This window comes from Strix aluco, chromosome 8 (genome assembly GCF_031877795.1).
Source record: "Strix aluco isolate bStrAlu1 chromosome 8, bStrAlu1.hap1, whole genome shotgun sequence".
NCBI classification, from domain to species: domain Eukaryota; kingdom Metazoa; phylum Chordata; class Aves; order Strigiformes; family Strigidae; genus Strix; species Strix aluco.
In genome coordinates, this window is record NC_133938.1 from 32,583,717 (window position 1) to 32,827,509 (window position 243,793).

The 243,793-nt window shown below is 47.1% G+C and overlaps 7 protein-coding genes across 18 annotated transcripts; 3 read left to right on the forward strand and 4 right to left on the reverse strand.

Moving 5' to 3' along the window:
- Positions 1-24,170: 24,170 nt before the first annotated feature.
- On the forward strand, positions 24,171-93,665 carry LAMC1 (laminin subunit gamma 1). Its single transcript, XM_074833093.1, has 28 exons — positions 24,171-24,683; positions 67,946-68,250; positions 70,200-70,330; positions 71,749-71,915; positions 73,018-73,206; positions 75,254-75,371; positions 75,472-75,570; positions 75,675-75,811; positions 76,679-76,801; positions 76,889-77,078; positions 77,350-77,462; positions 78,795-79,016; positions 79,112-79,300; positions 80,634-80,879; positions 81,193-81,346; positions 81,771-81,913; positions 82,635-82,813; positions 82,967-83,123; positions 85,425-85,630; positions 86,071-86,150; positions 86,564-86,701; positions 86,889-87,033; positions 87,592-87,741; positions 88,146-88,260; positions 88,627-88,826; positions 89,472-89,630; positions 90,169-90,268; positions 90,636-93,665. Exons 1-28 carry the CDS (start codon positions 24,290-24,292, stop codon positions 90,890-90,892), a joined length of 4,806 nt encoding a protein of 1,601 aa, XP_074689194.1. The 5' UTR covers positions 24,171-24,289; the 3' UTR covers positions 90,893-93,665.
- A 5,591-nt stretch (positions 93,666-99,256) lies between these two features.
- LAMC2 (laminin subunit gamma 2) lies at positions 99,257-117,435 on the forward strand. The gene is made up of 23 exons (XM_074833094.1): positions 99,257-99,338; positions 103,680-103,868; positions 106,275-106,404; positions 107,335-107,433; positions 107,636-107,772; positions 108,148-108,270; positions 108,403-108,592; positions 108,937-109,049; positions 109,340-109,558; positions 110,523-110,702; positions 111,212-111,445; positions 111,686-111,822; positions 112,130-112,283; positions 112,407-112,612; positions 112,897-112,976; positions 113,455-113,592; positions 114,359-114,503; positions 114,771-114,920; positions 115,448-115,562; positions 115,650-115,849; positions 116,411-116,569; positions 116,658-116,757; positions 116,953-117,435. Exons 1-23 carry the CDS (start codon positions 99,257-99,259, stop codon positions 117,201-117,203), a joined length of 3,531 nt encoding a protein of 1,176 aa, XP_074689195.1. The 3' UTR covers positions 117,204-117,435.
- A 1,738-nt stretch (positions 117,436-119,173) lies between these two features.
- NMNAT2 (nicotinamide nucleotide adenylyltransferase 2) lies at positions 119,174-148,600 on the reverse strand. The gene is made up of 11 exons (XM_074833095.1): positions 148,425-148,600; positions 129,664-129,752; positions 128,875-128,942; positions 128,069-128,147; positions 126,764-126,893; positions 126,056-126,136; positions 125,896-125,940; positions 124,555-124,631; positions 122,860-122,961; positions 122,547-122,614; positions 119,174-122,417 (listed from the first exon to the last, which is right to left on the reverse strand). The coding sequence occupies exons 1-11, from the start codon at positions 148,507-148,509 to the stop codon at positions 122,315-122,317; spliced, it is 927 nt and encodes a 308-aa protein (XP_074689196.1). The 5' UTR covers positions 148,510-148,600; the 3' UTR covers positions 119,174-122,314.
- An 11,628-nt stretch (positions 148,601-160,228) lies between these two features.
- Positions 160,229-215,888, forward strand: SMG7 (SMG7 nonsense mediated mRNA decay factor). Of its 10 annotated transcripts, none has more exons than XM_074833098.1 (25): positions 160,229-160,597; positions 166,599-166,692; positions 168,444-168,595; positions 182,665-182,696; positions 183,965-184,082; positions 185,072-185,204; positions 188,489-188,660; positions 189,514-189,585; positions 190,576-190,726; positions 191,076-191,211; positions 193,313-193,475; positions 194,548-194,704; positions 197,610-197,680; positions 198,015-198,075; positions 198,731-198,850; positions 199,880-200,312; positions 204,009-204,153; positions 205,384-205,772; positions 206,509-206,874; positions 208,427-208,576; positions 210,701-210,781; positions 211,386-211,545; positions 212,809-212,979; positions 213,080-213,231; positions 213,743-215,888. In XM_074833098.1, the coding sequence occupies exons 3-25, from the start codon at positions 168,567-168,569 to the stop codon at positions 213,854-213,856; spliced, it is 3,576 nt and encodes a 1,191-aa protein (XP_074689199.1). In that variant the 5' UTR covers positions 160,229-160,597; positions 166,599-166,692; positions 168,444-168,566; the 3' UTR covers positions 213,857-215,888. The 10 variants fall into 10 exon arrangements, with proteins under 10 accessions (XP_074689199.1, XP_074689200.1, XP_074689206.1 ...); XM_074833099.1 differs by having other exon boundaries at positions 168,447-168,595; XM_074833105.1 differs by lacking the exon at positions 166,599-166,692 and having other exon boundaries at positions 205,384-205,524; positions 205,642-205,772.
- Positions 215,889-217,135: 1,247 nt separating this feature from the next.
- Positions 217,136-228,124, reverse strand: NCF2 (neutrophil cytosolic factor 2). 3 transcript variants are annotated; one of them, XM_074831694.1, is made up of 15 exons: positions 227,833-228,124; positions 227,255-227,337; positions 226,832-226,940; positions 226,484-226,618; positions 226,027-226,134; positions 224,997-225,056; positions 223,821-223,864; positions 223,477-223,618; positions 223,101-223,163; positions 222,645-222,723; positions 220,956-220,999; positions 220,066-220,217; positions 219,873-219,984; positions 219,490-219,655; positions 217,136-217,431 (listed from the first exon to the last, which is right to left on the reverse strand). In XM_074831694.1, exons 1-15 carry the CDS (start codon positions 228,004-228,006, stop codon positions 217,334-217,336), a joined length of 1,569 nt encoding a protein of 522 aa, XP_074687795.1. In that variant the 5' UTR covers positions 228,007-228,124; the 3' UTR covers positions 217,136-217,333. The 3 variants fall into 3 exon arrangements, with proteins under 3 accessions (XP_074687795.1, XP_074687794.1, XP_074687796.1); XM_074831693.1 differs by having other exon boundaries at positions 226,484-226,621; XM_074831695.1 differs by lacking the exon at positions 227,255-227,337 and having other exon boundaries at positions 226,484-226,621; positions 227,833-227,964.
- Positions 228,125-232,029: 3,905 nt separating this feature from the next.
- ARPC5 (actin related protein 2/3 complex subunit 5) lies at positions 232,030-236,698 on the reverse strand. The gene is made up of 4 exons (XM_074833107.1): positions 236,521-236,698; positions 235,722-235,793; positions 233,796-233,972; positions 232,030-233,276 (listed from the first exon to the last, which is right to left on the reverse strand). Exons 1-4 carry the CDS (start codon positions 236,662-236,664, stop codon positions 233,214-233,216), a joined length of 456 nt encoding a protein of 151 aa, XP_074689208.1. The 5' UTR covers positions 236,665-236,698; the 3' UTR covers positions 232,030-233,213.
- A 1,556-nt stretch (positions 236,699-238,254) lies between these two features.
- Positions 238,255-239,439, reverse strand: APOBEC4 (apolipoprotein B mRNA editing enzyme catalytic polypeptide like 4). The gene has a single exon (XM_074831696.1). It carries the CDS (start codon positions 239,437-239,439, stop codon positions 238,468-238,470), a length of 972 nt encoding a protein of 323 aa, XP_074687797.1. The 3' UTR covers positions 238,255-238,467.
- Positions 239,440-243,793: the final 4,354 nt, after the last annotated feature.

A 243,793-nucleotide genomic window follows, 5' to 3' on the forward strand; every position in this document is an offset into this window, starting at 1 on the left:
CTTGGTTCAGGAGACTCATCCCCAGCTCTGTGCACCCTCCTCTCAGGTAGTCGTGCCGCCTCCTTCCTCACAGATGTGAAAGCGATCCTCTCATGAGAATTCATGGGGATTGCTGCAGCCTGTGGAGTGCAGCCAGTCAGAGCTCCGCTGGCTGCCTGCTGCTCGCAGAGCTGTGTCGACACAGCGGGGACAAAAGTGTCTCCAGGCAGGGGTGGTTCCTCCACAGCACCCGGGCCGTGGCGGGTGACACGGGTACGGTACCCGCAGACACGGGTCGCTCAGGGTTTCTGCAGTCGGGCTCTGCCGTGCAGGAACACGCGTGAGAACGAGCTGGGAGAAGCGCCGCAGCTTACAATACCTGCGTGTGTATGAAGGGGGGTTTTGGCCCAAAGCGGTTGGGCTCCCTCCTCTCTTCCAGCGCGTGGGCTGGGACCCGGCTGTGCCGGCCTGGGGCAGCGGCAGCAGGTGCTGCCTCTCGCACACGCAGTGAGGAAGGTGTCTGCAGGCACAGCTCGGGACAAACCCTGTTACACGGCCGGGTCGGAGGGGATTAACCTTCCCCCCTCCCCACTGATCCACCTGGAACGCTTAGTCAGAACCAATAATTAGCTGTGCTTACGGCAGGGTGGGAGATGGTGGTGTTTGAAGTTTAAAGCAAGTCCAGTGTTTTTGTATTTCTAATGAAGAGAACTAGGTAAGGGTGAAGCACTGTTTCTTTAATCAAAACTGCTAACAGCCAAATGCCACATGAAGCTTAGATATCCACCTCTGAATTACAGAGTATCTTTGATATTATCAAGTGTATCTATTCATTTCCAGGCTTAAATCCAGGATTAATCTGAAATGTGTAACATCTGCATGGTCTGATGCAGTAAACTCCACAGTCCTTCCTGCTGATGGAGACTTTTGTCTAGATTGAAGAATGGTCACTCTGTGCCACCAGTACTGAAAATGGGATTATTTTTCTTTTCCAGTTTGGGTTCAGGAACAGCCTGTTAGGGAATCAAAAGGGGTGGCCATTGAAAGATGTGCTGTAGTGTTAGCCACCTTCCCTGCACACTGCAGTTATTGCATCCAGACAAAACTTGCTTTCCCTGGCTTTCCCCTCAAACATTGTGTTATCTCAGGTGTGTTACTAACACAAAACTGGAAAGGTGAAGCAGATATCCAGTGGTTTTAAAGAGAACTGTACTTATAATTTCAGTATCAAGACTACAAGTCTTAAGCATGATCTAGTATCTATTAAAGCTTTCTAATTTCCTCTAGCTGTTACTGGTCTTCAAAAGAAGTCAGCGTTTAAACAGGAGGCAGGAAGGATGGATGCAAGGTGAGCACACAGACCAGAATTTAAGAGAGGACCCTACAGCAATGGGCTGCCCAGCACTGCCACAGTCTGTACGTGTGCACAAACAGAACTGAGGATCCTGTGAAAAATTCCGATGAACTCCGGTGAGCTGGCCTCCCTTTGGAGAGCAGCTTCACTGGCATTTCCATGACTGGGTCCTGCTATTTCTGTTAAGGTTCTGTTCTGATCAGGTCTAGTGGGGCCCTTTGCCGCAGTCTGCTTTCAACTACAGAGTTACCATCAGCTTCTCCCTGCTTCTACTGTGGTAATTGTTAGAAGGTGGAACCAGGGGGTATCAAGTGTGTGTACAAAATTCTATGATACTGGCTAAAAATGGTTTTACTGGGGGTACTCCGATGTTAAGTGCTAGCTAAAGAAATTCCCTTTTTAGAGTAAAGTTGATATTTATCAGGTCTATTTACAAAAATTATTCTGATTTATACCTGTAAAACTATTATTCACTATTACTGGAAAAAGACCATCAAATGTTACCTTAACATTAATGGCTGTGACATGAGGTCTCGCTGGTTCTGCTACTATTGCAGGGATGGATTTTGTAGCTCTCCGAGATGGCTGCGCTCCTTGTGGGCAGCTGAACACCAGTACCCTGTCCGTTAACAAAAAGGTTATAGCTAATTTCATGGTGCTTATAAGAATTGTTAAAAAAGTTAATGGCCACTGAAGGGTACAGCTGGGTGTAATAAGGTATGAAATTGTGTAGGTCACACACCTGCGTCGGGAGCTGCTGCCAGGATGGAGTCACAAGGATACCCGGTGCTGAGGACTGCTCAGATCACAGGCTGTGGAGGGGAAGGTGCCGTGGACTATTTACCATCTACAAATTACAGCTTAGTTGGTGAGTGTTTTCCATATTAAAGATTGTCAAACATGAAAATGCTACTTAACAATATTGTCTGGTTTTTAATATCTAATCCATCAGGACCAGTTAGGTGGGAAAGCAATAATCCTTGCCTCCACTTCCCATGCCAAAAATGATTAGCGCAGTCTAAACAAGGACTGACGTGAAAATGAAGAGCTTAAACAGCCTGGGTACAGAAAACTGAAAATTAACCTGAAACGACATGTACATTTTCACAGTAAAAACAGAGCTTGCGCTGAGTTTACTGTGTCAGTAAATTGATCTGTGCTTTGTTTCAAACAGCCAGCTTGTCAGAGCGCTCCCGTCTCTTGTACAACAAGTTTAATTATCTGAAATTCTAGAAGGACAAACTACCTGAGCTCCAGTAATCTCGCTCTCTGTGATGGTCAGAGAAGCCCCAGTGAGCGTAGACGCCAGATTCAGCGGCCGTGACACCACTGACTGTTCTCTGCTGTACCCACCTAAGGTATGTTGGGGCTGTCCCTTGGGTTTTTGATAGCAAAAAGCTCTCGTGAGGTGGTTCAGAAACAATCACAGGTTCTGTTTTTCTGGTTGCAAGTGGAAAAGCAGAAAAGTAATATTGACAGTAGTGTCAAAACCCTAATATGAAGTGTAACACTTGTCAGCTGGTTACTTGAATTTTTATCTTGCTTGTTTTAAAACCTCTCACATAAATATCAACAATGCTACCAACAACTTATGAAGTAGCCATTAAACATACTTTTTAGCTTTCATTTCAGGTCCCCATGCTTGTCTGCCTGGTTGCATGCACCATGCTGCATTAAACAAAGCACAAATGCCATTCATGCCCACTGACGGTCTGGTTTCGGAAGCCTGGTGAGCAGAACATAAACCACAAAGGCACAGACTGTGTATCTCTGCATAACAGAGATGGGAAACACAACATGTCCCCTTTTGTCTTTGAGGTGATATTTAGTCACAGAGGACGGCTGAGAGGCTGCCTTTTACTGCTCTGTTAGAGTAAAGATGCAGAAGATTCATGTCCTCTACACAGTGATATTTGGGCAGCCCGACATGTAAGAACTGAAAAACATCTCTAGCTGTAGGAGATTTCCACCAATGGAGAGAAATTCAACAGAACTACGCTATGATCTTCACCTGGAGAAAGTTTAAAAAAGAACTAAGCGGTCAGTTGTGGAGTCAGCATTAATGTATCCCGCTGATCTCAAGACCACCATCTCCAAGGAGGATGAGTCCTTCTCTTGAAAGGAAATCTTTGCTCTTAAGCAGTTTCTTTATAGGAAGATTCTTTCTATGGAGTTACTTAGAAACATTTGTGCTTGTTCTGTAGAGCATGTGTTAAAAGTGTGCCCGTACTGAGAACTGACCAAATAACATTGCAGTTACCTCATCGATCTCTTTTCCTGCCTCCAAATCAAAAATAGGGTGAGGAATGCCAGCCGGAGGAAAGCTGATGTCACAGATACAACTCTATCAAGGTGAGTGGCTTACCATGCAAGATAGTGATGTCTCTGAAAAAGAGACACAGTAAGAGTTTAAAAACGGCAAAAAAAGATGAAGAGATGAAGGCTTCTAATCAGAAGCTCACCCGGAGCTTTGACGGGAGAAAGACCTGAAGATGGCTGCCTAACAGCCCTTTCTGGGCTCACACATTGTCTGTCGGGAGCGCGTGGCCGTGCTGTGTGCAGCAGAAGGGCACGCTTCACTGGCACACACGAGCTCTCAGCCTCACCGACATTTTCTGTCGCCTCGTTCCACATCTCCCTCGTTGCCTGCTCCCTTGCCTCCTGGTGTTTTTCTCCCAACACTGGCAAGAGCTCTGAAACCTGTTTGGTATTTCCTTGTTCTCAGCGGTAACAGAAAGCTGCATTAAAGCATCCTTAAAATAACCAGCCACTGAATGAAAAATCCTCACCAGTAGCTTTGCACGAGGCACTGGTTTTTCAAAGCCAGCCCTGTGCAGGCTGGGTCTAGGAGGAGGAGGAGGAGGTCATTTAAAGAGGCAAGAGATGCTGCCTTAGTGTTGGTGAAGCACACGTGTTTTCAGCGTGCCCGCATCTGGGCAGAAAAAGGGGTGCTAAAAGGCTGAGGTGCAAGAAATAGCTTTGGTTTATCTGTATTTGTGCTGGGAGCTTTGCTTTACCAGTTAGCACGAGGTGCCATGTGGCAGAAGGGCTTTCGTGGGGTGTATTTCGGGGGCCGTTCTCCCCCGGGGGTAACTCGCACTGTAACAGCACAACCGGAGCTGACGGGCAGCTGAAGGAGCATTTCTGCGTTGTTTTCAGGATACTAAAAAGCATTAAAAAATTGGAGATGTAAAAGATAATCTCGGGACCTGATGCCAAATTTTGCTAGATGTGAGGCTGTTTGACAGTGCAGGCATCAACCTGAACACAGAAACGCACACAAGTGAGTGCAGGCGTTTAGCTAACCAGCGCTTGCAGGTTTAAATCTGCAGGGTGTGATTTGCCGAAGCACGGCCAGAACGTTTGGTGGGGCTAATTTCTTCTTAAACCTGTCACCTTATAGGAGTGTTAAATACAGGGTTGATGCTGATGTTCTTATAAAAAAACCCAAACAAACCGAATCACACCTTTCAAGAGCCATCAGGGAAGAGAACCTGCCTACTTTAGAGGTGTTATTACTGCTTAACTTTATGCTTTAAAAGACATATGTTTTTTGTATATATATATATGTTTTATGAAACTGATTTTTCACTGTATTCCTGCTATACAGTATGCCAGTTGCACAGTATTTTTTTCCCTACATAGTAGCTAACAAATTATACCCTGCTGTTTATTTTCACACTGGAAGTTTTTAATCCTGTTGAAAGCTCTGGTAAACATATTTTTCCCTACCATTAGTCAGGACTGCTTTTGAGCTATGGTTCGTGAAGACAGAGGTGAATTATAAGAGAACACAACACTAAGATCCAATAACAATCTTTAGTTAACAGGGGTAAGTTTACAGCCTCATATTCTCCCGAGAAAAAGACCACGTGGTCGTCACTGTAACAACTTTCTAAAGCCACGTTCAAATTACCATGTTGCTGAAATGGAGTGTCCATAGAAAAATCTTTCATCCGTACAGGAAAAAGTGAGCACTGCTTCCTACATTTGAGCAAACTGAAAATAAAGCAAAAGTTTCAAATGTAAGCGCAATTTAACAGTCTTCTGCCCTGTTCTCCTTCCTGCAGTCAGTTCCTTTTGCAAAGGGCTTTATAGATACCAGGGCTGTGGTTTGGAATTCCAAGTTTTCCTCCCACGCTGCCATCTGCAAAGAGACATTCAGAAAGACTGTACTGGAAAATACATGAAGAACTGTTTTTTTTTTTTTTTTTTTACTAGCTACTGTTTTTGTGCTCATCTAAGCTCCTGACCTACAGTCGGTGTCTGGTGTGTAAATCCCCACTTACCTTCCACTAAAGGAATTAGTCACTCGTGTAGCCAACTGGGTTTTTTTCAGGGGGGAAAGGGGTGTAAGAGTTGTCTCAACTACCTCAGTTTCTCAATGATTTTAAAACCTGAACCTCATTTAAGGTAGCCTATTTAGGGTGCGAATCTACACACACGCCCTCTTGAGATGCAGTATAGTCCTGCAGCTGCTAATTCATTAGCACAGACCAGTTCTTCACCAAACCTTGACCGAGACAGGACTGCTAGACATTTAAATTTTACCTATTTAGTAGCCCTATAGGAAAAGGGCAACATCAAGTGTTTTACTTCTTTGTAATAATGCAAATGTTATAAACATCAGGCACAAAATTTACAATTTTTAAAAAAATTTACAACCATGGCACTTGTTAACAAAAGTAATTTTTAAAAGATAACAAGCAACAAACGTACCTTGGAGTAGTTATTTTTTTTTTTCTTTTTTTTTCCCCTAAATTTTCACGTAGCTAATGACCCAGAAGTGTTACTGGAGATGTAAATTCTCCCTATTTTCAGCAGTTCAGGTAGCCTTACTAGTTCACTTTTCTCAGTATTCATCAGCTTCTCCAGCTGCCAGTTCTTCTTTAACACTGTTTTGATAATGAATCAATGCCATACACAAGATTTTATACGTTTCCAGATGTTTTTCTAAAATGGTGACCTGCTGTAGCACGAACAGTTCCTCAACCAGAGCTGACTATTTGTCACAACTTTCATCACCATCCCAGCCCCTCCAAATGAAGTTACTGAAGAAGGAACGGATATCTTCACATTACGGTATGTAAGTGGATACAGCAGCAATGGAGAGCAGGAAAAAGTTGTCTTTTTTTGTTTGTTTGTTTTAAACTGACACGTAAAAGCTTGCAAATAATTTTCCTAATATGGAAAGATCGCAGAAAATATAATTAGATGAGACAAAATTCTGGCATAACTGTCATTTATGGAGGGGAAGAAGAAGAGTAGGAAGCATTCCAGGACAATAAAACTTATCTGGTCTTCTGCAGAATATGATTGGTAGCATACAAAATAAGGAAAACTTTCTCGAAGAGAGGAATTTGAGATCAGTTGCATTATTGGATGTTTCAAGGCATCTCCTGAATACATCCCTGCAGAGAGATAAGGCTGAAGGAAATGAGAACATGTAAACACATTGCAGAAACAACTGTGGAAGCAGAAGGAAAGGGCTACTAAACTCATAATATAGGAACTAATCACAAGAATGGAAACAGCTTGGTTCTGTTCTTAGGAGAAGCCAACTTAGAAGATTTCTAGTACCTCCCTGACTGTGAAACAACGTTAGACTTTTAGATATTTATAACCTCTTGGAATGCCCCATGCTTATAAACAAACAAACAAAGCCAAAAAGCCCTGGACCTTGCACAGATCTGTGAAGGAAAGCAGAATCTGTATTTTAAGACAGAAGTTTTCAACTGTTATAGGTCTTGAGACCCATCTCATTTGAACGACCAGTCTCAAACTAGCTAGAACAAACTCAAATTAATCAACTAAGTTTTTCTAATTCTCTAGTTTGTAACCTGAATCTTGAAGAGCCAGGAGAGAGCTTTGAACCGTTTGCTCACGTGCACACCAAACTCCTTGGATCGGTTGGGACAACAGACGAGCAGTAGCACTGGTGTTTACTGTGTGACCTTTTACAGCTGCCATAAAATGGTTCCTCCTCCTCCCTTAGGGCTAATGCGGACATTTGGTTTGGCTAGCGGAGCTGGCAGGCTGCTTGCAGGACTGGCCAGAGACTCAGCAACACTCCTGGAATGGAGTTTGGCTTTGCTCATCGTTTGGGCAAGGCAGCAGTCTGCCACAAAAGGAGAAAAGAGAAGAGCGGTTAAAAAAATATCACAGCTTTGGCTGTAGAGGCCAGTTGTCCTGGTGCACTCCGGTAGGAGAGATGCACTCGTATTAGCCCATCAGAAGCCAGGCAGCTCTGCTACACTGGTAAAGAAGAAGACGAGCAAGGGTAATGAAATAACAGATGGGTTAAGGCATGCTGACCAAAAAACCAGACCCAAAATAGTCACCGGTGGCTCAGCATCTTCATTCTGCACCAATTCTTCCCACAGTGGAGTGAAAAAGTGTCTGGCAAAGAGCTCGCTAAGGAACTTCCAACTTTTCCAGCCCAGGAGACACCGTCAGCCTTGGGAGCATCTCTGACGCAGCAGTTATCACAGAAGTCGGCTTCCAAAGAGCTCTTCTGGTGTTTTATAGCAGCACTTGTGGTTACAGTGGTAAGGGTTCACAAACCATCTCTAGGAGGACATGGATATTAATTAGAAGCTGAAGATGCAACACACATTGATCTTGGTTTTGTGTAAATTAAGATAAACCATGCAGAAATATGCTCCTCTGCATATGCTAATGGCTGCTAAAAGAAGGATCACCACCATCATCAGACAGTGGGAGAACAGAGCTAGACTCTAGCTTCAATGTCAGTTTGTTCCCAAAACTCATAGTAAATAGCCCCCGAAACAGCAGCAACTGTCTCACATATTAATAAAACCGAAGGCGGCAATCTTGTGCTGGCTGAAAAACAAGCAGTTATTGCACGTGTTTGGAAGCAATCCTGCGTGCTCACTCTTGGCAATAACACGATAATCTTCTAACATCCAGACGACAATTTATGTATTGGATACTTTTAATACTATTAACAAGAAAAACTTCACAGATACGAAACCCACTGTGCAAACGAATGTCACGGTCACTAGGTTCCTCTAATTGCACGCTCGTATGGCCCTCGCCTGCTCTGCTGTTCAGGGTCTGCAGTTTTTGAAGCAGGCTATAATATATAAAGTGAGAAAAAACCAAAGTCAAACCATTAGGAGAAAAGTCTGCTTACAAATTGCAGACTGCCATTCGATAATCTTTATTCTAAGGGTGAGGCACCAAAACCGAAGCAAAACAAATCAACAGGTAATTGTGAAAGCATTTTCATGTTTGCAGACTCTCGGGAGCTTCAGTATAAGATTTCTTTTTCTTCCCTCACTCAGGACAAAGTCCAAGACTAAATTTTTCAAAACTCAGAAGGAGTTTTGTCTATTAGTGTTCCAAATTGCATTTACTTGACAAAGTTTCAAACAATTTAGTCTTAAATTTTTTTCCAGAGAAAAATCTCTGGGATTCAAACATTGTTTTAGAAGCTTCACTTTAAATTTATCACTGGGAACAAAGACAATATTGCAACATCCTTATCTCCCCAAGTGGTTCTCAATCACATGAGTCATCAGGATCCATACCAATGTTGCCTACTTGACATTTTTGACCAGAAAGATGTTTTAAAATGTCCTGTCAGCTTTCGAGATGAATTGCTATAGTCTTAAAAATGCCATGCACTGAGAACAGTAAAGCAGCAAGGAACAACGCCTCGGGAAGCCATGGGAATAAGGAGGGAGAAGGACACACAGCTTGGGTGAGGAGACCAAGTACCAGGGATTTCTGTAGAGACAAGGATGGGGCGACTAGAAGCTGATAAACGTTTCTACACAAGGTCAACTCAGCCAGACAAGCTTCCTAGCAATGTGATGTGGATTTACTCAAAACACACGTTCAGTCTTACTGCATTTTAGATTCAAGTTTTCTACGTGATTCCTCTTATACCATTATCAAAACAAGGTGCGCTTTAAAATAGGGATACAGCTCCTCAGTTAATGTTGTATCATCTGTGAATGGCAAAATAGTGCAAAAAGCTAAATGCCTCACAACTTCCAACACATGGGCAATTCAAATCCAGCATCACCCCGACCCTCTCCAGGCCAGGCTTCCAGCAACGCTGCACAAAGCTCCACTTCCTCCAGAACATGATCAATCAGTTCTCTTGGTATGTTTTCCGAATGAGAGGAAAATGGTTCAGCAAAAGATAGGGAGGTTTTGAGCTGACACAATGAACTCTGAGGTGGTTTGCAAGCCACCTAATTTAGACAAAAGGCTACATATGTCAGTACCTCTTGACAGTAGCATCACACACACAAAGAACTGGAGAGATAGATGTAGCTGTGTGATTCAACTCACAAAGCTGCTTAAATAAATGGTCTGTAATATTAAACCAAAAATCAGTGCTTGTGAGAACAGCATCTTACCTTCCTACAATTCTTTCCAGGCAGAATATTTCTGAGTCTATGTGCCATACCTGTTAAAAATAATGGCTACATCAGGTAGTTATAGTAACCAACATCTACAAGCGAGCAACAAAAGCGTATTTAAGCTGTCCCGAATGCTGGTTTCTGAATTTACATTCTAAAGGATGGTTCCTTTCCTCATCGCCTGTGACTCATATATTCAAAGTTGTCTAAACAATGCAAGTAGTTTACTTAGCTTTCCCACACTATATAACTTATTTTGAGTTGCTTCCAGCTTTGACAGAGCCTTTGTTTTGAGACTGAAGTTTTCCAGGTTCAGCCTCGGTAAAGGTGACCTTCAAACTCTGAGTGGAGACGCACCAAAAGAGACCAATGGAGGAGGAGTTCCTGTAAACTTAAATATGGACTCAGGTCTGGTTTCTTTTGTTCCAAGTAAATGATCTTCGTCAGGAAAGCAAGTTTAGTAAAACCAGATCTGCACAGCTGACTATGTAGAAAGCTATCTCTGAGGAGGACTTAAAAATCACTGTAAATAAATAAGCGAACAAAAAGATGTGAACACATGGTGGCTGCAAAGGCATGTGTGTATAAAAACTTTTATATTATTTCTGCATGTGCTAATGGAAAGATTACTTCTCAAATGTACCCAGTTCTCACATCTAGCATTTTTACAGTGTTAAAAATTTGGAGAGAGTTCAAAGTGATCGCAAAGTATCCAAGGCCAAAAATAGGTCTAACAAAAAGACTTCAGCCTTGTTAGCTTGTCCAAGAGAAGGCTGGGAACTTAATCCTGAGCTGAAAGTGTTTACATAACAGAAGTCTTAAAAGAGAACATTAGTTGTCTTTCTAAGAAAAAAAAAATCTCTAATCACAACACGCTGTGCTTAGTAATGCTCATGTTATCCCACGGAAAGATAACTAACTTTGCTGAGAGAGACCCTTGCTGAAATTCTGTTATATTAACTACACTATATAGGTCATTAGCCTACTGATTTTAACGTGAGTTTTCATGGATCATCAGGATACATATCATCACGGATAGCATCAAGGGTACATGAGGTAGAGAGACAGAGAAGTTACCTCAACAAGTGTTCCCACAGAAGGTGTATTTAAATCTGAACTAGTGATGAAATGCTCTGGTTTAGTCTCACAAATCCCAAGCCAGTTGTCTTCTTTCATCTTCGTTTTTTCCAAAAGGTATTTGTGCATTGCATCGCTGGCACCCTCTGCCTACAGACACTACCTGTCTTTTGTTGCTCCGCTGTTGTATTAACCAGGTGGTATCTCACTATTTTCAGGCTGGTACAAAGATGGGTTCTGCCTCTTGATGGATCCAGGACTGCACATACCCAACAAGGGTGCTTGTTCTGTGCCATCCCTGGTAACCTATCTTCAAAGTAGTCATTTGCTGGGGAATTCCAACTCCACAAGCTCCAGGAAATGTGAAAAATGCAGGAGGTTATGGTGTACAGCTACGGAAACCACAGCATGCTTGGAAAAGACTTGATGGCACTACATAGCACCATGGTTTGAGAGAGGATTATGGTTCCGGCTGGGACAACAACAAAACAGACAACCGTCTATCTGTCCTTGTTGTGAAGACTGGAAATCCTCCTGTCCAGTTCCAGACAGCACAAGGGTGGTAAGCACGGCACTGTCTTCAGCACAGCCCATCTGTCAGCTCATCTCTTTTTCCCTTTTCTAAGTTGCCATATTCTCCAACACATACCGTGTTTTCATTACTCAAGATATTCAGCTAGACAATATCAGCTGTTATCAACACTTTTCATCAAATTTTTTCTTTCTATTACAACCCTACTACAATTGTTTTGTAATGTCTCAGGATAAACCTGTATGTATCTTATCTACCAAAGAACATTGATCTTGCCTGTTGTTGATCACACAAATCAGTTTATAGAGAACTAGGATTGTCAAGTCCCTAAATGGCCCAAACATATAGCAAAAAAAATTAATGGCATGTTAATGACCTAACAGTGAGCATGAAATCTTTTTTCCAGTGCCCTTCCAGCCATGCAGGACAGCAGGAGGCATCCTTACCAAGAGCACCTGCAAGCACCTCTTGCTTTGTGCCACCAGGTCTGCTCCTCACCCCTTCACATTTTAGCTCCCCCGAAGCAGGAATCCAAGAGAAGCCTGCAAAATTATCTCATGTAACTTGTAGTGGGGTGAACAATTGCTTCATTGAGCTAACTCCTGTTTATACTCTGGAACCTGAATAAATTGGCAATCCTGACCACAGGATGCGAGGAGAGTAACACACTGGGAGAACATCTGCTGTCGCAACTGCGACCTGGAAGGGAACGTGACCATGAGTACTTGCGTTCAGTATGAGAAAAATGCTAACTGTCTGTTGGACACTTCAGGGGACTAATGAAGTTATGTGCCATCTGTTTCGGCAGCATTATGCATTCTTTTTTCTCTGTTTGGAAAGCCAGATGTTGCTAAACAGGGACCTGGCCATGTGGCTTCCAGTGAGTGAATAGTTGTTACTGCCTCTTGTCCTGAGAGATGGAATTTGGTAAAACTGTGGGCATCTGTACTTGTCCACAGCTGAGCTGGAGATGAGGTGAATACTAGTAAAAGCTTTCAAGCCTGGCTTCTTCTATAGGTTAACCAACCAGGAGAGTCTCCTGAAGCTTGGCTCCTTTGGGACTTACAGCCTCACATCCAGGGAGGGCAAGGAATGGCTGGAAGACATAAACACAAGGTGGGCCAAAAAACCAAAGAAAACAACTTGAAATATTTTCCCAAATGAAGGTGAGCTGAAAAGAACTCTGATTATCTGGAAGTTTACCTCGCTTTCAGGTATAGTGTGAGAAATTACATTTATATTTGAATAAATGAATTGGAGGGGAGTACCCCTGAGGGATACCCATCTGGCAAAACTCATTAAATCCAATTCGCCCATTATGCAACCAACTTTATGTAAGAAGAAACATGGGTGGTTCCACAAAATGAAAGAGGCTGAATTTGTCTGTGGGTTTGTAAAACCCTCAAACAAGGGTATAAAATTCATTAAAATGGTATCTGGTGGTGTCTGATAAATCAATAACATTCAGTAAGGCAGCCTTCCCTACTCATGTACAGATCTAGGGACATGTCTTCGTTTTAAGTACAGGAGAATGTGGGAGTGAACAAACATGTATAAAATTCCAGATAAAATTTAGAGCTTTGGGAGCTGCACTGAAGAATTGACGAAAATGGTGTGCTAGGAATGCATTACTATATAAAAATATTTATGCTCTGGACCCATTTTATTTTTTTAACCTTTGAAGATAAACAGTTCGGGTGGCAAAAACTTGGTTGCCACAAGCCAGTGGCTGATGGGGAGGTGTGAAATGTGTTTTGAGAATGACTCAAGCCAAGGAGCAAACCAACAAAAACTACGTTCTAGGTTAAAAAAACACCAGACAGTCACAATGAGGTGCTATTTTCAAGAGCATTCTGTGATTTAAAATCATATAAGAAATAACTTTTGAGAAGCATGCTCTGGTATCTAAATCTCTAATGTCATTTCAGCGTTAATTAAAATACAACAGCCTTTCACCGACAGGCATCTGAGTCTTTGCAAGAAAACAGAAGCAGGAGGGATTGACATTACCATCACATAAAGATGTAGCCTGTGCCCTGTGCCCTCTCCTGGTGCTTACTGTAAGTTTGCCCCATCGCAAGCAATTCCAATTCACTGTTTAATAAATCAGCATGCTAAATCTTGATTTTAACTTCTTCATATGATTTTAAAATAACATGCTTATAGCTGGAGGTAATGTATCAAAAATGAACTGTCAGATAAATGTTGCAGTTGATCTACTCAGATAAATGCTTTTAATGTAATTAAATTCCTGATGTAATAGTTTTCCTGAGCTCCAAAATGGCAGAAATTAATAACAGTCGATGAGACTACAGATGTCCTATTCTTTAAAGATCTGACAAATACAAGAACAGGATACAGGTCTTAGAATTTCCCCTCCCTCCACAATCACTGCATTTTTCTGAACACTTGACTTTGTCTTTCTGATATTTCCATGAACTGGGTGTCAGGGATGAAAGTGTGGGTAGTATGATGAGGTTCCCAGCAAGCAAAATGCATCTTGCAGCTATGAAAACTATGGGTTTTCCTGCCTAATGAGTTCATATTTTAATGCATTTTCAAATCTCCTCCTTAGGAAGCTTGTTACTGGTCCTTCAAACAGCAAAAAAAAGGAGGCATTTAGCAGGAAACAGTCTATTTATAAGGCGTTTTAGACATTTTTCCATTGTTTATGGTATCCACAGATGAGTTTTAAAATGTCATTTTCTTCCCTAACAATCTTAATTTTTCCTTTGCTTTGATAATCCGTAAGTAACAGTGTGTTTACACAGCATTTTGCACGCCTCAAACTAGGAGGATAAATTCTCTTATTCAAAAAATGATGGACACAGAAGGAAATGGGAATTCAGTTGCTCCCAATGAATGAGGTTCCAACACTCTGACTTATGGCTCAGGATTAATTTTACAGTCCCTGCAAAATTAAGGTATCTTCCAGTCCAGTGATACCTATGGATGACAGAACAACCAGGGAACGGTCTTGCACATTTATATTCTTCCCAGTCCCTCTTATGACTGCAAGATCATAAGACTTAACGCTCCCAAGAAACTGTGACTTTCCCTCTTCTTTAGCTGAGGACTTGGTAGGGTAGACACTGCACTGGCCACAACCTCTAGCCTTCGCAGACTGTATCCTCTTTCCCACAAGTCCCAGCCTTCTGCGTCTTTGGAGAATCTTTTGTTGACTCAAGGGAAAGGGAAGGAAGGATAGGATATCAGAGCGCTGGCATTTCTCCCAGCTCTTTGCAGCAGGAGTTGCAGGTGCTCTTCAGAAGCTGACTAGACATTTACCTACCCACTATTTATTTATTTCCACCAACAGAAGGTTTAGCAATTGTGCTAAGAGAGAAGTCATAAATCCTGACAGTCCAGAGTCAGCGAAAGAAAAAGATGAAACTTAAAGTAGTATTAAGTCAGTAATGGTACTGTGTTATCCCACTGAGATGGTCCATTTTCTGGCTACTACTACTCAAATGGAGGTAGAGCCATCCTGGAAAAGTTTGGTCTCAATAGATGTGACAGACCATGGAGGATGACAAGTTTGATTTGATTTGCCCAAGAGCACTTAGCGGGCAGAGCAATGTGTTAATGGATGGGTATTAGATGTTTTTACAGTCAGGAAGGAATGAGGATACGGTGTTTCAGTGTTCTGGTAGGGGACATGAAAAAAGTCAGCTAGAGCATGCCCTTGTCACGGTCCACTCGGTGGACTCGTGATGATTCGTTTGCTACGATCTCGAAAGTGCAAAATTAAGGTGACCAACACCAAAGGGGATAACAGTAATCAAACATTGAAACTTTATTGGGTTGCCTGTGAAGAGGCACGCGATAGTTAGAGATGGGTGAAAGAAAGGAGAAAAGTAAAGTTAAGTTTTAGAGAGAAGAGGGAGAGAGGTTATAGCTACCACCGCTGATCTCACGACGTCCTAACGGTCCCGGGTCCAGCTGATGCTGCGTCGTCGATCGTCGTGGTCCTTGGTGGGGAAGCTTCCAATTTTCGTTGTCCAGAAGTAATCTTTTATGCTTAGTAACACACCTTGCTCCACCTCTGCCTCAGGGGTCTCCGCCCTTCTCAGAATTAAATTATCATATCTCCACCCCTCTCGAGCAAGGCCATCGCGCGTGCGCGGGGGGGAGTGTCCGAGGTGTGGTCAGTCTCAGAGGCGGGTAACCTTCAACCAGGAGGTGTGTTTTGGTATTATAATGAAGCAAAGTTCATCTGAGGTTCATGATTTCTTCATCGGTGTTATGGCAACAGTCACGATCCATCTTTTTGACAATGGCTATGCAATTACCACTAACTGCTCTGGCTAGGCCCAGGTACCGAACAATAGCACAACACTCTTTGTACTGCACGGCTCAGGCACCAAAGAACAGCACTGCACTGCCTGCACCACACGGTTCAGTACTCAGGAGAACAGCACAGCACTGGCTGTGCCACACAGTTCTGCATTCAGGAGCCTTTGCACCACATTCCATTCCAGGGGTCGGCAGCTGCGCTCCAAACAGGCCGTTGTCGGGTACCTCACTGTCCATGTCCCTGATGACAATGTTGAGACAATGCTGATCTTCTGACCGACTCTTACAGCCCTCTTTTCTGCTAAAACAAAATTAGCATTCTTTATTTTACTGTAAAGAAAGTTGGTAGCATTGTCAAACATGCAGTGTTTTCAACCTTGACTTTCCTGCTGTTTGAAATTTTGCAAAACTGACCTTTTTTTTTTTCCCCCACTGAAATTGCATGTGGTTCATGTCTCATCATCCTTATGGTTGTTGAGTTTTTATGTTCATTTGCAGCTAAGAGTGATTTGGATCAAACAAAAACGTTAGGGAATACTACAGTGTGCAATTTATATCAAAGCCACAGTATGTATTTCATGGTGGCACTCTCTTCTTTCTGAATGGTAGATCAAGGGATTGATGTTTGATAGGGGAATGGTCTTGATGTCAAAAATAAGCTTTTAGTGTTCTTGCAAACATCTACCTGAAGATGGCTGAGTTACAAACCTATGAAAACTGTAGTTCATGTATGTTTTGTAGCTTTGCAGAGACTTTGTAGAGTTTAATAGCTATATTTTCAGAAGATTCTGTTCATTCCAAGGACTTTTCTTTTTTTTTCTTCTTGGCTACAGGGGCTGAACAGATTTTCCCTGAATTGCTTCTTTTGTCTATTTAGTCTTTGGTGGCAGGGGGGCTTTGAGTACAGAGAATGTCTCTTCTGTCCTCTCAACTGGTCATCGCCTGACCATCAACAGAGAGACAGGCAATGCAGGGGAAAACGTAGTGGCTGGGGCGTGCCACGGCTAGAGATGGGGCACGCTGACAGATGCCAGGAACAGGCGTGGGTATGTATCCCAAAGGCAGCTCTGTAGGTCAGACCCCTCGTGGCTCCTCATTACTCACTGTATGCTCCAAGTCATGCGATGGGGAAGCAGCTCCACCTCAACTCAGTTCCATGAGGGAGCAGAGACAAGTTGGTGAGGAGCTTTAGGGGGAGGAGCAAGCAGCTGGGGGAGATGAGTGAATCTCCAGATCCCAAAATTACATGGTAGTGTTGCCATCCTCCCACTGGGCATCCAGGTTTAACTCTTCCAGCATAACAGCAAATCAAACTGCAGCTTGCCTGTCAGGATGAACTATTTGTTTAGCAGGAGAAACATGAGCTCTGCTCATCAAAAATCTGTCATCCGAAAGACTTCTCAATCAACTGTCACAGAATCATAGAATGGTTTGGGTTGGAAGGGACCTTTAAAGGCCACCTAGTCCAATACCCCTGCAATAAACAGGGACATCTTCAACTAGATCGGGTTGCTCAGAGCCCCGTCCAACCTGACGAATGTTTTCTTGAATGTCCCCTCCATTAGATGTTTGATCTGACCTTGGATGATTGGGAATTATGTATTTCCTGTGATGAGGTTTCCTTCTTGAAGCGGTCCAAGCGGATTCAAGTCTGCTAGGACTTTTTTCCACAGTTATTTAAACAACCCTCCCCACTGCTTGGTGAGGCAAGCCAGTATCCCTTTTGATTTCTTTCCAGTTATTTTCTGCATCTAACCTGTCTAGTTTGGGTTGTTATGGCTAGAAATGGCTAAAACAGGGCTAGCAATCTACAGCAATCAAACCGTAGAGCAGAAGGAAATCATTAGTTCCCTCTTTTATGTATGACCATACGAAAATGCCACCTGCACTACATCTCCCCAGTTACACATCAATTTTTCTGCAAGTCTTAAAGCATGAGTCCAATGGCTGAGAAAGGCCTTAGGTTAAAAGCATACAGCAAACAAAGCATTACAGGTTTTTACAGGAAAAAAGAAAGATCTAAAAGAAGATGGAGATTCTTAGAGACTGTGCTTTTTTGTTTTTGAAAAGAAAAGGAAAGTTCATGAAAATTATGCTTAAAGAACATCAATCTTACAAAGGTGAGCTCTTATAATGAGGGATACACTTGAATTAAGGTTGCTCTCGATGATAGACATCTTGTATGAAGAAAAGAAGGGTTTTACAAATGATAAAACAGCAACACAATTTATTAATAAAACAATAAAATAATGATCATGGCAAGACTGATTGGCAGACTGTGCTATGAAAAAGAGACGTTGTGACCATAAACAATAGTTAAGGACTAACTGGGAAGAAAATTTCAGCCCTGTTGGCACTGGACAAAAGAAGTTATCCAAATTTCTGTTGAAAACAATCCTGGGAATTCTGCTGGAAGGTCAGGAAGAATATTTGTTAAACAACCTCACTGTGGTCACAACACCCTTCATGATGAGATACCCGTGACCACCCCAACACACGCAGTACTTTCCTGGATGGCATTTTATCAGGCTTGGAAGATAGTTCTACTGGGAATGTTTTACAGTTAGTGTAAACAGCCCCAGCTCATGCATGGGAAGGATTTGCATAGCTATGCAAGTCGGTGAAGAACAGGACTCAGACATTATCCAAATGGATCTGGGTAAACAAGTCCTGCTCTTTACAGAGAGAACTTCATCAGCACGTTGGAAACCTAAATATTGCTGGAATTTTTTGGTGGCAGAGCATCCATTGGTGGACCCTGTAGTGCAAGGATGAAGGTGGCACTGAGCCTGCGACTATTCTTGGTGAATTTAGTGTCTCTATGCTATAGATGTAATACCATGCAGAAATAAATTTAATGAATTCTTCTGGCACACTTACATCTGCGCAGTGCACTGCTGGTGTACTGATTGAGGATGGGAGTGCTAGAAGGGAAGAGGAGAAGTGCTGAGGAACGTCTCATCTCCAAAAAGCCCACTGGATGTTTCAAGGCTGAATGCACCCACCCATGCATGTCCCTTTCCCAGTGCCCTCATCGGTGGGCTCTGCGGAGGCAGCTGTTTGTGGTGGCATTGGGCAGGCGAGTGGAGCTCTTGGAGAGGGGAAGGAAGTATGGTTAGGGCTGGCTCAAGGCCTTCTGATGTTAGACCACACTTTGTAATTGAAAACCAAACTTTATCCAAAGATATGTGGTGCTCTGTGCACTCAGTCAGATGGATTCAAGTGCAGAATCAAACATACAATTCTGCCATTACAGTAATTGAAAATAACACACAGGCTTCATGCTGGTTTAAAACTACTCCAACAGGGCCAATGGATGGAAGAAATTATGGAAAAAATCTCACACCTACATCTACAGTGAATTGTTCAATAACAGAATTCCAGCAAAATTAAAAGAAGATTGAACAAATCCAGCAAAATGTCACAACATGGGCATCAGAATTTGAAACAATACATGGTGATTTTTTTATGGGATTATATATTTTACAGTCCCACAGCATGGTCTAACGTAGGCTGCAAGATCTGGTTGCTGAAATTCAGCACAGGACTACACCGCAGAACAAAAAGAGGGAGTAAAGATAAAAGATAAAAATCTTATCTGCTAGGAATCAGAGATTCCGAATTCATTTCATACACATCACCAGATGTCCATTAACCAAGATGGGTTTTGGTTACAAGGATGGGCTGTGTTTGAATCCACAAGGAAGATGAAAAGCTGCACAGTCCTTTTATATCTTGTTTTTGGTTTATCACATTTCTTCCCAACATTACAGTACTAAGGAGAGAAAATGAGCATACATCCCAGACCCACTTCAGAAAAGAGATAAAATAATCATCTTAGGTCTTTCATTTCTGCTGGGTTTGCAGAAACTCGTAAGAAGCAGACTACCTCTCATGAACAGTTTAGAGATACTTTTTTAGTCACTTACCCATAGTTGCTGTACAGGATTATTTAGGATAATCCGCAAAAGAGCAACTAAGGAAGTCAAACTTAAATAAACTTTTTTAAGAAACACCTTCTGCTCTCATGGCTAGCAGCTGTCTTTTTCAGTTCTGTTTCTAAGACCTCAATAACTCTCTGCTTCCATAAAATCATGATAGGTATGAATATTTAGTAACGAGTACGGTTCTCTGATTTATTCTGTACTTTTACTGATGGTGGGTAGCCCAGACATTTACCAAACTAATTCACATTCTCTGCACACCTATCCTTGATTGCGGAAGAACTTCTCTAAACAGGATGGCTTTAAACCATATTTTAATACAGAAGTGCATTCCTCATGCATTTGTAGCATTAGTCCTAAAGTGCATTTGTTGCACTGCATGTGGAAAGGGATCATTCGTTCCTTAACCTTGTTCCCCCATCTGCAGTTTCTGCCATCCCTGTTGAAATAAAATGTGAGACGATTTAACTGCACAGCTTTTCTCTCCGATTTTAGACATGCCTGTAGGCCATTGCCTAGAGGAATCAAGCTTTGTCATCATTGTTGTAGATGCTGAGACTGCAGCAGTGCCCAGCTGGTAAGAAGGGAATTGAAACCCCACCTTGCATTTCACTTTGAGCACTAGAAAGATGTGATGGAGCAGTCCGTTAAATTAGCAGGAGTTTATATGCTTCAGTGCAATCACAGAGATTATCCCAGCCGAGATTAAGTCAAAATATTTAATCCATCTTGGTAAAACAAAGTTTTCAACCAAGATAGAAAAACAAGTAAGCCTAAAGCTTGGCTTTTATCTTCATAAAAAGAAACGGTTTAGAGCAGGTTTTTTTTCCTGTGTTCCCCAACGCACTCCTGGAGACTGCAGTGGGCTTTCTTTTCGCATTCACCTGCAAAAGCATCTGAATTTTGTCACTCAGCCTTTCTGAATTTTGACTCTTTTGCACCGGCTCTTTGGCGAATCTGCTGACTCGCTTGCTTTCTTTTAAGAGTTTTTTGTTATTTGGTGGCTGGGGACTGGATGTCTGCTGAGATGACCGTTGTTTTGATTGCGGCCACTGAGAAAAGCGGTGGGGCCCACGGGAAGCCCCTGAGTGAACAAGGGCAAGGCAGAAAACTGCTGGAAACTTCTTCTTAGGTTGCCCAAACCAGCCAGACTGTGACAAGTGACATTTCATAAGGTTGCTCCTCCGGTGGCTGATAACTCTGCAAGGCTGATGGCAAGCACGGGGCTTTTCTGTCCTTCATTTTTTAGCGTAAACTGACATATGTGTACTGGTAATGAAAAGTTTGGTTGTACAGCAGTTTTCATTTGGGGACCCTCAAGCTATCTATTTACTTTTATTAGCAAATGCGGTTGTTTTTCCCTGTGGGGGTTACTTTTACCAACCTGTTTTAATAATTGACACCCACGGAGCGACCAAGCTCCGCTATCACAGTCTGAAACTTCTGAGCGGTTTTCCTTAGCACACGCACTCAAATTTTGTCCATGAACAAATGCTGATGCTAAATCAGTAAGGAAAGACTGAAAATTAAAGTGTTCGCTGTCCCGTGACGCTTACTAAAAACATTCTCGACCTCGTAAACCCCAGATGTGTCAAACAGTGCATAGGTGTGTTAGCGTTTGATTGGAGCTGCTGTAGAAAGTCAGAGGCTGACTGTGCTCTTAATTTGTTATTTCAAATTGCTTGTGGGCACGCACCACGTAGTTGCAAGTTGTTTTTTGATCAAAAGGAAAGAAAATACTGCTTTTCTTTTTCTATTTTTTTCTAAAAGAGGTCTATCTGAAGAGCAAGACTGCCAGCCTCGGGAGTTCTGGCCTTCTGAAAGCTGACAGAATTTCCTGTAAGAGTTGCTTTTATAAAGGCTGTTTCCTCTCAGGTTTTAATGTTGCTTTTCCTTTTCTGCATTTCTTCTCTTTGTTCTTACTCTCTCCCCACTTGTTCTCATTCATTTTACCTGATTGGCACACTTCAAAAAAGAAGTGAAGTAATAACGTGTCGATTTTTACAGCTAACTTTATAAATTTAAGTTCTTCCCTGACCACCTCTTTATTAAATAGCAAGCAAATTTTCTTGAGACTTGGTATTATCGTGATTAGCGCAATTTGGGGCAGGGAGTGCTTGAAGACTTGCACCTGCTTTTGAAATGGCATTTTTTCACCATTGTTTCATTATGCCCACGCTTTCTAAGCCTAGCAGTCACAAACCTTATCCACAAATATTATTCTTATTTTACAGATGGTTAACTGAAAGTTTCGTTGTTGTGCCCGTCCTGTCTATCAAACAGTCCTTCCTTCCTTTCAGGCCACTCCTGCCGCACAGGATGACTCACTCTGCTTTGTGGGAGTTTCCAGTCGTAAGAATTTATGGACCAACGTATTTCTACTATTATTCACCCCTATAAGCATTGCAAAGTTAGAGAAGTTATCCGGGTTCTGTGCTTTTAAGATGCAGTTGTTTTACATGAGGATGTGTTTTTCTGTGTCGGAAAGGAAATGGGTTTATGGGGAATATGCTGCAGTGCTTTGATGGGAGTATTTCAGCAGAAAAGAGATTAAAAGGAAAGCACAGGTCATGTATTTATAGGGATAGGAGATTTAATTCTTTTAGTTAGATGAGTGCAGTTTACTGAATGAAATGCGACGGCATCACTCGATCTGTCCTAGCACTTTAAATATGTATGTCAAAGATGAAATTGCAGTTAGGAGTCTGGAGTGGATTTTGATGGCAAATATCAGCAGATAACTCCTTCTCAGGATTTATTAGAATCAGTAACCTGGAAATGACAGAAGGGCTTCACATAAACTGTTGAAGATGGTCCTATATATGTACTTGAAAATGTTGGGAAATTATTAAAAAACACAGACAAATTACTGTTTTTCGGTACTAAAACTGAGTATCTTTAAACACAAGAATTTTGCATTAAGCTGAATTTTTTCCATTACCCATGGGAACCGCCCACACATGGACAGACGACCCCGTTGCTCCACTGAGTGGGATTTGTGGCACTACTCTCTGATCCTGCTCAGAGTCCTTGCCCCCTCACCTCTCTCCTAATCCTTCCCTCCCTCCCGACGATCTGCTCCATGTGGCTCCCTGCTCCCTTGTTCCTTGTTGCCTGCCCTGCCGTGTCCACTCCCAAGGGCCGGCATCAGCCAGGCTGCTACCGAACCCGAGCGGCTCCACCACTGCGCCATTTCCAGAGCTTCTGCCTTGACAGCACCGGCTCAGGATCACTTTCACAGCAGCCAGCTTGTTTTCAGAAACTGAGGAAAAGGGGGGGGAAGCGGCGGAAATCCAACTTTCCACTGGAGATGTGTGAACAATAGCGATGCAGCTGTGACTCTGTAACGCACCCGCGTCCCTTCTGCTGGTGCTAGGGCTGTCCGGGGGACTCTCGGCACAGAGCCCACCTCATCATGGCGAGGTTAATACTCTGTTGGGGAGGCAAAAGGAGGAATCACTGCGCCAAATGTAATAATAAAATCTACCAGCCGCAGGAAAATTTGCTTATGAGTATGTGCTGTGCAGACCTTGTGAATAGTCTGACGCAGGCTCTTAATGCACGAAGCGAAGGGTTGGCTTCTATGGGGTAGGTGTGTTTACCTTCAAACAAGAAAGTGCATCTTTTTCCCAGAACATACTGCATTTTTTCTGCTTTTTCAGCCGTAGGCTGCATTCAGGCTTTCTCAAGAGTATAACCAGCACCAAGTTTACAAAGCCTTTCCTTGACTCTCTTATCAATTTCTATCTCGATGAGTAGCTTCCCGTTTCCTGCGCAGGCTTCTGGAGGCACTTTCTCCTATAAAAGCTGTTTGGGCTTTACATGAATCCTGGATTTTACACAACTAATCTTTATGCAGTTCCGCAACATGAAAAGTCAGAGAGAGATCTTATGGCGATAGCTAAAAAATCATAACCCAGCCTTGGGCCGTGTCTGACAGAGTCTACGCCTCTAAGCAGCGCAGAGATCTGGATTTAGATATGAAAATAGCTAGAAGTTCATTAAAATTAAAGCTGAGGTGGGACACGGGTCCCCCTCAGAGCCGCTTTCAGGCCTGCGCCTTCAAGCAGCGCAAGGCTGATAGGGTTCAGAAGGGTCCAGCTGGCAAAGCACAATCCGTTTTCCCGCATTTCTCGAGAAATTTTTTTTTTTTTTTTTTCCCCCCTATGAAAAGCCTTTAAAAGAAAGAAACGTGTGGCTTCTGCTGGGTTCTGACGGGGCAGAGGCGGTGCCCGGGCCCAGCGCCATGGGGGAGGGGGGGTGAGGGGGCATTCCCGCCTGCGTCAGACAACGCCACGGCTGCCGTGAGGGAGCCCCGCCGGCCCCGCTCGCCCCGGCAGCCCTGCCGCAGCCCGTCGCCCCCGCCGTGGGGCTACCGGCAGCCGAGCCGCCCGCGGCGGGGAGGGAGGCGGGAAACGGGCGTTGCTGGTGAGGCGGGCCCCACCGCCGCCATCGCCCCTTTAAGCCGGCGCATTCCGGGGGGAGGGGGAGGCTCCCGCGCCCGCTCTCCCGGCGGGACTCCGCTCCCGGCCTGCCCCGCGCCCGCAGCCCCGCCCGGGCCGGGCCCGTCCCAGCCCAGCCCAGCCCGCGGCCAGGCGCGGAGCGGCGGCGGCAGGAGCAGGCAGGCAGCGAGCGAGCCCCCCCCCCCTTCCCCTCCCCTCCGCCGGCCCGCGCCGCTCGGCCAGCCCCTCCGCCGCACGGCCCGAGCGCCATGGCGGGCGGCGGCGGGCAGCGCCGGGCGCTGTGTCTGGCGGTGCTGTGGCTGTGGCTGCCGGCGCGGTGCGGCGGCGCCATGGACGAATGCCGGGAGGAGCGGAGCGGCCGGCCGCAGCGCTGCATGCCCGAGTTCGTCAACGCCGCCTTCAACGCCACGGTGCTGGCCACCCACACGTGCGGGGCGCCGGCCGAGGAGTACTGCGTGCAGACCGGCGTCACCGGCGTCACCCAGTCCTGCCACCTCTGCGACGCCGCCCAGCCCCACCTGCGCCACGGCGCCGCCTTCCTCACCGACTACAACAGCCCGGCCGATGCCACCTGGTGGCAGAGCCGCACCATGCTGGCCGGCGTGCAGCACCCCACCGCCGTCAACCTCACCCTGCACCTGGGTAAGGGCCGCCCCCCGCCTCCCCTCCCCTCCCCTCGGCCGTGCGAACCCGCGCTCGCTGCGCCCCGGGCACACAGGGTGTGAGCGCTGAGGGGGGGGCGGCTCCCCCCCCCGGGGGTCGGTCCTGAGCGGCAGGGCGGGAGCTCCTCGCCCCTGGGCTGCCGGTGCGGTCTCCGAAGGATCCTCGCGGTGCTTTAGAAAGTTGATTTTTTTTTTTTTTGGCCCTCTGCGCGGGGGGCAATGCAAAAATCTTGTGAGGGCTTTGCGCCGCCGATTCGTGAGGCGAGGAAGAGTTGGCGGGGGCGTGGGGCACGGCGGGATCGGGCCCCGGAGTCTTCCAGGCGATGGGTTCGGGTGGGAGAGGTGGGTTTGAAAAGGGTGAAGCTCCGCAGGAACACAGGCGTGTGTGTCTGTGCGTGTGCGAGGGCACAGGGGCTCTGCGTCCTCCTCGGCTGGGACCCCTTCGATACGGGGTTTGTCCGAGAGCAGTCAGCCTTGCTGCAGAACCTGTGACATCGAGTTGAAGAAAGGAGAGGGCGAAGTTTCTGATTAATTCTGGTGTTCCCAGAGATTCCTTTGGGATCCAGTATTTCAGCCCTCGCTTTGGTTTGTGGACAAGCTTTTCTTGTCCTCAGTTCATTCTGTTATTGAAGCTGTTGTGACATGGAGGAGGGGTGATTGTTTAGAAGGGGAAGACAGGCCAGCCGACAGAACGTTAAAACCACAGCTTATATCCTCATGGCATTAAATAAAGTACAAATTAAAAAAAGCCTCAGTGTAGCCACTTGCGGTTTCTATTCAACAGCATAACCATTCATGGTTTCCATTCAAGACCTGCTGTTGAACCTTAAGCTTTAGCATCAGTAATGCGTCTCGTTTTTTGGTGTAATTCAGGGGAAAAGTTACGTTGGGTGGCGGAGCTGGATCTTGGGTTTCATGACCTGAGAGCAGGTTGTGTGAAAGCTCCCACCCGCGTTGGTGAGATGGAGAGGATGATGCCGAGTCCTGTCCCAGTGCTCACCTCCTGACCGTGTCCGTCTGCCCCAGCAGCCGGGAGCGTCTCACTGCCCTAAAGTGTTTCTTTGTGTTAGGCATTTCAAAATAAATATACCGTGTAAGTGTATGTAATTGTTTGGATAAGGGGAGATGGTTACTAAGGCCTCTTTATCTTATTTTTTATGTTTTTAATACATTGGGAATTTTTTTATTCGGGACCCACGGAACAAACGGCAAGCTAAGATTTGATCTCTACTTTTTAAATAGAAACCATCATCACTCTTCATTATCAAGGTAAAACTTAGTTTATAGGCACGTCTGTATTGCTGCTGTCCTTGACTCTGTGCACTTGTATGTACACGGGTGTTCTTTGAAAACTGATGTTTTACCAACGTGCAGGAGCAAACAGCGTGCTTTGTCCTGGGCTTTGAAGAAATGTGCATGTTTCTTTGAAAACAACTGCATCTTTAAAATACTGTAGCATTGCAGTGTGATCGTTGTCAATCACTTGGGTTTCAGGTTTGTTCACAGGCTCTTGCAGCTTTGTGAATTTGCTCTGGCATATTTTTAGGCTAGAGTACAACTTTTAAGCAGAAGCTGCCTGGCTGACTTTCAGATATTGGAGTTTTTTTTGTTTGTTTGTTTGTTCGTTTTTTTTCCAGTTAGGTTTTTGGGTAGGGTATTTGTAGCGTAAAGCCTTTTAAGAATCGGAAGCTTGTTACAGGCACGGTGGTGGGGATTCATTTTAAGAAGACTAATAGCAAAGCATTAAGCTATCCGTGCACGTGCTGTGCCAGCAGCATATGCTCCTGTACGGCTTTGTATGCGTCGCCGAGTTCACTGCAGGTTGAAGAACCGTCGAGTACCGCAGAGTGCCATTTTAGTCTCAGATGCCCCAAACTCCTCGGCAGCATTGCTCTGCTCTACTTTTGTGAAGTCTTCAAACCGTCTTTGTTTGCGTGAGCTGTTGGGTGCCGCGTTTGGATTGTGTGTGCCCGCAGGCCGTTCCCCATGGCACACCATGGTCTGCGGGTCACTTAATTCTTGACATCAGTAAGAGAAGAGGCAAAGAGCTTGACAAGTGTTTGCGTACTCAGTAGGACGTCAACGCATTCTGGGACACAAAGGCCTTTTATGCGGTTAGTTCTGCATGATCTTCGAGGATTAGGCTGTGTGCTCAAACCCACGTCCTTGTTTGATGCTGCGGTCGCCTTTATTTTTAAAAGCACTGGTATCCTGAATGGGTGGTGCTGCTTCGCACCTGTTCAGGATCGGCAGCATCAGCTCTGGGCTTTCAGCATGCAAATGCCACCCTGCGCTGAGTTCTTGGCAGTTTGGGATGTCTTGATTACCATCCAGCGATGTTTGGTCCATGTAGATTCGTGTAACGTTTCAGAGGAGCCCGCAAGAGGTCAATAAGAACTGCAGGTCTGTTGCCAACGCATGGATGTGGGTTTCTCTGAATCTTTTTGCAATTTGCAGTTCTAAACAAGTGTAAAAACCTTTAGTTTTGGGACTAGATGCTAGCAAAGAGCCTGATACGCTAAAACACAGCACAGATCACTATTACTGAATTAAAGGCTTGGATCCCGGGAATGTTGGGAAAGGAGATCTGTGCCCAGAAGTTAGGGTGCTCCCTGGGGAGAGGGGAATTGGGGTAATTACCAGTCCCCGCACAAGGAGCATCTGGAGTTATAAAAGCTCTTTTGCTTTGTATTAGAGGGTCTTAAGACCCCCCAGGTAAGAGTCCTCACCCCCGAGAGACTTGGAGGCATGAGTTTGCAGCTGTAAACCAGGAGAAGGGGGGAAGTTGAACCTGTTCGCAGGGTGGTGTCTGGATAATTAGGTTAGTGGGTGAGAGGAGGGGGGAGCACCGCTGGGTCCCTTCTTCCCCTTTTCTCAAAAGCATCCCTTTTCTTCCCCCATTTTCCAGTTCCTCGCATTGAATTATTTAGATTTGACCCATCCGGTCTTTTTTTTCCCCCAACACTGCCCTCCCCCCACGTTCCCATATATTCCAGGAATAAGGGACTCCGGAGCAGCAGTGCCAGCTTTTAAATGAAAGATGGAAGCCGAGGCATTACGGTATGTGGTTAGTTGTCTGCTTTTTTTGAAGCCAGAGCGTGACGTTATTTTTACAGTCTGTGCCGTTCGCTTCTGCTGGGAGCATTGGGACAGTTCTGGCACCTCCCCAGTGCTTTGTGTGCGTACGTTTTAGCACAACTTTGCTATTTAGACCCCTAACGCACCAAAACAAAGCCGCGTGTTAAAGATGCTCCTTTGAACACTGGAAGAATGGGAAAAGAAATAGCATAGAGGTGCATGGAGTATTTTCGGTGCTGGGTGGTGTTGCTGGGCAAAGACTTGTGTTTTTGCAGATGTTGTGTCTTTTTCAGAGCAGATTCTCACTTCTTCTGCAGTTCTTTCTGTGTGCTTTCTGTTGTTTCTACGCTTTTTAAAATCCACTTTTACATGTACCTCCTCATTCCCTTCCCAACTGGTCTTGCTAGAGCCACCTCTCATTTTTCCCCACTGCTTTTACTCTCTGCCCAGATTTGCTCGATTTCAGCTATCGTGATCCCGGTGTTTTGTTCCTCGGACAAAGAGGCAGCGTCCTCAGCATGCTGGTGGCTGTTTCATGGCGGTGGGGCAGCACTGACTCCGCTGAGGGCAGCCGTGCTTTTATCAACAGCCTGCAAGCTAGGAGCAGCCCAGTCTGGCTTTCCCAGTGCGGGTGACTGCCCGCTGCATCTCGGCAGGAACCGTGCCCAGGAGATGTGCTTGACCGATGACGCTGGTGGCCTCAGCTGTGAGTTCAGGACTATCTGGTAGGCAGGAAAGACCAATTCCCACCCATTTCTCTCATTGCCTGGGAAGAGGAGCCGGAGTTTGGTGCCGGAAGGCAGCCCTCTGCTAGCCTGCCTTTCAAGAAGAAAAAGGAAATTGCTGGTTGCCTTTGTTAAAAACATGTTGGCTGTGTTTGTGGGCATGGACTGTGGTTAGAGCTGAGTGTTCCTGCTCTTGAATTCTTCTGAAATCCCTATTGCAGACCAGCCTAGAAACCTGTGTCACCAAGCCGGATGGTATCTTGTGTGTATAAAATAAAGAAAAACTTGTAGAAGCTGTCAGTTGTTAGGAGAAATGGATTGCCCGTCTCCTTCACCTCCCCCTTTTGTAACTGCTCAGTCCTTTATTTGGCTTTGAGGAGAGCGATGATGCTTGGTTATGTATACTTTGTCTGCGAAGTGTAGTTTGGGGTATGACTGCCATTTGAAGGCATTTACAAGGAAACCTAGGCAAGATGCCAGTTCTTAGGTTCAGCCTCAGCTTGATTTGCCAGTTGTTTGTAGCAGATGAGATTATGTGTTTTTTTTAGTGCAGAAGAGCGACTTTTTTTTTTTTTTTTTTGTAGGGAGGGCTGTAAAATGTGCCTTAATTTAAGTAAGTACTTTACACCACTGGGACGCAATCAGTTGCTTTGTTTTATTTAGCGCGGCAGAGTGATGCCCTCGGTTTGCCGGTTATCCTATTAAAACTTTACGAGGCTGTGGTTCGTTGCCTTCCTAGGGAACCACCGCGAAACCAACTGCGAGCAAGCAGGACGTGCGCACGTGAAGTTTTGCATAGCGTAGCTGCAATTTAAAAACTCTGAATAATGGTAATTAATGCGTCGGGAGAGCGTTTCCGGCACTTAGGCTGGTGTTACGGGCTGTGTCGGGAAGCCCTCGCAGACGTGTTGAGCCCGGGCTGGGAAGGGCCAGCCCCACGCCGCAGTGGCTTCACCGTGGTATTTGCGGAGCCCTGGGGGGACTCTATTTTAGTTGGTCTCGCAAAGGCTTGGTTTACATTTTACAGGTTTCAACATGAGTAGTTAAGAGATCAGGGCTTTTAATGGCCAGCAGTTGTTCAGTGCAGTTATATAAAGTCACTTTAAAGCTCTTTATCGCTTCCTGCATACCCTTTAAATTCCCAGGTTTTCTCCAACTCGTCTGTCTTGGGATGCTGATCCCACTGTGTGACGCCTTTGGGAATACTATACGTGGCAGAGCACTTATTTTGGGGGATGGAGAGAGCTGGGATTGTGTGGTATTTTGCTGCAAAAACAGCTGCTATTTGTGGTGCTTGCCCTGAGTTGCTAGAAGGATTAATCGCCAGTTTTGACACAGTCAGATAGTTGCTTTTGTAGGTTTAAACCTTGGAAACTGTTGTTTGCTGCTCAGAATTGTTAGCTTGCTGAAAAATTTCTGGCTTATTCAGTAGTATTAGGTAGCATTTCTTTTATAGCCTGAGGCTTCGGGAGGCTTTCCCAGCCTCTCCGAGTCTGCAACTGAAAATCCCAAGCTGCCACTTCCCAGGGAAATGAAAAAAGGGATTACTCTGCAAACAACATGTAGAGAACATACTTTGCAGTGTAGATGGATGGGATGGGAAACCCAGATCTCTAGTTCACTGTAATTCTTAAAAACAGGACTGTGAGCGTTGTCCTTAATCATACAGCCTTTGTCAGACTGAGACCTCCTGCTTGTGTCCTCAGGGCCCTAATTCATCATTTACCGCCTCCGGTGACGCCGTGCTGAGTGATTTCGTGCAGGCTCGTTGTCTGGCTCTGTTTTCTACCTGTGGGTTAGCTGGGATACGAGGTCTGGCGTGTTAAACTGAACTAGTCGCATCTAACGTCACCGCCTCTGGTTCGTAATAACCTTCGGAAGCTCAGCCTGGGGCTGTGGCCCCTCTTGTAAGCTCTTGCCCAAGAAGAACAGTTTCAGCCTGCTTTTATGCATCTCTTAACCGCAAAATCTTGCTTATTGGTGACTACCACAGTGTATTTTGATCAGAAAATGAGTTTCATAGTTTCCTGATAAATTGCAGAAATCTTGCAGGGTCTGTTGTCCTGCCACACAAACAGGAGTATATTGGGTTTTCCCGCCCCCAGGACAGAGTAGCCCTGTGTGTGTCAAAGCAAGCTTTACAGGCTTTAAGTGAGGGATGGATGCAGATGCTTGTGTTGAGGACCCGTGGCATCACTTAGCTGTGTTTAAAACCCTTTGCAATATTAGGACAACCTCTTAGCACCGAGCTGTTTGCAAAGGATGTACTTGGGACTGCTCTTGCTGTCTGTAGCATCCCTTGAGCGTGCTGGTAGGATGGTGATGTTGGCTGTCACATCAGCATTGACGAGAGGCTCAGGACAGCTGCTAACGAAGCAACTGTGCCGTGAGATTACAGAGCTGCTACTGGTAGACATGTGCAGTTGTCAAACAGGACCGGGAATACTGAGCTGAGAGGCTGCCTTTCATAGCCTGCCAGACTGCAGGTGCAAGCTGCTGTTAGCCTTTGTGGGGTGTGTTAGGTACTTTTGAGGTAAAACATAATGATTTCTCAGAATTTTTCTGATGTAGAAGCTTGGAAAATGGTGAAAACTCAACTGTAAAAAGGATCTGAAATGGCAAGGTAATATTATTTAAATATAAAAAAAAAAAAGACTCTCTGTCTTTAATCTTTTTCCTACCAGTCTAACCCTACTTGAGAGATCTTTTACCAAAAAAAACCCCAAACCCCAACCAACCCCCTCATATATTATTCAGTGATACTTCAGCATTTTGTTTTGAAACTGGGTGGCAAAGCACTTCTTGTTTCCATGCTTCTACTTGTTTTAGATATTCCAGTGTGATAGTCATCAAAGAGCTGTTTCCAGTGGTAATCATGCCTGCAGTTCTGACACAACACAGCTGTGTTCAGTAATGGAGAATTTCAAAATTTCCTCTTTTAGAAATAGTATCCAAAAACTATTATTGGATTTTTTTTTTTCCTTTGGTAGGTAAGCTAGTACCATCTTGTACATGGGAGGTAGACTTCCAGATAGCTTGAGGGCTTATTTGTACGGTTGGTTTGGGGGTTTGTTGTTTTTTGTGGGGGAAGGGGAAGATTTTTAAGGCGTTGTAGAGATGATGCAAAGACCCAGGGTTTGTGGGTTTTCGGGTCAGCTTTCTGTGATTTTTTTTTTTTTTTTTTTTTTTTTTTTTTTTTCTCATCTCTGTTGCAGACTTTGGTGTGCTCGGGGAACTGCTTATCTGACTTGGCTTTGTAGTAGGTCCTGTGTTTTGCAGGAGGACAAGGTAATTCTCTAATTTATCGTCAGGGGCTTGAGGTGCTCCTGTGGAAGATCAGGGTGCAGAATTGTTAAATGGCTTCAGGAGTGGCAGCTGGCCCCTACCAATGGCCTGAAGTGGAAAGGAGGAAGACTTGGCCCTTGCATTGCTCTTAACCCTTTGTAATGGAAAGATCAGCTATGTCAGAGCAGTATCTTAAAAAGAAAATCCCCAAACCTACCAAACATCAAAACCTGCTTGATAACAGGGGTTGTTCTTCCCCAGCATGTGTGTTCAAATGGGCAGTGGCTGACTGCACGTGGTAGCCCTTGGCTTGCCAGTGGGTTGCCCGAAACACTCATTCCCTTGGGTGCTTCAGGGCCTAGGGAGCACTGCGGAGTTTGGGGTTGGCACCAGCTCAGTTCTAAGCACACTGCTTTCATCTTGCGAGTTATTTTTCAAGGCCTGTTTTATAGCTCAACCTACTCGGCATCAGAAAAGACCTTGTTCCCACCTCGGTGAGCTGCTGCTAGTGTAGCATGTTGCACTTGGGGTGGTTTTTTTGTTTTGTTTTTTTGTGGGGTAAAAATATCAAGGCTCCTGAACAGATTTTATTTTTTGGGGGAATTTTTTTCTTTGCCTTCCCTGTATATTTTATTTCAGGAAAGAGAATCTTTCTAATGTTCTTTGAATTAAAAGATAACGTTTCTCAGAGTCTTTAAGCAAATTGAACCTCTTCAAGAGGGATAAATGGGCTGCTTGATACTTTCTTATGCTGTACTTACAAGGTTGTGGAGTATAGCCTACATGTTCTGAAAGGCACAGTTTGTGTTGGGGGTATCTCTTACTGAGATTAGTGGAATGAAAAATCAGTCCTGTCTGGAAAAACTACCATCAGATGCTTCTTGGTATCACAGTGTTAAATGGGACCGCTTGACTGAGTAAAAAGAAAATGTTCCTGTCCTAGGACTTCTGTGGTCCGCTTCTGATTATGATGATTATTTATAGTCCTTTCATCTGCAGTCCTTTACATGCTCCCATCCGGTGGGATTTTGCAGTGGGATTTTCTTCCCGGCAGCTTGTGAGGCTGGTCCCTGGGGAGCAGCCGTGGAGAGGCCGCCCTGCCTGCTGCCCTTGCCTCCCAGCTTCTGAAGAAACGTGGCTTATTTGTGGGGATCCAGTGTGTCTCCCTCTGCCCTGCCTCCTGGCTGTGGTGGTCAGGGTTCAGGGCTTGGCCCAGCAACCTGCTTTTCTTTTGTTACAGGGGCTGATGCTTTCCTTCCAGCTACTGTTTTCTGCGCTTTTGCTAGCTGCCCTCACAAGTCTCGTGGGTTCCGCCAGCCCGGCTGGAGTAACATAGGACAAGCGGTTTCTCAACACTGAATCATCTGCTTGATGAACAAGTTAAGAAACTGATGTTTAAGGCCGTGGTTGCTCTAAGCTTGCAGACCTCCTGTTTGCTTTATGTGTGTTTCTGGCCCCTCTCCCTTTCTTCTCCTTTCTGAAACTCCTTGCAGCCTGCCTGGCTTCACCTCCCTCCTGTTCCCATTTCCCCGGTACTGAGATGTTCCTGGGCTGTGCAGTTTGGGGGTGTTCCCCCCTCCCCAGGATGGGGGTGTTCAGTTGAGATCTCTCTGCACTTCTGGTCCCAGCAGTAGCCTCTCAGCCTGCCCTCCTGTGCTGGCTGCTTTATACATGTCTTCAGATTAAGAGGCTGGTGGTTTTCATTTTCGTCGGACTCCGGTGATGCTCAGGTGAGATGGACAATGCAAATTCAAAATTGTTAAATGCTTAGTATTATTCTGTAGTTTCCCCTCTTGCACATGTTAGGATTTGGGGTGGGAGGAGGCCCCTCATCGAAGGACAGTTACAAGTTTACCTGGGTTGAAGCCATTTTGTCTTTAAAAACTGACGTTTTTTGCTGCTGATTCCCAGCAGGGTTACGAAGAAAATATACAAAGCACAGAGTAAAGAGGGATGGGGCTGCGGGGATGTGACGGCTGCTGCAAGAGCTGGTGCTGCTGACAGGATGAAACGTGAACTCTGAAGTGACATCCCGCCATCATTGTGTGGTGTCTGTTTAATGAAATCTAGTTTTCTCCCTACTTTGCCTCCCTGCCTGCTCTGTCCACTGTCCCCCTTCTGCTGGGATTGCTGGTGGAGCTGGGAGGGGTGCTCAGGACTGGGATTGCTTTTTGGTCCCCTCCATCTGTGCTGTGCAGGCATGAGTTAGCTGATTGAATTACCGGCATTACACGAGTCACCGCTCTTCTGCTTTCTAAGCAGAGCGACTCTGCACACATCTGTACGTATGTGCTGCCCCTTTCTCACACCCTTCTTCCCGCCGGCGGTCCCCGGTTGCAGGGGTGTGAGCAGGGGGTGCCTCCACGGTTGGGACTGCTAAACCCAAGTTCCTTATGGAACAAAGTACTGATTATTTTCAAAGTAATGATACAGAGATGAGCTTTTCCAAGAGCTTCATAACACTTTTAGGAAACAAAGGCCTTTTTTTACTTTTATCGTAACTATGACAAGAGAGTGTATTTAAAGCTGCCGGTTTCTTTTTGGCAATTTTGCCTGAAAACATTGCAAGTAGGTTGTTGCTGTGCCAGAGTCCCTGACTTCTGGTTAGGAAGAGAAGCTTGTGGTTTTCATAAGGACTGATAATTCAAATCGTGATAGATACCTCTAGAAACAATTATGACAGAACTACAGCTCTGAAACCACGGTTCTCTTACAAGTTACCTTAGCTATTCTTGTCTGTTAGTATTCCAAAAAGGCAGGAATAAACAACACCTTTTTCCTTTTCCAGAATTAAATTTCTTTAAATTGGAGAGTCAAGTCTATTGTGTGAAGAAAAGGTTGCTAGAAGTCACCGGTGTAGGTGATGAACGAGCATCTGGCTGAAAGTCTGCAGGGTGAGATTGTATTGCTCATCTCTCCCTGGAAAGCGGGCAGGGATAGCAGTTACGGGGTTTGGTCAACGTCACGTGTATTTTCTCTGCCACAGATTTCCTTGTAGCCTAATTTTTCTGTACTTCCATTTCTTGTGAGATGCAGGAGCTGAGTCAGGAGAAGCCTGTAACTGCTTGGAAGATCCTGAGCTTGGGGTACCCCTTGCACTGCAGGCTGGCACTCTCCATTCCCTGGCAGACTGCTACCAGTCTTTATGTGGGTGTGGAGCGCACAATTTCATGAAAATTATCCAGGAGGCACTCTTGAAAGACTTTGAATTCGTTATCCGCTGATTTTAGGAATGTTTAGGAAAATGTGTTTGTCTGTGGCTCTGAAGGTATATGGGTAGCACTGCGGAAGGACATCAGAAGATTCTCAGTCAGGTTTGTTGCCTTTCTGTGCTTTGATTCTCTGCAAGTTCAAGCAAAAACATGGCAGTAGCAGCAGTCCTGGGGGTTTTTGATGCCAAATCGTGTTTTACTCCTAATTCATAGCACCTATCCGTGGTGTCTGAAAATCGCCCAGAGGAGCTGTGATGCAGCTGCGGCACGGGTCGCTCATGAGTACTGCAGTCATCAGCAGAGGTTGAGAGCTTTGGTTACAGCCCTTCTAAAGCTCTTATTTGTGTCAGGGAAGGAACTGGACTGATTTTCTGGTGCACTTGAAGTAGTCAGCTCTCATCTCTTTGTACTTTCTTATTCACCAAATTAATGATTAATTAACCAAGGATCTGGATGCGCGGTTACAATTGCGTTATGGTCTGGGCTGCTGACACTGATCTTTGCCTGGGTGGTGTCACTAGCTATTACATGGAAGAAGCTAAAAATGTTTGTAGGAAGCTCAATGCTTCCTCTTGCTAAACCTCCTACAAGATATGTCTCCTCATTAATTTGTCTGCGAATTAATCGACTTTTTCGTGTCATCCATACAGTCTGTTTTGCAACTCTGGGGCTGTGGCATGTTCTTTTGTGAAATGTGTGGTAGAAAATTAACATGCTGCTCTGGCAGATGGGAGGGACCCTGTCTCCCAGCCTTTCTGTCCCCCAAATCCTGCTTTTTTTTTTTTTTTTTTTATTGCTCCCACCCTTGAAAAGTCGACGTTAACTTGAAAACAGTGGGAGGGAATGAAATGTGTTTTGAAAGGGTGATCCCATCGGTGGGAGTGGTATTGAGTGCTTATACAGGGTATAGAGAGGGGTTGTGGGAGAGAGGTGGTTCAGCAAAAGGAATAGAGTTTGGAGTCGTTAATCTGCGTCATTAGCACTGTGTACCAGAAAGTTTAAACTGTGCCTGTCTAAATTGCATGAGTCTTTGAAATTCACAGCAGTGCTGGCAGCCCCACTGGCTTTTGTCCTTCCTGCAAACACACAGCTGCTTGGTCTGGGCATCCCTGCGTGCTCAGCATCCCCGCTGCCTCCTCTGCTCCTGCCTCGGCTTTGGGGGAACCACAAGAGACCGGCTGGAAGAAACCTCAAGAAAATGAGTTGGTGTTGCCATTGGACCCGTGGAGGATGTGAAAGTGCGGTGTGTTCGGTTCACGTCTCCTCTCTCTGTGCGTAATTAGCGTAACAGGGGAAAACTTTCTTTATCACCCCCCTCTGAGGAGTGACGCGTGTCCAAACTTGCTTAAGAAATTTGCTGGTAATAGTCCAAAACGCAAACGGAGCGTGTGCTCCTGTAGCTGTATGTGGTCTGCAGGAGCATTTGCTTTGTTCAGGTAGCTGTGCTGGTCGCTTGAGGGAAGCTTATGTTAAAACATAAGTTGAAATCTCTCAGCTTTTGCTTTTCTCCTGCTGAGTTTTAAAGCCAGCTTTCAGCACAGGTAACTCAGCAGAAAAGGTAGTGGATTACAGAAGGTTTTGACTGGAAAGTAGGCATGGAGGAAAGGTGGTTTATATGTAGCAGTTACTCATTGAGTTACATGATGCTTGGCTACCCTGGGAAAACAAATGGCAGTTGCTTTGGGTGGTACTACAAGGTGTCTTGCCAGGTCTAAAATAAGGACAGCTTCATTGTGGTTTTAAAAAAAGAAATAAAAAAAAAAATCCGTGGTGGCCTTCTGACTGTCCTGCTTCTTGAGGTAGATGCTAAGACTAGGACCACTTCTTTATTCTTGCATCTGCCTGCTGAGATGTGAGATGAGATGGGGAAGACAAGAGCCTCTGAGACAAGTGATGATGGTTTTGCGTATTGTGGAGTGGAACATCATACTCTTTCTATCACAGTTAATGATTAATTAATTAACTTCTAGTAGAAGAGACTTGCTTTGATGCGTAAACAAGCATTTGTAGTTAAAAGAGCGTGTAACTCCTAGCTCTGTGTGTTTTTGTTTTTGTTTTTTTTTTTCATCTTTGAGAAAGGCATGTTTAAAGATTTTTGAAGGGGAGGATTCTTACCCTGTTCGAAAAGATTACTGGTTGTTCTGAATCAGCAATTAAAAAGGGATTAATAAATAATTGGTAAGGTATACCTAGAGCATCTTCCATCTACTGTGCCAAAAGGACACATGCCACTTTGTTTCTCTGAAGAATGTTACCAAGGTAAAACAACCCAATTATCATTAAACTTCCTTTCAATACTTAAAAGGGGCCTTATAAGGAAGATGGGGACAGACTTTTTAGTAGGGTCTGTTGCAATAGGACAAGGGGTAATGGTTTTAAACTAAATGAGGGTAGATCCAGATTAGATATAAGAAAAAACTTTTTATGACGAGGGTGGTGAAGCACTGGCACAGGTTGCCCAGAGAGGTGGTAGTTGCCTCACCCTGGAAACATTCAGGGTCAGGCAGCCTGATCTAGGTGAAGATGTCCCTGCTTATTGCAGGGGGGTTGGACTAGATGACATTTAAAGATCCCTTCCAACCCAAACCGTTCTATGATTCTCCAAAATGAAGTATAAACCGTAAGGATGAGCTGTAGGAAGCTCGGGCTTTCTGTTGTGGGCTTGATGAAGGGGCATTAGTCAGGAGGTGCTCACATACTCAAATACCGTGTATCTGTATGTGAATTTTATCTCGCCCATCTGCTGCTTCCCCTTTCCTCTCCCACCAGCCCCAAGACTTTCATGCTGACAGTGGTGTTTTGTGTTCAGTTGCTGTGACAACAGATTACAAGGCAGAAGCGTTTTGTGTGCGAATTGCACGGTGTCCCTGTGGAATAGCTGTCCCGCTGCTCAGTGGGGTGCTTAAAATTTGGGAGGCAAGGAATGAAGGTATGGCTTTGTGGTCTCTAAAGGTACATTGGCTTCTCTCGGCCTTGCCCACTTGCCTGCAGCTGGGGGCAAGGAATCATGCAGCCCTTATCTGGTTGTATCAGCTTGCATGCTTAAATCCCAGGGGCTCATTTGATGGAAAGATAACCTTTTGGTGGTCGTGGAGATACTGGGGTGTGCCTGGGACCACGTAAGTGCTGGCTGGGGGAAAGGAGGCAACAGGGATGCACAGCCCGGGGATGGGGGAGACTTAGACCCATTGCAGCCAATTTTGAAAACAGCCTAAAACTTTATTTTTTTTTTTTTTTTTAGAGGGACCTTTGTGAAAAGATGACCTCAGAGTGAGGGCTTTGGGTTATGGGAAGCTGCGGTGAGCTTTGAAAGCTCAGACTTTTACAAAAGGAAGAAAATGTGCAATCTGAAATTTCCACTTTTGTGCCTTGCACACAGATGCAGCTCATTAGTTGAAGTAAGAAACATGAGAAAAAGATTGAGAGAGAGATTAGAGAGCATTTCTGGGGGAGGGTTTTCATAGAGAAGAAAGTTTAACTTAAATTTGAATTTTTGTAGTTTTACTTTATGCAAAATGTCTTTATTTGGAGAGTCAGCTGTCCTGGCTTGTTTTAGCTGACTTTGCATAAGCAGCAATAATGAAAATTGTTTTTTAAAATTAATAACCTGTTAAAATAAGTGGGCAAGCTTATATTCATGCAGCTGCTTGACTATCCTGGAAGCAGATTTGAGGGCAGCAGATTGACCTATAGTGGAAAAATCACTTGATAAACAGTCCACTTGTTTGCCTTTCTTAAAGGTTTTAATCACAAAGAATTATTAAAATCAATGTGAAACTAAATCTGATTTTCATAAATGATGCTGAAGATTGAGATGGTGCATCCCAATGCAATTAAATTTATAGGCTTACTCATTTTAGAACTAATAACACCATGACTTGCTTTTTTCTTTATAGGCTTGGAGTTCCTGTAGTGATGGAGGAGATAGAGCCCCTAAAGGACTCTTGTGCCGCTGATATTCATTGCATATCTAAGAGTTAAACATTCTCCAAAGGAGGGAAGGAGGCTGAAGTGTCTCAGGGATTTGGGTTAATTACTAGAAACAGTTCCTGCAGAATTATTGGCCTGGTTGATGTTGCGTCAGCATTTCTTTTGTTAAAAAGCTTCCTAAGAGATGAAAAGTTGGCATATGTGTCTTCTAGGAGGAGGTTTTCCTGCAGGTCATCTGCCACCTGTACAGAGCTGTAGAGCTGCTCTGCCAGCAGTCAACCAGTGAATGGTCATAAATCTTTGTAGAATATAGATATAAAAATGCTTATGCCTTCTGTTTGTGGGAACAAAAAAACCCTTCTCTTTGGTTCTGCGAATGAACTGTATTCATTAGTCCTAAGGAGAGGTGGGTTTTTTTATGCAACTTTCACCTACTTGCTTAATCTGCGGGTGCCTGGAGGAATGGAAAACGAGTTTAGCATACCTGAGGGCTTTTCTTACAGAGGTTTCCCTTTAGTATGTGTCCTGCCCACACAGAGATAAAGACAAGCAAGAAAACCCCTGGAGCGATATATTTTTGCATGGGTATGCAGCAGTTCCTGCCCAGGCGACTCTTGCTGGAAGGATCCAGCCCATCTGCCGGCCTGGAGCTGCCTCTGATGTGCTGGGAAGAGGTACGGTGATCACTGGTGGGGTGTTCAGGTTGTGGGGGTGCTTGGGCAGAGCATGCACCGAGGTCTTTATCCCTGCAAGGCATGTAGGTGTAGTGATGCCTGAAAGCAGAGCATGGGGACAGATGCTCTTCCATCATCCCACAAAGCTCCTTTGCGAGTGTAGGCATGGTTTTGTAGTGCAGCTTCATCCTTCCCCCTCCCTCCACTCCCATTTGAGGGAAAGGTGATGAATAGTCAACTCCCTCCTCCCCAGATAATGCTTGAAAGCTGGCCAAAATGGGCTTGGTTTCAAAAGTAGCGTGAAATCACTGGGGTACCTTAAGCCCCAGAGTCCTGCTGGGGGTTTTGGAGTGCTCAGCCCTTCTTTCCTTCCTGCTGGGAGAGAGACTGAAAAACCTCCGGGTCATTTTATTTTTGATGCTAAATGCATAGTTTCCTTCCAGTGCAGCAAGTCTGTGACTGTTTTGGAGCAGGGTGACTTCAGCCCGAGCACAAGCCAAATCCTGCCAGCAAGGCAGGCAAAGGCTTGTTGGCTAAAGATAGCGTGCTCACGTGTACACAGTCGGGGGTTTTTAAGGCACTCGCTGAGCGCTCAGATTTACAGTGCGGTCCTAGGCATCCTGAAGAAAATCAGAGGGATCAGATACATCTAATAATGAGCTGTTTAATGTCAACTTTATCCTTTATAGCACCTATTCTCCACAGCAGTCATAGCAGGTGACACTCACTCCATCACACAAGCGTATTGTGCGTCAACCTTTACATCAGATTCAACTCCGTCATGTGTTGTCGTGCTCCCAGGTGATCAGACATCAGTTTTTGGCATCTCTCCTGTCTCTGAGGCTGGTATATGTTGCTAATTCAGTAATCCCTGCAATGCATTTAAGGAGTAATCCCTGCAATGCAGCCGCCTAAGGTTACAGCTCGTGCTTGTGTTAATCGGGCTGGCCCTGAAAAAAGTGTTGTTCAACTACCTATTTTAGTTATGCTTTCTTTAAGTTTATTAAATAGTCGTCCTTTGCATGGATGGAAAATGTTAAAAATAGAAGTGCTCGAGGCAGGGCTATTGTGTTGGTGTTGACAGGTTCGCTGGAAGCTGAAGCATGCCTTGTATTTTAAGAAGCACCAGGTTTTGGAAGAGGTTACTCTGATGTCCTCTTGACCCCACACTGAGGAGCTGATTTTCTGAGCTAAGAAGAGACTGTCTTTTGGATAAATTAGTTTTTTAGTGTGCTACCATTCACTAAATAGTGTGATTATTGCAAATAATAGACTGAGCTTGGGATTTCTGAAGAATTTGTAATTAAGAGGCACCAACTGCAAAGCTAGTTGGTGAAAGAACCTGAAAAAATATCTGTTTGCTTTTGGTACAACTCTGTCCTCTATTAAAAAAATATTTTTTTTTTCCTTGTCTCATCGCTGTGTAGGCAAGCCTGTGTATAGAAGGGAATAAAATACAAGTGATGATACAGAGGAAATAATGACACTGTACTGATATGTACCATGCAGCAAATAAGTAAGTTTCTGCAATTTCTCTCTCCCAAGTAGCACTAACCACTGTAAAAAAACAAGATTTTTTTTTTTTTTTTTTTTTTCAGGACCCCTAACTTTGTCAAGCTTGCCCCAAACCAGAGATAGGCTTTCAGAAGAGAAGGCAGAGGCACGCAGGACCTTTATTTGGTGGGATTCTGTAACTATGGAGCTGTGTCCCCAAATATAAACCTAAACCGCGAGCATCTCTGGCCATCATGGTTGCAGAGATGAGCTTCCAAATGTAAATAGTGCATGAAAAGATGGAGAGCAATTTCCTGAGTCTCCTGTCTCAAGTTGGCTTCTTTATAGCAGCGGTCAGCTGTTGGTATCTGTGTTTTGTCATCGTGGAAATCTAACGGTGACCACACAGGTTTTATTGCGCCGTTGCCCGTTGTGTTAGCTGATACACAGGCTTATCTCAAGCCTGCGCAACGCTTGCCAGGTATTATTCTGTATGCAACTGTCTCTTGTGCAGCTGTGGAAGGCATCTCTAACTTGTGTGGAACTGCACTTCTGTGGGAAACAGGGACGTAGGACAAATGTAAGGGAAAGATAAAAAGCTCTGGGGTTTTTTGGGCAGTGTGGGGTTTTGATTTTTTTTTTTAGTTTTCCTAAAATGGTAGGAATAGGGGAGGGTTTTGCCAAAGTTCAGGTGATTAGTCCCTTCCTTCTTCCTATGCATTGCACAGATTTCTCCCTCCCCTTGCGTGGTTAGAATTCTCTCAGATTTAGTAGGATCATCTAATTTTCAAGACCCAGCTCAGCAGGGGAATGTGCATTTTGATAAGGAGCAATTAATGGTGCTTCCTCACCCAGACTTGGAACAATCCCAAAATCAGATCATACATCATCAGGAGGATGCTCGTCTCCATGCAGCTTGTGCAACTGACTGTTGTAGTAATATAAAGAGATCCTAAAAAGTGTGTATAAAAAAAACCCTAATAAAACCAGCTAGGTTACTTCACGTCACTTATTGGTGGTGCCTTTATTCCAAATGTGCAGAAGTTTATTGTTTCCTTAAACATGGTAGTATGTGGCAGTGCTGGGGCTGAAGCATGGTGGGGAAGCCCCTCCCTGACTTCACATGGTGCACAGCTAAAATGTGTTCAGAGCGAGTACATACATTTACTTTCCATCCTCAGAAATTAATTTTAAATATTGGCAAATGATTTTAATATTTCTGGAGGATTTTACTGGAAGAAGAGTAGTAGTTTTCAAATTACTTTGAAAAATAACAGAGACTATAGATATTTTTTTTTTTTTTTGTGAGAAAATGCTGTTATGCTCCGAGGCTTTTTTGGAGTTCAAATGAGTAGTGTGCTTCTGTAAGCCTTTTTTTTAAAAAAAGTTTCTATTTATCCTTGTGGTTGTAACTTATGAAATATTCACTGTCATAGGTCACAATATTTCTGTGCTAAATTTGGGAATATAGCTGGCAGCTTGCTTTTTCCCTGGGAACTTTCTTGCAGGTTGGTACAGAAAGCTTTAGCTACTTAGCTGTTGGGGGAAAGAGGTTCTTAGTTTCATTCTTTTTTCTTTTTTTTTTCTTCTTTTTTGCTTTCACTGCTCTTGTATTCTTCACTGCCTCTTCCACTGTCATGGAAGAAATCAAGACTCACAGTGGCTGAGCTGTTGCAGCTACTTGGTTTTCAGTGTCATGTTGGTCTTGCCTCTCGTGTGTGAGGCTTCCTTTCCTTTTTGTGGTTTCTCATTGTTTTCTGCCAAACCCCTGTATTTCAGAGCTGCTTCCTGCTTGTGGCTTTGTACCAGCTTGGGAATCTCCACACAGTTGTTCTTTGCTTTTGGTGTGCAGTAGAGGCACAACCGTGCAGGATATGAAATAGTAGAAAGTGGTGAAAATGTATGAAAGAAATCCAGGATTTTTCTGAGTTTCTTTCCAGCATTTTGCATGTAATTATTTTGCGGTTAAAGAAATCGCACCTTTTAAAAAAAAAAAATTTCCCTCTGGTATTATACCTAGTCAAACTTTTTATTTAAGAAAAAAAAAAAAAAACGCAGACCCAGAGATTAGTGGTCTTTACCTGGCTGCTAGTGCCTGGACCTTAACAACTGTGTCGAATGATGTGGCCTCTCATGCAAAAGCAGTAGGAAGAGCCAAGCTGTTCTTCATGCCTTCCTCTTTTGTTTACTGGTGTTTCTCCCAAAATCAAATGCTGCTGACTAGAGGGAATGCTCAGCACAGCGAAGTGTGTGACCCCCCCCAGGTCTGTAGGTTACCTGCCCTTCAGGCAGGGGCTGTGCAGCACAGCCAGCGGCTGGTGGTCAGCCAGGTTAGTGCTTCCAGTGGATGCGTGTCAGAGGCAGCACGTGGTGCAGACACGAGTGACCTGGGATGCTCCAGCACAAGATTTCTACAAGGGTACTTATGTGAATTTTTCATGTACATGAGAAGGGTTGAAATGGTACTGGACTAGCCTGAAACCTCAAGGCAGGTCCACGCTACAGAATCACAGAATCATCTAGGTTGGAAAAGACCTTGAAGATCATCTAGTCCAACCATTAACCTAACACTGCCAGTTCCCATCTACACCATATCTCTCAGCGCTATGTCGACCCTACTCTTAAACACCTCCAGGGATGGGGACTCCACCACCTCCCTGGGCAATCCATTCCACTGCCTAATAACGCGTTCTGTAAAGAAATACTTCCTGACATCTAGCCTAAACCTTCCCTGGCGCAACTTGAGGCCCTTCCCTCTTGTCCTATCGCTTATTACTTGGTTAAAGAGGCTCATCCCCAGCTCTCTGCAACCTCCTTTCAGACAGCTGTAGAGGGCGATGAGGTCTCCCCTCAGCCTCATCCTCTCCAGACTAAACAACCCCAGTTCCCTCAGCCGCTCCTCCTATGACATGTGCTCCAGACCCTTCACCAGCTTCGTTGCCCTTTTCTGGACATGCTCAAGTAAGTGGATGGTGAGTGGAAAACCCGCTGTCTCTGGCTTGGCGCCCCAGTGGTACAGTGTTGGAAGTTCAAGCGCACTGCAAGAGGTCTCTCACACACTTTGCTTGTTCCTGGGCTTTCCCAAGGTGTCATCTTTTGGCTGCTGCCAGCACCGTGATGCACACCTGAACAAAAAGCATCCAAACCCCCAAACTAGGTTCACTTTAGTCATAATGATATAAGAAGTGCTGGCTCGTGTTAGCAGGAATAAAATTCCCGAATTCATCTCTGGGATGGCCCTGTTTGTCTTTCTGGTGTCTGTCTATCTTACGTTGGCTGGTGGGTTATGGCACTCAGAGGTTTGCAGGGTAAGTGCTCCAAGGGTCTGCTCTCCAGCCCAGCTGCTCTGTGATACTCCATTGCACTGTTGGATGCTAATATACTTTTCAGGAGGATTTCTTAAGCACATAAACATTAAACTTCTCTCCAAAAGCACAGGGAAACAATTCATGGTAGAACCCAGAAAAGGAACCTGTCTAATTCTGTTGTTTCTGGGGTCTACAGCTTTCCTGTTAATCATCCTGACTTTCAAATATTTGTCCTGCTCCTTACAAGTAAAGTGCTCTTGCACTGATCTACAGGGGTCTTGCCTGTTCCTCTCCATGCAATTTTTGATTTGTCTCCTGGTTTTGAACATATTCACATCAATTGGGAAGTGTCAGAGGGAAACCTCTCCTCCCCTGCCTGTGAGCATGCAACAATAAAGCACTGGAAATTTTTTTCCCCCTCTTCTTGCTGGACCAACAGCCCATTAAAACCAAAACCAGGATTTAGTTCCTTCTGTTTTTTTTTTTTTTTTTTCCCTAACTGTTTATATCCTAAGTGCAGCACAGCCCCTTGAAATGAGGGTCTGCAGAGGTAGAAATTGCCAGGCGCTGATTGTTGGTGTGCCTTTCTGATTGAGGCCTGCTGCCTTTGAGGTGAATGAAAAAAGTTTCAAAATGCTGCGCTGGATTATAAAACTGTGATATTAATAAGTAGTAAGTGATAATTCGAATGATCCCACCTGCAGTTCTGATGTGATGCAACCAAAGGTTGCATGAGAGGGAACAGAATATAAACAATAATTTATGAACCCGTCTTTGAAGGTAATTATAAAAATAAATCTTCTATATTAGGAATTGATCTACAGATTCATTGCCTGTCCCTCCTCTAAAGAAGTTCAATGGGCAGATGGAGAAGTAGGAGATGTGTTGGTTGTGGTGTGGAGACATGAATCCAACTCATGGCTGTTGCCTGGATTTATCTGCCTTGCAAAGAAACGGGGCTGGTGTGTTTGGTGCCAGAAGCACAGGCAGGGCACGCTGTGCCCGACAGGTACCGCTGGGCCGGGCTCTTTGTGAATGCTGGGATTTTTCTTGTGGCCTGAGGAACCAGGAATCCCCTTGAGATTGGGGGGAAGCTGAGGTGGTAGCGATTCCTGGCTGGTCCTTTCACACAGCATCGCAGCTCTGTAGCCCTCTTCTCCTTTTTGCCCTCCCTGGGTCTGCCTGAAACCTGAAGTCATTCTTGTCCATGTGTGAACCTTTAGGGGGGAAAAAAAATTTAAAATCTACAGGTTAGTTTGGGTTTTAGCTCCTAGCAGGAGCTGGGACAAGGGGATACCTTTAGGACTGTCTCGTAACTCGACATCAGAATGGCCTTTGACCCTCAGATACGCTCGGTCTGTGTGGGCAAGAAGTTTGAGATACCTTGGTGGAGCTGGGAGTGGCAGGCAGCTCTGTCTTGGGAAAGAAAAGCCCAAATCCTTCTGTTGGGGGGCTCCGCTGTGAAGCTGCTGCAGAACGATGCGCTTGTGCCGCTCCACATGGGCTTGTGCCAGGAGGAGCTGCCTCAGAGGGCTTTCGGCGTTCAGGCCTGCTGTGGCGGCATTGGCTTTGAGTGTAGAATTCTTTATTCCTCTGAAGGTGGTGTGTGTAGCTTCATTTGCAGTACTGTTTGCTCCGAAACTGATTATTTTATTTTTTTTTTTCAGAGAGCAGAGATAGCTGGGGGCTCTCAGCTAGATGCTTCCTTCCTAACTTCGGAGGAGAGCCGAGTACTCTCAGCTAAATGAAGCTTTGCCAAAATAAGCATTCTTACTTAAAGCAGTATGTCACCAGGAACGCTTCTGGCTTTAAAGCTTTAGGAAGAGAAGTTGGTCTGGACACTGTAGCCTGATAACGTTTTTATGTATTTATTTTTTTAAAGCGCAGGCCTGGATTGCAGAGGCAGGGTTTCAAGTTCTTCATCCAAAGTGAACTGTTAGGGAAGATGACAAATTATTTTTCCTGAGTGTGAATGGTTTTGTACCTCTACCCAGCCTACTCATGCAGTGATGCCCCTGAAAGGGGCAAGGTGGTGATCTCAAACTCTGTTTTGTTCCTGAAAAATGTCAGGGACATTTTGTTTCTGTCCCAAAAAAAGAACAGAAACAAACTTCAAAACCTTGGAGGTTGCTATGAAACAGAACTGTCTTCCCTTTGGCTCTATTAATAACGCCTTTAAATAAGCTCATGCTGAGTTCCCTTGCCACTGCTGGTGGGGTATGGTGTTGTGTATGTCTGGTAGGTATGTCTCTTGTCTTGTAACCAAACATTTCCTTGGCTGTGGATTCATTGAACTGTTTCAGGCAGGATTAGGGTGCTGTGTGCTGCCTGTGCTTGGTATTGGTACAGAGCAGGGTGTCTTTCTGCTCCTGTCTCGTGCAGGTGGTGGAAAATAATTTCAATTTATTTAGTCCTTCAAATTTTTTAAAATATATACTTATTTTAGAAAATAAAACTCTTGCACGTGACACACACCACCCCCAGTTTTCAGTTTCCTTAAAAGGGTTTCTGATTTCTTAGTAATTTCCCTACAGAAAGCTTGATGCTGTTTGCAGAGAGGACCAGTGACATTGCCGGGCACATTCCCTGCGAGGCCTGGGGTTAGCTGAGACTGCCTTTGCCTCTGCCATGTCTGCTACGCGCAGACTTGCTGCGGGTGTGGGTTTGGCTTTGTACAGCAGAGATTAGCCGAGGGGCGTGGAGCCAGTGCAGTGGACTGCAGCATCTGTTTCCATCTGCGGTGCTCAGCAGCAGTCCTGTTCGTTTCAGATAATTTGTGTAAAAATCAGACTTGAACGAATCTATGCTAGGAAGGAAAACAGCCCAAATGAGGAAACCTCTCTGTGTGCTTCTAAGCCCTTTTGGACTCCTGTGTGTATCGAGAAGTCAGTCTTCTGTATCGAAGGCTGCAGCAGCAAAGCACGTGGGTCTGCAGCTGTAACATGCTCTGGCTATTTTACTTGGGCTGGGTCCCCTCCCAGTGGTGGGTGCCCGTGTGGAGCTTAGGTGTAGCTTTTGGTCAGTGAATCTTGAGAGCTCTTCACCAGACTGTCTTGGCGTCTGCTAACGTTAGTGTGATTGCTCTCCAGTCTCCTGACTGCTTTGACTCGGGTGCCATTGACTATTGTGGGAGGTTGGTCATGGATATTTAGGTGTCTGAGTTTATTTGTCTATAGCCTAGGCTTTAATCCCATTCTGCTTCTGTTCATAGAAGAAGCGAGGTTGGAAGGCACCTCATGTTATCTTCTAGTCCAGACTCCTGTTTGGAGCAGGATCGATGTTGAATTCAGACCAGGTTACTCGGGGCTTTGCCCAGTCTGGCTTTGAAAATTTTCAAGTCCTCTTGGTGATGTTTCTTCATGCAGTGGTACAGTAACTCCCTGCATTGGTGTTTATGGTGAGGACTTCTCCTTGTGCAGTTGTGCCTCTTGGGATTTGTATGGTTTCTTGCTCACGACAATCCTGATTTTCCAGGTAGCGATCACAAATCAGACTGGTGAACCCCTGGTTGATAAGCATCAATTACAAGGTAACTTCTCAGAGTATGCTATTTCGGGTGCTTACAATCATTTAACATGGAGATATTGCCTTAAGAAAAAGCACTAAGTGACCAGAAAGAAGAAAAAGGAGAAACTGAATTGGTGAGCTCTCTGTCTGGCTCATTCATTTTCTGTAGCTGGCAACTTGGGAACATCTTGCTCAGCGGTTGTGTGAAGAGGGTGCTGGTAGGATCAAGGGATGTCTTGTTGCCCCTGCTGTTCCTTTTGGTTGGACGTGCTTGCGTTGAAGGTCTGTGGACTTGGTGCTTCTCTACCTGTAGACTTCCTTGTTAATTTATATTTTCTGCAGAACTTCATACTTTCTTTCAAGAAGCAAACACCTAATTGATGAGATTACAAAGTCACCTTAAGAAAGGACAAGTGTCCCTCTCTTTGGGTGCTCTGCAAACCTCAGTTGCAGTAACTGCAACAATAAGTGAAAGGTGTGAATTGTTCTGTTCTCCCCAATGGGTTATTAAACCAAAATGCGAAAGACTCGAGTGATGTTTGGGCCCTAGAGCAAGGCACTGCTGCTGACATGTGGTAGAGACTAAAGTGCAAGATGAGTTTCGCACAACTGAGTGTTAAGAATATATGATGTTGGCCTCTCGTGGGTTGGTGTAATGGAAGAGCTATTGTATCCTGCTACAGGAACTTGGGAGAGGCCCTGAGCTGTCCTGTGGTGCCTAAAAAGCCTTACTTTTGAGTCTTTCTTTAGAGCTTTGAAGTTTTTAAATGGTTGAAAGTAAAGAGTGGGTAGGAAAAAATCCTCAAATGAAATTTCCCCTTCAGACAATTGTGAGCCCTCTCCCCACCACATCTTCCTTGGGCTGGTTTTTACTAACTGATCACTGAATTTGGGTTTTTCTACTGTTTTGTAAAGCAGAAATTATGGTAGAAATAAATCTCAAGAAAAGTAGGCTGCAGGGGTTACATGAGTGCACCAGGTGCCTGTGGATTTTCATATAAATTGGCATATCCTTTCTTTTTGTCTTGTTCCCTCCTGACCTAATAGCTATAGTTTCTGGTTATATTCAAGATCTGAAGACTGCTAGATTTATTTGTTTCATTCTTTCACAGTTCAGGATGTCAACATATTGAAAACCAAGAACAGGTCTAATGTACAGCTGAGGTTTCTGTGGCTGATTTTTTTTTTTTTTTTTTTTAAACTATAGCAGTAAGAGTTTCCCCACGCAGTTCTGCATCAGTTCAGGCATCACAGAAAGCTGCAATCCCACCATCTGTGTCACAAGGGACGGTCATCGGCACGTGCAGAGATTGCACAGATTGTGATGTCTCAAGCTCACAAATGAGGAAACTGGACAGCTGCACGTGTGTGCCCGTTTTGTCCACTGACCTCTGCAGACGGGATGTGTGTGGTGCTTTCATTCCCAGTGCTTTGTGCCAGGATTGTTGGCCAAACAAGCTGTTACTTTCTGTGTGTGTGTGAAGGTGAGGGTGACGCAGAAGGCAGCTCTCCACTCCGCATTGCTGAAGCCTGGTTCAGAAACCTCATCTGAGCTGGAAGGGTGGGCAGGGACAGTCAGGAGGAACAGATGGTGTTTATTTCTGAATTTAGTGTTTTCTCCCCTGCCTCCACCCCCTGTGGACAGATGAAATGATTTCTTATTAATTCCAGAGACTTCTGTAAACAAAATGTGTAAATATATATAAACATATGTCTGATCTGCTCTGGTTTGAACATCTGGGACCAATGGTTTAGAAAACTTGCTCCCAGCCTCTGGGTAGAGGAGGAGGAGTAGGACGAGGGGTGGAAAAGGAGCTCAGTCAGGCATGGGTCGCTGCTTATCTTTGCTTGAGTTGACCTCTTCTGGGGCAGCACCCTGAGCTGGTACTGCAGCCCTCCCTACCCAGGGCAGGGTCACCCCAGCTGTTTCTGCTTAAAGCCCATCTGCCTTTTTGGAGCTTGCAACAACACGAGCTGTTGGAGTGGGAATGAACTCTGGATGTGGTTTCATCTGCCTCCTTATATCCCTGGGAGGAGCTCACCGTGTGCTAGTCTCCCTTTCCAGGGCAGCATCCTTGTTTATAGCTGGTGATGTTGAACTCATGAAGGGTTGATGGTATCAGTTAAGTGGGTTTCTGCCACTCTCCACTGGAAGTGTTGGGAGGAGCCCAACCAGGCATGACGTTGGGCCACTTTGATGGCTGCCTGGTTGGAGGTTTGACCTTGGTAGGGCAAGTGACACAAAAGCAATTTTCTGGTCTTGGTTGCTGAGTTTTAGGTGGTATATTCTGCCAGATGTCAGTGTTACCAAGGGAGGGTGCTCACTGTTTCTCCTAATGAGTTTAACAGGGTTTGGATGGAGTCGCCCATCCCAGGACAGCTGTGGTCTGGAGAAAACAGCATTGCTGCCTCAAAGTTGGGGGAAGGTGTTAGCACAAGAGCTTAGCTGTCAGGTGCTTGAGCTACTGATAAATGCTTCAAGCTCTGCAGTTGTTGTTTCAATGGTCTTAAGGTCTTTTAAAATGAAAGAAAAAAACTCCCTGTTCCTATTCCTCATCTGCAGCCAAGAGGGTATTTTGGTGATTGGCAGGTTTTCTGGGAGAGAGGGAGGGAAGATGCTCATGGCCATGTTGGATTGGGAGCAGGGTATAGGGCAGATCAGTGTAGTAATGCTCCTACACTCAACTCGTCCCTTTTCAGTGAAAGAAATAAAATGTCTAAGGTGCATTCCTGGGATTAAACAAAAATTATGAGAGCACTTGCTAGAGTATGGGGTAGGCTTGGAAAGCTCCAGGATTTGCGTGTGGTAAGGAGGGAAAAACAAGTGCAGTCACTTTTCATCAGAGGTTAGAAATGGGATTTCTCAAGAACTTTTGTTGGCATCTGTGGTTTTTAATCTCTTTAAAAAGTGAAGAGGTAGTATTTTCAGATGATACAGCTACTGAAGTTAGTGCTAATGAAGTTGGTTACGTGGTTTCTGAGGAATTTCAAAAGGCTGCAGTAAGATCAGGTTATTCAGTAGCACCTCAGCAGATAAAATACCCCATGGATGTGTTTAGTATTGCACACTGGAAGGGAAATGTTTGAGCTCTTCACTTACGTTGATGAGATCTGAATTAAATCTGGGAAAAACAGATGTGTTATTGGGTGTGTCTCCACTGGCAGGTGGGATTAATTACATATCTGTTTTCCTTTTAGTAATGGAAGATATAACCAAATGAGAACAGGCATATCCAATATGTACTAAGTTGTTATCACTGTGACTCCTCCGCAAACCTTGTATGAACTCAGTGACTCTCAAGACCTCTCCGGTTGGAATTAGCAATTGAATTTAAGAAGCTATTGGAGAAAAGAGGAGGGGCTGACAGCATGATTTAAACTTCAAGAACTTGAAGGAAGAGAGGAAAAAATTTTAGAGGTGGAAAAGTTGGTGTAGGAAACGGCATCCTTTGCTGTAGTGTAGACGGTGCTGCTGCAGGATGGTGTTGGCAATATTGTAGTGAATGAAGTGGGGTATCACTGCTGCCCCACTGCTGAGGTTGCTGGGGTTTAGCTGCATTTAGCAGGAGCACCTGGTGCAAAATAATCTCATTCAGCATGAACCGCTGCTGTAGATTATTTAAACTTTGACTTTATGCTGAATATCAATTAAAGCTCTTTTGATTTTTTTTTTTTTTTGAGAGAATGTGTGTCTATAGAGAGTCTTTAAACCCCTCCCTACCCTTTTCTGAATTTGGGATGGGGTGAGTGGTAACCTCAATACTTACTAAAAGGAGCAAATTTTTATTACACTGAAGAATTTGAAGTATTAAGCCAGCAACACAATGCTTTAATTTACTGTTGGATAATGCTGTAATAAATTTTAAATACTAAGTTCTCAAATGAATACAAAAGTCTTCCATTTATGTGTGTTTTTGAAATGGCTGCAGCTCCCTGCATGCTTGGCAAGGGGACCTGCAAGCCGGAGCAAGAGGAAGAGAGAAGCAGCAGGTGCTTCTTGTGGGCAGGAGAGGGATGGGGCATGTCCTTGGTGCTGACATCTGTTTCATTTAATCCCCAGATAGGCTCTTTTGAAGCACTGGTGTGCTTATCTGTCACTGATTGCACTTGGCAGTTGGTCCCCTGCTGCCAGGATGGGCCCTTGCGTGGGCAGCCTTGGACCTGGCAGCTCAGTGGGGTGGGATCAGCCGTCGATGCAGAACGCAGACGCGTGGGCATCCAGCGCGTGGGGGTGGAGGAGCTGGACTTGCTCTACGTGCTGTTCCACAACTCGTGGTCCAGTGGGGCTTCTATGACGAGGAGGAGGAGAGCTTCCTGCTGCAGCTGCAAGTTTTAAGGGGTAAACAGGAGGAAAAACAAAAATGCTAGTACAGTTTGTGCTGGATTGGGCTGTCCAGACTCTGAGTGATCAAAAAGGAGCAGATGTGGTGTATCTGGTTTGTGTGGATCTGGCAGTCCTCGTTGTGGAGCACACAGCCCTTCCTCAGGCTTGGCTGCTCAGCTGGATACAGGACACCATGTGCTTCCCCTCTGCGGCTTCACCATAGACCTGAGCTTTCTTAATTTGCTCTTCCTTTCCTAATGCTTGCCCTTTGGGAGAGGGGGAATGGTGACTGTCTTGAGCAACAGTGGTGGTTTATCTGAGCAGTTTTCATAAGGATAAACACTTACATGAAACAAAAACCCTATCCAGCATCCCCAAAGCTGTGCAGGTCCCATTGTGAGGTGATCACCACTCCTCCAGTCTATGGTTAAGTGCCGAGGGATTCAGTTGTAGTGCAAGTATTAATGCTTTTCTGTCTTTTTTGAGTATTTGGTCAGTTATTGGGAATAATGCTCATGCTGGAGATGTGCCTAGTTACACAGCTTGGGGGAGGAAAGAAGTCTTAAAAACGCCTTGTAAAGGGTGTGCTGATACCTTGTTTTGGAAAACAAACTTGGAATTTTAATTTTGAGTTGAAATTGAAGCATGAAGTAGTATCCATGCTGTTGAAGATAACATACATACAGAATCACTAAAGAAAGAGGGATTCCTTGAAAAATCTTTTAATACCTTGACTTTAGTTGGGAGATGTTTAATTCCCCCTCCCCCCCATTTAGACCAAGATTTGCAGTTAATGGTGGGTATTAGGATTGAGAGATTATCTGGGGAGCTGTTGTAGCACTTCATTGTTAAACTCGGAAGTGGGAACTGGGTGAATTAGCTGCTTTTAAAGGGGTTTAAAGCAGTGTGGGAAAAGTTTTATGTGTGCTGGTGCTGAGCATCCATCCAGGCCTGGAGTATAAGCTCAAAGATCTCATAACCAGGACTTTTAGTTTTGTGCTCATTTAAACCCTGTGTAGAGACTATCCTATGCAAATAGACTTGGTGCAGCTTTATGCTTGTTTGTTATAGAGATACAAATATTTAGGGAAACTTTGCTTAGCAAATACGTGAGTAACCACCTTTTTCAGCTGTAAAAATGTTTGTGTCAGAGGGACCTTGAAATGTGAGAGCTCTGTATTTGGAGGGAAGCAGTTGAATCTTGAGAAGAATTGATTAAAAAAAAAAAAAAAGATATTTTTTGAATTGCAATGTAATACATGACTGCAACTAGACAGCACAACGATTTTCTTCTGCATTTTTGTGCTCACAGCTTTACTCGCTGAAGTTCATCTTATTTCCAGAGCTTATTGGTATGTCCATGAAAAGGCTGGGAACAGCCTGGCTTTGTTTTCCCATGAGCTGGTGGGAGAATGAGCTAGGGGAAAATAGATTACTCTTCAACCAGGGAGTCTGCGGGAGGATATGCTCATGTTAGGCAATGTGGTTTAGATTTGAAGGCCATTACTATCTGGTCACTTGGTTAATGAAGCGGTGAATAATTTCTGTACTTAATGTTACTGGGAGATTGAAATGCCCTTAAAAAGCCAATGTGTCCAACTGCCCTGTCTTTCTACAACATAAAGAAAAATAAATAGTAACCAGATCTGGTTAGGTGATGGACTCATTACTACTTGAGGAAAATGAGGCAGTATCTGATTAGTGTAGTGACTACTTCTGTAGCAGTAACCTTTGCCTTGGTAAAAACTACTTTGGCATGTACACAACTTTTAGCTGCACGCTGTCAAAGTTTGAGCGTGTTTTTCTGCTCACATTTACCTACCTTCACTACTTAGCGGGTCTAGATAAAGAAAGACTGGAAGGATGAAGGAAACTGTGCTCTGGAAGCTGAAGCAAGAGGTAGGACGTTAAGCATGAGTGCAGCCTAAAACCACTTGAGGGTCTTTTCCCAGATCTCATCCAAAGTAAGCTCTGCTTACTCTAGCAGTATTTTACCAGTGGAGTAGTACTGCACTTCGAAGTGTAAGGAAAGCTGCTCCCTTATCCTCAGCAAAATCAGCTATTCCAGGACCCCCCATCACCACCCCTCCCAAGTTGTCAGCACTATCATGTTTTGGTGTCTTTACCACCATCATCACTGTGTTTCAGAAATCAGCAGCACAGATCTGGATTTCTTCATATGCCTGTTAAGAGATGTACATTGCTGGCTTTTAATCAACTGAAAAGTAACTTTTTACTGCTATCCTTAGCTTTGCAAAGAGTAATCCAGATAAAAAGCTCAAGTACTTGCAGAAGTAGTCCAGCGTGATCTGGAAGTGATTACAGTATTGTTGATATTGATTTAAGGCTCTCTTCTTGTCATCTCTGTAAAATCTGGTGTGTCTAATCATGGGCTGATAGATTTTTCTTTTTGTAGCAGCACTTTTCATCAGCTTGTATAAGGAGACCTGAAATTAAACTATAATGTGTGTATTTGAGTGGTTTTTATTAAGTTGAGAAAATTCAGCAAGTATCTGAGTTAACATGCTGGTAGTAGAAATGTTGAATGAGTTTAAAACTTACTTTTTCTGACTGTAGAGGGAATAGAATATATATTTCATAAAAGGGCTTTTTCAGATAAAATAAGATTTTTATAGTGACGTAAATAATCTACAGCAAAATACAGGGTCATCAGACCTTGGCGAAAGGAAATCTGAGTGTGTGTGCAAATTGTCCGTGCGTTTGAAGTACTTCAGGTATTCTTTTTTGATCTGGTAATGCAACTGTTCACTAAAAATGCTCTTCAAGTCTTAGGAGGAGTGAGACATCCAAGAAGGTTGTCACTGTCCATTTGCTCATCCAGAGGGAGGCTGTTATATCTGATGCTGCTCCATTAACTTTGTATGCTAAAGCTTTTTTCTGACAGTGTCATGAGAGGCTCATGGAATTTTTTGCAGTGACTCAGGAAGGCATGGCTATTCATTTCCTCTTTGCAAGGAAGAGGCCGTTGTGTTTCTCTTGCTGGAATGCATCATCCTATGGAAGTAAAACTCGCCTAAGAATTTGGTCTGTGCCCTGTCATGTCCCACATAGTTTCTGAACCCTTTGCTCTTTTTCTGCTTGGGTGGGTAGAAGGAGGAAGCTCTCCACAATAATGACAGTTCTTGTTAATGTCATGAAAAAGGTCGACCAAAGAGGGAACCAGGTTTTAAGCGTACATCTTCACCTGTTGTAGTTTTTTGGCTTCTGCAATCAGATGCATCTCTGAAGATATCCATGTCAAGGAGTTCAGAAGATGCAAGACTTCCCTTCCAAAACTCAACCAAGAGACTTGCATTAAAGGAAGACGTGTGTTCTTAATTCCTCTGCTCACAGGGCTCCTTCTGTCCCACCCTTTTTGGTTTAGCAACATCAGGAATTGTACAGGACTCTGGGTGAAGTGGCTTTAAATATCCTGCTTCACCTAGGCAGATCTCAACAGACTTGTCTTTCTGCCTGTCTTGTGTTCATCTGCTGCTCTATGCTAACAAAACACCTTGAGTTTAAGGCCACTGTTGAAGTCCTTGGTAAGCTTTTATTCTCTAGCAACTCTTACTTTCAAACTTAAAACCACTATAGAGCAAGGTTTTTCACTTTGATTTAAGTGTGAAGTTCTATAGGGAAAAGTTTGAGTGGGTTTGAAGGTAGAAGGCAGTGTGGGTTTTCATGTGTTTTTGATGAAGATCCTTCCCCAGTGCTCCAACGCATTTGCAGCGTTTCCTTAATGTGGACAGATCCTGGACTTGACTTATTTTCTCCTTTCAGAGTCTCATGCAACAGCTGAACCTCCTTTGGTAAAATGTTTTTGTCTCTAAATTCTATGTTTTTAAAGCTGAGACCCAGGATGCTATGGGTTGTGCCAGAAGACAACTGCTGTCTCTGTGGCTGATGTGTGCTGCTGTTGAGGGTTTAAGATCAGGTGGGGTTTTTTTGCCTATGACTGGCCCTGTTAATTGCTTTAAAGATAAGGACTAATGTCTCCATTTGATATCAGAAGTTTGCTAGGACTTTTAAAAATAATTATCAGGCCATCAAGGAAGCAAGCCTCCAGAAGCTGTATCATTTGGTACTTTGGGATTTTTCTCCATTCTGTTGCAGTGAGACATACAAATCTTTCTTGGAGTGATAAATGTATTGATTGCTTTAGCTGGATCCTTGTTCAGGAAGGAGTCATGACAGGTTTTAAGAAGGCAGAGGTAAGAAGCGTGTCCTCCTGAATGAGGTGCAGCAGAGTTCAAGGTCTTTTAATGTTTTGATGAAGGTAGGTTGCATACATCCTGCAGAAAATGTAATCATAGCTAGCCTTTGTGGGTTTCTCAAATGACTGTATTTTCCAACCAAAGTAGGTTTGTTTTTTTCCTTGAGCTGTACATACTTTGCCCAAACTTTGATCTTTTACAGGCACCTTGATGTTTTAGTAATGCTCATATCTGCAAAGATTAACATTTGGGATTGTGTGGTGGTGGCTTCCCTTGACCTATGAACAAGTTACCTATCTAGCCAACAGAGAGAGATACGGGAATGCTATGGGGTCTTGAAAGTCTGAGCTTTTGGAGAAGTCAAGCCCTTGTTGCTGTAACTCAGTGGTAGATTGGAAAGTGTGATGCTCATCAGCTCTCTTGGGATGTCTGTAAGGAGTAGGATGGTTGGGGTTTGACCTATCCCTAAACGTAAAACAAAGGCTTGAGAGTGCTGTATTATTTCAGGCTTCACAAAGGCAGCAGCTCTGCAGATGGCTTTAAGTGGTTGTTTCTTCTCCCCCCTCCCAGCCCAATACTGTCAGAAGGGTCGGCATACATACTGAAGACCCTGAAAGCAGAGGGATGAAGAAATAGCTTGACTCCTACTTCATGGGCTGCCATTGATGGTCAATAAATTACTTGAAGTTTTAATGTGTGGTAGTTTATGTTACTAATTGAGTTATGAGAGTTATCTTTTAACTTCAAAAAAGGCTTCTTTTGTCAACTAGGTATTTAACATTTTTAAAGGAGTGTCACTGCCTTAGCAGTGCTACCTAAAAAATTAATTTTTAATACTCTCTCTCCCCTGAGAAAAATGTTTTCTGGTAGAGTTTATTTAGGCTTCACAGCGGTGTAGCATGCCTGAAGAAAATCTCATTGGCATTCATTGCAAATGATTAATTTTCTGTGCAGTCACCCTCTCTTAGGCAGTGCTGTTACCTAAGGAAATATTGAGCTGCTATTCTGCTGCCGAAGAACCTGTGTGTGACTGGGGAGGATGTGGTGTGATCTAACAAGTCGTAGCATGTGCCTTGCAACGTGGAGCTTGGGGACGGGAGGTTTGTCTTCTGATGTGCAAGATGTTTCTTAGACGCTTGCTAGAAGGCTGCTCGTGGGGGTCCTCTTCCGCAGTGACCTCACTGGAAATGTCCTCTGCAACATCCCAGGGGCTGATGAACCTACTTCTTGTGCATTGAGTGGGTTTTCTGTTGCTTTGTCCGGACTTTGCTCTGTAAGTGTTTCTGCAGCTGTTCCTAATCCACACTTTTTTAACTTAAATGCAGGTTTGAGTTCTTAAGCACCATGACCTCTGACCATCTGGGAATAAAATGTATTTCTTTGCATAATTTTTTTTTTTCTTTTCCATCAGACTCAGTCTGTGCTTCACAGCACAACTGCCTCGCCACTCTACGGTTATCAAAGCGAATTAATTGCACACCCAGAATTATTAGGGTTCAGTTGCATTCCCATCACTGGGAACCAGGCACTAACATTTAGTTTGATGCTATACTGTATGGCCCATGTTTCAAGACCAGTAGATAAGATGAACAAATTAGAAGTCCTCGTGGAAGGTCTTTTAAACATATTAATGTTTTAATTTTTTTGTTTCCACTGGGGCTGGTGTAGAAAAACCTGCTTTGTAGGAAACTCATTTGAGGTTACAGTGTCTCAGCAGTATTCTAGGTGGTGGTCAGTCCCACTTCAGCAACTATGTCTGTATTCTTTCAATTCCTTCCTTTACAAAGTAACAGCAAAATAATGTTCTCTCAGTCTGGAAATCTCTCTCTTACACAAAATGTTAAGGAGTGACTGTGCATGTATCTATTTTTTTTGTCTTTTTCAGAGTTTTCTCTGTTCCTGGATGGGCATCCTTTACCCTGGGTGGAAGGAGTTTTGATCCACAGAGAACTTTCCAAATCTAGGTTTGGTGTGGATACACTGAGGTGTTTTGGAGCCAGATGTAAAGCAGATCTGGCTCTGTTCTAGTCTGTGAGTTGAACCAAGGGCTTCAGATTTTGCAGTTGGAAGTATTGATAAACCTGGAGTTAGTATTATCTTTGAAAGGTCATCAGAGAGCATCCAGTTTCATTTTCTTTGTTTGCAGTGTTCCAAAATAATCTTACGGAGTCGCTCGGGGGACTGTGGGAGACCGGTCACACTAAGCCATGCTTCCGTCTTGAGTATGTGTGGTTTTCTGCTAAACTCTTTCCTTAGAAATAGTCACCGTGTTTAGTAGTTCCTTGTCCCTCATGTGTCTCCAGACAGAATGTGTGGATGAACATGAACTAGCACGATTGTGTGTTTAATACACCTCTGCAACTTCCATGAGTGTTTGCAGTTTGTGCAGTTTATTCTCCAGAGGCAGAGTTGAAGGCACATGCTGGCTGTTACTTGTGAGTTGAGAACTGAGTGCAGTTCCTTCTCTGCTTCAGGAAAAATTTGGAAGAACTTTGCTTCTGACTTTCCAAAACATATTTGAAACATAACTCAGTGGCAAGCTTTGTTTTGGAAATGGCGTCGCTCCAGCAATGGTTTTGTCGGGTCTGTTTATCCCAATTCCTTCCCTGGCTTAATAGGCTGAGAAAGTAAAACTTGTGTGGGTGGGTGGTTGAAAATGGTCCGTATGGATATTGCTGCAGTTTGTGTTTCATAAATAATGGTAGCTTGTGCCTAAGCCTGTAATTGACTGAAAATGCATTAAAAGATAGTGTGAAGGCATGCAAACAGCTACTTAAAATCCATAGCGGGAGTCAGTTGGAAGGAGGGGGAGATTTCTCAGTAGGAGATGGGGACGCAGGAGGCATGCAAGCTCTGTGCAACATTAAATGCTGCTTTTCAGATGTGCTAGAAGTTAGTTTTCTTAAATGTTTATTGAAGAATGCGAAACTCCTTAAATACTTGAGAAAAGAAAGCTGTCTTGTCTGCAGTGGGGCCAGGTGAGGGATGCTAATAGCAACAGTATTATTTCCAAATAGTTGCTGTGTTAATTATGGCCTGTGTTTGAAAAAAAATCTGTGGCTGCTGAGTGGGAGGTGGAAGGGCAGGGGCGGGAGGGAGATTAAACCATCAAAATTCCAGAGAATTCAGTGTTTTGTGTAAGGAGCATTTCTGGCCTCTCCGTGGTTGTACAGCCAGCAGTGTGGGAGCTAGTCTGGAAGGTCGTCCTGCTCCCAAAGCTGCTGAACTTGCTGCTGCTCAGAGCACTCATGTCACTTAATTTGTTCTTAATTAGGTTTAACAACGTGAGCTGTGTGGTGTTATTGATATCTAATTCAGATAGGAGCGAAGCCAGACATGAGAGCTGTTGCAGGCTACACGTGTGGAGGAGGAGAGGGGGTGAGTGGGGAAAAGCGTTGCCTGTCAACAGGCAGGGTAAAGGGCTTCAAAAATATTATTTAATAGAAGCTAGTGGGTGATGATCATGAGTAACAGAGCCATTGAGCTGGACCAAGAGGCAGCGCTTTGAGAGCTGGTGTATCTCCCCTCAGGAGTGCTGGGGCTGGAGCCAGGGGCATCTGGCATCTCACCCGCACACCATCCAAAATAACTTCCATGCTGCCTTTGGCAGGGATGTTTATGACTGGTCACTTGGGTTTGCTGAACTTCTCAAACTGAAGCCTTGCATATGCTTTGATTTTTGGGTGTGCTAGTCGACAGCGTGTGTGCTAAGAGCAAGGGAAGGGCGTCGAGCTGCTGGAGGGTGAGGCTCCTGGGAGGGCATGCAGAAGGAAAACAGACCTCAGGAAAATCTGTTAACATTCCTGCACTAACTATCCCATTTGCAAAATGCTTTTTACTTGATTTTTTTTTTGTCCCAAGTCAGTAAAATCTAGTTATCCTTTAAATAGTTTAGTAATTCTCACCAGATTATCTGATATTAAACTTGTTTGCAAGGTACTGCACTACAATCCAATAAATTTATTTTCTTTTTACAGGAAGTCATGTATTTGCCATTTGACCAAATATCATATTTAAAGAAGCTGCAACTTCATTTTTGCTTATCTATTTAAACTTTTGAACTTTGATAGTAAGTTTTAGTCTTTTTTTTTTTTCATTCTTCCATCCCCACATCTCCACCTCTGAAAAGATAAAGCTGGAGCCGAACATCATGTATCTCCAACATGAGGAAAACTCTTGGGGAAAATGTAAAGTTGCATGGTCCCACAGTGCCTTGGAGTGTGTGGAAATTGCCACTTTTAAAGAGTTGTTGTTACTGAAGTCACCGTTGCTGTTGTCATTATGGACTATCGGTGATGAAATTAGGATTTTTTTTTTTTTTTTTGGTAACTGCTGTGCATTCTTCTGATGAGAATGAAGGGTGCTTTTCTGGATAAGGAAACTCTTTAGATCAATTTTTGTTTTCTTGGGTAAAACCCCCATTTTGGGAGAATAAATCCCCACTTTTTTTTTGGTGCTCCTTCAGTTGGGGGAGTGACTTGGTTTCACCCATACCTGTTGTGTACAGGCCAGGGAGCAGCTTCTGGATGTTTGATACAAGCAGATGAACTTTCCAAGGATCCCAGCCCTCTGTAACCCAGATCCTGCTCATCTTGGTGCTGACAGTGGTGGCAGGAGGTAGCTTTGCAATCCGGATACATGAATGAAACGGAGCCCTCCCCATGGCCCGTGGTGTCCTTGATCATCTGTGATCTGGCTGTGCTTGCCAAGTGTAAAGTGCCTTTTTAAAATGAGCGTTTATCGTTTGTGCTGAAAAAGGACTTTGAGGCTTCCTGTGCAGATAGGACTTTTGTGTTGTACATGGGATCTTTCCAGTCCCTAGTGAATAAACACAGCTGGCTGTTTTGGGAAACGGACTTAACATCTTTGCATCAAAGCTGTACAAATAAGGCAGCAAGCTGTACTGAATTATTAGACGTTTTCTGACTTTTACACTGACTTAGCAATGATCAAATAAAAAAATGCCTTTCTTACGAGGCTGCCTTCAGCCCATGAAGGGGAAAATAAGTTTCCTCTCCTCCCCCCTTTGGAAACATGACTAGAACAAGCAGCCTCGATGACTTATCAATGTTGGATTATCATGCAATAATTTACTGGGCAGCCTTTTGCTGTCCGGAGCCGCCCACGCTCCCAAGTCAATGGTGCCTTTGTTCGGGAGCGCTGGAAGAATGCATGATCTAATGGGGTGGTGGGAGTTCGCCTTCGTTCCAGTGTGCTCAAGGCTGTGCTCATTCCCCCAGTGTCCCAAACCTGTTTCCTTCCTCCGTCCCCGTCCTAGTACAGGCGCCTCGAAAAAGCAACCCGTGTTTATATCTCTGTTGGGCTTTCTTAAAACAGAGACACCCATCCGTGGTGGAGCTCCGCATGCTAAAGTCTTTGGTTTGATGGAGCGTGGTTTATGATGGGATTGTGTTAAAATCCTTCAGGTGTTTCTTGTTCGTGACATACATGCCTGAATTTCCAGGTTCTTTAGATGAGGACAAGAAAATAAACCTGAGGTTTATTATTCCTAGTTTGTGTTCCCATATGGGCTACCGCTCAGCATTTGAGAGCCGTCACCCGTGCTCCTGCATGGTGTTATTTCTTCAGTGAAGATCATCAGAAGATGGAAATCCTTAATTTTCTTTCTTCAGATGCTGGATATTCCATTTTCTTGTGCAATACCAGTGCTTTTATCTTCTCCTCCTCCACAAATTTTGCCAGAAAAGCTAGGGTGTAGTTGTAAAGGACACTCACTCTAGAACAACAGTTATTTCTTGCTTTCTGTCATAAGTTTGGCTTTTTCACGTGCTTGTGATGCAAGCAACATAACTTACCACTTATGTGTCTTGCAGGTGTTGGACTGTTGTGGTTTAATAAAACTTTTTTATTCCAAAAGAGCAAGTTGCTCAGGATGTTTCTCACTTTTCTCCCCTCCTTATAAACGTTGTCCTGCTCTTGTTGCCCATATGCATGCTGGAAGATCCTGTCCTGTTCCATGGGATGGGATAACTCATTCTCCTTAAATATTCCCCTCATCTGCAGCCCCTGTGCTCCAGGAATGAAGCCTCCAGGAGGTTTTCTAGCATGGGAAGCTGAACAAAATACTGCAGTAGCTGAGAACTTGGTGGAATGGTTGGTTGACTCAAGAAGCAGTGATCGGTCTTGAATAAGATCTCGTGAACTCGCTGGCCTCTGTCTACTGCCATCAACGTTTCCATCCTGCACAATTTGCTGCTTGTGTGAGGTTCCAGTATCTGTGCTACCCTCTGTACATCGTGATAGCGTAAGACTGTAAGATGCTGCCTCATGTTAGGGCTGGTAGCTCTTTATTTGTGAGAGGAGCAAATGAGCATTCATCTCTTGAAGCAGCAGAGTAAGTCTGTCTGCTTACAGCTGGTCCATCATTGTGCTGGGTGGTGGGGAGATTTGATGGTTCAAGAAGGGCAGAGTTGAGGTAGGAGTAAGGACAAGATGGGTGAATGGCATGTTTCCAGTCTAGTAAACTGGGAAAGCTGGCCTTTCTTCCTGGGAATGACGGGAAAACGGGTCAGATGAGAGCAAAATGAAATGCTAGTGGTGGTTGCTTGCGCTTTGTCCTGTCACTGCAAAATGGAAATGAAATCCAATCAAAAAGAAATAAGTAGGCTGTATTTTTTTACTGGCTTGTTTTCAGTTCTTTTAACCTTTACTTAGAAATAGCTTGTCAGCAGGTAGCTGTGTGAAAAAAGCTGCCTTGAAACAGGAGCCAACCAACAGAGACACAGAGCAAAGTTTAACCATTTAATTACTGCTCAGTGATTTTTGCTGAAAACAAATCTGCAAAGTCTTGGTTCTTTGCCCAATACAATTATCTTGGGTGGATATTTTTTTTCCTGGACAGCAAAACTCAGCAGTTGTATTTTAAAGCTCACTGCTGGGAGGATGCACTAAGGGATGGCAGAGAGTGCAGAAGAGGTAATGTGGTTTCTTCGTGCGTGCAGGGGATGCGGGTGGACCGATAATGGAGGAGGCGAGTGTCGTCTGGGCTTATCTCATCCAGGCATCTGCTCACAATTCAGTGCTTGTAGTCAGCGTGCCAGCTGGCTGGACGTTTTCCTGATGTAAATTATCCATCCGTTCTGAGGGGTCTGAATACAAGGAGGCCTTTTGTGTGTAGGGATGAATTCCTAACTTGGGGGAAAAGGGAGGAGTTTCTAAAGATCTAAATAGCATTTGCTTACATTTTTCCAGTCTATGGTTTTCAGCATGGTGCATTTCCTGGTGGACCTTGGGATACAGAATTGGGCGATAACCCTGCTGGGGAAGGGCTTTGATTGCTGATGATACCTGGCGGCTGTGGTCAGCCTGACGATGTGAGCAGGTTGTTGGGGGAAGCATCCCCTGCTTCGAACAATGCTGAATGTTTCCAAAGCCACTGCTGCTGCCTCTGCAGGCACCCAGACTTGTTCGCTTGGTTGAATCTGTAATTGCAATACTGTCTTGAAGGCTTATACATGTGCTTGCTTACTTTGGAGAAAGATATTGCAGGGTTTTCTACATCAGCCTGAATTACCAAAAGGGACTGGTTATTTTGTCACCTTGTCACTTGGTGGCAAACAGCTTCGTGCCTCAGAAAAGATGCAGTTTTAAAATGTGCACTCATGATTTTGAGCTCTGGATGCTTTAGGTCTGTCAGGTTGTGCTTCTGAAGTGCTGAGCTCATGGTTACGAATTACTGCATGTCATCTTTCTACTGACAGACTTTTATAATAAACATCTAGAGTTCTTCCCGCAAAATAAAACTGCCACTTCTTTATATGCAGAGGGAAATATTATCTGATACTTGACACTATCAGACACCTCTAAGACAAGCTGAGATCAAAATAATTACCAGCTTCTAGGAACAGGAGAACAATGACTTTTTGTCTTCCAAATGCAACCTTTTAAAACTGCCTTGCACCTGGTTATTGCTGTTGCCATTTCTCAGCATAATAGCAGTATATGTTTATTTAGCCCTGCAATACTTGAAAGCAACCTAGGCAGCTTATCTTTGCTAGAAAAATGCTCTGCAACCTTGAAGAGCCCTGCTAGCTGCCAGGCTGCGAAGCACAGCTTTTACTGTTCAGTATGAACAGTGGGGAAATGCATTTCAATACTGTGTCAGCTGGTCTTGGGTAAACTATTGTTCCAGCAGTATTTACCCACGGCAAGCTGATACGGTGCTAGTGCATAGTTGCTCTGTGTGCATTAACTGCATTCCTGTTTAATGCCATTAACAGGATTTCTCAAGTAGTTACACTGCCAGCTGAAATAAATGTCTTTTTCACCTGGGTTGCTCGGTTGGGAGAGCTTTGAATGCATTTCCGTTGGCTCACCGTGTAAAACTGAAGATGAAAAAGGGAGGGTCCTTTCCATTTAGCACAAGGGATTTCTATGGAAAATGTTTTTGCGTTGCCCAGAGCACATTTTGCACGTGTTGTGCCTTTAGCTGAGCTGGAATTTTTGCAAGGAGCTGTAGGAGACCTTGTTGGGGAACAGGGACTGTAATCCAGTTGTAGTGGAGAGGAAAAAAAAAAAATAGTTATTTTTTGGAACATGCAGGCTGTGACCTGGCCTTCCTGCTACGGCAAAAGTTGTGTGTGTGTAGAGTGAGAGCACACGCCCGGCCCCCTCTTCATTCCCAGGATGCTTTCGAAGCGTTTCCTCCCCGAAATCGTCTTGATGAAGCCTGAACGCAGGGGTTTTGCTTCACGCTAGAGGAATGCAGTACCAGTAGAAGAAAACTAACCACCCCAAGTCAAAGTAGCAGGCTATTCTTGACAATTCAATTGACACAGTTTAATTGAATGATCTTCATGCTCTTGGCTCTGGCTTATTTTTTTTTTCCCCTCTTGACTCATGGAATGGCTGCTCTTGCCTGCTGTCTTCACAGTTTCCACTTGTGATGAAAATTGCCCAAAGAAATCCCACCAGGGCAGACTTTCAGCTTTGCTTTATTTTAGCACATGGATTCAAAGAAAACTTTCTCATTAAGCTGATGGCAGTTTTATTAGTGATAAATGGTTTTAGTTGCTGCCCATCCAAGGTGTTGGTGATGTTCTCAGGCTGTCAGGTCAACACATGTACTAGGGTTTTTGTGCAGAAGAATGATGAGGCATTTGCTTCTGGGGCTCCTTGTCTTTATCTGGAAAAGATGGGGAGTATATCCTGGATTTGTTTATCATGGGCCTGAAGAAGATATTTGTACGTGCCCGGCCTATTGGCTTGTGTCTGGTGTGCTCACCTTGACTTTCTGCGTGTGCATGCTCTTCACCTCTGAAGCGTACTTTGTCTTCAGTGAGGAGCTCTCTTCTTGAGAAGAGACAATGTAGTGGGAGAAATGGGAAGCCTAGGAAGGACTGATTTGTACATGTGATGTCTGCTTCTTTCCTTGCATTGAGATTCATAAGAAAAGTACTTCCAGGTAAATGGAAACAGAATTGATCTCTTGTAATGGGCAGCAAGGGGAGAGTACATCTAAGCTGTGTTATGCTGTTAAGTGTTGATCCTTTGGTGTTTCTAGCCCCCATGGAAGCAGTTTGGCATTAATAATGTGATTGTTTCTCACTTGTCTTCTGTGTATAAGATCTCATTAAATAACTTGACCTCAAACCAACATTGAGCAAGAGCTGCAGATTGTGAATGTCTAGCTTCCAGTCTTGTGCTTAGGTCACCCATAACCTCATGCATGATACAAATAGGAAAGGGTATTTTGTGGGAAATAGTAAGGGGGTTTTGTATCTGTACAATGCCCCAGCTGTCTTGCATGTCACACACAGTACTTTTTTTTAGTAGGTTGGGGTATCAGCAGATTTCTTTGGCTTTAAACACAAGATTGGTCTTTTTACATGTAGCTGTAAGTTTTTCAGGTGCTGTATATCTTAATTTTTTTTTTTTTTTTCCTGGTATGTTGATTTCTGGACCCTTTGCCATGCTTCTCCTGCTACTTTGTTGTTTTCAGCAGCCAGAAAGGACAAAGGTTCCTCCCTCCTGCTGGGCCGTGGGTGTGAGGTGCCTAATGCAGTCTGGTCCTGGTCTAACTAGTGGGTGACCGGTGAGCGAGAACCCTGGTTCATGACCTCTTTCATTGCCATCGGGTTTTGTGTGTGTGCTTTGAGAGGCACACTGTTCTTGTTGCCTGGTGCCGTCTGGTCTGCTTTAACTTGTGAAGTGAGCCACTCTTCAGCAGGTGCAAAGCTTCATGTTAAAATTTAACATGGTGGAGTTAATTTTCCAAGTTGAGGTTAAATCCGTGTGACTTCTACAGGCGGAAAAAACCTGTTTCTCAATCAGTTGAAACTCTTATAGTAGCTTTTTTTTTTTTTGTTAATGAAGGGACCAGTGACAGCTTAGAGCGCTGCTCTGCTTAGAGCAGTGTTTTTCTTGGAGGTGGTGGGAGTGTAAAAGAGCGTGGCAGGGACTAAACTCCCGAAGTTTTGTTCCAGACAAACCTCATGTAGTTTTAGCAAGTTCCTTACGTGCTCCAGGGCGTCCTGATGGTACATAGCCTGCTGGCTGAGGTGGAGCAAGAACAGCCTGCACGCAGCTGTATGCCACCTCCTGGGAATGTGGCCAGGACAGTGGAGGAAGGTGGTGGAAATGTGCTATGGCCCTTTTCCCTTAATGGGTTTCCTCAGGGGTGTGAGTCCCCTGGGCAAGTTGGTTTCCGTGCACAGGGGTAGATGCTCTAGTCACTGGAAAAGAATCCATGGGGGAGGATGATCTGTTGATCGCCACAAACCTATTAAGAGATGAACACAGGGCAGGGAGGTGGGTTTACATTTATCCTCCTAGGAGAGGGAGAACATGGCTAGTTTGTAAATCACTTTGATCTGAAAAGTGTCTTGGTGACTTTAATCACATGGTCTGGGAAATTTAAACCTTCTTTTGTCTTTCCCAGGGAATGAGTAGAAGAGGGTGTACTCAGTAGTTCAGTGCTGGAGGAAAGGCTTCATGAGTAGTAGAAAGAGTTTGGGCTATTGTCTATCTAGGGAGGAAGCAGAGGTACAAAATAGGCTCTACAGCATGACTCTTACCTCTCTGGTTAATACCCTTTCTCCCATACATGTATTTGGAAGAAATATTATCAAATGGCATCGTTCACTTGGACCTGGCCTCTGATACACACAAACTGTGGGTCTGATGTAGTCTGTCACCTGTTGGGGTAAGGACACTGTTGGTGATGTCTGCGGAAGAGAATTGCAGCTTACGGGATGTGTGTTTGGCTGCACGGAAATCTGTAGGTCTGTGTATTTGTCTACTCAGCCTGCCCTCGACTTCTGCCTTCGGTTCCTTCACCTTGTCTTTGCCAGGAGATACAGTACATAGGACTGGAAGAGCTACTTCTGGTGCTACTGGACACTGCTCATCCTGCTGGGTAGTACTAGAGGAGGTGTTTCTTCCGAAGAGAGAATTGCAATGCCGCTCTTTCCGTTCTTTCTGTTTTAAGATGTTTGGGTCTCTCATGTCTTTATTCTCTCATCTGCAGGAAAGGCCTTTGACATCACATACGTGCGTTTGAAGTTTCACACCAGTCGGCCGGAGAGCTTTGCGATCTACAAACGCACCAGGGAAGATGGCCCGTGGGTGCCCTACCAGTATTACAGTGGCTCCTGTGAGAGCACGTATCACAAAGTCAATCGTGGCTTTATTCGGACTGGGGAGGATGAGCAGCAGGCGCTCTGCACGGATGAGTTCAGTGACATCTCCCCTCTCACTGGAGGCAACGTGGCGTTCTCAACACTGGAGGGGCGTCCCAGCGCCTATAACTTTGACAACAGCCCTGTGCTACAGGTATGTGAGCAGGACTAAGTCAGGTGGTCTGAGCTGAGGCTGTTTAGTTGTGGATGGTGGCTTTGTGCTGACTGCACTACAGCCCTTATTCATACTGAAAGGGCCTTGCACAGGTAAGTTGGGATGGACAATCCAAAGAGATGCTTCTGAAGGAAGAATTGAACTCTTGATTCTATTGTTAGTCTATGGTACAAAAACCAAAATCCGTGGCGTTAAGGGTGATTTATTTTTAGGCATCATGGAAATCTTTAGAGGAGGATGGATGCAGATCTATGCCTGCTTAGAAAGCAGCTGTGGGCATTTTGCTGCTGTTTGAGGTGTAAGGACAGGGGAAGGTAAAGCCTAAGTCAAATGAGTATTTGAGGCATCTGCATGTATATCTGGAGCACAAAAATTTAAGAAATGTTAGATTCTTCATAACAAATAAAGGGTTATTGAAAACCCTAACCTGTTCTCTTACGTGTCTGTTGGGGCAGGGGAGCTTGGTTTTATCCACAGTATTTGTTTTCTCTTACAGGAGGCTTGTGAGGGGTTTTGGTCGGGGTTTTTTATTGTTAGCATTCACAATGCCAGTTGGACAGTGGTCAGGAGCATACTGGGAGCACCAGTGTATCCGATTTACTTGCCACTTTCTGTATTCTGCTTGATGACTTCTCCAGCATATATTGCAACAAGGGCGCTAAAGCTGTGGGGTTACCCCATCAGGGCTCATCTCCTTCCTTTCGGAGCTGGGATCACCACATCTTCCCTTTTCTCTTAGAGTAGCAGGAGCAGACTGAGACGTGAGCGCCCAGTAGGCTTGGGGCTCGCCTGTCTCTCATCCCCAGCCAGCGGGCAGGAGAGCAGAATCTGGTGGGACTCGCTTCTGCAAACGAAAATAGAGATTAATGGGAAAGGGAGAAGAACTCTTGAAATAGAAAAGAACCAGTTTGACCACCTTGTTGGTGTAGCTAGCCCTTGCAGAAAACAGGGTCTAATCATTAAGGTGAATGGAGAGATTTCAAGTTAGTGATATGGTGTGTAATTTTCTGATAAGCTTCTCTGTGTAAGTAATAGAGAGACCTGACCTCTAGTTTCCTAAAACATGTACAAACCTCTGGCATTGCTTTTCAGAACTGAAGTAAACGTGTATTTTGTCCTCAGCACTTCCATGTGTTTATGCCAGTGTTTGTAAATCATCTTATAGTACTGGCGAAGTGGCTGAGCAGGGATGCAGCTGCAGCACAGTTGTACATATAGGGATGTTTTTCTTGTGTTCTTTTTTTATGGTGTTTGAAGGAAAATGGCATTGCAGAAGCTGTAATAAAAACAAGGAGGTACTAATGACAGTCACTGGCTGAAGGTGGTGTGAAATTTGGGGACAGGCTACATTTGCTGGCCATTGCTAGAGGAGGATAGGGTACTGTGATGAAGATGCTGTGTAAATATTATGAAAAACTCTTGTGTTGTAAGTCAGATCTGCCCGTCTGTTTTCCTTCCTCAGCCTCGCCCAGCCTCATTCGTCTGTCTGTCTTTTCATCTGGCGGTGTATGTCTGCAGACAAGGGTACCCTAAAGCTTTTCCTGTTTGTGCTGTATGACTTTGCACAAAAACTGTGGTCAGATAGATATGTACAGTTAGTGCGCTCGCGTAATTGCCTGCACTGCATGTTTTGCTGGAGAGGTTACCCACTGCTTCCCAGTTGAGAGCAGACAAGATGTGAAGAGGCTTTGGAAAGGGTACCCAGAGAGGAGTAGGGTCCGAAAAACATGTCCAAACCAGGAGGATGTGGTGTGAGGCCTCTTGGGCAGGGACAGGCGAGCTTCCGAGGTGCAGAGGGGAAAATGATAAGGAAGGAACTTGCTGATTGCTGAATGACTTTGTGAATACAACTGCTAATGACACAGCACTGGTACACGCTTGAGGGGGATGTTTGATGTTTAATCTGATGGGATTTCTGTCTGCTGTAGGAATGGGTGACTGCTACAGATATTAGAGTGACCCTCAACCGTCTGAACACATTTGGAGATGAAGTTTTCAATGACCCAAAAGTTCTCAAGTCTTATTACTATGCAATTTCTGATTTTGCTGTGGGTGGTAGGTAAGTAGACAATAAACCTCTGTACTTATTTAAAGCTTTTGGTCAGGATTACTAGAGCGCTTTAAAGGTTTTGATTATACTCACATGGTACCATTAAGCTCCGGTCTTTATTGACTGTCCTAAACCAAAAATGCAGTAAAATGAAACTTAGGAAGCTTGCAAATACTGTGTATAACCTCTTGTAGCTATAATTTCAGGGCAGACAGAGGTTGAATATTTTTTTCTTCCTTGATTAGATCAAATGTTAAGTGATTTGGGAGGGTGGAGGGTGGAGAGTGGAAAGGGTGACAAAAATATAAAACGAAAGAAAAAACCCAACTTTTTCCTACCCTGTGCTTTGTGTGTTTTTTAACGTGTTACTAATTGTTCTCTGCCTAGAATAACAGTAAGTAGAAAATAACGTCTCTGCTTCACATATATTTTTGGGAGGTATCTCCTATGAAAATCTGAAGCATTGTACAAGACTGGTTGTCTGTTCCTTTTGCCAGAGCGTATGGCGAAATGCTTGAATCTTAAGTTGTTGACAATAAAATGTTTTGATAAACTGAGCTGAGCCCAGTGTTTTGGACTGTTTGCAGAGAGCAGTCTTGAGGTGAGGATTTGACAGCATGGGGATTTGCACTAGCTGCACCACCAGGCTGTGGAGGTCCCTGGGCTCCTGTATTAGTCACTTTTGTGCTATTTAATTTCTTACTGATACAAGCACATGGCCAGCATGCATGCCTTTTCCTGGACTCTCATGAGAGAGAAGCTGTGAAGAATATACTAACCTAAAGCCAGCAAAATCTTTGCTTCTCCTACTTAGCTTATTCTGTTGTAATGTCAGACTGCGAAGGAGTAGGTTAACATTCTCGTGTTTCTAAATGCCTACCTCAAGCGTGCTACGCCTGTTTGTTTCACAGAATGGTTTGGGTTGGAAGGGACCTTTGAAGATCATCCAGTCCACCCCCCAGCCTCGCTGTGGGCAGGGACACCTTCCACTAGACCAGGTTGCTTAAAGCCCCATCCAGCCTGGACTGGAACACTTCCAATGGTGGGGTATCCATGACTTCTCTGGGCAACCTGTGCCAGTGCCTCACCAGTCTAATTGTAAAACATTCCTTCCTCAAGTGCAATCTAAACCTACCCTCTTTCAGTTTAAAATCATTGCCCCATGTCCTGTCACTACAGGCCCTGGTAAAAAGTCTCCCTCCATCTTCTGTAAACCCCCTTCAGATATTGAAAGACCTCAGTAAGGTCTCCCTGGAGCCTCCTCTTCTCCAGGCTGAGCAGTTGCAGCTGTGTTCTCAACTTTGTTGTGACCATCTACCTTCGAATTTGTCTTGTCTCAGATTTTCAGATCTGGGCTTTGTTTTCAGCATTGCTCTGAAAGTGACCTGGATCCCTGGAGTTTAAATACCTTGTCTCTCGTTAACCAGATGCAAATGTAACGGGCATGCGAGCGAGTGTGTGAAGAATGAGTTTGGGAAGCTGGTCTGCAACTGCAAACACAACACCTTTGGGGTCGACTGTGAAAAGTGTCTCCCTTTCTTCAATGACCGTCCGTGGAGGAGAGCGACAGCAGAGAGCGCCAATGAATGCTTACGTATGTGCGGCCACGCTTGGGGGGAAAATCTCTCACAGGTTGGGTTCTCTGCCCCTGTTGGCATCCAGAAGCTGGCCCTGCATGGTTTTAAGTTGTTGCACTTAGCCAGTGTTAAGCACAGTTGTGATGTTTTCCTGCAGAAGTTTTGTGGGACTGCTGGTCATTCCTATCCTGTAGGAGCTTTCTGGTAGGTCCCTAGAAAGGGGCATCTCCTTCCTGGAGAAGGATGGGAGTGACCTTTAGGAAAGAGGTGTGCTGTAAAAATGTACAGGATTATACTGTACGGGACATATAGAGAAAAAATATGTATTTAGTCTGCTGGAATATAATTGCCCTTTAAAAAGCTCCTCATTTAGCATCTGCAACTTCCTCTTGTATTTGAGTTACGGGTTTTTACAGTTACTTGTTGACTATTTTATCTAATTTTGAGGCTGTTGCAACAGTTCTGAACTGCAAATGTGGATCTCTGTGACTGAATGCCAATTTATTTTGCTTGGTTTTGTGTCGCAGACTACAGCTCCTGGTAGTTTACTTTATGGGGAAGCTTTTTCAGACAGAAAAGCTTTCTTCCTGTCTGACCTCTGTGTGTGTTGATCAGTCCCAGCTGTCTGGTCAAGACCTGTGGCTTCCCTTGACAGGCCAGTGAAACCCAGGTCTCCTGTGCCCTAGACAGAGGGGTTTTGTAATCCAGGGGAGAAACTCTTCTTGCAGCATGGAGTCTGCCTCACTGTTAGCTTATCATGCATGGTTCCATGACTGAGATGGGTGTTGCTGTGTGGAAGGGCGGCATTTCAGCTGCAAATGGCAGCCCGAAGTGGAAGGGAATAGGTTAGAAAATGCTGGTTTTCTTGTGGAGGTAGATGAGAGTGGTCTCGAGGAGCCCATTTCATCGTTACAGCCTTGCCTCCCCCTCCCTGTGTTCAACCACGACAAAAACATGCTTGGCCCTTTTTCTTCTCACTGATGCACAAATGCCTTAAGGTGTCTGTGCGTGGGTCTCGGGATGGTTAAAGGCTCCCACTCCAGCTCCCCTACAAGTTAGTATCGAGCTTTGCATAGTGGGTTTCGTGACTGTTCACTGATGGTACCCTTGTCTTGGCAGCTTGTGACTGCAACGGGAGGTCGCAGGAGTGCTACTTTGACCCTGAGCTGTACCGCTCGACGGGCCACGGGGGCCACTGCACGGGCTGCTCGGATAACACCGATGGTGCCCACTGCGAAAGGTGCAGGGACAGCTTCTATCGCCTGGGGAGCGAGGAGGGATGTCTGCCCTGCAGCTGCAACCCAGTCGGTAAGTAGTGGCAGCAGACACTTCTGTTTGCAAGCTTCCATGCACAAAAACTAATTCTTCTCTCTGTTATGCAGCTAATAGCAAACTACAGGGTTAAAAAGAGGGATTTTCGTTTGTTATTCTTTTCTTTCTTTTTCTTCCCCATGTAGGAAATGTTTATTGGGTTGTATTTTGGTTTAAATTATCCCTGGATCTAATTGGAGTTGGGGTGGCAAGGGCAGATGGTTCACCTCTGCAGCATTTACTCCTTCAAATGTGTTCTGAAATAGAATTTTTTTTTTTTTTCCCTTCCATCTCTCCACTGTGTATGTGTTACCCTGGACGCTCCCAGTATTAAAGAGCTCATTTAAATTCTTAATAAACAACATGATGTGAGCGGATATTTCTGGAAGTTGTTGGTAGTGAAGAATTGTAGTGAACTTTAGCTGCATCAGTTTCTCCTACTGAGTATCCAAGCACTATAAATATAAACCAGTGAAACCTTAAACACAAAAAGGGGTGGGGGTGAGAAACAAACTCAAAATATGTAGTTAAACTCCTTTTAAAAAAAACAAAAAACAAAAAACAAAACCACCAAAAAACCACCCAAAACAAATCACTAAATGGAAAAAATTTCTGGCAGGAAAACAAATCTTTTGTTATCAAGGGAGCCACTTGACCTGTTATGAAGCGATCCCATAACTACCAGCCCACAGCAAATAAGGGGGAAGGAGACAAAAGGGTAACAGATAGTAAGATATGATGTGAGGTTCCAAAATAGAGTAGCTGTAATAAGTAATTGCTTGCAGCATGCCCTAAGAGCAGCCAGCGAGAGGTCTGCCAGGGTACATCTCCTATCTAATTTAGTTGGAGACTTGTACAGTTGTGAAATTTTTGACCAAGAAAGGCCTCTTTCTTCCTCCATCTGCTCTCTCAGGTCCTCATGTCGGACCTTATTTTAAGAGTGGTGAGGGTTGGTGTCAGCTGAGACGGTCAAGAAGAAGCAGGGAGGTGACTTCTCAGGTCTTTAAGGACAAATTTCAGAGGGCTTTATAACTTAACCATCAGCTTGTATCCTCTGGCACACTGGCACCCAGGGCGTATTTGAAGCCACCGGATAGGTTTAGATTGCTACTTTTTGTCCGAGTACTGTCTTTTGCAGTCTCACGATTATTTAGGAAAGGGGATTTGAACTTTGGCTGTATATGGTAAAGGTTTTGTGAGTTCTTCTATCCTGTCCAGCCTAATCATCTTACAACTCTTCACTTTGCTATAATCTTCTGGTGTGGATTGAAGTGGAAAAGCAGCAGCTATTTCTGTATATTAAAATACTTTTCTCCTGGTAGTTAACTCTTACAGTGCTGACAACTCCTAGGCTGCTAGCTACACTTACGCTTGGTATTTTGTCCACCATGGATTAAAGAAACCTGCTGCTGCTTTTTGTGCAAGTCTGCTTGAACAGAGCAGCACTGAGGAGGATGTCCTGCCAAAAAGGAGAGTTTTGCTGAAGAGTTTGTTCGGGTTAATAGTGGTACATACAGCCTCACTCTGAGGAGGCAGTTTAGTCTTTAAAACCAACTTGGGAATCCAGGGAGGAAATTGGAACTTGAAGGGAAGAGGTCAGGATATCCCCTGGCAAAGGGGAGATGGTGATTAGGGAGAACACAAGGGATTTAGGGAATACAATCTCGGAAATGGTGCATTACAGGGTAAAACAGGCATGGAATTAGAGGCATGCAAAGGCAACATTGAGGACAAAACAGGAATAAGGATGAGAATGCAATTTGAAGTTAAACTTACATTTATATATAAAAAGATTAGGTGGTAGGAGTGCTTAAAGCTGAATATAGTTTGGAAGACTAGATAACGATTCATCTCTAGAGCTGCTAGGGGAAAAAAATCCCTGTGAACTAGAGGCAGTCTTTAGGTTAGCTGGCACTTGTCAGCTTGAAGCTATGCTTCCCACTTTCTTTTCCCATATTTCTTGCCTGTTTTGTAAAGTTTCAAAAGCTGCAGGCTAGTAGAGGGAGATGGTTCTGCTGAGGTGCCTGTCATGCTCTCCCTGCAGGCTCCCTCAGCACGCAGTGTGATAGCTACGGCCAGTGCAGCTGCAAGCCCGGCGTGATGGGTGACAAGTGTGACCGGTGCCAGCCAGGTTTCCACTCCCTCTCTGAAGCTGGGTGCAGGTAAGAGGGCTGCTGCTCTCTAGAAGAAAAACTTAGATGTCTTTCTAAAGCCTTCTCTGTGTGGCTCTTAATGAGTTATCCTCTCTCCTGACTGTTTCAGGCCCTGCTCTTGCAATCTGGCTGGCAGCACAGGGGAATGCAACGTTGAGACAGGACGGTGTACGTGCAAGGACAATGTTGAAGGCTTCCACTGTGAGAGGTGAGTTTTTCTTCCTGTGGCTTTGTTTCAAGAATGAGAAACATTCAAGCGATGGCCTGGGGTAAGCATCAGGGAAATGAATTCTCTTTCTTTCACATCTTCAGATGCAAACCTGGATTTTTCCATCTGGATTCCTCCAATCCGAGGGGCTGTACCCCCTGCTTCTGTTTTGGACACTCTTCAGTCTGCACCAATGCTATCGGCTACAGTATCTACAGCATCACCTCCAGCTTCCAGTTTGGTAAAATTGAGCCTTCCTTTGTATCTCAGATTAGGCCATAGACTCAATTCAGAAGTGATTAAAAAACCTGTGCCTTCCTCTCTGCGCGAGACCGCAAACCTTGGGCAGGCAGGTCCAGGATCCCTCTTTTTGGAAGTGCTGAGTTACTTCTGAAGTTACTGGGAGCTTCCGTGTCTTCAGCTTGATTGTTCAGCTAGGGAGGAATGAATTCACAGCTCTGGCCTTAGGCACCCAGCACTAATGTACACCGTGCGGGTGCAAGCGGGAATTGCAAATATAAACCTTTTACAGCTTGAGAGAGGTGCAAGGGAGCATTTTCTCAGTTTTAGAACCAAATCAGGAGTTTCTGATTCTGAGGATTATAATTGCTTTAGATCTAGGGTTTACATGTCTCTTGAGTAAAACACAGTTGTGTTTCTGATGGGTCTGTAAGCTCAGGAAAAATCTTTTTTTTTTTTTTCTTCTCCATACAGTCAGTTTCCTATGTATGCATGTTTTCATGCTGCATAGTCTGAAAAGAACATATTTTTAATTAAAATTCCACTGGAGAACAGTTCATACAAAGGCTGAAATTCTCATCAAGTTGTAGGGGACTTCAGGTTTTCCCATCCCTGCTTAGGCACTTTATAAAAGATTATTTCGAAGCAGTATTTGTCACAGCGTTCAAGGTTCAGAGGGTTCAAGTCAGCACTCGAGTTAGGGGCTTAAACTGGAAGGATGATGTTTGCTATCTGTGTGCTACTTTCTGAAGTGCCAGTGTACAGACTATAGATGAGTTATGTGTGAGCAGTGTGCAGCATGACACGAGAAGTGTGTGTAGAGCTGTGTCTTCAAAGGGTATTAATTGTTGCATGTTTGATTTTTCAGGAGAGGATGAGTGGCGTGCTGAGCAGCGCGATGGCTCAGAAGTCTTACTGCAGTGGAGTGCGGAGACCCAGGATATCTCTGTCATCTCGGACAGCTACTTCCCCATGTATTTTGTTGCACCACGTAGGTCATTCAAGACGCGAGGCTTTCTGTGCTGCTTGTGCCCTTTCTGTTCTGTCACCTAACCGTAGGGATTTCTTCCCCTTTCAGGCAAGTTCTTGGGCAACCAGGTTTTGAGTTATGGGCAAAATCTGACCTTCTCCTTCCGTGTGGACAGACGGGACACACGCCTCTCCGCAGAGGACCTGGTGCTGGAAGGGGCTGGGCTGCGAGTGTCGGTGCCGCTCATTGCCCAGGGCAACCCTTACCCCAGCGAGAATGCGCTGATCTACACCTTCAGGTGAGAGGACTCTCCAGGCACGGTGGGAGCAGCTGGGACCTAGCGTGTGGTGCCCCTGGCCTCTGAGCTCTTGAGAAAACAAACAGCATTAATTTTAGCTCAGAAGAGAGCGGTCTTATCAGGTTAATTTGAAGCTCGCTGTCTAGCAGCGTTGCGTAAGCGTATGTGAATTATGTTGCAATAGCATACCGCCGTTGGAAAGGGTGCTTTAAAAGGACACAGCTGTTAGCATCTGAACGCTTTGCTGATGATGCATGGCTCTTCTCCCTAGGCTCCACGAGGCTACGGATTACCCATGGAGGCCTGCTCTTACGGCATTTGACTTCCAGAAGCTTCTCCACAACTTGACTTCCATCAAGATCCGTGGGACATACAGTGAGAGAAGTAAGTCACGGAGCAGAATGTTGCGAAAGAGAGGGGCAGACTCATTCATCTAGTGCTTGGCTTGCTTTATTTTAGGGCCCAGTCATAAATCGCCATGGCAACTTATTAAGCAAAGCTTGTACCAGTTGCTTTTCACCTGGCCTTCATGTGTAACAGCTTCTCCCAGGCTTCCTGAAGAGGACATGGGGAAGAAAGATGCTGCCTTTGAGAGTCTGGCAGCTGAGCTGCTGATCACCTGCTGATTCTTTGCTTCTAAACATGGCGGGTTTGCTGTGTTGCATAGCCAGTGTCTTCCAAATCAGTAGAAATACATAGCAGAGTCCTAAGGGACACAGTGGGAAACATGTAGAGAGTTTACAACATTTGGCCTCAGTTTCTGCTACGCTGGGAATGGTTCCATACCCATTTTCTGGTCTTGCTTTGACATGACAAATGGAATTGACAAAGTCTCAAAAGCACTGTCTGTGCTGAACTCTCACTCAGGTTCCTTGTAATGAGGGTTTATAAAAACCAGGAACGAATTGGAAGCAAAAATACCTGGGTCCTTAGGTATTGTTGTGTGAAGAATTTTTGCAGAAAGATCAAAGGATGAATTTGCATTTGGGGTAGGTGGGAAAGCTGCAAGTGTCTTCAGTAGAGGTGGCTCATAAAGAGGAATATGGGGTTGCAAAATGGAGGGAAGGGTGTGGAGCAAGCCATCCCCTGAGTGCTGTAGCTGCTGCTAATATGCAGGAGCTGGAGCTCTGCTGGGTACTCTGGAGCTGCTGTGGTGGTACGAACACACTGCTGTAAGTCATAATCCAGCCATGTTGTGTCTGGGCTCTGTTCTGCTCCAGGGAAGGGGCAGGGAGGAGAGGGGAGGGGGGGTGAGTTCTCAAATGCCAGATGAAGGAATGGCTTGAGAGAAATAGCTGAAGCGTTTGCCCCGAGGCACAGTTTGCAGACTCTGTGTTAGAGACAGTGTATTAAAATTGCCGGAGAGATGGTCTGTCCTCCTTAGAAAGACAGGAATTGGTTCTGGTATTTGATTTGGAAATGGAAACCATATGCATATAGAATGTAACTTATTTTGACTGTAGTTGCTCATGTGCTGTTCTCAGCATCCTCCTCTGTATTGTTACTCTCGACTTTCCTGCCCTGTGCACGTCCTTTGTGAGCTATACTGCATCTTTTCTCATCTTTCTAAACCTTCCTGGAGGATTTTGCTGCCTGATTCACCTTAGCAGCGAGTATCCACCTGCTTGTCTCTGGTAGCATTCCGATGTGTGTTTGGTGAAGTGGCAATCAGAGCCTTTGTGGTTACAAAGCATTTCCCCTCTCGGTGCTTTCCAGGCGCCGGCCACCTGGATGATGTTACCATCACAAGTGCTCGTCCTGGACCCGGTGTGCCCGCGGCCTGGGTGGAGAGCTGCTCCTGTCCGGCGGGATACGAGGGGCAGTTCTGTGAGCGATGTTCCTCCGGGTACCGGCGAGAGACACCGAGCCTCGGGCCCTACAGCCCCTGCGTGCCTTGCGCCTGCAACGGGCACAGTGACACGTGCGAGCCCGAGACGGGTAAGAGGAGCTGATAAAAGCAGGGAGCAGCGAGAGGGTGGTGGGTCTTTCTGGGTTGGACGATGAAGCAAAAACCATGTCCCCTTCTATTCCAGGTGTGTGCAATTGCAGGGATAACACGGCGGGGTCTCACTGTGAGAAGTGCAGTGATGGGTATTACGGAGATGCGACAGCGGGCACAGCCTCAGACTGCCAGCCCTGCCCATGCCCAGGCAGCTCGAGCTGTGCCATCGTGCCCCGCACGAAGGAGGTTGTGTGCACCAGCTGCCAGGCTGGCACTACAGGTGTGTTTCTACATGAAAGTCTTTTTTTTCCTACACCCCACATGTGTCTCCTGCCAGTCCGGGGGCTCTGACTCGCAGTGAGCAGCACTGAAAGCTGCTGTGTCTTCTGGTTCAAGTCCTTCTCCCTTTCTCAGCCCTATTTTCTGTCTTGTGTGAGGCTCGGGGCTACCCTTGTTCTTTGTGCCTGTCTCTCAAGAACAAAAGGGAAGCAAAGGGTTAATCTGTATGCTATGTAGGTGAGCTGTGCAAGCTTCTAATAGAGCTCTGTTAATTGCATGGTGCTGGGCAGAAATAGGATAGATTTAAAAGAGCCAGGAAGGCGGGTCAGACTGAAATAAAATTAGAAGATGCAGTTTTGCCAGCCGGAGAGGCACTGCGGGATGCTTGCTGGGGAGAGCCAGTGCCCTTCCTAGGAAAAGCAGGAAGGCTGCAGTGACTCACAGATGATGCCCAAAAAATACAAGACCAAATTTATGGTCAGCAGTTTTAAAGAGGAATATGTGAACGGGTACAGATCATCTTTTCTTAGTGATAAACCATGAAGTGCAAGCCTGTACCTGCATTGTTAAGCAGAGCCTTTTGTTCTGCCTGCAACAGCAAGGAAGCCTTAAGATGGTTGGCAGCCTCCATGCTTCTCTGCTGATTTTATGCTTGGCATGGCAGAGTCTAAAGTACAGAATACCTGTAAATGCTTAAAAAAGCCCCGTACCAAGCACAGAGACAGCTCATGGGGGTTCCCGTGGGTGCCATCGCTTTGTGAACCAAAGCGAAGTCAAGGGGTCTGGGTTTCCTGCAGCTCAGGTGTCAGTACAAGCTCATATTTACTGTGTGATAAAGAGAGCTCCTCCTGTCTCCTGCTTGCCTTTTTGGGATGTGAGGGAAAAGAGGGTTTGTGTGGGCAAGAACTGCCCAAGAAACAGAGCTTACAGTCAAATCTGCATAAGTGTAGGGAGCTGCTGAGTTGGATGCTTCAGTGGCTGCCTGTGGAGGGTTAACAGATCTTGTTGGCAGTGGGGCTTCCTGGAGCAGTGATGCCCTACGGAGCTCTACCCGCTTGGACAACAAATTGCAACAAATAGGTTTGGCTTAAAGGGATAGGAGGGAAAAAAGGAGCGGAAATAATTAATAATGCAGTTCCAGTGAAAAAGCAGCTTAAATGTAGAGATGTGGAGGGATTTGTGTGTGGTTTTGTGCCCCTTTCTGGTCTCAACAGAAGGATGAAAGGGAAGGAAGGTGGAGAGTTTACTTTTCAGAAGGGGCTGCAAAGAAGGTCCAGGTGAGACCTGAGCCAAGGGCTTTCTGCTGTAGCACGTGTGTTTCTGTCGTGTCCCAGGCAAGAGGTGCGAGCTGTGTGACGATGCCTATTTCGGAGACCCTCTGGGTGAAAACGGTGCTGTGAGGCCTTGCCGCCTCTGCCAGTGCAACGACAACATCGATCCCAACGCCGTGGGCAACTGCGACCGCCAGACGGGCGAGTGCCTCAAGTGCATCTACAACACCGCCGGCTTCTACTGCGACCGCTGCAAAGACGGCTTCTTTGGGAACCCCCTGGCCCACGATCCTGCTGACAAGTGCAGAGGTGAGAGACGGTTCCTCTTGCATTTAAAAATGGTTTTGTCCCCAGGAGCTGCTGTTCCCTGATGTGTTGTTAGGACACAACATCAGGCTGTTGTTCGTGCCCATCCTTAATCCTGATTTGGTGGTTCTAGCTTGCTAAAATGCTTGTATTTGTGGGCGCTTGCTGCCATCGAGGCAAAAGCATAGTGCGATGCAGGGGCTGGGCTGCTGCATGTTTTGGATCCAGGCCTGTTTAGGGACTGGCTAGCAGAGTACCAACACCACAAGGGACTTCTAACTTTCTGCATGTTGCTCCATCCCTTTTATTTTTGCAGCTTGTCACTGCAATCCCTACGGCACCGTGAATCAGCAAACAAGTTGCAACCAAGTGACGGGGCAGTGCGAGTGCCTGTCTCACGTCACTGGGAGGGACTGCAGTTCCTGTGAGCCTGGCTTCTTCAACCTCCAGAGCGGACGTGGCTGTGAGAGGTGACGTTTGCCTTGGCTCAGGGCAAAGAGCCTAGTTCTGGGGGGGTGTCTGTGCTTACCTTGTGCGGGAATGTGATGTTTGTCACAGGTAACTGGTGTGCCTCAGTCCTGCTATGGGTGGGGAAGAGCAGCAGTCAGGGAGCAGCTATGAAGGCTGTACAAAAAGCCTGACTTATAAATAGCTCTGAGTCGGGGTTTTAAATAGAAAAGTGCCACATGACTCTGTGACTGTTGGTAGCAGGGGCTCTTGGGTTCCTTTTTTTAGTATAAACACCAAGTGACCTTGTGTGGTTCAAAGGCTCAGTGTCTCGCCTCCTGCATCTGCACAGAGAGAAAAGTGACTTTTGGCAAGCGGAGGCATTGAACTGTGCTCATTAGGGCCCACCCTCTGTGTCACCACCTGACGTGTGGCTTCCTCCCCCAGGTGCAGCTGCAACGCGCTGGGCTCCACCGACGGCCAGTGTGACATCCGCACTGGGCAGTGCGAGTGCCAGCCCGGTGTCGCCGGCCAGCAGTGTGACAGATGCGAGGTCAACCACTTCGGCTTCGGCTCCGAAGGCTGTAAACGTAAGTCTGAGAGGCTGGAGCAAGGCAGATGGGAAGGATGTTGCACAGCCAGCCTTGCCTTTGCTTTCCTCCTGTCTCTGGGAAGGTACTTTCTCACCTCGTTCTTTGTCGCAGCAGAAGTTGGCGCTTTTATATCCACACCCCGCATGGTGAAATTTGATTTCTGTACAATAACTTATCCCCTTTAACTCTGATTATTTTTTTTTAATTGGGGGGAGGGAGAACTCCAACTTATTAGATACCCACTTCTCTTCAGTGTAAATACATTCTCTGAATCTTATCCTGCAACAGACCTGTTTCGTAATCTTAAATCTTTGCACAGCTACTCTGCAAATAGCCTGAACATACAAATCCTGTCTTGAGAAGCAACAGATCTTGTAAACACGATTGAAAGATGATGATCCAAACTTTTCCTCTTTGATATTGCGGCCTTTAAAGAGCAGAAAAATTAAGTGCTGTTGGTTACAGTGAAATGGGGTAGAAAATTATAATAGAAAATTACAATAGAAAAATACACTGCTTTGTGGGAGAGGCAATAACAACACTGTGAACACACGCAATGACTGTTGCGGCCGGAGTGCCCTGCTATGCCTAGAAGTGCCCTGATGTGGAGCGGGGCTCCAGCTGTGGGTTTGTGCCCTGTTGCTCTTGCAGATGTTTCAGAGTATTAAGGGTATGCTCTTGCCCTGTGGGTTTGAGGGTATTTCTGCTTCTCCTCCAGCCTGCGACTGTGATCCCGAGGGTTCGCGCTCCCTGCAGTGCCGGGAGAACGGTCGCTGCGAGTGCAAGGAAGGCTTCGTGGGGAGCCGCTGCGACCAGTGTGAAGAGAACTATTTCTACAACCGCTCGTGGCCAGGCTGCCAAGAGTGTCCGGCCTGTTACAGATTAGTGAAAGATAAGGTAAGGCCACAGATACCACTGTTGGTACCGCTGGAGACAGTGGCACGTGCCTGTTTGTGCTGTGGCTTTTATGCCCCTGGCTGGCTGATGCTTGCTGAAAGCAGAGAGCTTCTTTGCTCTGTGTTGTAGCTGTGCTCTGTCCCTCTTGTGTAGGTGGCAGAGCAACGAGAGAGGCTGCAGGAGCTGGAAAATCTTATAGCAAATCTGGGTACAGGAGAAGAAACTGTAACTGATCAAGCCTTTGAAGAGAGGTTGAAGCAGGCAGAAAGAGATGTTACGGAATTGCTCCGGGAAGCACAAAACAGCAAAGGTGAGTTGACCTGATCAGACATGGACCAATGTGAAATGAGCTCTTTGCCTGATGTTCCGGTTCCCTTTGGATACAGCGTGTTTTATTTCAAGCCTATGCTGTGCATCAGGACAGACAGCTATTTCAGATGGCGCCGAGACAGTGTATGTTGTTATCAAAACAACGGTGGCTGTGCTTTTATCCCTGCTGTTCTCCCAGTGGTCTCTGTTGTACATGCAAAGTAAAGATCTGCCTGTAGCTCTGTACAGATGCAAGTGGTTTATGTGTTACCCTCTTCTCCACATGCAAAGGAGGTTTTTAACTTGTTAAACAAGCAGAAGACTTTCCAATATACTTACTATGCTTATAAATTTGCTCAAGATGTCTTGGGATAAAGTGGTTCTTGTTGGGATGTCATCAGAATGAAGGCTTCAAAATCCTGCTGGCAAGCTTAATTATGCCACCATAAAGTGTATAACGTTCTGAAAATTGCTGTTGTGGTGGCCTGTAGCGATTTTCCTGTTAAACTCTGCTTCAAATTGATTCTTGTAGTGTCACCTCTACCACAGGATGTCTGTGAGCAGGACATCCAGCAATGTGGCAGTGATTTGTCCTTAGGGTCTTTTTAATGTATAAGCTGATGTGTGTTTTGGAGAAGAGCAGCTTGAAGGAGACAGTTGACTTTGCAGTGAAAGATGTTCCCCTGGGAATTGGTTCAGTGATTTCAAACCACTTTTTGGAAAAATCTCTTCCCTTTGCGTGAAACTGGGAAAAAGCTGATGTGCATCTAACGCTTGTGTTTGCTTGGGAAGATTCCTGCCAGTGGGAATGATCACTGAGGCTCTTCCCAGTTTTAGCTGAGGTAGCTTTACGCTGCCTGCTTGGCATCCATGCCTAGATAATAGTCCCACGTAGCGGGGTAGGAGAGTGGGGATTGGAGAAAGGTGAGGGAATGGATTGGGTTTTGTGGTATTTTTCATCTTTCTTTCCACCTCTTAGCATCATAAAGTCATTTTAAGTTGGAAAAGATCTTTGAGATCACCAAGTTGAACCGTTAACCTAGCACTGCCAAGCCCACCACTAAACTGTCTACACGTCCTCTACATACCTCCAGGGATGGTGACTCCACCACTTCCCTGGACAGCCTCTTCCAGTGCTTGACAACCCTTTGGGTGAAGAAATCTTTCCTAATATCTGGTCTAAACCTCCCCTGGTGCAACTTGAGGCCATTTCCTCTTGTCCTATTGCTTGTTGGGAGAAGAGACTGACATCCACCTCGTTACAACCTCCTTTCAGGTAGTTGTAGAGAGAAGTAAGGTCTCCCCTCAGCCTCCTTTTCTCCAGGCTAAACAACTCCAGTTCCCTCAGCTGCTCCTCACAGGATTTGTGTTCTAAACCCTTCACCAGCTTCATTGATGTTCCCTAACTAAGAGGCAAGTTAAACGCAACAAAAACTACCCTTGCAAAAATCTTTGCAAACCTGTAGCACTTATTTGTGTTTTTCTACTTGTTAAATAGTTTGTGATATGTTTTTGAAATGTATCAAATGTTCATGTTCGATACTTAAAATGTGCTGCAAGGTCAAGGCAATATATTTGGGAAGAATCTTGATTTTGGAGGCCTGTAGACTTCTGCTTGTACTCTCAGCTTTTCAAAAGTAATTACCCCTGGTCATGAGGCACATAGCTGTGCTTTTATGGCTCAATTATTAAGATGCTGTGGTGGGAGTTACCTGGTGGTCCAAAGATTTGGGGAAGTCTGGGGGGCTCAGAGGTCCTGCAGATTGGAAAACCAAGGCTCTATCCTGCCAGCTTTTGTCATCCCTTCGCTTTGGGGGGCAGTTTGGGGTGGGTTTGCTATTCTGCACATGGAGACTGTGTCTGGCTCAGGAGTAGCCACCATTGCCCAAAGCGGGGAATAATGGCCAGCCCCACTATTCCTTCATCTCCAGTTTACCTTCTAGGAGTTAAGTTGAAGTGAATTCACAAAGCTCCTCCCGAGGAGCAACTTTATTGTCTTTTTTAAGTCAATGATACAGATGAAACATGATTCTGAACACAAAATCCCCCATCAGAGTCTGTTCCAACACCCAGCAGGATTGTCTTATTAGTTGTTAATGACTTTTCATTTCTCATATGTGGTGCACATTCTGATGATGACTTTGATCTCAAGCTGACTGACTTAGGAAGCAGCTTTGCTGGTCCCCTTTCAATAAGGGATTAACCTACCAACATGTTGCCTGCAGTGGTAAGCTGCTGCTTCGGCTTCTCTTCCTGCTGTAATTAATTTTGTTTCCTCTCTCTCTCGTATCATGTATTTCAGACGTAGATCAGGGCCTGATGGATCGTCTCAAAGACATCAACAGCACACTAACAAGTCAGCTCAACAGACTGAGGAACATCCAGGGCACGGTGCGGGAGACAGAGAACCTGGCAGAGCAAGCCCGGGTGCGGGTGGAGGACACAGAGGATCTGATCAGCTTAGCTTCTGATATGCTTGAGAAGGCAAAGATGGCAGCTGCCAACGTGGTGAGTGTGCTGCCAAGGTCCCACATGGTTAGGAGAGGAGAGGGCCTTTTCTTTCTCTGCCCTCTGGGGTGTTTCTCTGCTTGTTCTCTCTCTCATATAGCAAAGTTGCTATGGAAGTATCTTCTCCTCTACCCAAGATCATGGGAAATAAAGATAGATCACCAGTGTCTGTCATAAATTGTATATCTTAGCCCCTGCTCAAAGAGACCAATGTAAGAACCCCTAATTAAATATTAGAATAAATACCCACCCCTTTGTTTTTAAGGCATGACCAGTGGTGGAAACTGCATGGGCTTAAATAAAAAAATACAGAGAAGTCAGAAGTAGGTTAGACACATCTCTAAGCATTTAAATCATGACAATAAATATCTAAAGCAAAGATGAATAAAAGATGAGAAAAGAGCTTTAAGATTTTTTCTTTCTTTTTTTTCCCCCCCCAGTCCATTACACCTCCAGAGTCAAGTGGGGACCCTAACAACATGACTCTCTTGGCAGAAGAGGCCCGTAAGCTGGCTGAAAGGTAGGCTGTGGCAAGACAAGATCCTCACAGGCCACATGAGGGCCTTGCTCTTCCCCGCAAGGGGGAAGCAAAATTTAATTTAATGTGCTTGATACAAAACACACGCCCTTTGCTGAGTAAGAGACTGGCAATGTGGGTGCATGCCTGTGTGTCACTGGGGGCAAACCCTAGACGTGTGGATGAGGGCTGTACAGCCGTAGCGGTGCCTTTCAGCTGATCTCATGGCGCTGCTGGAGTGAGGCCTTGGTTGCAGAGATGGTCTCAAACAGCATCTTCCATCTGCAAATGTGGGTGAAGGAAGGAGAAATAAGAGAGAATAAAATCTGGAAGAGGATATAAAATCTGAAATTGAGGCTAGAAACCATTGGCTGACAATTCTAATGGCATATTTTTTCTTCTGTAATCTTGTCCAGACACAAAAAAGAAGCTGATGAGATTGTTCGCATAGCCAAGGCAGCAAATGATACTTCCACAGAAGCCTATCAACTGCTGCTGAAGACCCTGGCTGGAGAAAACCAGACTGCAAATGACATTGATGAGCTCAACCAGAAGTGAGTCAGTAACAGACAGTTGGTTCTATTTTCTGGCTTTAGATCAGTGCTTAAAATTAAGACGCATTCTGTAGCATTGCGTGCTTTGTGTTTTATGGGGGTTGTCTTTCTATCTCTTATCCTCCCTACTATTTTAGTAAGTTCAGTTCTACAAAAAAATTGTAACTGGATTCTTGGGGTTTTTTAGGTATAATCAAGCAAGGACCATTTCTCGAGACCTAGAGAAGCAGGCCAACAAGGTGCTTGCAGAGGCAGAGGAAGCTGGAAACAAAGCCCTGCAGATCTACGCTAATCTCACCAGTCTGCCTACCGTGGATTCCACAGGGCTGGAGGTACGTGGGGGAAGCGTCCTGCACAGTGTTTTCTAAAGATTGGTGAGGACAGGCATTATAGCAATGTGCTAGGTTGCTAATGTTTCTCTGCATAAGAACAGTCTGTGGAATTTTTGTCCATCAAGTTATAATCCAGACTTGTGCATTTCAGCTTTTATGCAGGAGGCTTGCATGCAAGAAACTACATACGTAAACCCCCACCTCCCCCAGTCTCTGAAGGACAAAAAAAAACCCGAGTGAAATGTTGTTTGCCAAACATCTTGGTTTGAACAGAGAAGGGCAAAAATTTCAGTTCCTTCTGAAGCCTGCAAAACTGCTCCGTGTTCTGTAGTGCAGTAGACTTTCTTGCACACAAAACTGCAACATCTGTCCTTCGTTGCACTGACCCTTGTGGTATTCAGAGCTTTGAAGGCAAAGTTACAACTGTAGTTGTAAGGGGTGGGAACCTGTCATAGCTTCTGCCTGTTCGACCATTAGAAACTATACCATGTTTTGCCACCTGTTCAGAAATTCTTCAGTGTTCAGGAATCTGTGTTTGTTCCTGATTTCCACCTGCAGAATGAAGCAAATAAGATCAAGAAGGAAGCGGAGGAGTTAGATCAGCTGATTGCCAGGAAGCTGAAAGATTATGAGGACTTGAGAGAAGACATGAAGGGAAAGGAGCTCGAAGTAAAGAACCTCTTGGAGAAAGGCAAGACAGAGCAGCAGGTCAGTTCTGTTTTGTGTGGGCTTTTATTCCCTGGAAAAAACAAAGGGAAACAAGTCACTGGCCAGATATGAAAGATCTGGTCTTAATCAGTCTTATCTTGGCACTGCTTGTTACTTACTTACAAGAATACTGAAGAATGGTCCTGGAAGGCAGATGCAAAAAGCTGGTAAAAGCAATGGCATTGAGGGTATATGGGAGAACAGGGGATATGGTGTCATCCTTGTATTCAGAACAGTATGCCAAAAGTACCTAAATTCACCTGGTTTCAGAGGAAGCATTGCCACTCAGGGATGAACACTGTTCTGTACGGCATTGGTGTTTCAGGCTGATCAATGCTTTTTGATGTACCTAGGTGGCCATCCTTCAAAAGATAAGAATGTGTTGATGCATTTTGTCTCCTTAGACGGCAGACCAGCTCTTGGCTCGAGCAGATGCAGCGAAAGCCCTGGCTGAAGAAGCTGCTCGGAAGGGCAATGGCACGCTGCAGGAGGCTAATACCATTCTCAGCAACCTGAAAGGTAAAGAGAAAGCACTTGCAGTGAATCCTTCGATTCCTGGGTGACAAGTCACTTGGCAGTAGGGTATCTTGGTTAAATGGGCCATCCTGTTGCCAGTACCTGAGTATTGAGTGGGTTCTTTTGGCCTTTTTTTTTTTTTTAAGAGAAAAAAAAAAAGTGTTCAGTGACTAGAAATCTCCTTCTGTTTAAGTTCCTTATTTACTGTCAGAAGATATGTAATAGGGAGAGTTGCAAGCCCCCTCCCCGCCCCGTTTGCTCTTTTTCCCTCTCATGTCACAAGGTGGCAAAGCCTGGGTAGCTTGGTCACAGAAGCATCCCAAGGCTCTTCTGGAGCAAGTGCTAAGAATCTGTTTTGCCCTTTCTTAGATTTTGATAAGCGGGTGAATGATAACAAGACGGCAGCTGAGGAGGCACTGAAAAAGATTCCTGCCATTACCCAGATCATTGCTGAAGCCAACAATAAGACACGCCAGGCGGAGCTGGCGCTTGGCAATGCTGCTGCTGATGCCCGCGAAGCCAAGACTAGAGCAGATGATGCTGAGAAAATCGCCGGTTCTGTTCAGAAGGTGAGTCCTCTGCAGTTCTGAAGCCACCCTCCCTCAGGTATTAGTGTGTATCACAGAATCACAGAATTGTCTAGGTTGGAAGAGACCTTGGAAGATCATCCAGTCCAACCATCAACCCAACATTAACAGTTCCCAAATCCACCAGATCCCTCAGCGCTGGGTCAACCCGACTCTTCAACCCTTCCAGGGATGGGGACTCCCCCGCTGCCCTGGGCAGCCCATTCCAATGCCCAACAACCCCTTCTGGAAAGAAATACTTCCTAATATCTAGTCTAAACCTTCCCTGGCGCAGCTTGAGGCCATTACCTGTTGTCCTATCGCTTGTTCCTTGGTTCAAGAGACTCATCCCCACGTCTCTGCACCCTCCTTTCAGGTAGTTGTAGAGGGCCATGAGGTCTCCCCTCAGCCTCCTCTTCTCCAGACTAAACAACCGCAGTTCCCTCAGCCGCTCCTCGTATAACTGTATATGTGTAACTGCGTAAACTCCTCTGTTCCAGTATTTCCTGGTGAGCCTTCTGCTCTACTCCCCACTAGGGAATGCAAAACATGGTGTGATAGGAAATCGGTGCATTTTGATGAAAAGGACTGAAGGAAGTTCTGCACCTTCACCACCTTTTTCCATTCTGTTCCCCTCGTTGGTTGTAGAGTGCTGCTGCTACCAAGGCTGAAGCTGACAAGACTTTTGCTGATGTGACGGGGCTGGCCAGAGAGGTGGATGACATGATGAAGCAACTACAGGATGCAGAAAAAGAGCTGAAGCGGAAGCAGGATGATGCTGAGCAGGACATGATGATGGCAGGCATGGTAAGTAGTGCTGGCTAGTGGCAGCAGTGGCAAGAAGCTGCCTTCTCCCTGCTGTCCTGGTGACGCAGGCTTTTCTTCCCACTGTCCTCTTGCAAAGACAGCGCTGGGTCCAGCCAGTATTCAATCTTCTCCAAGTTTTAAGTGGGATTGAAAACACGAGACGAGCAAAGGAGCTCCTCTGGTGGCACTAGCATAGGTTCCCTGCTGGATTTTGAGAGCCCGTTTTCTTAATGCAACGCTTCCCTTTTATTTTAACTGAAACCTGACTGTAGCCCTGTTGACTCTGATCTGCATTTTCCTGCAAAATCCTGCTTGGTTATCAGGGATCCCCATCCTGAAATAATCAGAAAGCTGATGACTTGACGGTTGTCAGTCTTCGCCAGCACTGTGAGAAAGGTCTCAGCGCAGGAGTGTTACCCTGGAGAGAGGAGCCAGGGGTGTGTGTGACTGACGGCTTGGGCAGACCCATGAAGAGGAGAGGCAACGGTTCCATAATCTCTACAGCCTTTTTTGTACTCTCATGTTTTATACTCTGCAGGCCTCACAGGCTGCCCAGGAGGCAGAAGACAACGCAAGAAAAGCAAAGAACTCCGTGAACAGCTTGCTCGCTGTCATTAATGAGCTGCTGGATCAATTAGGTAAGACTGTCCTTAACGTCCACACGCCTTTGAGTGTTCTCCTGATGCGCTTTCCGTGCCGGTGCTGTGCAAGGAATCAAGTGGGTCTGTTGGCTTCTAGAAACGGGGTTTGTGTGTTTTCAATGAGGACTTTGTTGGTTTTTTCTTTCCTGGGGTAGCCTCAGAGCTCGTTGTGCAATGTTTAGTACCGCTTTTCTGTAATCTGAGGACCATGTTTGAGGCGCTGAAGGTGTAACCCATTTGGTCGGTCCTGGTTTAAACGCCATTTCTAATGCAGAGATGGCCCGACGCAGGCCTCTGTAAGCACCCAAAATCAGAGTGTCAAAGGTTTTTTAATGGACTTTGCTATTTGTTTCTTGCTTTTCAGGGCAACTGGAGACAGTGGACTTGAACAAACTGAATGAAATTGAGGGTACCCTGAACAGTGCCAAAGACCAGATGAAAGGTAGCGACCTGGACCAGAAAGTGTCTTTCCTTGAGAGAGAAGCCAGGAAGCAAGATGATGCGATACAGGCCTACAACAGGGACATTGAAGAGATCCTGAAGGACATTAGCAACCTGGAGGACATCAAGAAGACCTTGCCGTCTGGCTGTTTCAACACCCCGTCCATTGAGAAACCCTAAGGGTGCGCTGGGGGTGAGGGGTATTCCCCTGGTGAGCGGTGGAGCGGTGGTTTGGCTATGGAGTGCCTTAACACACATTACCTTCTTCAAATCCCCAGCTCTTCGCTGCTCGCAGCCGCTGTTTTCTTTTCAAATCAGGATAAGTTGAAAGTTTTTTTATTTTATTTTATTTTTTTTTTTAAAGAGAAGCAAATTAAATATCCGTCTTTGGGCATCAAAGGGTTTTTTTATATAAATTGTCTTCCTGAGCACTCCGCCTTTGCCTCTTTCTCAGACACAGTTTCCCTTTGATTAGCGCAAGGATGAGAGATGCTCTGGACTCTTTATACTGTGGTTCAGAAATAACCATGTGAGCTGTGTACAGCAAGGCAAAACTAACCCTTCTTTCTCTCCTTTTTTCTCTCCTCAACTGTAAAATCCTCAGTCCCGGAGCTCTCTGTCCCTATGAAGGAAGGGGATGGCTACCAAAGTATTACTGTAATGGCCAGTATAGCTGCACTCATTCAGATCCCTCTTCCCAACTTCTAACCCTGTGAACTTATTTTTTTATCGTTAACTAGTGGCCAATCTGACAGCGTTGGTAGCCTTTGACAAAATAGCTGAAGCCTCTTTCTGAAATGCTCTCTGTGATGATGCATCACTCGGAGAAAAATGCAGCCTCTGAGAGGAGCTCTTTGGGAAGATGGGATTCTGGTGGAGTGGTAGGTCTTTACTGGTGGAGCGGAAGGTCTTGCTAGTCCCGCTCCTGGTTTGTGGAGAAGTTTTGGGTCCGGTCTGTAAGCAGTTGCCTGCCGGGTAGTCCAGGCCGGGAAGTATGGAAGCCATGAGCTGCGTTCCCATCCTTCCCATCCATAGGTGTTGCTACTGAATTGCCAGAGGATCTGGGGTTTTTTTAGGCTATGAATGTCTGATTGACGGATTAGTTGGTTCAGGCAGGAAAAATCTTGCTGAAGAGGGGAGCTGCTGTCCAGAGAGCTCTGATGGCAGCACTCGCCTTCACGCTGAATGTCTTTGAATGGGGAAGGAAGGGGCATGCAAGTGGAAATGAAAAGGTGTTTCTCCCCATCTTTTTCCTGAAGGAGGACAGTGGCATTTTTATATCTCCTGGCATTGCTCTTGCCTCTTGCGTGTTTTTAAGCTGGCAGAAAGAGCTGGAGCTTACTGGTGCCCTCCTTTCTTTTTGCCTACCGGTCTCCCGGTCACCGTAAAGCCACCGTGGCACAGGGACTTCAGGCCAGGCTCGGGTGGCAGGTCTGTATTTCACACCGCCACGACTCCCTGCCCAGGTCGTGCCTCCCAGCTGCTTACTGGTGCTGGGTGGGAGCTGCGGGGAGCCCCCCACCCCTCCTCCGGCCCTCCTCTGAGACGAGAGCGAGCATCCTCTGCGGCTTCCTCCTTGCCTCCAGCCTGGCGTCCCTCCCTCCTTCCTTGAGATCCAGTATATATCTATTCTTAAACACTATGCAACTTTGTACGTTTGCGTAGCGGGGAAGAAATTATTATCTGACACACACTGGTGCTATTAATTATTTCAAATTTATATTTTTTGTGTGAATGTGATTTTTTTTTTCCGTTTTTTTTTATCATGATTATAGTGTGAGGAAGTCTCTCGTGTGTGCGTATGTGTGTGTAAATATACTCAGCCATATTTCCAGAGTGGCACAGCCTGGCCTCCTCTATGTGCTTTCCCTTACAGCCATCGGGGCACGTGCAGCGTGTAGCGCTTCTCTCCGTATTATTCCCTTGGAGCTCGGTATTTCTCCTAGCTGGGCTCCTGCTTTCTTCCCTCTCCCGTATCCTCTGCACCCGTGTAGGCATCAGCAGTAGCCGCGTTGCCTGTTGGGTGGTCGCTTTCTACCCCTCCCTCCAAAGCCAGCCCTGACGTGTGGCGCTCACAGCAGCACCCCGCTCCGTGTCCCCTGTCCCCGGGGACGTTGTGCCGGGAGGAGAGCCGGGGCCGTGGCTTTGCAGCGGGGCTGTGAGGAGCTGTAGTGCTGGTGGGTGACCGGACCCAGCGTAGAGGTGGTGGGAGAGCTGGATTTGGGGACAGCTTGGTACCGCTGCGCGAGGCGGCAGGCTTGGCGCACCCCCGGGAGCGGCGCTGCTGGGCAGGGGGTGTTCCTGGCAAACCCCGCATCGCTCTTGTACCCCTTCTTGTAGAAATTCTCACAATTTACCAGCTTGGGGTTTCCCTCTGCCTGCAAACATGCCTAATACCCGGAGGAGAGCTTATCTGTGCTGGCCCACGCGCGTGGGACGTTGGGGCGGGTGTCTTGGCCGGCTGCTCTGGTCAGATGGCTGGCTGTAACCGCGTCACCTCTCTGCCAAGGCTGTGAGAAGAGCGGATGCGAAGATGCACGCATGCCCTGGCTGACCTCAGGCCTAAGGTTTCCTGCTTTCTTCTCCTTTTTTTTTTTTTCTTAAGCTGTTTTTAACAGAATTTTATTTTTAAATAAAAAATCTTTATAAGCGATCTCTTAATCACTACTGCATTACAGCCATTATTCATTGTATAAGTCCAGTTATTTCTTTACATAATGTGATGATGTGACAGCTGCTGGTGGAGTGCTGGATGTCACGGGCAATGCGTGACAGTCCCTTCATCACCTTATTCCTGACTGTGGCCCCCTCAGTATGTGCCTTCACTCCAGCTTTTTGCCTTAATCTGTGGTCTTGCTGTCTGGGGCGGTGAACAAAATGCAACACTTGCAGTTTTTATGTATAAAACAGTATTTCTTATTTATAATAAAGTCTGAATATTTGTAACCCCTTATACCTTGGCATTCTTCTGAGTATTGCTTTTTGAGGGGGGGGTGTGAGGTATTGATTGGGATGTGTCTCAGCTGTGAGATTCACCTCTCAATTAATCAGATGAGCTGGATTGGGGTGGGAGAAAGGGAAAAAGTAATTTGGAAATTCACGTGGTGGGCTGCAGATGGCCATAGTGATCATGGTTTTTCCCGTGTCCGCTGCTCCACTGGCATGGCTACAGTGAATTTTAACGCTGCTAGTTTTCCAGGCCTTAAAAAATGATTCTGTTGGTGGTGGTGATGCTATTGGAGCTGCACTGTCCTCCTGGAAAGCCCTGGGGATTTGGGGGGATGTTTCTTTACAATATAAGGTTAAAATCCTTTCTGCTTTCAGCTGAACACACGGAAAAGGATGGGGTTCCTGGCAAGCAAAATAAAAGCCCTAAATAAAGAAGCTGAAATTACTGGGAACTGCCATAGTTTGTTGTTCCATGGGTCCTGTCTGCCAGAGCCCGGGATACATTTTTATTCCTGAATTAAGGAAATTTTTAATGTTGGGACAGATCACTGTAATAACAGACCAGGCAGTTCTGCAATCACCCCCATCTTACAGCTGCAGACTGGATTTTATTTTTCTCAGCAGAGGAAAACGCATGTCTCATTAACTTGCATCAGAGCTAATCCTTCTCAATGGGTAAGTTCTTGTCATTTTTTTTTTTATTTTAGTTTGTCTAGCTTCAGCTTCTTGTTCTCCAACTATAATTGCCACTAATGCATTTGTTTTCTAAAATGTCCCTTTTTTTTTTTTTTTTTTTTGTGGCCAATATTGCTGTTGAGCAAATCCCAGCTGTTAAAATCTGTCTGATGTTTCAGTGGGACTGTAGGTAGCAGCTGGGGAGCACAATTGGGCGGTGGGACGGTGCTGACCTTGCATGGGTTGTAGCTTGATGAGGAGCCCCTTACCATTTTCAGGCTAAAATATTCAGCGTAGGAAGCAAGTCTGTGCCCTTTAGTTTATCTTCAGGTCACACAGCATCAGTACGTGCCCCAAAGCCTGGGCAAAATCCAAACTAAGGTGAAGCTATTGGCTCCTTAGATTTATGCTGAGTTTCTGAAACACCTCTGTGATGTGGCCTGAAACAGGAGTTTAAGGGCCATGTGCTACTATCCGCTGCAGGGAGGAGCAGACCCAAGGGAGTGTGAGAACTGCTTCCAGGTCACCAAAATTTTATTGACATTTTGAAGTCCAGGTATAAACACCGTCCTTAGATGTTCTCTGCTCAGCGTGGGCTGAGCTTGACCTGAAGGTGGAAAAGGAGGAACCTTGCTGAGGAGTCACCAAGCTGTGCTCGGGTGGCTTTTTTTTCCTCCTCTTAATTCCCTGTGGGTTTTCTCCCTGTCCAAGTTCAAGCTCCATCATCTCTCCTGTGCTCCCTGGAGAAGCAAGAGGCTGGGAGGGGGGGGCTTGGTGAGCGGGTGGCCATGGGAATGACTTGGACAGAAGGGTAAAATCATTGGGGTGCTTCTCCCAGCACGGTGAGAGAGCTGCTTGGGGATTCATGGAGGTTGGGGGCTTCATGGGCTGCTCTGGGGAGGCTGAAGTTCAGAGGACCTGACCTCATGGGGCTGCTCAGCCAGGTTCTCTCCCACTTCTGGGGAGGACAGAGTATTGTCAGGAGTTAGCAAGTGCTGGGAGCGCCTGCCTGGAGGAGGCAGCTCTAGCACATCCGTGAGGATCTGGGGAAGGAGAAGAGGATATACAGCTGTCACGCTGAGCCGGCGGTGTCCTGTGCTCCCCAGCTACAGCTCTGACATCTTGGACCACATTTAGTTAATCTTTCTAGTTAACTGCTGGGCTGATACCTTCAGTGTGCCCCCATCTGAGAAACATCAGGAATGCTGTGCAAAAAAATCCCGTGGAGGTCCCCAGTGAAGCCCAGCAGCCACGGCTGCAGGGCATGGGGGCAGATAGGGGAACAGGATGACACTGCTGCCTTCCCTCATCTCAGAATGTCTGTCTGTCTGTCTGTCTGTCTCACCCCTCGCTGGGACGGGCAGGGTACAGGTGAGGCAAGGCCAGACACAATGGCACTTCCTTGCTGTGCCACCACCCCTGCCCTGCCCTGCTTGCTCACTGCTGCTGTGACCCCTGCCTGCTCCCCTGCCTGCTCCCTTGCCTGCCTCTGCCCAAATCATTTCCTCTGCTCCAGCTGGCCCTGGTTGGCACCAGGAGTTTTGCCACCCCTAGGCAAGGGCTGCCCCAGCTGCCTCCCTGCACCTCTAGACCTACCAAAACCAGCCATAAAACCAAAATGTGCCAGCAGGTGATGTCTCCTGAAGGAAGCCCATGTGTTCCTGAGCAAGGAGGACACATGCACACACACATATATATGTATATATGTGTGTTGTGGTTGGTTTTGATTTTTTTTTTTTAAAGAATCAACTGCTAATATCACCATGCTTTTAAATCCTGGGTTATAAACCAGATTCTCTGTCTGGGGATGGCGCTGTATCGGGGAACCACCTCCGCACTGGCACAGGGAAGGCGGCTCGGTGTGCTGGCCCTAAACCTGATTTGAGAAGCCCAGGGCATCCATCTGGCAGGGGGGAGACTGAAGTCCAGGCTTTACAGCTGCACTGCACGTTTGGTGATATCGTTGTGGCAGGATCCCTGATTTTCCACGGCGAGGAAGTCCCAGGTGGCAGGATAAAGATCTACTGCCAGATGGAGGAGAAGCTCCTCAGGCTCGAAGAGGCCGGTGGTGAGTGGGTGTGTGGCGGCAAGGACAGTGGGCAAGCAAACAGAAAATAGCTCAAGATAAGCCACTGAAGAAGAAGTGAGGCAGCCTGTAGGAGCAGCCTAGGACCCGATTTGCAGGAGGATGTTGCAGCTCAGAAGGTCCCTTGCGGAGGGAGGCTTGGGGTGCCAGGTGGGCTGCCAGGACATGTACAACATCCTGGTGCTGTTTATCTGTCATGAGCCACCAAAACGGGTTTTCTCCCTTGGTTACGTCAATAAAACTATTGCTTCAGGGCTTTCACACACCCATCGCTTGTCACTGGCAGCCATCAGCAAAATTCAGATTATTATGTGGGTTTAGACTATCTTTGAAGTGGCCAGACTGATAAACTTGCCATCCGCTGTGGTGATCTCCCTGCAGTAGCAGCTTTCTTAGCTCTGTTATGAAGAATAAGCATAGGACATCTTCAGAAGGACTCTTCTTGGGTTGCAGATTAAAAGACCTGGGCTCTCCAGTGAAGAAATAATGTTTCATTGCAGTGCCTGATGAGCACCACTACTCTTCATGCCTCCCATTGCCTACACTTCTGCTCACTCAAAAAGGTAACAATCCTGTTAACCATGTTTATATGAGACCTTTTCTAACCAGTGCTGTCGTTGCAATGGGCAACATTTGCTCTGTGGAAGGTGGAGGGCATCAGTTTGTTCCAGGTCTGGTGTGTTTAGAAAATCAGGGCCCCAGAAAATATATTTTTGGTAGTCTCATGGAACGCATTCATGTGGTTTTCAGAGGTGATCTTGAAGGGTGGTGGAGGATGACGAGGTAAGAGTAACCTAAGTAAATATGCAGGAATGACTGGAGAGAGAGCTGTGTCAGTGCCTTGTTTGCAGAAGTGAAGGAAGAGGTGGGGTGATAACGGTGAGTTAGAAGGGGTAACACGGAGGAGCCAGATAAGGTAAAAGCTTCCTGATGGTGAGAGCTGGTCTTCCAGAAGAGAAATCAGCCAAGGACTTGGGCTGGGCAGGGTCCAAGGGAGCCACTGTACTGACAGTGCTGCTGGAGGAGATCAGTTTCCTGAGCAGAGGGGTGTCAGCAGGCAGGAAGGACACAGCAGAGGAGTTTGGGGCAAGTGATGGACTTTAGAGTGGAAGGGATTAAGTGTGTTTTTTTAGACCAATAAGTAGACCCTAAGAACTGCCATATTGGTGGGAACACCATAAGTGGTTTTGTCCACCTCCTAAAAAAAAAATATATATATATATATATAAAATTCAGATAAAACAACCTTGGGTGCCAAAACCCCCAGCGCATTTGTGAAGCTGGGTTCCTTGTTGTGAGCTATATTAAGATCCAGTGTGTGAAATCCAGAGGAAACAGTCCGTTTATAGAAGAGCCTTATCTCAGTCAGTGGAGGCTGGTAAACTTGGCAAAGGGAGGTGCAAAGATGTGGTGAATTTGGGCTGGTTGCACCCATGAGATCACCAGGAGCCGCAGAGGAAAGCCCTCTGAGTCAGCTCCAGGTGCATGAGTGTCTGGAGGCTGTTGGGCAGTGTAAGAGGCTCAGATGAGAACCTAAATGTTAATCACCTCAGGTTTGTTAGCTCTGAATTGAGCAGCGTGTCAGCACCATTGGGTTGAGTTTTGGTCCCTAATGCTGAAGGTGACCTGGAAGGCAACTTGTGTCTTAGACTGGGGGAAAAATTGTTAGGTGTCTTCATTCCATCTAAAGATGCTCATGGAGCACTTGTGGTCGCTTGTGACAGTAAGTGTCCCGTGATAGTAAGTAGGGGAGGTGCTGTGATGCAGCACAAGGGCCCATCCTTCCTTGTGACCCTCTGGTAGGCTGCTTTTGCAGGTCAGGCAGATGTGCCGGTGTTTCACTTATCCTGGTCTATGCAGGACTAAGAGATCTGTCTCCAAATTTCTCTCTTCTCCTGTAGAAGTGGTCATGTCCTCCTCCAAGGCAAAGGTGAGGAGCAGGGTGGAATTGGCCTTTGTGTCTTTGTGTGGCTCATTTGCTACCCCTGAGACCAAAATGCTAACAGATCTTGGGCTGCAGAGCCTGGCATCCTCATCCCGGCTCCATCAGCAACCTCAGGAAAGACTTTTCCTCTCTCTGCTTCTCATCCTCTTTCTAGCAAAAAAGTGGTTGTACTAGGTCAAGCCAAGGACCTATAGAACCACATTTTCTATCTCAGGAGCAAAAGCAGACAAATGTGTGTGATAATTCCCTGCCTCCGCCCCATTTCTAGGTCTGGAGACTTCCTGAACCTGACACTTGTCTGGTAAATCCCGATAAATCTGCTTTCTAAGTACGTGTCCTCGGGGTCTTTCTGGCACCCCCAGCAGCCCTTGGCTGTGAGTCCTACTAGTCACTTCTTCTGGCTGGTTTTGAGCCCTGCTCTTGTGGGTTGAGGCTTCCCGTGAGCTCATCGTGTTTCATTTAGCTCCCTGCAAGCCTCCTGCGTGCCCGGGCAGCCCGACTCTCCCCAGCCCGCAGCGGCGCCCTGCCCGTGGAGGCAGCGACAGCGGGGTGGGATGGAGCTGGGTGAGTGGGATGGGCAGGAGGGGTGTCTGCAGGGGCTGCAGCTACCTCTTATTCTTCCCCATGAGCTAGAACCCCGAGGAGGGTGCAGCCAGGAGGTCCTTGGGGTGCTGTGTCCCGTCGATGGGGCGGGCGCCTGTCTGCGCTCCCTGGGCTGGGCGCTCCTCGCTCAGGGTGAGTCAGCCCACGGCACACGTGCTCTTCCTGTTGGGAGTGACTCAGGTGGAGCAGCCGATAAAAACCACCCGAAAAAAACGCAATAGGCAGCCGGTCGCCAGCCCCGTCGTCGCCTGCTGGAACAGGCGCCTTGTGCTCCCTGGCACAAGAAATGGCTGGGCGCTGGCTCCTGCCCTTCTGCTGCCTCGTGGCGTCTCTCCGGCCCGCAGCCTCGAGCACCAACGGAGGAGGAGGTGAGGCCTGGGGAAGGTCGGCTGCTCCTGCTCTCGCACTAACGTGCGATCCGGCGGCTTTGCTCGCAGCCCTGCCCAGTGCTGGAGGGTGCTGGTAACTGGGAGTTGGCTGGGTGCCGCAGGGCACGCTCCCCTCCCGCCTGTGGGATTAAAATTGGATCTGTAGGTGCTTCTCCTTATATTTCCTCTGGGGTTCAATATCTCATGATCATTTAGACTTTTTTTTTTTACTGGCATCCCCTTTAAATAACTTATTTATGTGCAGCTACTTTACTGCTTTCTGTCCAAAGCCTTGCTGCTTGGGTGGGATTCGGGCACGAGCATCGCCCAGGGAGCGGGTGGCTGATCTGCCTGCTGGTGCTGTAACCCAAACCCTTCCCCAAGCCTGAGGAAGAGCTGCAAGCATCCAGGATACAGTTTGCTGTAGCAATGTGTGTGGTGTCTGTGTTTTGTGCGAGTCCGTGGGGCTTATGAGGTGCCCATGGTCCCGCTGCACCCTGTGGGAGGCGGTGAGTCTCCTGCGGTACATAGACTGATGGCAAGCTTTAAAAAAACAGAGGATCCTCTTGCATGTGCAATCGTAGCCGTGAGTGCAATGCAGGGATATTTAAGCGCATTCAGCCCAGTGGTAATTCAATATCAGGGTTTCAGTCATATTGGTGTATAGCGTGGAGATGGGTGTGTTTGGTCAAAATCAGGTTTTCACACGTGTTTTGTAAATACTGAGTGATTTCAGGTTTTTTTGTCTGCAGTACTGGTGCTCTGAAATATGCCCACTGGGCTTGAAGTTGGTCTTTTATCAGTTTTCCTTTAAGTGCAGTGCAACATGATCAGGGGAAAAGTGCTCAGTAAGTGGGTGGTTTTTTTTAAAAAAAAAAAAAAAAGACCTGATTTGCTTTACATGCTACTTGGATAATTATTACAGCAGCCTTAATTGCATGCAAGTTTTAAAATCCTGATGTAGATTCTTTCACCCCCGCCTTCCTGGCAGCTTGTAGGCAACTGCTGCTTTTTCATGGACTCTTGAACTTATTTCTGCGCGTATGTAAAAGCAAGAGTCTAACCAGCCATGCTTTTCTGCTGCAGAAGACTTTCTGAGTTGGGTTGGTGGTGTAAATTAGTCTCCCGTGCTGTTACTCTTCCGGTCCTGGTGCTAGATGTGTACTTGTAATTAGCACACATAATCCTGTTTTGCTTGTGAATGAACTGCTTGAGTCAAATTGGGTTCACGTATGATCTGGTCGAGCGGCAGATGTCAGGGTGCTGCGCAGAGCCTTGCCCGAGCGTGCGTTAGCCTTGGTGGTGTGTGCCTGCACATGATGGCTGAAGGGATCTCCCAGGGTCCGGGGGAGAGTCAGGGTGTGGAGATCAGAGTTCCACCGTGCCAATGGGGTGTCTAACTTGGTGTGTTGGGAAGGAGAAGACACCAAACGGCAGCTCTTGGCTCCCGGTGTGTGGTCTCTCCCTGCCGATGCTGATGGAGCCCCAGGAGACACGGACAGGTCTTCCTGCAGCAAGAAAGCTGCGGGGTTGGGCAATGGGGAAATCCAGGACTTGGGGTAGCAGATGGGACAGCCTTCTGGGTCACTGTCCCAAAAGCACTGAGTGGGGAATGGCTTGTGTTGTCGGGGAGGCTTCGTTGCTTGCAAAGCTCCGTTGGTCTCTTGATGAAAGGAGCAGTCTTTGCAGACCGTATATACAGGGCTATAGGATCTGCTCCTCGCAGACCCAGGACCAACCTCATTTTCCGGTTTTATGAATTTAAGATGACAGTTTAAGAGGTCTGAAGCTGCTCGTCTCCTTCTCCAAGCCTTTCTGATGTGGGAATTTGTCTCAGCACAGCAAGAAAACATTTTTCATGCTTTATTCTCCTGGGCGGGAGCTGGGGGAATGAGGTCCTGCTGGATGTGTGCCACAGACCTCCCTCATCCCAACATAGTGCTGAAGAAATACAGCTGTAAACTTCTCCTCTGTGGAGCCTGTTCTTCTCCACAGCTGTCTGAGAACTGGCTGATCTCAGGGCACCTGGATACAAAAATGATCCTGTCCTCAGCTGGTCCTCATCTTCCAGCAGCTCCTGCATGCTTCATCTCGTTAGCAACTCCGGTGCCTCACTTTTGGTAAAGATTAAACCTGCCTGAACACTCAGATTTCCAGAAGACAACCAGCAACAGGAACAGCTACACTAGTGAGGTGGTGGCAATAACATGGAACAGCATCTTAAATGGCTTCGGATTAGTGAGACCTAACTCCGTGCCAGCACTGGAGACCTGGCTCTTAACATGCAGCAAGACCTAAAAAAAAGGTTTTTGTTCCCTGGGGGAATGGTGCTCATGCCTGTAATTTAGCAACCCAATAAATCCTCCAAATTACGTAGATGTAGGATGATGCGTGGGTGGAGTTTAACTTGATGATCCTTATGGGCCTCTTCCAACTTGAGGTATTCTTTAGTGTGATATTCCATCTTAAGATATTCTTTAGCTTAGGAGGGATGGGGAGTGGGATTGACCCCAAGCAGTGAAGGTGAGCGCAAAGACTTTGAGAATGTCCTGTGCGGCTGCTCTTGGTGGATTGTTTGTCTTGTTTCTGCCCTTTGGTCCCTGGTGATGTCCATTGAGACTCTAGATGCTTTCTCATGCCCTCAGAGGCAGGACTTCTGCACGCGCAGGTCCCCTCCCAGCAGGCTGGGGTGGCAGAAGACCTGCAGCTGGCTCTCGGTCTCCCGGCAGCCAGGCTGCAAGGGAAGAACCGCGTTTGCCAGAGCTGGAAAAAAATCTCTCTCCCTGTTTGCTGGCGCATGAGGTCATCTTTCCCCTTGGCGGCGGCAGTCTTGGCTGCCGCTTGCTGAGTGCCTCCGTCTGGTATGCGGGTGTTAACGGGTGTGTGCGAGGGTGGCGGGTGGTGCCCAGGCCCAGGTGTGAGCGCTGGGTGTTGCGTGCTCGGGCGGCGAGCGCAGGAGGCTTCACCTGGTCCCGGCAATCGCAGACGTGGAGGACAGGGACCTTGTCTCCTCGGGCTAAGCTGTGCCAGAAGAATGCAGGGGAGGAGGAGCCTCCACATGTGTCAAGTACGACCCGCTGTTTGCATCCATGCTGCAGGTTTCTGCTTGTTTTTGGATTTCCTCCACGTCCCTGTGCTGTCAGAGGGGACCTGAGCTGGGGGTGGGCAGCTGGGCCACCTCTCGTGTCCCAAGGAGGTCATCAGTGAGCAGAGTTTCTCGGAGGGAGGTTGAGGATCCCGTGGCATCATCGGGTGTCGTGGAACAGCTAATCAGCAGGCTCTGCACCCCTGCAGACCCTCCTTTTTCCCTCAGGGTGTTTTTGTCCTGCCTGTCTTTGCCAACCATTCTCTCAACTGTGTCTGCTCTCCTCAGTGGCACTGAGCAACTCACCTGAAATAAAGGTCCTCAGGCTTAAACGCTCTAGTATTGGTCACTGAGGGCTTGGCAAGTAGATGAGAGGTGGCTTCAAGAGAAGACCTGGGCAAGGCAATGAAGAAGAGTGTTGGGGCATGTCTGGAGAGATACCTGCCACTGTTCTCCAGGGGTCCTGGCTATAGTGGAATGCAAAACCTCATGCCTGTCCCTCCTGGCATCTGTCATGCAGCAATGTGGGCAGCTACAGCTTTTCTTCCTGAGGAGGGTGGGGTGAGATGACCTGTGTAATCCTGCCAAAACCTTTTTTTAATCTACCTCTTGGCTGGCATGCTTCTGCCAAGCTCCTCTGATCACAAACCACTCCTGATCACCTCTACGCTTGGCCAGGAGGACACTTGCACTGCAGACCTGGATGGAGGGACCTGGTGGAAGTTGGCTGAGCTTTTCCTCCTGGCTTCACTCCTAGTCAGAGGCTGGGTGAAGCAAAACATAACCTCAGGGATCCTTCCCTTTTCCCTGAAGTCACCAGTAAGATTCCCCATGCTTTTCTCAGGATAAGGTTTGGGTTGTTTTGTTTTGTTTTGTTTTCCACCATCTTTGCTTACTCAAAGACCTCATTGTGTTGGAAGGCTTCTGAAAGGATGGAGAATACCCCTGGCCATGCCGCACTGTGGAGAGGGGCTGCTTGGCTCGGGGTGGGATTTGTACATCCTGAACTCTATTGGTAGTGAAAGTGGACATTGCTCTGAAGTGTGGGGATGTGGAGCATGGTGTGGGCACTGGTGGTACAGGGGTGGCTGGTGGACACAGAGAGACGGGGACAGGGCTTGTTCTTAGCAGCGCAAGAAGGGGATGTTTGCATCACCCGTGCTTGTTCCTTGGCCACCAGGGTGGGTTTACAGCTCCACAGCTAGTGCCCTCATCTCTAAGCATCATTTGAGATGACGTGTCTCTCCTCTCCTCAGTCTGCGACTGCAACGGGATGTCCAGGCAGTGCATCTTCGACTGGCACCTCCTGAGGGAGACGGGGAACGGGTACCGCTGCCTCGGCTGCCTGGGCAACACGGAGGGTGCCCACTGTGAGCGCTGCAAGGAGGGCTTCTTCCGTCAGCGGGAGGGGGACTGCTGCCTGCCCTGCCGCTGCCACCCCCAGGGTACGTGGTCACCTGTTGGGAGGGGACGGGGTTGGGTCAGGGATGTGGGGGGCTTAAACCACCTGCTGCCCTGTGTGTCCCTACACCCTGCTGAGCACGTTAGCAAAACAGAACCTCAGGCTCTGGGTCCCTGCACACCGGAGCAGGACAATGCAGGAGGAGCAAGCAGGGCCAGGGGGGATTATCTGGGGAGGTGCCAGAGCCCAGGGCTGTGTTGTTGCACATTAGGTTGTAGGAGCTCCTCCTCCTCCTGGGTGCTTCACTGCTTGGTGCTGGGAGTTTCAAACCCCTCAGCAGCTCCAGGCTGCATCCAAGCTTCAAGACCCACCTGCCTCCCAAAATAATCACAGACTCACAGAATGGTTTGGGTTGGAAGGAACTTTCAAAGATCACCTAGTTCCAATCCCCCCCACCACGGGCAGGGAAACCTTCCACTAGACCAGGTTGCTCAAAGCCCTGTCCAGCCTGTCCCTGAACACTTCCAATGATGGGGCATCCACAACTTCTCTGGATGACCCGTTCCAATGTCTCACCACCCTCATCATAAAACATTTCTTCCTTATGTTCAATCTAAATCTCCTCTCTTTCAGTTTAAAACCTTTGCCCCTTGTTCTGTCACTACTGGCCCTGGTAAAAAGTTTCTCTGTCTTGGCACAACCTCCCCTTCTGAGGCACAACGCTGTGAACTCAGGAATTATCCATTCACTTTTATGATGCAATTAAAAGCCTTTGCAAAGCTTGCCTTTATATACTAAGCCCCTTTTATATATTGAAAGGCCACAATAAGGTCTCCCCAGAGCCTTCTCCTCTCCAGGCTGCACAACCCCAGCTCTCTCAGCCCTTTTCCACACCAGAGCTGTTCCAGCCCTTGGACCATTTTCATGGCCTCCTCCAGATCTGCTCTAACAGGTCCGTGTCTGGTGCTGGGGACCCCAGAGCTGGACACAGTGCTCCAGGGTTTCAGGAGAGCAGAGTAAAGGGAGAGCATCCCCACCCTGGACCTGCTGCCCACACTGCTGGTGATGGCTTTCTGGGCTGCGAGTGCATATTGCCATCTCACGTCCAACTTTTCATCCACCAATACTCCCAAGTCCTCCTCTGCAGAGCTGCACTCCATCCCTCCCTCCATCCATCCCTCCCTCCATCCATCCCTCCCTCCATCCCCAAGTCTGTACTGGTATTGGGGATTGCCCTGACCCAGGTGCAGGACCTTGCACTTGGCTTTATTGAACTTCATGGGCCCACTCCTCCAGGCTGTCAAGGTCCCTCTGGATGGCATCCCTTCCTCTCAACATCTCCAATCCCTGCCTCACCAAGAGGGACCCTGCTCCGCTCTACCCTGAATTTGACGGGTGGCCATGAACCTGCTGAAGCCCACCAGGAGCTGCCCTGTGGCGACCTGCTTGCCCCTCCCAGCTGCCATCCTTATCTCCAGGATGGCAGCCAAACCCCAGTGCAGGAGCAGCGGCTTTTGCCAGCTTTGAGAGTGAGGCTGATGCTTCCTGCATGTCGCAATGTTTGGCAGGCTCTGCAAAGGCATTTAATTGCATTGTAAAAGTGAAAGGGTAATTCCTGAGTTTGTGGTGTGCTTCAGGAGAGGAGGCCATGCAAAGTACTGCGGTGCTTGGGATGGACAGGAGGCTTCAGCCTCTCCAGCTCTGGAGTGTTTTCCATGGGTCTTGTGGTGGTTACACAGTAGATGTGATGACTCCTTCATCCTCATCAGGTTTTGGCTTGCTCTGCAAGTAGGTATAGCTCGTACATCTTGCACTGAGGTGCTGTAGATATTGAAATGCCTGTTGGTCCCTGTCAACACAGCAAGATCACTAGAAGCACCATCTGAACATGAAAAACAGAGGGCAAGAGGACAGAGCAATAGGCTTTAAGGTGGTGGGAGGGTGAATATCCGCTTACCTGCCCCCCGCCTCTCCCCTCGGTGCCTGCATGTGCACAGAGGTAGGTCAGAAACCAAAGATCCTGACATGGCCCTTGGCCCCATAGGATCCTTGCAGAGGCACCAAAATCAAGTTCTACAGATGTCTACTAGCAGAAGGTCTGGCAAAAAAGAAAAAATTCTCTGCTTGGTTTGTATGCCCTGGAGTCTGTCTTCTGTCCTCAATAACGTTCATGGTAGGGAAGAGGATCCTTGTCCTGGGCACCTGGTCAATGCCTGCTGGGATTTATCCCCTCCAAGTCTCCTGTGTCAGCTGGGGGGGCTGGAGCAGCTTTAACAGCCAGACCTGGTGTCTCAGTCCTGTGCTGGGATCTTAGGGGGGTACCTGTCACTGGGGCTGGGTTGCTGCTGAAATGACAGTGTGGTGCTTTGCTCCTCTGTCCCACCAGCAGCATTGCTGGGAGGGCGTGGGGAGGTGCCTGTCTGAACCTCTCCTTCCCCTCTTTCCGCAGGCGCCCTCAGCCCACAGTGCAACAGCGATGGCTGGTGCAGCTGCAAACCCGGTGTGATGGGCAAGAAGTGTGACCAGTGCCAGCCGGGCTTTGAGTCCCTCACCGAGGCTGGGTGCCAGAGGAGCGGGCAGTAAGTGCTGGTGACCATCAGTGTCATGGGAACAGCTGGAGGCCAGCCTCCAGAGCTCTCCCAGCCGCTGTAAAGAGCCTGTGCTGGCTGAAAACACCCTGTGCAAGGGCAGAGGCAGTTTGTTTCGTGGCAGCACACCAATAGCCTTAAGCTCACCTCGCTTGGAGAGAGCAGGCTCGAGCGGGGCTGGACCTCCATTCCAGCCTGCAGAGCTTGCTGTCACGCAATAGCATCAAAATCTGAGCTTAACCACACTCTGAAGTGATTGCTTTATTATCCAGATAACACCAAACAGGCAACAGCCAGACTAGCTGATGTAAAATCAAACCTGCCCAGGCGTGAGTCTGCCTGGGGTCAGCGCCTCTCATGAAGACTGCCCCCATGCAAAGACATGCATGTGAAAATCAACCCCTTCCTTTGCATGAAGCCCTGTTTAAAGACCTTTCAAAGCATTTCTGCTTTGGCTTCCTCAGTGCTGTGTCCTCTTCCTCCTTGCTTCACCCTGTCATTCCAACTTTGGGGCCCCTGGCATGCAAAGGGTGGGGGCAAGGGGTGGCTTCCTGCAGTCGTGCTGCTATGCCTGGCCTCCTGCCCAAGCCTTCCAGTGGTGTTGCTGCCTCTTGGAACTCAGCCAGGGTCTATTTAACTTAGCTAGGGTTTATTAAGCTCAGCAGAGCTTTGCTTTGCTCTTATAGGTGGGTCTGGTGCACCAGGGTGTCCTGGGGCAGTAGCATTGGGCACTCTCTCAGCCTGGCATCCACACTGCTGCAGCTGGATTACTTAGAGAGATGGCTGCTCTGATTATTTTCCCCCTTCTAGGACGGGACTGGTAGTTGGGGGATTCTGTGCTGTCTTGTATAACAGCTGGGGCACTGAGCTCCCAGGCTAACCTAGAAATCCAGGTAGAGGTTCCCGCTGTCCCTGTTGCAGGAGCCTGCAGTGTGAGTGTGACCCAGCTGGCAGCGTAGGGGGCTGCCTCTCCGGCCGCTGTGTCTGCAAGGCGAGCACTACTGGAGAGCGGTGCGAGAGGTGGGTGTCAGGAGGACTTGCCGGACCACTGCATGGCATGTCCTCCACCTCCCTGGCAGTTGTGCATGCCCATCTCGCCGTCCCAGCCTGGCGATGATCTTGAACTGTGGCAATGGCTGTGTTGCATGGCCAGGGCTGGTTGTGTTGGCCAGGAAGAGGAGAAAATGGACTTCAATGTTGTCACCTTCTTGTGTTTTTCCAGGTGCAAACAAAGCTTCTATAACTTGGATGCCAGAAACCCCGCAGGATGCTCCCCCTGCTTTTGTTACGGGCACTCAGCTGCGTGTGTTAGCGCGGACAACCACAGCATCTACAACATCACCTCCACCTTCCAGCAAGGTGAAGCCCGAGCAGCACATCCCTACAGCTCCTGGGGGTGTTTGCCATCCCTTCTTGATGTGCTGGAGGAGCCACCTGATTTGCAGCCCTGCTGGGAGTCCCTGTGCTTTGATGGGTGGGATGGCTTGACTGTAGGCAGAAGTAGGGTGTGAGGGTTGGGAGGAGCATAGGCTTGCTTCATGATGTCTTTCCTGTCACTTGGGAGGAGACCTCTATGCCCAGCCTGGTTTGTTTATGGATGTATTGGCACAGGGATATCTACGGTGCCCCCTCAAAGGCCAAGGGGTAGGAAGTTGGAGGATTTTGATAAGACACAGCTGGAGTCCTGGAAATACCTTCCCTGTCTCACCTGTCTGCTCTTTGTTGGTGCTCCAGGTGCTGAAGGCTGGCGAGGTGTCCACGAAAGCAGCTCCCCAGCCCAGCTCCAGTGGTCCCCACGCCATCAGGATGTCTTCATAGCAGCGAGGAGATCGGAGCCAATTTACTTTGTGGCACCCGGTAGGTGTGGGATCAGGGAGGGAGGGAGAGATGACAGTGTCCCCTTTGCTTGGTCTGATCCTGTGAACCAAGCTTTTGGGAGGAAGGCAAGATGTTAAGCCTCTTAATTTTCTCCTTCCCTTCCCTTCCCAGCAAAATTCCTTGGGAACCAGCAGCTGAGCTACGGCCAGACACTCTCCTTCGATTACCGCCTGGACCGAGGAGGACGCCAACCATCTCCACACGATGTGGTCCTGGAAGGAGATGGCCTGAGAGTCACTGCCCCCTTCTTGCCCCAGGGGAAGGTCCTGCCCTGTGGCATCAGCCAGACATACACGTTCAGGTAAAGAGGCATGCTGGAGTGCAGGGTGTGCAAGAAAGGCCATGGCTTCAAGGAGCTCCTGGATTCAGCTGTGATTCCTTGGAGGTGACAAATGGTTGCCTGATTTGGGCTGGATGCATCTCAGGTGTTTCTCTCCTGGGTGAGGAGGTTACTTTGTGAGAGGGGCAGTAGAAAATCTGGCTTGAGGTTGGGCTGAGTACTTTGCCTAGGGTCAGTCGCATGGGTGGAGGTTATTCCCAAAGCCTTAAGCTCAGGAGGGAGATGGGTGAGGACTGCTGCATTTTCTTGATGAGCCATCTCATTTTCTTGAAACCGGTTCTGCTTCTCCCTCCTCCCACTGGCAGGTTGGATGAGCAGCCGAGCAGCAAGTGGAGCCCGAGGCTGAATCACTTTGAATATCGCAGGCTGCTGGGAAACCTGACAGCTCTCTGGATCCGAGCCACCTTTGGGGAGTACAGTAAGTGGGGGGAGCGCTTGCAAGCACGAGGTTGGCTTCTTGTTGCTGGGGATGCCAAGTCTCCAGATGGAGATACCTTTGCTAAAACATATTAAAAAATAATAATAAATTTTTTAAAAGTGCCCTAAGATAGACAAAATTAAATTATGAAGAGATTGAGCAGGATGACAACAGTGGGGACCTTGGCTCTGGTCCATCTGCCTGTGGATGTTGTAATGAAACACACAACCTGGGGGACTTGCAGGTGGAGCTGCTGGCCCCCACGGGTGACCGGCTGTATCTCCCTCCAGGCACCGGTTACATCGACAACGTCACCCTGGTGTCGGCACAGCCCGTCCCCGGAGTCCCGGCTCCCTGGGTGGAGCGCTGCGAGTGCCCGCCGGGGTACCAGGGGCAGTTCTGCGAGAGCTGTGCCCATGGCTACCGCAGAGATGCCCCTGGCCTGGGGCCCTTCAGCATCTGTGTGCTGTGCAATTGCCAGGGGGGAGGAATTTGTGATCCCGACACCGGTAAGAGAAGCCACCACCGTGCTGTGCTTGTAGGGCGGATGGGATCGCAGGGCGGCTGCCTGCGTTGAGCTGTGGGCGGGGGTGGGGGGCACTGAGTGGGGAGAGATCATTGACTTGGAGGACTGGAGTGTGGGGAACATCACGGGCAAAACTCCCCAGAGCCTAGAAGTGCTGTGGTCAGAAATAGAGGTAAGATGCATTTGGATCAAATTGGGTTTAGATAATGCTCACTGGAGAGAGAAAAAGCATCTCCTACTGTCTGGATAACAAGAAAAACTTTTCTTCTGACTTTTTGTTCTAAAGGAAAGTGTGGTAACCCATCAGGTTGAATGGGGCTCTAAGCAACCTGATTTATTTGAAGATGTCACTGCTCATTGCAGGGGGGGTGGACTAGATGGCCTTTAAAGGTCCCCTCCAACCCAAACCATTCTATGATTCTATGTGGTGTGAGTAGATATCAGCAATGTGAACATGTTTTACTACCTGTCTTGATAAAACAGCCCACAGTGTTGCCATGTAAAGTCAAAGTAATGCAAAGTTAATCTGTCAGTATTTTCCAAATCTGAATTGGAATTTCCAAATACCAGAGCATTGAACAGGAGGCACAAAAGGCTCCCCGGGAGCTATATGAGCTCTGAAAAATGAGATCCAGTCACCTCTGGGTGATGATGGCCAGCCTCCATGCTGTGGGATGGGCTCCTCCCTGGGGTCCCACTGGTCTCCCATTGCAGGAGCAGGGCACAGTCCTTCCCGCATGGTGACGGGTTGATGGGCAGAGAAATGAAGCGTGTATAGGCAGACGTGGGGATTGCAAGGGCTCCAGTGGAGGGTGCTGGACCACAGGTACTCATGCAGTGGGGGGTGGCATGACCACCAGCATGGCGTGGTGAGGGGGTGGAGTGGAGGAGGGTGTCCCACCGGCGGTGAGAGCAAACTGCCCTAAGCCCTTTCCTTCCTCCTTCAGGTGAATGCTACTCGGGAGACGAAAACGTGGGCAACAGTGTCAGCTGCCCCTTTGGCTTCTACCGAGAGCCCCGGCAGCCGCACGGCTGCAGGACGTGCCCCTGTGGCAATGGCCAAGGCTGCTCGGTGGTGCCAGGTGGCGAGGAGGTTGTCTGTGACCACTGCCCTGCTGGAGCTGCTGGTAATGCCTTCGCCCAGGTCTCTTCTGCTCTGCCTTTCCCCACATTTTCAACCCACTGTACAGGAAGATGCAGGTGTCAGCAGGGCAGGATGATGGGAGGCAGTTGGATCATCCCATCTTCTCATGCCAGTTGGCCTATGGCGTTGCTGCTCCTGCCTGTAATGGTGTTTCAGCCCCAAGGGCTGTGCAAACACATGTTGCCCTGCCCTGGGAAAGGTTCTTATCTAAACAGATAATGTGGATGGAAAAAGGATGGGGGGGAGGAAGGCAAGTGGAAAAATAGGAAAAAAAATGAATAGGAAACGACTCACCTGAGGTCAGTTGTTGCACCAAGCTTTCCAGAGTCTGACCAGAGCGTCGTGTGTTGTCTGTGGTGGTGAGGAGAGTGCAGATGCTGTTGTGCCAGCCCCGATGGGGACAAATGCCCCCATTTCTGTGGGGCAGAGGGAGTGAGGCAGCCTCTGCCTTTTGGGCAAGAGCGTGAGTTTTGCCTGTACCTCTTTTCCCAGGGGCCAACTGTGAGTACTGTGCTGATGGCTATTTTGGAGACCCAGTGGCCTCCCGGCCCTGCCAGCCGTGCCAGTGCAATGGCAACGTGGAGCCCAACGCCGTGGGCAACTGCGACCGCCGGACAGGCGAGTGCCTCAAGTGCATCTACAACACCGCCGGCTTCTACTGCGACCGCTGCAAAGACGGCTTCTTCGGGAACCCCCTGGCCCCCAATCCTGCTGACAAGTGCAGAGGTGAGAGATGGGCACTGACTGGGCTGGGGATGAGTAAGAAAATCCATGCTGGAGTGTGGAGTGGCTTGGTGGGAAGGGGAATGCTGCAAAAGCTGAGGGTGGAAAGCGGGAGCAGAGAGCAGGAATGGGAGCACAGGGCTAAATGGTGGGAGGAAAGCAGGGGAGAGGATGGATGGAAGGATGTGCTGAGACTTGAGGTGGGGACAGGCTCCTTTGAACCTGTGCTGCTCTGACCTGCAGCCTGCACCTGCGATTCGGCTGGTGCCGAGCCCCTGAAGTGTGGGAGTGATGGGAGCTGCATCTGCAAGCCCGGCTTTGAGGGTCCCAGCTGCGAAGAGAGTGAGTGCCCGGCTTGTTACGGCCAGGTGAAAGCCCAGGTGAGCATCTGTGCCAGCCCCGGGGCCACTGAGAGGCAAGGGGTGCAGCAGTACGTTTACCCTCAGGCATCTTCTGCTGTGAGTGAGAAGTGATCTTGCAGGCTGTGCCTGAACTCTGGGTTTGTAGCCAATTCAACTGATAAAAAACCAATGACCTAGAGATGCTGGCTGCCTGTGCCCCATGCAAAAATGAGCCTTTGCTTTGCTCTCCATCCTCTGGCTGGACTGTGGACCTGGTCCCACCCTGGTCTTTCCACCATGGGTTTGGCATCCTACTGGCTGATGTCCTGGTCTGCTGTGGTTGTAGGTGGACCTGTACCTGCAGCAGCTGGTGGAGCTGGAGCTGCTGTTCTCAGAGGTGCAAGCTGGTGGTGGGGCCGAGAACCAGGAGCTGGAGAGGAGGATGCAGCTGGCTGAGGAGATGCTGCGGACCATCCTTGGGGAAGCCTTGAGCCTGCAAGGTACCACCCGCCTGATCCCCTTGGATGGGGCCACCTGTGCTGTATCGGGGGAGGGTTTTGCTGCCTGTGCCTTTTTGCTCAGTGATGAGTTTCTCTTCAGCCTTCCTCTTTCCTTCTCACCAGCCTCTGACAGGTCTCTGGAAAACCGTGTGGCCAGGATGAAGGGGCAAGGGTCCAGCTCCCAGAGCCGCTTGGATGAGATCAAGGCAACAGTGGAGAGGCTGAGGTCTCTTGGGAACCAGTACGAGAGGCAGGTGCAGGACACCCGGCGGCTGCTGGAGACAGCCAGGCTGGACCTGGACCGCAGTGGAACCGCTCTGCGTCGGGTGGTAAGAGCATCCTTGTGTGACGTGCTCCTAGGGTAGCCCAGGGATGAAAAAAATCCATGGAGAAAGCAAGAACTTAATGTATTCTAACTATTGCATTCATTTTGTGAGTGTGGAAGATATTCTGGTGGTCCTTTTTGTAGGGCTGGGACCTGGAGAGGTGCTGGCAGGGGTCTCTGGGGGGCTGTGGATGTTTAATATAAGTTTAATAATAAGTTACCTCTTTTATTGCTGAATTGGATGGAGGGCAGGGAAGAGCACTCACACCTCTCTTCCTCTCTCCTCAGACCATTCCTGTTTCAAACCTTCCCGGGGGCTCAAATCAGTTCTTGATGCTTGCCCAGGAGGCTCTGAGACTGGCCAATAGGTGAGTCACTCTTGTCATCAGCTGAGAGAGAGGGGAGGGGGACTGAGATCCTGCTGGGTTCCCAGAAGGCACTTTCTGGGGGTCCTTGCCTAGCCACCAGCCTACAGCTGCCACAACCTCTGTGCCAGCCCTGGAGCAGGGGAAGATGCAGCTGCTGGACTGGCTTTGCTGCCTGACAGAACTGGTTTTGGTTGCCTTTGGGGGTAATGTTGGGTGTGTTTCAGAAGCATCTTTGGGGTCAGAGTTTGGCCCATGGGTTTTCAGTTGGAACAGGCAGCATCTGCCTCCCCCCTGGGTGTTTCTCTACCCTTGGGAGATGCAGGAGGGACAAGCAAAAATACAGGTCCCCCTTCTCAAACACGCTGCATTTCGTGAGAGGGCGTGATCCAGCATCGCTGAATGCAACGGTAAAGGATGTTGGTGGAGAAAACCTCAGGTGGGAAACCTTTCTCATGAGCCTCCCCTCCGTGCTTTCCAGCCACTCGCAAGCCGCCAACACCATCGAGCAAGCCGCGAGGGCAGCACAGGAGGACGCGCAGCAGGCGCTGGAGCTGGCGCGCACAGCCGCCGGCGGAGAGGCAGCCATCGCCGGCTCCCTGCGAGGGCTGCTTGGGAAGTGAGTGGAGGCTGCGTTTGCCTGCGTGTCATGGTGGGATGTGGGGGGCAGGAGGGGTTGCCCAAGCATCGGTGCACCCTTCTCTGCCTCCCACCTGAGAAACACGCAGACACCTGCCTGGACTTTGGGTGCTGGTATGTCTGAGCGGTGGAGATGGAGGGTTCGCAGCTCTGCAGAGCATCTGCTTCCCACTCCACAGACCACGACGCTCCCGGGGGCCTGCCTGCAGCTGGGGGAAGGGGTTTAATGTTGTGTGTGTGAACAGGCTCCCGGGGATGACTTCCAGGTGTGGATGCAATTCTGGGCTGGGTTTAGCCCGAGGGTAGATTTAGCTCCATGTTGTCTGGGTGGCTCTCTTGGTCGGGCTGGTGCCTCTCTAGAGCTCACCACGGTGCTGGGATTTTGCACACCACTGGTGGGGTGCGAGCCAACAGCTTCAAACAGAGTTAAGGACCTGAACAGAGGTGTGCTGGAGGAAGCATCCAGTGGTAGGACAGGGATTAGTAGAGCCACCGTGGAGCCTGTGAGGTTTCAGCTGGTGCGAAACACCTTTGATTTCTGTAGTGCGAGTGAGGAGCTGGCAGATGCCCCACTTGGCAGAGGGGCTGAGATGCAGGGGATGTTTGCAATTAGCTTTCTCTGTCTTATGAATCTGCATGGGGCCTTGGAGAGTGCGAACAAGTCAATGTAGGAGCCAGCATTAATGCTGTGGTGGGGGGTTGACAGCTTGGCTTGTACCATGTTCTTCAACCTCACACCTGTGCAGGTATGAGGAGCTGAAGTTGCTGGCTGGAGGCCTGAAGACTGAGGCTGACGGGATGGCCTCTGAGGCAGACAAGGCTTATCAGGGCAGCCTGGTGCTCCTCAGCTCCCTGTCCCGCCTGACGAAGACCAACATTGGGTCCTTTGAGGTGAGGGCTTTGTGCCTGTGGGACCAGGAGATCCCCTTTTGCTCTCCCTTACACCTTTCCTGCTATCCTGCCAGCAGCTCAGCCCTTCCCAGGGCTCCATCCGCGTTGGAGAGCCACTGGATATGCATCTCCCCACCCTTTTGCTCCTGTAGCCAGCTGTGGCACAAGGAGCAAGAGAAAAGCATCTGTTGCTGCTTGCTGTGGTTCCCAGCGAGCACTGGGGAGATGCTGGGACCCGCCGGTAGTCATCAACTCTCTGTGTTTCAGGGGGAGGCAACCCGGCTGAAGCAGGATGCCAGTGCTCTCCTGAGCCTGGTGGACACCTCCATGGCACAGTACAGGCAGCTGCAGAGCCGCACGGGGCGCTGGGAGGAAGAAATCAAGCAGCTGCTGCAAAGGGGAGAGGGCGAGAGAGCGGTAAGAGATTGGCTGGGGGGCTGCGACTTGAGTCATCTTCACTGTGAGCTGGAGCCTTGGTGGGATGCCTGTGGCACCACCGCTACTACGTGCTGTCCTAGCCTGTTCACTGACGTGGGTGTAGCTCTGCCTGCCTGCTGCAGGATGGTAGCACCCTTCCTCAGAAACACAGTTGCTTGGGGCTGGTCTTCTGGAGCTGGTGGGAGACCTCACCGTGTGCGTGGAGCTGCTGGTACAGGGTCTTGTCTGCACGTGTCCCCCATGTGAAGCAGGTTGAAGACCTGTTCCTGGAAGGATTAGAGCTAAGATGACTCAGGATGGCTGGAGCTGGTTGAGGAGCACCAGCACAAGCCTCTGCTGACAGATAGGTTGTGGTAGCCTTGATTCAGAGGCAACAGCAGGCATTTGGGAACGGGCTGATGGGTCTTCTCTGCCAGTGCGGCTCCTTGCAGGCGGCTCTGGGACTGTCTGATGCTCCCCGTACTGTGTCCTTCATCCGCCCGTTGTGTCCCTTTGGCCCGTTGCAGACACTGACTCAGCTGCTGTCCAGAGCCAACCTTGCCAGGAGCACAGGCCTGCAAGCCGTGAGCGCTGGCAACGCCACCTTCTACGAGGTGGAACAGATCCTGAAGAGCCTCCGGGGTAATGTCCTAGAAACCCCTCCTTTCCCCTCCCTTGTCGGATCTCGCAAAGGTAGCGCAGCTTCATTTCCACATGTGTTTGTTTCAGAGTTTAACCTGCAAGCAGATGACAAGAAAAGGGAAGCCGAAGATGCCATGAGGAGGCTACCGATTATCAGCAGCATGGTTGCAAGTGCCAGGGAGAAGACAGATAGAGCTGAAGCGATCCTGGGCAGCGCCGCTTCGGAATCCAAGGCGGCCAGCAGAGCGGCAGGGAAAGCAAAGGAGATCACCATGGGGATCCAGCAGGTGAGGGCAAGCCCTTGTGCTGTGGCTGGCAGAAAAGGGTTTGGAAGGGAAAACCTTTGGCAACTCCAATGGGTCTTCATGGTGGACCTGATGCATTGACTTTTTGGCTGACTTTTTGTCTATAGCAGATCCGTCAGAGATAATAGAGTTGGCTGTAGATGAGCGGGTGCATGGGGATCTTTGCAGGCATGTTTGTCCCATGAGGATCTCTGTGGCATCTCTCTGTAGCCACCTTTTGGTGACCAAGGGGATTTTTCATTTCTACAGTCTGAGTTGCTGGCAGGCTGTGAGCTCCCAGAATTGGCGTTGGTGGGTTCAACTCCCAGACTCTGTGTTGTAATTCCCAAGGGGTTCGCTGATGTCTGCGGGAGGGGTTGAGCCGTAACCATAGAAACAACTCTCTGGAGCAACTGGTGGGAGCACACGAAGGATGCAGGAAAGACCTACAATAATTTTGGGTCCCTGTGGAAAGAACCAGTTTCCACCAGTTCCATGCCCTGGTGCACCCAGACTGATTTCAGCCATGCTCTGCCTTTCTGGAAGTCCCTTTGCCTTTTCTAGGAGATCACACAGCTGAAGGTGGAAGCCAACAAGTCGGCTGATGGCGTCCTCGCCCTAGAGAAGGCAGTGGCCACCCTGCAGCGTGAAGCCAAGGAAGTGGATGGTGAATTTGAGAGGAAGCTCAAGGAGGTTGAGGCAGATGCTGCAGTGATACAGGAGGTGGGTGGCCATCTCTCTTGCCTTGCCCCCTTCCCTGTTGACATTTGGGTGAGACTTCACCTTACAGCTGCTGCCTTCCCTTCTTCAGACAGCTGAGGAAGCTCAGAGGGTCCACGCCAAGGCTGGCCGGGCAGGGGTGGTCGTGCAGGAGACATTAAGCGCCCTGGAAGAGCTGCTGCGTCTGATGAGTAGGTTTTGTGACGCTGCTGTAGAGTGTGGATTGCTGGGGTCTGGGCAGAGGGACTCGGAGTTGTGTGGGAAGCTGCCTCAGACAACGCCTGTAAACAGGCTGGGCAGCAGGATGGAAATGAATTATCTAGAAAGATCTAGTCCTCAGATTCCATGAATTGTTCCCTCTTCCTTGTTTTCATCCTGTGCAACAGACCAACCTGGTGCTGTGGATGAGGACGGCCTGAAACAGCTCGAGATGAATTTTAGCAAAGCCAAAACCAGAAGCAACCAGCTGAAGGATGAGATGTTGGAGCTGGAGCAGACAGCTGCGCTGCAGAAGGCCCAGGTGCGGACACTGGAGAGCAGCATTGATGAGATCCTGGCGGATATTAAGAACCTGGAGGCTATCCAGGAGAGTCTTCCTCCAGGCTGTTACAACACAAAAGCCATTGAATTGCCGTGAGGGAGCTCTGGAAAGGCTGCAGCGACCGCCAGGCTGTGAAGGCAGGAGAGCCTGGCCCAGCTGCCCTCCCCAAACCCAGCAGGACCAGCTGTGTTTGATTGCAGTGAACTCGTCCTTACCCTCAAGTTAAGTGTGGCGACTGAAGTTCGCATCGTCACACTGGCCTGGTTTTTCAAAGTAGTCCGTCCCTCGGTCACAGGAGGAAGGAGACGTCCGGTTGTGTGAAGGTGCTATTGTGACTGCACGACATCCCATTCCTACAACATTTCTGAGGTGCAGATGGGGTTGCTTTGTTCAGAGCCTTGGGAGTTTGCATTGTTCAGAGCCTGAAGTTCACAGCTGAGAGGTTCTCCATCCCCCGTGGATCCCCTCTCCTGGTCTGGCACACACAGAAGGACTAGAGTCTCTGTCCTTACATCCAACACTGACACCACCACCACTCCTTGTGTTCTCTGTGGGGTCTTCCTCACCTTCGGTATCGCAGGAGGCAGGGAGTGAGCAGTGTGAAGTGGCAGATGGGGTTGATGAGGTTTGATCTGTGATGCCAGTGATGCTTCATGTGGCTTTTTCCTCCCAGCCTACCCAGTCCTCACCTTGCTGAGAGTGGTGCTGGTGTGACTTTTGCTGTGGCTTGTAGATTCAGCATCAGATGCTGCTGGTGACCCTTTTCATAAAGCTGCAGGTCTTCCATGGTGCTTATCAGTGAGGTTGTTACTATTTTGCTAAAGGGGAAAAAAAAAATGCCAGCTGATTTTAAGATCCAGATGATGGGCTGGGTGGAGGAAGAAGGGGATCCCAGGTGAGCAGAGGATGAGAACACTGCTGGGGCTCCTCACATGGAAAGTCTTTCCTGCTCCACCTGCTCCCTTCCGCCAGGAGGAGAGGACGTCCTTTCTTTCTCCCACACTTCTTTTTGAGTCCAAAAGCCCCTGAGGGATGGTTTTCTTGTCAAAGCTTCTTGTGGGCAAGCACAGGTCTCCCTACCATCCCCTTACACACTGAAGCACAACCTTTTCTTCCAAGGCCGGTCAGTTTGGTAGCAGACAGCTTCCTGGGTGTCCCAGAGCCCGGGAAAAATGAGGTGGTGTCCCCTCTGCACAAGCACCCAGGACACTGCAGCACTTCTCACAGGAACAGGAGCTTTCTCCAGGGGTCTGCAGCCACAAGCTCTCCTGTCTGAGAGCCTGGCCTCATCCTGCTGGAGTGCCTGCATCCTGATTTGATCCGTTTAAAAATATTGACAATGTCTTGAATGTGTCTCCGCCTCTGGTTTGGTGCTGCCCATTTTCCCCTCCCTCCTGCATTGGGCTGGATGTTTTTCAGAGGCTCAAGTAATTGTCCGCAGCGTTTCCCACTGTACATCTGAGCAGAGCTTGGAGGAGCTGAAGACCACAGTGGTCCTGTCAGCCACCTGCAGCTTTCCTGTGGGTCCAGCTCCATTCTGACACCACTCCCAGCTTCCTTTAGATGCCATTTCAGGGGGGAAAAGAGCAAACAGGTGCTGGAAGTCAACTCTGCTGAAGCCCCCTGCCCTGCGTGGTGGTGAAAGAAGAGGTCTTAGATGGGGGAGGACACTCTGGGGAACGTGCTCGCCCCTTGTTAGCTCTGATTCTCTGATAAAGCAGCACCCATGCTTTCGCTTGGTAAGACTATACAAAGTAATATGTCTGCCTTATACTTTTATTTAAGTGAGATGTATTCTTGCCTCTGGCATGTCTTTCTTCTCCCATTGTACAGCATAGGGACAAGTATTATGGACCTGACTTTATTTTTCCACAAGTTGGGTTTTTTTGAAAGGGAGAATGTCAATAAATAATGAATACTTTTGGCTGGATCTTGCCTACTGGTTTATTTTCTCTAGCTCCCTGTTTTGGGTGAGTTTGGCCATTGGTTGTCCCAGCAGTGCAGCTGCTTTTGCTCTTCATGCTGACTCGGTCTTGGGGCTCTTTTGAAATGACACCAGTAACATATTTTTGTTTTGTTTTGTTTATTACATAATTTAAACATTTTGCTGATAAAGTTTTTTTGTCAATGACCGTTTTTTTCATATAGCAACAGAAGAAAAAAAAAAATTAGGCTCCAAAACTTTTGACAAAGGTGAAATTGGTGGAATGGCAACTTCAACCCCTTTCCCTCCCCCCGCTTTTTTTGTTTTGTTTTCCAAAAGGCGTTTGAAGTTCATCTCTTTTTCAACAAATTGCACTGTTTAAAAGTGGAGGTTCAAAGACCAAAACCCATGAGCTTCTTCCCACCCCTCCCCTGCACCCTGGAAACCCAAGTCCTCACCTCCCTGGAGGTCACGTGGATCTTCAGGGATTTTTTTTTTTTTTTCCATACCCACCCAAAGACATTTTCCAAACCAGTCCCAGAGCTGAACAACCTGTTACAAACCCCCCATCCCACCCCCCCGTACTGTGAGTTTTACTGAGCAGATACACGAAGGCGCAGGTAAGACTAGTAAGACAGAATATACTCATCATCCATACCACAACGCTACATCTCTAAGGCATGCCGTCCTAACTGTGATGGGATGCCCTGCGTCCCATCTCGCGTACCTGAGGGAGGGAGGGAGGATCTGAGATGGCTCTCGGACACGCCACCTGCCTTCCTTCTCCATCTCCTTTGTTTTATTTCCCTGTGTCTTTTCCTCAGTTAAAACCCACTGTCCTTCCTCCCTCTTCAAAGAAGCACCGCTCCCCCAGAAGGTTAAAATCCCTCTCTATGTGTGTGTGTGTGTGTGTTTTGGAGGGTGGTTGCTACCATTGCTTTTTCTCCTCCAGCTTGGAGCTAAGAAACATGGGTGATATCTGGCAAGGAGAGGAGGCTGCTGTCTGAAATAACTTCTCTGTTGGGGTGGAGAGGGAGGAGAGACTGAAAAACTGAACATGTGAGAACAACAAGTGGAGACGAGTCTAGCTCCTGGTTTACATATGTTGGGTATCTCATGGATGAGATGTCCCAGCACAGGCACCTGTGCAGCATGTTAGCTAAGGGAGCTCAGTAGAGTGTTGGTGAGCAGCTCGAACTGGCTGAAAACTTCCCTGGAGAAGAGGTGTCCCTGCACTCCGAGTCCCACATGTTCTCGCCACCCTCTCTGCTTTGGTGCCTCTGTATCTCCTCACCCCACAGAATAGGTGTAAAACCACCTGGAGGTGTCAGAGCTGGTGCTGAGGGAGGGGTTCAGCTGCTGAATTTATGACAGGTCCCGAACAAGTGTCTCCATGCAGAGGGAAATCCCTGGTAAGGAAAGACCTCTTCTGGCCTTTGGGCAAGTCACATCACTTCTGTCTCTCTTGCTTTCCCTTCTGGGAAGGGCTGTGCCCTCCTCGAGAAGTTGTTAGGTACTGCTCATAAAACCCTGCCCACTGCAAGGAGCCTGTGGCTGCAGGCTACCTTGTTTTGTCCAAAACTCCTTGCTGTTATAGACACACCAGCAGCACTCCTCAGGTCACCAAATTTAGTGCAATGTCTCATCTTTGGAGCTTCCATGAGAGCAGCATGTGGCCCTTTGTAGATGTTTAAGGAAAAAAAAAAAGGTAATTTCAGATCTTTCCCTGAAACACCCTGGAGGACTCTCAGCCTTCAGGTGTCTCAATGCAACACTGTCCCTTGCTGGGGACCAGCAGCTAGTCACAGCACCACCCTAGGAAAGTCACAAAGCCAGCATGGGCAATGGTCGTGCTTTGGGAGAGGGTGGTGGCGTGGGCTAGCCTGAGCCTAGTTAGCCCAAATTTGTGGGGAGCAGGCAGATGTCCAGGAGCTATAGGCAGCAGGGCTATACCCAAGGTGATACAAGGTTAGATGGAGGAAAAGATGAGGAGTAAAGCAGGACTGTACCTTCCTCCTTGTGGCTGTGACCTTTCCCAGGGGCTGTGCAGGGTCCTTGCACCCTAAGGGTGCTCAGCAGGACAACAGCCTGCTTCAGCAACCCTCCTCTCTGCAGGACTTAATTTTCTTTTTCTCCATGTTGCCTGCCCTGCTTTTAATGCGAGCATCTCCACTAGGCTCCATCCCTGGCATCCGGGGTCATGTCACAGGCAGGAGAGCAGGAGCCTGGCATGTCCCAAGGGATGTGCAAAGTAGCCACAGCCGGTTTGGGAGGGGGAAAGTATCATGCATTTAATAAACTCTTCAAAGAGAGGAAGAGGGTAGGAGTGGAGGGAGAAGGGGGAAGTTTACAGATAGAAATGGAGATCTGGAGGCTAGAGGATGGGGATGGACCCAGCCCCCATGAAGCTCAGCCAGGTTTGGGGCAAATTCTCACGAGAGGCTTTGGGTCACCACCTACTTCTTTCTCTCTTATTTCTTGGCTTCATAAATGACAGGTCTCTTTCTGGGTGCTGTGGGCCCCCTCCCACACTGCCCCCAACTCCACTTGCCTAGGTGGTGGCTTGGGTTCACTTGCAGCCAAGGAAAAGTGAGACATGACATCCCCCCTACTAATGCTTTGACAGTGATGCTTGCCAAGCCTCTGCTCCCCTTCAGAAATGCCCTCTCCATGATTTTTCAGGGCCAGGATGAGGATTTTGTTAGCTGGGTTGTCCTACTGCTGGCCTGGGGAGGTTGACCCACAGCGGGGCACTGAACCATTTGGGTTACAACTGGCCGCTGCCAACCAGGATTCATTTGGTCATTGTGTCGAGAGGTCCAACAGGCTCGCACTAAAACTATTTAAGAAAAAAAAGTCCACCTAGATTTATTGAGCGTAAGTACTGTAAGATGATGCAGAAGAGGAAGCCCCTGTTCTGAGCATGCTGGGAGGACGGACCGGGGGGACCACTTCCCAGTGACATGCTGGGATGGGGGTGCTGGAGCCACTTCCCCTCAAGTGCACCGAGCACATCGCTCTTTTACTGGTCCCCCCTCCCTCCATGCATATGAGGGGGAGGGTGGTTCCCCAAAAAAAGAGACCAAACCGTTCCCCTTGGGGCCGTGCTGCGGTTCCCTGGACATTGCTGCACAATGGAGCGTTGGGTGAGAGGCAGACACGGGCAGGAGGCCATGGGGTGGGGAGAGAGATGAAGACACGGACTGAGAGAGAGATAAAAGAGTGATGGAGAGCTGTAGGCAGGCGGGACACGAGGACTGTCTCGCTGCAAGACCTCTGGCACTTAGCCGGAGGCGTTGATGTAGAGCTGGCTCTTGAGGATGTAGTCGATGACGGGCTGGCAGAGGTAATCCACGACGTGTCCATCCCCGTGCTGCAGGGCCAGTCTGGGGGTGTGGGAGGAGAGAAAGGGGTCAGAGCCCACCTGGGTGGGTCAGGTGTCCCTGCAAATGGAGGGGCTGGCTGGGGCCACCCCTCTCCCCGCTCTGTAGTGGGACTTCCCCTGCATCACCCACCTGCTTTTGGTGGAGCTGACGACCGACATGGGGTGGTTTGAGTCATCCTTCACCACCAGGATGTTGTTCTGCAGGGGAAGGAGGAAGAGAGGAGTGATGGGATGTCCTGAAAGCGGGTGTCTATCCCACCAGCCCCCCCCCCCCTGCTGGCCTCAGGGGCTGCTGCATGGTGGCCTCATTCCTCATCCCACCTAGCAGCTGAAAGCATCTGCCCTCGAGAGGTTTTGTGCCCTGTGGCAGAAGAGTTCACCTGGGTAAAGAGTGGCTGCAAGTCCTCTCGCAGCCTTCCCCGGCCACACATGCATCCACTTACTTTGTACTTGCGGAGTATGGAGGAGTGGTTCATGATCCGGTCGGGGTCTGCTCCATCCCGCGGCACCACTACGATTCCAAACTCCCCGACAATCACCTCCATCTAGGAGCAACCCAAAGCAGGGAGAGCTTTATAACCGCCCCATGCAAAATCTGCCCCTATCTGCCAACTCCGCTGCACCATGAAAGCTGGGCCATGGTCTGGATGGAGATAGAAAGTGAATTTGAGGCTATCTCAACAACCTTTGGCAGAAACAGAATTATCAAGGCGTGGTTAGTGGTCTGCAGTGGATGAAATAAAAAGGCACATGGTTAAATCCTATTACTAGACGTTGAGATTAGGCTTTAGGGAAGACTTGTCATGGTAGAAGGAGGGTGGCAGCAGAAGAGGTTGCTCAAGGAGGATGTGACCTCTGCCTTACTGGAAAGCTTTATGAGCAGGATGGATGTATTGGTCCTGACAGAGGTCTTGTGGGGTTGTTCTTCCAAGGTTGTTTGTGTCAAGGCTGGTGCCAATGCCAAGTTATCCACTGCATGGGGACAGCTCCCACTGCTCACACCCATCTCGGGTGAGACAAACCAGGCTCATCCAAAAGACTTCTGGATTGGCAAATTCAGGCCGTAGGAGCCCGTGAGGTCGTGCTTTGGCATCCAAGATTTTGAGTCCTTTGTGCTGGGCACCAAGATTTGAGTCAGATTTTGCAGCCTTTCAGAGGACATATCTGCCAGCTAACTGTTTTAAAAAACTTAGATGTAGTAACTGATTTAAAAATGGTTGAGAGGCTCAAGGAGGGGGTGGTTTGCATTGACCACCCAATTTCAGCGAAGAGCCAGGTGAGCTCCCATAGCCAGCATCGTTCTGCCTGCTGGGAACAGCATGTGGGTGGGCAACCCACCCTCTCTCTAGGGCTGGCATCCTCCCGTGAAAATATGGCTTCTTCAGACAGGGACCACAGTGTCCAGGGTGCCAGGTGTCCTGCTGCAGTCCTTCGCTAACTAGAGGGGGTGGGGAGGGGGTGTTACAGAGAGGTGGGCAGTGGATTTCATCCATTTGAGTTGTGGCTGTGAAGGTCCTGAGATGGGCTTGTGTCAGCTGTGAGTTGGTGTTAGGCATCATCTGGCTGATGAGTCAAGATGGTTTTACTTCTTGGTCTTCATAAAGATGGGTACTTGGGTACCCCACATTGCAGGAAAAGCCTTTTATTAAGTGAAAGCTGTTGATTTGGCTGTAAATGTGTTTCATTTCTAACATCTGGCTAACTTTTGTAAATAGCTTATTTCCTATCTCCACACCTCACTCTGCTGGGACTGGCATCTACTTGATGCTGGCTCCTTCCAATGGATGAGGAGTGGGAGCACAGCCTTTGGAGGTTCTTTGGGATGGGCTTACCCTGCACCCTGGGTGATGTCCTCTGCGTGAACGGTGAGTGGGAGTTGGGTTTGGTTCTACGGAAGGGGAGGCTGGGTAGAGTTGGTGACTCTGGAGCAGAAGACCCTGTCCCTCAGGCTGCTCGTGTGTAGAGGAGGTGAGAGTCAGGGTTGGGATGGAGGAGGCAGTGGGAATGGTGGGCACAGCTCCTGCCATCCCAGGACCTGAGCGGCTCGCTCCCAGGAGTGCTGACTGCGGGAAGCAGAGGAGGAGGAAAGGACCCTGGGGAAGAGGAGCACAGAGGGGTGCCCAGCGGTGGTGACTCACGTCTGCCTCGTTCCAGAGACCAGGGATGCAGAAGGACTCCAGCAGGTCACTGCCACAGAGCAGTAAGATGCGAAGCTCTGAAGAAAAGAAACAGAAACTCAGAGGTGGGAGCAAATGGGGCTGAGCATGCACCGCCCCCACCCCACCCTCCCATTGCACTGTGTGTGGGGATCCTCTTCTGCACACACTTTCCCTGCCAAAACAAGTCCCGCTAAAGATCCTGTGGTCCTTCTCGCATCCCTACTGGTGCCAAGCATCAAATACCCTTGACCTACTTTATTTCAGCTCCTCTCTTGTGCTGATGGGTTGTTGTCAGCATTGCTACATGCTATTCAACTATGGTGTACTCCAGCCCTGGAGGTCATTTCTCCTCATTATAGGCACCCACAATCACTTCATGTTCTGCTGCAGAGTCTCTAGCCACAGGGCAATGGGGAGAGCTCAGAGCCCTGGGCATGGTTGTGTTTGCTTTAGCAAAGCTGATGGTGAAGCACCAGAGGTTTTCCTTGCTCATCTTGAAGGACTTCCACGTCCACCATCTCTCTCCTCAGGCTGGGTCTAGTGCTTGCTGACAGCTTGGCTTTGCTGCTCAGCAAGAAAGTTGTGATGTGGGAAGGAGCCTTCTGCTCTGACAGGCCCATAAAGATGAATTTAGTTGCACAACCACCAGAGAAAAGCAATAAACCCACCTGGAGGGGTGGGAAGAGGTGTCTGCATGGGTAGATGCCTCCCTGGTTGGCACTTGCAGGTGGCCAGAGCCTTTACGCTCTGCATGGTGCCGGTGCTTGGATGGGTGTTGTGCCAGGCTGTGTGTGAGCTAGCCCATGAAATGAGTCTCAAAACCACCAGCGAGCTCCCCATGTAGAGCCCTGGATGATGTATGGTGGTGCCAAGTGCGTGGCAGCCCCATGGGTCTAAAGCCCCTAAAGGGCTTTAGAGAAAGGGGCACTGTGGCTGGTTGGGCAGCTGAAAGCCCTCCTGCTGCCATACGCAAAGCTCTGCAGGGCTTCAGGTGATGCGAGGATGTGGTGACACCAACATGGGGGGGGGCAAGTTTGACGGCACTTGGGGTGACTTTCAAGGCATGATGCCGTGGCAGTTCTGTGTCAGTGCTGGGAACCAGGTCCCCACTGCCTGCTCCCTCATTTCAGGCTGCTTGTCTGCCAAGGGAAGGGGGTTCAGGCCAGTTTAGCACTGCTCCTGTTTCACCCCTGAGACCAGTTAGCTGGCATCGGGGGGCAGATGATCGAGCATCCTTCACTCGCCACCAGATCTTCTCCCAAGCTGCGTAGCGCTAGCCCAGAGGAGCCGAAGTGATGTGGAGTGGGGCTACATACTCACCGATCTCCTCGTATCTCATCACCGTCCCCAAGTTGGCATTTTCATCTGGGAAAGGGAAGCAAGAGAGAGGTGCTGGTACCTGGCCTAGAAAAGGGGGCTGGGAGGAAGGCTGGGGGCTGGAGCTAAAGCAGAGGTGATGCTGAACCTTTCCTCTACGTACCCACAAAGGTGAAGCGCTCCATGGGTGGGCGGACGCAGCAAATTCGGCTCAGGCTTTCTCCCACCTTCCCCAGGATCTTTGCTAAAGGTGAAGAAGGAAAATTAATAGGAGAGAGGCTGTGCAACCAGCCTGCACAGGTGCTTTGGCCACCCTGGTCCTGCGCCTGGGTGCGGGAACTGCTCTCAGCATCTCCTCACCACCTCCTTTCGTGGTCTTAACTCCCAAGAATGCTATGCTGTGCCTTGAAGGTACCAGCTGGACAGTTAAATCACTAAAAAAATCACAAAATGTTCATTTTTATGGGATTTAAGTAATGCCCCCTCTTTTCCTCAGCTAATACCTCCATGTCCCACAACCCACTGGCTCGTGGTGGACCCAGCCACATCCCCTCTCCTGCCAGTTCATCCCTTGCATGCACCCCATGGGTACCAGGTAGCCTTTCTTAGCTGATCTCACTGCCTGGACATCATCCAGCTGAAGTCTGGTGAGATTCCACAGCCATTTTAAGCCGTTCTTGGCTCCCCTTGCTGTGCTAGATGTTAACTAACTCCTCCATCACAGCTTGCCCTGACTTGGTGTATGGAGCCTGATGAGTGACCTGACCCAAAAATAAGAGGATGGAGCACTGTTCCTAATGCTTGGCAGCTCTGACTGGGAGGTGAGGGGCGGGGTGGTAGTCATCCCCCTCCTTCACCCGCTGTTACCTACCAGCGGTGGGCTTGTTGGAGACGTTGTTGTTGTTCTGGTAGATGGTCTGCGAGGACTCGTTCTGGGGCTGACCAATCACAGGGGTGATGGAGGGCGTGTTGACGTTGGAGAGGATGCAGCCAGTCACTCTCTGCAATGAGGGTGAGATGTAGCTGGAACAGTGACTTCACCCCCGTTACCTCCCAAAACCTTTACGACCCCCATATCAAGCCTCTGCACCCCAGGCTGTCTTTAGCAACAGGTACGTCCAAGCTCACTTTCGGATCCCCACTCCCATCCGACCTCAGCGGGCGGGCCTGGGGCTAGCAGGACCCTGTGGATAATGACTCATGATTAAGGCTGGGGATGGTGGGATTAACGTTCTGAGCAGACCCACAAGGCTAGCAAGGCTGCAGCCATGCTGCCTGCAGGCAGGCATTGCCCCCATTGCTTCGAGGTGCCCATAAATTCCGATGAATAAATAAAAATACAGCAGCCGATGTATCAGTGGTGCAAAGCCAGAAGCTTACATGTTACCCTGGGCACAAACATGCTCTCTTCTCTCCACTGGTCTCTGCGCGAGAAGGAAGGCATCTCCAGGGGCTCCCTGCCTTCAACACCACAGTCCCTGAATGCACTGGACATCCCGCTGGGCTGGTTAATTCTACTTCTGTGCCTCCTGTCCGGGCTGCCCCTGAGTTTGTATGATGCTGGTTTATCCATTTCCCATCCCTGGTTTGCTCGCTATAACCCAGTGTTGGCAGCAGCCCTGCTCTTCCCATCGCTGCAGTCGCCTGAGGGCGGTCACCTTCCTCCTTGGTTCTCAGGCCTGCCTGGGCTTTGGAGGGACTTTTCCTCCTGGGTTTTGTGCTCCCCAGGGACTTCCCAGACACTGAATTTTCCCACTGAGTCACTCCGTTGGGTTCATACAGTTTAGCTGGTGAGTGGGGACGCCCTTCCACCTCTCCTTCCCCTCAGGGTGGAGCAAGCAGTTGGCATTAATGTTTTGGCTTATGCCCACCCCTGCCTTCACTCTGCCTTCACCCCTGCTCTCCTCCTGGTGTACGTGGGGCTGGGATGGCTGCTGGCTCCAGCTGGAGGGCTCAAGTTGCCGTTACCATCAGGGCAAGGAGCTCAAAGTGGCTGTGACAAAGTATCCCACACCTCTTCCAGGTCAGGATTTCAGGCACGTTCCTGCAAGCCTTCTCTCTGTCCCAGTCATATTTTGGTTGTTGATGCCCATGTACTGATGCAAGAGCAACCCCACTCCTGTGCTCTCCCCACGCCCTCACCCTGGGTGCACCCACGGCGCGGGGGCTGCCTCACCTTCATCAGGTCACGGTGGTGCTCCAGCACGCTGCAGGTGGTCTGCCAGGTGTCCTGGTAGCACTCCCAGGGGTCCACCCTGTGGGGAGCACACAAGGCAACCATGTTGGCCAATGGCTACTGCCTGGACCTCCTGGCCATGCTACCTCCTCTCCACGGGGCCAGCCAAGAGTGCCATGAGCAGCCACCATTGGTCCTCCAGCTCCGCCATGGACCATGTCCTTCCTCCAGCCCTTCCATCCAGCTCTCCCTAATAGCTCTGGGGACCTGAATGTGTACCTGGACACCTTTCCACTCTCGGTACCCAACTAACTGGCTTTCATTGGCTTGGATGTAACTACATGTGTGATGACCTTGTTTCCTGAGGGCACCCCAGAGGTGTTTCTGGTCCCACCTCAGCCACCAGATGCCACATGGCAATGCTGGGAAGGGGAGAGTCCGTGGGCTGGTGCTGCAGGTGTAGAAAGGGAAGGTGTCATGGCACAAGGCTGGGTGTGTACTGGGTGACTTTGGGCCTCACCCAGACACCACAGACTCAGCAAGGGGCTTGCAAGACCCCCTGAAGCCAAAGGGCTCCCTTGACGGATGGTGTAACACTCCTCATTGGTTGTCTGCTGGACTAGGAGAGGAAGGCCTCTGGTTTTTAATCAAGCTGTGGCTGGGAGAGGAGAAAGTCCATCCTGGAGCTCTAGCAGCTGGTTGCATCTCCACTTTGCATGCAGGACCTTGCCATCACGGTGCCGGAGAAGGGGCAGGGGCTGCTGGGGGCTGCTGATGCCATGGCGGGTGTGGGCTCTGCCACTCACCTGATCCAGTCAGAGGACTGGACGGCCAGTTGGCACATGGTCAGGCGGTGCCGGCTCGAGACCAGACCCTGCAAGAGAGGGTGATGGAGGAATGGTTACAGGAGGAAAGCATCATGCCCTGGCCAGCCTGAGCTTGCAAACCTTCCCACAGCAGAGCATTGGGCTCGCTCAGATGAGACAGGCCATAAGGACTTGTTCCTGCCCACAAAAATTTATTTAAGATCCTGTTTGCTGGAGGGGAGGAGTCCCTGCCTTGCTTCAGCCCCGGTTATGCACTGGTCGGTGAGATTTGCTCAGCACCACCACTCTCAGCCCTGCACTGCAGTAGGACCAGATGCAGGAATGGTGGTTTCTTGATGAAATTTCTCCACTTTTCAGGAAAGGAGAAAACTCTCTCCTCTCCTAATTTGGATTTCTGCCCAGCCCCAGGAAGTGCTTTTAAAGGTCTGTTTGCATCATTGTCATCCCCACAATAAAATGGCTTTGAAATCATTCAGACAAAAAAACCCCAACCCAACAAGATGACCACCACTGTTTTGGGTGAGAACGTTTCTCTTTGCTGTCTAGTACTTTGGCTGGTTGTAGGGTCTCACTGCAGTTTTTATCTAAAGAGAGAGTGGTTTCATCCTCTCCCTCCTCTCGGAGACTTTCCCATGGTCAGGAGATGCCCTTGGCAGAGGAGGTCCATGAAAGGACCACACGTGCAGGCAGCACTACCCAGTGCTTGCCCCTGGCTTCTGAGATACCCTCTCATGTAGGAAGCAGAAAGGGAAAATGGGGACAACCCACCGTCTTCCCGTAGGAGTCGTGCACAGGCGAGACAATGCCACCGATGACGATGAAACGTCCGGTCTTGTGCAGGTAATCCCGGGCTCGCTCTGAAAGAGGAGGACAAGGAAAAGGGTGCAGGGGGATTCAGCTGGACCCACCGAGCCCCGCAATGTCCCTCTGCCATCCACCAGCTTTGCCTAATGCCTGTGGAGCAGCTTATACCGGCTTGGTCAGCGCCAGGTGGGGAAGGTGACCAAGGGAAGGGCTGGATTTGTCTTTACTGCCCATCTCATTCGGTGCCATCCTTGGTGATATTGAGCATGGACCTTCCTGGGGACCCCCAAACCTTGCAGGAAGGAGGATTTGGTGGAAGAAAGCAGGTCTTTAGCAAAAGCTAAATCACATTTAAACCCCAAATCACCTTCCACCACCTTGCCAGGGCACCAGAGGGACAACCAAAAGCCTGCACCACCAATGAGAGCCGCTCAGCAGAGACAGGCTCTTTCGGCAGCCCTGGAGGAACCAGGCTGAGCTCACTAGGCAATGCATTAAGCTGGTTCATTCACTGCCTGCAGACAAATCCTTTCCTTTCTATTTTTTTCTGCTTATAAACTACATTCACCCTTTCTCTCCCCATGACTTCTCCCTTCCTCGCTGGCTATGGTTCGTTGCTGACTACCAGTCAAAAGTTTTCTTAAATGGCTTTCCTCACCTCAAGCATCACTTCTGACAAAGACCCCTTATGTGTGGGCAAGATTAAAACAGGATAATAACAAAACCTGCTGCATCCACCACCACTAAGCTATGGGGACAACTCCATGGTTTTATGAGAAGAAAACTTTTTGCTGGCTCACATGTTGGCAGCTGGCCATAGCTCCTGCAGGAGGATGTCAATACAGACTGGGGATGGATGGATTGAGAGCAGCCCTGCCAAGAAGGGATTACTGGAGGGTGACAAATTGGACATGACCCGGCAATGTGTTCTCTCAGCCCAGAAAGCCAAGCATGTCCTGGGTGCATCACCAGCAGCGTGGGCAGCAGGTCCAGGGAGGGGATACTCCCCCTCTGCTCCACTCTCCTGAGACCCCACCTGGAGCACTGCGGCCAGCTCTGGGGTCCCCAGTATAAGACAGACATAGACCTATTAGAATGGGTTCAGAGGAGGCCATGAAAATGGTCCGAGGGTTGGAATGCCTCTGCTATGGAGAAAGGCTGAGAGAGTTGGGGTTGTTGAGCCTGGAGAAGAGAAAGCCCTAGGGAGACCTTATTGTGGCCTTTCAATATATAAAGTTGGTTTGTAAGAAAAACAGAGACTTTACCAGGGCCTGTAGTGACAGGACAAAAGGGCAACAGTTTTAAACTAAAAGAGGGTAGGCCTAGGGTAAATATAAGGAAGACATTTTTTTACAATGAGGGTTGTGGGACACTGGAATATGTTGCCCAGAGAAGTTGTGGATGCCCCACCATTGGAAGGGTTGAAGGTTGCGTTGAGCAACCTGATGAAAGAAGTCCCTGCCCAAGATGTTTGAAGGTCCCTCGTAAACCATTCCGTGAGTCTGTGATTCTAAGACGTGCTGTTTGTTGACAGCCTAAATAAGAATTGCCATCACGCACAGGTTGCACGCACGAGTGCTTAGCATGGATGGATCCCCTGCCACCCCCACCACAAGAGTCACACCTCATCTGCTGCTGTTTGGGAAATGCTGAAGTGTTCACCAGGAGGAGCACTGCAGCGGGACTGAGACACTCATCCCCATCTGCTCCTCTCTGTTGGAAAGCGCTGGGATGCTCCTGGTGAGTTCACCACTTCTGAATCTAGCACTTCTTGCTCCCTGCTTTCCCCCTGCTTGCTCTAACCTTACTTGTGTCCTGCTTGCTCAGGCCCTGCTCACTCCCCGCTTGATCCAACTCACAGACAGCAGCTGCTGGGAGCTGCTGCTACAGGACAAAGACTCAGCAGAGGAGAGGAAATATTGGTCTGAGAGCATGTCATCTCAGCAGGCTGGGGGAGAGCCTTTCCTGCATGTGGGCTCCTGGGGTCTGCCCCATGTGGTCTCAGACAGAGAGATGGAGCTGTCCTGTTGGGGAATGGCAGCTCCACTGCAAAAGCAATGGCAGGGTTGGTCACAGCGTAGTCCTTGCCACGGCTGCCGGCTGATCCCCAAGGTCTTACTTGCTTTTGGGCATTTTTCCCCCTACTATTTTTCCCTTCTTTGCCTGGGCTGGTCCTGATGCAGCCAGCCATCCTGCTTCCTTCCCTGCCTGCAGAGAGGGCTGCCCCCGCTTTGGGCGATGGCAATTATGTCCTCCCCTTCTAAAAATCTCTTTGCTGATGCCTCACAGGGTTGCACCCAGCTTCGTCACAGCTCTGCCACAGCAAAGGTCCCTCCCTGTGTCAACACCACGTGTCACCCGTGTCCCACCATGTCAAGAGACTTGCCAGAGTCCCTCCAGCCTGATGTACAGTCTTGGGCGGGTATTTCCAAATGGTGACATCTAAGGATAAAAATGCTGGCGAAGAGTTGCTAAACTCTCATGGGCTCCTATGTCACGTCTGACTTCCCTCTCCTGGCCCCAGAGCACACACCTTCTTGCCCTCTGCTTCCTTAAAGATGTTCTTAGAGAAGCAAAGAGGGTTTCTCACCGATGCCGGAGATGGAAAGTCTTTTCATGCCGCAGCAACGATATCTCCTGCAGCCCAAGCTTTTGCAGCTGTGTAACCACCCCGTTTATTCTTGCTCTCCCACGGGGTGCATTGTCCCCCAGGCACACCGTGTCTGTGCATGAACCACGGCACTGCTGTGGGGTCGCAGCCCAGCAGAAAGTGAGGAGGAAGAGGCTGGGAGGTGGGAGCGTGGGGCAGGTCATAGTGGTGGCCATGGCTGGGCTGGCCCTGCCTCCTCTGCCGAACATGGGGAGGGTGGCTGGGGAGAGCACAGTGCAGCAGTGCCCGCCCCAGCTATTGAGACAGTAGGAAGAAATAAAAGATAGAAAAGGTAAAAGCAAAAAGGGAGAAAAGATTGATGAGTCATTAGAAAGTGCTTTTTTTTTTTTTTTTTATGCAAGTGGAGGATCTAGAAAATATTTTGCCTTTGCAAAGAAAATGAGCATTTCTGAAGCTAAGGTGACTTTGGGATCCATCCTGAGATGTCACCGTGCATCATATCATATGGACACCCTGCTCTGGCCACCAGCGTTTCCCCATGGGGATGGAGAGCAGCCCTGCCTAAAGGGCTGGTGCCTTCCTGTGCGGCAGCAGCGGGCAGACACTTGCAGGGAGCCTTCCTCCCCTTCCACCCGCTGCCACCTGCGCCCAGCCCCAGCTGGCACTCACTGAAGCTGACGCAAAGCTCTCCAGCCTGCGTGGGATGGCTCCAGCTTCCCTCAGTGGTATAGCTTCATTATTCCTTGGAAATAAGCAGCAAAGCTAGCTACTGCTCTCTGGGGAGATGTTTCCCCACCCCGGCTGCTCAACATGGCATCAGTCACCCTACAAACCCATCTTTGCCAAAGCAGTCACGTTCTTGTTTCCCCTCCAAAAGAAACTTTCCCAAAGAGAAATAGGAAAAAAGTGGAGAAAGGGAACAGTCAGTGTTTGCCAGATGCAAGCACAGTCATGATGGGCACAAAGAGGAACATGAGCGGACGGGGGATCCTGCTGCATCTTCTGGAGCTGCTGTGCTGACCTGGGGTTCCTGGGCTTTTGGTGGCAACAGAAACAGCTCGTTGTCCTGCTGCTGGTTGAAAATTAGCCACAGGCTCGTTCATACCTGCCAGCGCCCTGAGGGTAACACTGGTTGGGTTTGAGCATGTGGGAGTGGCAGCTGAGCCTTGGGTCACAGCTCGGCATGACCGGCAGGCGAGAGCACAGCTTGGCAGGTCCAGTGGGGAAAGGGGTTTTTCTGTGTGTACATAAATGGGTACCTTTTCCTTCAGAAAACCACTCATCTCCTACAAACAAACACATGGAAACCCCAGCAAACCCATATAATTCCTGTGGCTGCAGGCGGAAAAAGTATTTGCCTCTTTCTACAGCAAGGCCAACAGCTTCAGCAGAGCAGACGGGTGTGCTGCTGGGAAGACATGGATATTGCTGCTTTCTGTGTCACCATCAAAATTGTTCATTTGGTTTTTAGCCTGCACAATATTATTTAAATTAACTTGTAAAAACGATGCTGCTCTCCAAAATATATATATAAAAGTTGGGATCTGCATTTTCAAGACCTTGTTGTTTACCTCAGAAATACCAAACAGAACTTAAATAAGCATGGAAAAAAAATATATTTATTAACTATTAAATCTCTGCGAGGGAAGTATTGGGCAAACATGCGGGCTACGAAGCAGCAGTACGGTGTAGCAAACAGAGGGCTGAGCTGGGAATAGGAAGACCCACCTTCTGGTCCTGCCTTCCCTACAACTTGCAGAGCATCTCTTCATGTCCCAAAGTGGTCTGTTCTCACTTGTTTTCGGGGCAGAGCATGTCCATTTGCTTACAGGACTGCGATCACTTCACGGCTCTGCCCCCTTGCTCACAGCTCTGCTGGCTCGCTTGTTTGTGTAACCATCAGTTAAGCCAGACCTTCACAGCCAGCCACTTCAAAGCAAAAGACTTTAAAAAGATTGTGTTTTCTTAAATGACATCTCAAATCCCATTTGGAGAGGAGCTGTGCTGCTAGCGGGGCTGGCACCATGGCGGGAGCAGCCACCTTCACTGCTGGGACAGTGGCAGAGGATTCAGGGCAGATGGCACCGTGGCTTCAGGGTGGCACAAGATTGTGGCATTAATTTGCATCATCTAGATGCACCCGCGCTGCAATCATGCTGCTATGTTTAAATCTTTTTTTTTAGAGATTGAATCTTAGACTGACGTACTGTTCAGTGGCTAAATGGAGAGGGCGACAGGCAGCTGTAGCCATGCCTGTCTGAACGAGTTAGCTCATCGAGCCTTGAGTCTCATCCTCTGTACAAGGCAAGACAAAACTGCTTTAGCTCTTCTAAGAGACCCCGGGGATGCTGGTGGTTTGTTCCCCACCCCAGGCTGAGGTCGCAGTGCCTCCTGGCATGTGCAGAAGGAGGTGTGGGTCTCAGCATCTTGAAACAAAGGGTGATCACCAATGTGGTTCCACATGAGGAGCAACTAGGAGTTGGGAAACAAGGGCAGGGAGATGGGGTGGAGGTCATGGCTGGCACAGAAAGGGCAAAGATGGTGAGTCTTCTGCTATCCTTGGGTCTCCTTCTGCCTTTGGGTCTTCTGCTGTCCGCAGGTCTTCCAACCCAAAGAAAGTGGGTCTGTGCACAGCACGGGGCTAAGCTGAGGAGCTCCACGCCTAAGCACGGCACTGGTCGCTCTTCTAAGTTTCTGGAAACGGAACGCTGGGTTTGGTGGATCATTGCTTTGAACTGCTGTGGCTGCTCTGACGTTGTGGCACTTCCTCCAAACTGCCAGGTCCATATTCTCAGAAAAGACCTTTTTTTACAAAATTTCTTGTGTCTTTCATGCAAAATATACTGCTTGTGAGGACCAGGTTCATAGTCTCCCTGCAGACATGGCTAACGCCAAAGATGCTGCGTAGCTTTGCATTCCTCTTCTCATCCGTATTCCTTATGGTCAGCCATCTGCACATCTGCTGCACCTCCCAGCTTGTGCAAAGATTTTTGCCTGGGAAAGAGTACATTTTGGTCTGACAAGCCATCAGTCACAGAAGTCTCAGTCCCGCTTCTCCGACGGTTTGTTGGGTTTCTGGCCCAGTCGTTGTTGCTGAGCTCAGCCTTCTGTCACGGCTTCCCAGTCCATTTCTTGCCTGTTGAATACTTGTGATGTCCAGAGACTGTGCTGGACCACAGAAAACACCCTCCAGTATTTTCATTTTCTATAAGCACTTTACAGCCCACAACACCAGCGCAAGGATGTTGGGTTGGAAGACAAAAGCTCATTTCTTTTCTGGTGTAAATTGTCCTTAATGCTCCAGACTTCCTTGCATGGCTTTTAAACATTGTTGACATAAACTACCAGCGATGGACCCTGCCAAGACGTGCATTAGCCCACCGGCAGCGTGCCTGTGTGGTGGAGAGCTTTCAGCTGCGTCTCCCTGGCTCCATGCCTCTCAGCACAGCCCCTCTGTGGTGGCTGGTGGTTGACCTTAGCCTTCTATTTGGGAAAGGAAGGGACAGGGGTGACACTTGGACCCTTCCCAAGCACTGGTGACACCTCCCCTCTGCCCCAGCCCAGCTTTACTCGTTTCCCCTGCAAATGCACTTCAAATATTTTTGGTTCTACCACTTTCCTGCGAAATGACGGTGGGGAAAGACCAACCAGAGGATACAGTCCAGGGCTACAAAAATGATAAGTGATGATTTTGTCCAGATTGAATGAAAAAATAGCATCCTGCTTCCCCAGTAGGAAATCAGTGCTTATTTAAGAGATGTTTCTTTTTGGCGGTTCTCATGGAGTATATTTAATCACAACGTTTTGGCTCCTCTGGCACTGCTCCATCACCTAAATTGATGTTAATGAAATCAAATATTCCTCGTGTTCAATTTTTCAAGGTGTAATTTCAAATTGTATTTGCTTTGCCTTTGTACCTGGTTCATCAGCACTGCATAGACTTCCTTTTTCCTTTTTTTTTTTTTTTTTTAATGGAAGAATGCCACCAGCCACCTCTGATTTATACCCTTCTCTCCACAGGGGATTGAAGCTGCAGCCCACTCACGCTCCGCACCAGCCCTCTGAAAACACAAACGAGGTAGCAGGGAGACAAGAAAGTTTTGCAGTCTTAATTGCTCTTCCCCAAGAGCCAGGGCAGAGGAGGGTGCACAGCCACGAGTGATGGAGAAGGTGAAATCATTTCCTGGGTGTCTCATTTTCATTTTGAGCAATTTGGCCTCCAACATCCTTGGATGGGAGGCGGGACACGGCCACGAGGTGCTGAGGGCAACGCAGGCACTTTCCCGCTGTCTAAAATACCTTCTCCTGCGGGGGAGAGTGACCCAGATACTCCAGCACAGTTAGTATTACTCTCAAGCTAGCAGCACTTGCAGGACCTAAATGTTGCTTCCTACCCCGGGCCCAACTCGGGCAAGGAGCCAGCAGTTATTCTCAGTCTAATTGAGTGGGGGGTGTGTGTGTATATATATTAAAAAAATAAATATATATAACTCTGAATGCCAAATCAGGGCTGTATTCATCAGAGATGTACTCATCTCAGAGCCCAGCTCTCCTGCCCGCCCCAGGGCCACTTTTTCTGCCCCAACCAGTGTGTTCACCCACCCATCACCTACAGCCACACCTTGGTTAGAGCTGGGGAAACCACTGGCACCTCCATTCCCTGGACTTCCTGAAGGGACAAGATAACAATTCAACTAGAAGAACAGGCCCTGACCATTTTTCAAGGGAGATATCTCTTCTGGGAAGAAGCAGGAGGAGGGCCAGAGAGCAGTTCTTCACCATGGGGTTGACCCTTCCCAAGGCAAGACTGGGGAGATCCCAGAGTGTCCCACTGACCCAAATGACCTGTCCTGCCTGGAGCTCAGTGCCTCTTAGATGATCTCAGTCAGATTCCCAGGACACTTTTTGTTGGCAGAAAAATCTCATTAAGCCCCCTAATGTTTAATGATTTTCATCTCTGAGTTAATTGCTCTGTTACACATTTTTCCCCCCACCCTGTTAATTCATAGTTGCATTCTGGCATCGTAGCAATAACAAACTTGGAAGGGACTTCCATGCTAAACGGCTTCAGCCATTGCTGCACATTTGTTTTAATGGCTTTTCATAAGCATTGGCCACCAAACATCTCGAAACCCGTGGTGGAAGCAGAGGCTATAAAAGGCCCCAGAGAAGTGATACTGCAGCAACCTGACCGTCCCACCTACCAGCCCACCCAGGCCCTCCACCAGCGTCCAACTCCGAGAGCTGCCCGAGTGATGACTAATGAGACTCATGCTAGCACCATCTGTTGACCACTCATGGCTTCATGGCAGGAAAGTGAAATTAAATGTTTAAAACAAACCAAAAAAAAAAAAAAAAAGACTGAGTCACAGTGAGTGAGCCGACCTAGAAATAGCAGAGCATTTGTTGGAGACCCCCAACAAGATAGGGCCCAGGCAGAGGACCTGGTTGGTCCCAGGGGATCTAGGTTTCTTAGATGAAGCTGTAGAGGAACAGTCTGATATCATTGAAATTTAAATAGAAGGCATCCTATTTTTCCCTCTTTTTTTTGAGAACTGGAGTATTGCAAAGGGCGAGAAGGCACACAGGAGCCCGGGAAGAAACCCTCCAGGTCCCAGAGCTTGAGAAGAAGCATCTGAGGAAGAGCCTGGCAAAGCAACCCGGGCCAAAGCGCTTTTCCCCTTGGAGCATCCCACCCTGCTGTGGGGAAGCAGGTGGGAGCAGGCAATGCCCATCAGGGAGCAACATGAGGACAAGTATGGGGAGCTGCTTCTTGAGTTGAAGCTGCCACCAGCTCCTCCAGGTAGGGACTGGACCTACTTTCCCGTCAGGCAGGTGATTAGCACGGTGCTGTCATGCTCACCACTTCTAAGGAGAAACAATAGAATTTATTGCCCGGAGACCTCTATCCTGGTAACACAGGGAGAGGAGGAACATGCTCAGCACCTTGCTGGGTCTCACCTGAAGGAGGGGAAGCTGAGTCCTGCCAAGATGGTCCACCTTCCATCTAGTATTTGACACCCAGAGCTGCTGCCTGGGCATCTTAGAGGTCTTGGGGCTGTCGAGGTGAGGGGAAGTATCTAACCAGGTAAAAACAACTCTTTAGCAGACAAAAATTGATGAAGAAGATGACTTCACATAAAGAAGGACATTTGCTGAGCTCCCTGACACAGGGCAGCACTGAAACACCTTGCTTAGAAGCCCTTAGAGAAGGATTTAGTGTCTCTGTGTAAGACGAGTGTCTGTACGCATGGTATTGAAGTGAAAAGTGAGAGGTCGTATACCTTTCCCTGGCTGGTGCATTAGCTGGCCACCCCCTAAGTCAGCAACGGCTGTGCATGCTATAGCATGGTGCGTGGTGGAGGGGAGTGAGTTTTCCTCTTCCAGTGTAGTATTTTCCTTGGTTTTTAGACAGAAATGTGCCAAAATGTACATTTGCCTGCACTCGGTGTAAAACACCCCTCTGACACCGGGATTTATTTAAGTACAATCCAGGTGAGTGAACATCACTGCAGCTGGACTGGGCAGAAAGCAGTCACAGTGATTTTGGCTGAAATCTGTCTCTCCTATAGGGTTTTTGAGGCTAACAGCTCTACAGTTGGTGTAAGGCGATGTAAATGCACCGCCCGCAGTAAAGCAACATCAATTTGCAGCACGAATCTCACCCAGAGCTGGTATTCTGTGGCTGTATCTCGGCTTCGATGAGAGTCTAAATATCAGGAGCAAAAATAAACTGTTTGGCAAGCAAAGGGGAGGGTGTTCCAGACGGATAGTCCCAACTGCTCTCTTTGAAATGATTTTTATCACCCTGGGCCCAAGGATAGAGTCAAACAGAACAAGGGTAGCAGCAAAATGCACCTGGCAAATATTTTCATTATCCTGTCATGGTTTTATTTTGCTTCCACCACAATGTGGGTGGCTCGGCCGAAGTAGGACAGTGTTCATCCCTGGAGAGGTCCTGGTCCCCATCTCAGCCAGCCACAGGCTGGGAAATTGGTGTCACCCAGTGCCTTTTTAAAAAAAAAAAAAAGAGGGGAAAGAAAACCCCAACAGATTTCCATGTTTGTTTTCTGCTGCCTTAATTTCCCCATGCAAGCGCTCCGTTTGTTTTCATTACCAAGCTGTTGTGGCACATCAAAGGCAGCGCTTTGTACACCCCGGCGCGTGTTGTGCTGCTCCTTCAGGCTGATGCATGGCAGGATCACAACCTACCAGGAGTCAAGGCTTTGTGGTCACCGATTCTGCATGGAGCAGAAATGGGGAGCATCTGCCCAGCAGCTCTTTGCTGGTCTTGGGTTGCCTCTACATGGGCCTGACCCCTGTGCCATGGGTCTGACTCATGGCTTGTCTTTGCTGGCAAAGAATCCAAAGATGCTGACCCTGGCAGGGATCTGCACTGGCTGAACCAGGGCTGTGCAGGCAGAAAACACCCCATCTACGGAGATGCAGAAAGGCCAGGGAGCTGCTGATGATGGCATGGGGTGGCGGAGGCAGCCAAGGTAGGATTTCAGCCTCGTGGTGACACCAAAGGGATGTTACCACAGCTGTGTCACGCCTGGCTGCACGGCTCGGTGAAACCCTCTCTCTTTGCAGATCTATTCCCAAGACGCCATTTCCCACAAAAGAAGCACAGACGATGTCTTTGCACAATACAAAGGCGCCAGAAGCAAAGCTATGCCTTTCAGCACCCCCAACCCATCTCCTGAGATCTTTGGGAACACCAGATTTTCTTACTTCCTTTGCCCTAGCAAAACGTGATCCCCTCAGGGAAGGCTTAAGCTCAATTAGAGGCTGTTGGATTTTCAATGCAAGTAGAAACCTTTGTGGAGCAGGGCCTGAGCAAGTCCTTCCTTGCCTGGCTCAAAAGGGGCTCTCCACCCATCCTGTGGGGAGCTCCTCTGCCTTTGTCGCCTGCTCCAGCTCCAAAACAGACTTATCCCAGTTTATCTCCTCCTGGGACAAGCCCTATAGTAGCTCTGAAAATATATATTTCTAAAGACTCTAGGGTTTTCTGTTCCCAAAATATGGATTTAACAGTTTTCTGCTGATATGACCAAGCTACATCCAGCAGCTCAGGCTTACTGAAGGAAACTAGTTGATGCTGGAAAGGGAGACAAAAAAATATGCTCCCAACCTAGGTTGTCTTCTGCAGGTGTGACTGCACACCATTGACATGTGCAAGCAATGCTGCCAGGGGAACAACAGCCGTGCCCTGGCCCTGGTCTCTTTACAGAGCTGTGATGGGCAGTGCAGAATTTGCCCAGCTTTCTCCACGCAGGGTGCCCCGAAAATCCAGCCCTGCTTGCCTGGGCACTGATGGCACCATGGGAGCACTTGGATTCAGGGGTTATAAATGCCAGAGAGGACACGTTCATCTCAAAATCCAGAGGTGTCCTGGCATTACCTCCATCTTAGGCTGATTTTTCTGTCTTAGAGGTTGTCAGGTCATTCCGTAGCTGTTTTGGGCTCCCTGGCCCCAGGTGGAGGTTAAGGTCAGGGTTAAGGTCAGGGTTACTTGTGCTGCACATTCAACACAGCTGGACTGTTTCTCCTTGCCCCTTGCCCCCTGACCGCAAGTGGTGGGACGTGGTATCAACCCCCGCTCCGATACATCTCTGTGACTTCTTCCTTGGCTTGGGGAACCCCTTGCAGCCCCCCTGCCTTGCTGCCTGAAGGGATTTCAGAGGCCAGGGCACGCAGGGGTGAGGATGTCTATTTTGGGCCAGCCGCTGCTCAGACGCACAAAGATCTGCCTAATCACGAGCTGCTCCTACCCGTGTCCCCCATCGCTGCAGTACCCGACACAAACCCACAGCAGCCTGGCAGGGAAAGCCAAGACGCAAGTCCCCCCCACTGCATCAGGCAGGAGAGATTAAGTGACTTGCCCAAGGTCACACAAGACACGTGGGCTGCCACTGCTGGAGTTTAGCATTCTGCTAATTGATATCCTTGGCATCGCATGGGCTGCTATTAAAAAGTATCAGAGAAGACAATGCAGGAGGTGCGAGCATCTTAGCGAGCACAAACATTTTTAAAGAGAAGCGGAGCCCCTGTTTCATTCTTGAATGAGGTTGTAGGACTGGATTTCTCACTGCCGGGTTTGTTTATAGTCGGTGAAAGTAAGAGAAGGTACGTGGCACATTTTGGGAGGTGGCATTGTCATAGAGACAATGTAATGTCTTACAGACCGTAATAAATACTGCTAAATATTTAAGAGCTTATAAATATTTTAAAAGAATCCCTGAGTAGTTATTGATGGAGTTTAATCTGGTGCTTGGGAAAACTCCTCCTCTCTGTGGGTCATAAAGAGGAGATGAGATGCTTGAGATGCAGGAAGCCGGTGAAAACAGCCATGAAAAAAAGACTCTATATGGGGGGCGGTGATGGGAATGTGACATTAACTGATATATAATGGCACCCAAAAGAGCCAGAGGTGCTGCACTCCTGCCAGTGCTGCTCCATCCTCCCAGCACAGCACCCAAGGAACTGCAGTTTCGGCAGGTTTGGGGCAAGTGCCGGGAGTGGCGATGTGTCGGTGAATCACCCGCCATGGCACAAGGCTGGGCTGACCGGTTTCGCTCTCTGCCCTCTATCTGAGCCAGGAACACTTGGCCAGGCCAGGCATATCTTTGCCCTCCCAGACCCCTTCTACCTGTGAAAGATTTCAGCTGTTTGCTGTGATTTCAGCAGCCTGGGTGTCAGTGGAAGCTCCCCTACGGCATTGCAGAGCCTGGCCAGCATTAACTTAAAAAGCTGCTGAGAGGTGAGCAGGGGTGCTACAACTCTCCATGTCCAATGTATCCCCCAGGGTGTTATAAGCAACGTCTGTCCTGGCTCTGCCCCAGGTCAGATCCTTCCCACTGCCATGCTGCCTATGCTGCCTGCACTGCCTACGCTGCTTGCACTGCCTGCGTTCCCCGAGCCCCGCCAACGCCGTGTGGAGCAAAGCCGGGCTCAGTTAGGCCCTGCTTGCCCATGCTGTCCTCCCGGAGTCCCATTACCCACCTCTCCCTCCATCGATCGCTTTGGCTAATTACGCATTCAGATTTCAGCCTGGAGATGAAATGGAAACACGAGGCAGCCTTGCAGAGGCCTTGACTTCTTACTCATGTTGCAGACAGCAGAGGCAAAACCTCTCTCAAGCTCCTGATGAGCTTTTGTTAGATGGGGGTGGGGGGGAAATTTTCTTCTGGGCATTTGCAGACGTATTCACATTTAAGCAAAAGGGGAAAGGGCGAGATGTTATTCTGCTCACGCATTTCTCCCAGCTCTGTCCCCGGCAACGATGCTCTCATTAAACTGCCCTGCAGTTCAGTCATCTCAAAACAATATGAAAAAGTGACTCTTGAAATTCAGGGTATTAAAACAACCCACCAGAAACAAAAGCCTCAGCTCCTGCCTCTTCCTCCCTTTTTACTTACAAAACTCCATGCCTTCATCTCAAAGCCCTTTTTACATGGTGCAGCAGCCCTCAGTGCTGCTCGTCTACAAGGACTGCGTTGAATAATCAAAAAGCAGCCTGCTGGGATTTGTAATTGCTCAAATTTTCTTAAGGAGCCATGCAATGGAGAGTTTTACTTTTGATGGCAGAGTCCTTTCATTGTTTTCCGTCAGAAGTGTTTTTTACCCAGCTGTTGGTTGGGATATAAACTCTCTTCAATAGCAGATGCACATAAGATATAGGGAAAAATTAATTTTAATTAGACAAAAAGGGTGGGGAAAGGAAAAATAGTGGAGATTTGCTGACTTTCAGGATTCACCCTATCTACAAGCTGTGTTTTTCTGCGTAAGTCCAGGTCCTGGCACTGTTTGAAATTAAGTGGGTGGAAAACCCTATGGCCAAACAGGTTTAAAACATCCAAGGTGCCAAGACTCCCTGTGAGAAGGCCACATCTGAATGACATCTCACAAGCCCCTTCCTCCCACGTGAACACACCTGGAGCAACCTTTCATTCCATAAACCAATGCACAAGGGATGAGACAGTCAGCATTCAGGCAGACATACAGATTTGATTAAAATCACCTATTTGCTATCAAATGCTTGACAGTGACTTCCAAAATAGCCGTAAAAACAGCCAAGTGCCACTGACAGAGTCCAATAATGATGTCCCAACCCTTTCCTTGGGGTCACCCAAACTGCTGCCTCTCAGCCCAGCTCTGAGCATCCCAGAGTCCTCCAGCCTCCATGGTGCTGGACTTCACGGGCACTGTGAGGCTGGGAGAGGGGAAGGACAGCTTGAAACCTTCCTCTGCAAGGGCAGGAAGATCCCCAGTAAAGCTCTGCTAATCAAAGGCTGATGAGCAGAGCGGGAAAGGGGGACAGAGACATGTCAGAAAGGGTTGGGTTTGATAGGTGACCCAAGCCCCTGAGACGATGTGTCAGCCTGCTCTTAGAGCTGGGCGGAAATAAAGCCATGTTTGGTGAGGAAGGCCATTTCCTTCGAGCCAGAAGTTTGCATGCGAAAGGCTGGGTTGTGAGGAATTTCAGAACTTTAAAAAGGCAAGAAAAAATGTCTAACGTGCCAAAATGGGGAACGTGGGCATTTACAGAGAGGTCTTTTCTTCTACAATTTAAGAAAAAAAATAAAAAGAAAATAGAAAAAAAAATCAATATCAGAACACTGCATCTTGATCGACCTGATAACATCTTCCCCCACCAAATCTCTCATGTTTCAGTTTGCAGAAATCATCAGAACAACCCTCCGATTCTCACATATCCACGGGACAGTACAAGCCCTTTCCCCCACAGAACTACAAAGAAACTCACTCAGCATCTTCCTTCCAAATCTGGCAGTTTGTTGGCTCCGTCTCCAATCCTGAAACACCAGGAGGGAGAACCACGCAAATCCTGGAGCCTCTGACCTCGCGCAGTGATGCCTTCAACCCCAATATTTGACTCAAGACCACCTTCAAAGTGAACCATGGTTTTTTAGATTGAAAAATACGCTTTCTACCTTGCTCTGCAGGGCTGTGCTTTGGTTTTCATGCTCTGAGCCCCTGGCAGGAGGAGGACACAGTTGTGCTTGTGTTCCCTGAGCTGGGAGAAGGTGGGGAAAGGATTAAATTGTCAAAGCAAGCACAAGCTCATCAGCTGGAAGAGCACCAGCACGGGCTTCGGTGCGTTAACAGGGCTGCGTGGATTAAATTTTGCTTTTGACATTGGTTTGTTGGCTTTCGTCCTTTTGGTTTGTTGGCTTTCGTCCTTTGGGAGGCATTGCTTGCACGGGAAGGAAGCAGGAGGTGAACTGCAGTGAGGCCAAGATGGAGGGAGATGTCCTTTAGGCAGCAAATCCCACTGGAGGCGGTGACGTGCTGCTCCACGTGTCCCCAGGGGTTTGGCATTGAGATGCTGGGGACGTCTCAGGAGTTCCCCTCCTGGGCTGGGTGCAGGGGAGGAGGGTTAAGCATCTACCCTGTGCTCAGTGTTTCTCAAGTGTCAGCAGGAAATTAAAGTGAATTGGTTTGAGTTTGGGTGTGTGCCGGTCGAGGTAAGCAGCTGGGCTCCCTGGCACCAAACAGTGGTGGGGGTTTCAAGTGGCTTTAACGCAGGATTTTGATCTGAATCTTATTTTTCTCCAGTTATTAAGACTTTTTCCATGGGGTCTGCTTTTCCTTCTCCGTACCTCTTTAGAATATAAATGGAGTTTCGTTTCAGGCTAAAGGTCCCCAATGTTCATTTCAAGTTTTAGAAAAAACCTCTGCCCTCTTTTCTCCTCCCGCCTTTCTTCCCCCTGACATTAACATCCTAAACTGCTTCTCATAGCCACATAAAGCCAGAAAATACAAGTCAAATTTGTGACTCAGAACATACATATATCTCAAAGCACATCTGATACCACAAATAACTCAGAGTGTTTTCAGGGCTATGTGGGTGTTTGTCTCAACCCCTTGGTATGGATGGCTGTACAGCACCATCTCTCACATACTTATATGTTATATGTCTTATGTTAAGTATTAATTTATATGTATAATATTAATTTTCTAAACTCAGACATGAATCAACCTCATTTGGTGAGCCCTAGTGACCTGGTCTTGTAACTGGCAGTGGACGGAGGGAGCCCCGTGGCTGGTCCACACAGACGCGAGGGTCAGCAGTGGGTTGCAGTTGCAGGCCTGGGGTTGTAACAAGAATCCCAGCTTTTTGGAAGCCCAAGGATAACGATGATACTGTGTCTTAAATTCACATGACTGGTGGAAAAAATAACCCAGTGGGAACCTTTCCCCCACTAGAAGAGACTTCCAAATAAGTAACCCATCTCCTATTCAGGCAAAAATCCCACAGGAAAAAGTTGGCTTTTGGCCTGAATAAAACACGACAAGATCCAAACAGAGAAATGATGGTTGGCATACAATGGTACGTCTACTGTGGCATACCAGTGCAAATCCTATACTTCCTTTTGGCTTAATTAGTGCCATGTGTTAAATATCTCTCTATGTTAAGCAAAAAAATCCTCCTATCAGGCTCACAAAGCCCAAATATTTGTCTGAAAGATAAAGACAATATTTTTGCACAAATTCAGCTGTTTGAAATACAACATTGACAGGATGGAGTACTGTTTTGGTTGGACTCGTATAGCACAGAGCTAAATGAGTAACACAGATTTTGGTTGAGATTCCCGTGGCTTCACATGATTTTTCTTTTAGACCGGGGGGGAAGTGTTCCTCAAACAAAAATGAACAGGGATTTAGAAACTAAATTCTGTGTCTTTTCCTCGTGGGAGACTCATTTGTCCCTATCAGGTGTTTCAAGACTTATATTCCAGGATCTCTGCAGGACATATGCACAGAAAATTTCCACATCAAGCCATCCTTTTTGAGCTAAAATGTGTCTTCCTGAAAGTTGTCTGAGTCTTGATCTACAGCCTTCAGGTGACAGAGGATCCATCAGGTACCCAAGCACTTTTTCCTACTACTTGATTACCTTCACTCAAAACCACACACCATTTCTGTAGTTTGAAGTTGTGTGGGATCCAAACCTGCTCCTGGCATCTCACCAGTTCTTCCTCTGCTGAATAAAGGAGCCCCCCTCCATCACATATCCCTCCCACAAGCCGATACTTAAAAGCCGTGATCAAGCTGCTCCATACCATCTTTAAGGATGGATCTAGACTGAGCTTCTCTAGGCTCTTGCCACAAAGCCTGGTTTCCGGAACTAATGTTATTCTTGTTACTGTTCCTCCAAGAATGGTTTTGCTAATGCTGTACATGAAAACAATATGACCTTTCTTCTTCTGCTTGATATTCCCCTGCTTATATCTACAAGGATTGCATTTGCTGCTTTATTTACAGCATCGCACAGAGTTTGTATTCAGTGAGCTATGTACAATCACTCCTCAGTCCTTGACACAGTCGCTGTTTGGCAGAAGACATTTGCCTGTTGTTTATATTTGACGTACATTTCTCCTTGCTGGACTTATGACTTTGCATTTGACTTCGCTGTCTGAACAAGCCCTTTTTATCAAACAACCCGAGTCAGGCAGCACAACTGACGTGTCACCATCATTAATTGCTATTCTGTCCACTTTGGGGTCATTGGCACTTTTTACCAGCAGGGACTATATTTTTTCTTCCAGGTCATTGATAAAGATACTGAACAGTACTGATAAAAAAAAAAATAATTCTCATCACAAGTCTGCTAAAAGCACCCACTGCATACCAATATCTCACCAATCCTTATTTTCTAAATTATATCTTGTTACTGGTTTTTAGTCCACTGAATATGGGCCATGTTGATATTTTTAGTATTACTTTTCTTAATCAAAATATCACCTAGGACTAAATAATGTGAATTACAGAAATCTGCTTTATTAATAGTTGCTTCTATCAACCAAGTTCCTGTAATTTCATTTAATTATTGTTTTTATCTTTAAACAGTTCCTCTTGTTCCTTGTTGTTTGCAATTATTTTCAGCTTAGGCAATAGGAATTTTTTGGAGTTTAACATATATTGGTGTCTAGGCCTACATTTTGCTGGCATTTATGAAACGGAATAACAATGTGATCATTTGCATCTAGAAAACCATCATTTTCTAGCCTGCTGCCCAACTCATTATAATCTACGAAAACAAGGTCTGACACAGAAATACCCCAAGCTGATTTCAATTATTTTTGCGCTTAGAAACTTATGTACAGCTTTTAGAAATCCCAGGGATGCTTCTCCAGCTGTAGCATGAGACCTTCGGCATCTGCTCCCCAGCCTCAAATCTCCTATCAGACATCAAGGATGGTTCCTCTCTCTGCACTCCAAGAAGGGATGTTAGAGGAGCTGATCTTTCTATTCCCATTTTATTTGGTGGTCTGCAGTGGACACTTCACCCTCAGCGGACTCCCCCGCCCCAGGGAAGTTGTTGTTTACATAGGGCTCTCCAGGCATTTCGAGCTTTGCCCGAACCGTCAGTATTTATGGCATGTCAGACTGGCTTTGACAGAGACTGCCCTTCCTCCATCCCTCTCTGCCTCCCTCCCTCTTGCCTTGCCTGAGCGGCTGTGATTCTAGCATCCCCGTCATTTGGATCATCTCACGGATGCTCAGTGATATCAATCATCTCACGTGAACGTTGCCGATTCCTTTGACCTGTTATCAATCTAAAGGTTGGGTATTCTAATATTTCAATTAACTGCCTATATTTTTGCTCACTTCTGCCATACCTGGCTTTAGCTGCTTGGCCCGGTCCCTCCCTCCCTCCCTCCCCGGTCGGAGAGGATATACAAGTGCTGCAGCGACCGCAGGCTCGCAGACCCAACGGGCAAGCGGCAGCTTACAAATACCACCGGGAGCCCTTCCCAGGACCGACCCCCGGGGTTTGTGGGGGCGGGAGCGCCACAAGGTGAGTGCAGACGAAGCCGGGGGGGGTGGATCTATCTCAGGGGGAGCATAACCCGGGGCTGGTTGCCAGCCCTTCCGCCGCTGGGTGACCGGGGCCGAGGCCCGGACCGGCCTCCGCCCGCGGCGCCTTCAGCACCGCCCGCCGCGGACAGCGCCCGGCGGGGGCGGCCCCGCCCACCCCGCCCCCCCCGGGCTGCGGTCCCCTGGGAGCGGGTCTGCACCCCCCCGACGGGCACCCCAAACAACCCCCCCCCCCACCCGCGGTTCCGGGGGTCCCGGCGGGACTGACCGAACATCTGGATGTGGCCCTTGGTGATGGGGTTGAAGCTGCCGCAGGCCAGCAGGATAACGTGGGTCTTGGTGGTCTCCGTCATGGTGCCGGCGCGGCCCTGCCCGGCCCTGCCCAGCCCGGCCCCAGCCGCTTTTTGTGTCTCGGTGCGGCTGCGGCGGCGGCGGGAGGGCGGGAGGGAAGGAGGGAGGGAGGGAGGGAGGGAGCGGGGGCGGTGCCGCGGCTGCGGGAGCGGGGCTGGGGCCGCCCCCCGCCACGCACGGCCCGGGACACGCACCCCCCCCGCGGGCACGGGGAGGGGGCTGCGCACGCTTGCACACGCGGATCTGGCACAACACACAAGCAGGCAGGAGGGGCACCCCCTGCCCAGGGGCTTGGGTATGTACACGCTCAGATACCGCTCTCTCTATATGTATGTGTACACGTACACGTGTGCACACGAGCACACCCCCACGGGCACAAAGACCTGCAGACATATGTGCAGACGTGTGCCCACCCACCCACCTGCACATACAGAATCACAGAATCATCTCGGTTGGAAAAGCCCTTGAAGCTCCTCCAGCCCAACCATGAACCTCACCCTGACCGTTCCCAACTCCACCAGATCCCTCAGCGCTGGGTCAACCCGACTCTTCAACCCCTCCAGGCATGGGGACTCCCCCCCTGCCCTGGGCAGCCCATTCCAACGCCCAACAACCCCTTCTGGACAGAAATCCTTCCTAAGAGCCAGTCTGACCCTGCCCTGGTGCAGCTTGAGGCCATTCCCTCTTGTCCTGGTGCTTGTTCCTTGGCTCAAGAGACTCATCCCCCCTCTCTGCACCCTCCTTTCAGGGAGTTGTACATACACATGCATGTACAGGCACGCATCCATATGCACACCCCCAGTATATGCACACACGTATGCACACACACACATGTGCACTCACATGTGCACAGCTTCATGTGCACGCACACACACACACACACACACACACGTACACAGAGATGCAGCTCCCTCCAACGAGGAGGGCTGGAGAGACATGGTCAATACCTACACGCACACACACACACACACGCAGGGGCTGTGCCCCCCTCCCAAGCAGCGGTGTCACATTGGCACCCACAGGGCTGAGGAGCCGTAAGTAACACACACCCTTGGTGTTCGAGAGCAGCCACACTCTGCCTGTCCCCCCAGTCCTGCTCGGGTGACCCTGGAGACCCCAGTCCCAGTGCCCGCAGCCCCAGCCTGGGACCCACACAGGCCTCCCAGCTGCCCTGGTGCAGCATCGCCACAACACCCTTTTCTGGGGCCCCATTGAGGAAACTGGCCTGGGGGCCTTCAACTTCGCCCAACGCCTCCATTTCACTGTCTGAAGGAAGCAAACATCAAATAGATGCTGTGGATGCACCAAAAATGAGCTTTTACGGCAAGGTAAACCAGTACCAGACTGACTGACTGACTAATTGTCTTCATTTTGTGTTTGTATGATTGCAGCATTGCTGTTCTCCACTAAACAAGCTCCTCTCCCGAGGGAGGGCCGACAGAGCCCTCTCTGCTCACAGCCACTGCAGGCAGAGCTGCGGGCAGCTGCCTTCAGTCACCTCCCAAAGGCTGTCTCTGTCCTGTCACTTCTCTCCAGCTCCTACACGCAGCCTTTCCTCCCAGAAGGGAGTTATTTGCCATCAAAAGGTTTCCCTTTCTCTTCCTTCATCTCTCTTCCTCCCTCTGTCCATTAGAGGTACCGAATGCAGGGCTTCGCAGCCTCCCTTGGTGATGGCTTTCAGCCCTGCGTGCAGCATCAGGGTGTATTTCTCATTGTCCTGCTAAGACAAATTATTTCCAGTACTTTGCCTGAAAACTTTTGCCCTGCCAGCTCAGCCAGGTGCTGGGATGCTCATTGGTCCTATCCCCAAGCAATATGAAAGAACAACACCCCCAGATGAGGAACCCAAGAAGATACCGAGTCTACTTTGCCCAGGGAAACCTTAAATCCTGGCTGTGGTCGTACCCTCGGGAGCACGCGATAATAGGAGTGTGCTAACACACCCTGGTGTGTGGGGTTTTTTTTAAAGATGATTTTTAATTCAGACAAAGCTGACATTGAGGCAGAGGGATGCTAAGACAGCCAGTGTGGTCTGCCCCTTGGTCTCTGCCTCTCCCCTTCGACTCCATCCCGATCCCCAGGGAGATGTGGGATATATTAACGGGGTGCTCCTCTTTGGCGACAAACCAGCTCGAAACCTGCTGGTGTTTGAGAGCTCACAGCCCCCTGTGAATGGGCTGGTTGAGGGCTGCAGGATAGGGACTGGGAGGGTGGCAGGCAGAGCTGCCAGAATTTAAACAAACCATTAAAACCCTCACCCATACAGGACATGCAGCATGGAAAGGAGAAATCAGTTTACATGCATTAGCCAGAGGTTCTTATAGCCAGGAAAAAATAAAAATACAAATACACTAGGAAAATGTTTTCAAGTAGGAGAAAAAAATGATATTAAGGGTGTAAATGTCTGTCTACAGGCAAAAATCCTTTAGAGAATCCTGTTCTCTCGCCAGTGGAAATCCAGGTGGGGAGCTTGCTGCTGCAAACACAAAATGATTTGGATTCTCAGAGGTTTGCTCTCAGTGTCAGTCTCAAAGCCAAACAGACCTCACCACAATGGATGTGACAGACTGGCTGCAGGATGGGCTGAGCTGGGGGATGAGGTGGGATTAAGAACAGCAGCCCAACCACCGCTCTGTTGGGGTGGTAGAGGCAGCTGCCTCCCCTGACACCTGCCAAAAACCCAAATCGTGGTGGCACCGTGATTTGAGTGCAAGTCTGGATGGGGTCAGCCACCAAATTAGACACACACAGTAGCCTGTAACCCATGGAAAGTGTCCTAATGTCCTAGGAGTGTCCTAAAAACATCAGTGCCACATTTGCTCGCTCAGCTCAGCTGTGAGAAAGGCCAGGGGAAGCAGATCCATCCCCTTCCATTGGCTGTGTAGGGAAACAGTGATAAAGAAATGAAAAAATAGCATCAAGTCAGGAAAGGTACAGTGCATTATTAGGTGTTCTCAGAAAGTAGCGCTCTACCTCCTTACTTACAGACATTTGACAATTCCATGGGATGAGGTTTTGGGGTTTGTGTTGGGATTTTTTTTGTGCTGCTCCTTTGAGTTTACACGGAAAGGGAGAGATTTGCTGCTTTAGGAAAAGTTGTGGTGCTCGGCAGTTTAAGACCAGTGCTATGCTTGGTATAACCCTGCCTTTAAAACCACAGGCTTTAATTAGTATTTACAAGCCTTGGGGTAAGAGCAGGAGAAGACGACATTCTTCAAGCCTGCCTTGGTCACACGTGTGTGATGACTGACTGCTTCTCTGGGTGCGCATGTGTCTCTGTTTTCACAAAACTTGTTCTCCAATTTTGTTAAAAATTAGCCAGCAAGTTCAAAAGCTGGAGTCTAATACACTGAGGGACAGAAACCCCTTTTCCTTTGGAAACCAGGGAGACCTGAATTTCTTTTTTTTTTGGTGCTGAACTACAAGATGTTTCTGTGTAAGCTGGTTTCCACATTGGCGCAGTAGAGATAACAGTGCTTGTTTTCCATCGTGGATGCTCCAGTTTCTTTACCAGAGGTAGCAACTGTTGCTCATGTAAAGCGATGGAGCAAGCTGCAAGTCACCACATCTCTGCTCAAGAAACAGCTCCCGGGCAAGAGCTGCCCTCGGGCCTCTCTCAGCTCAGCCTTCCCCTGAGGCTGAGTGATGGGCCCTGAGCTCCTTGGCTCAAGTTACTGGTTTTGGATGGGAACACCATTGTGGCACTACTGGTTTGGCTCCAGCCCAGAGCTGCAAGAGGTCTTGTCAATAGAGAACATGGTGCTTCTCTCCTCCACGTTCCCACCTAAGATGGTGTCCTACCCCCTTCCCTTGTGGGGGTAAGCTCTGCACCGACATGAAATGTGAGGGTTTGCCCTTTACAAGAAGAGTCCTTCACTGGCTCCTTTCACACAGAAGCCGAAGCTCAGGTGAGACACTCGATAACTAATTTTTTGTTAATCAGTCCTAGCCCCATTCCCCACTAATTCTGCATAGGAAATTTTGCAGGGAGGCATCTTTTCCCTTCAGCTTTCCATAGGTTGCACCACCTGCCACTGTGGGAGCGTCACGTGCTGCTGTGCAGGAGGAGGCACAAATGGAGAAAACCATGCGTGGCCGAGCTCTCCTGCTGCCCAGCGATCCCCACCACAACCCACCAGGCCCACCATCTCCTGGCGTGCACAGCCGAACCTCTCTGCTCCACTTCACGCTGGGGTTTGACCTTAAACACCCGGTAGGGAAAGGTTAAGGTGGCCTCTCCAGATGTGGGTTACGCACTGCCTGGCCATGGTGGGGGTGAGGTCTGGCCAGCGCTGCCCACCCCTCTTCCCTGGCTTTCCTGCTGTGTGCTGGGGTGGGTAAGCAGCGTGGTAAATCCGCTGTCACTTAGCAACGCTGCCGGTTCGGGAGCGGCGGCGGGTTTTGGCACAGGAGTGACGCCTGCCAGACTGTGCAGTGGATGAGCCAGCCCCAGGCACAACCCACGAGAGGTACACCCAGAGCCAACCCCTGGTAGAGACCGGGGTGCGGAGGGAGCTGCACACACGGGGAGAGGCTCCTCGCCTCCGACACAGGCTACATGTGCGGGAGGAGGTTATTTCACCTTTTTTCCCCCAACGTTTTCCAACCCAGCCTTTATTTTATTTTTTCTTGCTGCTTTCCCTGAACATGTGGGTGCAAATTTCCCACCAGTGAAGACAACGGGCCCAGCCGCAGGAGCCAGATGCTCCCTGCCAGCCCCCGCTGTGACTGCCGTGCAGCGGTCCCAAGAGCCCCAGCTGATTTGGGCTCCAACCCAGGCCGCGGTGGCAAGCAGCCATCTGTCATCTGTGGAGCTAGTACAGCAGGACAGACAGAGGGCAGAAGGATGATTAGCTTGGTTTTAGTCTCTGAGGAACCAAACAGCACGGAGAAAGACAATGACTTGTTTACCCCGGCACAGGGAGCTTGTAGCAGCACTGAAAAATTGTTGCCTGTGGGACTTGTGAAGTGAGGCTAGACCTGTTAAACCCACCTGAAACATCACCTCTGGTTCACACCAAAGGTATTTCTGCATGTGGATCTGTCCAGCTCTTCGCTGTCCAGAGAGCCAGGCCCCAGGAGCAGTGGGACCATGCAGCAGGAGGCAGGGAGAGCTCTGGAGCACAGGTCTTATGGGGAGCAGCTGAGGGAACTAGGGGGGTTTAGTCTGGAGAAGAGGAGGCTGAGGGGAGACCTCATCACCCTCTACAACTCCCTGAAAGGAGGGTGCAGAGAGCTGGGGATGAGTCTCTTGAACCAAGGAACAAGCACCAGGACAAGATGGAATGGCCTCAAGCTGCACCAGGGCAGGGTCAGACTGGCTCTTAGGAAGGATTTCTTTGCAGAAGGGGTTGTTGGGCGTTGGAATGGGCTGCCCAGGGCAGGGGGGGAGTCCCCATGCCTGGAGGGGTTGAAGAGTCGGGTTGACCCAGCGCTGAGGGATCTGGTGGAGTTGGGAATGGTCAGTGTGAGGTTCATGGTTGGACTGGAGGAGCTTCAAGGTCTTTTCCAACCGAGATGATTCTGTGATTCTGTGAGATGGTGCCCGTGTTCGCTGGGGTGAGGGATGGGGGCTCCGTACTCTTCCTAGCACTGCCTTGCACCTTGTCTCTCCCCTTGGGCTCGGGAGGAAGAAGGGAAACTTTCCAGCTTAAAGGATTTTAACTGACAGTTTGCAAACTGTTTAAACGAACCCACATCTATTGGAGGAAACAGCAATTCCTGCCGGAGGGGCAACGGGAGAAGGCTGCTCTGCAAGACGAGGCAAGCAGGAAGCTGAGCTTAAAACCACCTCCCAAGCAGAGTATGGAGACCCTGAGGAGGTTCCTCACATCTCTCCCAGCTCCTTTCCCTGGGGATTCATCCCAGATGGGACCTGCCATATGGGAAGTGGCCCTGGGCTCGGGCACCCTTTCACTGTCCCCCTGTCTCTCTGCTGCTGGACCCAGCAAGCACAACTCGAGTCCTTTGGCCATGTTACCCACAGCTGAGAGATTGTGAGGTTCAGCAGAGGAGTTAGAGGGGCTTAAACCAGTCATGAACCCGTCCTGGCACAATTCAGAGCCTTTGCTGTCTAGAGCTAAGAAGAGGGCTCAGTCTACTCTTCACAAGCCAGCCCTGTAACTCTAAGAAATTTTTGTAATGCAACAATGCACATTTAAACAAAATAAAAAGGGACTTTGAGAACTAAGGAGCAAAAGATCTTGAATTAGGGAGTCACTCACTTCATGGCCCAGCTGGAATAAAACCCCTGGTTCCCACGAAAGCAGGTTTTTAATTTACACCCATTTTTGACATATAATCTGAATGTATCTAAACAAAATTCAGGCCTGCAAACCCAGCCCCTGGGAGGGAAAGAATCTGCAAATATAAGGAAGCTAGACTGGACTGGCACATTGGGCCAGGATGGACAGGCCAAGCTGAACCAGTTGATCATGGAGCAATTGCCCAGGACAGTAAATGGAAGCACACGGGCAAGACTCAGGGGTAGCTGCTATGGTGTGAGCCTGGCTGAGCTGCAGGGAGCTGCCCAACCCGCGGTGACCAGGTCTGAGGCCTGGTGGGACAGCCCGGCCCAAAGGGAGAAACGTTCTGTTTCTGATGACCCAAGGTCAGAGTGGACATTCAAACAAGCAAGGAGTGAGCAGGGCTCTTCAGCCAGCAAAAGAGATGATTTATAACTGAGCTCTGAAAATTCATGAGTAGCCTGGGGAACGTGGCCAGGGACCATTGGGTGACCACCTCTTCCAGCTCAGGAGCTTTTCTCAGGGTATGGTTTCATCATGTCCTGGAAGAAGCTGCCAAAAGGCACCATGGGATAAAGCTCCTGAGGACATGGTGAGGTTGTGGATCTAACACCCCACTGTGGTGGCCTCTGCAAACCGATCCCAAGTGCTCTGCAGCGTTTCTAGGACGCTGCACTGACTTTTCAAGATATCTCCTCGGGAAGGTCAGCTTGGTAACAGATTTCTCGCTTGCCCATATTCAGCAGCTGAGCATTGGCCACAGAGGCAATTAGCTCCACAGGCATTTTAATGTCTCTAATTCTGCCTGAGGTTACAGCTCGGCCGTGCAGGATGGATCGATCTGTGCAGTCACAGTCTGAGCTGGGTTATGTGGGGTGGGGGTGCGAGGTGGAGGCTCTTGTCGTGGCTCCCCAGGAGCAGCTGCTTTCTCTTTCCTTTCCAAGAGCGATTTAGCTTTTATTTAGTGTGAAAGGGTACTTCTTTTCAGAACTCTTCGCACTTACCCTCAAAGAATTAAAAGCAAATCCATTAGATACTTTATGAATTATAAGGATTAAAAGGGATTTCTTTAAGAGATACAGCCTATTTTACAATTTTTGCTTTGTTCTGAGTGATATTTGCAAGGGAATAATGAAGACTTGACAAACCTCGATACAGTCAGGATTCCTGAAGTTTTGCATATAGGCTATATTTGGAGAAATGAGGTTATAATTAGGGTAAGATGAGGCTTTCGTCACTAACAATTAAAAATCTAAGTACTATAATCTGGGTTGACAACAAATACGTTTTAATCACGGTAACATAATTACTGAGAGGCACCAACACAGGGCAAAATTAAGATTGTTTAGGTACCTTTATACTTTATTTCTTCCCTCAAGTTCTTCGATTGCTTTTGAGTGCTAATTTCCCACATTCACAACATTTAGATTGAAATAATCACCAAACCTGCGGAGAATCTGGTATTTTATCATTCAGTTGTTGAGCTGTACTCTCATTTTTCCTTGATCCCAGGTTTTCACCCTGAGCAGCAGGAAAATGTGATGTCTCAAAGACCTGAAAGCCAAGGTTTGGCACTGAGACAGCCGTCTGTACATCGAAACAGGGGAAGAGTTTATGCACACAAAAGGGAGACCTTGGACTCTACACTGCTCACAAGATATTCCTGGACAATTAAAGATGTTAGTGTGAATGAAGAAGGATGGGAGTGGGCTCCAATTCGGTTCACCTCTCCACTCTTGTCTTAAAAGACCTTGAGGAAATCTCTTCTGCTCATCTGATTACCTGTTAAGTGGGGATGGTCACTCTCTCTCTTAGAGCAGGCTAGATCAGTGGTTTGAGGCTAAACACGTCCAAGGTCTGTGAAATGCTGAGCTTGTACCGTAACAGAGGCTGTCGAAGGACTCAAAACAGACACACATTTGGGTTTGTGGGACTTTCCCTCTGGGCGGCCTCGCTTCTGGGCATTTTGGCTGCGTTGCTGGTGGAGGGCCAGGCTTATTCACTGGGTTCACAGGGTCTCTGGTCTACCGTCCTCATCTGGGGATCAAATACTTCCTGATGCTCTGTAATTTATAAAATGGTAGGCCACAGTTATTGACCCATTAATGAAAAAAATTGTTATATGTGTTGACCTCTACGAGAAATCTGCTTCTTTGCAGAGAAGACTTTTATCACAAATCTCTTGGAACAAAACTAAGGGGAGATGGACTTGTGGCTCCCCCTCAAATGGAAGGAAATTAGTCACCTTGATGTGGGCACCAAAAAGTTTGGAGCAGAAATTGATAAGGAACAGAGCAGAGCAATTAGCAGCAACGCCAAGTCCTCCAAAACACTGTGTGGGAGAAACTGAGGCCAAATCCAGGGACATGGGAATGAGGAAGAACTCCCCAAGAGGCAAGAAGAGAGGGCAGGGGAGACAAACTCACGGACACACTGTCCTAATGGATGGATCCATTCCAACAGCACAGAAACTCAGAGGGAAGTGAAACACTCTACAATTTGGAGGAAAATGCCTGAAAAACAGAAAAAAACCTGTGCAGGGTCTGACATCCTTTGCTTCTGTAGCTGGAAGATATTCAAGAGGAGTGAGAAAAGGCAACAGGAGACTTTGTGGCTAGGCAGGTTGCCCTGACGGGCCATAGCTTCCCTCATACGGCTGCCTCGAGGAACAGCTCTGCTCAGCAATTTATATTGGCATTAAAGAGGTTAAATAACACCGGCAACAACACCTGTCAGATTTGCTTGAAAATACTTGGGGCTGCCTGCACCCCACTGCTCAAGGCTCGGAAGTCAGTTCTACCCCAGGCGAACCTCTCGGGTCTTTTGGGGTGGCTCTGGAGGTGGACTGGACTCAGACAAGACCAAACAAGACAGCACAAGACAGCTGCTGAGTCAGCGCTGCCCACTTCTCGCTTCTGCCTGACGCAGCAGGAGCGTGGTGCCTCGAGGGAGCGCTTTGTGGCCTCCCGGGTGAGACCTGGGTTTGTCAACTGAAGAGATAGTGCAGAAAGTCAGAGCATGTCACAACCTCCCTGTCCAAAATGCCCCAAAATCAAGCTCTGCCTTTGAATTTCTGCTCTTCTATCCACATGCAAATGCAGAGGTGAGGGAGAGGCAGTCCTGGAAACCCCTATTTGCACAGATCCGACCTGTCGGGCTCAGAAGTGTACTCGCAGAGAACAGCCTGCGCTCCAGTGACTTTGTCTAAGGTCCAGCATGGTGCTAAAGTGGACTGAAAAATAAAGAATCACCTTTTATTTTAAGCAGTAACAGTGCAGGTTAACATTTATTTTATTTTAAGCATTTTATTTTAAGCAATACCATTGTTGCCAGAAGGATATGAAGCAAAGGACATGCCAGAGTGTTCTTTGCAGTTTGGTGGCTACCTTATAGTCAGGCTGTACAATATTGTTCTCCTGGGAGGAAACTTCTGGCAGGGGGGTCCTCTCCAGCAAAAAAAGCAGAAGAAGGTGGAAGAGCAACAGTTTGTCTGGACAAGGCTAAAGAAGGGACAGGGAGTCCCTGGAACAGCCCCTGGGGGAAGAGCAATGGAGAAAACTGACAGGAAAATCCCAAGTCAGCTCTGTGGGAGGCGGGGGGGCTCACAGGGAGCCTGCGTTTCTGTAAGATTTTGGCTTTTGCTGCTTAAGCTAGGGTAAGCTGTTCTCAGAGCACCACTCCGCTGCTGCGGGATACTGCGAACGTGGGATGGAGAAGAATCTGGCTGCAAACGGGGTGGAAGTGAGGGGCTGGTGAAAGGGGAAGTGGCACTGGCTTAAGGTGCTTCTCCTTTCAAAACTTGAGTTATTCAACTCCTTCATAAGAAGGAATGAATGAAAAATGATGGGAAGAGTAGAGATAAGCTCAAGGCTATGGGTATGTGCTGCCCAGTGGGTCTCCTGAGAGATGCAGGGTGCCCTAATCATGCCAGCTCAGGAACCAGAGGGACGAGGCTGCAGATCACATGGACAATGCGAAGGGTCCGGGGAGAGTCCTGGACAATGTGCCCTAAGAGCTGTGTTTGTGCATTGATACAGGAGATACAATCTCAGAGTCCCTGTGGCAGCTGTGCAAACTCAACCTGTCTGTTTTAGCCCAGGACAGGCTCTCGGCAGGCAGGAGCAGCCCCAGTTTGCCCCGCGCTGAACGAGTTTGCTCCTGCTCTGCAGCTGAGAGCCTGTGGGGATGGAGGCTGAGCCCCGAGTCCTGCTGAGGTGCCTGCCCGAGGCACTGCACAGGATTCAACAGAACGTTTGGCGGCATGGCTCGCTGCCCAGCTCTGATTGCACTGAAACCAGGAAACCGATTCTGCAGCCTTGAGAGGCTTCTGTTTAAACATGTGGGGCCCTGAAAAGCATTTCCCTAAACACATTCTCATTTCAACCTGAAAAAATGTGAGGGATTTATTTTCGAAGCATGATCTTTCATTTTGTCCTCGGGGTCACTTCCATGCTCAGGTAACACGATTTGCATTAGCCAGCCTCCTTGGTGCTCATCTGATCCCAAATTATCATCTGCCTCATTTCTTCAGGCTGGCCCACTAGGTCAAATGGACACTAAACTCAGTGGGAATTTTCCTGCCCAAAAAGACAAGTTCGAGTATAAAATGGGTCACCAAGTCAGCACAGGAGGTGGCACCACATGGTGTAAATACTGTAAAAAGTGTTAATATTTAGATGTGATAGATTGCTGTCCCGAGGTGCAAGGTTACCGCCATACGTGCCCACGTCCCGGCTCCACGCTGAGACCTGCCGACCACTGTGCTGACTCTGGGACGGTGGGCTGGCATCCCCGGTGTGGGGCCCACCCCATCCTGAGCGTGCTGCCTCCCAGGCACTGGGGTGGGTGCTGCCAGCGGTTTTGGGTTCTGGAGGGCAGCTGAGATGAGGGCCATTCGGGACGCTTTGGGGTGACCCTCAGGGCCAGACACCTGAGCAGCCAAACCCTGGGAATCCTTCGGTGTGGGCAAGCAAGCGGGCAGGGAACAGGCAGTCTGGTTTCTGTGGGAAGTCCAGGCCTGGTAGCGTTGTTCCTGCTAAAACCTTTTCTGTCAGGAAAGCGTGAGGCTGCCACCGCCGCCCTCGTGCTGAGGGACAGGGGCTCCCCCACAGCGCCGTGGGCCACCACCTCCCGGCACGCCGACCCTCCCGCCTCCCCGAGCTCCGTGAAGGAGAATCGGACAAAACGAAGTGCCGTTGCGAGGGGCCCGCGGCGGGATAGGCCGTATAATGCCGCGGCTGCAGGCCCAGGCCCAGGCCCAGGCGCAGGCCCAGGCCCAGGCGCGGCCCCGGCCCCGGCGGGCGGGAAGGCGCCGCGGTTGCCGTGACGACGCCCCGCTGCCCCCTCGGTTGCTATGGCAGCGGGCGAACCAATCGGCGGGCGCCGCCGCGGGTCGGCGGGGGGAAGGGTTTGCCGGTGGCGCCGCCGGAAGTGCCGGCGGGGGCGGGGCCGGGCCCGGAAGCGCGGCCGGCGCGGCGGGAGGGTCAGGACGCCGCGGCGGGGCGGCGGGAGGACGGGCGAGAGGGCAGCGGCGGCTGCCGGGACCTGCCGGGGCCGCTGAGGTTTGTGGGAGCGGCGCTGCCGGGGCCGGCGGGGCGCGGGCGGTCTCTGCTCGGCCGGAGCGCAGAGCGGGGACACCCCCGCCCCTTCCTTCCTGCCGCCCCTCCCCCGCGGCGGCAGGCCCTGCACGGGAAGATGGCGGCGGCGGCCGGAGGCGGCAGCGGTAGCAGCAGCAGCAGCAGCGGTGGCGGCGCGGGGGCGGCGGGCCGGCCCGGGCTGTGAGACCCGCGGCGGGACGGGGCGGCGAGCAGCGGAGGATGAGCCTGCTGTGTGCGCAGTATCTCCGGTGAGAGCCGGCCGGGGAGCGGCGCGGGGAGGCGGCGGCGGCGGCGGCGGGGGGGTGCGGGTCGCCGCCTGCTCTGGGGTGAGGCCGCGGCCAACAGCCCTGGAGGCGGCGGGGAGCGGGAGGACGTGGTCCCCTCAGGCGTGAGGAGGCCTCACCGCGGCAGCGAGGAGCTCCGGACTGTGGGGGGGATGTGACCGGGGTGGGTGTGTGTTGGCGGGGGGGGACCCGGCCGCCACGTCCCTGAGCCCCGCAGCGCTGGCGGGGAGCGGGGGCCGAGGCGGGACGGAGCCGCGTACCCGCAGGCGGGCGGCCCGGGCTGCTGCTCAGCTGAGGGCGGCCCGGCGCGGCGAGGGCTCCCCAGCAAGGTCACGCCGGTGCCTTGGAGCCGCGGCGGGGAGGGGGGGAAGGGGAGCCCACCGGCTTCCCAGCGGGGATTCTCCAGCCCCTTTCGGGTAGGTGCTGTGATAACCCGCCGCTGCGGAGCGACTGCGGAGCCTGACCCCGGCAGCGAAGCGATACCTGCGCTCGCAGTCCCGTGAGGGGCTTTGGGGGAACGGGAGCAGCGGGAGCTGTGTGTCAGCCCTCGCCAGTTGGCCCGCGGCCTGCTGGAAGTCCTCTGTCGCGGCTTGGACACTCGATGGGGTTTGGGGACGGTGAGCTGAGGGTTGGGGAGAGAAGCGAGCCTGCCGGGGTTGTGCTGCTTTGAAACGCTTTGCTGAACAGGAACGTGCCCGAGTCCCTGAAGTCGAGACTGCTAGATGCTGCACATTGATGTGAGCAGAACTCAGATAAGCTTCTGGGTATGAAACACTCTTTAATGATTTTGGAAAGAAGCATTGTGAGATACAAATGGTTTTTCAGTAGCAGTAAAATACTAAATACTGTCTTGGGCCCCCCCAGCCCTTCCAGAGCACCTCATGGGAAAGGTGTAGGTATGCCAAAAGGGCATGCACTCCCCTTCTGAAGAGTTCAGGACTTGAGAAGGCTTTCTAAGGGGTGAATTTAAGGAGATTTTTACATTTCCAAGACACTTTCTATCCAGGGTTCTGAAACGCTTCAACTGTCTCCCCTTACTGATTCTCCAAATCCTCCCCTTCCTCCTCATCTTGTCTCAAATCTCTGTCTGCCTCTGCCTCCTTCTGGTAGTCCAGATCCTGTCTCAAGTTTATATTTTCAAAAAAGAAAAAAAAACTCATCTTTTTTGCTAGTAGCAGGTTTATGACCCTTTTTCTCTTCCAGGCTGCTCACCTATCCTGTCTTAGAAACTTATTTGTTCGTTCTTTCTTTCTTTCTTTCCCATTACATTATGGGGAAAGCTCTTAAATGCCTTATTAATAGCTCTCCTCTACCAGTAAAGGACTTGCTTTTGTATTTTAGTATATGTCTTGATAATGTAACCTCTCGCTTCCCTCTTCCTCCCTGTGACTACGAGTCTTCGGCTGCCTTGCCTTGTTACAAGGCAGTGCTGCTGAAGTCATGCTTGTCCTGCCCCAGTCACCTTCCTGCACCACCGGACTCTTCCTTAGCCTTCTGCATTCTTCTGTGCCAAGCTGGAGGTCCTCCTTGCTTGCAGACATGTGGGCAGTAATCACCTGTTTTGCCTCGCTTTGTGCCTCCAACATCATAGCTCATCCTGGGCCTTTATCACTTTTTCCTGACTGCTTTATTTGTATTGTGCCTAATAAAACGGGACTGAAGCATCTGGGCACTAATGTATTACAAGTAATGACTTCTGTCTTTGTCACCAAGAACCTTATCTTCTCCTAAAAACCCCCAACAGGACACTCCCGACTTTTCAAGCACTTTGTAGTTGGTAATCTTCATCTTCTTTCTCTAAAGAACATTTAGCTTTGTTCCTCTGTGTAGAAGGTAAGCTTGTGTTTCCTTCAAAGCTGTGAAATGCTTTTTACATCCAGAGTGTGTATTTAAATTGTTTGATTTGCATAGGGCAGAAATTGAGCTGCGGATTACTGCAGCCCAAGCTCATAAAGAGAACTGGGAATAGAGCCTCGAACTCTCAGAGCCAGTTCTGTTAGTCCTTTGCCTTAAGGAGGAGGGCATTCTCCTTCTTACTTTAGCATTACAAGCTCAATCTGTGTGTAGTGATGAAGGAATAAATAGACAGAAGTATGGTGATATTGAAAGAGCAGCTTAACAAAACATTGTGCCAAATGAAGATGTGGAGCAATTAGTCTCTGCTAGTCTTCATCGTCTTAAAACTAGGAAGGGACAGAAAAGTTTTTGTGAGAAATCTTTCCTGTGTGTTTGAAGTTTAGACAGAAGAGCTGAATTTCTAAGGTGACTGTAATGGTTGAATAACTAGTGAAATAATGACTCTGCAAGAATTGAGACGCTGAAAAAAATGAGCAGGGAAGAAAGGACTTTTAGCTGGACTGCCTTAACTCCTCCACTACCAGTCTCTTGCTTTCTATATAAATGTATATGAATCAAGTGTTTTAAAATGCTGTCCTTAAAAGATTGTGGCCCTTCAGTCAAAGTGCAAGAACTGAGAAACACCTGAGACTCCTACAGAAGTCTTCCAGAATGAACAAAGGTGGCCAGACTTCATGTACTGAGTCTTTTAAAAGTTGCAGGAGAGTCTGTTTTTGACTCATCTTCATATGCTGTAAGAAAGCATTGGGATTTGCGCTTTCCTAGTCTTAATATCCTTTTCAAGGTCACCTTTCAAGAGTACTGGAGTTCTGTCCCATCTAGTTTCTTAGGTACTTCTCTCGGGTCATTGTTTGAATCGCTCTTCAAAGATTTGTGTTACATCTGGTCAGGGAAGTAGACCTTTCAGAAGGGTCTTTCAAAGAGTTCTTACAAAAAAGAGGCATAGTTCACACCTCTCTGTTCAGGTGCATGTGTTCAGCTCATCAAGCTAAAAATTTGTACCCATACCTTTTGTGTTGCTTTGGGGATCTACAGGTACTCCCCATAAATCAAATTAATCTTGTGGGGCAGTCATCTTACAGTAAACCTTTTGTGTATCCTGCTAGGTACAGAAGAAGTCACCTTTAAGAAAAATATCACCACCAACAGGATTTCTAGCATAATACCACAGAGACTTCTGAGTGCATCCTTTTTATAAGACAGTACCAAGCTTTAGTCCATGTTTGTTCACTTTAAGGAAATGATCTTCATTGCCCGTTTAGTATGTTAATGTTCAAAACGTAGTTAACTTGGATTCAAAAGTTTAGTAGTTTGCCTGAGATGTGACTGTCTCAATTGCATTTCACAAAGATGTGAACTCTAGTTACTACTTAAATGTGGCATTACCCTGGTAAATTGTGGCTTTTAGCGCTCTGTAAACATAGAATAAGAAGTGCTTGAATTACAGGGCTTGAACACAGCTTAGAAATTCTAGTGCTGACAAACCAGTAGGTAGTTTCCTGTAGTCTTATGATGAGGCTATAACCAACTTCATTAAAGGTTTGACTGCTTTAATAATTTAAATTGTGGCTCTCTTTTCAAAGACTCATCAGTAGCTCCATTAACTTCTGCATCTGCTGTGTCTCTTCATGGTTTCTCCTTTGCTGTCTGCCAGTCCGTGACACACCTCTTGCAGTGTTTCTTCACTGTTAATGGAGGAGGGTAGAGCGGAGGTAATTTAGTGCTGCGATATGTGTGTGTGAGCATGTTCTGGGACCAATTCCTGGTCAGGATGATGTAGAGTTGATGTTTGTCAGTGCTGGAAAAGCACAAACCAGAATACTGTTTGAAAGCCAGAATGAATCTCAACAGGACAGGCAGAGTAAGTTATTTAATTATCTTGAGGGTACATGGAGGAAAAAGTTAGTAAATGTAACTTCAGTATTAATAGAGAATCTTGTAACGCGTGCCTGCGGTGTGCTGCCTGGAGTTCATGGGGTCACAAGGTAACTGGGGCTGGAGGTGACCTCAGAAGGTCTCTGTCCAACCTCCTGCTCAAAGCAGGACCAGCTCTGGGGTCAGGCCAGGTTGCTCAGGGCACGAACTACTCAGGTCTTGAAAACCTCCAAGGACAGACTTTTGGGTCAGCCTGTGTTACTCTTTGACTGTCCTCGTGGTGGAAAAGATTTTCTTTCCATCCAGTTTGAACCTCTTGTTTTTTAACATGTTCCTGTTGTGTCTCATCCTCCCACCACATGCCGCTGCAGAGAGCCTGGCTCCATCTTCTCAATCCCCTCCCTGCAGGCGTGCAGCTGCTGTGGGTGCCCCGAAGCCTTCCCTGCCCCAGGCTGATCAAACCCTGCTCCCAGCTCCTCCAGCCCTGGATGCAAGTGCTCCAGCCCCAAGCGCCCTGGGGGCCGCCGCTGACCTCGCTCCAGTTGATCCGCATCTTTCTTGATTTGTCTTGATATCTGAACAAGACCAGTCAGTCTTGGAAAGTATTCCCTCCAGCTTTTTTATGTTCTGAAATGATTAATGCTACTTTCATACATTGTTTACTCTTGAATTTTAAGCAGGGGAGGAGTAGTGGAGAGATCAAATACTGAGTTGGCCTTTCAGGAGGCACCTCTTAGCACAGTGTTTTCTTTGGGGGAACACAAAGGGGAAAACATTCCTTCTTATTTTCTCTCCTTTTTTCCCCTCCATACAAGGTGTTTTTAGCATTTGATAACTAGAATTGCTGCCAGTATTTAGCATGAACAGCACTTATACCTCTTTATAGGTGAGGGTAATGGTTTAAAAAGGCGAGTAAGATTGATGATGATTACTACTTACTCCCTATCAACATGCTTTTTGTGGTGACCTATGAAGTAAAAAGAATTATAGTTAAAAAATGTTAAGCAATTCCCTTCTGAGCTTTCTGCTGAAGGAAATTCATCTTCCTGAGAGCCCCAAGACACGCACCGTAACCCTCAAGTCTCTGGGCAGCTATTACTTGCTCCCTTCTTCCTGTCATGGGGATTTGAATTATTGAGCATCCTCTTGCCACCCAGGGACAACTTGTGCTAAAGTCACAAGTTGGCGGGGTGTGCTACCAGAGCTCTGACACCTTTTTCAAGCCTGGATTCCTAAGGAAACAAGGCTTTGCAAATGTGCTGGTTATCATTTTTTAATCTTTCTCAACTGGCTTTAACAAATTTTAGCAGTCTTCTACAGGGGGATAGAAATTTCAGAGTTGATTGTTGTCATCTACTTTATGAAAGCTGGTTAGAAGAGCGATCCAAATGAGTGTGCCTGTTGAGAGAGAAGCAGGCAGAGCTCAGCTGCTATAAATCGGCACACGCAGAGCTTCACGTCAGCCGTGGCGTGTGCCGTTCTGTGCGTGGAGTTGGAGTTTGCTCCTCGACGGAGTTAGATTGCAGTTGGTGTGGTATGTTAAAAGAGTGGATAGAGTCACATCCTTAACAGCGAGGATTTGAATGCATGTGCAGTTTAGTAGGTGGTGGGCACATCTTTCTGCTGGAGGGACTGGCAGGAAGGTGACTATGCATGAATGTGTGGAGGGAAGAGGGCTCTAATAGCTGAGAACTTGACACTTGTTGCTTAGTACTTGGCAGAAGCTTGACCATATAGACAAAGGGTGTGTTTTAAACTTGAACTGCTCCCAAAAGATGTGTACTGTTCTTCCTTTCACCCTTTCCTGCTCAGCCCTGATTTGATGGTGTAAGTTCATGGCCAGGTCTTCAGTGAACTGGACTGGGGAGCTCTGCTAGGTTAAAACTGCTTTTATTTTGGTTTTTACCCACGGACTTTAGCCGGAGTTGGTTTCCTGATCCCATTCATGTTACCTTGCGTGTGCTGACAAAAGGGGTGAGGTTGTGTGCAACAGGAATGAGGCACTAATAGTAAGGGCAGGGTGGGACCCCTGCTTCTGGTGATAGCGCTCATTATCGTTAAAATGCTCCCAGACCCATAACGCTAGTAAATAACACCCCATTTCCTAGATCATAGCTGTAGCTATATATAGAATATAATACATATAGAATGTAGCTGGTATCACTGTCACAAATAGTACCCCTGTTTTCAGTCTGGGCTGAGAATCTCCCTTTTTTTTTTTTTCTTGCTGCAGAACACAGCTTATTGTGGATGCTGTTACTGCGTTTTCTTTGTGCTGTGCTTTGATGTTACTTGCAAAACAGTGTTCCAGTGACCTAGAAGTGCAGGTTAGTGTAAGTAAAGTTACAGCTGTATTTATTTATTTATTTCTGATGGCAGAGATGATTCTTTTAACAAGTAGTTCTTGTTCTAACCTGCATATTACTATGTAGTTTGATCTTTATTGAAATGGAGAAGGTTATGTTGTGGCAGTGAAACCAAGTGATGCTTACCTGAAGTTTTGATGGGGCACTCAAGCTGCACAAAAGCATTTTTGCCCCACTCCCTGAATATAGGAGTTTGGAGGTTTTTTGTTGAGTTTCTTCATTTCGGTGCATGGTAAGAAGGTATATTTGCTTGGTGAATGCTTGGCTATTTTATTTAAGTACTCAATATAAAGTATACTGTGATATTCAAGCTACTTCTAAAATCTTTCTTCTGTCCTAAGAGTGCATCGTGCATCACGGAGTTTTATAACAAGTAACCATAGCCTGCTCCAGTGAGATGTTTTTTGCCTCCAAATAAGCTGATCTGGGCACTGCATTGTAATACTAACTTTTATGTCAAGCAACTTAAAGCTTTATTTAAATCAATCTATATGGAACGTGAGGCTGCCCTGCTTTTGAATTTGCCACGTTGGCTATTGCATGCATTTTCAGATGTCTTGGTGCTTTCCCATTTGAGAAGAAAAGGCTGGCTGCGGTCACTGCTCAGGATTGCTTGGGTTGATGGGAGAAGACAGTGACTTGGTGGAAAGATGCCTTGGCATCTTCCCTGCTCAGCCAGCGAAAACCAGTCTGGAAGAGGAGTAGTTGCAGTTTGAGTGCGTGGTGGTTGGGGAGGGAGGAGAGGATAGTATGCTATAGTGTCTGATTTTGTTGTATGAGGAGTTGCTGGAGGTTATATAGTTTTAAAGGTCCTTCATAACTGCCATTGGATCTTCACAACAGCAGCAGAGGTTCACTAGTAGCAGCAGCCTGCTCAGAGTAAGGAATGGTGGAAGAGCAGTTAAGGAATGCAGCTATAATGTATAAGGAGTATATGTGGGAGGACACTAGTTATTGCTTTTGTTACTTTGAACTTGAGGCTTGTCCTCATCTCACTTGACAACTGCACAGCTGCTGTCAAGCAGGAGGGGAATAAAACCACAGATTTGTTTCCTTAAAATCGTTAGCTGAATTGCATACTTTGGTCCTGTACTTTTTAATGTATTACTAGGGAGGTCATAGAGTTCAGTGGTGTTTGGTAAAACATAAATTTTCCTGTACTCAGGGAAGGGTATGGCATCTTAGCTCTAATTCTCCATCTTACTGCAGTAAAAAGAATAGAGGACTAACAATGTTTATTGTGGAGTGACATGAGGACTGGTGGAGCTGACTTACGGGCCGTAGTTTCTCACTGTTTCAGGCAGGAGGGAGGGCTGGTGGCTTTTTCTGGATGTGCCTCTTGAGCGCTCGTGTTGCTGCATGCAGTATCTTGTTGACTGTGGCTTCACAGTTGTACTGTACTGGTTGCATCACCGGCTTCCACTTGCGCACCTGTGCTCCAACTCCTGCCTTGAAGCCATGTTTCTAGACTTGTCTGACCACTGCTTTTCTTCCCATTTCAATTTAAGAACTTCAGATTGTAAGCTTGGGGACTTCCTAGACAACCAAATGAGGGGGAAATGGCTTAAGCAGTGTTCTGATATTGTGTATTTCAGTTCCTCTGAGATAAATCAGCATCTACCCATTCAGATCAATGTAATGCTGTGAGTTGGGGTGGAATAAGAGCTTTTTGAGTAACGTTAGGCCTGCTTTCTCTTCTTTCTGTATTCCAGTAGGACTTTTCTCGGATTATTCACACTGGCTTCTGCACTCAAGGGATTATCATAAGGAACCAGAAGGCTGAGGAGTCTCTTGCGATTGTTACACAGCCGTGGGCGACAGACTGAATTTCACTGATGGGACTCAAATCAGAGATACCCTTGAGGTACTTAGGAGTCCTGCTAGAGTTAATTTCTTCTTCCACCTTTAGGGAAAAGAAATGTCATTTTTCTGAAAGTACTTATGTCTCTAATACATCAGCAGTCTTATTTCTCGTACTTTAATTTCATTGTCTGTGATGTTGAAAGTATCCTCTACTGCTCAGCCCTATTGAACAGTTTTCTGCTTCATCTAATACTGGTATGTGTAAGCTGATTTTTATTTTATTTCCGCCCCTCTGCTCTCTGAAGCATTGTCTGTTTTGAGTCTGCGGGCTCCACTTGTCATATGGCTGAATTATCTCAGAGAGCTGCTCTCTAGCTGCTAGGAAGTGAGAAATTAATTCTGAATGTATTTCCAGTGGAAACTTTAAGATTGATTCTGCCAAATGAAGCTGGGGAAAATTTCTTGAATTACTTTAAAGAACCTTAGGCAGAGATCAGACTTTTTGTTTGGACACAGTAAAACAGACCTTTTGGGCATCAGGAGTCTTTATTCAAGACTTTGGTCTGTCTTGGTGCCTTGGTGTAATGAGGCTTTGGTAGTTGTTCCTGTTTGGTCAGGCTACAGCAAAGGGTGGTTTTTTTGAAGCCAGCCTGTTCGAGGGCCCCCTAAACTCCCCAGTGGTCTGTGCTATGTTATTTATCTATTTGACTTCCCTACAGGTGTTGTCAGGAATAGAAAGAAATTAATTCTTGATAAATTCATTGGGAAGACCATTTTTTCCCCCTTTGTTTTATGATAATCCTGTAAATTCTGCTACTGTACTTTCTGTTTCAATGACAGTCTCCTGGCATTTGCTTTGCCGTGTCCTGTCTTAGTCTCACAGTGATTTGAAGAAAGCACGTGGATATTGCTATGTGTCAAACAGCTGCAACTGTGTGATAATCTTTTTTTAAACCAGGGTTTCCTGTAGCCAGCAAGGAACCTTTGACAGACTCCAGCTTCAGTTCCTTCTGCAGTCAGTACTGGTTTTGGCAGTGCCTTTGAGCATTTGTGCTCTTAATTGGAGGTACACTTGAGCCATTAAGAGAGGTCTTTAGGGTAGTTTTTCCAGACTAGCCTAATAATAACTAAAAATAGAAATGCTAATCATCCGTACCTATGAAGAGGGGGAGAAAAAAGGATGGGACAAGACTTTAGTCTGTTGAATAGATGCTAGTTGTCTGTTTTGAAGTAGTGTAAATACTGTTAAGGACAATGCTGTGAGGAAAATTCTGAGCATAGAGGCTTGATCTAGCCAGCTATTACCTGGAAAAAGCCAATCTACTAGTGGGTCTGTTTTTTGTGAATGGCAATAAGAATAGTGTCCAAAGGATTTAGGCCACATTTTTTAATACTAAAGAAAAACCCCAAACCACCAAGAGTGTATAAAAACATGAAAACTGTACCAGATCTTACAGCTCCAAGGTCCAGCTGAAGTTAATAGTAAAATAAAGGAAACATTATTTCAATGTGAAGAAAAAGGAGATTTCTATATGGGTTAATGATTATAAATTAAATTATTAAAAGATGTAGGGTAAACTTGAAATAAAAATCTAGAAGGTGTTTCAGTTTGTCTTAATACCATCAATATACATAAAGTTGAACACATGTGATATCTTTAACTAGAAAAGAAGTAATAAACTGCCTAGTATGCATTGTGAAAATTCATTGGAATTGATGTAGAAGGCCTTAATTTAGGAGCATGTCGCGTAGATTATGCTAGGGCATGAACTTTTGGCAGTTTTCCCACCCAGTTTGAATGTACCCTGACTATTTCACGTTAGAGATTCATTTTGTTTTGAGGTAAACTGTAGGAGTTACGGGGCTTGGGGCAAAGACAGTTTGTGGGGGATTGTGGCTTGCCGGGTGTGCAGTCCAGCTTCAGCTGAAGTACTCATCTTCTGGTTTTGATATCAGAGACTAAAATAACCTCTAAAGCTTGAAACTATCTGGAAGGATATTTCCAGTATCTTTCTAATGAAGATGTCAAATGCTTGCTGATGCTGCTTGTGCAACTACAGACTATTTTGGAAGCTTCCATCATAGACGGCTAGGGAGAAGCGAACACTAAAAAAAGTGATGTATCCATCTATAACATCCCATTATGTAGTCAGAATTTGGGGATACTGTTTTGAAATCAGGTAAAATTCTGTACACTTTGCATTAAAGATGGTTATAAAAATATTTTTCTATCATGTATAACTGATTCTATATAATTCTGAATAATTCTTTGAGGATTACAAAACTAGAAATTGCTACGCTGGAGTGTTAAGTAACATGGCCCAAGAGTGTCTTGTCTTTAGGAATGACAGATCAGAAGGACGTGAAGATCTTTAGGCCTTTAAGGACTCAGCTGCAGGAAATTTTATTTGTATGGTTAAAAATGCTGTTGAACATATGGATTTCAGATTTTGGGGTTAGAGCAGTGTGATTCACGTAGTTTCCATGCTTTATTGTCAGATGCTGAAATGCAGTGCCAAAATCATTCTATTTTAAAATTTGTTTTGGACATGCTGGTATATTATACAAAACATTTGATGATGAGATCCAAGCTATTGTGGTTGCAAAGTGAAATGCCAGGGCTGAGCTGGCTTGTGCAACCTGAGTAATGCACAAGTGTTGAGTTAATAACCGGTAATTGTGTAGTCACATGCTGAACCTTTTCCTGGCATCATCCCTTCTTGCTTAATATGCGGCCAAGATTCAGAAAATGGCTTCTCAGTCCAGCCAGGTGAGGACAGTCCCCGTCTCTTCACCACCTTATGAAGGGCTGAGCGAGGCTGATGTTTGCTGAGTGATTTGGTGGGAGGAGGGAGCCACAGTGGGTGAACCCAAGGTGTACCATGATTCTTTAAGGCAAGATGTAGTGCCATGTGGAAAGGGTTTAGCAAGGTGGTTGGGATAGGCTGCTTTGGAGTATGGAGATGTCTGCCTCTGGAGGACTTCAAAAGCAAGCAACACAGATATTTGTCAGGAATAACATCAGGGTGAGAGAATGGGCTACATGCTCTTTTGAGGTCCTTTCCGGCCTTAGGATTTGATCTTCGGGCTGGATATTAGTCCACTGCTATGGACCCTGTTCCTCAGCCATTGCAGAAGGTAAAATGAATGTAATGAAGAAGTCTGGTCTGACTATTGAGAGACTGCAGTCTGGAAAACTGCATTCAGACTTCTGTTTTCTACGAAGTTTATGTTCAGTAAAGATCTGCTAAACCCAAAAGTTTTTCCGTATGTGATTGGTAAAGCAGATGCCAATTTGTAGCTGGCTGCACATCGTGTCAACTTTCCTAGATGCAGAACTAGAAAGGACTCTCTATTCAGGTATTGAGATTTAAATGTAAAATAAAATTATTTTTATAAAAATATTTAATCCCCAAAAGCAGGATTAACCTTGACAGTTATAAATTTGCTCAGACGCTTGCTCCTAACCAAGTCATTAGTTTTTAAAATGGGAAAGGTAGGTTACTGGTTAACTGGCAGTACCTGAGAGCGCTCCGCAGGGCAGTGGCTGTGGTGGCAGCAGCTCCATTTGGAGGCAGTTTGGACCTGCTGTGAGCAGAGCTGCAGAGGTCAGCTGGACTTGGCCAAGCGAGCTGCACCACTTCAGCCAGGTCAGTTTTCTTCCAGACCCATTTGTGTTCAACAGGGCTCAAAAGCTTCAAGCTGCACCCTTCCTAGAGAGGGGCAGTTCTCGTAGTAGCGTATCTGTGCTGCTTCACTCCTGAGCTAATAAAATTTGCTACATCTGAGCTGGTTGGGTTGGTCATAGGTTTCTCCTTCAGCTGAACACAGACCAGAGAGTAACTTTAGATATTCCAGGAGTACATGTGTTTTGGTGGTAGACTTTTGGGTGTTGCAGCTGACAGCCCATCAGGATGAGCCAGCCACTCCCAAACTGAGGAGAACCAACAGCAGAGGACTACAGGAGAGTTGTGTGTTGCTAAACCAAAAGTCAAATTTGAGGTGCAGCAACAAACTCTTCTTCCCATAGGTCCCTGCAGCTCTAACAGGTGTCCTTGGTACCTTGTGTCACATCCGTGCTTTTGTTGAAATACATAGAAATACTGCTGGTTGTGTTGTTTGAGGTGGGAATTTCACAATCATGCATTTTTTGTTTCTCTTTTTCATGAGAAATTATTGTGTTTGACAGAGCTGCATTAAACTTGTGGTGGTAGAGGATTCTGCCTCTTTCTTATTTCCATACTTTTTTGGGGAAAATAATTATTGAAATATTCTCTAGTTGAAAAGTATGTTTCAGAACAGCTTTGCCTGTGTGTTTCTGGTGGAGAATGGGGAGCAGCTACTGAGACTCCTGCAAACTATTGGCAATGATGCACTGAGTACTCATTTAATTATCATAAATGGCCGATATAATTCTCCCTGACTGGTGTTCAGCCTTCGTGCCATTGCTGTGGTTTCAGAGTGTGACTCGCATTTAGTTTCAAGATGGAGGATTGAAAATAATTTCTAAGATGCAGCTTGCGATTAGGATCATACTTAGATGTAATCTGAGTGTTACTCATCATAGCTTGTCTAAACCATACAGTGTCCTTTCGCACTGAAAAATCTCTTAATTATGAAAAGCTATTTTAAAACTTCTGGGTATGGCACATTTGTGCACAGATGTGTGTTGTGTGATGTTTACATAATTGTGAGTTTATAAAATGAATGGGGTTGGGCAAAACCAGCTTCATACAATTGTTGAATGACCACAACGAACAATTTAAATATCAATAATTTTGCTTTAGAATTTTGTTTTTGAAGGTCTTGACTATCTGGGTGTAGATCTCTGTATCAGTGCTTGGAGAGCACATGTTCAAAATGCTGAACTCTGCTGTATCTGTTGTATTTAACTTACTATGAGCACAGTATGAGGGGTTACTTGTGTTTTATTTTTGCGACCTCTGATGGTGATGTCCAACATATTTGCTCTTTTTCCATCTGCTGCTCAGCAAGGAAGGCAGTATCTTGAATTCCCAATAACTGAGTCATCTTTAAGGGTAATTCCTTCCTCTGTCCATGCGAGTCGTTTTCAATTTGAGCGTAAGGATCAGTGTTTGCTACTGGGCAGGGGGTAATTTCAGAGTCAGGGATTAAGAGGAAGGGGGTCTATAGAAAACACCAAAAATCAGCAAGGTCTTTCTGTTTTATATCCCCAGCTATTAGCGGAGGCTAGAGGCAGCAGGAAATTGCTAGAGCTGAAAGTCAGGACTTAGAGGGCTGCAGGTGTTGCCCTCTTTGTGCAAAGTGGGGTGGACTTTCCAAGGGGAAACATATGTCACCTTTGTAACCAACTCCTTGCAGTGGGCGCTTTGCTCTCCAGCTCCACAGGCAGGCGAGGGGGCATATTTTATCTGTGTTGCAAGAGTGTGGCACTAAACCGACTGTGTAAGTACCAGCCTTTGAGTTGAGTACTGTACGCTTGCGTGGGAGATCTCGTACAATGTGTAGGGCGGGTCGGCATCTGCTCCCTGACCTTAGCTGGTCTGGCTTCTGCAAGGCTGGCTTAAATAGCATAACTTTCTGAAACCGATGGATGATATCCATCTGAATCTGATCTTGATCCTCTGATTTCTGCATTTTCCATAATTCTGGACATGGTTTTCATAATGCAAAAGCTGTTAAAAGGTTAAATAATGTTCACTTTAACATCTATGGTCTCCAGTTTCCAGCCCTTAACACAAGCAAAGATTTTACCAAATCAGGAATCATATAACAAATGAGTACTGGTGTTACTATGTATTTATCATAACTGAAACCTGATATTGTGTGCACTGTAATCAGGGTGGATTTGAAAGAATAAAAGATAATATTACAAGGGCATAATTTGTTGGGGTATTTTGCTTTGTTTTTTTGTTCAGAAAGTAATTCTGAATTCCTTGCTCAGTCTCAAAATCTTGTGGGAATTACCATGGGAAGTAAGGTAGTTCAGATGCAAACCTCTCACATCCCCCTTAGCACCGTAGTGATAAGAACTAATAACCCTTCTGTGTGCTTACCAAAAGTTCCTTACTATGGGTAGCGAGCGAGCAGAGCTTTATGATTTTTCTCTCCAAAATCTGTATATTTTTAAGGGAGCAGGCTGTCAATGGTTGAGTGGATTGCAAGGCAACCTTGAAGATTTTGTGCCTTCACACCTTTAAGATTGCTTTAGTTTTTAAAAAGTAGCTTGATCAATGGATAGTGTAAAGTTTGAGATACACAGAAAGATTATGCATTCTGTGTTAAACATTTTGCCATTGACTTATTTCAAGGTCAACTGCAAAGCTGATGTGTAGTCAGCCAATGCAGTAAATGTGTTACCATATGGATGCTGATAAGGAAACAAAATATTCCATAAATGTATTCATTTGTTGACTGTTTCCTATTAGAAACTTTCATTTAAATATATTCCTTAAAATATGAGAAGATATCCATATCTTGAAGTGGCACACATACTAAGTATCCATTTGTGCTTTCCTGAGCGTGCTTTTTTTATAGTTACTAAATTGTTTTTAAACCTTTGGTAATTTGCTCTTAATTTTTCTATACTGAAAACACTGTTAGGGGTTACCTGTGGAGTTACGCTGTCAGCTCCGGGAAGGTAAACAAAGTAAAGGTGACTGGAGTTCTTGTGCTTTTCTTTCATGGGCAACATCCATTTAGAGGTTAGTTTTCTCCCTTATGGCTCCAGTAAAATTCCAGATAAGTAGCAGGTCAGAATGGAAAGTTAAAGAACAGCATAGTATTTTAAAAATATCTTTACAAACCAGTGACTATGGAAAATGCAGCTGAGCTTTCCTGAGCTAGTCTTAAAACTGTACATTTATTCCAAGCTATATTTGTTTGAATTGAAAAATACAGATTGTTGGGTATTTAGTTTGCAGGTTACTCTCCTGGCTTAAACTTTAGAACTCTGTGGAATAGACAGAAGCATACTGCTGATCCTGAATGACTGTCTACACACCGGATCCCAGCTCTGAGGCTTTTAACTCATTTTTCCAGCACTGCTCTTCTAACTAGGGTCAGTCTGGGTCCTGTGCTTGTTGTGAGCTCTAGGCTGTAATGGGAGGGAGAGTGGAGACTTTGGTGGAGGTGGTTGAGCTCTAGAAGCCTGAGCAGGGTAGGAGACTTGTATTTCCCTCCCTCTAGATTAAATTGGAGAGTAAGCACATATAAACTTCCCTTAGTGTAGTTTTTACCTGTTGGGCACATCATCTTCAAATCTTGAGACAAAGGAACTGACTTCCATGAAACTGGAGGGAAAGAGTTTGAATGAAGCTGACTGCGAGAGTACTTTTATCCAGGGAGGAGGATTGTCAGTTCTTACCAAACTTGGAAAGAGTTGTTTTTTGAGGATGAGCCTTATGAGTTGCTTCTAATAGAGCCTACATAAAGAGAAAGAGGGAAGATGGGATTAAAAAAGGTCCTGTTCTGTGTCCCGGTTTCTCACCATCCATCTCAGCTGAGGTGAGAACAAGAAGGTCATAGAGCAGGATTCCTGGTGGAGAGGGTTTGGATTCAGGTAGTGATTGCTTTGCTTTAGCATCTGCTTGCAGAGGTGTTTTTTTTTTTTTCACTTGCACAGTTGCGCTGATGCTGAATTAATTGTTTGTGTGGCTTTGATCTACAGCTATAATCTGATAAATCTACTGGTCAAAGAAATTAGCTGTACCCTGACTTCAGCTGCCTGTAACAGGACTAATAAGCTTTAATCTAGTTAACACATAAAATTGACAGTAAGGTGGTAGTTGAAGGTGTTTTTCATTGCCATATCTGTGAAGACTGTCCTTTCAGTGTAAAAGGCACATGGAACATTTAACTCGATGACTCACAGCCTGAAGATCTCTGGCTACATCAGTAAGAGCTGACGTCGCCAAAACCTGCCTGCTCCCAAAGCAAGTGATTCCAGCACGTTATGAAAACTACGGTCATTTAAATTCGCTGCAAGTTTGGAACATTAAGAACTTGTTCAATAAAGTAAAGCGGCTTATAAAAATTGAATCCTATATACAAATAAATAAATAAGTAAAATCTATATTGGACTCCCTATACTGCAGCAAAATCCTGACTCCATCCAGTTACCCTTTCAGGAAAAGGTGTGTCAGGCTGTTAACTGGAGGTGCAGTCTGAACCTGTTACATTCAGGCGATATTATCAAAGATGAAGTTTATCCTCAAGTTCCCTGTTTTTCAGGTATGAAAATCTAGGTTTGTGCACGATCCTGAGATTGCTATAAAAATGTATTCCTTTGACAGGTTGTACTTAGAGATACAGTTGTCTACAAAATACTTCAGGGAAGTCAGAGGTATTTCTGTATCTTTCGACATCCAGCCTTTAGCAAAGTGTACCAGCTGTAAAGGATTAGTGCCCAGTGAGTCCCTAAAAACTACCTATAAAGCTTTATATTATAGCAAGTGTTAGTAGTTACTCTTAGGAGTGGAAGGGACAATGCTTATTTCCCATAAAACTGTCAACCACGTAGTAATTTTTGCTCAGCTCTGAACTCCAGATGTGAATGCTGTCTTGGGTACAATGTTTAGGGGCTGCTGAGTGACCCAACTCGCCCCTAAATCTGCTGTAGAATATTCAGTGCCCGTGCTGTCAGTGTTTTCTACTGCTTTCCCCTGCCCTGAATCAGCACGGCTATACTTAAATATGAACAAAGAAAAAACCCACTGAGGTATTAAGCCATTATAAATTTTTGTTGAAGTTAACTATTATTTTGAGGAAAATCTAAAACAGTAGTTGCTGGGTGTTGCTTTGGAGTTCCTTCTGGGTGTGAGCCTTGCCACGTGTTGGAGTGATAATTTAAGTGTGTTAAGTGTATTTGACTTTTTAGTATGCTAGCATAGAAAATTCGCCTTCACTACCCAAAATAAAGGATTTCCTATATTTTATGTAAATGTATGTTCTATATGTTCTTATTCCCGTTCAGAAGAAGGAAAAGTTTCTGGCAGTGCCCTTGCTGAGCCTTCGGGTCAGACATCACTTGTGTCTTGCTAACACTTGCTAGGCTGCAGGCACTTTCCATTGTGGTACAATTTCTGCACATACCTCCGGGAAAGAGAAGTACAGAAATATCAATTCCTGCTTGGGGTGAAACTACTCTGACCATTTAATGTGGTTTTTAGTTTGTAGAGTATTCACAGAACAAATAGTTGGATTCTGATTACTTCTATAAGTTCAGCCTGGACTAGTTACCCATTTCAGTACTGAAAATCCTCAATTCCTTATCAGGGGGCTCATGTTACTGAGATTTGATAAGGGAACTGATACTGCTGCTAATGCTTCAGGGCTGTTGGGGAAAACCAAGTGGAGTTCCCCTTTAGCCACGGTGGAAAGCAGAGTGTTGTGTCCAGTGTTTTGTTTTTTTTATGAGGTCGGGGTTTTTCCGCATTTTTTTGTAGGACTTGTCATGCCAGAGCAGATCTTGCCTGGCTCATCTTCGCTGTGTAAATGCAGAGTGTGGTGTAAATGAAGCTTGACTTTGCCCAGTCGGACTTTGAGAAGTCACGGGTTTTAGCTGAGTAGCACAAGATTGCTGGCTTTGAAAACTTGGGCTTTGTTTTATTTGCTTTTCTGTGCTTGACAATGAAGCTTGTTATCAAAACTGTGCTTCTGTAGTACAGATACTGCAGATGCAGTGTAGTATATGCAGAACTGAAAAGTTGTTATGAGTGCTTTGAATTATAATGGAACTGAAGAATAGATATTGAAACAGAGATGAGCTGATTTGGGGGCAACAGTAAAATAGATCCATTTGTTTAGTGATACATGAATGGAGTTCAAAGTCAGGTGGCAATAAGAGAATTAGAAAACTTAATTTGAGGTTGACGTTTTAGCCTGGAAGAGAGAACTGGTGGTTCAGTGTGTGGATTTCAGCCTTTTCCAAGGGGCTGTTGTACAAAGGCGGTGATCAGAAGCTCTGCGTAGCAGCTGGGTGTGCTGCGGCCAGGGCTGTGTGCAGCAGAGGGGTTGGCATTTCAGAAAAAACTTCTGGACTATCACTAGGCGATGAAATAGTTACAGAAGGAGGTTGTATGATGATCTTTTTTGTAGGATTTTAAGAAGAAATTAAGCAAACGTCCTAGTGTAAAAGTGCAAGTGGGACCACATGATCTTTTGACGTACCTTTCAGCCTCTCAGTGTGATGGTTTGAACACTTGAAAATGTGTATATGGGAGAGACATCCCTGTATTGTGGGGTTTGTTTTCTGTAGTGTTTAGTATCTTAAGGGAAACACCCAGTTTTCATTTCCTCTGTAGGAAAACTTAATCAAGAATGGTAAAAACTTGAAAATGGAAAACCAAAATGCGTCTGTCTTGTCTTCCTTTGCTAAAACTGGTGGTTCATTGCAGGCTAACAGTAGTGTCTGATTTCCCCCAAGTTACAGCAAAACAGGACTTTATATACTGCCAGGTTCTTAAGAGAAGAAAAGTTTCCTTTGCCATCTGTGGGTACTTAAATTTTAATATATGTTATGCCTTCAGAACTTCAAAAGAAAGTCCTGACTTCTGTCTTTTAAAGTTTTGAAGCTTTTCAAATATTTGAATAAAATGAAAATTCTTTTAGCTGTCAAACTATCTCACTGAATTGAGTGGAAGGCTTTTGTGGTTTTGCTCCCAGTTGAACTAGATATTAGACTAGATATTAGGAAGCATTCCTTTACAGAACGGGTTGTTAGGTGTTGGAATGGGCTGCCCAGGGAGGTGGTGGAGTCCCCATCCCTGGAGGTGTTTAAGAGTCGGGTCGACATAGCGCTGAGGGACATGGTGTAGTTGGGAACTGTTAATGTTGGGTTGATGGTTGGACTGGATGATCTTCAAGGTCTTTTCCAACCTAGACAATTCTGTGATTCTGTGAACTAAAGCATGGGCTGAGTTTATATTTTGTTAGGAAATTGTAAAGAATAGCTATCACAGTATAGCAAGATGATATATATCATCTAACAGAGATGCTTGAAATATAATTTTTGAACTATGGTTTGTGCTTATTTGGCTTTGGACCAACAAACTTGGGGAAACTTGACCTGAATACTGAACTGCTGAGTCCAACTGGGCAAGGAAGCACTTTAGAATGTTCTTGAAATGATAAAATGTATAAGCAAGCTGTACCAAGTTTGGGAGACAAGGTATTTTTACACCACAATGAGTCATTCTAATGCAAATTCAGTATGAGGCGTTGCAAGGAAATATATGGACAAAAAGGTTTGTTAAAAGATGCTTGATGAGATGAGGAGCCATTTGCACTGTCAGAAACTCTTGCTGTTATCAGTGAACTCCGAGTTGTGCCCACTAGGAGTCCCTGAGCACCAGCAAAGGCCCTTCAGTAAAGTCTGTTCAAGGAACAGGCAATGCATCTTTTCTCTTGGGATGCTAATATTTTGCCACTGATGCAGAACAGGTTTGGTACCCAGGCTGCCTCTTTTATCCTGGCTTAGCAACAGTAGATGCAGCTGTTTGAGTTAACAAGTTGTTTTAAGGTGGAAATGAGAAAGAGCATGCTAATGTTAGACCTACTTTACTAATTCCTTTGGCCCCTAGAAAGTATTGAAATAACTGCTATACCTTTTATTAAAAATTATAGTGATAATCCCCTCAGTGTAGCGTGTTGCAAGCTTATAAAATATAAAAGGCAGTTTCCTTTACAGCTAGTGAAGAGATTGGCACTAAAGGCTCTCATTCCAAAAAAGATATTCTAAAAAAATTTTTTTTTTTGTAAAAGTTCAGGTCCAGCCATATCGTTAGGGCTATGCATTTACAGAGCATCTGTTGACAGTTGCACTGATGTAGGGGTCGAGGCTCTCCATCTAAATGCTCCAGGCAACAGCTGGTCAAAACTTCATGAAAGTCAAGCCTTTAAAATGGTGCTCTTTTAGAAGATTAGTATTTAACATGGTGGAAGGTGGTTCTGCACAAGTAATTTTCAGAGGAGCAGTTCTTAACTTTTAAAGGGCAGAGCCTTTTTGCCTGGAGGAGAATATTGGGCTCATGTTTGCCGGAGCAGTACTGCGTGTCCCACTCGGGCTGAGCCTCTCAGTAGGATTCATGGCTTTGGCAATGCAGATCGTGTTCTCAGCTCAAAGAAAAAGTTTGCACAACTGGCAGGTGTTTAAAGTGCGAGCCAAATTGTATTAACTTGGCCAGCTGTTCAAAAAGAGAGACTTCAGCACCTGAGCAAGTCAGCTTTTCCTCCTGAGCAGTAGCATTTCTAGCTGCCAAGTCATAGCATCGCAGAACTGGCTCAGCTTTGTGCTTGACTAGACTTGCAGGTCAGCATCGCGGAGGCTCCCGAGGCGCAGCACGCATAGAAGATTGCCATCCTTTGTCGGTTCTTCTTAGCTGTGTGGGGGAAAAGATCTGCTCTTTCCCATCCTGCTAGCTGCAGTGACTGGGAGGGCATCACTGAGGCACCTTGTATTAACTCTGTGTGGACGAGGCAGAAATCTTTCCTGGGCTTTCAGCTTTCTTGTGACACAATATCTAAAATTTTCATTGCTTGCCTGCCAGTAATAATAGGTTATCTCTTCTCCCAGTGTTCCCTGTTGTTAGGAGTTGGAAAAAATGTATTAACACCTTCTTGAAAGAAATAAGCTAAAAAAAGATATCTTAAATAGTTTAAATTTGTGAGGTGAGGAATGTACAGATTTACTTCTGGCACCCGTTAAGATATTCTTAACTTTAATTAAAGCCCTTGGAGCATCCCGTTGCTTCTTGGGTGGTACACTGGTGAATATGGTGAGTTGCTATAGATAATTCTTGCATTTAATACGTAGAAATTTTGTGAAGGGACTTGGCAATATACATCTTCCTAGTGAAGCACCGGCGCTATTATGCTATCTTTCTAATCCTGATGTGGATCTCAAAACCTTCCCTATAATTTGTGGCCAGTAGGTAGAACCCAGAACAACCTGAAAAACTGTTTTTACAGTCACCACAACTTCACATTGGCAAGAGAGAGTATATGCTTGTTTCTGAAGCCTCTTTAGGGATTAGGTGGTGCTTTTTCCTGGCTCTCCATTCTTTCCCAAGCTGGCATCTGACTTTCATGTTAGTCACAGTGCGATTTTCATCTAGTTTTTTTGCTGAGGGAAGCAGGTGGAAGTGGATATTTCATATGCTAGGAGGATTCCATGTCTGGTATGGGAAGCTTGCAGTCTTTGAAAATATGTGTAAACATTTGAGTGTAGCAAAAGCAAAGGGGCATGTTTCACCAAAACCCAGCCGGACCTGGCAGCCTTGTGTCCCTTCTGCCTCTGTTAATTCTGTGTCAGTCAGACAGGCCAGCAGTGCTGCCTATTGAAGTTTCAAGTACCACTGATGCAGTGCTTAACCGTAGCATCTTGATTGCCTGCTCTATCCAGCCATTGATGATCATTCGTAAATATTTGTTTAATGAGAACTCTGTCCTGGTGTTCCCCTATTTGAGAAACTATTTGCCAGCCTCCACCAGCAGTGGGAATTTGCAGAGGATGTTCAGCAAAGGAGTGGTAGTTGATCACCTGTAGTTGCCATTCTTTCTGTATGTTCTATATGTTCTTTTTTCTTGAAAACCTGATCAAACCATGACTTCAGGGAGGCAGCGCAAGGAAGAGAGGTAATTGGGGAAGCCATAGACTTTTTATTGCCTCTCCTTAAGGAAAACTAGTGTAGCACAGAGGGTGAGGAAGGCTGTAGCAATGTGCTGACAGGCACTGCAGGGAGTTTGCTTCACTCTCCGGTGGCTACTGCATTTCACATGTGACAACTTAAAGTTAAATTCCCAGTTACAGGTAAGCAGGTATCACTAATGGTAGGACACTGCTGCCAGGCAAAGTTTAAAATATAGTGTAAGTGTTCTCTAGTTTGTATTTTTGCTGAAAGAGACTTAAGCTAAGCAGGGAAAAGTGAATAGCTGACTTTTGTTATGGTACGAATTAGGAAAAAATCATACTGTTAAACAACAGTAGCTGAAATCCATACTGCATGGGGTCAGCTATAGCAGTGTAGGTTGTAGGCAGTTTTTACAGAGCTGGCCCCACTTTCTTACTATTGCATGAATGTGCTTTAGCATAATTCAATTATTTTGATCAGTCTCTTTCTAATTTATTGTATTATTGCTTTCTTACAGGCAGGCAGAAGTCCTGAAGGCTGACATGACAGGTAATTGCCTTTATTATACAGTTAATCTAGCTGCTAATGCTTGATTCCTGTTTTGTTTTCCTTTTGTGTTCCTTATGCTTATCATTCCTAAGAATTCTCTGGAAAGTGTGTGACGTTATGTTAAAGGTTTGTCCTCTGTATATGAATAAATAGTGTTTTAGCAACTGTGCCTCTCCTGTGTCTAAAAATACACATGCTTTTAAAGTTGACTTGGGGTGTTTTAAAGCATTTGGAGAGGGAGGTCACACCCCTACTTCTGTCCCAGAGCCGCCTGTCCAGACTACCACAGGAACTGTTGTATTTGGGATTAGCCAGGACCTAGGTGGTTTTGAGAAACTTGGGTGATGGAAATGTTGATCTGAACGCTACCACATGTGTTATGAAAGTGTAACCCTTAGATGCTCTAAAATGCTACAGGCTATGTTGTAAGCTCTGTGTATTTATGGAAAATGGAAATAGTTTGTATTAATGTATCAGCCACGCAGCACAAGCAGCTTGCATAATGTACCTATGCTCAGCCTTGCTTACCACCTTGGTGCAGTACATGTAGCAGGTTGGTGTAGCCCCCGCGGGAACTGCCAGGATCCACCTGAGCCGGCAGGAGTGGCTATGCCATCAGCAGAACGGCTTCCCTGGCGTCAGGCCCGTCCCTTGTGCTCCCACAGTCCCAGCTCAGGTGATTTTACAAGGCATGGGAAATTGGACTCTGTAACTCGAGATAGCAGGGAGCCGTGTTTGCATTCACCTTCAGTGGTGGAAAGCAGGTGGCTACCAAGGAGTTAGGAAACGGCAAGCATGCAGTAGTACTTGCCCACATTGTTCTCCTAAACACCAGCAGTGTTGGCTCCAGGGATTGTCCTATTTAGCATCCCTCAATGGATTTCTTTTCTGCTAATTTTTCCAGGCTACTCTGGAAACTTTCCTAAATTCATCCAGTGGCAAGAAGTTCTGCAGCTTAGTGACATGGAGAATTGCCACCTCCTGTCCATTCTGGTTTTTTTTAACTTGCCAGCTTCTGACTTTGCTATGTCTAGTTCTGGTGTTGTAGGAGACCGATCAGTTAATCAGTGATCAGTTAATCCCCAGTCCCTCTGTAGTTCTTGTATTTCGCTGTTCTGATGAATCTGTGATAAAAGCAGGTGTTTGGCATTGGATATCTTACACCGTGCTGTGTTCTTTCCTTTGGTAGGTGAGTGAAAAATCAGTTGGAATAACTCTTGAGTGTTACAAAAACTGTTGTGTCTTTGTTTTTTCTTTTTACTCCTCAGATTCGAAGCTGGGTCCAGCGGAAGTCTGGACATCCAGACAGGCTCTACAGGACTTATATCAGAAAATGCTAGTGACCGATTTGGAATATGCTTTAGATAAAAAAGTGGAGCAGGACCTGTAAGTACCTCAATAAATTTGTGTGTGTGTATATATATATGTAATCTGGACTGACAGGCAGGAAACCCTGAGCCTTCCAGAAAAGCAGTTGTATCCTACGAAATGGTTGTCTTATTTCCTTTAAAATGAGCTGTGCTGCGGGTGAAACATGAGGATGCGCTGCAGAGTTGATGAAGAGCATTCAGTAGGTTAGTATTTTACCTCTGGCAATTAGCAGCAGCCATGTCATGCAGGAGTGGGTTTCGGTGAGCTAGATGGAAGGGAGAGAGGAAAGAAACACCAGTCTTCTGGGCTGTCACGGAAGGTCTGAAGTTTGGAGTTTCCAGAAAGGAGGAAGTTTGCCTGTTGTGATCACCTGGACCTTTGAGCAGAGTCTAACAGGAGTTGAGTAGCTGCCAAAGACCCTCACTTTAGGCCCTCTGTGGTAGGGCTGGGCAGAGGGAAGAATATCAGGAGAGAACTTTCTTAATGTGCCATGAGCACCTCAGTATCAGGGGAAGATCCTGTTGGGTTTTCTCCATGCCCTGAGTCCATTCCCTGTTATTTAAGATGCAGACATGGGTTGTAACAGGTTTAGTTAAGAGAAGCACGTGGTTCTTCCGGCACTCTGAGGGAAGCAGGATGAGTAGGCTGGCTGAGTTCTCCTGTCCATGCCTCCAGATGCTGAATGATTTTTAACTGAAATTTCTATACCCCACATCCTGTTTTCAGAAGAGAGCTATGTTGCCTAAACCAAAACAATTAGAAGCAAATATTAATGCTGTTAATGTTAGCTATATAGTATCATGATCTCTTTCCCTAGTTAAGAGAGATGAGGAAAGGTAGTTCTTCCATATTTAACATTATTTCTAATCTGAATGTTGTCTGAATTTGAATATTCTTCATTTCCATGTCTGGTGCTATGTGATTAAACAGTTCTTTCCTGTTGCTTATGCTATCTGCATAAGACACTTCCAAAGTAAAAAGGAAAACACTTCTTTTGTTTTCAGTTGGAATCATGCCTTTAAAAATCAAATCACGACGCTACAGGGTCAGGCGAAAAATAGAGCAAATCCAAATCGGAGTGAAGTTCAGGCGAACCTTTCCCTGTTCTTAGAGGCAGCTAGTGGCTTCTACACACAGGTAAGTTGCAAAAAAAACCCCAAAATATTGGCTGTGGTACATTTGCATAGTCTGGAAGCAAGTGTGCTTCAGCCTTACACTGCTTGCGTGTGGGTCCTTTTCAAAGTTTTGGCTGTCAGACCTCTTGTGGTGCTCCAGCAACTGCACATGAGGGATAAGCTCCGATATCCTACCAGTATGTAATCTCTTTGAGGAAGGGCAGGAAGGATCAGTTTTAGATGGGTAAAATCTGTTCTTTTTCCCTTAGCGTAGGAAACTGTTGCTGTCCTGGATCAAGCAGTATACCTTGCTAAAACCAGTGTTCTCAGTAGAACGTGTCTACAGAGCTGGTGACGTGCTTTCTTTTGATCAGCCACAGCCTTGAGCTGATCTGAAACTTCCATGAATCTGGTAGTTGTTTTGGTGCTCTATAAAAACACGGCAACGGTTTAAGCTCCCTTCTACTAGAATCTGCTTTAAAGCCTAAACCCCACTGCTTTGGGTAAGATCAAAGGTCCATTTAGCCCCCTATTTTGTCTCCTACACTAGTCAGCTCTGACTGCTCAGAGCGAGCATTAAGCAGCAGGAAAACGTAGAATGATACTTCCTTGCTCTAGTCTCTTGCTCTCTGGCTGTACATTTGTTGCCTTCTTGAGCTAGTTTGTATCTGAATCATCTAGCTATGAGGAGGCCTAGCTTTCACTGACTCTCCAGTCCCTCTTGAAGCCATGTACTCTGGTCTCTGCAGTGATCTGTGGTGAAGAATTCCATATTTTAAGTGTAATGTTTAAAAGTAGCAGTGACACAAAAAAACCCTCAAGCCCAACAAATGTGTTAACTGATGATTTCATTGTACTCTTAGTTCTTTGTTTCTGCCATTTCTCTAAAAATTCCCATTTACCTTCTCACTACTATATATGAATTTGTGGGCCGTTGTTGTAATTCCTTTTCATTTTGAAAAACATGATACTTCCCCTAGATAGTGAAGGATAAGCAAAGATAATCAGTTTTGTTCTTGGCTCCAGTTATTCAAGAACCAGAAATAGGTGCAGAATTCTAAAATGCAGAAGCACTGAGGATGTGTGTGATGCCTTAATGTTTTGTGCTTTGTTCTGTGTCCCTTCCTTGTAACTCCTAACACCAATGGTGAGCACTGAGTTGTTTTCTAAGAACTGTCTGTACATACTACATACGTATTTGAATACAGCTTTGTTTTGACTAATACCTAACTCGGTGCCTACCACAGTTGTGCATTTAAGTAGGGTGGTTGGCCCCAAGAGTATTATGTATCATTTACAACGTATAATGTCTTGCTGTTTTTTTGTTCAAGACTCCCAGGCTTACAAGCACGTTTTCAGTCTTAATTCTATATTTTTGTCAATGATTATTTAGAATTTCAGACTTCAGTTATGGGAACTTTTCTTCCCCTCAAGCAAAACTCTGTTATTGAGTGAGTTGTTCTTGTGTGAGGTTTTCAGTTAATTGTAAATTTCTATTCATGTATTTATTCCTTATTGCTAGTTTTTTGCCCATACTCTTTCCAATGTTAGATTTCAGCTTGTAGATTATAGAGAATAGGAGTTAGTGTGTGATAATGACCTTAAAGGTAATTTGCCTTTCTTTCCCCTTTTCCCCTCATTTGGTGTAAGCTTCAGCAGCGCTGTCACTGCTGAATATCTCAGGTTGTGGTCTGACTAGACTTTGTCATGGCTAATTTGCACAGTCTTCATGTTGCAACATGCACAGTAGGTCATTCTTACTGTATCAATTCCTAGGTTAATTCTGAACATCTGCAAGGCAACCCCAGGTTTTTCTTTCCAGAATCTGTGTGATTATCTTTCTTTTTTTTTTTTTCCCCTTCAGCATTGTTTTTTGGAAAGCTGCTTATTTGAAGCAGCCAGTTTGACAGGCTGTGGCATGGTTGCCAAGGGTTTTCCACCATCTTCGCCATTTGTATTGTAAAAGCCTTGTTCTTCCCTGCAGTGTATCAGGGAATTTTGCTCTTTTTGTGTATGACACCACAGACTGGGTCGTCTTTCTCTGTTTGCTGTGATGTTAATCATCCCATTTTTAGTCTGAAGATTTTGCTCAGGCAAGATACCAGCTCTCCAACTGCAAGGCCTGTGTAAATGACATCTTTGAAAGAGAGCATGAATTCTCCTAATTCAGCATGTTGGAAGATGTCAAGTTTCTCTTTTATCCAGCTTTCATCTGTGAGATCCCTCTCGTTTAGGCATTTTTATCTACTCTATAAAAGACAGAGCAAAAGGGGAGGGAGGTGTAACACAAACCTTTTTCTGCAGCAAGCAAAAGCACTGCATTGCATGTTTAGTCGCTGACAGAGTGTGCATCTCTGTCAGCCCTGGGCTTTCTATATACCTTTATCTGGAAGTGGAACCCTGCTGCAGGTCTGGTTTTTCCCAGCTGGGAGAAAGTCTGTCAGTTCTTACTTGCATTTTTAACCCTGTAACACAGTAGAACAAACACTTTTCAGGGCTATGTGGTTACTGTTACTTTCCAGAGTATTTGATGGAGACCATTAGGAAAAACTTCAAAAGCACTAATTAAAGTGGCAAAGTTCAGGTTTTCCTTCAATCAGCTTCTGAGGTATTTGATCAAGTAGCTGATGCCTTGTTCTTTGAAAGAGTCTCACTGTTAGCTTAGCACAAATATTTACTGACAACTCAGCCACTGAACTCTTAGCCAACATTGCCTTGCATTGCCTACAAACTTGATTTTGTTCTGGCTTCCCTCTAAAGTTTAAGTCGGGGTAATACTTTTCTTACATTGGAACAAGCTTCTTTGGAGGATGAGTGTCATTCCTTTCTCTGAATTTCTGAGTTTTCTCTGAATTGTCTCTGAGAAAAGAATGGTGTCACATCATCAAGGTATAAAAAAGACTGTGTTCCTCTTGAGTGTCCTACTTAAAAAACAAAACCCCCCTCCAGAAAAACCCAGCACAAAAAAACCCCCAACAAAACCACAAAATCCAACAAAACTTGTAGAACTCTAATAGTCAGTCTCCACTGATGCATACTTAGTAATTTAGGTATTGCAGGAGTTGAGTTGCTTTCTGGTTTGGGATGCACAGCTCTTCTGTGGCAGAATACTGCACTATAGATCTCAATGACTTCCCGATGGAGAATGTAATTTAAAGTCTTGCTTTCAGTAACCTAGGCTTGTTCATTTTAAATATGTTTAGTTAATTCGTGCCTCCGAGAGATGCTCTGTTAGTTTTGTCTATTGTTTCAATGCTTTTCTGATTACTGTCTCTAGCTGCTACTGAACTAGACCTGTTTTTCTAGTTATTACAGGAATTGTGCACAGTTTTTAATGTAGACTTGCCATGTCGTGTAAAGTCTTCCCAGCTGGGAATCATTAGCAATAAACAGACGCACACCAGTGCCATAGTGAAGCCGCAATCTAGCTCCTGCTCTTACATCTGCCAGCACTGCCTTGTCCATCTTGGAGATATCGGTGAGTTTTTCGAAGGAAAAAGAGGTGGGACATTGAGTTCTACCTGTGTTCAGCCCTCACAAAGAGAGATCTGTACATCCCACGGGCGACTGCTGGACCGAGTGTGCTCCAAATTAGTAGCTAGTAGCTGGTGGTATGTTTGGTGGTTGCTACAGTAGGAAAGGTCTGGAAAGTAATGCTGTTAGACTTTTCTGATGCGAGTTACACATTAACGCATGGAGAGAGTTAATCACTAGCTTTCTAGTGATTTGCTAGAATCTGTCTTCTAGCATACGAGATGGCTGGTAGGCGTAGTGAAATGTTGAAACCGGTAACTTACAAAAGCTTGTTGCAGCAGGCTTAGCATACTTCTCCATTTCAAAATGTTACTGTTAAATCTTACATACAAAGGCAACAGATAGAAATCCAGCCTTTCATAAACCAGGTTTCTTTTTTACATTAAGTTCAACAGGTTTATTTCTTTGTTGATGAAAGTAGAACTATGTGTTGTAGAAAGCTTTCTTTTCACAGGAATCTGCAATTGCTTTTGTAATAACCTAAAAGCAGATTTAGTCGCTGATTGTGCAAAGAAGTATGAAAAATTTTTGTAGCTCTGGATGTGATGCTGTTGGCACAAGCATCTTTCTAAATAAGAACTGAGAAGCTGTGACAATAAGATCTGAGGAAAAACAACCACCTTAACATTCGGTGTTTTGAATCTTCATGCTGCTTCATGTAATTGTGTGTTCTTCTGATGCTTATTTCTAAAATAATAGTAAAATGCTCTTCAGGTAGACTGGGTTATGTTAAAGTAAGTGCAAGATAGTTGAATTTTTTGTCTTAACTTGTTTTTTTTTGTTGTTGTTTTTCTTAGCTCGCTATAGGAATCAGACCAGCCAGGCAGAGTCTTACTACAGACATGCAGCTCAGCTTGTCCCTTCTAATGGTGAGTCAGGGGTACCTTTTAGGTTCATAATTCCAAAGGAAGATTTGGGGTATTGCTTTTCTTGTGTGGCAGTTAGAAACTTGTGATTTTTATATCAACCTTCCTCCCCAGATACCCAAACCAGTCATGCAACAAAGCCTGACCTGTTGATAAATCATTTAGATAACAGCTGTTTGCCTGATCTGTGTCACTTGTCTCCTTTTTATGAAGATTTAAAAACAAAGAACCTAATACGGCTTCACTCCAGGGCTTCACTACTGCTACATTATACTGTTACATTCATACATTATAAAGTATAATTAATGAACACTTGCCTACTAGCATCATTTTTTTTCTTTTATTGTTTGTTCACATGCCAGTTTGTAAAGTTTAGTAGCTAAAATTGGATTTTGCAAGTTGTCATGAAAGTTAAGAGCTGCTTTAGTTAAGGGATCTAGCTTTTTAGCTATTGGCTTACAGTGGTCCAAAATGTAGGGATGGTGAGAGAAGGATAAATCACTTTTAAGCCAGGCTGCTGAAACCAGTAATTCATTTTTTTAGCCAGTTATAGTCTAACTGAAAAAGTCTCCATATTCTAACTGTAGAAGTTTTTACTCGCTACACAAAAAATACAAACAGCTGTTGACAGCTAGATTTGCCTCATGAGGTAAAACTGGGGCTAGATTTTGTCCAAATAGGTAAATGTCGGTGGTGAAACCTTTGTTTTGATAGTATCTTCTCATTTAGACAAAAATCTTATGCCATATTTACAAACCCACCACCAAAACAGAAAAAAACCCTGACAAAACAAAAAACCTACACCCCAAATTTGGAAGCTTTTTCATTCGAGTGGTACTGGTACAAGGCTGGGGTGAAAAGGGTCAGCAGATGAATATGAACGTTGTCTGTTGAACAAGTTAGGACTTTGTGCTCCCTTTTCAAGTGAACATACTTATTCTGGAATCTAGCACGTTTCACTCCATGACAACTTGTATCTGTTTTCTCCCTTAGGTCAGCCTTATAATCAGTTGGCTATTCTAGCTTCCTCCAAAGGAGATCACTTGACCACCATTTTCTACTACTGCAGAAGCATTGCTGTGAAGTTCCCTTTCCCAGCTGCCTCCACTAACCTACAAAAAGCACTTTCTAAAGCACTGGAAAGGTGAGACTAAACATAATGTATTTGTGCTTGGATGAGATGGAGGAGACTTCTTCCAGATGTACCTCCCTTGCCAGGAGTTATTTATATTTGGTAGTAGAAATAGAAATTCCTTGACCCCTGTCCAGTCAGAGCATCCATACAGATGTATGGAACAAAGAATAGTTTGTGCCTGGCATGCTCCTGAGTGCGAATAGTGAATGCAGGAAATAAGCATATTGTGCCAACATGAAAAAGTAGCTTTGCATGGGCATTCCTTCTTTCCTGAACTCCACAGAAAAAGTTTGTAATGTTATGTACAGCTGTGTTTAATTCCCAAGACTGAAGTCTGGTATTTCTGTTCTGGATGTAGTCGTGATGAGGTGAAGACTCGATGGAGTGTGTCTGACTTCATCAAGGCATTTATTAAATTCCATGGCCATGTGTACCTGAGTAAGAGCTTGGAGAAGCTGAGCCCTCTTCGAGAAAAGCTGGAAGAACAGTTCAAGGTTAGTTCTAACAACATATTAATTACTGTATTGAGGAGAGTATTTTTAGCAGCTGAGTTCTGAAATTACAGTCCAATAATAACTTTTTCACATGTTAAAATACACGAAGCTCAAGTAGCCAGTTACAGAAGGTTTGCATCGCAGCTAACACTCAGCAGTTCTGTTGACTTCTGCAAATAGTAGGATTTTTTTTTCCCATTTGTCATGTGTTGTGTTGTTGGTTGAAATACAGGAGAAATCAATTAATATAGTTGATTTTCTGCTCTTTAACCTGGATGATTCTTGGATACCTGAGAAAGGCACTTGATTCATCTGGGAAGTCTTGGCTCAGTTGCCTGAAGGATTGAGAGCTTCATTTTTGGATTGCGTTCATTCACTCCCACTGGTTATTAAGGCTGCTTTTAATCTTCCTCAACTTGCCTCTCCTGTCAGTGGTTTACCTTTAAAAACAGTGTTCCAGTACAGCCTTAATTTATGTGTAGACTAGAACTATTCAGAACACGTTTCCTCTGGAAAATCCAGGGGTATCCATTAATTATGTAGCCAGCTCATTAAGTTGGACAATATAGCAAAGATTGAAACAAAGAGAATTTTGTAAGGTATTTATACAAGGTAGTACTATTTCAAAGTGGACTTTGTATTAACTGTTATGTGCCTTTTGGAAACTGCTCTGCTTCAACATCTTCATTTGTGCAAAATGAGCAGGTAGTATGGATATGTTCAACAGAGCAAATGTAGTGGATGCTTTTCCAAATTAAGAAAGGGGGACATGGTCTTAGCAATATAAAGAATTACAAATGTTCTTTACAGTGCCTGTTTGTGTTTTTGCATTGAATTGGGCTGCTAGAGCTAGGTCCAAACATTCCTTAAAATAAAACAAACAAAACCCCACAACTTGTGAATTGTATGAGCTTTGAATGTAAACTGCTTGAACACTGGGAGTTAAAGCAATGTTGTTTCAAAATTAAATAATTGTATCTCTCTTTGTGTGTGATGTTGGCTGTTGAGCAAGTACTGCTTTTTCCACAATGCTTATAATCAATAATTATGAGCATTGCTCAGGCGTGTGGAGCAGTCTTATTTTTCTGAACTGATCCAGGGTGTTAAGAGAGCTAATTGAGCCCTGCTTTGTTGCTTAGATTACTTTTTTGTTTATATTATGCAACATAAGGCTTAATTTGCTAGAGAGCAACTCTTCTGACTTAAATGGGTTGAATGTGGATGTGAAATTGGCTGTATGGTGGATAATCACTTGTAACTGTGTGGCTGATTTTTACCTCTGAATGAGAGTGGTTGTTAGGGCTGGGAGTGTTCAGCCAGGCCCACGGTTCTGCTGCTGACAGCTCTGCCAGTTCGAGTTGTTGGCTGTAGAGTGCTTCATGCCCTTAACTAAAAATCAAGGTTGCACATGGAGCCCAAACCTTATCTGTTGCTTATGCTGGTTAATCCACTTGCCTCCCTGACTTTTGTGTCTGAAGATAAGTTGGCTGTGGTTTAGGATATCTCCTTTTTTTCCACCGTGCTTCAAAAGAAGCATTAAAGGTTCTTCTGTTCTGAGAAAGGTGTCTTTTACAGCATAGTTACCGAAATGCATTTGTAAATAGCTCGTGCTATTTTAGTCTACCACGGCATTCCGTGACCCATGAAGTCAGATGTGGAATTAGTCTTTAATACATAACCACCCAGTAGTTGAATTTTCCTGGGGTGTTTTTTTAAAATGTCACCTTCTCCATGCTGTTTCTTCGAAAGACTGAAAAATACAGGGGATATACATGCCTCTGCAATTCTTGCAGTTGCATTGCAATGCTATCATTGAACATTAAAGTTGCACTTGCTCTGAAAGAGAACCATATCCAAGGGGATGTTGATTTTCTTGTGCATATGAGTTGGTGTAGGAGTAAAAACATTGGGCTTAACAGCTGTGTCCTCCTGAGAAGCCCAGTGCTGTGCTAATAAGGATGACCTGAAAATAAAATCTAGAATGAACGTTGCCTTAAGGGCAGAAGCATTAGTCAAGCAGTGAAGTAGCAACTACTAATCCTTTCAACTGTGTGCTTTACCATATAAAAATACATCCTTTGTACATGTGTCTTTGTTGCAGAGGTTGTTATTCCAAAAGGCCTTCAATTCTCAGCAGTTAGTACATATTACTGTTATCAATCTGTTTCAACTACATCACCTGCGAGACTTCAGCAATGAAACAGAGCAGCACAGCTACAGCCAGGACGAGCAGCTCTGCTGGACACAGTTACTGGCTCTCTTCAGTAAGTATGAAAACTAACTGATTTTTGTATTTCATTTTTATATGGATCCATTAGGAATTTGCTGTCAGTATCTAGCTTAATGGTTGTGTGAGGTAAGTGATGGGAATAGATGTTATAGGAGAAAGTTAAGAGAGAACATGGTTGTGCGGGATCATTTAGCAGTGCTGACTAACGCTGAATTTATATGCCCTGGATTTACTCTGTTTGAAGCCTTACGGAACTCTGCATCTTTTCCCTGGTTCTGAAGGAGCACTTTAGTGTGGGTGCAAAGTTAGAGCCAATTTGGCAGTGGGTACTGCATGTGAGGGGCTGTTCCACAGCTGCCCGCAGTGCGGTTTGAGTTGCTTTGAATGGAGCTAGTTCTGATTCAACAGGACTGAAGTTGAAGCTGACTGAACTAGGACCTCAACTGCTTCTGTGCTCTTGATAATATCAATGGGGAGATAAGTGGGAGTGAAGAGCATTTTAGACTCTAGTCACATAACACTGATTTGCTTAACCTGATCCAGCCCATGATCAGCCTGGCCTTATTTGTAAACACCTAAATTTCTGAATAGCTGAATTTCTCCAGATTGCAGCCTGGAGTTGGTTCTGAAAGCACCATGGTCACGCTGGTGTGGTTACTGTTTCTCAGCTTGTGTGCCCTAACGGGTCTGAGCTGGGTGCCTGCCTGCAGAACTAGCTCCGGTGCGTTTGTGTGCCAGCTCACCTGGGAGAGTGAATAAAATGCTGGTAGATAGTTGAGTTAGTAATTTTTAATAAACGAATGAATGATATTTTTGTAATGGGCTTGTCTCGCTGGATTTTATTAACTTACTGAATGGTTTGCCATGACACTTAGAAAGGAGAGAGGGGAGAAAAAAAAACACCAAGATTTTACTTCATGGTGGAAAACTATTGGGAAAAAAGATGTTCTGATCTGCTGCTACTTAAGATTAAGTAATTGGGCTACTTTGTTCTAAAGAACTAGCCCTTAAAAAACAGGGTTTTATGGGTGGGATGTGATTGCGCAGGTTATTTGGTCAGCTTTAAAGTGTCATACCTGTATCATTTTTTTCTGCTCTGTTTCTAGTGTCCTTTCTTGGAGTTTTGTGCAAGTGTCCTTTACAAAATGACTACCAGGAGGACTCTGGGGCTGCATATCCTCTTCCAGCTGTGAAGGTTTCAATGGACTGGCTGAAACTTAGGCCCAGTGTTTTCCAGGAGGCAGTGGTTGATGAAAGACGGTAGTGAGTGTTAATCTTGCTTTTGATACATTTAATTGCATAAAGTAATAATAACTGATGACACACAAGTTAGTAATGGGAAGAGTGATCGTGTAACTCATTATTACAGACATCAAAATGGTAGAGAATGTATGTGCTAAAAAGTTCATAAAACATGAGACTTCTGGGCTACATAAGCAAATACACTGTTTTAATTGGGTTTATGTTTGCATGTAACTTTTTTTAAGATCAGAGTGATCTACTTTATAATGTCTGACTCAAGCATGACTACTGAGTGTACCCTTAGTCTAACCTATTGCAATGACTTCTCAGATTTATTGAGGTAGGTGGCAGAAGAATACTTACCTTAACTTTGTGCATTAAGCCATCTCTTGGGCAGTGCTGGAATCCAGTTTTCTCATCATCCAGGAATTAAATTGAATTTAGTAGAGTAGGTCTTTAAATGTCAGCACAGGCATTACTGTTCTGGACTGTTGCTCTGATTTTTCACTTCTGCCTCTAATCTCATAAATTTAGGCTTAAATAGTTCAAAACTCACCATTTTTTTATAGCCTGATAACTTTTCATGAATTATATCAATTTAATAAAGTGTTTCTGACCTGTAAGATCTTTCTTCAGATCAGAGTAACTTACTGACACAGTTGAAAGAGTATTTTTCCTAGAATGGCCACTTTAAGGAAAACAGTGTGAAACCAGCTTGCTTAGCTAATCTTGTGCAACGCACCCCAGTGTTTTCAGTTCTCTTGGCAGTGTGTGCTGTAAGATGCAATTCTAGCCAAGGCTCACATTTTCTGTACATTAATGTGTGGGTAGCAGGGGTCCCTATAACCTCTGTTTGCTAAATTAATAATAAGACTCACTCAAATGTGTGCAAAACCTAAAGCCCTGGAGCTTTGGGAACAATTCCGAGGTTCCTGAAGGCAAGAATAAGGAAAATAAGAGTTCACAAATCATTTTGAGATGGTAATAATTATTACTGTATGCATATTTTGAAAGAAGACTTTATACCAGTATTTGAATAGGAAAGATTGCTACTTGATATCAAGTAGTCCTTGCAGAGAAGAGATGCAGGCAGTAGGTTGTGGAGTATCAAAATGGGTCTTCAGGTGTGAATGTATATTTTGAGTCGGCCAGAGTAGGTCCTTCTGCCCATAAAATTATCAGGCTCTCTAAAGAACATGCCTGGTTTTTAAATCCTGGTGTGATAACATGATGTTCTCAGGTGCCATCCTGCAAAGGAGTTGTGAAGTGGGCAGCAAACAGCTGTAAACTGCACAGCTGAACTTGAAAAGAAAGTTAAGTACCACTGAGATTTGTTAAAATGGACTTTAGCAGCCATTAAGTTTGTTGGCTCTAAAAAGTTGAGATGACTGTCCATCTTCCCCATTATTTGTAAGGAGGAGAATTTTCTTTATTTCTATTCAGAGACTCTAAGGAAACTAATTATTTGCAGGCTGCACACAAATGGCTTTATTGGTCTCTGTTTAATAACCTGATGTCTTGTTTTATATTGAAAAAGCTTTCTTACCCTGAATTCATATTTAATTTTGCTCTTGGTTCAAGAAATAATCCTTATTCCTTTTTAAGCTTTCAGTTGTCCCCACTCTGTGCTTATTTTCCTGTGGATAATTAATCCTACCCCAAAACTGTATGAACATCTGAAATAGGAAGGAAACACATTTACCTAGAGAAATGATGAATCTGAAGGCAAGAACTGAGGACAGAAATGACTATATCACTACTAGTGTGTGCTCTTTGGAAATGAGTTTTCCAAACCTGCCCTGTGGAAGCCACATTGGGTCTAGGCTTTTACATCACTTTAGAGATCTCTTATTATGAAATCTCATTATTTCAAATGTTGTACGGGAAGATTGGAGTTTACTGTAGGTTGCAACAGACTTGCACTCTCCCTTTTCTCCTCCTGTTCCTTGTCAGTCATGGGAAGGAGCTATTGCTTAGTTTAGTGTAGAGAATAAACATGTTTCCAGCCCCTGCGGCGCGCAGGAAAGCGGCCGACCTCAGGCTGTCAGGTGCTCGTTGCATTCTCCAGTGCAGGTGCTGGCTGACTGCTGAAAGCCTGGCTGAGGGAGGACACATTCATTTCACTAACACCAAGCACAGTGTGCACCTTCCTCACATAGCTTTCTGTTGCCTCCAGGGACTTGGTGCCCATCACTAAAGCAGAAGGAGGATGCTTAGACTTTTGAGTTGGAGCTTTTAAAAAAAAACAGGAGAAAGCAGCCTGTAGGTGGCAGTTAAACGTTAACCACCCATGCAGTGATCGTTGCATTTTTAAATTATTTGCTCCAGGGCCTTTGTAAAAAATTTCCAGTCATTGGTTGTACTGGTGTTGCCAGTGCAAGGCAGGGAGACTGCCAGTTAACCTCTAGTTTAATGGTCTTACTCAGTGCAAGTCTTACTTAGACTGTCTTACCTTTCTGGTAACGGTTTCGGTGCTACGGTACAGTGCTAATGTTCACAGAACAGAGTACTTCTGCACAGCTGTATCTTGATAAATCATTCTGCTTCCCAACTGATTAATTTACTGTGCCTTGAGAGCAGTCAGCTTTGGACTGGAAAACACAGATTGCAAACAGGTGCTCTGAACTCTTGCTCATGCAATAGTTTTGTCTAGTTAAATTCATAGTAGGCTTTCTGACTTGCTGGATACTGAAACACTATGCTGCTGAGTCTGGCTGCCTTGGTAACTTCAGACTGACTTTTAAAAAAACTTTTAAGTTCTTCAAGAAAGTGATCTTTTCCCTGATGCTTGGGAGAAACTTTAACTTTTCTTGAGAATCAAAGGATTAATGGAAGCTGTGACTAACAGAGTTCAATGTTTTCTTAGTAAGGTGGGTAGATTCCATATTTTGTAGTTTTCACTTATAGTTTGTTTTCTGGTTTGTAGCATATGGCCCTGGCTGATTTCTCTTCTAAACAGCTTCCAGCCTCATGAAGAAGATCTATCCAATAATAATGGTAAGGATGCTTTTAGTCTGTGCTGTAAAGAACTGGGAACAATGCACATTTTTCTGATGTTTTGAGGAATTGCAGTTGAAGAGCAAATAAGGGAGCAAGTTGTCTTCTAGTATTAGGGCGTATGAATACTTTGCAAATGCTGCTTTCTCGTGCCAAGCAGACTTTGCTCTGCTTTATCATTCCTGAGCTCCTCAGATTGCAGGGTGGACCAGTATAGATGAGCATGTTAATAAAATGCTTTACTATGTACAGTGACCTTGCTGAGTTACCTACTTACAATACTGTACTCAATGCATCTGTGCTTTCCTTACGCTGTTTACTGTCTATTCCCCAGCAACCCCGCTTCCAGAAGAATTTGAGTTACAAGGATTCCTGGCTCTGAGGCCCTCGTTCAGGTGGGTGACAGCTGAAGGAAACTATACTCTTCCTGATATCATAACTTTGCTAGATGTTGACCTGTTCCCTATAATATCTTATTTATGACTAATGTGTGGATTGAGGTGAGTATCTTTGCAAAACAACTGCAATAGACAATGTAGTAAAACTCTGGAGAAAGTAATGAGCTTATAATATTGCTCATGCCTTTTTTTGTTTTTCTTCTGTAGTCTTCAGAGTAGGAAGTTGAAAGGGGAAAAATATAAGAAGTGAGGAACAGAATACTTTTACATGAGAACTGCTTGATGTATTTTCAGTTTGCTGATTTTTCACTCTGTCTTTAACTGTGCCCCTGTACCTGACATCCTGCAAAAATGCTGACTAAATACTAGATGTGTTCACTCAACTACTACTTTTGTGATTTTGATTATCACACAGATGAGCTTTCAGCCTTTTGTTTTTTAAAAAAACCCACCAAACCTCTTTAATGTAGATGCATCATACCAGAAGAGAATTGCATCTGTAAATCAGACATCTAACAGGCATGTTTTGAACAGGATCTGGTGAAATTTCACACTTCCAGCTGGTCGGCGTTACTCTATTGTATTTCTAAAGAAATACGATGTTGCAGAGAGTGTGTAATTAATATTATTCCCTCTCCTGTGTCAATACTAGGAACTTGGATTTTTCCAAAGGCCACCAGGCAATTACAGGAGATAAGGAGGGGCAACAACGTCGGATACGGCAACAGCGTCTGATCTTCACTGGCAAATGGATTGCTGATAACCAGCCGAGGTAATTGCAAGTAGCATCTGTGTTTCAGTTGCTGCTGTAAGCTTAGGTAATGCAGGTGCCAGAGTTGAACTTTATTTTTCTCACTATTTGACACAGCAATTAGATATGTGAATGCAAGATGCTGGCAGCACAGATAACATGTTCTGTAGGTCAGCATGCCATTGCTTCATAGACAAATTATGATAGCTGACCTGGTTTTGGCTGGGATAGAGTTAACTTTCTTCCTAGGAGCTGGTACAGTGCTGTGGTTTGGATTCAGAGTGAGAATAATGTTGATAACACAGGGGTGTTTTAGTTGTCGCTAAGTAGCACTTATCTCTTAAGTCAAGGATTTTTTAGTTTCCCATGCTCTGCCAGTGAGGGGGTGCATAAGAAGCTGGGAGGGAGCGTGGCCAGGACAGCTGACCCGAAGTAGCCAAAGGGCTCTTCCATACCACGGGGCCTCATGCCCAGTATTTGAACTGGGGGGGGCGGATCACTGCTCTGGCGTCGGTCAGCGGGTGGTGAGCAGTGGCATCGTGTGTCACTTGTCTTGGGTTTTATTTCTCTCTTTTTGTTATATTCCTTATTATTATTATTATTACTACTTATTTAACTCTGTTTTAGTTATGGGTTGAGATAAGAACAGTTTAATGAGTTTTACTTTTTTTTTCGATTCTCCTTGCTGTTCCTCTGGGAGGGAGAAGAAGTGAGCAAGTGGCTGCAGGATACTTAATTGCTGGCTGGGGTTAAACCACGACAAAACGGAATGCATTTAGTAAAGTAGTAAAGCATAGTAAAGCATCATATTTGAGTCCTTTTTAGTGGTACTGCAGCACAACTAAGTGAAAACAGTATTTGAAGTGGTACCAAGAGCATTGGTATGTGAGCGTACACCATGCTAGAGAATGCCCTTAGCTGGGATTTTTGTTTCTGGGGTGGAGAGGCATGGTGGATATGCTGCCTTTCTGCTTTTCTAATTCGGGGAAGTGGGTTACCCTGTGGAAAACTATTCCTACTTGCTTTTCAATTCCTTTCTGTCTTTTTCAGGTTGATTCAGTGTGAAAATGAGGTAGGAAAGCTGTTGTTTTTGACAGAAATCCCGGAATTATTACTAGAGGACCCTAGTGAAGCCAAAGAGAGTCTCGCCTTGCAGGAAACATCTATTGCAGAGCCGCTATCTACAGATGGGAGCCCTGGACTCAAATCCGTTCTGTCCTCTGGCAGAAGCCTGAACAACTGTGACACAGGAGAAAAACCAATGGTCACGTTCAAAGAGAACATCAAGCCACGGGAAATTAACAGAGAGCAAGGGCGAATCTATCCCCCTAAAGATGTAGGTAGGGAAAGACGGGACTATAGCAAAGGAATAGTAGCCAGTAAGAATGATGGAAAGAAGGATAACAATAAAAGAAAGAATGAAACCAAGAAATGCGGCTTGGATAAGATACAGGAAGCAGGAAAACAGAACGTGGCAGTTCAGGTAAGCCTTTAGATTAAGAGAATACTGTGTCTTAGGCAGTGCGATGTTTGCATCAGGGCGGTCGCTGTTTGTGTAGAGTAGAGTTGAGGTCTCACTGTGGGCCCTGCAGGTACAGCTAATGCACAGAGGAAATAGAAACACATCTATCTCAAAGACCAGGTGTTAGTGATCTTTGGGTCCCTGCCCTTTTCCTTGATGCTGTCTCAGTTTGTCGGGGAGGAAAAGGTAGGGAGCAATGAAAGGTAATTTTGCTATGCTAACTTAAAAAACAGATTTCTACCTGTTGTTCCACAAATATTCAAGCTACCAAGGCAGTTTGCGTGGCCAGGTCTTAGTCATGCTCTTGATCTGTTGTGAAGTAACTGGGTACTCAGCATTTTTGGTTCAGTTGACTTGTGCACATTCAATAAATTAAGCACATCACAAAAGCACCCAGTTATTTATGTGGAATAAGATCCTCCATACGGTGCGTGGAGTCAGGTGGCCCTGTGCGTGGAAGTAAGAAAAGCCACACTGCACTTAAACTGTAATTCTGAGCTCAGGCACTTGCTCATAATTGTTGGTTTTCGTATCAGCTACTCTTTTCTCAGTTGTATTTTTGAGGCATGCTTTTTCCCCCTCTTTCTGTGAGCATTATGGACAAAAATGCTCACCTTGTAAGTAGATAGTGAATTTACTGGTCTGACTTCCATTGACTTGTAGTAAATAAGGGTATAGAGTTTCGGGGTTGATCTGGTCTGTACGTGGATAGTTTGGCTGCATCTCAATCATTCCCTGATGACATCTGGAGGCATTTAATGTTAGTGACGGAGACTTTATTATTTCCCTAGAGAAACTGTGTCACTTCTTCACTGTTCTTGCAAGTGGAAATTATTTCCTAGTGCACTTCATCTCTCTTGCCTATGTGTAAGCCTATTACTGCTTTCCAGGATAGGTCTGCAGAATAACTTAAGTCTTCCTCTTTGCAGCTGCACTGAAAACCTGTGTAATTGAGGTCTTGTTTTCCCTAGGCTAGACAAACCAGCTCTTTCAGTCTTTCTGGATTGTGGTGTTAGGACCCTTGGATCATTCTTCTTCTCCTCCTGATTATTTGCTGTTAAACAACATCACTGGGTAATGGAGGTCTGAACTGGCAGTGTTGTTCAGTTGGTTTTGCAGGGGTCCTACCAAGGGGGGTAAACCCGAGTAGCCTACAGAAACGATGTGACAATCATTCATGAGTCACTGAACAAGTGTCTGGTATCTGAAAAACAACTTAGGCAAGTTAGAATAGCAGGTTTCTTATTTATTTGTTGAACATGTCTGGAATGTGGTTGCAGGCCTGAGCACAACTCCCAGTTTCAGTGTTCGTGCCCCTGTCTTGCAGAATAAGGACTTGAGGGTGATAAAACCCACCAGATCTTCTGAGAAGTATGGGTAGTTTTTTGGATAGGGAGGATATTTTAATTCTAACCCAGCTGATATATCAAAAATTTGCTTGTCTTTAGGCTTAAGTTTTTCCTGTGTTTGTTATCTCTTATTTCAAACCCAGCTGTAATGGAATCTGTTCCGATGTGGTTGGTCACTCTTCATCTCTTGTTGAATAGAAGTTAATTTTGACCTTCTAGTTCCATCAGCTGTATTTGTTATGGCAACTGTTACAGTGAAATGCCTTTTGTTTTATGTAGTTTGATGGACTTGTTCATCCAAACCTACTCCTGACTGAGGAGAAACCAGTGTAGGTTTTGCACTGACTGGTGGTCTGTTAGTGCTCTGCTTTGGCCTTCCTTGATATTTCAGGCTTTTATCTTCTCCTTGCCTTCCAAAGCCTAAATGCTGCAAATGTTTCAGCTCCTGTTTAGCAAAAATGTTAAGTATGTTATATGAAAGTAGTTAGTCCTGTTTTGCAGATAAGTCAGACTTCCACACTGAGACAGGATCATGAAAGTGTGGCATAGGTTGAGACTCTGCTCTTTAGAGAAAATAACGTTAGGTGCCAAGGAAGGCTGTAGGCAGACTAGCTCAAGGTGTAAAGTACTCTTAAGAGGCTACTGTAATGAAATGCTGCTTCTCTCAAGCACCGTGTAGGAATCTTCAAGACCACTGGGGGAGTAAATATTTGGTAGTATTGACATGTTGGAGTTGAGGTCAAGTAGCAGCACGGAAGCAACTGAAATTTGTCTGTCTTAATTAATCAGTGTTAGTTATTTAGGTTTTAAGTTAACTATAAATCATGGGGGGGTGGGGGGGGGGTGTGTCTTTTGGAAGCCACCTTTGGAAATGTGTTATAGCAGCTTTGAGTGTGACAGACTAGAGCTCATGTTTTGAAGTCCTATGGCAGGAAGAGTGTCTTTGAATTCTCCAACACAGCTAAAAGAATACATAGCTCTCAGTATGGGATATAAAAATGTCTGGCTCATACTGGAGAAAAAAGGGGCAGCATGATATAATCTGAATATACAGAATGTGATGAAGGGCAAAGGTGGGCAGTGAGTAGATGCAGCATGAGCAGGGGCCGCATCATTAATAGTGCTTAGCATCAGCCAGAACCTTGAGGTGGAGTTCCCACCTGACTTTCAAGTGGGAGATCAAAAATACCCTTCAACCTCCCAGCCTTACAGTCTACTTTTTAAATTAAACACAAAAAATAAATTACACTCCCATAATTTCTAAATGGGGAAATTAGAATTATTCTTAAGAAAGCGTTTGAATGCATCTACCCTTTTACTACTGTATTTTGGCGGGGAAGACCTGCCCTCTAACTCATTTCAACTCAGCAGCACTAAACATTAAATAAACCCCACACAGTTTTGGTTTGTTTGCTTTGGATTTTTTTTTAATTTGGTCCCTGATAAAACCCTTTCTTTCAATCACCTTTGAGGCTTGGCGTCAGGTCTGCTCCTGGGCCCTTTCTGCATTGCCCGGGTTCCTTGCTTGCTGCCTTTTTCCTGCCTGCTCCATCTTGCATTCCAGGCAGTTCTGCCGAGCTGAACAGAAAGGGAAAATAGTCTTCCCCTCTGTCTTCCTCTCCAGGAAGACCCAGACCGCAGCAGACTCAGAATCAGGTAAACATTACATTACATTCTTCTCTCTGCCTTTAACTGGTGCAGCTCTTTTAACAGAACATAGAGCAGTTACACAGTGAACTGAAAGAGGTTAAGCACTTCTGCTATTTGTCTGTATGCTCTCAGTCAAAAGAATTTCATAGTATGCAGGAGTTTGTGCATATACATCACCATATGGGTTAGGCTGAAGGAGTTCCCTAGGAAGAACATGGTAGTGTTTGTTTTTTAAGGTGCTGCAGGTAAGTAGCATGAGTTAGGTTGAAGCAGTGCCCTAGGAGAAGCATAATAGCATCTGTACTTTTTATTTTGTTTTTAAGGCACTGCAGGTGAGCAGCATGGTAAGTTCTTTGTACAGTCTGAGGATGTTACGTCCACTTTCCACTCTCGCTAGAGAAGGAGCCTGTTGCAGTCTTCTGGGTAGATATCCTTGGAGTGCTTTTGGGAGGCAAGGAGTGCCTGAGGACAGGCAGGGTAACCTGCCTGAGGTCAGTGAGGAGGGAACTGAGTTCCTGTGTTCCAAACCTCTCCCAATTACTTAGGGAAAAGAAAATAATCTCTCAGACAATCTGGGAGTTCATTTTTTGGCTTGAGACATGATGTGAGTAATTACAGGAAAAGTTACCTAATTTCGTCTTACTTTCTTTTTCATTAGGTGAAATCCCAGACAGAGATGAGGAAGACTCCGGTGTCTGAAGCCAGGAAAACACCTGTAACTCAGACTCCAAGTCAGGCCAGCAGTTCTCAGTTCATCCCCATTCATCATCCAGGAGCCTTCCCTCCCCTTCCTAGCCGGCCAGGTAATTTGTGTCATTCTTTTGAAGTGTGATTTACTGTTGACTGCAAAGCAAGTCCTGTAATAGTGGTTGTTACAGCCTCTGAAGGTAGGAGCTGTTTTAATGAGCATGCAGTCTCATGTTGAGAATCTTACAAAGTAGTAAAGAAGGGGCATAGCAGAACTGAAACAAGATAAATAAGATTCCTTATGCTTTGGAATCAAGGTCTGTCATGAAATCTGCCACCTTCCTTCTTAGTTAGTGGGTGTGAGATCAAGAAACTTCACAGCAGGCTGTTTCTGTAGTTAGTCAAAACATGACTAAGTCTTTTGCTAGCTCAGGAGGAAGCATTCTCTTTGCAAAGGACTCCATTACAAAAGATCAATCACACTGCTTTCTTCTTTAAAGCTCAGTTTCTTTTGTAGTGGTGCTCATGTTTCAAGCTGTAATTTGTGTGGTCTTATTTGCTGTTGTTGCTGCATTGCCTGTTCCCATTTTGTTGTGGAGTGTTCCTGCCATACCCTGCTGTCCACACTTGCTCACAAAATAGCTGGAAGCTGTATCTTCCCTGCAGCTGTTACGTACAGTTGCTCTATATAAGACAGAGGGACATCTTCCCTGTCCCAAAGTCAGCTTAAAATCTGGCCTGAGACACACAGAGTTAAAGCTTGCCTTCCAAACCTGGCTTTTCAGTGTGAACTGCAGGAAAGAAATTGATCTTGCAGATATGAGTATTTGTTTGCTTACTATCTGTCTCTATCTAAATTAATCCAGAGACATCTTCTGGGATGAAGCAGTAGACTTATCGATTGCTTCTGTCCATTGCTCCAGAAGCAAATGTCCCTGAAAATGTGTGTGTTTGAGGGTGAGGGAATTTTGAGGGTAGAGCATCAAGAACCCCAGAATGGCAAAGGAAAAATGTAGTGGAGGAAAAAAAAAAAGCAGGAGATTGAGGTGTGTGGTGGGGGGAAACATATGACTCTCCCAGATACTGCTCCGACTGACTGTTGTCAGTGCCTGGAATATGGCAAGAAAACTCAAGAACAAACACTGAACCCCCCTGTGATCACAGCTGTGTACGTGCAAAGGTGAGAAAGGACATTATAATGCATATATGCAAACTGGTGTTTCCTGTCCTCATGGCCTAAATGAGCAAAATAGGAAGGAAAAAAAAAAAACCCTACTCAATGTTTTCTGGAGGGAGTTACCTGCTCTGCCAGATTGTGATTAAAGTTGCGTTTTTGTCTTTTCCAGGGTTTCCACCTCCAACCTACGTTGTCCCCCCTCCTGTGGCTTTCTCCATGAGCACGGGGTACACCTTCCCAGGTGGTGTTTCTGTCCCAGGAACCTTTCTCCAGCCCACAGCTCACTCGCCTGCAGGAAACCAGGTGCAAGGTGGGAAACAGTCCCACATTCCTTACAGCCAGCAACGGCCCTCTGGACCAGGGCCAATGACCCAGGGACCTCAGCAAACACCACCTCCTTCCCAGCAACCCCTCTCATCTTTACCAGCTCAGGCAACAGCACAGTCCGCAAGCCAGTTACAGGTCCAAGCTCTGGCCCAGCAACAGCAGCAACAGTCCCCCACGAAAGCTGTGCAGGGCCTGGGGAAGAGCCCACCACACCACTCCGGATTCCAGCAGGTAAATTTGACTGATGCGATGTGCTAAGTTTCATTTAAAAATAAATGGCAACATTCAAGACTTATGTTCCTGGATTACCTTTTCAAAACTGTCATTAAAGACTTTAGTGTGGAATTTTGATCCATGAGTTTCTGGGCAAATTTGAAAAAAAGCTGAAGTTTGGTGGGTTCTGTAACTTGAGGGGAAGGTATCTACCGGAATGGGAAGGTGGTCATCTGTGTTCTGTGTGTTCCTGTTTATACACAAGGTATGAAGGTGATACTTCTGATCGGGTATTTGTCTTAAGCCCTTCTAGTTTTCTTACGTGAGTAATGAGGACTAAGTCTGAACCTTTACCTGCACTCTCCTTTTGGCTAACTGGGTTGCAGTGTCAGTTCCCTCACACCTCTTAGTTTTATGCTCATGTGGTGCTGGAGAAAATCTCCCTTTTGGCATGTCTGAACTTGGTGACACCCTCCTGGTGTTCTGGGCAGCAAAATGCTGGCTCAGTACCTTAGTAAAGGTGTTTATAAGGTATTGGATTAGAGTAAGGATTATACTCGGCTGTTGGTGTAAAGCTTGACTAGGGAGTGTTAGATGCCTGTCGAGACTGCGTGTTGGTGAATAACAAAGCAAATCAGAATGTTTGTGGAATGTCTGTCACAAGTGAGGCAGACTGACAGTTCGAATGGAGTTAGGCCTTCAGTTAGCGTGAATTGTTCCTACCTGCTGGTGAAATCATGTGTCTCTGTCTCAGTATCCGCAGACAGACTCGTCAAAGCAGCTCTGGAACCCACCTCAAGTCCAAGGCTCACTGGGGAAGATCATGCCTGTAAAGCAGTCCTATTACCTGCAGGCCCAGGACCCTCTAAAATTATTTGAACAGTCATTACAGCCCCCTGTGATGCAGCAGCAACCTCTGGAGAAAAAAATGAAGCCTTTCCCAATGGAGCCATATAACCAGAACCCCTCAGAAGTCAAGGTGCCAGAATATTACTGGGACTCTTCCTATGGCATGGCTGACAATAGGGTGATGGCACAGCAGCCTAACATGGACCGCAGGGGCAAACGGCAAGGAGTCTTCCGCCCAGAGCAGGATGCCGTCTCCAGGATGACCTTTGAGGTAAAGATCCTTGCTACAAGTGGTAAAAACCAACGAGGCTCTGATATTCCTGACACCTCTGGGAGTTTCTGTGTTTCAGGAATGCCCTGTAGCCTCGAGTAGGTCAACAGGAGCTTATTTAGTAGGGAGCTGGGTATCAGTAAATGGGATTCCAGCAAACAGTGGTGAATTCTCCATTTTAGTTGGCTGTGTGGGGGATCTGGCTCTTGAAGATTTGGTTTCAAGTAGGTGTAAGTCTTGTTCAGTGTAGATGTGACATGGATCTCTGCACTGTGTCTGTCAGGTCAAGAAACATGGCAGCTGATAGTTTGGGGAAAAATTCTTGTCTGGCAACTGATGAAAATGATAAAAGCCATCCAAATAATTGCAGTTGAATTATTTACCCTTTAGATGAACTCTTAACACCGATATAGTATCTTGAGTGTGGTGAATGGCTGAGGTTGCAATAGTCAGATTGAGGCTGGAAATCAAGGATGGTAGGAGCAGTCTTGTCTTGGATGTTTTTTTTTTGTTTTTCCTGCAAATCCCACCACACAGTGAAGGAGCTGAATGACTTCCTTAGCTCTTGGTTGCACTAATGGAACACTTTGCTTCTGCTCATGCAGTTGTGCTTCATGTTGCTGTTTATAAAACCTGCAATCTTTGTTATTTATTAACAGTCCTGGAGTTGTCTGTGAGTGCTTTTGGTGATGTTTATAAGGAAACTTAAACAGAGGCCTCTTTAAACCTTTAGTCAGATGTACCTCTGGAAGTGCACTCAGGATTTTCAGAAGGTCAGCTGAGGTCACTCGGCTTATCCTTCAGAGAGAAAAGTCAGACAATATACAGGAGTCTGCCTCTATCCTGATGTCAGGTTGTGGTTTTTAGATGGAGACGGGGTCAAAGCCTTGTTCTCATCCCTAAAAGGGAAACCTTGCCTTGGTGCAAGCGCAGCGCGGTACAGACAGAGCTGTGCCGTGATGCTTCTGTTTTAAGTGTCCCTCACAAAAGTAAAGGTGTCAAGTTTGACCAGCACTTTGCAGGGTATTTTTGGCCTAGTGGTCTGGTCAACAGTACATTGGTGTAGCAGTCAGTAGCAGCAGAAATAAGTCTTGTGGGATTTTAAACTCCACAAATAGAGGAGGGAAGAAGATGCAAATGTAATTTTATTTGAAACCTAAATTGCTCACAAGTTAGCTGTAGAAGAATAATTGTAAGATTTTGTGTTTCTTGTCCTTGAATGTGAAAACAGGTTCAGTATTTGGCGTGGATGCAGTGGGAAGTACATGTTCCACTAATAAAAACTAGATGCCCATCGTTTTGATGCTGCAGTGCTCCTCCCAGTACGCGTTAGGCCAAGTGGCTAGTTAATGTTTTCTGCTCAGCATTTTCTTTCTGTGTACCTCGACACACTTCTGCTGCACCACTTTCTCACCTCGCACTTCTGCATGCTGCCTTCTGCCGTTTTCTTGCTATTTTCTGTTGTCCTGCTGTGGCTTAGCCTCTCCTCGCTGTCTCTTGCTGTTCCCCTTTCTGCCTTCTGTTGTCTCACTGTGCTCATTTCTGTCACTAGGACCCCAAGAGCTCCCCTCTGCTTCCTCCGGACCTGTTAAAGAGTCTGGCTGCCTTGGAGGAGGAGGAAGAGCTGATTTTCTCTAATCCTCCTGATCTTTACCCAGCTCTGCTGGGGCCTCTCGCCTCTCTTCCTGGACGAAGCCTCTTTGTATGTATTTGATGTAATACTGCTGCTTCTCACTCTTAACTGGCATCTCTTTCTTCTGTGAAATTATAAGAAATGTGAAATTCCTCTCTCCCCTATCCCTCCTGTCCACTTCCCTGCCTCACCCTTGAGCTAGTCTTCATGTGAGAGCTCAGACCAGCTGAAGGCCCACAGTATAGCTCTTGGGCTGAATCCAGGCCTGCTCATTTGTTCAAAATCAGAATAAAAGTGGGGCTTTTTGTAAGTACAGTCCACAGGAGAGATGTTGATGCATCGTTCAATGCGCTTGCTCTTCTGCAGTTGTATGGGCTTAGTAAAAAGGGCAAGGCAGAGCACAGATTCAGCTGTGGGAAGTCATCAGAAGTGTGGCTTATTATAATCTGCAAATAAAAATTCCATAAAGGCAGGGAGAAGCTGCCATACTAAATGCAGAAGAGATTGTAAAAGAGCAAGATGGCTTTGGAAGACATTTGCAAGCAACTGGCTAAATAATCAGTAACTCATAGTAATACAGTCATTTTTGACAGACTGAGATCCACCCGCCCCTCCCAGTAATGTATTAAAACCTTCCTAGTTCACTAGTTGGAGGGTCTTAGAGCTGCTGAATTTGTAACTGCCTCTGAAAATGCAGTACGCCTTTCTAGTATGGCTACAAGCATGTTCATTAAATACTATTATTTCAGATTAGTAGCAGTAACAAGGAAGAGTTATTTGCAACTACTCAAAATCTCTGATTAAGTCTATTCCTCAATTATTTTATATGCCATCCCAAGGAGCCAGTAACAAAACAGACACCCATTTCTGTCTCATTAGATACCTTTGCTAAGAAACTAATAGCTGCTTCTTCAGCAGCTTCCTTTGAAGCTCCTACTGTTGCTGTCTGCTGGCAAATGGAAGTTCTTCTCTGTGCAAGCTGTGTGGATATGCAGAGTGTGACTTTTGTCTGCCTTTTAAAAATGTGCTTTCAAAGTAATGAGTTGTCACTTTGAAAATCTAACAAGCTAGGAGCTTCTTGCCAAGAAAATGAGGCTGTTTGTCTTTATCTTTGCTTTTACCCTGTAAACCTATTCCAGATATTGAGGCCATGTTAGAGAGGGATGCTAGTTCAGGTTTTTGTTGTTTGAACAATACATTTAAAGACATCTGACACGCTGAGCTGGTATGAGTGCGAGAGGGCTTTTATTTGGAATGAGACTACAGCTTTCACTTTGGATCACACACAGTTTTACTTATGGCTTCACTAATTCTATGGCTTGGTGATCCCAGTCTTAAATTTGTTGGTGTTCATTGTCCACCAGCCAAGCCTGATAATTTTTCTTTGGTTTTTGTATCGATAATAACTGATCCTATTTCTTCCCTGAGTAGTCTTGTTTCAGAGACACTATTTTTCACTGCTTAATCATAGTAAGGACTGAAGAGAAAGCTGACAAATACTATGCTGGAAATAACAGCTGTATGAGAGGGGGGTGGTGTAGTTGATGGAAAAGGTCATGATCCATAATATCTTAACATGGAACCCCAGGGGGGTTTTGGAACCTCTGTTTTAAACACTGGCTTGGTTTTTTTATTCCCCTCTAGTCATTTATAATGAAAATGAGAGCGTGCTAAATGAAACTTGGACTGTTTAACCCAGTTATAAAATCACAGCACTTGGCTGCTCTTGCTGTCTAAGAATCTGTACAGCAGGGATGCTCTCAAAACTCAGTAGCAACATTCACGAGTCTAATCATGTTTGGAGGAGTCATCTGATCACTGGGAAGGATCCTGTCTCATTTGTACAAGGTTTTACACAACCATAGGGTTTTTTGGCAGGAATCTCCCCTCTAGATGTATTGGACAGAGCATTAACGCTTACGATTTGAAAAGCTGTTCTGGCAAGTGGGGTTTGCCTGAGACTCTCAGCTGTTGTGATTGTTGACTTTTAGATATTAATTACAGTTAGTAGGGAAACTACTGATTTTCTGCATTTGTTAGTTTGCTTCCCCTGCCCTCCAAGGTGCTGGAGCTAAAATAGAAAGGAGATTTCAAATGTGACCAAAACCACCTTGGCAGTTTCTGACAGCATACTTCCCTCCTGCTCACTACACTGAACACTAACTGCTCTTTTTCCCTTTTTGGTTTCTGAAGAAGTCCCTGCTGGAAAAACCATCAGAGTTGATGTCTCAGTCATCATCTTTCCTGTCCCTCAGTGGCTTTTCTCTTAATCAGGTAAGTGAGGACCAGAGTCTGCAGCCCTTTGCTGTTTGAGCTTGCCATTAAACTAGGTAACATGGCAGAAATATGAGGATATCCTTGAGTTCAAACCAACAGAAAACCTGAAAGAAAACTGTATGTGTGCCTAATTTCAGTCTGTATTGACAAGATTATCTTTGCCTTCATCAGTTGTCTTCCCAAATTCATCCTAGCTATAGTTCTGCTGACGTACTGAATCTTGCTGAGCTCATGGGCCCCTTGCTCTTAGTAGAATTGTGGAGTTAACTGAAAAGGTGCATCTCAAAGTGTTGTGGTGTGTAGGTTTTTATTTCCTGAGCAACAGATTACCCATTCTCTTCCAGAGAATTGAGCAGGGTTCAGTTTTTGTGAGCGCTGGGAATTTAAAGGTTTTTGTGAAGACTTTGCAGTCCAGCCAGGAGAAATCTGTCCTGATTCAGAATGTGATGGACTTCAGGATAAATAAAATGCTCAAAGAGGAGGGGGCTGGGAAGTGAAAAAGGAGTTTGGAAAATATTTCAATCTGTAACAGTTTCCTTTGTACAGTCTCAGTGTTTGAAATAAATCCAAAACCTAAACTCTTACATTCATTTTTTTGCAGGAAAGATATCCAAATAACAGCATGTTCAATGAGGTATATGGGAAAAACATGAATACCAGCACAAAAACAGAAGTCACCCCTTCAGTTGCCCATCAGGAGACTTCACTATATTCTCTCTTTGAAGGGACTCCGTGGTCTCCATCCCTTCCAGCCAGCTCAGGTAATCCTGGTGTGGTTTTTTTTTGTGTCTAGCTATTTAAAAGGATTTGAGTTAATTCTGAATATACTGCAAGTTAAATGTAACTGGAAATTAAAAAAAAATACCTGCTTGACAAGGTGTCTGAATGTTTCTGTTTGTTTTTTCTTTATATAACCTCAGAAATATGAGGGGATTCTGTAATTAATGTAGTGTAAGAACCTGGATTTTAATTGAAGTAGTTGAGCAGGATAGAAGTTGTAGGAGGTGTTAAATCTTGAAATCTCTTTAATTTAGATTCCTGACAAGCATCTGGGAGTAGGGATGTAGATATTTGAAAGAGAAAGGAACTATATGACTGAAGAGTGTGGAGAAAAATATGACAGTGTGATTTTCTTGGTCGTTTTGTTTTTTTACTGTTGAGCAGCCTACAAAGCAAACCAGCTTTTTCCTTAGTAATTATCCTCAAGGTATAAACCATAACTATTATGTCACGATTTTATTCTCACTAAAAATCCAGAAGAGCATGAAGGGAGGAATTAGCTGATTCTAATAAATGAGTGAATTTTAAATAATGTCTGCACTGGTTGAGATTTTTTGGTTGCACTGAGACTTTTGCAACCACCCAGGAATAGCCGCTGTGGGGGAAATGGAAGGAGCTGCAAAGTGCTTTTATTCTAGCAGGACTTACGGCTCACATGGCTTCAGCTTTCTCTCCCTTCGCCTCATCATTCAAGACCACATAGTCTCCTGCCACCCTGCTGTGCTGTGTTGTCTCAGGCATCGTGCTCCTGCCTGCAGATAGGCTTTTCCATGCTTGCTCTTCTCTTTTGCTCGGTAGTGGGTTCTGCTCTGAATTGCTTTAAGACTCATAGAAGTGTAAGCAATCACAGACTCGGGAGTTCAAGTTGTAAACTTGCAAACTCCTTAGGGTCTAATGTCTTTTTTAATTGGTTTGTCAAGCTTGGAGACAGATTTTTTTAGCTTGAGAAGTTCTTCAAGAAACATGGGGAAAGCTCGCTTTGGCTAGCCAGCCCTCTTGAGGTTTCCTGGTTTTGGGGTTTTCTGGTAAGCACATGTATGCATTAAACACAGTCATTCTGTTCTCGTTTTCACTCAGAACTTAGGAATTTGGATTACACTCCTGTAATGGAGGGGATAAAAACTGACCTCCAGCATTGGGGAAAACTGGGTGATGGCAGAATTTGCAGCAGCACTAAGAAATTCAAAATTGGGAGGCTCCTGCTGTTTCTGTTGACCTTTTTCCTCTTACCTTGTAATCACTAGATCATTCGACACCAGCCAGCCAGTCTCCTCACTCCTCCAACCCCAGCAGCTTGCCAAGCTCCCCTCCAACCCATAACCACAATTCTGTTCCCTTCTCCAACTTCGGACCTATTGGGACTCCAGACAGCAGAGACAGGAGAGTCGCAGACCGCTGGAAAACAGATAAGCCAGGCAAGTGCTGGGTTCCAGGCTTGCGTGAAGCTGGCTGGTGGCGTTTATTTCGCAGTAGTTTTGCTATGTTCCTTTGAACTTGTCTTTCTCCTTGTTTTAGCAATGGGAGGGTTTGGTCTGGACTATCTCCCAGCAACATCGTCATCTTCGGAGAGCAGCTGGCACCAGTCCAGTGCTCCCAGTGGCACCTGGGCAGCCCAAGGCCCTCCCGCTATGGAGGACTCCTCAGCTGTGCTTATGGAGAGCCTGAAGGTATGTTTGACTGAAACTGTGCTCAGGAATGGGTGCTTGAGTAGGGGGCCAGATGATCCGGTGATGGGCGTTAGCCTGTCGCAAGCATTCAGTGTCAGAAACCGAAGGTTTTTCCTGCAGATTCACTTACGCAGGCAATGTGGGAGGTGTGACCAGTGCCGGAAGATGTTGCAGTTTTCCAGTTCTTGCTGTTCTAGACTATTTTGCGGAACAAGACCAGGCTGGCAGAACTGGAAGAAATTATAGCATTTGCTTTGACGAGTCTAAAACTAGTAATTGTTAATGTGGGGTGAATTTTAATGGTAATGAGGATTCTGGAGGAGGAGAAGCTGCTTCCAGGGAGCCTCTCTTTAGAGCAGGCCTTCTTTGAAGTCTGGATGACTTTCATGATAAGTCAGATATGAGTGATAAAGAGGAGGAGGAGGATATAGAAAACTGTCTCCGCTTTCTCATCTGTAAGAGGGGGGCTGTCTAACGCAAGGAGGTGCTAGTGTTGGCTGTTTGTTTTTAGTCCATCTGGTCCAGTTCCATGATGCACCCTGGACCCTCAGCCCTGGAGCAGCTGTTAATGCAGCAGAAGCAGAAGCAGCAACGCGGACAAGGCACCATGAACCCGCCGCATTGAGACAGAGGTGGCAACCTTTGCAAACGAAGGCTCCATAAACCATGGCATGTTGGGTTTGCAGGACTGGCCCACACAGTCCTGTGCAGGTGGCAGCCCTCTCTTCTGTTCCTTGCTGTCAGGAGGGCGTAAGTGCTCCACCGACCCACTGAGTGTGCACAAAACGTCTGCAGTGCAAGAAAACAACATCAGGAACTCTCCCATCCCTGGGCCCTCTGGAGGGAGAGAGGAACTGCTGTTTGTCTCACTCAGTAACCCGATATCACCGCCTCTCACCTTCTCCATCGTGCATGTCCCCAGCCACATGGGAAGTAAAAGCTGAGAATGAAGGGCAGATGGGAGAAGCCAATGAGAACTTCTCAATCCTTTTCCTCTCTTTGGGGAGATAAAATAGGAATCCATTAATGATTGCTTTGCTGACTGAGAATGTAGTTGAAATTACTCCTAAACATCTTTATTACTCTCTCAGTAGTAAGATCACACTGAATTCTTCCGTACACAGACGTGCTTCGTAGTCAGTGTGTAGCAATGAAAGCCCCAGTTGCTGCTCTGGTCAGAGGTGGTTGGTGGCAAGGTGGGGCTCTATCTCCTGGGCTAGCGAAGGAGTTTCATGAAGGAGAGTCTGGCACTTGACACCACTTCACCTTTCACCCAAAGGCTTTGGCCAGCCCGTGGGTGGGTTAGAGACTCCAGCATGAAATGCCCTCCTCTCAGTAGGTGTTTGAGCTATAATCGGTGATGTGGGGCATTGCAGCACTGCTGGACGAGCAAGTTAACTGCTATGGGGTTTTAAATTAATGTTTGATTCCTGTACATTTTACTGTAGCATAGTGGCTAGCCCCACAAAGGCCAGGCTAGTCTGTGCATTCACAGCCTGACTCATTTTAATAAGTAGGTAGAAAGCTTTCAATGGTTTTTGTTTTTTGGTTTTTTTTTCTTTCTCTCTCCATCCTTCCATCTTCGCTGGACACTAGTAGTTTCATTACCAACGTACAACATCTCGTAGACAATAATCAGGGGTCCAGCAGGGCTGGGTAAAGCTGACAGTCAGCCTGGACAGCGCAGAGTGTGCGCACCCCCGCAGGCACACATCAGCTCTGCAGAAACCCGTCCCCCCCGTGCCCCCCGCCCCCGGCTGCAGCCCCAAACTTTCAGTTCCAGAATTAAATTCAAAGCGCCTGTGGACACACGTGTGTAACTCACACACGTAAGAAAGCATAGTGCTGTTCATAGATGAAAAGGTGCAGAAGGGAAAAGGAAAACGTTTTATTTGCTATTTATTAGGGGGAAGGAAGACTGGAAGCTTCGTTAAAGAAAAGGACAGCATTTTTAGGTTTCCCAGGGAAGTTACGGAAACAATCTCAATGTCCATTTGCTGTGTTTAGCAGTAGGGGTTTGTGTGATGATTCAGGATCTCTGAGCTGGAGCTCAGCTGCAGAGCAAAGCACATGCAGGAGCCGAAGTGACACTGGAGTCTGGGCAGCCCCAAAGAATACAAAAAGGGAAGACGGAGGAGACACGATACCCCTCCAGGGGTACGAGCAGCTCCCCCATGATCTCCACCTTGGCAACATCACTGTTCTTTGTTGCATTTTGAAGCTGTATTTCCTTTAAAAAGTCCAAAAAGTGAAGTTCTCACCCAGTGGTAATATGAACCAAACCCCTCTGTACTTCCCTGCAGCCCTCCCGGTTTGTGTATCGAGCTGTGCACCCAGGCAGCTGCGACATTCCAGTGTTTGAACCGTCACTGACTCTTGCACCCCAGACGAGCTAACCAGGTTCACCATCTCACTCCCGGCAGTGCCAGGGTCCCAGCTGCACCGTTCCACTTGTGCATGAGCATCCGGCCTCGGGAATGCGGCCGACTCTCAGCTGGGACTCCCCTCCTGCCCCCCGATGCCTGGGGGAGCGAGGGAAGGGGCCCCCAACAGAAACTGGTTTGTGTCGTAAGCTTTTTTTGTGTTTTTTGTCTGTCTGTGCAAGAACTGCAGCTGCTGAAATCAGCTTTGCCTTTAATTAAACCATGTTCTCTCCATCCAGGTCTGTGCGTAGCATTTATTTCCTGTGTAACTTGGCTGCAGGCTTTCAAAAATGCGTTATTTTTCTGGAGAAGTCAGAAGAAGGTTTGAAGTCAATTTTTTTTCTATTTGAAAGAGAACTAAATAAATCGCAGAGATTCTGGCCTGGGCTCAGTGCAGATAATTGGATCGTGGTTTTGTGCTGCCTGTGTGCAATTCATTTTACGTACCAAACCAAAAATGTGGGACGGGAGTAGCTTGCAAAGCTCTTCTTCAGTTGCAGACTGACCCTGGCAGAGCAGAGGCAGGGGCAGTTGGAGGACACAGATCCTTCTGCTGCTGACCTGCCTGCAGATTGGGATGTTGCCTGTTTGCAGCCAGTTTTTAAGCAGTGTACTTCCAAATGTGTCAAAGCTACAGACATGTTCTGATTTTGAAATGACAGGCATCTGTTGTATCCTGGCAGCTCTTCAGAAGAAGTTCCTTTAAAAATAACTGTGATGTTTAGATTACTGGGACAATGGGGTTGTCCAGAACTTGCATGATAGGATCCCAAGTGGGGAAACTGCTGCCTGTAGCACCTTTGAAGCAGGGCGCTCCCAACGCTGTAGGTGGCTGGCTGTAGCTACAGTTCCCATGTTTTGAGGGCAGGGCAGGGTAGATAATTTTCAAATGCCAGAAGGACGAGCTGTCAGCAGCTGAGAAAGATGACATACTGTGAAAGTAGTGCCAAAGGCAGGGGAGACAAACCTCTTGGGTAGGGAAGAGGGCATCAAAGTTGTGTAGGCTTTTATAGAGGGGACAGCTTTGCTGCTGTATGACCTGCTGACCCTCCAGGCAGTGTCCGTGTAAGTTACTGTCTGTTCTGATTGCTGAGAAAAAGCTTTGAGATATGGCTCCCAAAGGTGAAAAAAATGTGTCTGCTTTTACTGGGAGAGGTGTTTAAAGTCACTGTGGTTTTGAAGTGAATTGTCAACTGGAGCAGGGCGAGGCTGCACTGTGTCTCTTAAGCTCTTGGGGTTGACAGTAGTGTTTTAAGGAAGCAAATGCTGTTTAGCCTTTCCTGGCCCATAGCTTGCTGAACACCCATTCCTCTTCTGGATCTGTTGGCAGGGCTGTAAATGCAAGTGGCAGCACCCTCTCATGGGTTTTCCCAGCTGCTGGCGTGTCTGTATAAAAGCTTTGTTAAGGATAGGGCAGGTTGGACAGGGCAAGTCTCTTGGCAAGCACAGGTTTTAGGACTGAATGTGTTCCTAACAGGAAGACAATTAGCAACTTTTTTAATAAGTACCTGTTTTGGAGAACAATGCAAAAGGTAAAATAAAAAATAAAGCTTTTAATACAAGTAGCAATAATATTTAAAGTTCATTTTCAGATGCAGTGATTAATGCAGAAACTTCTTAATTGCAACAGTTGAATTCTTAGTTTCTTTCCGCATCCATGACTTTAAGCTCTTCTGAAATCACATCTCCGGGTCTTTGGTGTTAGACTTTTGAACAAAAGCGGATGGGAAGATGCCTATCTTCCCATTGCACTGGCCTTCTAACCAGTCTTCATTCACTAAAAGATAAAATTGACACAGTTTTTGTTACCCCAGGGATATACAGGAACATCATAACCTCCACTACAGGCTACAGACAGGCCCAAGATCATCATTCTGAGATTTTCTGCTGATAAACCTTTTAGCCATGCTAAAGTCTGATAGAGAGAGGAATGTGGAGGAAAGGGACTGAGGAGGAATGAGATAGAGAACAAAGTTGTAAGGTAAGAAAGAACATACTGCCGAACAAAGGTGGGAAAAGTAGATCAAAATAAAGACCAAGGGGCTTAGAAACTGCCTGGAATAGAAGACAGTGGAAATAGTGAGTGTGAGGGGCAGGGAAATGATCTGAGACCTTGGGCTGTTCTCTTCCTAAAGTGTATTTTGACCTGCTGTTCCATGTTCATATTAAAAAAAAAAAAACCCCACACCCAAAACCAAAAAAAAACCCCAAAAAACCCCAAAGCCTCTGCTACCCTGGGTTGAGTAAAGCTTAGGAGCTCTAAAAACTCTTCCTGTGGGGAACCAAATGAGGTGAGAACCAACTTTTTAATGGGAAATATTTAGCTCAGCAATGAAGGGTAGAGTATGATTTGGGGGGGAGTCATCAATGTTGTATGGTGCAAAAACTCAACTGTACAGTGATACAGGGGGTCTATGATTGCTCGTGTACTGCTGCCAATGCCTGCAGCTGGCACAAATTAGTGATAGAGCTACGTATAGCAAAGTATCAGCATTTTTTTTGCCTTTAAAACTATTTCTGATGTCTTTATTTCACTCAGAGGCTTAACTGAAGCAGGAAACAGGTGCCCTATACAGGGTCTGTACGTAATTCTTCACCTGATACGGGCTCACCGGCAGCTTTTTCAGAAGCATGGTAACTTTGTCCTCCCTCGTGTGTGTTCTGCACAGGCTTGAAAGGATCCAACTCAAAAGCGTATACTAGATCTTGCTGAGATTTAGACTGTATTTAAGCCTTAATTCTCATAGAAGCACTGAAGACTAATGTTGAAGAGGATTGAGTCTAATGGAAGATTGTACCCTTAAAAAGAAAATCAGCCAGAAAAAGGTACCAGGTGAGAGGAATGGGAGTAAGAGCATTCTCCCATTGTGGGGGCGGGCAGCCAAAATGAGGCATCTCCTTCAAAAAATAAACTGCAGTTGGGAAGCTTAAACACAGCTCAAGTGAAACTTCCCATCTTGAAAACATTCAGGGCAGGGGGTGGCAGAAATAGGGGCATGATGAAAATCGCAGAAACGTGTATAACACTGAGGCTTGGGTGGGAAGCCCAGGGTAGGGCTGGAGGAGCTCTGCTGCCGCTCCAGCACAGGGCAGCTGCGGTGGAAGAAGGCACTTGCAGAAAGCAATCCTGCAGGCTCTAGGTCCTGCTCGTCTTGTGGCTCCAGAGAGTTGGTTGACAAGCCAGAAACAGAGGCTAGAAACGCCTCAGTAGGTTAGATTTTACTGTTTTTCTTTTGTCCTTCATGGGAATGGAGCAAATTTGTCCTGTGAATCTGGGAACTGGCAGCTCAGTGACACAGCTTTTGGTAATGCGAAGGAAAGCAACCCTTGTGTGTGTCCTTAGGTTGTCGTTTCCCCTGGCTTCCACCTGCCACCTCATGCAATCTCTGCGAGCTGCTTTTCTAACCTGTCTTGTAAGGTGTTTGCATTCAATGCAAGCTTTCTCAGAGTGCCCTGCGGCAGAAATCTCAGCAGCCCCTTTTCTGTTGAAAGGTGGCAAAGTGAAGCTTGCAGGAGAAGAAGTGGAGGCTGCCCGAGCTAGGCTGTTGCCCTGCAGGTCTCCAGCATGAAACAGTTTGCTTTGGAGGACAGGAGGATTTGGGAAAAGAGATCAAAGTCCCTAGTGAAGCTTGTAGGCTTCACTGAAGAACATGCATCCAGTGTCTGACCAAATATCTGAGAGGCTTTGGCCTGACTGGAAGAGGTCAGGAACTCACAAGTTCCACTGAACCAAGCAGCAGCTGCTGCAGGCACTTGGCATCTCAGGCTCAGACCTGTGCTCTCGCCAGAGCTGGGAGGTCCCTCCCCTCCCCTGTTGCAGAAGGAACACAATTACCTTGGGATAAAACAAGTATCACATCTCCTGCCTGAAACTCCAGGTCTTCAGGTTGGGTGGCTTCATAATCATACTGCGCTACCACTTGGGTTGTTCCCGTCTCCTCCACCGTTGCCTCCTGCGGCGGCGACTCCTCGGGTTTGCTGTCTGGTAAAAACCCCTCTCCCTAGGGCAGGAAATAAATTGGTAAGGACACCTTTTGGCTTCTTTTTCTTTGTTGCAGGGTAAGAGAGAAGCTCTGCTTCTCCTCTTCACCTGCTCTTTGCTCCTCTGCCTTGCTTTGAAGCCTGCGCTCACAGCAACGAAAGCAAAGGCAACGTCTGCTGAGGTTCCTTGCCAGGAGCGGGCAGAAGAGGTGACTGCCACCTCCAGCTGTCACTGACCTCCGTCATGTCGCACCAGACCGTCAGACAGTTGTCCTTGCTCTGGCTCCAAGCTGCCTCCAGGTTCTCCGCGCTCAGAGTCACCAGCGCTTGGCTCTCTGCAGGCTTGTACCTGGGTGTGCAGAGAGCGCGGGGTAAGGGCAGGAGCCCTGAGAACACGGGCCCTAGCTCCCTGCAGCCGGCAGCGCCTCACCTCAGCTGCGTGTGCTTGGGCTGGAGCTCCAGTTTCTTGCAAACCAGGTCCAGGAGCTCTGTGTAGGAGACGCCTGGCTCGACTTGCAGGGCGATAGTGTATTTGTAATGCACCTTGAGGATGTGGGGGCTGGAGACGGCTGCTTCGTCCTCCTGCAGGCGGTAAACGGGATGTTAGAGCTTTTGTGGCTTGGTGAGGGCAGGGAGAGGGACCAGGACATGGAAACCGGATGCCTGAGTCGCATCTGGGGCACTGGCTGGTGCTGGGCAGGGAGATGCCTCTGCTAGTGCGTGCAGCCTTCGGTGCTTCCCTCGGGGCAGGGCAGCGGCCGTGCCACCCAAGCTGGGCTGCCAGCCCTGGCCTTGTCCCAGGAGAGCCCAGTGATAGATTAGGCACTTAGCAACCAGCCTCTGGCCTTTGGGTGACCAAACTCGAGGTGTGACCACCCTTCAACCCCCTCATTCTTTTTTTTTGAGTTGAGATTGTTGTGCTTTCCCATCTTTCTCCCCAGTGTGACCTGATGTGCTGACCCTGCCCAGGAGTGTGTGTGCGTTACAGCCAAGCTCTCTCCTATTTCTCCCTTCTCAAGTGCCACAGGTCAACCCAGATGAGAGTTGTACAAGGGCTCTGCTGACAGCCCCGGGTCCACCGGGGAGTGGGCCTGGAGGAGACCTCCCAAAAAGCAGCCCTAATCACCTTGGTTGGGTCCTGGGGACCTGCTGGCCTCTAGCCCTGTCATTATGCTTTGGAGAAGCTCCTGAATGATGAAAACCTGAAACGCTTCTAAGGCTGTGGTGTTTGCTGGGCATGCCAGCACCTTTCAACGTGCGATAAATGCAGATTTGTGACACCAAGAGGACCTTGGGGGGTCAGTGTTTGTGAGATGTTACCTTTGCTTCATCTCTGGGCTGCGTCACAGTAGCAGGAACGTAAGCTGCGGAGGAAGAAAGAGGTGGCTCAGTGAGTGGGACAGGGTAGGCATTGCTGCTCTGTGCCTAAATACACGTTCAGATCTCCTGCAGCCCTTCTCCTTGACACCCATCATTATCTGCAGCAACACCAGCCGAGCCTGGAGCCAGCGGTGGGCCCCTGAAGAGATGCAGCATCAGCTGCGATGGGCTTCATCTGTAAGATTTTAGATATAACCACTGAGCAGAGGTGACTTCCCTCTTAGAGGGATGGGAGCTTTTGGGGTGGGATGTCTTTCCTGGGTGGATTTAAAAAAAACCCCACAAAAACCAAACAACAAAATATGTGAGCTGCTGGCTTTAGTGTCTGCTCTTCTGATCTCCCTAGGTCCACACTGAAAACTGGAGGCAATCCCTGTTCTTCACCAGGGTGGTAAAGTTAAATTCAGACCCCCAGCTAGGGTGATTTCATGCAGGGTTGTTGAAATCTCTTCACAAGGATTTGCTCTGCGCTTTGTCAGTGCTTTGACATGACTGTGCTCGTTATGGGAAGAGGCAGAGCTACACCGTTGTAGTCCCACTGGTAGATCTGTGATGGCTTTTGGTGCCATAAAGCTGCTCTTTGAGGTTGGTGGGTCCTTAAGCTTAACTCCTGTAGGTCCCAGCCATCTTCTGTATCAGGTTTAGTGCTGCTCTGCTTGGCCCACAAGCCCTGTCCTGCCATTAGTGGTCTTTTGGTCCACTTTCCCTCACCACCGACTGGCTGAGGCCCACCTCAGAGCAGGGCACTTAGCAACTGCTTGTCCACATACTCCTGTGGCTTTTGGGCAGGTTGGCCAGCGAGAGCCAGAATAGACTGCAGCAGGTTAACACCCGCGTGGCGCAGTCTCTGCACAGTGAGGTATTCTACCCCAAATGGGTTTTCCCTGCAGCGGTGTGGAGCTCACAGCTCAGACGCAGGCTCCTACCTCTGAGCACCACGTGGAGTTTTTCTAGAGAGGGCAACTCGCAATGCTTCCTCCCAGCTCTTCGTTTCAGCGTGTGTTCTCACATGCTCGTGACACACGTGCTCCCCAGCTTTAAACAGCCATTTTGAGCGCCCCTGCAGCACCGTGCATGCCGGCAGCAGAGCCCTGTTTTCAGTTCCCAGCAGCGTGAACCAAGTGCTGGGGGCGATGTGGTGGCCTTGGTGCTACCCTCCCTGCCCCTGGCCTGTGACATGAGGTAGCACTGGCCAGGAATCCCCTTCCCAGGGCAACCACAGCTCCTTCTAACTGAGCCCAGCTCACAGCAGCACTAAAATCAGCGCAGCCTGTAAGGGACCTTCTACTCCAGGACTTGGACAAGCTGTGTCACTTGCCCTGTTCCTACCCCCAGGCCCTTTTTCCCATCAGTCAATGTGCCCATTAAGAGCACAGAGGGACTTGCTTTCCTTGGGAACCCACGTGCTCTATTTTGCTCCATCCCCAGCACTGCAGTTGCTGCTGTCTCTGCCTCCTGCTTTAATATCTCCCCATCCTTGACTGCAAAGGGCTCCAGGAATGAGGGGGAGATGAGCCCTAGCCCTGGTCTCAAAGCGTGAGGACATGGCACCGAGGAAATGATCTCAAACCTGCTGCTGGGGGCTTTGCCCCTAAGGCACCCCCGTCCCCCCAGCTCCCCCTCACTGACCTGGTGGTGACCGCCGTGGCTTCTCTGGAGCGGGAGAGCTGGGTGACTCTGGGATCTCAGCTTCAAGAGGGGTTTCTCCCTGTGCCGGATGGGAAGAAGGTGGTGCTGTCAATCCCACCCTTCCTATGGGAGCTAGGGTGCTGCTGCCTCATGGAGTGGCCCCTCCAACCCGCTGTTTTCCCAAGGTCTGTTTGGGGTCTTGAACTGGGGAGGGGTGACTTTGCTACCCCTTATCTCCCCAGCATTGCCAACCCCCTCCAGGGGAGCCATCAACACAGCATCTGCCCTGATTTTGCAGGTCTCTGAGCTCATGTTGAGGTGACCATGAGCCAGAAGAACCAATGAGGGGGAGGGGATTGCAGGTACGGTTCCTGCTGGAAGGCCCAGAACAGGTCGTGGGTGAATGTGTGGGGATCTGCCCTCCCCAGGACCCTATCTCCTCCTGGGCATCCTCACCTGGGTATGCAGCTTGTTCTGGAGCTCCACAGGCTCGAGGTAGTTGCAGGGCACGATCCCTTTCTGTGGGGGAAGGAGACATGAGTGGGGATTGCTTGGCAAGGACGCAACCCACCGCTGGAGGACGCAACCCACCGCTGGAGGACGCAACAGAGCTTGTCCTTGCCCTGCCCTGAATCCAGGAGAGTCCCTGAGGCCTGAAGGTTAGTTGCTGCAAACTGGATGGATTTCACTGGACCCTGTGGCCTAAGCCAGGGTGGATATAAGGGACTTAAGTCAGAAACTCATTTAGTTGCTGATGGCAAGGCTCTACCCTGCAAGTCCTCTGCAGAACCTCACAGCATCTGCCCCCTCCCGCCAAGCACACCGCTGGTACCTTTCCGTTGAACATCACTGTCGCCCAGTTGTCCTTCTCTTTCTTCAGGACAAAGACAATGTTTCCCGGCAGGACCTGCAGCTCCTCGGCAGTCTCAGGGACGAACTCATACAGGACACGGTGCGGCTGCCCTTTGAGGGCGCTGGGTGCGGGAGCAGCAGACGGGTCAGGAAGTTGTTTTACTTTGTAGGGGGACCCAGACCTCTGCCTCCCTGTTTCTACAATCCATACCCCATCCCCCCTGAGTTTTGGGTGCCAGCTGGATGCTCGGCTGTGATGGTGCAGGATGGGGTTGGACGTGGCTGAATGGGTTAGCAGCATTATCCATCCTTCATCCAACTTACCTGAGGATTTCTGGGGTCTTGGGCCTGGGTGGAGGACCAGAGGCCTGCCAACAAGATGCCAGAAGGATAATTATCAGTAATCCGGATGATTTTGGTTTTATAGAAATGTCCTGCAGCCTTCTACCATGCCTACCATCACCCCCGCATGGTTCCTTCCTCCCCGTGCTGGTGTCAGGTCAGATGATTTGAAAGGTTTTCAGCTCTCTGCCACCCTGATGTGTAAAGCAGCTGTCTTAAGTGCCATGAGGAACATCACTGCCTTTGCTCCTTCTGAGGAGCAGTTTCTAAATTCTTCCAGCTGCGCTGGGTTTTCAGAGACACAATCCTGTTGTCACTCATGATTTTGGTTTCAGCTCACAGAGGGCTGAGATCAGGGATTTGAGATCAGCTGGTTTAAACTAAGTTGCGCGTCCCTGTATCTTCCCATTACCATGCTTGTAAAATGCCCTGCTGTCGTCATCATGCTTTATGGTCTCTCCTGCCTAAGTAATTTGTCATCTCTGGTGGATTTTATCAACCCTCTGAAGAAACTGCTTGAAATAGGCCTGACTCCTGTAGTGAGGTGACAACACTTGGCTGCGTTGAGGATAGTGTATTTTATCTTGCGTAACAGTGCTGTAGGCTGCAGTGGCTGCACCTCCCTGCATCCTCTCAAAGCTCCTGTAAAAACTCTCGGGTGCCTTTAGAGATGGTAAGATGCTGCTACATCATCAGGAAAATGTCACAGAAAATGCAAAGGATTTTGGGAACTGGGAGGAAGATGGAGAACGAAAGCAGAACTGCTCTTGGTTCTCCACTCAAGCTTAGACAGTTGAACCCTGACGAATCTGGCAGGGAGGGTCTGAGACAGCTCCCTGCCAACAGCCGTGACCCCGCAGCAACAGTGGGGGCAGTGGATGTGCCCTCAGGCCACAACTTCCCCATTCAGGGAACCAGCTGAACTTCAATGATAGACGTAGGTGGGTTTGGGCTGCCCTTTCTGATGATGGAGAGAGCAGCTGAGATGCGGGGGCAGTGTCTGCCTCCTCCCTGCGGCAGTAGCAGAAAGTTCACGGTGGTGATGCTGCTGTTTGCTACCCACTGTGAGCTAGAGCCCTCAGCAAGCTGCAGGATGATACCCATCCCCACATCCTCCCGAGCTTCTGCCAAGGATGCTCTTCACCGGTGGTGCCTTACCTGTGGTTGGAGTGGAGCAAATCCTGAAAAATCATCCTTGTCCACCACAGATGCCACCACCTAGAGCCAAAGACAGACAGGTAGTGACTTGGTGCTTGTAGACCTCTTAGACCTCTGATGTCCACCCTCTGTGAGCCAAGTTCCTCACGATGCTTCAGGTTAAGAGGGGCTGTGATATCAGGCTAAGCGTCTTTGACTACAGGCTGAGTGCTTCTGGCACCAAAACTCACCTCTCAGCTGTGGTAAGTTCTCAGCTTTTAGCCTCACTGTTACGTGGTTAGAGTCATTACAACCCAAACATTTCCCTTCATGTTTTAATCACAAATGTTGAAGGGAGCCAAAGTGTCCAACTCAAGCCCTTACCTCCTATAGGTGACTTTAAACATAATTTAGAAAGTTCATAAACGTTTGTGTGCAGGTTCCCCTGATGCTCAAGGAACTGCTTGGCTCTTGGTCATCCCATTTCCCAGTGTCTGAACAGCCAGTGGTTCCCTTTCTGGAGGAGCGTTGCCTCCCAGGACCTGAGCCCAAAGGCGACATCCCAATGGATTTTGCACACTCATGGGAGAAAAGTTTGCTCGCTTGTCCGAGCTGAAAAACCTCCTTCAAATGGAACAGGAGAAAGACTGGAGGTTGATGTGGGTGTCGTGTTAAATAGCTTCTTCCTTGCCCACCTCCCCGCCCCCAAAAAAATCTTGGCTTGAGTTGAAACTCCAGTGGGACCTTTCTGGCTCATTGCTGACTCACTGTCCCTCATGTCTCGCTAAGGATAGAAACTGAAAATAGGTCATGCTTTGCAGAAACATGCTTTTGGCTGCTCTATTCCTTCAGAGTCCCTGTTCCCCAGGAGACCCACTACGTGCCACCCCTCCTTCCACGCCTGAGGGGATCCCTGAGGCACGGACCAGCTCCGTATCTCTGGCTGCCCACCAGGCAGCAGAGAGCAGCTCAGAGAGGGGGTGAGACCATGGTCAGCAGCTCTCCTCAGCCCATGGGCTTGGCCTGAATAAATAAGTTAATTCTTTCTTACCATAGCCTTTCCCAGGTAGTCCTTCTTCTCCAGCTGAGCCACTTGCTTTTCGTTTGGTCTAAACAGCTTCCCTGCAGGAATGGCCACCAGTTCACAGAGCTTCTGCTTCTGTAGCACAGAGAAGTCATGGTGCTCTTCAGAGGTGAGAGGAGGGACTGCTTAATGTCCCCTTCCTTCTACCTTCTGGGGTTAAGGTCTCCCTCCGTAAAGTCACAACACCACCGTGATGACCCAACCCCAGTCCTGACATGGTCTTCCCATCCCTGCCTCCCCAGTGACCCAAAGCTCTTCCCGCCAAGTCGTGTCTCGCTATGACACCCACATTTTGCTCAGCCTGCTGTGTTTTTCTCCTGCTCTGCTAAAGCCATAGCTAAAAGTTGGTTTCTCTGTCAGTCACTGGGATCCCTCCTCCCTGCTGTGAGCAAACACGGCAGCTGTAAGACCTGCTCCTCCTTACCAGGATGGCTTGCATCGCCCTGTCAATCTTGTTGTGCTGGGGCTCACTCTTCAGGCTCATGGCCAGTGTCAGGTGCTCCTCAGCTTTCTTCCAGTCCTCCAGAGTGGCATACACCAGCGCAATGTTGTAGAGTATCTGCTGGAGGGATGGGAGCAAGGAAATGAGGTCTTAGAGCAGCCGGACCGTTGCCAGGAGGGCAGGAAAGGAGAGGACAACGTTGTGGTGGCACTGTGCCAGCTCACTTGGTTCTTTGCGAGGCACAAAGAGAGGTTGGCTGTTTTCTCCTTAGATTTCTTGAGCTGGTGAATAGACCTTTGGGATCAAAACTGCTGGTCAGGTCTTTCTCACCTCGCAAGCAAAGAGCCTGTACCGCAACCCCAGGATCTTGTAGTCGATGAGCTGGTTGCCTCGCAGCTGGGCCAGTGCCTCTTTGAAATCCTCAATGGCCTTTTCATGGCTGTGGAGCAGAGGACAAGGGTGTCACCACCTCGTGGTGGCAATCTGCCTGCCTCTAAGTCTTTACTTAAACTTGTGTGAGTTTAGTTGGGTCTCTCCTATTTCCTTGTAGTGTTTTCAGATCCCCCAGGGGGAGGAGAGGTGCTCCAAGGCTGGTGTTAATCCCAAGACTGCACTGCTGATGAACAGGAGCCAGTTTTACCTCGAGGGGTTGCAGTTTGGCTTCTGGGGTACCAACCTGCCTGGGGCCATCCTCAGCCAAAGGCTGGCATCTCCACAAGCAGCAAAAATGACACTTTAAACCCTTCCACTCACTTCTGCCTCCGGTAAAACACGGTCCCCCGCTGGAAATAAGCCACTGCTAGGTGCTTGTCACAGCTGATGCTCCGGGTGAATGCCTGCTTGGAGGTAGGAGTGGGGCAAAAAGAGGGAAAAAAAGGGAAGACCTTTAAAAAACTGAGGGTGTAGAGCAGTTGTAGCTGTCCTGCTTTAGCCAAGCAGGGCTTTGTGGGCTATATCTCCCTGCAGTGCTGGGCACTGGGTGGTGGATCCTGTACCAGGCTCCTAATTTTTTTGGAGCTGGAAGCAGCTGCTACCGCTTGCTTGGCCACTTAGTGCCTCTGCAGTCACCTCTGGGAGAGAGAGAGGGTGAGCAGCAAACCGTGCACCTCTTCTACTGCTCCACCTCTGTGATTTGCCAGGAAAACAGCTTCAGCAGGAACAGCCCAGGGCTGTCACGCTTCATCCCAGCTTTAAAAGGCCCTGAAACCCTTCCCTGAGTCAGACCGTGGCCCTTAATTCCTCCCTTCCCCACCGCATCCGTCTGTCTGGCAGGTCTGCGTGCAAAGTTGCCAGTGCGAGCAGGAGTAGTGACCGTAAGGGCTGCACCTTACCTCCTCCGCCTCGGCCAGCTTCCCCAGGACAAGGTGGATGCAGCCGATGTTAAAGCAGATTTTGGCAGGGGGGTTCTGGACGGCCGTGAAGGCATCCAGGGCTGCCTTCCACTCCTTCCCATCAGCCGCGCACACCCCTTCTTGCCACAGCCGGATCGTCTCCACCAGGGACATGGCGCAGTGGGAGTGAGATGTGGGGTCCCCAGCCGCCTCCTGGGTCTTGCTCCTCTCCTCGTCCTTCCTTGCAGGGCTGCTCGGCCTCCCTCCAGCTCCCTTCTGCCTGTACTTCTGCCTTCCCCGCTGCCTGTGTCGCAAACCTGGCAGGAAGTGGCCTCACTCACGTCAGTGAAACGCGGCCCCAGGGATGGGGAAGTGAGGCAGAGGCTGTTTCTGCTGCAGCGGGTTTCCACACTGCACTGACACCGGTTGCACGCCAGGTCCTCTCTGGCAGCCGCTCCTCACCTCTTTGGGTTCTGCTTCTCTGAGTTTTTCTGGAAGAGCTGTGGATTTTGTTGGCCGGGTGGTTGATCAGGTCAAATTTAGGCTTGCAAAGCCACAGAACAAGCGCTGAGCCCCTTGTGCCCTCCGAAGCGTGGTCTTCGATGGAGGTAACTGCTAAATGCTTCCTGCAGGCACCAGGGAAGGCGAAGTACGGCCCAAGGCACAGCCTGGGAAACCCTCTGTCCTGCCCGTCCCGCGCTGCGTTGCCCCAGTGAGGAGCTCCGCTGCTGGGGGTGTGCAGAGCTGCCCAAGGATGGGGTTTTGGGGGGCAGCAGCTGTGTCGTGCTGAACCCCAGCAACGGTGGTAGCCAATCCTCAGCCCAACATCATTTCTGTCGGGGTGTTTTATAGCCAGTGGTGCATAGCCGGGGTCTGGAACGCCGCTGGGAGGACGGGGGGACGCTGGGCACGTGGCAGCCACGGAGGCGGTGGTGGCAGGGGTCTGACCCGCTGACTCAGAGGGTTTGGAGCTGGGTGCTCCACACGTGGTTTCTAAGTAGTTTCGGAAGTACTTTGCCTCTGCCTCATCTACCAGTGATGCGATGTGTGTTTTGTAAGGGCTTAAAATCTGTCAGCAAGACTTGGCCCTCGTGCGTTTACTCACACTTCCGTGGCAAATTACATAATGCCCACAACAGGAGGGAGGCTGCGGAGGAGGCTTTTGTTTGACTTCTGCTTGGGAAGAAACCCAAGCCGCTGAAGAGCAAGGACTTGGTTTTCAACCAAAAGTAGGACCGAGCACATCCCTGAACCTAAGGGCCTCTTTGGTTCTCAAGTGTGCCCTTGGCATCCCTTTGCACCCAGCCAGCTCTGGTGGGCTTCCTACGGGAGTGTGGGAGAGACCCTCTGACCTCCAGAAAAGCAGAGGGAAATGCAACCAGCCAAAGCAACGCTGAAGGAGGGGAGTAGGAATAACAACATGGTAAGCATGAAAACACACCTCTGATACGCTTTTTCTCATTCCTTTGAGGAATGGAAGACCCTGTCTTGTTGGAAATGGTTGACCTCGTTGTAGGGATAATTTTCTGCTCATTTAATTAGCTGCATTGGCACAATGGTAGGGTGAGGTTGGTCCCAAACTGGTAGAAGGGGAGCTGGAGCAGGATGTGAGATCATTCCTGTGACAAGTGCTGCATTTTTTTTTTCTTGTGTTTCACAGAAAGACGGGATCTGACAGGTGCAAGCACAGCAAATGCTCAGAGCAGCTATCCTTCTGCTTGGTTATTTTTAAGGTAACATTCAAGCAATTTGAAAGGTGCGAGGAACACACCCCTTCTAGTAAGAGCAAGTCTCCTGTTCCCCTTTCTCTTACCAAGGTGATTTAGTAGACAAACTTGTTTCTTCTATGATAACATCCAAGAGGAAATGAGTAACAGAGATGGTGGCATCTCCTGTGGGAGATTCTTGGAATCCGGCACAAATGCAGATCACCAAGAGACAGGTAAGAAAGAAATAAGTAGAAATGCCCCAAATCCAGCTAAGGTGCGGGAGTAATTTATAAGTTTGTTCAGCAGCAGTATGCAAGAGTTTGTCATTATTTCTGGGGAGAAGAGACCCCCAAAAAGACTGATCTGGTCACTAGAAAACATTACACATGAGGAAAGACTGAGAGGCTTGATCTTGTTTGGGAGGAGATCTATAATGCAGGAGAAGCGGGGGAGACTGAGCGTGTCCAGCTCCTGCCCTGGAGGGCAGGTCTGAGCGCTCCCCCAGCACAGGACCCGAGTTTTCAGCTCACAGCCTCAATGGTGGCGGGGAGCGAGGCCGGAGCCCGCGGTGCCTCTTTGGCCAAGTGATGGATGACTGGGAGCCCGGGGCTTGGCGGGGCTGCTGCTCTGGGCAGCGGGAGGGCAGCAGTTTCTCTCGGACGTTACAAAAGCAGGATGTGACGGATAAGGGGCCGTTGCCACACGCTCGGGCCAAAGCTGGAGGTGGCGGTGGGAGGTTTGCCAGCGAGCCTCGGAAGCGCTGGGCCTGCCTAGCAGAGCTCTGCAAACGCCGTCCCCCTTCGAGCAGGCCTGATCTGCACGTGGAGTCCTTGAAGGCTTCCTTCTTGTAGTAGGAAGGAGAAATGTGTTTTGCAAAATCGAATTGTTCAGGGATTTTTTTTTTTCTTCCCTGCCCATCTTTTTCTGTTTTCCCCTTAGAAGCCTGCTGGGCCATATGACTCAAAGGACTGACAGAAGACCAGGAGATGCCTTCCTGCAAATCTTGTGGTACCACCCCCGCATCGGTGCACGTCTTTTAGCACATCTCTGAACGCAAATACAGAAGATGTATACATTTCGTCAATGTTTCCAAATACATCATAGCCTAGCCCACGGGCAAACTGGAGAACCTCAAAGAACCTCTTCTTGTTGCCTTCGTTTATCTAATGCCACCTAGAGGTAGCTGACCTGCTTTGACATGAATTGTTTTGGAACATATATTTCACTTAATGTGGGATTGCAGCTTTTTAATAATATTTTTTTTTTTTAAATGAGGATTGATTGGTGTCTTAACCAAATTTGGATGAATGGAAGGAAACAGAGAAGCCAAACACAGTTCCTGGGAGACCTGTAAGGACAGAGCCATGGCTACACGTGCCCAGGAGGCTGAGCCATATGTATGATGTGTGTGTATGTATGTATGTATGGTTGAAACCCGGGTGTTTTCTGTGGTCTTTGCAGCAAGACTGGGTCTTGCCCTTTGCATGGCCATTGTGCCTACGTTCTTCTGAAGAAGTTAAGCAAGAAAAAGCATCCTAGGAAGGAAGCGGGGGGCACCAAATGGTTGAGGGTAACCACACCGGTCCCTGTCTATGTCGAGGCCATGGGGTGCTGCACCCCCCCACAGGTACCCTGGAGGAGCGCGCAGTGGGGCAAGACAGGCCGGGTGAGGGGGCTCCACTGCCCCACTCAGAGGCTGGGCTGCCTGTGCCTGCCCACAGGCACCCCACGGTGGACGTGGCTGCGCACATCTCGGACTGGGGAAACCGAGGGAGGAGGAGGTGGGATGGAGGGGAAAAAAGGCTTTTACTGGAGCTGTGGGTGCATCGGGAATGCTCCGGGCTGGGCTGTCTGAAGGCACTTTCCATCCGCCGTGACTCAGGTGAGGAAGAGGAGCTGCCCTTCCCAGGGGGGAGGGCTCAACACCAGGCTCCTGCCTGCGCCGGCCCGCCAGAAGTTCAAGCTGAGCGCCTGTGCCATTAGCGATGACGTAGGCACGCACCGTCATCCCACCCACGGGACAAGCCCAGGACTCTATCGGTGCTTAAATTATTAAAAGCAACGATTAAATGTTTAATCTCTTGGAGCCTTGCCTGGCAGAAAGAAAAAACAAACGCCCAAGTGTGAAATCAGGAGTGTTGCTCCACACAGCCACCCTGCTTGGCCATTACCCTTCTTCTTTTGTTCTTGAGAAGCATCTGCCATTAATGGTTGAGTGAATCTTGCTCTCTGGCTACAATTTCAGTGTAGGCAGAATCTCTGCTAGTCCTGGTTTGGAACATTTTTTGTTAAGTATCTCACTAAAATAATTTCAGATTGTTTAGTTGGACGAAACTGCGTGTGAATCACCATTACGTACAGGTACAATAACTGCTAGAAAGGGAGCCTAGCAAGAAAAATAGCAGAGGGGAGTTTTAGAGCTTTTTTACTGTTTGCCATCCTGGAAGAGCAGCCTGCTAAAACTTCAAGGCATTTCAGACACCGAGGAAATAGTCAGTGATGATTTATTGTCTGGTCTTTATTATTATTACAAAAAAAGCAGATATCAAAAAACAGCAAAGATTTCACAAGTTCCCCAACAGTTTTACACAACTGAACTGCAGTAAAATGCTGAATGTAAAACATATGTATTTCAGTCCTGGCCCTAAACCTTCAATGGTGATCTGGGGTCTGGGATGCCCTGGGCTTTCCTAACTCTTTTTAAAGTACTCCTCTTTATTTTGGAACCTGACACGCCCACTAGCTAACACGCTGTGGCAGGATGCAACAGGAATGTGAACCGTCTGGTATCCTCTAAGACCCTGTGCGCTAGAAAACAAAATGTGGGAGCTCTGCGAGGATGGCGTGGGTACCAGTTTCTCGGATTACCCCAGGCAGCCACTTTGTTGTGCTTGACAAAAACAAATCACTTCCACATTGCTGAAAGGTGATTTGCTGTGTGAAAGCTGCTGTTCCTTCTTTTCAGGACCTTTGCTCCCCAAAATAAAGAGTTCACTGGGCTGGGCTCCAGCACAAATGGACCATTAACCTTTTACAACCCAAACTGTTGTTACCCAAGCTGTGACTCTCCCACTGCGAACCCAGCATCTGACTGATCACAAGGAACCCGAACAGGCCGTGATTTAAAGAAAATACTCAGCTCTCTGGAATGATAATTGGGGTCGGGGGGGAGCCTTTGCTTCCTGTCCTGTTCACAGCTGTCGGTTCAGAGGTTGACCAAAGGAAACATGGTCCAGTTCCCTATAGTAATAGCTGCCCCACTTCTCAAATATAGTTCTTACATCAAAACATTGCTTGGCTAGCGAAACGAATTAAGACATTACCCTACGTCCCTCAGCATTTGCTTGGAAGGTCAGGTCCAAATCTGCCACAATTATACACAAATGCAAATCACCCTAAACATGAAGTTGTATATGTTGCTATACGTGTCACTGAAATGTTTGCGAGTACCAAATATTCCTGTTAGAAATAAAATTGCACCTTCATAATTTTCCAGAATTTAACAAAAAAAAGAGATCACGATATGCACTATTTGTCAGGTATGAAAGAAGCAGTGAGAAGGCAAGCTGAGAGACAGGCACTGCCCACAGGGCAGCAATGGCATTTGGTTGGTTGTTTTTTGTACCAGCATTTCCCACGCTGTGGATGGCAGACAACCACTCGCTGCTGGATTTAAACCGTTTTCCTGGCAGTCAAAACGCGGACAATGGACCCTACTCCTCCAGCAGCCAGGGCCTGAGAAAAGAAACACGGCAATTACCAGCAGGTCAAGGTAGCTGCGGGCTGAAATCACTGCTGATCAGAAAGGCTTCCTGACTGGATTTCAAGTGAGTGTCTCCCCGCTCTTTACATTAAAAACGAAATGCTCACACTCAGGGTGCCAGGAAAGGATGATCACATTTGCTTTGAAGACAGTTATTTAACAGGCTTTTATTTCCCTGCATAACCAAGCTGCAAATTTTGCTTCCCTCTAGGAAGGAAATTCTACTTCCATCCACCTGAATCACTGGATTGAAACATTCTGTTTGCCTCAGTCTAACATAAACCCAAATTTTAACTGTAGAATCTTCACCCAAGGCATCAGAAGCAGCAGGCCCGTGAGCTCACAGGACTGTACCCTCCCCACAGCGTGAAATAGGGCATTTCAGTTTCACCAGGCAGAAAGGCGGTTCTTACCGGGCTCGGTGAGCGTGCCTGGCACCCAGAACCTGCCCCCATGGCTAACCCAGGCAAGAGCACGCCCTGCAAACGCACCTTCTCGTGCCACTGCAGCAGCACAGCGCTGCTGTTGTCGGAGGGGCTCTCAAAGCCTTTGTAGATGTACTTCATTAGCAGGTCGACACCATTCTTGTCCAGCGACTGCACCGCCTTCTCAATATCGTTGGCTTTGAAAGAGATGAGGACCTTCAGGACAATACTTTCTGCACGATCCTGTCAACAAACAAGGAAGGCAGAGATACATTCACTCTTGTATAAGGTGCCTTCAAGTATTACCCATCTCTCCAACAAACGAAACTAGATTTTTTTTAAACAATTCTAAAATCTGTTTCAATAGGGCAGTTTGCACACAAAGCTTGTGATAATAATGTGTAACAGATACATCCTCCCAGTGATAAATGGCATAAAAGTTTAACACACTTGTCCTGCTCTGGGTTTTCTGCTCGCTTGTGTTTGCAATTTTCCAGCTATTAAATGAGGTTACGGCTAAATAATAAATTTACCTATTGAAACTCAAGGTCTGGCAATTCCAAAAGAATTATAACAAAGTACTTGTCACCAGAGCCGTTTTCTGTGCCTTTGTACTGTTTAATGAGATACAACTACTATATTCCGTGGAAATGCCATTGGCCAGCCTGGAAGAGGTGACTGCTGGATGACATATACTTTCAATACAGTCAGCTTCTGTCCCAGGCACCAAGAATGCAAACTGGCAGCATTAATACTTTGCATTAATAACCATTTGCAAGTTGATCTGGATGTCATTTCAGGCCTAGGAATGTGTGTGGCACGATTACAGCGGCAGATTAGCCATGTAATCAGCAAAAAGCAGCTCTTCCTGTTCATCCATCACTAAGTGAGGAAGGAAGAAAGAAAATGGTCTTGGGTTTGTTGGACTTTTGAATAATTTCACTGCACAAATACTTCAAGCGGCTTCCTTCTTCAGAAATCATGGGTGTTAGTTTTCTTGTTTAATACCCCATAACCGCTTGGCTGAGCAAGACCTCATGTGAAGAACTGTAAGTAAAAACATAAAATTTCCATGAGATGAACTAAAAACAAAGTGAAACATTAAAATTCAGTCACCCTGCCCTCTTCCAATTCCACTGCCTTCCAAGCATATTCTTAAATACATCAATATGGATCTAATGGAAACAAGCCATTAACGTGAGGACAAAGCTGTTCAGCCTTTTATACAGCACTATCTCTAACAAACAGCTGGATCTCAAAACCCTGGGAAAACCCTCAGGAAGGGGCTGGGGCTAGGTGAAAAAATCTGCCTGGTGAGCAGCACAGAAACATGCCGGTGGGACTCTCCTTCAGCAGAGAGAGCAGACCTCCACCATCCGGGCAGTTCCACGTCTCATCTGCCTGCTCCCCTCGCTGCTGCAGTCATGAGCCACTCAAGGTTTATTCCGGGGAGATTCAGAAATACACGCACACAGCAGGCTCCTACATTCTGTCACAGGGGGAGGGCTTGCGATTTCTGAGGTTTTAACGGCTTAATTTTGATTGGATGTGATAACCATCAGTTCTTCCTTTTTTGTAGATTCACGGTCTGGCTGTGCTAGCAGAGTTTCCTTAGTCAGCGGTGAGCACTGGCAGCTGCGGTTCCCTGATCGTTCAGCGCCGACTACGTCTGTGTGCTGCCAGGTCAGGATCAGACACAGGCACCTGGTGACGCGTGGAGTTAGCCAGGGCACACAACAGGCGACCAACGCAGGTCGGAGAACACACAAAACCTGACCTAGCACCAAGCGAAAGCTGCACAGGGGACACCCAAGCTGCAGGATTCTGAACAAGATTAAAACACTGGAGGTCACGGATGTTTCGCCACTGGGGAATACCCTAAAACCAGCCTCCTTGGCTTCCTCAAAGTACACCTGGCAGGGCTGGTGGGGTAAGAGTTACAGGAAAGGATTTTTAAGGAGTAACCCATGAGTGCATTGGTTGCTATTTCACCTTCACTGCCTGGTTCTTTGTGTTGATCGGTGGGTTCTTCAGAGCCGCCTGTAGCGCAGCCATCATGTTCCCTGTGCCAGACAGTTAAGGACCAGACACCAAGTATTTTGGCATCACCAGAACCAGCTCCAGGACAGCGATAGTGGTAGCTGGCTTGTGCATGACTGAAAATACCGAAGGTTCAGCGGATGCAGCGATTCCCTCAACAGATAGCACAGATTACAGTGTAAGTAACAATTATGAGGCCCTTTGAGGAAGGAGCAGCACTAACAAGAAGCTGTACAGTTCCAGTATTGGAGAATACTTCTCAGGCCCTTCGTTGAATGAGGATCCGAGTAAAAGAAATTATTCTCCATCACTTCTGCAATTCGTAGCCCTCGAGAAGGGGCCTCGCCCACCTCCAACACCGCCGGGACAGCGACCCTGCAGCGGCCGGGGGGAAGAGCTCCGCCAGCCAGCCGGGAAGGCGGCTGTGGGAGCGGGCACAGGGCGCTCTCCTTTCCGCCATCCCTCCCGGCCCCCCGCCCCTCACCGTGAGACACCGCCCAGACACCGCGGCCCCGGGACACCGCCGCCTCTGCCGGGACGAGGAGGAGGAAGAAGCGGGGCCGCCCTCCTCCCGGCCGCCCCGCAGCCCCTCGCCGCCCTCCTGCCGGCTCACGGCCGGGTCGCCCCTCGGCGGGAGCACCGGGCGCGGCTGTTCCCGTAAGAGGCAGCGCCGGCGGCCGCCGCTCCCCGCACCCCTCCCCGCCGCGCCCGCTCCTGACGGGACTACTTCCCGCCCGGCGGCGGAAGGATATTGCCGCAGGCACGAGTCCACCTCGCCCTCATCGGGCCCCGCTTGCCCGTCGCCTCCTTCCTCCTCGTCCACGAACTTGTTCTCGTCGTACTCGTCCACATCCACCCGGCGGAACCGCGCCGAGGACACCGTGTGCTTCGCCATGGCCTCCCCGCCGCCGCCGGCCGCCGCCGCGCCCCGCCCCTCCGCCCCGCGCAGGCGCCCTCCGCCGAGCCGCCCCCGCCCGCCCCTCCCCGGGGCGCGAGCTCTGCGCAGGCGCGCGGAGGGGGGACGGGGCCGCCCGCCCGCGGCACGAGGGGGCGCGAGGGGAGGGGTGGAGCCACGCGGGAGACGAGCTGCCATTGGTCGGCTGCGTGCTCAGCCCCCGGGAGGGGCGGGGCTACCCGTTGTCAGGGCGTCCGGTTGCTGCGGTTACCGCGTCAGTCGCGGACGGGCGCCGCGGGCGGCGGAGTGGCCATCGCCTTCGGGCTGCGGGCGAGCGCGGTCCTGCGGAGCCCTGGCAGCGAGCTGGTCCTGCGGACACGGCCACAGGGCGCGATGCCGTGCGGGCTCAGCCTAGGGCGCGTTTTCAGAAGGCTCTTCCCGAAGCGAGAGCCCGCGGCCCCCTCCAACAGCCCTGTGGAGGGGACACGGAGCGCGGGTGGCGCAAGGTAGTGGCACTGGGGAACAGGTTTGGTGCTGAGCTTGGAAGTCCAAGCTCAAACACCGCTTAGGTACCGCAAGAGTTAAAAAATAGCATCGGCTTTATAAATTCGAGCAAAAGAAAAGTCATCGCCGCGATGCTACAGCACAGGCGGCTGCTTGTGGCCGTGCTCGCTGATACTTGATCAGAAAGTGTAGAGTGATTCGGTCTAATTCGAGAAAGCTTTCCTAAAAAAGCGCCTAGGCGTTGTAAAAGTAAGGAATCTGGTGAGTTTCAGCACCGTTCTGCCTCTGTAATGTCGGTTGAGGCTCAGCAGAACGTTTGGGTTTCCAAGTTGGACCACCTGTGCTGAAGTCAAGGGTGTTTAAGGTCACAGGGGGAAGCAACCTCCTTTTTTCTACTCAGATATACGTAATTAAGTAATAGATGCCACAAAAAAGAGTAAAAAAGGAGCAGCAGCACTGCCTTCACAACATTAGCCAGTGTGTTTGTTGGCAACGGCTGTTGCCTAGGGAGGAACCCCGGTTTCCCCCGGCAACAGCATGAGCTTGACTTCAGCTGCTCCCTTCTCTAAGACCTTTAACTGGATCACACACTGAAAACACTGCTCTAAATGATAGAAACTTTTTCTTTTCTTTTTCAAGTTACACTTGGACTGTGTATGTCTGTTGTCTATATTATGCTATTAGATACTTATTATTAATTACAAAATTACACAGCTTTGTGATCTTCCTCTTAATGGAAGGGAGGAACCTGAGGGGGGGAAAAAAAAAGCACACACACACAAATAAGTGTATATAAACCCCCCTATTATTAAGGAAACAGCTGGTGGGAAAACTTTAATAGATCAGCCTTACCTGCAGAACCACGTTCTTGACAGAGGAGGAATTTAGGATATGTCATGTGTCCCACCAAAGTTGCCTCAGCTGGGAAGCTACAAATCCGGCTGTGGCTGTAGCTTGTGGACTGGTCCCATTTTTCTGGTAGCAATTGGCTTAAGGGCAACAAACAAATTAGACCCAGGAGGTAATCAGAACATACTGAGGTTTTGGTTTTACTGCTATAGGATTATGTTTGAAAGGAACAGGAATAGAAGAAAAGTATACTATCTTCATAATCAGCTATTCGAGACCCCCAGTTATTCTGTGGGTTAACTTTTGTAGGAGGTAATTTTATTGATTTTTTTTTTTTTTTTTCCCCATCTCTGATCTCAGTTTGATAGCCTGAAAGCAGTTCAATTTGTATCATCTTTAGAGTAGGTGTCTGCTGCTTGGAAAAATGTCAGGATTATGAGTTTCACTGAATTATTCCTTTGGCATTTTTAAATGCCTTATGATATTTTTAGGTCTGGGGTATAGATGTTCCCTCTGAAAGGGCAGAAACATGCCTGGGAAAAGCACCAAGTGGCTTTGAGACATCGGAGGTAGCAGTCTGCCTTTCATCGCTTGGAAAGGCTGTTGGGAGGCCGGACTAGGAGAAGAAAAGGCCTTTAATTTCTGCTGCACAGCAGGGTTTCCCTGCATCGCCTGTGGAAAGGCTTTCCTAAAATACGGTTTAATTCCTGTGAAGTTGTTAACTGGATGCAGATTTTGTTGCTCTGCTAGGGTTCTTGATGGTGGAGTTGAGTGATAAAGGGCTGACCCTGGGATGCCATACACAAAATTGCAGAGGAGGTAACGCCGTGCCCCCCCAGGCAGTCTCTGCAGAGTCACCCGAGGCCACAGGCTGGAGAGGCTCCGCAAAGCTTCGCGGTTCCACGCAGCGGTGGGGCAACCGTCCTCGGTGTGATAAAGCCGAGAGAAATAGATGCAGAGCGTGATTTCTGGATACTTCCACAAAAAGTTGTAGATTTTACTTATGCAGCAGTGGTAAGCCTCATTACAAGGGGAGTAATTTGAATAGAGGATGATGCATCCGATGTTTCCATAGGCATCTGTAACTGCATCCAGATAACCACCCACCCCAAACAGCATAGGTTCGGGATGGTAGCCTCGGTCAGTACAGTTTGTAGCATGGCCTTTCTGGACTATGCTGCCTGAGAAACTCCTCAGTTCATAGAAGAGGAGGTGTTTGTTTCGGAGAGTTGCTGTTGATCTGTATGGGAAGCCAAAGACCCTGTCAAATTCTGCGTAAGGGACTCTCGCTTCTTCACCAGTCCGTATGTGGTAGGGACACTTAGCGCAGATGTCGTTCTGTCTCTGCCAGCAATAGGGCTTTACCACAGTCCCCTGATTTGTCAGATATTCCTGGAAAATCGTTTTCTCTCCTGGATTCATGTTCTGTTGAAGAATCTCCCTGTTTATGTGCTACATAGCTGACAGTCCTGAATGAAAAAGGGAAGTAATATCTTAAGTCAACCCTTTGATTTATTTTGCACTTGAACTGCAAAAATAGTAGGGGACAGTCTCTTCAAAAATGTACTGAAACTTGTAGCAGCATATAGAAACTTAGGGACACACAGAACAAAGCTCTCTTGCAGCCTAGGAACATTTCTACTTTTCACAAGCTAGCCTTTTTGCTAAAAACATAAGTAGAAAATATTTGTCTCTGCTCTCTTACCCTAGACAGGACAAACTGCATAATAAAACCAGCCATGATTTTCAGGAACTGATTAGCAGATGAGCCTTATGAAATCTGACAAAGCAAACAAGAAAACACCACCCAAACCCAAAAGGTGTAATTACCATCTCAGCAGCTCCAGCTCAGTAAATATTCATCTGATTTCCTTCATGGGCCTTTTAGGACTGGTTCAGAGTTTCCACTCCAGTGATATTGCAAGCTTTCTTTTCAAAATCATATGATGAAGAGGAAAGTTACTACTGCCTCCCCGGTTTTGTCAGCTGAGCTGTGGCAGGATCTTTCCCAAGTGCCGTAACTTTGCTCCAGTTGTAATGCGATGGCAGGCAGGCTGCTTTAGGTGTTTACAGGTGCCAAGTGCTAGGAGACGAGAATACAAAAAGGATTTTCTTCTGTATGGCCAGCCACCTGTGGTAGTTAGGCTTCTGTTCTTTGCCTGTCAATATTTGTTTCCTATCTTAAGTGATTAAGGTTCCTTCGCTTCTTCAGCGCTGTTTTGATACAAGGTTTTTACAGCCGAAAGATGGATGTTGTTCTACTGAATCTATTACTGAATTTGTTTCCAGGTCTTTGTTATTTCTGTGTGTAGCCGTCTGTTGTGCCAGCGGGGCAGAAAGCTCCTGTTGTGCTTCTGCTCTCCTACGCAGGCAACAAGGTTGTCCCTTCTTTAAGAAGTTTATGTGTCCCCCTCACTGCTGCAATTCAAGCAAGCAGTGGGCCATTTCATGAGTAAGCTAACAGAATCACAGAATCATCAAGGTTGGAAAAGACCTTGAGGATCATCTAGTCCAACCAAATTGTGCCTGCTTTGCTTGGGCAGGGTTCCAGATGAGGGCAACCACAAGTCTTATGTAGATGAACAACTTGTGACTCAAGCAGATAATTATTTTTTGGACTCAACTTTTGACTCAAGCAGATAATTATTTTTCTTCACTGCTGGTCTCAGTGAGCCGCTCATCATCCCTGGATCCAGTTTAATTCTGTTACTACTTTTCTGACTATGTACAACATTTCCATCTGCATATTTTATTACAGCTTGTTTCTGCATTCCACGTTGTTTTGCCCTCTGACTGTCAGTATGTAATTTTCGTCTTAAATTACTAATTTGATTCATTTGCTTTGTTTTGCACTCCTGATTCTATGCCAACTTCCATGTATTTTCCTGTGTTGGAGCTCTTTCCTGATCTAGGCCATTGTGCTGTTCTCATTCAGATTACCTCTAAAGATTGGCTTCCTGACATCAGGAATGCTCCATCTGTCATTGTTGATGTTTCTGTACCTTTTTGTTGTGCAGTTGTACTCTATAATGTGCATTACAACACAATCATGGCAGCGGTGTGTCTCAGAAAACGAAAAACGCATTTGCTACCCGACATAAAAAAGAGCAGGTCTGAAGAAGGGAGTGTATTTCTTTGTAGAGGGATGTTATGAGAGAGTTATCACCACCTCGCCAGTTCTCCTGCAGGTTGCCAAAATTAGTAAAGACAATTTGAAAAGCTGCAAATCTGGAGCAAGGTTCCCATTCCGTCCCTGCTGGTATTTTTGCAGAGGTGGAGCGGCCGCATGAGGGCAATGTTGCACACCAGAGATGTTTCCCGTTTTGTGCTGCTTGATCCGAGGCAACGGCTTGAACTCTGCTGCAGTGTGTTTAAAGGGATGCCAGCAGTGACGCTGACGGTGTTAGATCTCCCTCTAAAAGCTGCCTTTTTTTTGTTTGCTTGTTCGGTGGTTTGACCTGATCAAAACCCAGCAAATATTCAGCCTTCTCAATTGATAGCGTCACATCCTTGCAGGATGGGAGTCAAATCCCAAACTACCCAGTTGGAAGGATTAATTGGAAGAGCGTTCCCACAGCCCGAGCGCATTTCTGTGTGTGCCACGCCAGCCTTTGGCTCCTCTGCCAGCGCCGTCCCCGGGAGCCGGCTGGGGCTCCCAGTGACAAGGGCAGCTCACTCGGCCTCTGCGGGCTCCAGCCTTGCCAGCCCTCTGCCAGCCCTGGCGAGCAGAGAGGACCGGGGAGCAAGGATCCCAGTGGGGCTGGGAAGAGAAACGGCAGAAGCTTCTCACTTGCCCTGTACGTCAGTCCCACAACCGATCATTTTGGGGGTGCAAAGAGGAAGGATGTTTACAAAAAGTGCAAGCTGAGCAAACTGGAAGAAAGCTGACCACTCGTTATGTTCTCTGAATGGACCCATTTCTGGTTTGTGAGAAAGCAGAATGTTGGTTTTTCTTCCTTTTGTTGCATGGTCTTTTCTAAAGTAGAAAAATGGTGCAGGTGTTTTACACAGAATCTCTTAAACTGATGTATGCATGCACCTACACATGGATGCGTGTGGATTGAGCAGCTAATAGGCCCACTCATCATTCAGCTCTCTTGCAGAAAAAAGTTCGTTCCCAGGCACGATTTTATTTAGTAATACTGAACAACTTGGTAGCATTTGTCATCTTCAGAGTAGTTTATAAATCTGATCAAGTGGTTAAAATATAGACTGGTCTAAATGGCTCTCTCGCTGGTATTTCTGCTGCATAGCATCACTTAGATCCCCTGCAGGGAAATTGTTAAAGGGGCTTCTGACTTTCAGGGGGCCTCATTTGTCACAGTGATCCCGATGCATCTGCAGAGGTGGGAAATGCTGCAGATTTTAGCTGAAGTTAATAGTTTATATAAGTTGGAAATGTGGAATTCAGGTGGTTTCAGGCTGGGAAGTAAAAAAAGAAGGTACTCAAAATGACTTCTCCCTTTTGCTAATTTTCCTCTTAATTTCAGTGTTTGCAATCCTGATTGGGAGGGAGGAAGAATTTTACCCGATCAGGTGCCTAGTTTGGTTCTGTAGTTTGTTATAAGGTGGCTCTCCTAATGCCTGTCTCCAGTACCTCCTATTGGCACTAACCAGTCATAAAGTGCTTTGAGATCTTCGAGACACACTGTGGCCTGTGGTGTATAGCTCATTCTGTTTCATTTTCTTTATCCTTTAAACACAACACACCAATCAAAATAGTCAATACACTGGTATAAAAGCAAGATATCCAAAATGTTCTTTTGCTTTGTCAGGTTGTCCCATGTTTCTGAGCAGAAAGCCTGCCCACATCTTCTCTAATATTAACCTTTCTCAACACACAGCCCTTCGTGAGCTCATAGGCCGTTCCACATCTTCAGCAGAAATGCTTGATTTTAAATATGCTGCATGAACCCAAGGGTAGGTCTTTTAACACTTGAAGTTGTTAGGAAAAATACAGAATCGCAGAATCACAGAATCACAGAATCGTCTAGGTTGGAAAGGACCTTGAAAATCATCCAGTCCAACCATTGACCTAACACTGACAGTTCCCAACTACAGCATATCCCTAAGCGCTAAGTCAACTTTACTCTTAAACCCCTCCAGGGATGGGGACTCCACCACCTCCCTGGGCAGCCCATTCCAACACCTAACAACCCGTTCTGTAAAGAAATGCTTCCTAATATCAAGTCTAAACCTTCCCCGGCACAACTTGAGGCCATTACCTCTTGTCCTATCACTTGTCACTTGGTTAACGAGACTCATCCCCAGCTCTCTGCACCCTCCTTTCAGGTAGCTGTAGAGGGTGATGAGATCTCCCCTCAGCCTCCTCTTCTCTAGGCTAAACCCCCCCAGTTCCCTCAGCCGCTCCCCATCAGACCTGTGCTCCAGACCCTGCACCAGCTTCGTTGCCCTTCTTTGGACACGCTCAAGTAATTCAATGTCCTTTTTGGAGTGAGGGGCCCAAAACTGAACACAGTAATTGAGGTGCGGCCTCACCAGTGCAAGGGCAAGATCCCTTCCCTGTCCCTGCTGGCCACGCCATTTCTGATGCAAGCCAGGATGCCATTGGCCTTCTTGGCCACCTGGGCACACTGCTGGCTCATGTTCAGCCGGCTGTCAATCAACAACCCCAGGTCCCTCTCTGACTGGCAGCTCTCCAGCCACTCCTCCCCAAGCCTGTAGCCCTGCTGGGGGTTGTTGTGGCCCAAGTGCAGCACTTGGCATTTGGCCTTATTAAAACTCATACATTTGGCCTTAGCCCATCGCTCCAGCC

What these genes read in the sequence shown, in the direction of transcription:
- LAMC1 (XM_074833093.1), top strand. Translation starts at nt 24,290, where the DNA reads ATGGCGGGCGGCGGCGGGCAGCGCCGGGCGCTGTGTCTGGCGGTGCTG. An exon ending in TCCTGCTGACAAGTGCAGAG is followed by an intron (nt 80,880 to 81,192) that starts GTGAGAGACGGT and finishes TTATTTTTGCAG; the next exon opens with CTTGTCACTGCAATCCCTAC. An exon ending in CATTCTCAGCAACCTGAAAG is followed by an intron (nt 88,261 to 88,626) that starts GTAAAGAGAAAG and finishes GCCCTTTCTTAG; the next exon opens with ATTTTGATAAGCGGGTGAAT.
- LAMC2 (XM_074833094.1), top strand. Translation starts at nt 99,257, where the DNA reads ATGGCTGGGCGCTGGCTCCTGCCCTTCTGCTGCCTCGTGGCGTCTCTC. An exon ending in GGGGAGAGGGCGAGAGAGCG is followed by an intron (nt 114,921 to 115,447) that starts GTAAGAGATTGG and finishes GGCCCGTTGCAG; the next exon opens with ACACTGACTCAGCTGCTGTC. An exon ending in AGAGCTGCTGCGTCTGATGA is followed by an intron (nt 116,758 to 116,952) that starts GTAGGTTTTGTG and finishes CCTGTGCAACAG; the next exon opens with ACCAACCTGGTGCTGTGGAT.
- NMNAT2 (XM_074833095.1), bottom strand. Translation starts at nt 148,509, where the DNA reads ATGACGGAGACCACCAAGACCCACGTTATCCTGCTGGCCTGCGGCAGC. An exon ending in CAGTCCTCTGACTGGATCAG is followed by an intron (nt 128,148 to 128,874) that starts GTGAGTGGCAGA and finishes TGCTCCCCACAG; the next exon opens with GGTGGACCCCTGGGAGTGCT. An exon ending in GTCTCTGGAACGAGGCAGAC is followed by an intron (nt 122,962 to 124,554) that starts GTGAGTCACCAC and finishes GGTTGCTCCTAG; the next exon opens with ATGGAGGTGATTGTCGGGGA.
- SMG7 (XM_074833098.1), top strand. Translation starts at nt 168,567, where the DNA reads ATGGGACTCAAATCAGAGATACCCTTGAG. An exon ending in ACAGTTACTGGCTCTCTTCA is followed by an intron (nt 193,476 to 194,547) that starts GTAAGTATGAAA and finishes CTCTGTTTCTAG; the next exon opens with TGTCCTTTCTTGGAGTTTTG. An exon ending in ATTGCTGATAACCAGCCGAG is followed by an intron (nt 198,851 to 199,879) that starts GTAATTGCAAGT and finishes TGTCTTTTTCAG; the next exon opens with GTTGATTCAGTGTGAAAATG.
- NCF2 (XM_074831693.1), bottom strand. Translation starts at nt 228,006, where the DNA reads ATGTCCCTGGTGGAGACGATCCGGCTGTGGCAAGAAGGGGTGTGCGCG. An exon ending in ACAGGCTCTTTGCTTGCGAG is followed by an intron (nt 226,622 to 226,831) that starts GTGAGAAAGACC and finishes CCATCCCTCCAG; the next exon opens with CAGATACTCTACAACATTGC. An exon ending in GCCACGGCGGTCACCACCAG is followed by an intron (nt 221,000 to 222,644) that starts GTCAGTGAGGGG and finishes CTTCCTCCGCAG; the next exon opens with CTTACGTTCCTGCTACTGTG.
- ARPC5 (XM_074833107.1), bottom strand. Translation starts at nt 236,664, where the DNA reads ATGGCGAAGCACACGGTGTCCTCGGCGCGGTTCCGCCGGGTGGATGTG. An exon ending in CAAAGAACCAGGCAGTGAAG is followed by an intron (nt 233,973 to 235,721) that starts GTGAAATAGCAA and finishes GTTTGTTGACAG; the next exon opens with GATCGTGCAGAAAGTATTGT. An exon ending in TGCTGCAGTGGCACGAGAAG is followed by an intron (nt 233,277 to 233,795) that starts GTGCGTTTGCAG and finishes TTCTTTTCTCAG; the next exon opens with GCCCTGGCTGCTGGAGGAGT.
- APOBEC4 (XM_074831696.1), bottom strand. Translation starts at nt 239,439, where the DNA reads ATGAATCCAGGAGAGAAAACGATTTTCCAGGAATATCTGACAAATCAG.